Genomic DNA, 253474 nt, shown 5'->3' on the forward strand with positions numbered 1-253474 from the left:
AGCTAATCACTGAGATGAGTATTGCCAGGGAAGGTTTTAATTGGGTGCTGTAGCCAAGGAGATGGGAGATTAGTATCAAATCAAATAAAATCAGGGGAAGGAAGAAATGTAACCATGTGTGGGAAAACAGGAATTTGGAAGGGGTAAGGAAGAAAAGTTGGTCAACAGGAAGCAGGTGGTCAGTTAGGCCATCAACAGGTGACAGGTCTGGTCAGTTTCAGCTCCTTGATACTATCTGGGAGCCTGGTTGGTTGGTTTCCTGAGAAAGGAACTCAGATAAGACAACTGTAACCTTCTCATTTCAAGACTGGGAGGGTCAATTTCTATGTTTATTCAAAATAAACCAGAAACATTAGTTCTATGGGACAATTGGGCCAGTTTAAAAACCATGAATCCTAATGATTTCTTTCTTGTCCATCTCCCTCTGCCAGATATTGTCTATTGTATTGAGCCCCACACTCACTCTTGCTTGCCTTTCCTTAACCTCCTCTTTGCCACCAGGCTGGAAGCTTACAAACTACATTTCCCAGATTCCCTTGCCAGTTGGGTTTCTGTGATGGTCTGCCAATGGGAGGTACTCATGCCAGAAAAGAAGATGGGAGGAAGACAGCAGCCATTTAGCTCCTGGCATTGGTTCCTACGGTGGCCATAAAGGAGCTCCTGCGAAGGAGCAGTGGTGGTAGGGGGTGGCCCTGGGCTCCTGTCTGGGAACTGGTGAATCATGCAGAGACAGCAGAGGGGCCAGGCAGCCAGCCATTCTGATAGTGACCGTGTCAGCCTCAGGGGAGTGTATCTTCCCACAGAGTGGTGGCCTTAGGAACAGTTGCATGATAGTGCAGGACAAAGGAATGTAGGCTCAGATGAGCAGCGGTTTCTACAGACGGTAGAGGCTTCCCCTGGTTCCCAATCGCTTCATATCGAGGATGCTCTCAGAGGTCCACCCAGAGCCCTCTGACTTGGTTACTTCAGAGTACACCTGCCCACTTCCAACTGCCAGTATCTGCATCCCTGTTCCTAGGGGCAGACATAGGCTCTGTGCTCAAGGGTGGCCATAAATGCTCACAGAATGAAGCTCCTCCCCCAGGAGATCCCAAGCAGTGACCCCTGAGATTTGGTGTGAAATACTCCAGTTCCCTTACTCCTCATGTGCGGTGACTGAGGCAAATGTTTCATATCCCTGTGTTTCCCAGGGAATGAAGCTCTAGGCAGCCACTGTGGTGAACCAGATGTTTGCCCTTGTTGGGTGCTCTCCCTTCCCAGTCTCCCTTTTCCGTTTTCCCGTTCCCCGCAGCTCCAAAAGTAACAACATGTGCTCAAATCCTTGTCTCAGGGTCAGCTCCTGGGGGAGCTGAAACACTGAGTAACATCTCTTCCCTACTTCTTTGCACTTCCAGCCTTCTCTTTTTATTTTTGAGACAGCGTCTTGCTCTGTCACCCAGGCTGGAGTTCAGTGGCGGATCTCAACTCACTGCAGCGTCGCCTCCTGGGTTCAAGCAATTCTCGTACTTTAGCCACCCCAGTAGCTGGGATTGCAGGCATATGCCATCACGCCCAGCTACATTTTGTATTTTTAGTAGAGATAGGGTTTTGGCATGTTGGCCAGGCTGGTCTCAAACTCCTGACATCAGGTGATCTGCCTGCCTTGGCCTCCCAAAGTGTTGGGATTACAGGTGTGAGCCATCATGCCCGGCCACTTCTAGTCTTCTCTATGCTGACTTCCTCTATTGGATCCCTCACTGTGAAATCCCTGGAGTCCTTTCTCTTTTCCTGATCAGATCCCAACTGATGCACTTCTTAAACAGACTATAAACTGGAAAAGGGAAGCCTTAGTCACCACTCTATCTCAATGCTCAGCACAGGGCCCAGCACACAGTAGGTGCATAATAAACACTAGTTGACTGACATGCATGTGGAATGAAGTGCCTTTTTTTTTTGAGACGGAGTCTCACATTGTTGCCCAGGCTGGAGTGCAGTGGCGCGATCTCGGCTCACCGCAACCTCCACCTGGCGAGTTCAAGCAATTCTCCTGCCTCAGCCTCCTGAGTAGCTGAGATTATAGACGCTTGCAACCAGGCCCAGCTAATTTTTGTATTTTTAGTAGAGACGGGGTTTCATTATGTTAGCCAGGATGGTCTCAATCTCTTGACCTCGTGATCCGCACACCTCAGCCTCCCAAAGTACTGGGATTACAGGCATGAGCCACTGCGCTCGGCCGAAGTGCTCTGACGCTTACTGAGTGCTCATTACACTTGCTGTGCATGCTCTCATTTGTTTCTCACGTCCTCCTGATGAGGAAGGAACCGGCATTGCTTTCATTTTGCAGATGAAGAAACAGAAGCTCAGAAAAATTGAGCGCCTTGCCTGGGAAACCTAATGTAAGTTTTCATCTCTACGTTGTAATTCCGTTTATCACCAAACTTTCAGAAAAGGCCTGTGAGACACCATAGTGTGGTCTGAGCATCACTCTGGATATTAGAGAAAGGCTCAGAGTGGTGGAATTCAGGAAACCGGAGCAGCCTGGAGGGAGCAGTTAGGAGATGGGGACTAAGGGATGCCCTTGCAGTGCCTAGAGCCGCAGCAGTCCAGCGGCCGAGGGCTGGCAGAGACAAGAGATGACAATGGATGTGTGACACTGATCCTAGATTCCCAGTATTTTCTAGTTTTTTTTTTTTTTTTTAATGTCGCATGATTCAAGTGATGGAGGCTTCTTATTATGTATCATAAACAGCAAACATCGGCCGGGCGTGGTGACTCATGCCTATAATCCCAGCACTTTAGGAGGCCAAGGTGGGTGAATCACGAGGTCAGGAGTTTGAAACCAGCCTGGCCAACATGGTGAAAGCCCGTCTCTACTAAAGATGCAAAAAATTAGCTGGGCGTGGTGGCACGCACCTGTAATCCCAGCTACTCAGGAGGCTGAGGCAGGAGAATCACTTGAACCTGGGAAGCAGAGGTTGCAGTGAGCCAAGATCGTGCCATTGCACCACTCCAACCTGGGTGACAGGGAGAGACTCTATCTCAAAAACAAACAAATAAACAAACCCAGCAAACATCATCTTGTTTATGGTCTGTCACTGACGGGTTAGACCTGGAGACCTGTGCTTACATACCCAGACCCACTCACCCTCTCCCACCCGCCAGGGGCAAAGAAAACTCACTGGAATGTCTTCCATCTGGATAGAGTTCACATTTCCCAAAGCCTGCTCACACCGCTACGTATCGTACCCATAATCCGTGCCTCTTACATCCTGAGTGTTTGGGCATAAGCAAGACCATTTTGCAGGCGGGGAATTTGATATTCTGGGATGCCCGCGTGAGATGCACCTGATTGGATGGGCTGTTGAGCTCCTCTAGCTTCTCTGAGTGGCCTCTGTTACCCCAATCTGCTCTTTGCATCCTACGTGTCAGGGGAAATTCCTCTTCAGCTCCAGGGACTCTGCGATCCCTGAGGACCTGGCTGAGTTGAGTGGTAGCAGAGAGGGTGGGAGAGGTCCTGCTGAAGGCAGGGAGACACTTTCCTTGGCTGAGCCAGAAGCTGAGAAATCAGTGGCTGTACCCGCTATAGCTGCAGGAATGTGGCCTTGGGGTATGACGACCTTCTCCCCTCCCTCCCCAACCATCTGGTTTGCCTAAGACTCAGGAGCTTCCTAGGACTCAGGATTTACAGTGCTAGCACCAGGAATGTTCCAGACAAACCCAGGCAAACTGGTCACCCTGTGTCCTGAGGCTCTGCCATCTCTGTTTCTCATCTCCAATCCTGGTCACTCACTGTTCTCTGAGCAGAGGCTCATTCCCATGCCTGGGCCAAGTTGTTCCCACACCTGAGCCACGCTTCTTGCCTGCTTTACCTACTGATTCTGCTCTGCCTCCAGGTGCCACCACTCTCCTTCCAAGAAGCCACTCACTCCTCCGAATGGATGGCTTCCACCTGAACTGTCCTCAGAGTATGTCCCATGGTCCTCCCTGTGCTGCAGCCAGCTGCGCCTGCCTTTAGCTTTCCACGGGCCTCAGGACTTCTCAAGGATTGGGTCTGCGCCTGCCTCACCTGTCCCCCTAGCATCAGGCACACACCCTGGCTTGGCCTGAGTGGGACACCCTACCAACACTCTATGAAAAGACCCAGGATGCAAGATGGGGTCTCTGTGACATCTGGACTCCAGGAGGAGAGCAGCAAGAACAGGGTGGCCGAAGGAAAAGCTGGCCCTAAATGATACATTCATCCCTCTCTTAATCCCAACAACCCTACGGGGAAGTTATTATTCTTACCACCATTTTACAAGGAAAACTAGAGTTCAACTAAGTTAGTTGACCTGCCCAAGTTCACAGCTAGTATCAGTGGTGCCTAAATTTGACCCCAGTTCTCACTTATTCCAGTGACATGCTCTTAACCACTATGATACGTTGATGCATTTTATAGAAACCCTTTCTGGGACAAGGCAAGGGCATGAGTAAATAAAAAGCAGGGAGGAGCGGCAGGATGAATTTAAGGTTGTAAACTGACACCAGTTAGGTATGAATTGAGCAGGTGTGTGGGCTGCATTATTTAACATAAAAGGTCAATAGCCCATTTTTTGTAGTCACTCTGAGAAGAAGTAGCTTCTAATGTGTCCCCTTCAGCCACCGTTCAAGAGGGTGGGAAAGGAGGGATGGAGAGGCAGATGACAAGGAGGATGGGCAGGGCAGTCTGCTGCTAAGAAAAGTCAGTGTAAGACCTGACTGAAGACACAGGCATGTGGTGGCTCACACCCGTAATGCCAGCACTTTGGGAGGCTGAGGCAGGCGGATTGCTCGAGCCCAGAAGCTCGAGACCAGCCTGAGCAACATGGCAAAACCCCATCTCTACCAAAAATACAAAAATTAGCTGAGTGTGGTGGTATACACCTATAACCCCAGCTACTCAGGAGGCTGAGATCACCTGAGCCCTGAGAGGTCGAGGCTGCAGTGAGCTGAGATCATGCCACTGCACTCCGCCTGGGGGACAGAGTAAGACTCTGTCTCAAAAAGGAAGGAAAGAAAGAAAAAGGGAAGGAAAGAGAAGGGAGGGAGGAAAGAAAGAAAAGAAAGGAAAATGAAAATGAAAGAAAGAAAAGAAAAAAGAAAAGAAAAGAAAGAGAAGAAAATAAAAGAAAAGAGAAGAAAAGAAAAAAGACAAAAGGAAAGAACTGACCCAAAATGATAGCAAGATGTTTTTGGAAGGTTCGCATAGGATTTCATAGTTACCCAAACCTCTGCCTCCTCCCTGCCATCCCAACTCCCAACAGTTCCCAGGGGCCTACCTACCAGAGTGTTTTAAAGTCCTCCAGCCTAGCCGACTCTGGGTTCAGGCTCTGCCTCCAGAAGGCTCCTGGGGAAAGGGCATGGGATGCAGGGTGGGTATCAAGGCCTTTGTCTACAGCCCTGAGGCTGCACACACAGCAGCAGAGCTGGGGCCTGGAGGCAGAGCTGGGGCAGTGGGCGTCTGAAGCAGGAGTGGGGTCAGACAGTGGCTAGAGGGCCTGGGGATCTCTTTGCAATTCTCCACCTCCCTGGCAGGGGGGCCAGAGGCAGATCAGAGCCCAAAGGTCAGATGGACACTTTGACTTCAGTGAGTCAACAGGGAAAGGGAGATTCCCTGGGACCAGTTCCCACCCCAAACTCAAATGAGTGTGAGGTTTCCTGCTTCCTCTTCAACCCCAACCCCCAGGCACCTGAGCTGGGGGCCCATGGTGTAGCAGATGGTGGCGGGCAGGAAGCCATTGAAGCTGCAGCTCATGGAGGATGTGTAGGCACCCATGGAGGGGAAGACCAGCCAATCGCCTACATCAAGCTCGGGCAGCCGCACATCCTCCAAGAAGAGCCTGTCAGAGGCATCGCATGTGGGACCATAGAGTGTGCAGGGGAAGAGGGGCGGCTCTGAGCAGAACTCCTGTGTGACATAGGAAAGGGGGTCAGAAAAGACAGCAGGCTGGCCTATCCCACCCCTTACCTGGAAGCCATTGAAAGACCCGGAAGGGCACTCCCAGGGGCACACGGATGTACACTGGCTGGGACCCATTCCTCTGTGGCCGCTGCCCAGCCTGGCCAGGTCTGATGTGCCTACAGGTAAGGGCTCGGATTCCTCCTCTGTAAATGGGGCTGTTGTCTTCATTCATTGCTATAAGGCAGCAGTTGAAAACTCAGTTACCTAGAGGTCCAGCAGGTAACACAAATGAGTGAAATGTACCAGGTAAGTCTGACAACAAACTGGAAAGTCACTGTCTGTCTAAAGGGGAAAGCCACTGCTGGAAGTCCGTTCCAGCAGACCGCAGCCCCTGACGTGCTAGACTAATTTGTTGAATTATTTGTTGCCTTGTTTTTCTGCAGGCCATGTATCATCAGATCTCTCAAATGTTTGAGAGGAGCTGAGAAAATCCAGGCTTTTATGAAATATGTCTAGATTTTTTAATATGGGCAACTAAAATTGAAAACTATTGTGGGAACCAAACAAACACAGGGTCTCCTACTGATTCCTCCATATCCAGTACTCACTCCACCCAATGGGAAGAGAGGCAAATACACACATGAAGACACACACCCAGAAACACTTCACACACATACGCACTCGCACATGCATGCAGACACACATCATATACATGACCAAATGTGTGCACACACCAAGACGTTCACTGGCCAGGAGAAACAGTCAAGATATTTACAAAGCAGCGTGGCCCGGATACCAACCCATCACATCAGGAGACAACTGCCCTGGAGCTGGAGGAAGATCCTGTTGGCCCTACAGGGTCAGGTATCCCAGCTTTGTTGCCAGATCATGGGTGGGACTGAGCAGCAAGGGCGTCGGCAGGGAGGCCCCTGGTGGACTCGGGGGAATAGCTCTTTAACCACCAGGGAGAAGAACGTCAATATTTTGGAAAACATCCCACGCCTTTGTGTTCTGGTGACTGTCCCTTTGCCTGACAAGGCCCCCATAGCCAGCTGCTGCCCATGCTCTGACCTGTGAGCACGCATCATGTACGTGTCCATGCGTGCTCTAAGCAGCAGGCCAGGACCTACCTCAGGGGTCCAGCACAGCCACTGTTCCCAATGGGGGAGGCACAAGGCACCTCAAGGTAAGGGACTAGACTCTTGGGGCTGGAGTGGCCCCCTTACCTTCACCACGATGGGAACCCTTGGGACAGGCTCTCGGTGGCCAAGGCGGAAGGAGCCATAGTGGCCATCATTGAGATAATACATCAGTTTCCGGCTGCCTCCTGGGGAGAGCTCAGTCACTACTCTGACCCCCAGCTCCTGGGACAGAGCCCCAACCCTCTGCCCTTCCTCTCTTCCAGGGCCTGGGGATGCCTGGACAGTGGCCTCCCCACCCAGTGCCATCCTGGCCCACCCACCGGGCTCCAGCACAGCCTTCTTGGCAATGATGTTGACAGCAGCCGTGCAGACAGACTCCATATAGAAGCGGCCTGGCTCTGCGATGACCTTGACACCACGCTCCTCAGGGAAGTCCTGGGCCAGGGCAGCACTGATCACTCTCGCCATCTGGAATGGGGTGGAGGGACAGCAGGAAGAGGTTAACTCATCCAACACTTGTTGATGTGCCAGTGCCTGTGCCAGCGCCTTACCTGCGTCAGTCCTTTCATCCCCAAGGCACCCTGCAGGGTAGGCATTAGAATTATCCCCGTTTACCAAAGAGGAAACAGAAGCTGAGAGACAGGAGGTCACTTGTGTGGGGTTGCTAGCCACCAGGCTCCCTGAGAAGTCCCAAGATGCAGCGATTTAATCCGATGCAAAGAAAGAAGATGAGTGTCTTGTGGACCCAGGGAATGTAAACTCCCAACTATAACTGTATTGGTGATGCTAACAAGAATTCTACAAGGAAACATACACACATACAGACACACAGAGAGGCATAGCCCCCAGAACCCTTGCTGCAGCTGCAGTGGACACCCTGTGCCACCTTCCCGCAGCCTACCTTAGCTCATCTGCCCTGTGCAAGATGATTTCCAGCCTCCAGTGCCTGCCCCCCTTTGCTTCTCGCTCTGTGGGCTTTCTCCAGCACCCTCAGAAACTAGCTGGAATGTGGGGAAATTAACACCCCCAGACCACAGCCTTCAACCAAAGAGGGACAGGAGTTGGTGAATAAAGGACCCAGCCCCTTGTCATTTAGTGGGATGATTCTGAGGTTCTACATTGTCCCCAGGGGGACAGGTGCAGGGGCCCACAGTGGTAACCAGCTCATAGATGAATTCTCTTTGACTTTTCTCCCTTCTGTCTCACTTTCCTGACTTCCTCACTGGCGCTTCCATGGATCATCTCCAAAAAAGCTACTTGTATCCAAGTGTTTGTCTCAGAGTCTGCTTTTGGGGGATATCAAAGCCAAGACATGCACGTACACAGTTACCCACCTGTGCACACAGAGCACACCCAGAGACACACCAGAGAGACCTAAACACAGAGGTACATGGATGAACACAGACTCCCACACACACACATGCCTGGGCACACACACGGACCTCCCTGAACACCCCCAGCGCCCCTGCCAGCTCACCTCCTCAAACTTGGGCCCGGAGTCCTCCGTTCCGGGGAAGCCCCCTCCGATGTCCAGGCAGCTCATATCATGCCCAGCCCCGCGGCCCATTTCAAACACGCACCGGCAGTCAGCGATGGCCTGTGTGAAGCTCTGGGGTGTCTGGCAGTTGGAGCCCACATGGAAGCTAGCACAGCCAGTGCATGTGACATGGTGAGAGATACGTACAGAAACACATGAAACACAGTTCCGAACCACAAAGCCACACGGACTGTGGATAACTGCGACAGAGACAGAGAGACACAGTCACACATAAGGCACAAAACCACCGGGGCCAAATGCAGAAACAAACAGCTGGAAACATAACTGATTACACGGGTGTAAGTGTGTGCTTTTAGACACCTGCACACTCAGGCCAACGAGGCACCCACGAAGAGGCACTCACCCGAGTGTTCACACGCACACACACTCAGACACACACTGCCGTGGAGCCCGTGATCCCAGCACTGCCACGTGGGCTCCCCTTCCCCTCATGGATCCTTCACAACAAGACCCCAAACCCCCCAGGGCCTCAGAGCAGGGAGGCCCTGAGTAACCTTCACATTACATCCTGCCCCTTTAGACAGATGGGGTCTCACAGGCCCCAGAGAGGGGCCACAGCTTGCCATGGGCCCCAACTGATGACACTTACGCCAGTGTAATCAGTTATGTTTCCAGCTGTTTGTTTCTGCGTTTGGCCCCAGTGGCTTATGTGTGACTGTGTCTCTCTGTCTCTGTCATAGTTATCCACAGCAAGGGAAGGGCTCCTGGAGTCCTCAGGCATCACTCACCTGGCTCCGACCACGGCCAACCCCAGGTCTCTGGCAGACGTTAGCAGGTGCCCACATGCCTCCAGGCTGGCCCCGAACTTGGTACTCAGAGGGAAGGTGCTCTGGCTGTCCTGAGTCCTCAGCCGGAGGAGCAGTCTGGAGGAGGGACACCGAGGATAGGGAAGAGGGAGAGAGCACTCAGCCAGAGACGCCAAGGGGCCCAGGGCTGCTTATACAACCCCACCTGTGCCCAGCTGATTCCCAGATCTGGGATGTTTTCCAATGCCACCAAATCCATGTGGCCATCACCCCAGCCCAACACACTTGTGTATACATCTACTTTTCCCTAGGTACACCCAGAGAAGGGAGTGTAGAAAACTGATAGTACTGGTAAGCACCTACTATGTGACAGGCAACATGCCCCCATGTTGTAAATGAAGGAACCGAGTTTTAGAAATGTTAAAAGAGACTTGCCTAGGCTGGACGCAGTGGCTCACGCATGTAATTCCAGAATATTCAGAGGCTGAGGCAGGTGGATCACCTGTGGTCAGGAATTCGAGACCAGCCTGGCCAACACAGTGAAACCCCATCTCTACTAAAAATACAAAAATCAGCCAGATGTGGTTGCGGGCGCCTGTAATCCCAGCTACTCTGGAGGCTGAGACAGGAGAATCACTTGAACTCAGGAGGCAGAGGTTGTGGTGAGTTGAGATTGCACCACTGCGCTCCAGCCTGAGCAACAAGAGCAAAACTCTGTCTCAAAAAAAAAGAGACTTGACTGGGCACGGTGGCTCACACCTGTAATCCCAGTACTTTGGGAGGCCAAGGCAGGCGGATCACAAGGTTAGAGTTCAAGACCAGCCTGACCAACATGGTGAAGCCCTGTCTCTACTAAATACACAAAAATTAGCTGGGCATGGTGGCACGAGCCTGTAATCCCAGTTACTCAGGAGGCTGAGGCAGGAGAATGGTGTGAACCTGGGAGGCAGAGGTTTCAGTGAGCTGAGATCGTGCCACTGCACTCCAGCCTGGGCAACAGAGCAAGACTCCGTCTCAAAAAAAAAGAGACGTGCCCAATGCATACATCAGGTAAGCAACAATGCCAGGATTTGAACCTGGGTTGTCTCACTCCAAAGGCAGCTGCCAGACCGTCTTAAAATGGCTGGGCTTTGAGTGTCCTCCCCTTCACTTGTCTCAGGCCAGCATTTGTCAGGGGTGTGCTGTGTTGGGTGATACGTTCTTTACTGCTGACTGTCACCCTACCTGCCTGCACCCCTGCTGGTCTCACCTGGCCCCAGGATGGTGCTGGGCCACCTTGGTGAGCTCCTCCTCGCTGTCGAAGGTCAGGAGTTGCACCCCGTGCCGGGCAGCATACCGGATGTGGGAGGCAGGCTTGCAGGGGTTGGCATAGATGATGCGCGAGGGGGCCACGCCCAGGCCCAGCACCTGCTCCAGTTCCACCTGGAGTGGCCAAGAGCCAGGGTTGGGGGCTGCCTCACTGCCCCCCTCCAACTATGTGGGGACAGGAACTCTGTGCATGAGCCAAAGAGGTTGCCCTGATGGAACCCTTGGTTTGGGTCCCATCCCCGGCTCCCCCACTTTTAGGCAGGAGCCCTGGGTGGGGTTGACAGGGTGCTCATTATGGAGTCCCTGCCAGGCAGGGCAGGGTGGGGCTCATAGTCTCAACGTGCCCTGTGCTCTAGGTGCTCATAGTCTCAGCTTAGAACCAACCCCCCTCCCATCAATTTCAGCCCCATAGAGAGGAGATGGGCTGGCTTCCTAGAGGCAGCTGGTGCACTTAATCCTGCTTAGTGGAGGGTTCCTCAGAAAGGGAGGAAGGGCTGGTCCGAAAGTGGTGAGTTATCTCAATTGATTGTAACAGTCAGTTACAGATGAACTCCTTGTTCTACTCTTCCCCACTTCTCACTACTACATTTGACTAGTCTTAAAAAGAAAGGAAGGAAGGAAAGAGGCTCAGCAAAATACTCCCGTCCTGGGTTCTCCCCCTTCCCACCCTTGGGCTTTGGCTCTAACCTCCCTCAACGTTGCTGAATCCCCTTCTGCTAAAAACCCCTTGGAATGTTGCACCCCTGGTGTAAGAAAAAAATGCCAGCTTTGGATGGATCATCTCTGTCTCTTACCATATGTTGGCCCATGGGCAAGTGATTCCCCCTAAGGCTGTCTCCTCCTCTATGAAATGCAGATCCCCTGGCTGCCTTGCAGAGCGGATGGGAGGATCAAGGAGAATGCATGTTAGGCCCCCTGCAGTGTGCTTAGCGCATTTCAAGTGCTCCTTGGGACAGGGGACACGTATTCATGACCTCAGCAGCAGCAGCCTGGGACTCCCCCCTTTCCAGCTGGCCTGGCCTAATCCTCGGCGGGCACAGGCTCACCTGGCTGGCACAGTCAAAGCCGGTGCCCAGGGCGGCCAGGACACGCAGCACCCAAGGGCTACTGTTGCACTTCACTGCATAGAAGGGTGAGACCTGTGGCAGGGCTTGGCAGAAGGCCTGATGGCGACTGGCCAGCATGTCCAGGTCAGCCAGCATGAAGGGGTCTTGCTGGTCCTACAGGATAGGGAGACAGGGAGGAAAGGCTGAGGGGGTGGATTATCTCATTTAATCCTCATAACAGCTCTATGAAGTAAGGGCTGCTGTTATCCCCATTTTGGAGATGGGGAAGCAAAGGCTCAAAAAGGTGGTCACTGGCTCAAGGTCCTACAGCAAAAGCATGGCAAAGACAGGGTCTAAACCCAGGTCTCCTAAGTCTAGGGAGACCACCCTTGACACTGTTCCATTCTGCCTTGTGACGTGTGCCACGGTCCTGGGTAGGAGAGAGGAGCCTGCTGGGCTGGGGCAGCTCCAGGCTCTTTGTTCTACAGTCATTCAACAGAGTTCTCCAGCACCTACTCTGTACCAGGCTCTAATCTGGGTACTGGGGAAAGAGCAGTGAAGAAAACAGATCAAAAATCCCTGTCCCTGTGGAGCTTCCATCCAACTGAGCCACAGAGAAAAAGGCGTGGACTCAGGCAGCATAAGCTGATCAATCAACTCTCAGGAGCCACACACTGTGCTGGGGGAAGGGACGGAGATACTCTATAAATAATTCCATTGCACAGATGCAGTCACTGAGGTGCAGAGGACTGGAGTGCCTCACCCACGTTCTTACTGCCAGACAGCAGCACAGTCGACATTCAATCCCAAAAAGAAATGGGTTCAGGGACACCTGTAGGCCAGGATATTTTGAGATATCTATTTTTTTCCCTTCTGATTTTCTCTCTTCTTCTCCCCCTCATTGATGCCAGTGTCTGGCTCTATAATGTCCCTGGGAAGAGATGTGGCCAGGCAGGAGGCGGCTGTAAGACTTTCTGGCCTTCTTAGGGAAGCTTAGCCCTTGGGAGAAAAGGATGCCAGGGTGCAAGAAAAATGTCATAGTGACACCGATAGAAGGCCTTCCCTCAGACCTGGAAAAGGGTCCGCTGACTGGCAGGGATGGGGTGGTGAAGAAGGTAAGAGAGCTGAGACTTTGTGTCCTAAGTGAGTCTGAGGGGAGGTAGGATGGAGTCCCTGGAAGCCAGTGGGGAAATGGTAAGTCACCGGGTGAGTCTAGAGCAGGTCTTCCCAGCCTTCATGTGCAGGTAAATCCCCCAGATCCTGTCAACTCTAAGCTCCGTGCAGTCAGTCTAGGGTGGACAAAGAGTCTGCACTGCCAACAGCTTCTCCAGTGATGGTGACAATCAGGTCCAGACGAGATTATGCACGGAGGCAGCATAGCCCTAAAAACCCAGGGAGCTGGGGAAGCCAGGAGGACAAGCAGGCAATCGTCTTTGTAGACCAAAGCTGGAGGACCCCACAGCTTGGCACTGGGTAAAACCCCAAGTGGTGGAAACAGGCATGGCAGGAAGAACAAAAGTCAAGCTTTCCCATTAGCCCCAGCACAAGAGAGCCTTGAGAGAGACGGCCTAACGGCGTTACAGAATGGTGAAACAGAAAGCCTTATTTCTTGCCACTAAGGAAGACCTTAGTCTTCCCAGCTCCCCGTCTTTCCCCTCCCTCCATACCGAATCAGAAAGTTCCTGGATCCTCCGCAGGACCATCTGCTGGGCAGATTCTTCCGGCCCCAGGGCGATGAGCTCCTTTGGCCATGGCCTTCCATGGGCTTCCTTCAGGCCCTCCAGGCAGGTGCTCATCCCTGAAACTCCAACTGAGCCCTCTACCGGGTGTGGTCCTGGCATCCTGGAAAAGACTTGCTCTTGTGACCCAGCCTCCTCCTAGCTCCCAGCTCCCCACTCCCCACAGGCCCTGGGAGCCAGAGCTCCCAAGTAAGTTTTTTTGGTGTGTTTTTGTTTGTTTGTTTTTTTGTTTTTGAGATGGAGTCTTGCTCTGTTGCCCAGGCTGGAGTGCAGTGGTGCAATCTCGGCTCACTGCAACCTCCACCTCCTGGGTTCTAGCAATTCTTCTGCCTCAGCCTCCCTCGTAGCTAGGACTACAGGTACCTGCCACCACACCTGGCTAATTTTTATATTTTTACTAGGAACAAGGTTTCGCCATGTTGGCCAGGCTGGTCTCCAACTCCTGACCTCAAGTGATCTGCCCGCCTTGGCCTCCCAAAGTGCTGGGATTATTATAGGCATGAACCACCATGCGCAGCCTGGAGGCCAGTATTCTAAGTGAGGTAACACGGAAGTGGAAAACCCAAAACCGTATGTTCTCACGTGTAAGTGGGAGCTAAGCTATGAATATACAAAGACAAACAGAGTAATATAATGGATTTCAGAGACTTAGAAAGTGGAGGCTGGAGGGGTGCTAGGGATAAAAAAAAAACTACACATTAGGTACAATTAACCCTACTCAGATGATGGGTGCACTAAAATCTCAGAATTCACCACTGTATAATTCATCCATATAACAAAAAACAAAACAAAACAAAGCAAAAAACAAACAAACAAAAAAAAAACACTTGTACACCAAAAGCTAATTTTTTTTTTAAAGCAGCAGGATGGAGTCAGCTGTGTTAGATTTCTCTCAGTGTTTTAATTTTGCAAAGGCAGTTTCAGGAGTCAGATCTACGGTGTTCCTGGGCTTCAGGTAAATCCCTATGGGAAGAGCGGAGTCCAGCCCAGATCTTAAGGGATAGGGGAAGTACTTCCCTAGCTGTCCCCTCTAAACCTCGGCCACCCTGGACTGCTCAGCCCAAATCTCCCAAGCCAGGAAAATGTACCTTCTTAGGTCTGTCCGCAGGACAGGTGCACAGAGAGGAGTCCGACCCCTGTTATAAGCGAATGCCGGCAATGATGAGAAGTGGAGGGAACCTAGAAACCTCCCATCCACTCTTTCCACTCTGCAGATGGAAAGCTGTGAGGCCCAGAGGTCTCCAGATCATTCAGCAAACCAGGAGTGAAACTGGGAATAGGACCAAGGCCTCAGACTCCAACAGGGAGCTGGTTCCACTGCCTCGGAGCACCAGTTGCTGTCTCCTGGGGTCGTGTCTCTTACCCTCCACTGCAGATTTAAGCATCTCACTGGAAGTGTCTTCGAATGGAAGTGGGAGCCTGTGTGCGTCACTCAGGGTCTAGTCATCTCCCCACCCTCTCCCCATCCTCCCTCTCCACGTGGACTGCTGAGGTCTCGCCTGAGCTCCACCCTCTCTCTCCACGTGGACTGCTGAGGTCTCGCCTGAGCTGCACCCTCTCTCTCCACGTGGACTGCTGAGGTCTGCCTGAGCTCCGCCCTCCCTCTCCACGTGGACTGCTGAGGTCTCGCCTGAGCTCCGCCCTCCCTCTCCACGTGGACTGCTGAGGTCTCGCCTGAGCTCCGCCCTCCCTCTCCACACGGACTGCTGAGGTCTCACCTGAGCTCCACCCTCCCTCTCCACGTGGACTGCTGAGGTCTCACCTGAGCTCCACCCTCCCTCTCCACGTGGACTGCTGAGGTCTCACCTGAGCTCCGCCCTCCCTCTCCACCTGGACTGCTGAGGTCTCACCTGAGCTCCGCCCTCCCTCTCCACGTGGACTGCTGAGGTCTCACCTGAGCTCCGCCCTCCCTCTCCACGTGGACTGCTGAGGTCTCACCTGAGCTCCGCCCTCCCTCTCCACGTGGACTGCTGAGGTCTCACCTGAGCTCCGCCCTCCCTCTCCACGTGGACTGCTGAGGTCTCGCCTGAGCTCCGCCCTCTCTCTCCACGTGGACTGCTGAGGTCTCGCCTGAGCTCCGCCCTCTCTCTCCACGTGGACTGCTGAGGTCTCGCCTGAGCTCCGCCCTCCTCTCCACACGGACTGCTGAGGTCTCACCTGAGCTCCACCCTCCCTCTCCACGTGGACTGCTGAGGTCTCACCTGAGCTCCACCCTCCCTCTCCACGTGGACTGCTGAGGTCTCGCCTGAGCTCCGCCCTCCCTCTCCACACGGACTGCTGAGGTCTCGCCTGAGCTCCGCCCTCCCTCTCCACGTGGACTGCTGAGGTCTCGCCTGAGCTCCGCCCTCCCTCTCCACGTGGACTGCTGAGGTCTCGCCTGAGCTCCGCCCTCCCTCTCCACGTGGACTGCTGAGGTCTCGCCTGAGCTCCGCCCTCCCTCTCCACGTGGACTGCTGAGGTCTCGCCTGAGCTCCGCCCTCCCTCTCCACGTGGACTGCTGAGGTCTCGCCTGAGCTCCGCCCTCCCTCTCCACGTGGACTGCTGAGGTCTCGCCTGAGCTCCGCCCTCCCTCTCCACGTGGACTGCTGAGGTCTCACCTGAGCTCCGCCCTCCCTCTCCACACGGACTGTTGAGGTCTCGCCTGAGCTCCTCTGGCCCTCCCAGGCTGAAGCCACCACCTTGGGGCAGGCCCACCTCAGGGATCAGCTGTAATCTCCTGCAGGCTTACAGCCCACCTCTGTGTTGTGACCCAGAACCTCCTCTGCCTGTTCCAGTGAAGGACAATCAGCAGGGAGTGGGCTGCTCTCCAGGTTTTTGTCTACCAGCCATGCCCAGGGCAGGAGGTGGGGAGGAGGGCAGAGATGGCAGGGCTGTGAACCCCAAATATCTGAGACAGATCTCAGTCAATGTAGAAAGTTTATTTTGCCAAACTTAAGGATGCACCCATCACACAGCCTCAGGAGGTCCGGACGTGTGCCTGAGGTGGTCAGGGCACAGCTTGCTTTTATTCATAGGGAGCCAGGAGACATCAATCAATGTGTGTAAGATGTACATTGGTTCAGTCTGGCAATGTGGGACAACTTGAAGGCAGCAGGGGTGCTTCCAGGTCATAAGAGACAAAAGGTTGATAAGAGATGAAAGATTGCATTGAGTCCTTGATGAGCCTTTCACTGAACACACAATTTAGTCTGACTCAGTGAATCTGCATTTTTACATAAACAATAGGGCAGAGGAAACAATCAGATATGCATGTGTCTCAGGTGAGCAGAAGGATGACTTTCTGTCCGCACCCCTGAAGACCAGTTATTGGTTTACACTGCCAGAGTGAAATTCAACAGAACTCTTTTAGGATAAAGATCTTGAGGCCCACAATGACTTTTCTTGTGGGCAGTTTGTGAGGGAGGTATGTAGCTATTTAGGAATAAAATGGGAGGTAGGTTTGCCTGACATAGTTCCCAGCTTGATTTTTCCCTTGGCTTAGTGATTTGGGGATCCCGAAGTTTTATTTTCCTTTCAAAGGGCCCAAGTCTTCCTCTGCCTGGGGGAAGCAGAGATAGGGGCCTTTCCCCAGAAACGAACCTGCTCTGAGACCTTGGACCAGCTGTTCTTCCTTTCTCCCGGCCTGCCTCTCACTCGCTGGCCCTCCATAGCCCTTTCTCCTTGATATAGCAGAGGGCTTAATCCCAAGGGCTTGATATCGGCCTGATTTACCACTTACCAAGCCTGGTGTGCCACTTGCAACGAATTTGCTATGGGAAAGTTAGTTGACTGCTTTGAACCTCAGTTTTTTCAACTGGAAAATGGGGCTTTGAGGCCAGTTATAAGATTAAGATATAAAAAGAAAAGATATACAAAGTGCCTCACTCTCACCGCTGCTGTTTATGTCTGTATTTTTATCCATAGGAACTTTCCCTGCCAGATTGTGTTGGTCCCTCTCCTTAAAACAGGGACCAAATCTGCATTTCTTGGGTCCCCAGTGCCTAGGATAAGACTTGGGCTGGGGCGTGGTGACTCACACCTGTAATCCCAACACTTCGGGAGGCCAAGGTGGGTGGATAGATTGAGCCCAGCAGTTGGAGACCAGCCTAGGCAACATGACAAAATCCTGTCTCTACGAAAAAATACAAAAGTTAGGCGGCTGTGGTGGCACACGCCTGTGGTCCCAGCTACTTGGGAGACTGAGCAGGAGGATGGCTCGAGCCCAGGAGGTTGGGGCTACAGTGAGCTGTGATCATGTTACTTCATTCCAGCACTCCAGCCTGGGCAATAGAGACCCTGTCCAAAAAAAAAAAAAAAAAAAAACTTGGCACAGAATTCAGTAAATATTTGCAGGATAAATTAATAAATGGATGTCACAGCTAACATATGAGATCTGGGATTTAGATCAGCTCCCATCTGACTTCACATCCTATAGGGATCCTGAACAGAAACATCAATGAGGCAGAATTGAGGGCTCAGAAACAAAGCTGATAGCAAAGACTGGAACATGTCACCAATCACCAAAGAAGGTGAAAGGGACAGAGAAGTGGTGCTGGGACAACAGGTAAACAGTTTGGAAAGTAAAGTCTGTTTGGAACCTCACTTAACAGAATAAAGGTGAAATGGTTTAAAAAATTAAATAAAAAAATGTATATATGATCATATGATTCCGTTTATATAAAATATCCAGAACACACAAATCCACACAGATAGAGAATAGATCTGTGGTTGCCTATGGCTGGGGAAAGGGGAGAGAGGAATGGGGAGGGCCTGCTAATGGGGACAGGGTTTCCTTTTGCGTTGGTAAAAATAGTCTGCAATTAGATAGAGATGATGGTTGCTCAACTTGGCAAACATGCTAAAAACCACTGAATTGTATGCTTTGAAAGGTCAAATTTTATGGTATATGAATCATATCTCAACAAAGTTGTTTAAAAAACACAGATTATCCAATCTCTGCATCCATCCAGGGAGGTCCAGGATCACCAGTTATTCTCGTATTAAAAAGTTAAATATATATATTTATATAAAAATATATATGTATTATATATAATATATATAAAACATTATTTTTATATATATATATATATATATATTTTTTTTTTTTTTCTTTTGAGACAGAGTCTTGCTCAGTCGCCCAGGCTGGAGTGCAATGGCATGATCTCGGCTCACCATAACCTCCGCCTCCTGGGTTCAAGCGATTCTCCTGTCTCAGCCTCCTGAGTACCTGGGATTATAGGCACCCGCCACCACACCCAGCTAATTTTTTGTATTTTAGTAGAGACAGGGTTTCACCGTATTGCCCAGGCTGATCTCGAACTCCTGAGCTCAGGCAATCTACCTACCTCCGCCTCCTGAAGGGCTAGGATTCCAGGCGTGAGCCACTGCACCAGGCCAAAAAGTTAAACATATATATTTTTAAACAAGCCTTTAAAAAATCTTTTAAAAATCAGCCGGGCGCAGTGGCACATGCCTGTAATCCCAGCACCTTGGGAAGCCGAGGAGGGCAGATCACTTGAGGCCAGGAGTTTGAGACCAGCCTGTCCAACATGGCGAAATCCCATCTCTACTAAAAATACAAAAAATTAGCCAGGCATGGTGGCACACGCCTATAGTCCCAACTACTCGAGGAGCTAAGGCAGAAGAATTGCTTGAACCCAGGGAACAGAGGTGGCAGTGAGCAGAGATCACGCCACCACATTCGGGTGACAGAACAAGACATTGTCTCAAACAAAACAAAAATCTTTAAAAAAGAGAATTGACGGCTGGGCGCGGTGGCTTATGCCTGTAATTCCACCACTTTGGGAGGCCAAGGTGAGTGGATCACATTGTCAGGAGATTGAGACCATCCTGCTAACACAGTGAAACCCCGTCTCTACTAAAAATACAAAAAATTAACCGGGCATAGTGGCACGTGCCTGTAGTCCCAGCTACTCGGGAGGCTGAGGCTGGAGAATTGCTTAAACCCAGGAGGCGGAGGTTGCAGTGAGCCAAGATCCCGCCACTGCACTCCAGCCTGGGTGACAGAGCAATACTCCGTCTCAAAAAAAGAGAGAATCTACTAAAGTATATTTAAAAGAGTTACTTTCTAAGCTTGGATGTGACACAAGAGATCACACTTGTGAAAGATCAACAGGCTTGGGGGCACCTGATTTATAACTTGTGTATATTCATAAATATAAACCTCAGCTTTTCCTGGGAGTTAAAACACCTGGGGATTAACTAACAGGATAGTGTGGCCTGAATAAGTCATTCAGGTTTTTGTTCCCTTGACTATAAAACCTTAATAAGTAATTTAATGCAGTGATTATGTTCTTCTTCTGAATCCCAGCTTCTAATAAAATTTTGTCACCTTTCCTGATCCTCCATTTCCTTATCTGAAAAATGGAATTAATATATTAGTATTTGATACCAGCATGGTTTTGAGGATTAAATGAGATAATCTAAGTAAACATCTTAGCTTAATCCCTGTTAATTGAAATCCCTGGGGTTAGAGGACTGTTCCTGGCCTCTGATACACACGTTAGCAGGAAGTTCTTAGCAAATGGCTCTGACAGCTGTCTTTCTCAGAGGGCTGTGACCAGCCTGTGCAGAGCTCTGGTGGGTAGCTTTCAGCTCAGTCTTCCTGATTATATTTTCATTTCTTCTGGAACATCACTACAAACAAAGCAACAAGTTTGATCCTATGAACTAAGCATGGAGTTGGAATTCAAGGGTGACTAGCCAACAATGGGGGTTAGACCCTTTAGACCCCGGGATGGCCATGCGAATAAAGTAAAAAATACTTCAGTTTCTCTTTAACTATGCTATTAAAGGTCTTCTTTATGTGCAATATCTGAAGCTTCACCTTAAGGGAGATATTTCACATAAAGAAGATGCCAATATTATTTTGCCTTAAATGTATAAAAACTATCATCTGTTTTGTAGCAAGAATCAGAAGAAAGATAAACCAAGCCCAAGAAAGATAAACCAAGACAGCAAACATTCTGGCAATAATAAGGTCTATTATACTCCTCCCCCTTGAAATGGGATATGGCCATGTGGCTTGCTTTGGCTGATGAAATGTGAGTAAAGTGATGTTACCGCCAGTAGGAAGCTTTAAGAGCCAGTGTTAATTCACCACACACTCTGTTCCTTTGCAGAAGCAGTCAGCAGCCGGTGGCTACTCTATCAGCCTGGTTCCTAGAGTGAGGATAGCATAGAGCAGGGCCCCCAGCTCTCCCTTCATAGGGATATAGTTTGAGGCAATCACAACCTTATAAGTTTAAGTACTGAAATATGAGGGTTGTTTGTTACTGCAGCATCAGTTAACCCATGCAGCTCAATACATGCCTCCTTTGGAAAAGTTCACTTTACTTACAGAGGACAGTGGGAAGTGATCAGAACTAGACCCAGTAGCCAGGCATGGTGGCGCACACCTGTAATCCCAGCTACTCTGGAGGATGAGGCAGGAGAATCACTTGAACCTGGGAGGTGGAGACTGCAGTGAGCCAAGGTCGCGCGACTACACTCCAGCCTGGGAAATAGAGCAAGACTCCATCTCGAAAAAAATAAATAAATAAAATAACTGGACCCAGGCATTTGTCAGTCAGGAAGCTGCCTGAAGCACTGAGTTTTAAGGAGGATTAAAGCATCATAGGGTGGGGAAAATCTTCAGGACATTATTCTGGGCAAAAATTTCTTGAGCAATACCCCACGAGCCCAGGCAACCAAAGCAAAAATGGGCAAATGGGAAAACAGGTTAAAAAGCTTCTGCACAGCAAAGGATACAATCAGCAAGGTGCAGAGACAACCCACAGAATGGGAAAAATATTTACAAACTATGCATCTGACAAGAGATTAATAACCAGAATACATAAGGATCTCAAACAACTCTATAGGAAAAAAAAATCAAATCTAGTCAAAAAGGGCGAAAGATCTGAACAGACATTTCTCAAAAAATGACATACAAATGGCAAACAGACATATGAAAAGGTGCTCAACGTCACTGGTCATCAGAGAAATGCAAATCAAAACTACAATGAGATATCCTCTCACCCCAGTTAAGATGGCTTATATCCAAAAGACAGGCAACAACAAATGCTGACACGGATGTAGAGAAAAGAGAGCCCTGGTACACTGTTGGTGGGAATGTAAACTTATGCAATTACTATGAAGAACAGTTTGGAGGTTCCTCAAAAAACTAAAAATTGAGCTATCACGATCCAGCAATCCCACTGTGGGATATATACCCAAAAGAAAGTAAGTCAGTATATTATTGTATAGCTATCTGCACTCCCACATTTATTGCAGCATTGTTCACAACAGCCAAGATTTGGAAACAACCTAAGTGTCCAACAGATGAAAGGAAAAAGAAAATGTGGTACATATACACAATGGAGTACTATTTAGCCATAAAAAAGAATGAGATTGTGTCATTTGCAACAACATAGATGGAACTGAAGATCATTATGTTAAGTGAAATAAGCTAGGCACAGAAAGACAAACTCCTCATGTTCTCACTTATTTGTGAGATCTAAACAAAAATAAAAAATAATTGAACTCATGGACATAGAGAGTAAAAGGATGGTTACCAGAGACTGATAAGGGTAATGGAGGACTGGCGGGGGAGGTGGGTATGGTTGATGGGTATAAAAAAATAGTTAGACAAACAACCCCATCAAAAAGTGGGCAAAGGATATGAACGGACGCTTCTCAAAAGAAGACATCTATGCGGCCAAGAAACATGAATAAAAGCTCAACATCACTGATTGTTAGAGAAATGCAAATCAAAGCCACAACGAGATACCATTTCACACCAGTCAGAATGGCAATTATTAAAAAGTCAAGAAACAACAGATGCTAGTGAGGCTGTGGAGAAATAGGAATGCTTGTACACTGTTGGTGGGAACGTAAGTTAGTTCAAACATTGAGGAAGATGAATGAGGAGCAAAGTCACATCTTACATGGCGGCAGGCAAGACAGCATGTGCAGGGTAATGCCCCTTTATAAAACCATCAGGTCTCATGAGACTTATTTACTATCATGAGAACAGCATAGGAAAGACCCGCCCCCATGATTCAATTACCTCCCACTGGATCCCTCCCGTGACACGTGGGAATTATGGAATCTATAATTCAAGATGACATTTGGGTGGGGATACAGCCAAACCATATCATAAAGGAAACATTGAAAAGTCACTTGGAGGTAGAGTGGGTCCCTTGAGGGCCTACTTGAGTGATGGCAATGCAGGCTTTCACTCTACTAAATGGGATGTGCAAGGGTGGGGGGGAGCTGGACTGTTCTGAACAGGGGAGGAAGGGCTTCCAGGAACCCCAGAGAAGGCAGAGAACAAGAACACCTAGTGTCACAAATAGTCTCCATGCACTAGATATGTAGAGAACAATAATAAAAGGAAAAAATAAAGACAAAGATCTGCTTCTGAAGTTTTCTCTAAAAGTTTCCTTCAGTTCTAGCCCCATGGAGAGGCTGAAAATACCTGTCTAGCTTTCTTTATCTCAGTCCCACTATTTGAACTACTTGAAGCTTATGTTTATAAATTTCCTTTTAATAATGCCATTATTTATTCTTTTGTTATAAGTCATTTCAGAGGTGAACTCTAGTCTTCTAGAGGCTTCAGAAACACACAATATGCATTACCTCGGTGTTGTAAAGCCCTACCCACCTGAAACCACTCAAGAATGTCAGAGAAGAACTTTCTTGCAATGGGTGTACTGCCAGAACACAGGTATCATGAAAACCACTCCTAAAAGCCAAAATGGGAAAGGAAGAAGATGCATGTCAACATTGTCATCATTGGACACACAGATTCAGGGAAGTCCACCACTACTGGCCATCTGATCTCCAAATGTGGCAGAGTTGATAAAAGAACGGTAGAAAAACTTATGTCTTCTCTTGGTCACAGAGGAGGCTGCTGAGATTGAAAAAGGCTCCTTAAAGTAAGCCTGGGTCTTGGACACACTGAAAGCTAAGCAAGAGTGTGATGTCACCATCTCTCCATGGAAAGTTGAGACCAGCGAGTCTACGTGACTACCATTGATGCCCCAAGAGACACAGACTTTATCAAAAATGTCATTACAGGCACATCTTAGGCTGACTGTGCTGTCCTGATTGTTGCTGCCGGTGTTGGTGAATTTGAAGCTGGTGTCTCCAAGAATGAGCAGACTCATGAGTGTGCCCTTCTAACTTACACCCTGGGTGTGAAACAACTAATTGTTGGTGTTAAAACGGATTCCATTGAGCCACCCTACAGCCAGAAAAGACACAAGGAAGTCATTAAGAAAATCAGCACTCACATTAAGAAAATTGACTACAACCCCTATCCCCTAAGTAGTAGCATTTGCGTCAATTTCTGTTTGGAACAGTGAGAGCATGCTGGTGCCAAGGGTTCAGATGCCTGGGTTAAAGGGATGGAAAGTCACCCGTAATGATGGCAATGGCAGTGGAACCATGCTGCCTGAAGCTCTGAATTACATCCTGCCACCAGCTCGTCCTACTGACAAGTCCTTGCGTCTGCCTCTCCAGGATGTCTACAGCATTGGTGGTATCGATACCATCCCTAAGGGCTGAGAAGAGGCTGGTGTTCTCAAGCCTGGCACAGTAGTCACCTTTGCTCCAGTCAACAATTGGTTACAATTGAAGGAAAGTTTGTTGAAATGCATCATGAAGCTTTGAGTGAAGCTCTTCCTGAGGACAATGTGGGCTTCAATGTCAAGAATGTGTCTGTCAAAGATGTTCATTGTGACAATGTTGCTGGTGACAGCATAAATGATCCACCTGTGGAAGCAGTTGACTTCACTGCTCAGGTGATTATCCTGAACCACTCAGGCCAGATCAGTACTGATTGTGGCCCTGTTCTGAATTGTCAGACAGCTCACATTGCTTTTAAGTTTGCTGGACTGAAGAAGACTGATTGCTGTTCTGGTAAGAAGCTGGAAGATTTAAATTCTTAAAATCAGGTGATGCTTCCACCATGGATATGGTTTCTAGCAACTCCATGTGTGTTGAAAGCTTTTCTGACCAGCTCCCCTGAGTCCTTTTGCTGTTTGTTGGTTTCATCAAAGCAGTGGACAAGAAGGGTGCTGGAGCTGGCAAGGTCACCAAGTCTACCCAGAAAGCTTGGAAGGCTAAATGAACATTATCCCTAGTACCTGCCACCCCAGCCTTAATCAGTCATGGAAGAACTGTCTAGAACTGTTTGTTTCAATTGGCCATTTAAGTTTAATAGTACAAGACTAGTTAATGATAATAATGCATCATAAAAGATTCAGAAGGAAAGCAGAATATTTTGTGAATCGTTCTTGTTTTGTATTCGTGTGACAATTTTCAGTAATCAGATGTTTTTGTTTTGGTTTTGGTTTTTTGTTTTGTTCTGTTTTTTGTTTTTTGAGACACAGTTTCACTCTGTTGCCCAGGCTGGAGTACAGTGGCACCATCTCGGCTCACTGCAACCTCCGCCTCCTGGGTTCAAGCAATTCTCCCACCTCAACCTTCTGAGTACCTGGAATTACAGGCACGCCGCTGCACCTGGCAAGTCATTAGTTTTCAAAATCAGTAATTTTTAATGGAGACAACTTGACCAAAAATCTGTCACAGAATTTCGAGACTCATTAAGACAAAGTTTAATGAGAAACCTGTGTCTTATTTTGGTCAACACTGAAACTTTTATAGAAGTGCTTAGGCAAAAGACTTCATAATCTATTTCGGGTGTTGAGCAGCTGTGAAACCTTATGAGAATATAATTCTGAGTTACCATTTTTTTTCTGGGTTAATTTGAGGATTTTTCCCCCCACCTATTTATTTATTTTTTATTTTTTATTTTTTTGAGACGGAATCTTGCTCTGTTATCCAGGCTGGAGTGCAGTGGTGTGATTGCGGCTCACTGCAACCTCTGCCTGCAAGGTTCAAGCTATTCTTCTCCCTCAGGCTCCTGAGTAGCTGGGATTACAGGCGCACACCAACACGCCCCGCTAATTTTTGTATTTTTAGTAGAAACGGGGTTTTACCATGTTGGCCAAGCTGGTCTCAAACTCCTGACCTCAGGTGATCCGCCCACCTCGACTTCCCAAAGTGCTGGAGTTACAGGCATGAGCCACCATGCCCAGCCTCCACCTATTTCTAAGCAGGAGGAATCTTGCTTCAGGTACCTAGTGAAAAGCTACGGAAGGGCTCTGTTGAATTGTGTATTAGTTCGTTGTTATATTGCTATAAAGATTTACAAACAAAGGAGGTTTAATTGACTCACAGTTCCGCATGGCTGAGAAGGCCTCAGGAAACTTACAATCATGGTAGAAGGGGAAGCAGGCACCTTCTTTACAAGACCTCAGGAGAGAGTGTGAGCAGAGAGGAAAGAGCCCCTTATGAAACCATCAGATCTCGTGCAAACTCACTCACTATCATGAGAACGCATGAGGGAACTGCTTCCATGATCCAATCACCTCCCTCTCTCGACACAGATTACAATTGAAGATGAGATTTGGGTGGGAACACAGAGCCAAGCCATATTAGATTGCAACACTGTTGGTTAGTACAGAAATGCAGCATGCTTTTGTTTACCTGTGATTTACTTTAGAAGGCCAAATCCTGTGATACTAAAGGCCATGTGTTACATATAAAATTTCTTGTATTTACATCAATATTGAGTAAATTTGTTGAAATCTCAAAAAAAGGAAATGACAGAAAAGAGAGCCAATATTCAAAATTATTTTTAAAATATTGTTATAATGTGATATCACATTATATGATATCAAATTCCACCTTGAAAATTTATGTGAAACTCTTTCTATAGTTTGTCATTTTCACAGTACTACTTGGATGTTATTTAAATATACAATTTTAAAGTCGCCTAGAGCCCTTCTCCTTTTTCTCTTTCAAGATTTCCACATTCTCCAGTAACAATTGTCCTTAGTGTTTTCATTGAAGAATCTCTCATTTTATTTTAGTTTTTGGTGTTGACCTGCTCTAACACCTCAAGGAAAAACCTTTTCTGAAGAACTGTGTAACACAATTCTTACAATACAAAACATGTGATTTTAAAACACTTGCATTTCTAATAACATGAATTATTTGGAGTCATTTTGCATTGTCCTACTTGGGAACCCCCGCCCAGGGCACACAGAGGCGCCACATTCCACTTTTCCAAGGGGTAGTCATGTTTCAAGGTGAAGTTCATCGCCACCCATGGAGTATTTATTCTTGCCAAGGCTGTTCTGCTTAAATCAAATCAAGCTTACAGACATTTATCTCAGTTTGTAGAAGATACGGGAGATGAAGGAACATCAAGTGGAAATAATTAGACCAATTCAGAAAGTGGGATGTTATGCAATTTAACCCTCCCAGCCTCGTAGAAGCAAGCAGAAGGGGAAACCATTCAAGAGAATTCAGACACATGACTAATAACTACAATGTGTGGTTAGTGATTAGAGCATAGTTTGAAAACATCAGCTATACAAGACATTTGGGGGGAAATTGAGGAAATTTGCATTGGAATTTACATGACATTAGGGAATTGCTGTTACTTTTCTTGGGGGGATAATAACCATGTGGTTATGAAGGACAGCGTCCTTTTTTTTAAAGAGATGCTTGCTGAAATAATTAGAGGTTGTGTGACAGGATGTCCTTACTCTGAAATGTTCTTTTTATTTATTTATTTGAGACAAAGTCTCCCCCGTCACCCAGGTTGGAGTGTAATGGTGCGATCTCAGCTCACTGCAACCTTCGCCTTCCGGGTTCAAGCGATTCTCCTGCTTCATCCTCCAGAGTAGCTGGGATTACAGGTATTCACCCCCACACCTGGCTAATTTTTAGTAGAGATGAGGTTTTGCCATGTTGGTGAGGCTGGTCTGGAACTCCTGACCTCACGTGATCCACCCACCTCGGCCTCCCAAAGTGCTGGAATTACAGGCATGAGCCACCACGCCCCAAATAATTCAGACCAGGCGCAGTGGCTCACACCTGTAATCCCAGCACTTTGGGAGGCTGAGGTGGGCGGATCACAAGGTCAGGAGATCGAGACCATCCTGGTGAAACCCCGTCACTACTGAAAATACAAAAAAAAATTAGCTGGGTGTGGTGGCGGGCACCTGTAGTCCTAGCTACTCGGGAGGCTGAGGCACGAGAATGGCGTGAACCCAGGAGGCGGAGCTTGCAGTGAGCCGAGATCATGCCACTGCACACCAGCCTGGGCGACAGAGCAAGATTCCATCTCAAAAAAAAAAAAAAAAAAAAAATTCTGTTGATGGGTAGTGGTGATGGGTGCACAACAACATGAATGTACTTAATACCACCTAGTAATACACTCAAAAAGGGTTAAAATGGTAAATTTTATGTTATGTATATTTTACCACAGTAAAAAACAAAATACTTGTCCACTTGGGGCTGCTGGGCAGAGACAAGATCTTACTGAGGACAGCCTCTTGTGGACCAGTGACTTGCTGCCTCTGCCTGCCGGACTCTTGGGTTCTTCTTCCCCAACACCAGCCTCAGTTGTTGGTGACAGCAGAAAGGGATTGGGGGAGCCCCATTCCCCATGGATCAAGCCTAGCATGCCATCAAGAATCTGAGTTTGGTGGCTTCCCACCCCATGGTTCAAAATCTCTTGGGATCCCAGATCCAGCAAATCTAATTGCAAATGTTTTGGGGTCAACCAAACAGGGACTGACTCTCCCTCAGTACTAGACCTTACTTTGTTTTCAATTCCAGTGAACCAGAAATCATGAAGCACTTAGAGTCTTTTATTCCCTACTAATTACAATGCAAACTGCTACACACATTTTCTTGCTTTTGTCTGAGGGTGGGATCTGTCAGTTATCAGAGCTGATGTGTAGTCAGTCTGTTTGGCAGTAGGAGCCAACAGGGATTCATTAACCACCACCCATAGCCAACCCCCTACCCTGCAGCAACCAGGCAGCTGGGGAAGATGAGAGTATGGTCACCCCTTTTCATTGTTTCACTCAAGGTAGAAATTCAGGGTCTATGGGGACATTGCAAATTCCTTTAACCTGGACAGGGATACTGATGTGCAAGTTCCTAGAAAGCAGCATGGACATTAACAGAACATTAAGCAAGCATGATGACTAAACCAAAGGGACTTGACGCAGAGCATTTCAACACCACGTAATTAATTACCCAGCAGAAAGACATTTCAGCAAAGGGCCTGGAGACCACATGATTCTACTTCCTCATCATAGGTCTGCAACTGACTTCACAGATGGTGTGCAGCAGCCGTTGCATGAGGTGCTTAAGAATAATCACAATGTTTTAATTCCATCTGCTTCCCCTGGGGAGAGAAATTCTTGACAGTGAAGCCACACAGTACAAGGCAGTCTAGATTATCTTTCCCATTTGCTTCTGACAATGTGAATGTTGACACTGAGTCCGCCATTCTCCAGGGCAAATATCTTTAGTTCGTTTCACAGATGGGTTGACCAAGGTCCAGACATTGTGGGTTGTGCCCAAGATCACAAGCTCAAATTCATGTGTGACGGACAGCAGAGTAAGGGTTGCCTCGGAATCTGATTAACACCCTGTGGCTACTCCCAACTAGGTGTGAAGGAATCTTCCCACTCTCAGTACCCAGTCCTGATTAGGGTTAGAGTGGCATTAGCGGTCCCATGGGCAGGAGTCCTTCCTTTATCCCTTATTCCCCACAGGAAAAATGTTTAATTGATGAGTATCATTGCCATACATGGGTTTGTATTTCTACCACCTATGTAGGTGTCCATAGACAAAGTATTATTTTGTAAAGGGGTGGCCTGCCCCTCCACACCTGTGGGTATATCACGTCAGGTGGTATGAGAGACTGAGAAAAGAAATAAGACACAGAGACAAAGTACAGAGAAACAACAGTGGGCCCAGGAGACTGGTACTCAGCATACCAAGGACCTGCACAGGCACCAGTCTCTGAGTTCCCTCAGTTTTTATTGATTATTATTTTCATCATCTCAGCAAGAGGAATGCGGTAGGAAAGCAGGGTGATAATAGGGAGAAGGTCAGCAAGAAAACATGTGAACAAAATAATCTATGTCATAATTAAGTTCAATGGGAGGTACTATGCCTGGATATACACGTAGGCCAGATTTATGTTTCTCTCCGCCCAAACATCTCAGTGGAGTAAAGAATAACAAAGGAGCATTGCTGCCAACATGTCTCGCCTCTCACCATAGGCAGTTTTTCTCCTGTCTCAGAATTGAACAAATGTACGATCGGGTTTTATACCGAGACATTCAGTTCCCAGGGGCAGGCAGGAGACAGTGGCCTTCCCCTATCTCAGCTGCAAGGGGCTTTCCTGTTTTACTAATCTACCTCAGCACAGACCCTTTACGGGTGTCAGGCTGGGGGATGGTCAGGTCTTTCTCATCCCACAAGGCCATATTTCAGACTACCATATGGGAAGAAACCTCGGACAGTACCCGGATTTCCAAGGAAGAGGTCCCTGCAGCTTTTCACAATGCATTGTGCACCTGGTTTCTTGAGACTAGAGAATGGCGATGACTTTTAGCAAGCATACTGCTTGTAAACATTTTGTTAACAAGGCATGTCCTGCACAGCCCTAGATCCCTTAAACCTTGATTCCATACAACACATGTTTCTATAAGCACAAGGTTAGGGCAAAGTGACTGGGGCAAAGTTACAAATTAACTGCATCTCAGCAAAGCAATTTTTCAAGGTACAGGTCAAAATGGAATTTCTTTTTTTTTTTTTGAGACGGAGTCTTGCTCTGTCACCCAGGCTGGAGTGCAGTGGCCGGATCTCAGCTCACTGCAAGCTCCGCCTCCCGGGTTTACGCCGTTCTCCTGCCTCAGCCTCCCGAGTAGCTGGGACTACAGGCGCCCGCCACCTCGCCCGGCTAGTTTTTTTGTATTTTTTAGTAGAGACGGGGTTTCACCGTGTTAGCCGGGATCGTCTCTCGATCTCCTGGCCTCGTGATCTGCCCGTCTCGGCCTCCCAAAGTGCTGGGATTACAGGCTTGAGCCACCGCGCCCGGCCAAAATGGAATTTCTTATGTCTTCCCTTTCTACATAGACACAGTAACAGTCTGATCTTTCTTTCTTTTCCCTACAATTTTGTGTGTTTTTAAAAATTTAAAATAAATGGTATCATACCATATCATTTTGCAACCTGATTTTTTTTTCAGTTTTTAGTGTGTTTAAGTTTTATCCTTATTGGTTCATGTAACTCTACTTAAATTTATTTCAAATATTATAAAGTAGTCCACTGTTTGAATAAACCTCAGGTTATCTACCCATTCTTTTTTTGTATATTATATGTACCATACAGTGAATTCTTACAATAACATGAGCTAGAGAAAAGAAAATGTTATTAAGAAAATCACAAGGAAGAGAATATATATTTACTGTTTATTAAGAGGAAGTGGGGTCATCATAAATGCCTTCATCCTCATTGTGTTCATGCTGCATAGGCTGAGGAGGAGGAGGAAGAGGGAGAAAGAGGAAGGGTTGGTATTGCCATCTCAGGGGTAGCAGAGGCAGCAGAAAAGTAACATATAAGTGAACCAACAGAGTTCAAACACAAACTCGTGTTGTTCAAAGGTCAATTTTTCTTCTTTTCTTGTATAATGTATTGGATGCAGTGTTCTAAAGATATCTTTTAGGTATAGTTGGTTTATAGTGTTGTTTAAGTCTTCTATTTCGTTGTTGGTCTTCTGCCAACATATTGTATTCATTATTGAAAGTATTCTACTGCTATTGTTGAATTGCCTATTTCTCCCTTCATTTGTCAGTTTTTACTTCACTTATTTTTGGGCTCTGTTGTTAAGTGCATATATGTTTATGATTGTTATATCTTCCTGGCACATTGACCCTTTTATGATTATAAAATGTCTCTCTTTAGTAACATTTTTTGTTTTCAAGTCTATTCTGTAATATTAGTAGAGCAACACCAGCTTTCTTGTGATTTCTGTTTGCATGATACATTTTTCCATTTTTTCACTTTCTTCTTCTTCTTCTCCTCCTCCTCTTCCTTCTCCTCTTCCTCCTCCTCCTTTTCTTCTTCTCCTTCTTCCTCTTCCTCTTCTCCTCCTTCCTCTTCCTCTTCTCCTCCTCCTCCATCATCGTCACTGTTGTCATTTCACTATATCACCCAGGCTGGTCTCAAACTTCTGGGCTCAAGGAATTCTCCTGCCTCAGCCTCTAGAGTAGCTGGGACTACAAGTGCACACCACTGCACTCGGCTCAAATTACCCATCCTTAATTGAGTGCTGATTAGCTTTTTGGACTTTTTGCTATTATGAGCAGAGCTGCAATGTCTCCTTGTGCACATGGGTGAGTTGGGTGAGTTTTCTCCCCGATAAACATCTATCAGTGGAATTGCTGAATCATAGATGTGCTCATCTTAAAATTTCCCAGATAGTGCCACATTTCCTTTCAAAATAATAGCGCTAGATATATATGAATTCCTGTTTTCCCAGGAATCTTGCCAGCACAAAATGTCATTAGCCTTACTAATTTTTTTTTTTTTTTTTAGTAGAGATGAGGTTTCACCATATTGGCTGGTCTCAAACTGCTGACCTCGTGATCCACCTGCCTCAGCCTCCCAAAGTGCTGGGATTACAAGTGTGAGCCACAGCACCCTACTAGCCTTACTAATTTTTAAGGTTTCTATTTCCCTGTTTCTCTATATGTCATTCACTGTTGAAAATGTCATTCAAATTTCTCTATTGCTACCCATTTTGTCTATTTGATATCATTTACTGAGAGAGGCACATCTAAATTTCTCATTCAAATTGTAGATTTGCTGATTTCTCCTTGTGCATCTGTCAATTTTTGCTCTATATAATTTATCACCAGGGTAAGTGGAAGTTCACATGGATAAAATTCATGAACTCATGGATGCCCAGAGATCACAGAGAAGGCTGTATGACTAGGGAGATGAACTTTCCTGGTTTGCTCAAGACAGATGGGTTTCCTGAGATGTGGGACTTTCACTGCTAAAACAAGGGAAGTACAAATGACCAATTCTAACACTTTCATGAATGACCCACAGAAGTGGAATGTGGGGGAGGAATCCTGCTTTGGGGCCTCCCCAGCATCCATCCTCCATGTTGTCGTTTCTTCCCATACCAGAATTTTCCAGCCATTAGAAGTTGGATAACACTGATCTCACCTCTGGGTGGGCTGGTAATGAATGACTTATATTCTTGACCTGCAGACCACTGGCAGAATTCAAGGAGGTGCATGAACTCATATAGGAAAGTAATTGCATCTTTATTTTCACCAGGGTCCCACTAAAATTTGTCATTTTCTTTGATTATGAATACAAGAAGCATCCACAGTCACATTAGCAATATGACTAATTGTGACCCAGAGGAAATTATGGATATTCATATTACATGACAGTTGTTGCAGACATCTCAGAAGTAAGGTAATTATTACATTTGCTGCTGCATACAGGTGATCAAAGTCTTTTCATCTGATGCCTCTGCAGTGTTGCTAGCCAATATCAGACAATTCTTTGCCATGGGACAACGATGTCTCACATTCTCACACTGGTGACCCAGACATATTAATTGCTTTCGAGGATCCCCTATTCACATTAGTTTATCAATCAGTGGAAGGAGGTGAGTCAAAGAGCACTTCACAGTTTAACACTCTCATTAAAGCTTAGTAATAACCACCCTCACTGATGTGTCATTTTAAAATAAAATTAAAACTTTGACTTGCCTATATTTGTAATATACTGTCTCATTAAGTAATGTATTAATTCAAAAATGTATATTACTCTATTGGAAGTTTGTTTATTCATTATTTTGGTAGCTATATTTTAATATATTTTTTTTCCTCTGTGATTTTTTTCTGAGACAGAGTCCCTCTCTGTCATCCAGGCTGGAGTGCAGCGGCACAATCTCCATCACTGCAACCTTCACCTCCCGAGTTCAAGTGATTCTCCTGCCTCAGCCTCCCTAGTAGCTGGGACTACAGGTGTGTGCCACCATGCTTCGCTTATTTTTGTATTTGGGGTAGAGACAAGGTTTTGCCATATTGGCCAGGCTGGTCTTGAACTCCTGGCCTCAAGTGATTCGTCCATCTCGGCCTCCCAAAGTGCTGGGATTACAGGCATGAGCCACCATACCCAGCCTCCTCTGTGATTTTATACATTTTACTTTGTGCATTTAAAAACATTCTGAGGCCTGGTGTGGTGGCTTATGCCTGAAATCCCAATATTTTAAGAGGCCAAGATGGGAGGATCACTTGAGGCCAGAGGTTCAAGACCACCCTGGGAAATATAGTGAGAACCTAACTCTAATAATAATAATAATAATAACAACAATAATAAATTTTAATTTAATTTAATTCAAAAATAAAAACACTCTGAGAAGGGATCCTTGGGCTTCCCCAGGTGGCCAGAGGCCTATGGCACAGAAAAGATGAAGAACCACTGGCTCGCTCCAACCCCCAGTTTGTTTTATTTTTATTATTTTTATTTTATTATTTATTATTTTATTGTTTTGTTTATATTTCAAGCATTTTCACCTTTTAATATACTATATAGTCTTCATTTTAAAATTATCTGTGCATCTCTACTAGAAAATGAAATCAATGGAAACAGAAATTTTGGTCTGTTTTGTTCACTGCCATACTCCCTCAGACATGGGAAAATGATACGTCGGCATTTAAGAAGTACTTGTTGGTTTTCAAGAACATCATGGCGGACGGCAGGCAGGACCAGATTGCAGCTCCCACTTGGACAGACAGAACAGTGTGTGGAGACTCGCATCATGAACTTTTGCTCCAGAACTACTGCAGGAATAAACCAGAAAAGCTGAGATAACCCACAGACCCTCTGAAGGAAGCAGATTGCTCCTACGTGACCCGGGAGACACTTCAAATACTGTCAGTGCACAAGTTGTGGAACTGGGAACGGGGGATCATCTGGCCCGAACACACACCCTCACTGGGGAACCGGAAGGTCTAGATAACGGGAGAAGCCTCCGACCTTACCCGGGGCTAAGTCAATTTGGAGAGCTCAGCAAAATACAGGGGTAGAGGAAGCAGTGGAAAAGCCCTGTGGGCTCTCTGGGTCCCCTGGGAAGCCATTTCTGCCGTTGTCTCACAGGGGTTCTTGGGGAGGGCTGCCAGAGGTACTAGGAAAAGACTACAGGAAGAAGGAAACCTTCAGCTGAACTTTGTAACAATTCCAACCAAACGCAAAGTCTCCTGGCCAGATCTTGGGGGAGGACATGAATCCGGTGGGCAGACTGCACAGGTTGGGGAGGCAGAAAGCCCTGTTTGCTTTCGCAGCTGGGAATCTGGTAGCCTGGGGCACATTCTCAGCCCTGCTCGCCCACTGCCTGGAAACAGACTCAGTGCTGTTGGGGGTGGAGCATGGTGTGAGTGAGACTGGCCTTTTGGGTTGTGTGGGAGCTGCGTAAGGCCTGTGACTGCTGGCTTTCCCCTACTTCCCTAACAACCTGCAAGACACAGCAGAGGCAGCCATAATCCTCCTGGGAACATAACTCCATTGACCTAGGAACCACACTCCCATCTCCCACAGCAGCCACAGCAAGACCCATCCAAGGAGAATCTGAACCCAGACACGCCTAGCCCTGCCCCTTCGTGATGGTCCTTCCATGCCCACCCTGGCAGTTAAAGACAAAGGGCATATACTCTTGGGAGTTCTAGGGCCCTGCCCACCACCTGATCCTCCCTATACTACCACATCTGATGCTCTCTTGAAAGTACCACCTCCTGGCAGGAGACCAAACAGCACAAAAATAGTACATTAAACAACCAAAACTAAGGAACCTCACAGAGTCCATTTCACCCCCTGCCACCTCCACTAGAGCAGGTGCTGGTATCTACAGCTGAGAGAACTACAGATGGTTTACCTCACAGGACTCTGTGCAGACAACGCCCAGTACCAGCCTGGAGCCTGGTAGACCTGCTGGGTGGCTAGATCCAAAAGAGAGATAACAATCACTACATCTCAGCTCTCAGGAAGCCACATCCCTAGGAAAAGAGGGAGTACTACATTAAGGGAACACCCCATGGGACAAAAGAATATGAACAGCAGCCTTGAGCCCCAGATCTTCCCTCTGACACAGCCTACCCAAATGAGAAGGAACCAGAAAAACAACTCTGGTAATATGACAAAGCAAAGTTCTTTAACACCCCCCAAAAAATCACACTTGCTCACCAGCAATGGATCCAAACCAAGAAGAAATCCCTGATTTACCTGAAAAATAATTCAGAAGGTCAGTTACTAAGCTAACCAAGGAGGCACCAGAGAAAGGTGAAGTCCAATTTAAGGAAATCAAAAAAATGATACAAGAAACAAGGGGAGAAATCTTCAGTGAAATAGATAGCATAAATGAAAAGCAATCAAAACTTCAGGAAATAACAAATGCAGTTAGAGAAAGCAAAATGTTCTGGAAAGTCTCAGGGATAGAATCAAACAAGAAGAAGAAAGAACTTCAGAGCTCAAAGACAAGGTTTTCAAATTAAACCAATCCAACAAAGACAAAGAAAAAAGAATAGGAAAAAATAAAGCCTCCGAGAGTTTGGGATTGTGTCAAACAACCAAACCTAAGAATAATTGGCGTTTCTGAGGAAGAAGAGAAATCTAAAAGTTTGAAAAAAACATATTTGGGGGAATAATTGACGAAAACCCTCAGTCTTGCTAGAGACCTAGACATTCAAATACAAGAAGCTCAAAGAACACCTGGTAAAATTAATCACAAAAAGATCATCACCTGGGCACGTTATCATCAGGTTGTCTAAAGTCAAGACAAAGGAAAGAATCTTAAGGGCTGTGAGGCAAAAGCACCAGGTAACCTATAAAGGAAAACATATCAAATTAACAGCAGATTTCTCAGCAGAAACTCCACAATCCCTATAAGGGACTGGGGGCCTATATTCAGCTCTTAAAGTAATTATTGGTCAAGAATTTTGTATCTAGCAAAACTAAGCTTCATACATAAAGGAAAGATAAAGTCTTTTTCAGACAAACAAATGCTGAGAGAATTCACCACGACTGAGCCAGCACAAGAACTGCTAAAAGGAGCTCTAATTCTTGGAACAAATCCTGGAAACACATCAAAACAGAACCCTTTTACAGCATAAATCTCACAGGACCTATAAAACAAAAATACAATTTAAAAGAAGTATACAGGCAACAAATAGCAAGATGAATGGAATAGTCCCTCACATCACAATACTGACATTGAATGTAAATGGCCTAAATGCTTCACTTAAAAGATACAGAATTGCAGAATGGGTAAGAATTCACCAACCAACTATCTGCTGCCTTCAAGAGACTCCCCTAACACATAAGGTCTGTTCTTGAACACTTAAGGACTCACATAAACTTAAGTTAAAGGGGTGGAAAATACATTCCATGTAAATTGACACCAAAAGCGAGCAGGAGTAGCTAGCTATTCTTTTATCAGACAAAACAAACTTTAAGACAACAGCAGTTTGAAAAGACAAAGAGGGACATTATATAATGATAAAAGGTCTTGTCCAACAGGAAAATATTACAATCCTAAATATATATACGCCTAACACTGGCGCTTCCAAATTTATAAAACAGCTACTACTATACCTAAGAAATCAGATTGACAGCAACACAATAATAGTAGGGGACTTCAATACTCCACTGACAGCACTAGATAGGTCACCAAGACAGAAAGTCAACAAAGAAACAATGGATTTAAAGTATACCCTGGAACAAATGGACTTAACAAGCATTTACAGAACATTCTACCCAACAACCACAGAATATACATTCTATTCATCAGTGCATGGAACTTTCTCCAAGATAGACCCTATGACAGGCCACAAAACAAGTCTCAATAAATTTAAGAAAATGGAAATTATATCAAGTGCTCTCTCAGACCACAGTAGAATAAAACTGGAAACCAACTCCAAAAGGAACCTTCAAAACCATGTAAATTCATGGAAATTAAATAACCTACTCCTGAACATTGGGTCAACAATGAAATCAAAATGGAAATTTAAAAATTCTTCAAACTGAACAATAACAGTGACACAACCTATCAATACCTCTGGGATACAGCAAAGGCAGTTGATATGATTTGGCTGTGACCCCACCGAAATCTCAACTTGAATTGTATCTCCCAGAATTCTCATGTGTTTTGGGAGGGACCCAGGGGGAGGTAATCAAATCATGGGGGCCAGTCTTTCCCGTGCTATTCTTGTGATAGTGAATAAGTCTCACAAGATCTGATGGGTTTATCAGGGGTTCCTGTGTTTGCTTCTTCCTCATTTTTCTCTTGCTGCTGCCATGTAAGAAGTGCCTTTCACCTCCCACCATGATCACAAGGCCTCCCCAGCCATGTGGAACTGTGTACGTCCAATTAAATCTGTTTTTGTTCCCTGTTTCATGTGTGTCCTTTTTTTTTTTTTTCTCGAGGCAGAGTCTTGCTCTGTGCCTTAGGCTGGAATGCAATGGCATGTTCTCAGCTCACTGCAACTTCTGCCTCCTGGGTTCAAGCGATTCTCCTGCCTGAGCCTCCCGAGTACCTGGGATTACAGGTGCATGCCACCACTCCTAGCTAATTTTTTGAATTTTTAGTAGAGACAGGGTTTCACCATGTTGGCCAGGCTGGTCTCGAACTCCTGACCTCATGATCCACCTGCCTTGGCCTCCCAAAGTGCTGAGATTACAGGTGTAAGCCACCGCACCTGGCTCAGGTGTGTCTTTATCAGCAGCATGAAAATGAACTTACATAGTAAATTGGTACCAGTAGAGTGGCCGTTGTTGAAAAGATATCTGAAAATGTGGAAGCAACTTTGGAACTGGGTAACAGGCAGAGATTGGAACAGTTTTGAGAGCTCAGAAAACAGGAAAATGTGGGAAATGTTGGAATTTCCTAGAGATTTGTTGAATGACTTTGCCCAAAATGCTGATAGCAATATGGACAATAAAATCCAGGCTGAGATGGTCTTAGATGAAAAACTTGCTGGGAACTGGAGTTAATGTGACTTTACTATGTTTTAGCGAAAAGACCGGTGGTATTTTGCCCCTGTCTTAGAGATTTGTGGAACTTTGAACTTGAGAAAGATGATTTAGGGTATCTGGCAGGAGAAACTTATAAGCAGCAAAGCATTCAAGAGGTGACTTGGGTACTGGTAAAGGCATTCAGTTTTATAAGGGAAGCAGAACATAGAAGTTTGGAAAATTTGCAGACTGACTATGCAATAGAAAAGAAAAACCCATTTTCTGGGGAGAAATTCAAGCCAGCTGCAGAAATTTGCGTAAGTAACAAGGAGCATAATGTTAATCCCTAAGACCATGGGGAAAATGTCTCCAGGCCATGTCAGAGATGGCCCCTCCCATCACAGGCCCAGAAGCCCAGGAAGAAAAGGTGGTTTCATGAGCCACGCCCAGGGTCCCCATGCTGTGTGAAGCATAGGGACTTGGTGCCTTGTGTCCTACCCACTCCAGCCATAGCTGAAGGGGGCCAATGTATAGCTCAAGCTGTGACTTCAGAGGGTGGAAGCCCCAAGTCTTGGCAGCTTCCATGTGGTGTTGAGCCTGTGGGTACACAGAAGTCAAGAATTGAGATTTGAGAACCTCTGCCTAGATTTCAGAAGATGTATGGAAACGCCTGGATGCCCATGCAAAAGTTTGTGGCAGGGGCAGGGCCCTCACGGAGAACCTCTACTAGGGTAGTGCCAGAGGGAAATGTGGGGTCGGAGCCCCCATGCAGAGTTCCTACTGAGACACTGCCTAGTGGAGCTGTCTGCCCTCCAGACCCCAGAATGGTACATCCACCAATAGCTTGCACCATGCACCTGGAAAAGCTGTAGACACTCAATGTCAGCCCTTGAAAGCAGCTGGGAGGGAGGTTGTAACCTACAAAGTCACAGGAGTGGAGCTGCCCAAGACCATGGGAACCCACCTTTTGCATCAGTATGACCTGGATGTGAGACCTGAAGTCAAAGGTGATCACTTTGGAGCTTTAAAATTTGGCCCTCTGGATTTCAGACTTGCATGGGCCCTGTAACCTCTTTGTTTTGGCCAAATTCTCCCATTTGGAACAGTTGTATTTACTCAATATCTATACCCACATTGTGTCTAGGAAGTGACTAGTTTGTTTTTTATTTTACAGGCTCATAGACAGAAGGGACTTGCCTTGTCTCAGATGAAACTTTGGACCATGGACTTTTGGGTTAATGCTGAAATGAGCTAAGGCTTTGGGGGACTGTTGGGAAGGCATGATTGGTTTTGAAATGTGAGGACATGAGATTTGGAGGGGCCAGAGGCAGAATGATATGGTTTGCCTGTGACTACCCAAATCTCAACTTGAATTGCATCTCCCAGAATTCTCACATGTTTTGGGAGGGACCCAGGAGGAGGTAATCAAATCGTGGGGGCTGGTCTTTCCCGTGCTATTCTTGTGATAGTGAGTAAGTCTCATGAGATCTGATGGGTTTATCACTTTTGCTTCTTCCTCATTTTTTCTCTTGCCATCACTATGTAAGAAGTGCCTTTTGCCACCCCCCATGATTCTGAGGCCTCCCCAGCCATGTGTAACTGTGTAAGTCCAATTAAACCTCTTTTGGTTCCCAGTTTCAGGTATGTTTTTATCAGCAGCATCAAAACAAACTAATACAGCAGTGCTAAGAGAAAAGTTCAAAGCCCTAAATGCCTAAATCAAAATGCCTGAAAGAACACAAATAGACAATCTAAGGTCACACCTCAAGGAACTAGAGAAACAAGAACAAACCAAACCCAAATCCAGCAAAAGAAAGGAAATAACCAAGATCAGAGCAGAACTAAATGAAATGCAAATAACAACAACAACAAAATACAGAAGATAAATGAAACAAGAAGCTGGTTCTTTGAAAAGATAAATCAAATTGATAGACCATTAGCAAGATTAACCAAGAAAAGAAGAGAAAAATCCAAATAAGCTCAATTAGAAATAAAACAGGAGGTATTACAACTGACACCACAGAAATATAAAAATCATTCAAGGCTGCTATGAACACCTTTACACACATAAACTAGAAAACCTAGTGGAGATGGATAAATTCCTGGAAAGATACAACCCTCCTAGCTTAAATCAGGAAGAACTAGATACCCTTGTTAAAGGTAGTGAACTCCAAGTTTTCTTTTCAAAGAATCAGTATGTCTGTATGTTCAGCTCTCTTATTCTTTGTTCTCCGTTTTAAAGTCTAACTTCCCGGTTCTCTTGCCCCTCTTGCCCCTAGTTTCAGTAAACAACTTGCCTGCCAGTTCTAATCAGTAGTTCACATCTGTTCCACTGGTCACCTGCTCTGACCTGAATCATCCTGAGTCACCTGTTCTGTAACCGCCTTTCCGGCCAAACTACTCACCCTGCCACTCTGGCTCCTACCCTTGCTCTCTTTAAAATAGCCCATTGGAATTAGCTGAGACTGTGCGGTCCAATCCTAGCCAATAGTGGAATGACACAACAGCAGGGGCTACCTGCATCAGGAATAAGAACTGCTTCCCTTACCTTGTTCAGGCATGCTTTCACCATTACTCCATCTGCGAGTCACACCCTTCTATAGAAGTAAAAATTGCCTTGCTGAGAAAATAAAACTTATGTTCAAGTGCTATTTCTTTGTGTCATTGAGGAACAAGCATTTGTTTCTAACACTACCTGAACAGACAATAACAAGCAACAGGATTGAAATGGTAATAAAAAGTTACCTACAAAAAACAGTCTAGGATCAGACAGATTCACAGATGAATTCTACCAGACTTTCAAAGAAGAATTGGTACCAATCTTATTGACACTATTCCACAAGATAATGAGGGAATCCTACCTAAATCATTCTATGAAGCCAGTATCACCCTAATACTAAAACCAAGGAAGGACATAACCAAAAAAGAAAACTACAGACCAATATCCCCGATGAACATAGATGCATAAATCCTTAATGAAATACTAGCTAACTGAATCCAATAACATATCAAAAAGATAATCCACCATGATCAAGTAGGTTTCATACCACAGATGCAGGGATGGTTTAAAATATGCAAGTCAATAAATATGATACACCACATAAACAAAATTTAAAACAAAAATCACATGATCATCTCAATAAATGCAGAAAAAGCATTTAACAAAATCCAGTATCACTTTATGATTAAAACCCTCAGCAAAATCAGCATACAAGAGCCATACCTCAATGTAATAAAAGCCATCTATGACAAACCCACAGCCGACATAATACGGAATGGGGAAAAGTTTAAAGCATTCCTTCTGAGAACTGGAACAAGACAAAATGCCCACTCTCAGCACTTTTCTATTTAACATAGTACTGGAAGTGCTAGCCAGAGCAATCAGACAAGAGAAAGAAATAAAGGGCATCCAAATTGGTAAAGAGGAAGTCAAACTGTGCCTGTTTCCTGATGATATGATTATATACCTAGAAAACCCTAAAGACTCCTCCAAAAAGCTCCTAGATAAATGAATTCAGCAAAGATTCAGGTTACAAAATTAATGTACACAAATCAGTAGTTCTCTTATACACCAACAGCGTCTAAGCTGAGAATGAAATCAATAACTCAACCCCTTTTACAACAGCTGAAAAAAAACTCAGGAATATACCTAACCAAGGAGGTGAAAGACCTCTACAAGGAAAACTACAAAACACTACTGGAAGAAATCATAGATGACACAAACAAATGGAAATACGTTCCATGTTCATGGATGGGCAGAATCAATATTGTGAAAATGACCATACTGCCAAAAACCATCTACAAATTCAATGTAATTTTCATCAAAATACCACCATCATTCTTCACAGAACTAGAAAAAAAATTTTTTTAATTCACGTGGAACCAAAATTCATTTATAGCCAAAGCAAGACTAAACAAAAAGAACAAATCTGGAGGCATCACATTACCTGATTTTAAACTATTCTATAAGGCCACTGTCACTAAAACAGCATGGTACTAGTATAAAAATAGGCACTTAGACAATAGAACAAAATAGAGAACCCAGAAATAAACCCAAATGCTTATAGCCAACTGATCTTCAACAAAGCAAACAAAATCAAAAAGTGAGGAAAGGACTCTCTATTCAACAAATGATGCTGGGATAATTGGCAAGCCACATGTAGGAAAATGAAACTGGATCCTTATCTCTCACCTTATACAAAAATCAACTCAAGATGGATCAAGGAGTTAAATCTAAAACCTGAAATTATGAAAATTCTAGAAGATAACATCAGAAAAATCTCTGTAGACATTGGCTTAGGCAAAGATTTAATGACCACAAACCCAAAAGCAAATGCTATAAAAACAATGAAAATAGGTTGGACTTAATTGAACTAAAGAGCTTTAGCACAGCAAGAGGAAGAGCCAACAAAGTAAACAGACAACCCACAGAGTGAGAGAAAATCTTTACAATCTATACATCTGACAAAGGACTAACACCCAGAATCTACAGCAAACTCAAACAAATTATCAAGAAAAAAACAAACAATCCCATCAAAAAGTGGGCTAAGGACATGAATAGACAATTCTCAAAAGAAGATATACAAATACCCAACAAACATATGAAAAAATGCTCAACAACACTAATGGTCAGAGAAATGCAAATCAAAACCACAATGCAATACCACCTTACTTCTGCAAGAATGGCCATAGTAAAAAAATAATAGATGTTGGTGCGGATGCAGTGAAAAGTAAGCACTTCTACATTGTTGATGATAATGGAAACTAGTACAACCATTATAGAAAACAGTGTGGAGCTTTCTTAAAGAACTAAAAGTAGAACTACCATTTGGTCCAGCAATCCCACAACTGGGTATCTACCCGAGGAAAATAAGTCATTATATGAAAAAGATAACTTGCACATGCATGTTTATAGCAGCACAATTGCAAAAATGTGGAACCTACCCAAATGCCCACCAATCCATGAGTGGATAAAGAAACTGTGGTATATGGTATATATATATATGATGGAATACTACTCAGCCATACAGGAATGAATTAATGGCATTCATAGCAACCTGGATGGGATTGGAGACTATTATTTTAAGTGAAGTAACTCAGGAATGGAAAACCAAACATAGTGTGTTCTCACTCATAAGTGGGAGTTAAGCTATGAGGATGCAAAGGTGGAAGAATGACACAAGGACTTTGGGGACTCAGTGGGAAAGTGTTGGAAGTGGGTGAGGGATAAAAGACTACAAATTAGATTCAGCATATACTGCTCAGGTTATGGGTGCACCAAAATCTCACAAATCACCACTAAAGAACTTGCTCATGTAACCAAATACCACCTGCTCCCCAAAATCCTATGGAAATAAAAAACTAAAAAAAAAAAAAAAAAAAGAAATACTTGTCAAAAAAATGAATGAGTGAATGAATGAACATGTATAACAGACACATTAGCTCTCCTGGGTAGCTTCCTCTGTAAGGAGGACCTGAAGCCTGATAAAACACTGGCGTTTTGTAATCATGAATATTCTTTAAAGCCTCAGTTCCCTTGCCTATAAAAGAGAAAATTGTATAGTACCTACTTAACAGAATTATGTGAGGATTTAATGAGACATGTCACATAAAGAGATTATCACAGTGTCTGAAACTTAGAAGTTACTCAAATAATGGTATTGATTATTATGTAGAATCATATGTGGTATGTGGTGTTTGTTATAAGTCTATAGATTTAGTCATAAAGTTCTGAATTTGAAATTAAGAAGAAGAAAAATAAAGCCAACATCAGAGATGTCAGAACAGGGAGATGACAAGAAATCAGGCTCTTGGTGACACTGTCAAACAGCTTAATCAAGTCGCATCTGATGCCAGACCTACCTCTGACCTTCTTAGTCATATGAATCCATAAATTGTCTTTATTTTTTAAAGCAGTGTGAATTGGGATTTCTGTTGGCTATACTTCAAGGCGTCCTAAATGATACACAAGGTCATGAGCCAAAACACATGTTTAATCAATCCATACAACAAACATTTACTCAGCACCTACACTATACCAAGTCATTAGACAAACTCAAAGGTTAATAGAGGCCAGATGCAGTAGCTCCTGCCTGTAATCCCAGCACTTTGGGAGGCCAAGGTGGGTAGATCACTTGAGGTCAAGAGTTTGAGACCAGCCTGGCCAACATGGTGAAACTGTCTCTACTAAAAATACAAAAATTAGCCAGGCATGGTGGTGCATGCCTGTAGTCCCAGCTACTCAGGAGGCTGAGGCAGAATTGCTTGAACCTGGAAAGTGGAGGTTGCAGTGAGCCAAGATCGTGCCACTGCACTCTAGCCTGGGTGACAGAGCGAGACTGTCTTAAAAAAAAAAAAAAGTTAATATGATAGAACTCTGCCCTCCTGGAACCCACTCCATCCAGTAAGAAAGACAGAAAAGAACATAGTGTCACTATACTTTGTGTGGTGTGGTGTGATGTGATGGATATATTGAGTCAGAACCTCCTTCCAGCATGCTATGCCACGGTCCCTAGCAGCCAGGACTCTGGCAATTAAGATTCAGCCAATCAGATTCAGTTACACAAGATGTAGAAAATGGAAGGAAGGTGAAGGTCATCTTCCTGTTGCTTTTGCCGTTTCTGCTAACTACACAGTTGTGGAGACATCTGGTTTTTCTGCCGTACAGTTGGTAAAGATGTGGTTTTCCTAGCTTAGTGGACATAAAGAATAAGACAAGAACACCCATTTATTCTGCTGCCAAGGACTGTGGCAGGCACGGTGACGGTGTGGCACATCAGTGGCAGCCTCCTGATAATGGCGGCTCCCTGGTGGTAGCTGTGATGCATTCTGGAGCCAGTGACTTTCTGATTACAGCAGTTATCTTGATGGCCTAGTCCTGGGAGTTGTTCCCGAAACTTCAACTCAAAGTCTGTTTCTTCAGCCTTTGGTGAAGTCTTTATTTTTTAAACCAGTTTGAATTGTGTTTTCTGTTGGCTATACTTCAAAGCATCCTAAATGATACACAAAGCCATGAGCCAAAATACGTGTTTAATCATTTAACACCCTAATAAACTCCTTTCTACTTAAACCAGCTAATATGGATCATGTTGTACGACACCACTATTTTACCTTTCAAAGCCACACTATTGATAAACTGTTGAAACTCCCTTTCACTAGCTTACCTCCACTCATTTCCAATCCATCACCAAGCCCTGTTGATTTCACCTCCATCTTCTCCCTCCACCACCACTACCCTCATCCAGGCCACCATCATCTCCTCTTGGACTGCCAATATTCTCCTACCCATTCACCTAGATCCACTCCACCACCAATCCACTGTCCACAATGCATCCAGAGTGAGCATTTCTGAAGGAAAGTCTGAGGCTTGTTTAAAACCCTCCAATAACCAGAACAGAGAGCCCAGACACAGTAATACGTATACAACCACTTGATTGATGACAGTTCTCCTGTGGGAGGGAAGGGATTGTCTTTTCAATAAGTAGCGCTGGGTCGATATGGAAAAATATGAACTTTGATTTCTACTTCACACTATAACAAGAAGTAATGAGATAGATCATAATCATATCTCTAAATGTAAAAAGCAAAACAATAAAGATTCCAGAAGAAAAAATAAAATAATATCCGACCTTGGAGGGAGGCAAAATTTTCTTAATAAGGGCAAAATAAGCATCATAAAAGAAAAGATTTAGGCTGGGTGTGGTGGCTTACGCCTGTAATCCCAGCACTTCGGGAGGCTGAGGCGGGCAGATCACCTGCGGTCAGGAGTTCAAAATCAGCCTGGCCAACATGGCGAAACCCCGTCTCTACTAAAAATATAAAAATCAGCTGGGCGTGGTGGCACACGCCTCTAATCCCAGCTACTCGGGAGGCTGAGGCTGGAGAATTGCTTGAACCTGGGAGGCAGAGGTTTCAGTGAGCCAAGATCTCGCCGTTGCTCTCCAGCCTGGGCGACAAGAGCAAAACTCCATCTCAAAAAATAATAAATAAATAATTTTAAAAATAAAAGATTTAAAAATTAGACTTCATTGAAATTAAGAATCACTGTTCATCAGAAGACAACATTAAGAGGGTAAAAAGATAAGACAGAGACTAGGAGAAGATATTTGCAAAATATATATACATCAAGGACTCACTTCCCACATATCTGCTACAAATCAGCAGGGAGAAAACCTCCCAATTTAAAAATGGACTAAAGAGTTAAATAGGCACTTTACACACAGCAAAAAAGAATATTCAGTAGTCCAATAAGCATATGAAACAGTGTCCAACGTCAGTGATCATGAAGGAGATGCAAAATAAAATCACAAGATACTTCTATACCCCTGCTTTGGACCCCAGCTCACCTGTTACGCAAGTGCGTAACATTGGCTGTCTTTCTATCATGGCCCTTAACACATTTACAACGTACACGTTTGTGTGGCTACTGGGTCCACACAAACTCCATCATATCTCTAAATGTAAAAAGCATCTCCTCCACCATCTCCTCCACCAGATCTCAGTCCCACAATGGCAGGCGTGACATCTGCTGCAGACCCTTGTGTAAACAAGGCCTGCTGTAGAATAGGTGTGTGACACACAGCTAGTGGATGAATGAACGAATGAAGGAAGGATGAAGGAACGAAAAAGGCACTATCATTGCATTTTACAGGTCAGGAAACTGAGTCTCCTTTGTTTGAGAAATTTGTCCAAAGTCCCATTACTCGCGGGTGGTTACTAATGCACTTCAGGGTTCAGATCTTACTAGGGAGTAGATGAGTTGTCCTGCCTTGGTTACTGAAAGTTCTAAGACTCTCAGTGGGGGAGGCATCTTATTCAGATGTTCCTAGGTGATCTGAACAGAAAAGCCTTGTAAATATAGTAAGATGAGGGCATGGCTCAAGCTGATCTGTCCTAGGCACAAGCCAAGTTAAGATTTTGTTGTTGTGGTCCAATTCAGGAAGAGACCTGCTTAGCGGACATTCTGGTTTTCTGCTCAGGGGAGAGTCAGGGTGAAGGAAGTCACAGTGTCCTCCCTTGCAGCTCTCTGAGCAGCCAGTGGCATGGTGTAGCCTGATTTCCATGTGAGACATCCACACATTCACAAACACAATGTTAAATGCCACTTCTAGGTGTATGCCCAAGAGATATCAAATAAAAACCTGTGCATGCATGTGCACAGCAGCATTTTTCATAACAGTTAAAAAGTGAAACAACCCAATAATTTATCAATGGATGATGAGTAGACAAACAAAATGTGAATATTCATACGATGGAATATTATGCAGCCATAGAAAGGAATGAAGTAGGCTGGGCACAGTGGCTCACGCCTGTAATCCCAGCACTTTGGGAGGCTGAGGAGGGCAAGTCACGAGGTCAGGAGATCGAGGCCATCCTGGCTAACATGGTGAAACCCTGTCTCTACTAAAAATACACACACAAAAAAAAATTAGCCTGGTGTGGTGGCGGGCGCCTATAATCTCAGCTACTCAGGAGGCTGAGGCGGGAGAATGGAGTGAACCCAGGAGGCAGAGCTTGCAGTGAGCTGAGATCACACCATTGCACTCCAGCCTGGGCAACAGAGTGAGACTCTGTCTCAAAAAAGAAAGAAAGAAAAACAAAGAAAGAAAGAAAGAAAGAAAGAAAGAGAGAAAAAGAAAGAAAGAAAGAAAGAAAGAAAGAAAGAAAGAAAGAAAGAAAGAAAGAAAGAAAGAAAGAAAGAAAGAAAGAAAGAAAGAAAGAAAGAAAGAAAGAAAGAAAGAAAGAAAGGGAGAGAGAGAGAGGGAGGGAGGGAAGGAAGGAAGGAAGGAAGGAAGGAAGGAAGGAAGGAAGGAAGGAAGGGAGGGAGGGAGGGAGGGAGGGAGGGAGGGAGTACAATATGGATGAACCTTAAAAACATTATGCTAAGTGCAAGAAGCCAGACACAAAAGGTCACAGAGTGTATGATTCCATTCATATAAAATATCCAGAATAGGCAAACCCACAGAAACAGGAAGCAGATTAGTGGCTGCAAAAACTGAGGGGAGGAGGAAAGGGGAGTGATTGCTTCTTGGGTATGAGGTTTCCTTCTGCGGTGATGAGAATGTTTTGGAACTGGACAGAGGCTGTGGTTGCTTAACATTATGAATGTACTCAATACCACTGAATTGTATCTTTAAAATGGTTAATTTTGTTATGTGAGGGGAACCCTGGCTCTAACTGAGAAACCCCTGCAGCACAGGACAAAGGCACAGAAAAGTGGGGTGAATGATATTGAATGTCAGTCTGTTGAATGCATTGCTGTGTGCAAGTATGCTCATGTCCATGTGTGTACATATGCAATGTGCACATGTGTGCATATGTGCATGCATGCATGTGTATGTGAATCTGTGTGTGTGTGTGTGATGGGAGGACACTTGGGCCAGTAATAGGCCATTGAGACCAGACGGAAAGAGGCATTCTCAAAGAGACCACCACAGACTCTTCTGTGAGGACCTGGACCAGAGATCCTAAGGGCCATTGGGCCAAGACAGGAAATAGATGTTAGCTGTCAAATCGCCTAAAACTACCCCTTATTTTACTAATGAAAAAAGCCAGGCCAGAAGAGTTCTACCTCTTTCCCAGGGCCACACTACAAGTCAGTGGCACTGACTTAAACCCCAGCCAGGTCTCCAGGATTAGGGTCCATGTTTTCTACTTGAGGCGTGACGAGGGTCTTAGGTTTTACCTGGGGTATCCTTCTACTTTGGGCACCCAGCCCTGAGGACACCCAAAAGTTCTGGGCCTCCACCACCCTCTGACTGCTCAGCAGTTTCTGGATCCTGGTGGTTCAGGGGCGTGTTCCAATGTACTTCAACAACAGCAAACATTTACAGAAGTCTGCTCTCTGCCAGGCCCTGGGGAGTGGAAGGTGACAGAATGCATCAGTTATGATTCCTCCCCCCAACTTGAGCAATCCCTAGGCTTGTGGGGGCATTAGGTAAACAATCTCAACAGAGTCAGGAGGCCAACAAGGAGGCAAGGGCCCCTGAGAGGGCATCTTGACTGCTATCAAAGAGGAAACTGAGGCTCAGAGGATCCCTGACCTGGCTGAGGCCACCCAACCCAGATGCAGCTAAGCCTAGAATTTGAACCTGATAACCTACAGGTCACATTTGGCAGGCTTCCCAATCCACCTCCAGGGAAAGGTCTTGTGATTCATGGCAATATCCTGTCCCTGAATAAAGAATCTTATCACAAGTCCCTCAAATCTTACGTGACTTCCTCCAACTGTTGACGTGCTGATTAATATGTAACCTACTGACATGGAAAAGGACACTGATTTGTGTCTGAATCATGAAGTTTACTGCCTTACATGTAGAGCATTTTCATCTGTGAGATATAACCTGTGGTCAATGATTGTAACCTCTGTATCGTGCCCTCCAACGAGAAAGGAAAAATCTGAAATGAGGAGCCCCCTGCCCCTTCTCCTAAACTTTCTTATAAAAGCAATCCCACTTGTTACAGACTTGGGAAGATGCCTAATGGTGTTGGTGTGTCTTTCAGGTCAATCCTCACATTTGGTTTCTGACAAACTGTTATCAAATTACTTCTGCCTCAACAGCCTTAATTTTGGTCAACAAACCCAATATATTTGAGTCCGAACCCATGCTTTTAGAATATAGGCCGGGCGTGGTGGCTCAAGCCTGTAATCCCAGCACTTTGGGAGGCCAAGGCGGGCGGATCACAAGGTCAGGAGATCGAGACCACAGTGAAACCCCGTCTCTACTAAAAATACAAAAAATTAGCCGGGCGTGGTGGCGGGCGCCTGTAGTCCCAGCTACTCAGGAGGCTGAGGCAGGAGAATGGCGGGAACCCGGGAGGCGGAGCTTGCAGTGAGCTGAGATCGCGCCACTGCACCCAGCCTGGGCAACAGCGTGAGACTCCATCTCAAAAAAAAAAAAAAAAAAAAAAAAAAAAGAATATAGAAGGTAGCAGAGCAGAGAGTGTGGACTTAGGTGTCACCTCGACTTGTGTCCAAATCCAAGGCTCAGCACCTTATTGACTGTGTGCCTTGGATGACACTTCTCCTTGCCTTAGTTTTCTCATACATGAAATAGAAGCATGAATATGTCTACTTCAGGGAGTGGGTGGGAGAGTTAGTTGACATGATGCATGGAAATGGTGGAGCCACTGTCTGGCACATAACAAGTGCTCAGTAAGTATGAACTGTTTACCTTATGCCCTTAACCTGCCAGCCCCAGACTTTTCAGGCTGTAAGAGAGGGTAGAGGCCAGGTGGCTCCTCTGGGATCTTCCAAGGGGCACAAGTCAGGTCCCTCTTCCAGGCTGACCTTGTGTACAGTAAAGACTTTAAGCTTGCCAAAAAGAGGTCTGGCCTTTGTCCTTGGTAAGTAATCTCTGTTTGTCTGGGGGTCTTGGGCTAGCCAGATAGCAACACTTGGATGTAGCATTGGAAGACCAACCACATGATTTAGGGGAGGAGCTCTGGGTCACACTATCTCAGTTGATCTGGAGACTGAAATCAACCACATGGGCAATCAATCAATGCTGCCTGTGTAATGGAGGCCCAATAAAAACTCTGAACTCCAGAGCTCAGGCGAGCCTCCATGGTTGACAATACTCCATGCACATCGTCATATGTGGATGCTGGGAAGTAACACATCCTGGCTTCAGAGAGAGAGGACAGTGGGAACTCCACATCTGATACTTCCCTAGACTCTGCTCTATGCACAGCTTCCCTTAACTGACCTTAATCTTTATCCTTTCCCTGTAATAAACCATAACCCTGAGCCCAATAACTTTCAGTGGATTCTGTGAGTCCTAGTGAATAACAAAATTTAAGGATGGTTTTGGAAATTCCTGGACTTGCAATTGATGTCAGAAGTGAGGGTGGGCCTGGCCAACATGGTGAAACCCCGTCTCTACTAAAGATACAAAAAATTAGCTGGGTGTGGTGGTGGACGCCTGTAATCCCAGCTACTCAGGAGGCTGAGGCAGGAGAATCACTTGGAACCGGAAGGCAGAGGTTACAGTGAGCTGAGATCACGCCATTGCACTCCAGCCTGGGTGACAGGGTGAGACTCTGTCTCAAAAAAAAAAAAAAAAAAGAAGTGAGGGTGGTTGCCTGGGCACGGTGGCTTATGCCCATAATCCTAGCATTTGGGGAGGCCAAGGCAGGTGGATTGCTTGAGCCCAGGAGTTGGGGACCAGCCTAGGCAACATGGCAGAACTTCATCTCTAGCTAAAAAAAAAAAAAACGAGGAGAAGAAGGAGGGTGATCTTGTGGACTGTGTTCCATCTCAGCTATAGTTGGCCAAACCCTCACACCCTGGCATGTTAAACAAATGAGAAAGTGATCGAGTTTTCCAGAACAGCTCATAGTCAAAGAAGATGCATCCAAACCCTGCACGGAGTGCTTTAATGCAAAGAGAGGCCAGGCGTGGCGGCTCATGCCTGTAATCCCAGCAGTTTGGGAAGCTGAGGCAGGTGGATTGCTTCAGCTCAGGGGTTTGAGATCAGCCTGGCCAACATGGTGAAACCCTGTCTCTACTAAAAATACAAAAATATTAGCTGAGTGTGGTGGCGCATGCCTGTAATCCCCGCTACTCAGAGGCTGAGGCATAAGAATCGCTTGAACCCGGGAGGCAGAGGTTGCAGTGAGCCAAGATTGCACCATTGCGCCCCAGCCTAGGCAACAAGAGTGAGACTCTGTCTCAAAAAGAAAAAGTAAAAACAAACAAACAAACCATAACCTTGCATTATATCTAAAATTATTTTAGAGTGGATTTGAGGTCTGGTGCAGTGGCTCATGCCTGTAATCCCAGCACTTTGGGAGGCTGATGTGGGCGGATCACTTGAGGTTAGCAGTTTGAGACCAGTACTTTTTTTCCTTTTCCTTTTTTGTTTTTTGAGACAGGGTCCGGCTGTGTTGCCCAGGCTGGAGTGTAATGGTGCCATCTTGGCTCACTGCAAGCTCCACCTCCCGGGTTCACGCCATTCTCCTGCCTCAGCCTCCCGAGTAGCTGGGACTACAGGCGCCCGCCACCACGCCCAGCTAATTTTTTGTATTTTTAGTAGAGACGGGGTTTCACAGTTTTAGCCAGGATGGTCTCGATCTCCTGACCTCGTGATCCACCCACCTTGGCCTCCCAAAGTGCTGGGATTACAAGTGTTTTGTTTGTGTTTGTGTGTGCGTGTGTGTGTGTGTGTGGTTTTTTTTTTTGAGACGGAATCTCGCTCTGTTGCCAGGCTAGAGTGCAGTAGCGCAATCTCAGATCACTACAACCTCCGCCTCCTGAGGTAGATTCTCCTACCTCAGCCTCCTGAGTAGCTGGCATTACAGGTGCACACAACCACACCCAGCTAATTTTTGTATTTTTAGTAGAGACGGGGTTTCACCATGTTGGTCAGGCTGGTTTCAAACTCCTGACCTCGTGATCCTCCCGCCTTGGCCTCCCAAAGTGCTGGGATTACAGGCACGAGCCACCGTGACCAGCCCAAATTTTTTATTTTTTGTAGAGATGGGACCTCACAGTTGTCCAGGCTGGTCTTGAACTCCTGAACTCAAGTGATCCTCCTGCCTCTGCCCCGCAAAGTGTTGGGGTTATAGGCATGAGCCACCGCGCCCGGCCAACTTCCTATTTTTCTGAACAGCATCTTCTCCAGGTTGGTTTCTCATCCTCAGACTTGTTGCCTCATTGTCCCAAGACAGCTGCTGCAGCCCCAGGCACTGTGGTTGTGTCCAAAGAGGAGAAGGAAGAAGCAGTGCTGTGTAACAGGAAAGCAAAAACTCCTGGAAATGTCCATGAACATTTCCACTTAGATCTAATTAGCCTGAAGGCTCCTAACTCTGAGGGAAGCTGCAAAGTGACCACCTGGCTTTTCCAGCCTTGGTGATGGAGGCAGAAAAGGGCACAGGGATTGGGAATGGCAGGCTCCTCGCATGCACCACACTGCCTCTGTTCCTGACATGACCTATAAGCTTTGCACTCACTCTGCCCAGATACTCATTCCACAGCCTGGGTCCAAAGATGCGCCAGGACAGGCAGAGCTGCGGCTGCCACTGGTATTTCTGCAGTGATAGCTGCCCAGGCCTGGGGACTGTGGCACAGTGTCCAGGGGCAGAGCATGGGCCCTCAGGGCCGAGGGCGGTGTTTTCCCCATTACCAGTCCAGCAGCGAAGCCCAATGTGTCAGGGGCTGGCAGACAAAAAGAGCAGAATCCTATGGGCCTCTCCCACCTACTGACAAAGGAGGGGAGGTGACAAAGGAGAGTAAGAGGAAAAAGAAGTGACAGAGAGGATGATGGAGAAGAGGAGGTGACTGAGAAAGAAAAGGTGATGGAGAGCAGGAGGTGGAGGAAAGATGAGGGTTATGGAGGAGAAGGGAAGACAGGAGGGTATGTGGAAACCACGATGCTGGGCAGCAGGAGACAAGGGGGCACCCAGCAGACAGGCTAGGTGGACGTCCTGGGTCCTAGGTGGGCAGCTGGTCAGGCCTGATATCGACCAGCAGGTTCACGAGCATAGCCAATGCCTGGAGGGAAGAAGAGGGGCTGAGGAGACACAGGGGTAAGCCCTACCTGGGGGATTAGAGGTGACTTCCCAAAGGTGGTGACCTCCACACTGGGGACCTGCAGCTCCCTAGCCAGGCTCCTCAGCCTGGCCCCTGCCCCTTCCCAGCCAGTCCCACTCCAGCCCAGCCCAGCAAAGAACTCATGCTCAGTACATTTGTTGAATGAATAATTTAAAACCTATAGAGCAAGCAACAAGGCTACAAAAGCTGGACAAAATTGCCCACTTAAGCCGGGCGTGGTGACTCACGTCTGTAATCCTAGCACTTTGGGAGGCTGAGACAGGTGGCTCACCTGAGGTCAAGAGTTCAAGACCAGCCTGGCCAATATGATGAACCCGTCTCTACTAAAAATACAAATATATATATATATAGCTGGGCGTGGAGGTGTGTGCCTGTAATCCCAGCTGCCCAGGAGGATGAGGCAGGAGAATTACTGGAACCTGGGAGGCGGAGGTTGCAGTGAACTGAGATCGTGCCACCACACTCGGGCCTTGGTGACAGAGTGAGACTCAGTCTCAAAAAAAAAAAAAAAAAAAAAAAAAGCCCACTTGCACAAATGCAAAGAAAAGGTTATCAATAGCACAATGTGGGCTTTTTCTCCCAAGGGTGAAATAAGAAAAGCAGCAAAATCTGTGATTGGGGGAAGGAGGTTCAGGATGCTCTGAAGAGAGGGGTCTCTGTTAGCTGAAAGGCATCAGGGACAAGAACATCTGCAAGATCCATTCCAGCAGCGACAGAAGCCCTCTCGGCCCCTGCCCCAGCAGGTCGCAACTCCCTCTGCCCTGAGCCCTGGCACCTGCCTCCAGCTGCTGCACTCCCCTCCATCTCATCCAGGAAAACCTTTCTAAAACGGCAATCTTAAAATGACATGCCCCTGCTGTGCTCCAAATCATGTAGGATCTTTCCATGGTCAGCCCACACCTTCACCACTTCTCCCATGCTCTAAAACCCTCCATGGCTCCCCACTACCAGCAGGTCTCCCCACCATGACTCTCAAGGGCCTGTGTGATTTGGCCTGGCCCATGTCTCCAAGCTCATACTAACCTCCCCACCTCACCCATCTCTGCGCTCTGGCCACCTTGGCTTCTCCCTGGTCCTTGAACCCCATACCCTCAGCTCCTGTGTTGTCCCCCTGCCCTCAGCGCTGTGGCTCCTCTTGGCCCAGCTGACTCCTACACATCCTCCAGATGCCTGTCCTGCCTCCTCGGTGACCCTACAGGTCCCTGTGCAGCCCCACCAGTGCACTCACCCCAGAACCCAGGAGAGCCTTAGAGGCAGGCTGTGTCCCCAGCACCCATCCCCAGCACCTTCATACCTATTTTTTATCCCCACAAATGGAAGAGATGAATGGCCTGCGGTCCATCGTCGTAACAAGACCAGGCCTTGGGGCCCTAGCCAGGAACCTGTCAGTCGCCCTCACATCTCTCTGCCCTTGCGAGATGGGGGCTGATGTTATTTCTCAAGAACCCGCTGTGACAGGCAGTTTGCATGGGCTGCTTCCTCTGATCCTCACAACAGCCTAGGAGTGGGTGGCATCGTTCCCAATGAATGGCCCAGGGAAGAGAAGGACCCATCTGGAGCTGGACAGCAGCCCCACGGCTTCCATGGTACAGAGGGATTGGGGCCAGCCTGGCTGACTCAAGAGCTCCTCCCCACGGCACCCCAAGGCCTGGGGTTTGACTCATCAGGGCAGGTACCAAAGGTGGTAATGATTCCAGGCAGGTCAGAGGTGGGCAGGACCTTGAGGCAGGCCCTGGTGAGAGGGGCCCTGAAGACCACCTTCTGGCCTTGTCATCGCCCCCTCCACGCCCCGTGACTCGCTCTCACTGCTCTTCCTCGGATGATCAGATGGTTGGGCAGCCTCCTGCTGGCCCCACTGCCTCCAGGGTCTCCTTTTCTGACCACCAGACACATCCCTTTCCCAAAACCCTGGTTTGCCCCTCCTTCCTCATTGGCCCCCTCCCCTCAGGCGCTCCATGACCCAGAAGACAGAGCCCAGGCCATTCTGTCTGCCTTTGAGGCTCCTCCTGGTCTGGCCCTGATGTCCCAGCCCCCTCTGCCCTAACATTCCATTCCCAAACCCCACACCGGCCCCTATGCAGTGGGGCTCCATGCTGAGGGTGAGGGGCACAGAACATGGTACATGCACTGGCTTGTTTATTAGACAAAGTCTTAGAGACACAGTAAGGCACGAAGTCCAGGAAGGGGGCAGGGTCCCCTGGGGGATGTGACCAGGAACACCATGGCCTCAGTGCCGGATGCCTCACTGTGGTGGGAGCTCTCTGCCCTCCAGCGGCTCTGAGTGGCTGTCTCCAGCAGCCTGGCTCCCATGGAGCCTGAGGACAAGGGAGCCCTTTCATCCCGAGATGCTGAGTATGGGCAACAGCGGGGAGGGGAAGAGGCAGCTCCACCACGTGGGTGTGGCAGGGGGATGGGGCTCCTTGGACCCTGAAGGCACTAAGACTAGAGGGCCTGGCTCAGGGGCAGGTCCTGGAGCTGGGGCAGGAGTCGGGGCTCAGCCTGGCTGATTGGTGCAGGGAGGGGGCAGGTTGGCTGTCACTGAGCCAAGAGGCACCAGGTGGCAGGAGGCACCAGGTGGCAGGCTGTGAGGCTGCCTCAACTGAAGTCGCGGTTGCGCAGGAGGAGTGGGGCTACCAGGGTCCACAGGTAGAGGAGCAGCCCCGCCCAGCTGGCACAGATCTTCACCCACACGGCGGTCCACGTGCTGATCATCTTCCGGGTCTCGCCCGGCCTGGAACACACCATCTTCCCCATGAGCCCGGTGCCCAGTCTGGTGACTTCTGTCTTGGCCCCTGGCCTTATGACCCAGTTGTGACCCCGGACTTCAACTCTGGCTCTTCCACTGTAACTCCAATCCGTCTCTGATATTTTTAACACCTGGCCTTGTGACTGTGGACAGAGCTCCTGACCTCGACTCCCATCTTGAGTCCAGTGTTAGTCCGTGAGATCGTGACCTGCCTCCTGGTCTCCAACTTTGTGATCCTAATTCTGGGACCTCAATCCTAACCTCTGAACTTCAGACCCTGGAGCTCCTGACCTTAGTCCTGACCGTTACCCTTGATTCTGACCTTTGATCCTGTAACTTAAGAGTAGCTCCTGACCTCATTACCGTCATTTAGCTCCTTGACCCTGCCACTTCAATCCTGGCTTTATGGCCTCCTACTATCAATTTTAACTTTAACCAAATGACCAAATTTTTGACACTAAATGACCACAATCCCAGCCCTAGAACCTCATGACTTCTATCCTTGACTTGTAACTTTGGTTCTGAACTCCACATCCTCATCCTAACCTTCCAACCATGAAGCCCAAATCTGACCCCATGACCCCTGATTTTTAAACCCCACCTGCCCTGCACAGGCCCAACCCCAGCTGCTGTGCCTTCCCCGGTTCAGTCTCCTAGTGAAGGTGCGGGAGCTGAGCAGATGAAGGCACTGGTGGGGAAACTGGAGCAGGGAAGGGGCAGGCTCTATGGAGGGTCCTCAATACATACCCCCACCCCCAAGCCTTAAGCAGACATCAGGAAAACCCAGTGAGGAGAGATGTGTAGACCTGCACCCCGCACCCCTGGGTTCTGTCCATGCCCCACCAGGCTACGCACTTGTACCAGTTGGTGAGCGTCATCATGATGTGCAGTGAGGCCAGCACCAGGCAGAAGTGGAAGAAGGAGTAGCTGTAGGTGACGCCATCCTGCTCGTTGTCAAAGGCCCGGCCCTCACAGGCTGCCACCTGCTGCTGCTGCTGCTGTGTGGCCTCTAGCATAGGTGGGCCCTCCTCGGTCTGCATCAGGCTGTTCACCTGACGGTGGTCTGAGGAGCGCAGACTGCAGGGGAGGGAGGAAGGTGGGCAAATAGATAGCCCTGGCGTTGGTCATAACACTGGACACAAATGGTCCCAGAGCCTCAGAGGCCAGCGACCCGGTTACTGGGCCCGGGAGTTAACAAACTGCTTTGCCTCTCAACTCTACCCCTACCCCCACTCCCATTTTCTGTGTGACCTTGAGCAAAACAATTAACCTCTCTGAGCCTCTGATTCCTTGTCTGTAAAATAAGGGATAATCGTAACTGCTCTAGAGGACTGCTGGGGGGACTAGATGGAATAATGACATAAGGTCTCTAGCATAGTGTTTGGCACAGAATATAAATTCAATCAACAGTCACTGTTGTTAGGATTGTGCCTTTGCCATTTCCATAAACACGTATTGAGTACCTAATACTACAAAGCACCATACCAGGTACTACATCCATTAAGAATGTTAATAATTAATCACACTCGTTTGCCATTAATTTTAAGTTTCCATTTTATTAGTGTCAGGTGGTTTTACCAATGACCTCCCTTCCCTTCGTGCTTACACTAAAAAGAACAGCAGTAATGATTGTATGTCATGCTTTCTGCGATAAGCCTTGATGTTTTCAACAGAATTTGATAGTTTGAGACATAAAAATTTTTGAAAAACCAACTCCCATTTCCAAAAAAAGTGAAAAGAAGGAGAGCTGGATTCTAGTCCCACCACACCAGCAAATTGAGAAATCACCCCTTGCTGTGCATCAGTGCGTCCCTACCCAACCTACCTACCCTATTCACCCTACCCACCCTACATACCCTCTCCACCCTGCCTACCCTACACACCCTATCCACCCTATCCACCCTATCTACCCTACAACCACCCTATCCACCCTCTCCACCCTGCCTACCCTACATACCCTATCTACCCTACCCACCCTATCCACCCTATTCACCCCACCTACCCTACACATCCTATCCACCCTAACCACCCTACCCACCCTACCCACCCTATCCACCCTCTCCACCCTACCCACCCTATTCACTCTCTCCACCCTACCTACCCTACATACCCTATCCACCCTACCTACCCTACACACCCTACTCACCCTAACCACCCTGCCTACCCTATCCACCCTACCTACCCTACATACCCTATCCACCCTACCTACCCTACACACCCTATCCACCCTATCCAACCTAACCACCCTATCCACCCTACCCACCCTATCCACCCTACCCACCCTACCCACCCTAACCACCCTATCCACCCTACCTACCCTACACACCCTATCCACCCTATCCACCCTACCCAGCCTATCCACCCTACCTACCCTACCTACCCTACCCACCCTAACCACCCTATCCACCCTACCTACCCTACACACCCTACCCACCCTACCCACCCTATCCACCCTACTACCCTACACACCCTATCCACCCTACCCACCCTACACACCCTATCCACCCTACCCACCCTATCCACCCTACCCACCCTATCCATCCTATCCACCCTACCCACCCTAACCACTCTACCCACCCTAACCACCCTATCCACCCTAACCACCCTACCTACCCTATCCACCCTACCTACCCTAACCACCCTAACCACCCTATCCACCCTAACCACCCTACCCACCCTATCCACCCTACCCACCCTATCCACCCTACCCACCCTATCCACCCTAACCACCCTATCCACCCTACACACCCTATCCACCCTACACACCCTAACCACCCTACCCACCCTATCCACCCTAACCACCCTATCCACCCTAACCACCCTACCCACCCTATCCACCCTACCTACCCTACACACCCTAACCACCCTATCCACCCTATCCATCCTACACACCCTATCCACCCTATCCACCCTACACACCCTACCCACCCTAACCACCCTACCCACCCTATCCACCCTACCCAGCCTATCCACCCTATCCAACCTACCCACCCTATCCACCCTACCCACCCTAACCACCCTATCCACCCTATCCAACCTAACCACCCTATCCACCCTACCTACCCTACACACCCTAACCACCCTATCCACCCTGCCCACCCTAACCACCCTATCCACCCTATCCACCCTACCTACCCTACACACCCTAACCACCCTATCCACCCTACCCACCCTAACCACCCTATCCACCCTACCCACCCTATCCACCCTACCTACCCTACACACCCTAACCACCCTATCCACCCTACCCACCCTACCCACCCTATCCACCCTACCCACCCTATCCACCCTACCTACCCTACACACCCTATCCACCCTAACCACCCTATCCACCCTAACCACCCTATCCACCCTAACCACCCTATCCACCCTAACCACCCTATCCACCCTATCCACCCTACCTACCCTATCTACCAAATACCATATGGATATCTCACGCATGAGCCCAGATTGGGTGGTCCTGGCCCTCATGGGTTACATATGCTTCTTTGCTGCCTGTGCTGTAAGAACCACGCTAAGAACAGACCTGTGCCCCAGGCTCTCAGCAGTGCATGTGCCAGGAGCTGTGGGTGTGGAAGCGGCAGGAAAAACAGCTGTGCCAGGTCAGGGAGGGGAAGGGACAAAGAACCAGGGGCAGGGAAAGATTTCCAAGCTCTTCAGCCACCGGCCACTGTGTGCTCATGGCCTCCTCCCTGGGTCTCAGTTTCCCTATCTGTAAAATCAAGGTAATCAGGCCAGGAGTGGTCCACTCCTGTAATCCAAATACTTTGGTAGGCTATGGTAGGAGGATTGCTAGGGCCAGGAGTTAAAGGCCATCCTGGGCAACATAGTGTCTCTACAAAAGAAAAAAAAAAAAAGTTTTTTAAGTAGCCAGGCATGGTGGTATGCACCTGTAGTCTCAGAGACTCAGGAGGCTAAGGTGGGAGGATCACTTGAGCCCAGGAGTTTGAGGCGACAGTGAGCTGTGATCGTGCCATTGCACTCCAGCCTGGGTGACAGGAAGACCCTGTCTCAAAAAAGAAAAGGGAGAGGAATGGGGAGGGGAGGGGAGGGGAGGGGAGGGAAAGGTAGAGGAGAGGACACAGAGGTACTTCAAGCCTTTCCAGCTTGAAAAGGAATCAAATGTGACAAAGAAGACACATGTTTATGAACTGTACAGAACTGACTTAGAGAAAATGTTTTGAAAAAGGCCAAAACAGAACAAAATGTGAAAGAGTCTTAAAATGATCTAGCCCAGGGGCCTGGAGGCAGGGGTGCTGTTGGAACTGGGATGGATGGATGGGGGAAGATCAGGGGAGCAGAGCCAAGATTCCCTCTAGAGTTAAGGGCAGATGGAAAGTGGCGCCTGGAGAAATGCAGGGTCACAGGGAAGCAAACTCAGGGTCTGCCAGATGCAGTGTAAACAATAATTAAACCTAATCTTATGATCTAGTGACTCATAAGAACAGCCACCCACAGCTACCTAGTTGTGCAAATGTTCACAATATTATGTTCATACTAATATACAAATGTTAACAATATTATGCAAATGTTCACAATAATATGCAACACTTAATCTGGCAAACTCCTAGGCTCAAGCAATCCTCCCACCTCAGCCTCTTCAGTCACTGGAACTACAAGGTGCACACCACCATGCCTGACTAATTACAAAACTTTTTTTTTCTAGAGACACTATGTTGCCTAGGCTGGCCTTAAACTCCTGGGCCCAAGCAATCCTCCTGCTTCAGCGTGGCAAAGTGTTTGGATTACAAATAACTTACTACTTGCCAAGTTCCTTTCTAAGTGTTTTTGTTTTGTTTTGTTAATTTTTAAAAAAAAGACAGGGTCTCACTATGTTGCCCAGGCTGGTCTCAATCTCCTGGGCCCAAGAGATCCTCCCACTTTGGCCTCCCAAAGTGCTGGGATTACAAGTGTGAGACACCACGCCTGGCCCCTTTATATGTGTTTTACACATACCGATTCATCTATAGCCCTTCAACAATCCAATGAGGGAGGTACTATTTTTATCTCTATTTTACAGACAAGGAAATTGAGGCTAGAGAGGTTAAGTGACTTGCCCAGGATCACATAGCCAGTAAGTGGCAATGCTAGGCTCAAATGCAGGCAGTCTGGCTGCGGAGTCCACACGGATAAACACCTACTAAGATGTTAAGCCCTTTGAAAAGAGCCGCTATGTGACCTTCAGCATGAGCTGCCTTGTCTCAGGGGAGCGTGTTGGGTCACAGACACATCCACTACAATGGAGGTTGTCATCCTCTTCTTACTGAGGAGGAAACAGGAGCTCAGAAAGGTTTAGCCACTTGCCCCAAGCCACACAGCAGATGAGAAACAGTCCCTGGATCCACCGACCCCAGTCCATGCTCCTTCCCTGACCCCACAGCTGTCTGTACCGAACTGAACTGGCCCAGTATGCAGGAAAGGGCCATGAGCCAGAAGGCAAGGTCACGCCCACCTCTGTTGCCCATTCAAGCTGTGTCCTCTGAGGGACTCAGTTTCTCCTCCCGCACAATGCAAGAGTGGGACACATTGAATTCGAAGAGCACCTTCCAGCTTGGTATCCCGGCTCCCACACCCTCCCCTCACTCTGGCTCAGGGCCCCGAATCATGATCCTTCCCCAGAATCCAGACCTGGCCATACCTGATGAAGAGGGTGCACAGGAGGAAGATGATGAGGCCCACAATGCTCGGGGCATCCCACCACTGGGTCTCATAGCCCTCAGGGCCTGCCATGACCGTCTCATTGCCCAGCTGGGTTGGCAAGTGGGGGTTGCATTTCTGTTCTGGGGATGAGAGCACAATCACCCTCAGTCCATGTAGGCCAGGCCTAGGTAGCCAAGTGGCCCTGAGGATGGCTAGAGAGCCACCCCAATAGACAGACAGATGCACAGCCAACCACCCCACTCCCAGCAACAGAGTGCTCAGCAGTCACAAGGGCAGAGAGACAACTCAGGAACAGACGGGCCCTCCCATCTCATGGGAGGACTGAGTCTCAGAATGGGCTGGAGCAGGGATGTCCCTGTCACTTGTGAGGGTCCCCAGCCCCACAGCAGGCCGATGCTGACCCAGGAACGAGGCCAGGCCTCCTTGAGCCTGGGCCCATACTCACCAGGGACACTGGATAGGGCTGACCAGGTGACAAACATGGTATAGAGGGTGATGACTGAGGCCTGCAGCAGACCCGAGTTGGGCTGGGCGTCCTGGCAAGAGTCGTTCACTGATAAGCTCCCTGCCGGACCAGAGACACCCCACCCCACCCAGCCCACTCACACCAGCCAAGGGACCTCAGAAGCTCCCACCCACCTAGGATACCCCACCACACCCCACTTAGGGAAAACACCAGCCAGGCCACCTACCACCCACCTCACTAACCAAAGGCTGAGTCCTAATTCTTTCTCTTAACACCCCTCAGATTACCCGCCCTCCTCCCCTGCTGAAAACCCATCTCATCACACTCTGAATTCCTTCATCTCTGCCTGGCCCGCTGCCCGGCTCCTCCCTGCTCTCTATCTGGAGAGTCTGCCCAGCCTCTCCCACTGCAGGGCCTTTGCCTTCGCTGTGCCCTCCCTCTGACATATTCCTTCCCAGCATCTCCGCACAGGCAGCCTCTCTTCAGTATTCAGACAGGACTCCCATGGAGCCCTAGGAACCCTGACTACAGCAGCCCTGTACCTGCCAGCCACCTACCTTTCAGCCCACACCCTCTCTCATGTTCCACATTGCACATATTACCCAAAATCACCTCATTGGGCCTAGTCCCCTGTTGCCTGTCCTTCCCCACCCCTCACCACACATGCACTTAAAAACATGGACCTAAACTCTGTGATTAAGAGCACAGGCGGCTGGGCATGGCAGCTCATGCCTGTAATCCCAGCGCTTTGGGAGGCTGAGGCGGGCAGATTGTTTGAAACCAGAAGTTCAGAAGTTCAAGACCAGCCTGGCCAACATGGCAAGACCCTGTCTACTAAAAATACAAAAATTAGCTGGGTGTGGTGGCGGGCACCTGTAATCCAAGTTACTTGGGAGGCTGAGGCATGAGAATCACTTGAACCTGGGAGGCGGAGGTTGGTGGCAGTGAGCCAAGATCACACCACTGAACTCCAGCCTAAGTGACAGGCAAGATTCTGTCTCAAAAAACCAAAAACAAAAAAAATTTTAGGCCAGGTATGGTGGCTCATGCCTGTAATCCCAGCACTTTGGGAGGCTGAGGTGGGCAGATCACTGGTTACTTGGGAGGCTGAAGCACGAGAATCGCTTGAACCTGGGAGGCAGAGGTTGCAGTGAGCCAAGATTACACCACTGCACTCCAGCCTGGGGAACAGAGCCAGACCCTTTCTCCAAAAAAAAAAAAAAAAGAAAAGAAAAAGAAAAAAGAAAACCAGAGCACAGACTCTGGAGCCAGTCCGCCTGGGTTCGAATCCCAGTTCCCCATGTGACCTTGGCTAGGCCTCTTCTCTAAGCCTTCGTTTCCTCACCTGTAAAGTGAGGATGAGGATGGCGTGAGGATCAAATAACAAGTCCGAGGCCACTAACTACTGGCTATCATCATTATTGCTTCCTCCCTTCCTCACAGCCATATCTCCAACATCTAGAAGAGGGCCTGGTACACAGAAGTGCTCGAGAGGTATTTGCTGCATAAATACTGATTGCTGTGTGACCTGGGATACAGATATTACCTTCTCTGGGCTTCAACTTTTCTTACTGGGAAATAAGAGTCTGACCAGAAGGAAGGTTCCTAGCCTTTCTGCTAAAGACCCCCGAAGACTACCTAAGCCCCTTGAAGCTGCTGGTGTGCTGAGATCTCAAACCGCAAAGCACCACTGGACTCACAAGGGGCTCCAGCGGTACTTTCTGAAGAACACGCAGTTCCTCTGGGAGCTCCTGCCCATTATTCCAGATGGTCTTGGATTGGAAATGTGAAATTGCACCTTCCTACGCTACTTCCAGAGGTGTCTAGGAATCATCACCCAGGGACTCCCTGTAATGTTCTACTGATTTGCATAAAAACAAAAATGACAACAATAATAACTACAATAATAGCTAATGTCTGAGGGAAATCTACAGGCCAGGCATGGAGTGTTTACAAATAGGATCTCAATCCTGAGAATAACTCCAACAGTAGGTCTTATTATCTCCATTTTATATTTGAGAGGCAGAGAGAGGTTAGGGCACCTCCTAAAGACACCCAGCATGAAGCCATGAGAGCCTGTCTGTAACCTGGGGAGGCTGACCTGGGAGCCCACACACTCAGGCCGAGCCTCTGTGATGACAGCCCTGGCCCCAGGACCCGGGTTCCTACAAGAAGTCCCACCAAGGGGCTGGGCCTCAAGCGGGGGAGGGACAGGCAGGCTAACCTGGACCTTGGGCAGGACAGCAGCAATGGACACGCAGACACAGAAGGTGAGGTTGAGACTGATGAAGACCTTGCCCTCGTGGCAGCCGCTGGGCTTAGTGTAGTAGATGAACATCAGCACCACGGCCGCGATCGACAGCAAGTAGAAGAGGAGAGTGAAGAAGAGGAGGCCTGGGCCAGAGGGTTAGTGAGAGGGTAGGTGTGGGGTGGGGCAGGAGGAATAAGCACTCCCACTCCTTCAAGGGGCCTTGTTGGCAGCTCTCCCCCTCTCCAGCTCTCGGTTTCCCCATCTGAAGAATGATGTCACTACCTTTCACCAACACCTTTGTGAGTCATTGCCCCACCCTGAGCTAACATGGTTCACCTGCTACCTTGTAATAAGGGAACTGTGACAATAAATACAATGAACTCAAAACAGTCTTGCAAAAACTGAACCAGGTACAGAGCGGTCTGCTGTTGACCCGCCCTCCCTGTCCAAGAGAGACCGGCAAGTTTAGGGAGATGTGGAAACCAAACAGCGCCCAGGTGAGCCTTTCTCCTCGTTGTGTTCAGAACTGAAAGAGAACCAGGGACTCACCCTGCTACTGGGGTTTCAGGGACCAGGTGTCACTTGAAGTTCAGCCTGGGCACTACCAAAAGGGCTTCACACGCTGCTGGCTGTGCATGGCCCACCCTGCAGGAACCCCCAAACAAGACCCCTCCAAGGCCTCTCCAGGTCGGCTCTCCTCGGATCCCCCAGAAGTCACCCGGGATCAGCTGGCTCCCCCCATCTGCCTGAGACAATTAGAATCTTGCCCTAAGGCAGTGGCTGCTGGGGATGCCCCCCAGTTTTATCTAGCTTCAGAGACCCTCAATTTCTCAGGCGGCCCCAGCCCTGTCCAGGCTCGAGTCCCCGTACAGAGGCAGGGTGGCAGCACTGACCTGCGTACCAGGCGCGGGAGTCGCACTCCTCAGCCTTGCCCAGCCACCGCTGGTTCCAGGAGTGTGCAAAGTCGATGAGCAGCACCAGCTGGATGAGGATGAAGAGGAAGGAGCCCACGACGCCAAAGTAGAACCAGACTGGGTGGGGAGAGGCGAGTGAGGCGAGGAGAGTCCCTCTCTCACATCTACTCATTCAACAAGTGTTTCTGCTACGCCCTGCATTGGGGACACTGAGAAGAACAGAGTCCCTGCCCTCAGGGAGCCCCTAGCTATGCACAGAGGGAAGGATATGGGTCACGGCAAGGCAGCTCCCCCTACCCCTGGGTTGCACAAAGGCCGTGTGGCCAGGCACCACAGTGCTGTCTCATGGGTGGGGAGTAAGGACCCAGCCAGCAGCCTGGGGTTCGTGTGTCCCAGCAAAGAGCAGTCCCACCACATTCCTCCAACCTGCTGCCCTGCCTCCCTCCCCAGAGCCCCCCATGCCTCCTGCCAAGCCCGCCTACTGTTGGAGAAGGAGCCGTCAGGGATGTAGAAGGCACCCACGGTGAGGCCCACCAGGATCAGGAACTTAAAGAACCAAAACCTATGGAAAGGGTGGGGGATGGACAAGGAAGCTGAGTGCAGGCAGGGAAACTGGAAGTCAGATTGGGCCTGCCCCAGAGCCCCCTCCCACAAAGAGCAGGTGCTAGGAGGGGTGAGGATAGGCTGTCTGATGGTCTGATGGGCACAGGAAGTCTCTCCTGGACCTGGAAAAATGCTAAAGGGCAGGAGGAAGGACCAAGCAGCGGTGAGGGTGGTCACCCAGGTCCAGCCCCAGCTGTGTCACTGAAGTGCTGCAGGGCCTGAGGCTTGCTGCCACCCTTTCTGAGCCTTACTCTTCATCTGAGAAATGGATATAACTCAGAGTTGTTCTGCATGCTGTGCAGATCCGTGAACAGGCAGAGGAGCAGGCAAGGCACTGGGGGAAGGTCCCAGGGTGCAGGCAGGGACCCCTCTCTCACCCATTCTGGATGGCAGCCCGGGGGTCCCGGCTGCTGCTCACACAGAGCATGACCAGGGTGAAAAAGAAGAAGAAGGCTGCCGTGGCGAAGCACATGCGGTAGACAGCGCGGTAGCCAAGCAGGGAGCCACAGTCGATGTGGCCCTGCAGGACGGTGGGGATCCCAGCCCCCTCCTCACACACCCAGGGCAGCTGTGGAGACAGACAGAGCAGCGTCAAGGCCCCACCCCACACAGAACCCTGGCAGCTCCCTTTATAAACCAAAGCCCTGATCTCCCAAGGCTGGCCAGGAAAGAGGCTCTCCCAGCAGGGGCTGGACCAGGCAGGGAGGGGAGCCCCCCACCTCTGTCTCCACTGCCTCCACCTCCATTCCTAGCCCTCTCTGGGGCTGAAGCCCTGGGAGGCAGCTCCCCAATTACATCGTTAATGTTTATTTCCCATAGCCTCAGTAACTATTGCGCTGTCTAAAGCAGGGGTTCCCGCCGGGCATGGTGGCTCACGCCTGTAATCCCAGCACTTTGGGAAGCCGAGGTGGGCAGATCACGAGGTCAGGAAATCGAGACCATCCTGGCTCACATGGTGAAAGCCCATCTCTACCAAAAATTTAAAAAAAAAAAAAAAATTAGCCGGGCTCGGTGGCGGGCGCCTGTAGTCCCAGCTACTTAGGAGGCTGAGGCAGGAGAATGGCGTCAACCCAGGAGGCGGAGCTTCCAGAGAGATCGCGCCAACGCACTCCAGCCTGGGTGATAGAACGAGACTCCACCTCAATCAATCAATCAATCAATCAATAAAGCAGGGGTTCCCAAAGTGTTCTCCACCCACCACCTATATCAGAACCACCTGAGATGCTTGGGAAAACAGAGATTCTGAGGCCCCTCTCCCATGGAATAGAGCCTCAAGGTGGGGTCTGAGAACCTGCATTTCTACAAACTCCTCAGGGAGTCTCATCTTTATATAAACTAAAATGTGTATAAGGCATGCATGGTGATGCCCACGTCCCCCTGGGTCTGTGCTCGGCTGTAAAACACTGAGATGAAGGGAAGAGTTAGGAGCCCCAACCTGGGCTTGAGCACTAAGTGGGAGAAAAGCATCCACTAGGCCAGTGTCCAGGGGGCCAATAATGATTAATAAGACTTTCCAAGGAGACTGTGGCCTAAGAGAAAGAAGAATCCCCACAAGAGGCTCAAGCCCTCCTCCCCTCATTTCCAACCTCAGATCATCAGTGCACCCAAACACCCTGCCTCCTCTTCTGGATGAGCTGTGACCCCAAGCCTGGACCCTCTATCCTGGAGCCACTGAGGCCCCTCACTGGAGGCCGCCCTGCCACCCCTGGGGCACTCACCTTGTAGAGCTGACTCTCCACGCCTGGGCTCAGCATAATGATGCACACCAGCACCCCCAGGAAGAGGAAGAACGTGAAGATGAGGCGGCTCACGGTGGAGTTGCGACTGGCAGGGCAGCAGCTGCACAGGATGCAGGGGGCAGAGCCGCAGAGGCAGGACGCCTGCAAGACAGCACTGTCACTCTCCCCTCTCCTCTTCACTGCCCAAGCGCACACCTCCCACCACCTGCCCAGAGGTCAGCGGATCTGTGCTGCGCTAGGCAGGAGCACACTGTTCCCCAGACACCAGCCCATTGAACTTCAGGTCCGAGAGGGAGGCTGGGTCATATAGGGCTACACAGCCAGTAACCACAGAACCCAGACTCAAACCTGGGTCTATCTCAAGTGATACTGTGGCTTGAGAGAGAGAGCCAGCAGGTCACACTGTTTCTTATGGAGGGAGAGTGGTTTTTAAAAAAAAAAATCACAAAGCCAGCCGTCACTGATTACCTTTGTGACCTTATACAAGTCACTCAACCTCTCTGTACCTCAGTGTCCTCTTCCGTAACATAGTGGTATGTACTCCTCACAAAGCAGTTGTGAGAATGAAATGGAAATTCCATATTGTAGCCCCCATGGGCTCCCTTTCCCCTTCCCCACTTAATTTCCCCCTCCACCCCCGGGACTTCCTGCCGTCAGCGAGGCTTTATGTTTTGTCAGCCTCCGCTTTCCAGCAGGGCAGGAATTTTTGTGTTTTGTTCATTGTAATATTCCTAGAAATTGGAACAGTGCCTGTCACACAGCAGGAGCTTACAGGCTATCTGTTGAAGGAACGTGAAGTGTTTAGCATAGTACCAGTCACATGCTAAGACCTCAGAAAACAGCAAGTGCATAATAAACATCAGTCCGATGAACGGAATGATTTTCGGCTCTGAGGCTGTACCAGCACTAGACAGCAGGTGGCGGTCTAACCCTTTCCCTCTCCAGGGTCCTTTGCCCCAGTTGCGGTCAGCCCTTCCCCTGGGCTGGCTGAAATCATTCAGGGGCTGGTGATGCCACACTACACCACACCTGAAATGGAGACTCTCCCTCCTGGGAGCCCAGTCCACAGCCCAGCCTTTGAGGAAACAAGCCCCACATCCAGATACCTCTGATAAACTTTATCTTCCCCTAAACAGCCCCTACTCCTCACTCAGGGATTTAAGAGCCTAGAGAGCAAGAGACATAGGCCCCGCCCTCCTGGAGCCTACACAAGCAGGAAAAACACTAAAATCATGACTCACATCGTGACAAGTGCTAAGAAGGACGTGTGCCCACTGCCAGAAGAGTGCTAACACGGCCTAGGTTTGATTGAGGGTGGCTTGTCAGGGAAGCCCTCCTTGAAGAAGTGACTTTTAAGCTGAGAGCAGGCCAGGCGCGGTGGCTCACACCTGTAATCCCAGCATTTTGGGAGGCCAAGGCAGGAGGATCACTTGAGCCCAGGAGTTGGAGAATAGCCTGGGCAGCATAGCGAGACCGGATATTTTAAAAAGAAGGTTTTTCTTGTTTGCTTTTGTTTTGTTGTTGTTGTTTGAGACAGGGTCTTGCCCTGTCACCCAGGCCGGAGTGCAGTGGCACAATCTCAGTTCACTACAACCTCTGCCTCCTGGGCTGAAGCCATCCTCCCACCTCAGCCTCCCGAGTAACTGGGACAACAAGCACACACCACCATGCCTGGTTAATTTTTGTATTTTTTGTAGAGATGGAGTTTCACCACGTTGCCCAGACTGATCTTAAACTCCTGGGCTCAAGCAATCTGCCCACTCAGCCTCCCAAAGTGCTAGGATTACAGCCGTGAGCCACTGCACCTGGCCTTTTAGAAAGAAATATTTTTAAATAAAATAATAATCTGAGAGCAGAGGGATGAGGAGACACTGCCAGACCAAAGGGAGGAAAGAAAGTTTCAGACAGGTGGCTTTGGGGTGGGTAGGGGCTGGGCATTTGAGGAATAGAAAGAAGGCCCTTGTGGCCAAAGCTTGGTGTGCAGACAGTCAGCGGTGAGTATGAGGTTAGACAGGCTGGCAAGGCCAGACCACATAGGCACCAGCAGTCAGGAACAGGACCCTGGTTTTCATCCTAAGAGCAGTGGGCACCCACTCGAGGGGCTGGAGCCAAGGGTCAGGAATTGAAAGATGAGCTTTGAAGAGAGCAGGCTGGCAGGGGCCCCTTGCTCCTCACAGACCTCCGCCCTTCTTTCTGGACTGGTCACAAGGCACACAGCATGCCCTGCTGGGAGGTATCTGCCTCCCCTCCTACTCTCCCCCAGACTAGAAATGCTCCTAGCCTCTCTCTCGCTCACACAGATGCTAAACAAAATGCTTTGGAAACGAAACTATTCCTCATGGTCTAAATCAAAACAGCCTACCTGTCCAGCAACTTCTGTTTACATCTTGCAGCTGCCACCCCAAGACCTGCCTCCTATCCATGGCTGTTTTGGTGGGTGAGAGGATAAGAAACGCCTGAAAAATGTTTTATAGCCATAAAGCAGTGGTCCCAAACCTTTCTAGCACCAGGAACCAGTTTCAGGGAAGACACTTTCCCACAGATGGCAGCAGGGGTGCTGGCAGGGGGCAAATATGGTTTTGGGATGATATTATTCCACCTCTGATCATCAGGCATTAGATTCTCATAAGGAGCACGCAATTTAGATCCCTAGAATGCACAGTTCACAACCGGGTTCGCACTCCTATAAGAATCTAAGGCTGCCACTGATCTGACAGGAGGCAGAGCTCAGGCAGTAATGCTTGTTCACCTGCTGTTCACTTCCTGCTGTGTGACCCAGTTCTTAACAGGCCATGGATAGATACTGGTCCATGGCCCAGGGGTTGGGGACCCCTGCTATAAAGAACATTCTGGTTATCATATAGAGCGGGTTATTAGTCCCATTTTATAGATGTGGAAATTGAGACCAGAGGGGCTAAGAGACTTACCAGAGGCCACACAGCAAGTTGATAACAGCACTGAGATTCAAGTAGTATTAGTGACAGCTGCCATTTACAGAGGGTTACTCAGTCTCAGGCTCTCTAATAAGCACTTTATCTACATTAAGCTTCACTGATGCTATGAATTTTGTGGTAACTTCCCATTTTCAAATGAGAAAACTGAGACAGATAGGTGGCATGACCAAGGTCACACAGCAAGTAGGCTGAGGAGCTGGGATGCAAATTCAGATCTGTGTGCACCAAGGGCCAGGCTCTGCCTATAGGACTACGCTGGTTCCCAGCTTGCTAATTCACTGATGGTCATCTCATTTAATTTAAATACATTCCAGTGATGAAAAAACAAAAAAGCAACACACACACACACACAAAAACCCCAAGACCAGAAAACCAAGGGAGGCCAGTGGGTACTGATCTCAGGAGCCAGGTGCCCGGGTGCCCCGTCAGGTCCTGACTCTGGCTTGTTACCATTTAATTTCAATTTGAGACATCTAAGACACAAGAAAGCTGTTCCGCTTTCAGAGCGCGTGGCCTTTCAGTTCGCTCTGGTTCTTAAAGATCAAACCTCCAGGTGTTCCTGATGCCTGAAACCTCAGGATTTCCAAGGGCCTGATCAGCAGTCAGAGAGACCAGGTCAAAGAGAAAAACACACACTGCTTCCAGAGCATCCTTGGAAATGTTCATCCACCTTGGTGCATTCACTCCACCCCAGAATGGTTCCTACAAGAACCTCTTCCATTTGACCAAAATGTCATTTTATATATATTTAAATCTCTTCCTACAGAAATGCCAGACCATGGGAGTAAGGGTAGATGTGTGCACATAAACACAAACACACGGAAATTCATTGTGGCACTGATCATAATAGGAAAATAATAGGGGAAAAATTGTTTTTGAGGCAGGGTCTCATTCTGTCACCCAGACTAAAGTGTAGTGGTGCCATCTCAGTTCACTGCAACCTCCACCTCTGGGGCTCAAGCAATCCTCTCACCTCAGCCTCCCGAGTAACTGGGACCATAGGCACCAGCCACCATGCCCAGCTAATTTTTGTTTTTGGTTTCTTGGGTTTTGTTTCAAGAAAGGGTCTGGCTCTGTCACCCAGGCTGGAGTGTAGTGGTGTGATCTCAGCTCACTGAAGCCTCAACCTCCTGGGCTCCAAAGTGGCCCTCCACTTCTGGATATCTATCCTCCGACCTCAGCCTCCCAAGCAGCTGGGACCACAGGCATGCACCACCACACCTGGCTAATTTTTGTATTTTTCGGTAGAGACAGGGTTTTCTCATGTTGACCAGGCTGGTCTCGAACTCCTGGGCTCAAGGGATCCTCCCACCTTGGCCTTCCAAAGTGCTGGGATTATAGGCATGAGCTACCATGCCTGGCCACTAGGGGAAAATTGAAAATAACAAAACACCCATCAATACACCATGGTACTCCATAAAACGGACGTCTCTGCTGAATGGGGCAAATATGTAGGTAAATTAAATGTATATAAATTGTATATAATTAATTGTATGTAAATAATACTTGTATATAAATAATACTTCAATTAAGTTAAATTTACAAATATAAAGATTTTATATAAAGAAAAAACTTAAATAAGTTTTAGGTTTTATGAGGCTATTGGAGTCCCAAGAAACTACAAACAACCTAAATGTCTAACACCTGGGGACAGCTGTGGCCCTTTCACTCCACGGAACGCTACAGAGCCAGAAAGACGGAGTCCCTGGCTCCAGAGCAACATGGAATAATGCTTGTGATGCAGCGTGAAAGGCAGGCAGACTGGAAAACGGTTCCCACACTACGATTCCAACCACTCCCCTCTTCCTGCAGATGCGCTCAAGGGCAGCAACGGAAAAGCCCCAGAACACTTACAGTGGCTGAATCTTAGCACCAGCCCAGGTTCTCAGAACGGAGAACTCAGAATTTAAGAAGCCCCGGGCCTTAGAGTCTTACAGCTGCAAGGTTCCTTGGCATTCAACGAATCCATTCTCTTTCCAATGAAGAACCACACAGAAAGCATCTGGCCATGCTCTGCTGCTTGCACACTGCCAGTGACAAGGAGCTCACTACCTCCCAAGGCAAGGCAGGTAGCTCTGGGGAAGTAAGTGGTTTGGCATTATGTGAACAGTCTGTCACTGAGTCATTCACATTGTCTCCTGGTTGTCCTTAGAGTCAGGGACAGAAGTTCTTAGAACCACTCATGGGGCGCTGGGTGGGGAGAAGAGGCAGCTGAGGACTGGATGACAGTTTTGAATTTTTCTATTTAAAACAAACTGGCCGTCTGGGCATGGTGGTTCATGCCTGTAATCCCAGCACTTTGAAAAGCCAACATGGGCAGATTACTTGAGGTCAGGAGTTTGAGACCATCCCGCCAACATGGTGAAACCTTATCTCTACTAAAGACACAAAAATTAGCCAGGCATGGTGACAGGCACTTGTAATCCCAGCTATTCAGGAGGTTGAGGCAGGAGACTTGCTTGAACCCAGGAGGCAGAAGTTGCAGTGAGCTGAATCACACCATTGCACTCCAGCCTGGGTGACAGAGCAAGAACTTGTCTCAAAAAATAAAATAAAATAAAATAAAATATAAAACAAAGTGGCCCTCCACTTCTGGATATATATCCAAAAGAAATGAAGCAGGGACTCACATATTTACACACCCATGTTCATAGCAGAATTATTCACAGTAGCCACAAGGTGAAAACAAGCTAAATGTCCATTGGTGGATGAGATGAATGGATAAACAAAATGTGGTATATCCATACCCATACAATGGAATATTATTTGTTCTTAAAAAAGAATGAGGCTGGCCGTGGAGGCTCACGCCTGCAATCCCAGCACTTCGGGAGGCCAAGGCAGGTGGATCACCTGAGGTCAGGAATTTGAGAGCAGCCTGGCCAACATGGTGAAACCCTATCTCTACTAAAAATACAAAAAAATTAGCTAGGCATGGTGGTGCATGCCTGTAGTCCCAGCTACTCGGGAGGCTGAGGCAAGAGAATTGTCTGAACCCGGGAGGTGGAAGTTGCAGTGAGCCAAGATTGCACCACTGCACTCCAGCCTGGGTAACAGAGCAGGACTCCGTCTCCAAAGAAAAAAAAAAAAAGGAATGAAATTTTGACACATGCTATAACATGGATAAACCCTCAAGGCATTATGCTAAGTGAAATAAGCCAGACATCAAAGAACAAATATTGTATGACTCCACTTAGATGGAGAGAGTAGCCAAACTCAGAGAGAAAAGCAGTGAGTGAATTGGTGGTTATGAGGGGCTGCGGAGTTACTGTTTAGTGGGAGTTTCAGTCTGGCAATATGAAAAAGTTCTGTAGAAGGATGGTGCTGATGGTTGCAAAACAGTGTCAGTGTACTTAACGCTACACTTAAAAATTGTTAAAATGGTACATTTTACATTATGCATCTTTTACCTCAATTTTTTTTAAGGGAGGGGGCAGGGAGTTTTCAAAGAAGAGCAGGAAGAGGGGAAAGGGTATTCCCAGCAAAGAGAATGACACGTGCAGAGCTACAGGGACACTGTATTTTCAGGGCAGCTGAAAGGGTGAGAAAACCTGCAGAGGTCATGGAAGTGGTGGCCAGTGTCCCTGTATGCCATGCCAGGGAGTCTGGACTTCACCCTGAAAGCAACGGGGAATGATTGCGAAAGAAGAGGAATGGCAGCAAATTTGCATTGTAGAAATCTCACTTTGACCACAAAAAGACAGGCCACGGGGTGGTGTGTGGTACCTTTGGGGGAAGGGAAGAGTCAGGGGCTGTTGTCAGTAATCCAGATGAGGGATGACAGTAAGAAGATGTCCTGGAGTTACTGTGTCCCTGTTGTGTGCTGGCACTACTCCTTCTGACAATGCCATTCATTCGGGATTTATTTTTATTACGGTTGTATTTATTAGATCTCCATTTTAATATACGTGTCTTCTAAAATAAATTACAAGCCGGGTGTGGTGGCTCATGCCTGTAATCCCAGCACTTTGGGAGGCCAAGGCTGGTGGATAACTTGAGGTCAGGAGTTCGAGACCAGCCTGGCCAACATGGTGAAACCCTGTCTCTATTAAAAACACAAAAATTAGCTGGGCATGGTGGCACATGCCTGTAATCCCAGCTACTCGGGAGGTTGAGGCAGGAGAATCACTTGAACCTGGAGGCAGAGGTTGCAGTGAACTGGAATGGTGCCACTGCACTCCAGTCTGGACAACAGAGCAAGACTTCATCTCAAAAAAATAAAGTAAAGTAAAATAAAATAACACACAAACTCCTTGAAGACTAAAATAAAAGGTTAAAAGAGTAAATTTTTAAACATATATTTCGTCACAATTTAAAAAATGCAAAACTGGCCCCAGCAAGCGTGCACCTTGCCGCTTTCATGAACAACTCCATAACTGGCTGAGCCGCCCCAGGGCTAGTCAAAACACAGCAGAGAAGAGGTCAGCCGGAAATGTCCCAAGGTACACTTACTTCCCCTATGCAGTGCCAAGAATGCAGGTCCTAATGCTGGCTCTGCCACAACTTGTAGTCTGACCTCAAGCAAGTCTCTCCTCCCCTCCATGGGACTTAGTTTCCTCGTCTATAAAATGATCTCCTGGGGCAGGAGAGGACAGTGGCTCAGAGCCCAGGCTCTACAGTTAGGCAGCCCTGGGTCTCACTGGCTTCAGCACTTCCTTGCATGTGGTCTTGAGTCATATACCACTGCGGGGTGTTTATGGACTGGCCACTGCACACCAGCTTGGTGCTAACTATGCAGCTGTACTAACCTCAGTCCCATTTAATCCTCACAACAGGCTAAGGGGCAGACACCATTGTTCTCTCCACTTTACAGACAAGCGGATGGGCAAAGTGACTGCCCACAGTCACAGAGATGCGAAGAGGCAAAGCTAGAATCCGAGTCCAGTGGTCTGACCCAAAGGCCTTTCACACTCCCTAGGATGTACAAGACCCTCTTTGCAGACTGGCCAAGTCATCATGTGCTGACTTGCCTGGTGGCCCCATCCCCTGTGGACCCATCTTACCTCCCCATCCAAAGCAGGACCCACCTTCAGCCCAGTTCACCTTCAGCCCAGTTCCAATGCTGAGAAGCACAATCAGAAGATGAGTCACACCTGGGAGGGTACAAAAGTCTTCCCCACTGACCCATGCATGCAAAAAAAGTCCCTCCTAAAGTTGCCCAGAAATGCCACATAGAACTTCACTCCTGTGCAGCAAGTCTTCACTGCAACAGGATGGTACTGGTGTCCAGAAGTGCCCAACTGCGCCACTTAATGCTGTGTGGCTGTGAAGAAGTCACCTTCACTCTCTGAGCCAGTTTCCTCATCTGTGAAACAGGAACAATATTAACTGACCCGGTGGGGTTGTTGTGAGGATTACATGGAGATAGATATATATACACACACACACACACACACACACACACACACACACACACACACACACACATACTGCTCACTGCAGTGTGGGGCCTAGGCCACTGCTGGACAGCTCCATGCCACGAGTGTTGGGATAGTTATCTGTAAAATGGGCTAACGATTTCATAGGGTGGAGGAGGTGGGGAGAGCCAATGAGATGGCATGGTGAGGGGCCTGGAACAGTACCTGGCTCAGTAAATGTCAGAAGCCAGAACCTCAGTAAATGACGGAGGCCAGAACCCCAAGGGGATGGCACTGAAGGGAGGGCCAGGTCCCTTGCTGATATTACTCACTAAGTTACCTCCCAATTCTTCCCTGGACCAACCCTATGCCTCAGGCAGCCAGGATGTGGGGAAGGGACGGAAGGTGTGGGCAGAAGCCTGGACCAGGAATCAGATGTTGACCCTAACTATGCAGTTCTCCATCCTTTCCCTGTGCAACCTTTGGCAAGTCAGCTAACTTCTCTGGGCCGCAGCCTTCTCATCTGTAAACAGATGGTTTGAGCCAGCCTATCTGCTCTCAGCATTGTAGAATGCTGTGACTCAGAGACCAGCACTTGGCTTTGCATTGTCTCCAAATGGAAATCTCCACCCACCTTTCCTTGATGTTAGCAATAATTCCCACAGGGAGCACTTACTATGTGCCAGGAGCTGTGCCTCATCTCCTAACAGCATTGTGAGAAAGGTCCTGTTACTGTCAACTGCCAGATGGGGTGACCAAGGCACACAGGGCTGGCAGGCTGCCCCTCAACATCTCCACCGCCAGCCCAGCCCAGCAGGGCCTGTGCCTCACCAGGTGCAATCATAGCTCACTGCATCCTCCATCTCCTGGGCTCAAGTGATCCTCCTGCCTCAGGCTCCTGAGTAGCTGGGACTACAGGGTGCATGCCACTATGCCCACCTACTGCTTCTTCTAAGACCCCAGCCTCTCACTCTAAACCCATCCTCCCTTCTCTCCATCTGTTCTTCAAACTCCACTGACTCCCAACAGCCTGCTGGGAGCAACAGATGGAAATCAGGTCCACTGTGGAAGCTCTGCCTCCCTCACCAGGAAGCAAACCTTTGTGGGCAGAGACCTGGCCCAAACCTTGAATTCTTTGGGCTGGGAGGGATTTCAGGCACCAGCTTGATTCCTTCTCCCGCACACGCACACGCACGCACACACACACACACGAAAAATGGAGGCCTAGTGAGGCAAGAGGCTCTCTTGCCTCTCTGTCCTGTCTATGCTGATCTCATTCTCAGAAAATGGCTGTGAAGTAAATCTCTAGACCCCCAGCTCTCCCCTACATCCCCTCCTCTCTCTCTCTCTCTCTCTCTCGCTCTCTCTCTCTCTCTCTCTCTCTCACACACACACACACACACACACACACACACACACCCGTCAGGGACAAAGGAAAGCGAGTCCCGAGATTCAGCAGCCGCTGGAGCCCCTTCTCCCTCTCAGGGCCTCTTTGTGTGGGGCCAGAGGGGGAGGGGGCTGCCTGAATGAACCTCAGATTTAATGAGGGGAAGAGGGAAGGAGGGGGCCGGGGAAAGGGAGGGGAGAACGGGCCTCCCAGCCGGGGTCTTGCTGGAGCCCCTCCCCTCTGTGGCTGCAGCCACAGAACAGAGGCTGGCCTCCCCCCAGGTCCCGAACCCGCGACCGGGCACTCCCCGCGCACACCTGAACCTCCCTCGATTCCTGCTGTCCCAACCCAGAGTTCTGCCCGGTGGTCCGTGACGACCTGCACCCTCCTCACTCGAGGGCAGCTAAGAAAGTCCGGGGCTCCCTCCCCTCCCATCCCAGTCTCCGCGCTGGGGCCCAGAGGGTCCGCGGCGAGCTGGGGAAGTGCCTGGGAGGCAGCGCGAGCCAGACTGAGGACGGCGGACGGGACCGCAGAGACTGAGGGACGGACGGACTGACGGACAGAAGACAGTAGACGGACAAAGACAGTCGGAGGAACGACGGACAGAGACACGAACCAGACAAGTACGAAAGGACAGGCGGAGCCCGAGCGACAGGAACAGAATGACTGGCAGGCGGCCAGAGGGGCAGGGCAGGGCACTCGCCAGGAGGGACGGGGCCCGGCCGACCCACACACAGAACCAGGGGGTCGGGGACGGGGACAGAGGCCACCCCGAGGACCGTCCCAAGTGGGGCGACGAGGGCCCACAGAGCTGCCCAGACCCCGGGCTCCAGACTCAATCTCTCCAGGTCCCAGGAGGGCGCCCGCCGAGGGCACTCGCCTCCTGCCCGCGGAAACCCGAGCCGGGACCGCAGCTGCCCGGCGCCTGCCGGTCGGGACTGAGCAGGGGGACGCGGGCAGCGGGATCGGGGTGCCGAGTGAGGGTCCGGAGGGCGAGCAGGCGGGGCACCGGCCCAGAAAGACAAGTTTGCAGGAAGGAAAAAGAAGAAACTACTCGAAGCACAACAGAAGAAAGTGAGGGCCCGCAGCAGGAACGGGCGGCGCGCGCGGGCGGGCGCCGGGGTTGGGACTCACGCAGCTGAGCAGGGAGCAGGCTCCCAGGCAGGCCCCCATGGCGGCGGCTCCAGGCTCCGGGCGCCCGGCGCTAGGCGCGGGGCGCGGACCTCGGGATCCGGGTGCCGGGCCAGGCCCCTCCTCGGTCCCGGCCCCGCCCCGGCCCCGCCCCAGCTACCGAAGCCGCTCGACGCTTTCCGGCGGCGCTCGGGGCCTCCCCAGACTCACCTGGGGCAGGTGCCCGGGAGGAGGGACCCTAGACAAAGGGGGCGGTCGGGGATTCCCGCGGCCACGCGAGCCGCGCAACCTGACCCAACCCTGGCCCGAGCTCGCATCCTGCTCCAAAGCGAGCATTCGCAAAGCGACCTCGGTTTGAGCCCGTGTGACCTCAGGCCACTGTCACTCTTGGGGACAGAAGCCAAGAGGTGGTCACCGCTGACTCCTCAGTGCTTGGTGCAGAGCCTCTGCTCAATAAATAAGTGCTGAGGTTGAATGCTGAATGACTGGAAAAAGAAACTTCGGCAAGTCACTGCACCTCTCTGAGCCTCAGTTGCCCGGTCTGTAAAGTGAGGATACATACCTCATAGGATGGTTACAACACATGGTAGGTGCTTGACAAATGTAAGCCCCCATCGTCACTGTTTTCTTCTTCTTCTTTTTTAAGTGACAGGGTCTTGCTGTGTCACCCAGGCTGGAGTGCAGTGGTGCAATCATAGCACCTGGGCTCAAGTGATCCTCCTGCCTGAGGCTCCTGAGTAGCTGGGACTACAGGTGCATGCCACCATGCCCACCTACCGCTTCTTCTAAGACCCCAGCCTCTCACTCTAAACCCATCCTCCCTTCTCTCCATCTGCTCTTCAAACTCCACTGACTCCCAACAGCCTGCCGGGAGCTACACACTCCCTACAGCCACCCCTGCTTGGTGGCTTATCACTCCCTAGGGATGCCCAAACTCTGGTCCCTAGCTAAGGGGGTCAGAAGGCCGGGAGGGGCAGCCACATTCCTGGCAGATGACTCTCCAGGGGTAGGTGTGAGAGACCCAGAAGTAGGGCTCTGTAATTACTCTCCCTTCACCCTTAGCCCTGTCCTCAGCCACCTCTGGACGAGACAATGTTAGGGAAAGAAGTCTCTGTGCCTCAAAGCTGGCCCCAGGGCCAAGGAGCTGGTTGACTGCATCCTTGGGTGATTCACTGGATGCCAGGCTTAGCCATTAATTGCACCAGGACTGTTCCACAAACACACCCTACGCTTTCACTCCTCCGCACTTTTGCCCACACAATGCCCTCCTCTTTTTTTTTTTTTTTTTTTTTTTTTTGAGACAGGGTCTCACTCTGTCACCCAGACTGGAACACAGTGGCCCAATCATGGCTCACTGCAGCTTCAACCTCCTGGACCCAAGTGATCCTCCCACCTCAGCCTCCCAAGTAGCTGGGACCAGCAGTGTGTACTACCACGACCAGCTAATTTTTTTTAAATTTTTTGTAGAGGTGAGGTCTCCTTACATTGCCCAGGCTGGTCTCAAACTCCTGGGCTTAAGCAATCCTCCTGCCTTGGCCTCCCAAATTGCTGGTACTACAGATGTGAGGCACTGCACCTGGCAGATGCCCTCCTCTTGAAGATCCTTCTCCTTATCCCTCTTTCTCCCTTTTGAAGCTTGCTCACATGCCATACCTCTCAGTGAAGAGAGCCACCACCATCAACCCCCCAACCCACTACCTGGCTCCATTAGGAATGTACATTCTCCTGATTCCCCCAAGCTTCCAAACAATATGGACCTCCCTTATGGCCTCACAAACAACCTGAGCACATGCTCAACTTTCCCCATGGTACCATTTGAGCCCCACAACAGCCCTGAGAAGTTGATTAATTCCCCACCCACTCCAATTTACAGATGAGGAAACCGAGGAACAAAGAAGTAGTGACATGCTAAATGTAAACCAAGCATTGAATAAACGTTGACTGTGATCACAGTGGTGGTTGTCACTGTTGCTCAAGGCCACACGGCTCAGAAGAAGCAGAGCTGGAAGGCCACCTGGCCTGGCTTTCACCCTGATGTCCTACTGCTTCCCTTGAAAAAGTAGAGGTGACAATATCTAGTCTTCCTATTTTTCTGTCCAGTAATATTTCAGTGCTTCCCTAACCGAAGGCCTTTAGGAGACTGTGAGCCACCCAACAACGGTCTGCTATCTAGCCATCCCCTCTCCTACCCAGAGCACAGTACAGGGCCTGGCAGTGAACGCTTGCTGGATGAATGTCTGACCTTTTACCTTAAGTCCACTTTCCTCCTTCTGCTGTGACTGACAGTCTGATCCAAAAACAGCCCTACACAGTCATCTTCTGCACAGAAATCCTTTAGGCTGAAATGCCACCAAGCAGTCTCAAGTGAGCCCCCCTCACATACTCCCATCCCAGGGTCAGCTCCCTTGGACACTTCTGCTCCAAGAGCTGAATTTTTCATCCCACAACCCCTCCCTATCCATGACCTAGAACAGTAGAAAGCACCCAAGACCAAGAGGAATGACCCCTGGGATTCTTGTTCTGCCACAGATGACCATGCCCTATGCCATCCTTGGGGGGCCACTTCACCCCACAAGGGGTGTCCGTCCATCCCTTTCCCTGAAATAGGGAGGGTTGTTCTGTTTAACCTCATCGAACAAGTGTGAGCATCTGAGAAAGCATTCTCAGAAATAAGCAGTTATCTGCAAGGAACGAGGGATTAAGATGACTGTATGTGTAAAGGGACAGCCACTCTGGCTTCAGGCTAAAATTTTCCAGAGCAAGGTAATGTGCTGCCACTGTCCTGGCCTCCCGCCTGCCCAAGACCAAGGCCAGCTGGGCTCTCACATGCCCGGCATGGAGGGCATAACTCACTGTGTGGCTGGGTCCCGGTGACTCCTCCTCTCTCAGCCTCATGCTTCTCATCTGGAAAATAAAGATATGGTTTTTTTTGCCCCAGCTATCTCAGGGGACTACTGAGGAGATGAAATGAGGACATAGATAAAGAGCTTCATTTCTTGGTGTCCTGGCCAGCCCATCAGCCTTTACTCCCAGCTTTGAACCTCCTGCATGGGGCCAGAATAGCTCTGTCTCTTGCACCCCAAAAAGCACGGTCACAGTCAGCAGCTATGTGATACTGGCAAATCACCCAACCACTCGGAGCCTCACTGAAGGGCTGGAATTCAGGATTCAGCTTCTCCACCCAATGCCATGTAAACCATGTCCCTTGAAATAAACATGTAGGGGTCATTTGGTCCATTGCCCTGTGCCCATCACCCAGCCCAGACAGATGCTCAACTCCAGTTCCCAAAGGAAGCAGGCTCTGACTTCTTGGACCACCCATCCCAAGGTTCCCTAATCTGATCTCACTGGGCCTGAGTTTTTAAGTCTGCAACATAGGAACGAACTCCTGCCCCGGCCCCAGTGCCCCCAATTCATTCTCACCCCATCCCCTCTTACCATCCTCCCATCCATGAGGACTCAGATGTGTGCCGGCTTTGAGGCCTCCTATCCCTTGGGCTTCACTGTCTGTACTGGCCTCTATTTCCTGCTTCTGACCCATTTACAGAGCAGGGCTGAGGCCATCCCTTATGAATATGCATATAGGATAATGAGAGCTTGGGATTGGGGGAGCATCTGGGGAGAGGTATTCACGTAGGCACCATCCACTCTGCTCTCCCCATAAACACCCCCCAGCCAAGGCTGTCCTTCCTCACAAAGTGTGCATGGGATTTCGGAGCAAAGGCTAAAGTAACAATAATCATATTCACGGCATGCATTTTTAAGAGCTTACAACATGCCAGGCACTCTGCTGGGATTATCTCCTTTAAGATGCATTTAAGGTAGGAACTATTGCCCCCATTTAGCAAATAAGGAAATTGATGCTCCAAGCAGTTAGGTAACTTGTACATAAATCATATGGGGAACATGCACAGTGATCATGTGCCGAGCCAGGGTGGAACCCAGGTTTTCTCAGGAGAATGGAATTCCAAAGTTGGTGCTCTAAACCCCTGCTGCCCAGATGTTCAGGGCCAAGCCAGGAGCCCTGAGCTGTCATGGGGCCACATCTGGATCTCACATGCCAGCAGATGAGCCCCCAGTGGTCTTAGGTGATCTTGTGAAAGGACCCAGGTCCTGGCAGGGACTCTATCTGGAAAGTATGGAGACAGGCAGACACAATGTGTGTTCACACACGTGCAGGCACACAGTGATGCAAACTTGAGCATGCACACACACACAGGGTGTTCTGTGTGCATGGATGTAACTGTGTGGGGTGGGAGTACCCCTGTGGCTGCCCAGTGTATGTGCCTCTGTGCTGCTCTGGTGACTTTTTTCCAATCAACACTTAGAGAGGGCCACAGTGGGCCAGGAGCTGGGAATACAGTGTGAATAGGGCAGACACAGTCCCAGCCTGTGTGGAGTGGATGGTCTGTGGGATTTGCTTCCCATGCGCAGTAACACTCTGGAAGGAATCCACTTCCTTCGTGGGAAGCTACTAGGGGTTGAGAGAGAAGATGGGTAAGAGTGGAAAAGGTAGGACATCTGAGGTAGGTAGCTCAAGGGAGCCTCTGGCACTTGCCAGAAATGTGTGGAGGAGAGAGCCAGGGCCTGGCACCAGCTCCACGAGAGTCACAGGTCTGAGGATTCCCAAAGGTCTCCAGACGCTTTCCTTACAGATGTCCAGGGTCTTCTGTGAAAGCACATGTGGGCTGTGTGTGTGTTGGGGAGCGGGGGTGTTTAGGTATATGTGCACAGGTGAGCGTGTGTGGTTATGTGGATATGTGCATGGAATGTACATGTATAAATGTGGGGACATGGGTAAGTCATATGTGGTGTGTACACATGTAGGGTTTACATGTAGAGGTAGGGGTATGCCTATGTGTGTGGCAGGGCCTGTTACTGCAAAGGAGAGAAGAGAGGGCCATTTGGCCCAGGTCTCACATTCAGAAGCCTCAAAAATGCATCCAAAAATGAGATGGAATGAAAGAAGGAAGAGAGGGATGGATAGCTAGGTAGATGGATAGGCAGAGGGCTGGCTGTGCAGAAAGATGGATAGAGGGTTGGACAGGGGAATGGATATGTGATAAAGCAGATGCTGCAAAATGTTCATTGTAGCCCCCAGGTGCTGAGTGTACGGGTGCTCACTGTACCATTCTTTCAACCCTTCTGGAGGCTTGACACTTTTCATAATACAAGGTGCACCCAAAGTGGGCTGGATGTCTAGCCCCGGAGAATCATGGATGAGATGGGAAAAACAGAATGCTCTTCATGCCATTTGAAACTTACATCTAATCACTGGACCACACAGCAATGTGAAATCACATTTTTTATAATTCTTGTGATGATCTTGTGAGTGCCAATTGCATTGCATTGGATGTGTGTGGGTGCATGTGAGTGTTAAAAAACATTAATTTGCTAAATAAAAACATACCACATTGTGAACATCCTATTTAGGCATTTCTTCATTTTTAAATTACCAGGAGACTTAAAAGACAGAAGTGGTCTGGCTCGGCCAGGCGTGGTGGCTCATGCCTGTAATCCCAGCACTTTGGGAGGCCAAGGTGGGCAGATCACCTGAGGTTGGCAGTTCAAGACCAGCCTGACCAACATGGAGAAACCCCACCTCTACTAAAAAATACAAAATTAGCCAGGCATGGTGGCGCATGCCTGTAATGCCAGCTACTCGGGAGGCTGAGGCAGGAGAATAGCTTGAACCCAGGAGGTGGAGGTTGCAGTGAGCTGAGATCAGACTATTGCACTTTAGCCTGGGCAACGGCAGCGAAACTCCATCTCAAAAAAAAAAAAAAAAAGGAAGTGGCCTGGCTCTTTCCGTCTGTGAGCTCCTGCTATGTAGCATGTGTGTATTGGTTTGCATGTATGTGCACGTGTCAGGGATGTGAGCACACGTGGGTGGGTCAGACTGACACCCATGTGAGTGCCCACACAGAGAGCTCAGCCTCCTCCAAGCCCCACTGGGGCCAGCACCACTCGGGCCAGCACCACTCTGAGGTGAGGAGGATGTCTTAGGACTGAAGAAGGGCAGCCACTAGCCCCAGGGCAGCATAGGGGACCAGGAACTCTGTCATCTGAGGCTTGGACACGCTCAGGCCAAGCGGCGTCCTCCGGCCAGCAGCGAGAGTGTGGGAGGTTGTTTCCTGGAGGAGGAGGATGGGGCAAAGGCAGGATGTCCATAGCCCTCCTGGGCCCAGTGACTCCTTTCTTCCTCCCCATACATTTATATCTCCTGTCGAGACCATTCATCCTCCCCTGCTCAGTGCCTGTGGGCCCAAGCGGTCAATACCCCGTCATTGGATAGATGGAGAAATGGAGGCCTGGAGATAATGCAGCCACTCAGGCCACACAGCAAGTCAGCCCAGAGCCAGCCTGAGATCCAGCCTGGGTCCTAATCTCTGCCCCTACTCCCTGCCATCTCTGCATCTCCCTCCTTCAGTCATTTGTCCACCAGCCAAGGCCTACAGGGGTCCTACAGAATGGGCTCCAGGCCCAGCAGACCTAGCAGGGGAGGCCCCAGAGTGCCCTCCTGCCTGAGGAGGTCACATACAAAATCCAGGAAGACAGATGGGCACCAAAAACAGCAGGTGGCTGAGAGGTAGGTCCTGGCTCAGCCACCAACCCTGTTAGAGTGACCCTAGATAGCCCCCTGCCCCTCTCTAGGCCTCAGTTTCTCCATCTGTAAATAAATGGGTTGAGGCCGGGAACAGTGTCTCACACCTGAAATCCCAGCACTTTGGGAGGCCTAGGTAGGCAGATCACTTGAGCTCAGGAGTTCGAGACCAGACTGGGCAACATGGCAAGACTCCCATCTCTATTAAAAACACAAAGAAATAGTCAGGCATGGTGGTGCACACCTGTGGTCTCGGCTACTCAGGAGGCTGAAGTGGGAGCATCGCTTGAGCCTGGGGAGTAGAGGTTGCAGTGCGCCAAGATTGCACCACTGCACTCCAGCCTGGGCAACAGAGTGACACCCTATCTCACACACACAAAAAAGATACATAAATTAAAATAAATAGGTTGAACTACTAACAGTGGCTTTCAAATAATGTTTTGAAGCAGAATCCCTAAGTAGCTATAAGAGGAGCTCTCCTGGCCCACGTGGGGAAGGCAGGTGGATCTTGGCCCCTCACCCACTCTCCACTAAGAAGCTGGCCAAAGAATGTCCCACCAAATCACAGAAGCAGTGGACAAAAAACCAGCCTTCAGCACATAACCAGGGCCCAATTCCAGATGGGCTATTTACCAACTGCATAGACCTAGGCAAGGCTCTCCAAGCCTCAGCTTGCTCATCTGTAAAATGGGGGCAACGATACCAACGTCCTACAGCTGTGTGACAATTAACTGAGATAATTCATGCCCAGTGCTTGGTATGTGGTGAACATATTAAAACTTGAAGCAACAGTGACTGTTACTACTAGTTAGCCCTCAGATGAGAACCAGCGTGAACTCGCCGACTTCACCATGAGTTGTATCTCTTGTGCCAGACCCCAAAGCCAGTGTATTTTGGCAGCTACTATCCCAAATTCCTCAGCTCTGCCTACCTCTGCAGCTGCTCCAGAACAGCTGGGCATGCAGGGGCTGCTGCAAGGCCAGGCCTGGGCCCTGGGGAGGGCAAGCACAGGGTTCCCTGTAATCAGGCCAGGCCTCAGAGCAAGGCCCGTTTCATCTGGACAACCAAGCCCCTGGCAGGCCATCATTAACTCCCCGCCTCCCTTGCTCAGCACTCAACCCTGACCCAGCTGCTGAAGCCTCAGAGAGAAGGCAGCAGGCGTTTAGCCAAAGCCTTTCATTCCTAGGATCCCTCCCCAGGGTCTCCCAGGACCACTGGACTCAGGGAAGGTTCTGGTGACATAAGCAGGAAGAAAAGTCTGTCTGAAGCCAGGACCTCCACTCGCCCTACAGGCAGCAGTCCACCCTGAGGAACAACGTAGACCTGGCATTGAGACTCCTACAACCTCAAAGCTGAAGAAAGCTCTAAAGCCATCTCACGTATATACGTACAATACTATACTATTCAGCCTTAAAAAGACAGGAAATTCTGACATATGCTGCAACATGGCTGAACTTTGAGGATGTTATGCTAAGTAAATAAGCCAGACACAAAAGGACAAAAACTGTATGATTTCACTTATACAAGGTACCCAGAGTACTCTAATTTGTAGAGACAGAAAGTACAGTGGTAGTTGCAGGGACTGGGAAGACAGCAGAATGGAGAGTTATTTTTAAAAAAAAAAGCAAGATGGGCCGGGCGCGGTGGCTCAAGCCTGTAATCCCAGCACTTTGGGAGGCCGAGACGGGTGGATCATGAGGTCAGGAGATCGAGACCATCCTGGCTAACACGGTGAAACCCCGTCTCTACTAAAAAATACAAAAAAAACTAGCCGGGTGAGGTGGCGGGCGCCTGTAGTCCCAGCTACTCGGGAGGCTGAGGCAGGAGAATGGCGTGGACCCGGGAGGCAGAGCTTGCAGTGAGCTGAGATCCAGCCACTGCACTCCAGCCTGGGAGACAGAGCGAGACTCCGTCTCAAAAAAAAAAAAAAAAAAAAAAAAAAAAGCAAGATGGGCCGGGCGCAGTGGCTCATGCCTGTAATCCCAGGTACTCTGGAGGTTGAGGCAGGAGAATTGCTTGAACCCAGGAGGCAGAGGTTGCAGTGAGTTGAGGTCTCGCCATTGCACTCCAGCCTAGGCAACAAGAGTGAAACTCCATCTCAAAAAAAAAAAAGAAAAAGAAAAGAAAAGATGAAAGACAAGTGTTGGCTGGGTGTAGTGGCTCATGCCTGTAACCCTAGCACTTTGGGAGGCTGAGGCAGGAGGACTGCTTGAGCCCAGGAGTTCAAGACCAGCCTGGACAACATGGCGAGGCCTCTATCTCTACAAAATATATATATATTTTTTTGTTTTGTTTTGTTTTGTTTTGAGATGGAGTTTCACTCCTGTCACCCAGACTGGAGTGCAATGGCACAATCTTGGCTCACTGCAACCTCCATCTCTGAGGTTCAAGCAACTCTTCTGCCTCAGCTTCCCGAGTAGCTGGGATTACAGGCACCCGTCATCATGCCCGACCAATTTTTGTATTTTTAGTAGAGATGGGGTTTCACCATGTTGGCCAGGCTGGTCTTGAACTCCTGATCTGAGGTGATCCACCTGCCTCAGCCTCCCAAAATGCTGGGATTACAGGTATGAAAACACCACACCCAGCCTCATAAAAAGTAATTTTTTAAAAAAATGTTTAAAAAGAAAGACAAATGTTGGTGAGGATGTAGAGAAAAGAAAACACTTGTACACTTCTGGTGGGACTGTGAACTGGTACAACCATTATGGAAAATGGTATGAAAGTTCCTAAAAAAACTAAAAATAGAACTACCACATGATCCAGCAATCCCACTTTTGGTTATATATCCAAAATAAATGAAATCAGTAAGTCAAAGAAGTATCTGCACTCCCATGTTCACTGCAGTATTATCCACAATAGCCAAGATATGGAAACAGCCTAACTGTCCATCACGGGATGAATGGATAAAGAAATTGTGATGCCAGACACGGTGGCATCACATCACGCCTATAATCCCAGCACTCTGGGAGGCCGAGGTGGGTGGATCACCTCAGGTCAGGAGTTCGAGACCAGCCTGGCCAACATGGTGAAACCCTGTCTCTACTAAAAACACAAAAATTAGCCAAGCATGGTGGCAGATGTCTGTAATCCCCGCTACTTGGGAGGCTGAGAGAGAAGGACTGCTTGAACCCGGGAAGTGGAGGTTGCAGTGAGCCAAGACCACACCATTGCGCTTCAGCCTGGGGAACAAGAGCAAAACTCTGTCTCAAACAAAGAACAACAACAAAAAATTGTGATATACACACAATAGAATACTATACAGCCTTTAAAAAGAAGGACATCCTGTCATTTGCAACAACATAGATGAACCTGGAGAACATTATGTAAAGTGAAGTAAGCCAGTCACAGGGAGATTAATACTGCATGATCTCACTTATGTGAAATTTAAGAAGTTGGACTCATAGAAGCAGAGAGCACAACAGTGGTTAACAGGGGCTGGGGCCAGCCCCAGGAGAAGGGATTGAGGAGATGTCAGTCAATGGATACAAAATTTCAGTTAGACAGGAGGAATAAATTTAAGATATTTATTGTACAACACAGTCACTATAGTTATTAACAATGTATTATATACTTCAAAATCACTAAGTAAATTTTAACTGTTCTCTTTGCAAAAAAATTAGTATGTGAGGTAATGCAACTTAGCCCAATTAGCCATTCCACAATGTATACATATTTATTTATTTTTATTTTTTTATTTTTTGACAGGGTCTTACTCTGTCACCTAGAATGTAGTGGTGTGATCCCAGCTAACTTCAACCTCCGCCTCCTGGGCTCAAGCCATCCTCCCACCTCAGCCTCCCGAGTAGCTGGGACTACAGGTGTGCACCACCACACCCAGATAATCTTTGCATTTTTTGTAGAGAGGGGGTCGCATCATGTTGCCCAGGCTGGTCTCGAACTCCTGGGCTCACGTGATCTGCCCACGTCAGCCTCACAAAGTGCTGCGATTACAGGCATGCACTGCCGTGCCTGGCCAATATATACATATTTCAAAACATTATATTGCACACTATAAATGTATAAATTTGTATTTGTCAATTAAATTTTTTAAAGTTCTCTGATTTGAATAATAAAGAAATAAACACACACATCTAGTGCCTTCTCTCAGTTAACAGATGGAGAAACTGAGGCCAAGACAGAAGAAGGGACTTACCAGAGCACACACAATGGGTGTGCGTTGAGAGGCATTCTCTGGCTTCCTGCTTCTTCCTAAACAAGCCCTCACCCCCACACCCCAGTCTGCCCTGCCGCTGGAACAGCCCCTAACTACAAGCTTCCAGCTGGTTCTTCAGCACATCCAGAATTTCATCAGTCTTTTTAAAAAGTAACTTTGCTCCTTTACTCTGGGTTTCATTCCCTCCAGTTATAAAATCCTACCTGTTCCACGATAGCAGGGATCTTGTCTGCCTGGTTCACCACAGGATCTCAACTCCCAGAATTGCATCTGGCAGGGCATCACAGAGGCTGAATAAAAAATGAATTTTAGGCCAGGTGTGGTGGCTCACACCTGTAATTCCAGCACTTTGGGAGGCTGAGGTGGGTGAATCACTTGAGGTCAGGAGTTCCAGACCAGCCTGGCCAACATGGTGAAATGCTGCCTCTACTAAAAATGAAAAAATTAGCCGGACATGGTGGTGCACACCTATTAGCCCAGCTCCTTGGGAAGCTGAGGTGGGAGAACCGTATGAACCCAGGAGGTGGAAGTTGCAGTGAGCTGAGATCACGCCATTGCACTCCAGCCTGGGCAACAAAGCGAGACTACATCTCAAAAAAAAAAAAAGAAAAGAATTTAAAAATTCAAAAGAATTCACCAATGGATTCCCACCCTCGACATACTTTGATATGTCCCATTCTCGTCTATTCTAATGCTTAAACGCTTTTTAAATAAAAATCAATTTAAAAAAATTTTTTCGAGACAGAATCTTGCTCTGTCACCCAGGCCAGAGTACAGTGAGACGATCTAGGCTCACTGCAACCTCCGCCTCCCAGGGTTCAAGCGATTCTCACGCCTCAGCCTCCTGAGTAGTGGGGATTACAGGTATGTACCACCAACCCAAGCTTCTTTTTGTATTTTTAGTAGAGACGGGGGTTTCACCATGTTGGCCAGGCTGGTGTTGAACTCCTGACCTCAAGTGATCCACCCACCTCGGCCTCCCAACATGCTGAGATTACAGGTGTGAGCCACAGTGCCTGGCCACTTAAACACTATTAAACAATCTGGACTCACACTACCTACATAATTTCATGTCCTGTCTTTTTCACATAACATTCCATCATGAGCATTTTTCCTTGCCATTAAAATATTTTCTTAACAGCACTGAGATGGCTCCATACTCGCTGTCAGTAGATGTCCTCCACCCAGAAGCCACTTTCTTAGCCAGACTTCTGGGAACACTCAGGATGAGGCAGTTAAGAACAATGTACTGCTCACTTCCAGAACACAGTCCCCCTCCACAAACATCTACAGAATATCTGATGTGCCAGGCACAATTCTAGGCCCCGGGAGGACAGCAGTGAAACAAACAGACAAAAGTCCTTGCTTTCACAGAGCTTGCACTATAATGGGGAGTGAATGAATGAATGAACCAACGAAACTACTTCCTGTGGTTGGACATTGAGGTCAGTGCTCCTTAAACGTTCCCTCTGCAATAGCACTAGTGAACTGTAAGCAAGAAATCCCTTTTAAGTCTTATATGTTTATGTTGTTGTTGTTGTTGTTGTTGTTGTTATTATTATTATTATTATTATTTTGAGATGGAGTCTCGCTCTGTCACCCAGGCTGGAGTGCAGTGGACGGATCTCAGCTCACTGCAAGCTCTGCCTCCCGGGTTTATGCCATTCTCCTGCCTCAGCCTCCCGAGTAGCTGGGACTACAGGCGCCCGCCACCTCGCCCAGCTAGTTTTTTGTATTTTTTAGTAGAGATGGGGTTTCACCGTGTTAGCCAGGATGGTCTCGATCTCCTGACCTCATGATCCACCCGTCTCGGCCTCCCAAAGTGCTGGGATTACAGGCTTGAGCCACTGCGCCTGGCCTATATGTTATTATTAACATGAATGTAAAGTCTGCATTCTATGTGGGGTGGCCAACTCATCCTGCTTTGCCTGGGACCTTTCTTGTTTGGGTACTGAAAGTCTCATGTCCTGGAAAAACTTTTTTTTTGAAATCAAGTTTCGTTCTTGTTGCCCAGGCTGGAGTGCAACAGCACTATCTCAGCTCACTGCAACCTCTGCCTCACAAGTTCAGGTGATTCTCCTGCCTCAGCCTCCCAAGTAGCTGGGACTGCAGGCATGCACCACCATGCCCAGCTAATTTTGCATTTTTAGTAAAGACAGGATTTCACCATGTTGGCCTCTGCCTCCCAGGTTCAGGTGATTCTCCTGCCTCAGCCTCCCAAGTAACTGGGACTGCAGGCATTCACCACCATGCCCGGCTAATTTTGTATTTTTAGTAGAGACAGGGTTTGGCCATGTTGGTCTTGAACCCCTGATCTCAGGTGATCCAGCCACCTCGGCCTCCCAAAGTGCTGGGATTACACGCATGAGCCATCATGCCTGGCCCCTGGGAAAACTTTTAGTACTGGGCAAACTAGAACAATTGGTCACCCTAATTCTATGCCATATCATATCCATTAAAAAAAAACAGCTTTATTGAAATATATTTCATATACCATAAAATCCACCTATGTTAAGAAACCATTCAGTGGTTTTTAGTACATTCACAAGGTTGTGCAATCGCCACCACTAATTCCAGAACATTTTCATCACCCCAGAAGGAAACCCCATGCTCGTTTAGCAGTCACCCCTCATTCACACTCCTCCTAGGTCCCAGCAACCACTCATCTACTTCCTGTCTCTATGGATTTGCCTATTCTAGCCATTTCTTTTATGACCGTCTCCTTCACTTAACATAATGTTTTCAAGGCTCATCCATGTTGCAGCAGGTATCACTGTATCAGTGCCCCATTCTTTTTACTTGCCAAACAAGACTCCATTGTACAAATGCAAATCATACTTTGTTTATCTACTCATCAATTGTTAGACATTTAGGTTGCTTCCACTTTTTGACTCTTAGGAATAATGCTGCTATGAACATTCATATGCAAGTTTTTATATGAACATCTGTTTTCATTTCTCTTGGGTATATACCTTGGAGTTTAATTACTGGGTCATATGGTAATTCAATGTTTAACTTTTTGAGGAACTCCCAAACTGTTTTCCAAAGTAACCACACCATTTTACATTCTTACCAGCAATGTAAGAGGGCTTCAATTTCTCCACATCCTTAGCTATACTTGCTATCATCTGTCTTTTTTATTTTGGTCATTCTAGTGGTGTGACCTGCTATATTGGTTTTAATACAAAGTTTCTGTTCTAAATTAGTCACCATCAAGTAAAACCAACTCCCTTTGAATGTGCACCATGTCTACCATATTGCTTAGAGCACCCTAACACACGACTCAGTACCTCTGAGGGCAAGGGTGCCAGCCTGAAGTATGTGGATTAAAGTCATTTGTAATGTTTTTATATTATAAACGACACTGTGATAACCAGCCTTGTACAGATTTGTGCACCTGTTATTTTTTTCCTTAAGAAAAATGCATAGAGATGGAACGATTTGAAGGATACACATTGAAAATGTAAACATGTTGCACAAAATTTCAAAGGGTGTACAGAGAAAAGTAAAGTTTATTTCTTCCCCTGCCCTCAGGTCCCCTCCCCAGAAACAACCACAGGCACCAGTTTCTTAAGTATCCTTCCCAAAACATCTTAGGGTGCATATTTTTGAGGTTTTCCAAACAAATCGCCACCAGAAATTTGCACTAATTGATACACCCACTGCTGGTGGGAAAGTTTTCTTTTCACCATTTTGCCTACATTTTTTTTTCTCTTGAGACGAAGTCTCGCTCTTGTTGCTCAGGCTGGAGTGCAGTGGCATGATCTCAGCTCACTGCAGCCTCTGCCTCCCAAGTTCAATTGATTCTCCTGCCTCAGCCTCCTGAGTAGCTGGGATTACAGGCACACACCACCATGCCCAGCTAATTTTTATATTTTTAGTAGAGATAGGGTTTCACCATGTTGATCAGGCTGGTCTCGAATCCATGACCTCAAGTGATCCACCCACCTTGGCCTCCCAGAGTGCTGGGATTACAGGTGTGAGCCACCGCACCTGGCCTTGCCTACATTGTTCTTATGTTTTTCTTCTTGCCACATTATTCTTTAATTTTTTTAATTGCTAATGAAGTTGAACTTCTTTCCATTGTATTTTATTTGTTGTATTATTCATATATATTATTTGTATTTTTCATATGCTTATTATTTGTAATTCATATCTGGTGCCAGAATGATCTTTAAAAAAAAAAATCTGGCCAGGCACGGTGGCTCACATCTGTAATCCCAGCACTCTGGGAGGCCGAGGAGGGTGGATCACTTGAGGTCAGGGGTTCGAGACCAGCCTGGCCAACATGGTGAAACCCCGTTTCTACTAAAAATACAAAAATTAGCCGGGCATGGTAGCATACACCTGTAGTCCCAGCTACTCGGGAGGGTGAGGCAGGAGAATTGCTTGAACCTGGGAGGCAGAGGTTGCAGTGAGCCTAAATCGCGCCACTCCACTCCAGTCTGGGCAACAGAGAGAGACTCGGTCTCAATAAATAAATAAATAAATAAATAAATAAATAAATAAATAAAATTTTTAAAAATATCTAATCATGCTCTTGGTTAACACTTTTAGAGCTTCTCCACTGCCTGAGAATAAAGACCCAGCTCCCTAACTGATCCACAAAGTCCCACACAGTCTGACTCCAGCTGCTTCTGGCCCTTTTGTTTGGACAACTCAGTTTCCAGAAACAGCCATGTGACTTCTCTCCTCCTGGCTCTGGCAGTTATAAACATCACCTCCTCTCTGATGACTTTCAGGCTCACCTCCACCATGCATCCCTCATGAAATCACTTGCTTATAGGGCCAGCTTCGTGGGTGTATGACCTTGCAGAGGAACCCTACGGTTAAGAAGGGCCCGGACTGGTTTGATGCTCTGCTGTCACTGTTTTGAAATTCATATTAAATTTTGGACAAGGGGTTCTGCATTTTCATCTGCACTGGGACCTGCCAATTATGTAGCAGGTCCTGCTGGTTTACCTTGTGCTTCTCACAGAGGATGAGACACCCTTGACCTCAGGGTCAGTCCCACCCCCTCTTGTATCCCCAGTGCCTGGCAGGAACCACATGAAAGCCTAAATTTTATGAATGAAATGAATGAATGAATGAAAACAAAGAAAGAATGATGGCATGAATTAAAGGAAGGAGTCTGTTATTCCTTGAAGAGTAAGGTAGGTGGAATTGCCAATGTAAACAAAAGTCAAAAAGGCATTCCAAGTAGAAGGAACGGCACCCATGGGCAAGAATTCACTGTGGGCAGGGCTAGGAGGCCCTGGGATTGTGGTTGTACCAGCATCAGTCGAACAGCCAGAATCTGGAGGAAGTGGGAGGGGTGGGGCCATGACTGATCTCTGGAAGGAGCTGTTTCCCTGACCCCAGTCAGGGAGAAAGCCCTGGAATCTAGAAGAGGAAGTTCTAATTAGTGCCCTCAAAGGGACTTCTCCTGTCACTGGGGGTAGCAAGCAGTCAGGCCAGGAAGTTAAGGGGGGTCAACGGGACGGCTTGACTCAGGGTTGGGGCATCAAAGCTTGATGATCTTAATGACCCCAATTAAAGTGCCTTTGCACTACCTGGCCTCTGACTTGGGGTCAATGCCTCCTGCCCACCCCGCATTTAGTTTAAAGGGTTTCGCTGGGCCCTAGGCCCTTCCTTGGTGTCCTCCCCAACATTCCAGAAAGTGGATGGTCATCAGGGTCCCAGGACCAGTGAGACTAGTGGGAGATTAGAGGCAGCCCCTCAATGGGTGCCCTAGCCACCCATGGAGATAGAAAGATAATGACCCCTTGGGGTTTATGGGCATACGGCTTGGCCTTCCCCAAGCAAGGGAAGAAGCCCAATGGCTGCAAACCCCTTAAGGGGTTTTAGATTGCCAACCTGGGTCCATCCACCCTTCCCCTCACCTCCTTCCACTCTCTCCTCTTCATTCCTGCCCTCCTAGCCATAGAGGCTTCCTTTCCATCTCTTGACCACATCAAGTTCATTCTTGTCTCAGCCTTTGCACATGCTGTTTCTTACTGCTTGCAACACTCATCCCCCAGATCTAGGCATGACTGCTTCTCATTAGGCAGGTCTCAGCTAGAAGACCAATTCCTCCCTGAAGAAGTCAACCCTTCTGCACCCCACGGCCTTGCTTAATTTTCAGACTGAGTTGGAATCCTACCTCTATTAGCTACTAGCTTGGGCAAGTTACAGAGCCTCCCTGTGCCTCTGTTTCCTCACCTATATAATGACAATAACAGCAGCATTTATATCATTATGCTGTTGGAAGTACTAAATGAGATGACACAGGGCCTGGCACATAGTAGGGCTCCATGCATATTAAGTACTATGACAATCACTGTCTGCCCCCTGGAGGTCACTTTGGGAGAAGAGACTGTGTCAGCCTGCACAGAGCTATAACCCCAGGGCCTAAAACAGTGCTACATAAAAGGCACTCCAGAAATAGGTATCTAAATCATTGATGCATTTGTTTCTCTCTCGGTATTTTCCCTTTTGCCACTCTCTCTCGCCCAATTCAAGCAGATTGTCTGTTAGGCAAACAAGAGGCTTCCCAGGCTGGAAGGGGAGGAAAGATGGAGTGAATGGTAACTGCAGACACACCTCTGGCTCTGCAGATGGTGGCCAGAGCCCAGTGACCAAATGACCCTGAGCTGTACTGTGAACCCAACTCCGCAGAACAATTCTTGCCTTTCTAGTAATGCCCAGAAGAAGCAGAGAGAGAGAGATGTCAGCCCCAGAAGAGCCACTCAGAGCAAAAAGGACAATGGGTGTTGCAAGGTGACCCATTTAGAAAACATGCCTGAGAACACATATGGACCTACCAAGCCTTAGCTGCACATAAATTTATCTCTCATCCCAGCTTAGACACAGCTCCGGATTGAAAAGAAAGAAAGTTCTACCTCTTATACCCGTAAGTCAATCACACCTGGCGCTCAAATAAAAAGTTCCCGTATGGCTCCTCACTGAGAGCCTCTCAGAGCCTCAGTTCTGCCAGTGTAAGGTGAAGGCAGTTCCATCTCTCTCCTACGATGCTTGTGCAGGTTTCAATCATGAAAAAAGTTCCCAAGGGCCAGGCGAGTAGGCTCACACCTGTAATCCCAGCACTTTGGGAGGATGAGATGGGAGGATCGCTTGAGCCCAGGAGTTGGAGACCAGCCTGGGTAACAAAGTAAAACCCTGCCTCTATAAAACAATAAAAAATTAGCCATTATGGAGCCGCATGTGGTCCCAGCTACTTGGAGGCTGAGGCAGGAGGATTGCTTGAAGCCAGGAAGTGGAGGCTGTAGTGAGCAACGATCGCGGTACTGCACTTCAGCCTGGGATACAGAGCAAGGCCCTGTCTCAAAAAGAAAAGTTCCCAAGGACTTGCTGTGCTACCTTTTTTAATCCTTTCAACAACCCTGTGAAATAAGAACTATGATCTCTGCTTTAAAATAAGGAAACCGAGGCACAAAGTGATTGTGTAACCAGGTGAGTTTGAGTAGCTGGTCCAAGACTGAAGCTCAGGTCTAACCCCAGGCCGCGCCACCCTTCCTCTCTACGCAGAAAAAGAGGGTAATCAGATGTGTGACGATGTTTGGTAAATGGCAAAGACGCTGATATGGGGTGACAGAAGGCCGGGCAGGCACGGTGGCTCACGCCTGTAATCCCAGCACTTTGAGAGGCCGAGGCAGGCGGATCACTTGAGGTCAGGAGTTCAAGACCAGCCTGGCCAACATCGTGAAAACCCATCTCTAATAAAAATACAAAAATTAGCTGGGCGTGGTGGCGGGAGCCTGTAATCCCAGGTACTCTCGAGAGGCTGAGGCAGGAGAATGGCTTGAATCCCGGAGGCAGAGGTTGCGGTGAGCCGAGGTCGCACCACTGCATTCCAGCCTGGGTAAGACAGCGAGACAGCGAGACTTTTTTTTTAAGACAGCGAGACTCCGTCTTACAAAAAAAAAAGAAAAGAAAGAAAGAAAGGAAGAAGAAGAAGAAGAAGAAGAAAGAAGAAGAAGAAGAAGAAAGAAGGGGAAGAAGAAGGGGAAGAAGAAGGGGAAGAAGAAGAAGGGGAAGAAGAAGAAGGAGAAGAAGAAGAAGGAGAAGGAGAAGAAGGAGAAGGAGAAGAAGGAGAAGAAGGAGAAGAAGGAGAAGGAGAAGAAGGAGAAGAAGGAGAAGAAGGAGAAGGAGAAGGAGAAGGAGAAGAAGGAGAAGAAGAAGGAGAAGGAGAAGGAGAAGAAGAGGAAGAAGAGGAAGAGGAAGAGGAGGAAGAGGAGGAAGAGGAGGAAGAGGAGGAAGAGGAGGAAGAGGAGGAAGAGGAAGAGGAAGAGGAAGAGGAAGAAGAAGAGGAAGAAGAAGAAGAAGAAGAAGAAGAAGAAGAAGAAGAAGAAGAAGAAGAAGAAGAAGAAGAAGAAGAAGAAGAAGAACGAGGAGGAGGAGGAGGAGGAGGAGGAGGAGGAGGAGGAGGAGGAAGAAAGAAGAAGAAGAAGAAGAAGAAGAAGAAGTCAGGGCGGGGAGCGGCCCTGGACAGAGAGGGAATTAAGCATGTGTTGCTCAGCACCGGCCACTGTCCAGTGGAGGTGCAATGCCATGCCAGACAGAGCTGTGGCTCTGCACAGCCTGGCTCAGGGGGGCCTTCGCTGACACCAGTTGACAGGAAAAGAAGGAGGAGCCCGGCCCCCAGAGGTGGGGGAGGGACGCGCTTAGACGCCGGAAGAGTGCACATGACTGGTGTCAGGAGGTCTGCGTCAAGTGCCAGCTCTGTTTCTAGTTCTCAGGGTGACCTCCGGCTAGTTCCTCTCCTCTCGGGACACCTGTTTTCCCATCTCAAGTGCGGATGAATCAGGGCTGGGAGACTCCGGGAGCCCGCGCTCTCTCCTAGCTCGGCTCCGTAGTGCCCCCCGGTGGACAAACTAGTGCGTGCCAACCTCAGCTCTGAGAAGAAGACCCGCAGGAATTGCCCCTTCCGTCTTCACGCCGGGCCCTGGGTGCACGCAGGAGGCGCGCACATGCCTCATTTCCAGGGCCCAAGAGGAAGGTGAAGGTTCCGAGGAGAGCTGGGCGGGCGAGGAGAATCCCCAGGCTCTGGCTCTGACGCTTGTTTGCTGTGTGAATTTGCACTCACCTTCCTCTCTCTGGGCCGGCTTCCTTATCCCTAAGAAAGGAGTTAATAGGATGAGTCCTGACCTGGGAGCCATAAGACTTGGTTTTCAACCAAGTGAGTGAGCTTGTTAGTGAGCTTAAGCAAGTCCCTGCCCTACCCCGGGCCTTGGTTTCCCCATGTTCACAAGTTGAAGGCACCAAATGGCCTCAGGACCCTTCTGGCTCTGACATTCAGTAGTCCAAATGGGAACAATGTGTTTAGAGGATAAGAGGAGGTGCAAGGGACCCCAAGAAGAGTTTCTTGAGGTCTGGGAGATGATTTTTACTGGGTCAAAAATTATTAATATTTATAATTATAAATATTATATCATGGGGCCTCTGCTGTTGACAATGCCCCATGGGATGCCTTTGGCTGGGGACAAGTCCATCAGTGTATGAGAGCCGTTCGCACCAGCTAGCAAGAACAAATTGCTAAAGTTTCAGGCATTTTGCAAGTGGGCTGTTGAACAGTCATTGTTAAAATTAAATTGTATACTGGGCACAGCAGCTCACGCCAGTAATCCCAGCACTTTGGGAGGCTGAGGTGAGAGGAGGATCACTTGAGGCCAGGAGTTCCAGACCAGCCTGGGCAAAATAGCAAGACTTCCACTCTATTAAAAAATCATAATACCAGGTTGGGCAACATAGTGAGACCCTGTCTCTACAAAAAATTTTAAACATTAACAGGGTGTGGTGGTGCATGCCTATATTCTCAGCTACTCAGGAGGCTGAAGTGGGAGGATTGCTTGAGCCCAGGAGGTCAAGGCTGCAGTGAGCTGTGATCATGCCACTGCACTCCAGCCTGGATGACAAAGTGAGACCCTGTCCCCAAAAAATATATATCATCATAAAAATTTTTAAATTAAATTGCATACATTTACAATTAAATGAATTATATTAAAACAAAGATATTAAAAATCATCACTTCCTAATTATTTTACTATATTTCACTATCATCTATTCTCTTGAGGTTACCTACATCTTTTTTTTTTTCATTTTTATTTATTTATTTATTTTTGAGACAGAGTCTTGCTATTATACAGGCTGGAGTACAGTGGCACCATCTCAACTCACTGCAACCTCTGCCTCCCAGGTTCAAGCAATTCTCCTACCTCAGCTTCCCGAGTAGCTGGGATTACAGGTGCACACCACCACGCTGGGTTAATTTTTGTATTTTTAGTAGAGAAGGGGTGTCACCATGTTGGCCAGGCTGGTCTCGAACTCCTGACCTCAAGTGATCTACCCGCCTCAGCCTCCTAAGGTGCTGGGATTACAGGCATGAGCCCCTGCGCCCAGCCCTACATCTGTCGTTATCTGTATAGTGGAACTATGACATAATGATGTGCTTCTGCACATCTCTTCCTAACTTTTGGCTCCATGACATCATCACAGCAGCCTGAATCAGCCAAGTGGGGGTATTTACAACACAGAAATTGGTAAACAGTATATGGGGGCCAGGGGAAAATTTTCCCCTTTGCCCTCTGAAGGTTCATGGAAAAATCAGCTCACAAAAGGCAGAAAATTGGAGACAAGGCATACAAAAGTAATTATTAACATGTACATGGGAGCCTGCAGCATGAAGACCTGAAGAAAAACAGAAAATTGTTTGTTTTTATGCTTAGGTTCAACAAAGTCTAGACAGCCACGTAGAAATATGAGTGGATGAAAAGGCTATGATCAAATGTTAATAGACTGAATGAGGAAGCCCGGCAAGAACTTCTGCCTAGATTCTTCCTGGCCTCTCTAAGTGTTCATTCCTTCCTTCTGAATACGTGGCAGGATCCACTGTGGAATAAGGATCTTACCAGCTACAGTCAGGGTAGGTAAGATAACTTCTTTTCACACAGAAAGGTGGAGGAAAATCCAGAGTAATGTTTTTAGGTTTTATGGCTGGCTTTGGGGGAAAAGGGTTTTGTTTTCCATGAACTGTCTTGGGGAAAAGGGATACTAGCCTTGGGGAAAAGGGATTCTAGTTTCTATGGCTAGCCTTGAGGGAGAATGGGACAGAAAGACAAGAGGACAGGAGAAGGTCAAAGAAAAACTTTTGCTTCTGAGGCCTTCATTTTGGAGTATTGTTGTCTGAGTCCTGATAGGTACAAATAAGGAACTGATTTGTTGTTTTGCTGAATTGCAAGACTAAAGAAAGTGATAGACAAAATGTTAAAAGTGCAAATTAAACTTAATAGTTTGTCAAGTCTGGTGCTAAAGCTGAAAGAAGTTTCTGTTTAATGAATATATTTATAGAAGGGTGAAAAATATTATAACAGTAGGTTGGGCGCAGTGGCTCATGCCTGTAATCCCAACATTTTGGGAGGACGAGGCGGGTGGATCACTTGAGTTCAGGAGTTTGAGAGCAGCCTGGTCAAGATGGTGAAACCCTATCTCTACTAAAAATACAAAAAAAGGCCGGGCGCGGTGGCTCACGCCTGTAATCCCAGCACTTTGGGAGGCCGAGGCGGGCGGATCACGAGGTCAGGAGATCGAGACCATCCTGGCTAACACGGTGAAACCCCGTCTCTACTAAAAATGCAAAAAAAATTAGCCGGGCGAGGCGGCGGGCGCCTGTAGTCCCAGCTACTCGGGAGGCTGAGGCAGGAGAATGGCGTGAACCCGGGAGGCGGAGCTTGCAGTGAGCCGAGATCGCGCCATTGCACTCCAGCCTGGGCAACTAAGCGAGACTCTGTCTCAAAAAAAAAAAACAAAAAAACAAAAAAACAAAAAAACAAAAAATTAGCCAGGCGTGGTGATGCGCGCCTATAATCCCAGCTACTTGGGAGGCTGAGGCATGAGAATCACTTGAACCCAGGAGGCGGAGATTGCAGTGAGCCAAGATAAAGCCATTGCATTCCAGCCTGGGCAACAGAGCGAGACTCCTCTCAAAAAAAACAAAAGGAAAAGAAAAATATTATAACAGTAGATCCTGTAGCACATTTAATGACAATAAATTTATTAGGAAAATAATTAGCAGATTGGTATGCAATTCAATTTCAAATTCTGGTTGAATTGCAACCATAGGTTGGCTACAGATACGAGTTCAGCAAAAATTAACGAAAGCATTCTGCAAGAATCAATTGGCTGTATGGAATTTACTATCAAGTGTTTGTATATGGACCAGCATGGTGCCTCCCATTCATAATGCTAGTGCTTTGGGAGACCCATGCGAGAGGTTTGCTTGGGGTTAGGAGTTTGAGGACAGCCTGGGCAACATAGCAAGACCTTGTCTAAAAAAAAACTAAACAAACAAACAAACAAAAACTGTTTAAATGATCTGGGTGTCATGGTATGAGCCTACAGTCCCAGCACTCAAGAGGCTGAGGCCTGCTTGGATCAGGTAGGCATTCCTGGATCAGTCGGTCTCAGTTGCTTCTGAGGCCTTCATTTTGGGGTATCCCCTCCCGGAAGCTGGAGGGGCAGGAGTCAAAGCATACAAACATGGCCTCAGGGGCCACACCTAGTGGGGAGCAGCAACCCTCAGAGAAGGAGGGTGGGGCTCCCGAAGGTTTGTAATATTGAACTAAGTCATAAATGAGGCCCGCTGCATGCCCAGAACACACTGGCAGAGCAGGTTTCCTTGCATTCCCATCATTGAGAAAGCCCTCTGTCTAGGTTGGGTAACCAGCCGCCATGTGGACTGTCCATTATCTGACGGCGTACGCTATCAGTGGAAATGCCTTTATTACATATTTGACAATTTTGTCTGTAAAAAGGTAAAAAAGACTATGTCTCTCATGCAGACATCTTCCAAATATTGTGACTGTAGTGAAAGAAAATCATCTGTGTTCCTCCAGCCAAGTGACCATCCTGGGGACTCCTGGGACTCACCATGGACCCCAGTCAAAAAGACGCTGCATCATAATCATCTTTTTTCATCATTTCACAGAGGACCTGAGCTCCTCAGGGGCAGACCCTGGAACCACTGGGTTCACAGTGCCTGACATGCCCAGTACAGTCACATCAACAACTGACAGAGCATGCTGTCTGTAGCAGGTTAAAATCCCAGCTTCCTCTCCTACTAGCTGTGATCTTGCTCAAGTTACTTAACTTTTCTGTGCCTCAGCTTCCTTACCTATAAAATGGGGATAAAAAAATATTACCTACTTCAGGGCCGGGCGCGATGGTTCACGCCTATAATCCCAGCACTTTGGGAAGCCAAGGAGGGTGGATCGCCTGAGGTCAGGAGTTCGAGACCAGCCTGGCCAACATAATGAAACCCTGTCTCTACTAAAAATACATAAAATTAGCCAGGCATGGTGGCAGGCACCTGTAATTCCAGCTACTCTGGAGGCTGAGGCAGGAGAATCGCTTGAACCTGAGAGATGGAAGTTGCAGTGAGCCAAGATCGTGCCACTGCACTCCAGCCTGGGCAACAAGAGCAAAACTCTGTCTCAAAAAAAAATAAAAATTACCTACTTCATAGGGTTGTGGGATTAAATGAGTTAGTATTTATAAAGTGTTGGAACAGTGCCTGGCACATGGTAAATGTTCAACAAGTGTTAGGTGTTTTTTGTTGTTGTTGTTTGTTTGTTTTGAGACAGAGTTTCACTCTTATTGCCCAGGCTGGAGTGCAATGGCGTGATTTTGGCTCACTGCAACCTCCCTGCCTCCCAAGTTCAAGCAATTCTCCTGCCTCAGCCTCCTCAGTAGCTGGGATTACAGGCACCCACCACCACGCCTGGCTAATTTTTGTATTTTTAGTAGAGATGGGGTTTCACCATGTTGGTCAGGCTGGTCTCAAACTCCCGACCTCGGGTAATCCACCCACCTCGGCCTCCCAAAGTGTTGGGATTACAGATGTGAGCCACTGCGCCCAGCCAGGTATTATTATTGGCATCTTATCCTCAGCTGGGTCCCTGCACACACCCGGCCAGGTATTATTATTGGCATCTTATCCTCAGCTGGGTCCCTGCAGGCTGACTGGGTGGGTGGAAGAGCTGGCATTCCCCTCTCCTCTATCCTCCATGGCCAGCCCAGCAGGTAGGCTAATGTGCATTTGGGGGAGGGACTGTTTGGAGCAGGAGAGTAGAGGAGACCCCGGCAGCCCGAGGGAGGAGCGAGTGAAACAGCCCTGTGCCATGGTGGGATGCCTGGACCCATGCAGCCGGGAGGAACTCTGGCTCTAGGTGAGGCTCCGTGGTACTGGAGCTGATGTGAATGTATGTGTCTGGGGGTGGAGAGGTGGGTGTGCCCTCAGTGGTGATGGGTCTAGGGGAGTGAATATTTGTCCCTGGGTGAGTGTGTCTCTCTAGCAGGATGGTGTCTGTGGGACTGTGAGTCTCCAGGGGAATGGTTGGAATGTGTTAGGAGCAGAGCTAGCATCATTGGTGTGAAACCAACCTGTGTGGTCAAACAGAGCCCTCAGAATGGCCCTGCTCTTGGTTTAATAATCTGCTGTCATCATCTTGAAATTTTTTTTTTTTTTTTTTTGAGATGGAGTCTTGCTCTGTAGCCCAGGCTGGAGTGCAGTGGCGTGATCTCAGTTCACTGCAAGCTCCGCCTCCCAGGTTCAAGCAATTCTCCTGCCTCAGCCTCCCGACTAGCTGGGATTACAGGCTCAGCGCTATGCCCAGCTAATTTGTGTATTTTTAGTAGAGACGGGGTTTCACCATGTTGGCCGGGCTGGTTTCGAACTCCTGACCTCAAGTGATCCACCGACCTCAGCTTCCCAAAGTGCTGGGATTACAGGTGTGGGCCACCGCCCCCAGCCTTATCTTGAAATTCTTAATAATTGTTGAACAGGGGCTCGCATTTTCACTTTGCACTGGATCCTGCCAATTTTGTAGCCAGTTCTGTGTAGGGGCTGTGTGTGGACGGTCCACGCTGGGCCAGCTGCAGGCCTCTGCCCCAGTCTCTAATGCCAGGTATGTGGTGAGGGTATGTGGGTGAGGTCGTCCGTGTGGATGTGTCTGGGGCTGTGGATGGTGAGGTCGTCTGTGTGGATGTGTCTGGGGGTGTGGGTGAGGTCATCTGTGTGGATGTATCTGGGGGGGTGGATGGTGAGGTCGTCTGTGTGGATGTGTCTGGGGGTGTGGATGGTGAGGTCGTCTGTGTGGATGTGTCTGGGGGTGTGGGTGAGGTCGTCTGTGTGGATGTGTCTGGGGGTGTGGATGGTGAGGTCGTCTGTGTGGATGTGTCTGGGGGGGTGGATGGTGAGGTCGTCTGTGTGGATGTGTCTGGGGGTGTGGGTGAGGTCGTCTGTGTGGATGTGTCTGGGGGGGTGTGGGTGAGGTCGTCTGTGTAGATGTGTCTGGGGGTGTGGATGGTGAGGTCGTCTGTGTGGATGTGTCTGGGGGGGTGTAGGTGAGGTCATCTGTGTGGATGTGTCTGGGGGGGTGGATGGTGAGGTCGTCTGTGTGGATGTGTCTGGGGGGGTGGATGGTGAGGTCGTCTGTGTGGATGTATCTGGGGGTGTGGGTGAGGTCGTCTGTGTGGATGTGTCTGGGGGTGTGGATGGTGAGGTCGTCTGTGTGGATGTGTCTGGGGGTGTGGGTGAGGTCGTCTGTGTGGATGTGTCTGGGGGGGTGTGGGTGAGGTCGTCTGTGTGGATGTGTCTGGGGGTGGATGGTGAGGTCGTCTGTGTGGATGTGTCTGGGGGTGTGGGTGAGGTCGTCTGTGTGGATGTGTCTGGGGGTGTGGGAGAGGTCATCTGTGTGGATATGCCTGGGTATGTGCATGTCTGAGATGTCTCTTCTGGACTTGGGAACCAGAAAACCATGGTCTCTGAAGGGGTTCCCGAAATCATTAGAGAAACCTTACCTCACCCCCACCGCTCCAGACACAGGGGAAAGCTCTGTGCTCAGTTCCTCCCTGCACACCCTAACCTAATCTCATGCCCCTACAGCTGGACCTCTTTGTTACTGCGGAATTCCAACCCCCTTATCTGCTGCTCCTGTCCGACTGCACCCCTATCCTGTGTGGAAAAGATGGAATGGTTAACTGGAGACTTCTGAGATTAACAAATCCTGAGCAGAGCGCAGGACAAGCAGAGAGAAAAAAGGAAAGGGAATACAAGCTGGCTAAGCTCCCATTGTGTTATCTGTTTCCACACCTTGCAGGGATGTGGAAGGGCTATCTCCCTGCTCCCCAGACAAAGCTACTCCCTGTACCTTCTATTAGAGCTTCCTGTGAGGAGAAGCTGGAATAGATGGTCAGCAGTCCCAGTTTTCATCCCGTCTGTGTCCCCAACCCATTCTGGGACCCTGGACAACTGGTCTTCCCACATCCAGCCTATTTCCCCATCTATAAACCAAAAAAGTTGGAGGTTCCTTCAGCACTCCCACCTGACTTTTGGTTTTCTACACCATCTTTGACAACCACTCCTGGCTCTGCACAACAGGACTGTGACCCTCACCCTGGGCCAGCTGCAGGCCTCTGCCCCAGTCTCTGATGCCAGGTGCAGTCACCGACTCCTGGGTCTGGGAGCATTTAGTCCCATTAGACAGATGGAGAAAATGTGGCCCCAGGAGGGGACCACACGCAGTAACTTAGTGGCAGGGCCCAGGTTCAACCAATCTTCCTACCAACCCTCCCTCCAAGGCTTGGCTGCTGCGGCCACCATCACTGGCTCTGAACTATAAGCAAGATGCTGTCTCTTGGGAAACTCAGCACCCACAACACAATCTCTGCCCCTATCCCCACTCCTATCATTCTACTAGTCACAAATGAGAAAGGGCATTCATCCCTCACTGTACTGATGGAGAGACTGAGATCCGAATGGAGAAACTGAGATCCAGAGAGATACAGTGGCTACTCTAGATCATTTAGCCAGGAGCCTCCTGGCTTCAATCTCGTGGCTCCCCAGAAACGCATTTCTTCTTTTCCCAACCCCCTACTAAAGACCTCAATCCCTGCTAAGCATCCAGAGGCTCTGGAATCTGAGGGCTCTCTCTGGGCCCCTCCCCCATCCCAAGGGATCCAGGGCGAGACCACTGTGTCTGTGTGGGGTGGGGCTGGGGTGAGTGGTGCTATTTCCCAGTGATTGAAAGAAAACCTCAAGAGGGGCACTGCTTGCTCTTTGCAAGTTGACTGGACACCCATTCCCACCCAGGCTGCAGAAAGGACATGCGGAGGTAGTGGGGACGGGACAGCAGGCAAGGGAGGGATAGCCAAACCTGCTTGAGGCCCAGAGAGCAGGGCTTCCATTCTTTAAATTGGCCTCCCCAGACCCTCCAGGACCATATAAGTGGGTTCCAGCACCCTTCCTGGCTTCCACCAGTGAAGATCCCTTTTATTTCCTGGACTTCCACCTAAGAATTTGGGTTTGTTTTTTTTTTTTTTTGAGATGGAATCTCGCTTTGTCGCCCAGGCTGAAGCGCAGTGGCACGATCTCGGCTCACTGCAAGCTCCGCCTCCCCGGTTCACACCATTCTCCTGCCTCAGCCTCCCGAATAGCTGGGACTACAGGCACCTGCCACCACGTCCGGCTAATTTTTTTGTATTTTTTTAGTAGAGACGGGGTTTCACTGTGTTAGCTAGGATGGTCTCAGTCTCCTGACCTCATGATCTGCCCGCCTTGGCCTCCCAAAGTGCTGGGATTACAGATATGAGCCACTGTGCCCGGCCAGAATTTGTGTTTTTTTGAGACAGAGTCTCACTCTGCTGCCCAGGCTGGAGTGCAGTGGCATGATCATGGTTCACTGCAACCTCGACCTGGGCTCAAGTGATCCTCCCACTCAGCCTCCCAAGTAGCTACAACTACAGGCACGTGCCACCATGCCCAGCTAATTACTTAACTTTTTTTTTGTAGAGATGAGGGTCTCACTTTGTTGCCCAGGTGGGTCTCAAACTCCTGGGCTCAAGCGATCCTCCCACCTCAGCCTTCCAAAGTGTTGGAAATACAGCCATGAGCCACCACACCTGGCCTAAGAATTTGTTTGAAGATAGGGTTTAATGGAGTAAAAATAGCCCTCAAACCACAGCCATGAACTCATTTTACTCAGATGGGGAAAGAGTTTTAGAGGATAAGTGGTTTGTCCCAGTTAGCACAGCAAGGCACTGAGGGAGCCCTAATGGGACCCACACTCCTGTCTCCCAGCTGCCCCTCCTTCTTCTCAAGGCTGCCTTTCAGATCCTCCTGTAAGCAGGGCCTGGGTGGGGAGGCTTCATGAAGGCTCAGTGGGGGACCAAGTCTGGGGTTCAGACAACAAAATGACAGCAGACCTGTTTTCGGTGGAGGCTTATACTGTGGTCTGCCCTGAGAAGAGGACAGAGAGATGAATAAGGCACAGCACCTACCCTCAGCAAGCTCCCCATCTGCGCCTGAATATGGGGAGAATGGGTTCCCACAAAGCTAATTCTAGACACCTCCCCTTTCACTCTAAGTTTTCATTTTCCTTAGCCATGAGCCCTCAATCTTACCATTCTGCCTTTCTCCTGATGTCGCTGTCCTCCTCCCTCTTGTTTCCTTCCACCCGTCCTTTACCTCCCACATTACTCTCTTATCCCACCCTATTTTACAACCAGTAGCCTGGGGAAAAGAGCATAGCTCGAATGAGGAAGAAGGCAGAACAGTCAGTCATGGCTCAGCTGGACTGAGCTGCAGTGCTTCTCCTTCTGGGGAAGGGGTGCACTGTCATCTGCTACTGACACATCCCTCCAAGGCACTCAGCCCTGCAGGGAGCAACCTGATACTATGACTGACATCTAATCTTCACACTCACTTTGCAGGAAGGCAAGGAGAAGTAATCCCAGCCTCCAGATGGAAAGATCAAAGCCCAGAGAAGGTCAGTGGTGGTTGGAGGCCTGAGATCACACAGCAGCCAAGTCTGGAGTCACTAGTCAAGGCGACCTTGACTAGTCACCCAATCTCCCCTTCCCTTCTCTTCCAAGTGACCTTGATTAGCCACCCCACCTCGCCTTCCCTGCCCCACCATGGCCCTGGGAGATCTGTTGTCCTGTGAGGGAAAGGGGCTCCAGGCTGGGCTGCATCTGAAGCCCCTAGATCCAGAGACATCATTTCTTGGGCCATCTATCCTTGAATTATCTCTAAAATCCACCTTCCTTTCTTTTCCCAGGACCCCCATACCCTGCTCCCAGCATTCTCTGCCTCAGCTAGCCATGGGGATTGAGAGAATTGGGCTAAAGGGCACAGCTCATAGTCCTGGATGCCCTAGCCAGACATCTGCCCCACTGTGGATACCTCAGTGATTCCTGGGGAGTCAGGCAACACCTGTTCCCAGAGCCCCCACTTCTCTTAGAAACAGAAACCAGCTCTGGGCCTCACTATGTGCCAGGATCTATGTAAGCACTTGCTTTGTGTTAGCTCACTGTACCCTCAGAGGAGGCAACTGAGGCACGAGAGAGGGCGAGTAATCTGCCTGAACAGATGGTAAGTGGTTAAGGCAGGACTTAAACTCAGAAATCTGATTTCAGAGACTTTTTTTTTTTTTTTTTTTTTTTTTGAGACAGAGTCTTGCTCTGTCACCCAGACTGGAGTGCAGTGGTGCGATCTTAGCTCACTGTATAGCCTCTGCCCTCTGGGTTCAAGTGATTCTCCTGCCTTAGCCTCTCAAGTAGCTGGGATTACAGGCATGCACCACCATGCCCAGCTAATTTTTGTATTTTTAGTAGAGACGGGGTTTCACCACGTTGGCCAGGCTGGTCTCGAACTCCTAATCTCAAGTGATCCACCTGCCTCGGCCTCCCAAATTGCTGGGATTACAGGTGTGAGTCACCACGCCTGGCTCAGAAACTTTTAACCACTGTATCAGAGACCTCCAGTACCCTGATATCTACTCTCTCCCTTTTCTAGAGTAAAAAGCAGTCCAGAATAATCACTGTATTTCCTAGTCTCACTTGCATCTAGATGTAGCCGAGAGAGAAGAGATGTGTGCAGTGGCCAGGCCATGCCTTTAATTAGGAGTGTGTCCTCTTCCCTTTCCCCCTCTCTCTAGTTGCAGTGTGGGCATGGGTGAGCCCTGCTGGACCGTGCAGTCTGGATAGCTGCCACAGCCTCCTAACCGAAATCTTCCATGCAGCCTCCACACAGCAGACAGGGAACTCTTCCCATAATACAAGTCAGATCATGAAGGTCCCCTGCCCGAAACCCTCCATTACTCTCAACTGCTTTCAGAAGGAAGGCCAGACTCCTGGATGATGAGCAAGATCTTCTCCTGTGTGACCTACATTATCTTTCCATTCTCATCACTTGCTATTTTTATCTTCTGCCGTCACCCCAGGGCAATCATCAGGAAAATCTCATCCTCTCTCAACAAATCCTTCTCCTCTGCCTTCCCAATTCCCCTCCCCATATGTGGTGGACGCCTATGTGCCTATCCTTCAAGACCCAGTCCAAAGAGTGCCTCCTGTATGAAGCCTTTCCTGACTTTCCTGGCAGAGTGGGGGGCTCCCTCCTCTGGTATTCCATGGTATAGAGACAGCCCTATGTGATAGTAATAGCCTTTCTGTATTGTCACAGTCTGTAGAAAAGTCCATCTCTCCCATGGGCAGGGACCAAGTCTAGGTCATCTGTCGGTTATCCTCCGTACTCTCCATGAGGCCAGGAATCAGACTAGTGACAGTCAAGTTCAATGAGTGACTGACAGAGAGAGAAAATGTGTGTGAATGGCCCAATCTGGCTAGAGACCCAGGCCAAGGAGACAGAGGACATCTATAAATAGTCCCATCCCCGGGCCCCAGATCAGGCCTGGTGCCCAGATAAACTGATCCTGGGTGAGGGGACAGGGGCCCAGAATGGGCGGGTACAGACTGAAGACTGAAGAAGAGTCCTCTGGAGTCTGTTAGGAGGAGGAGATGGGCCTTGCCTGACTATTGGCAGGCGGACCTGGTGGTCAGACCTCAGTGATCCTCAGGGACCAGTGAATATTCCAGGCTGGGGCTGAGCATCACCTGCTCCCTTGGCCCCACTTATAGGGCAAAGGGGAGCCTGCCAGCCTACTCACTGATGAAAAGGCAGAGACACTGGAAAAGTTTATCCTCTCTCTGCTCTGGTCCCACCTCACCCTCTCCCCTACTTGGAAGTTCCTTTCCTGAACCAGCAACTGCCAAAGCTTGAGGGATTAAATAGATCATCTGGCCCAACCTCGTAACATAGAGTTGGGAACACTGAAGAAAAGAGACTGGCCCAAGGTCACAGAGAAGGCAGGGTGAACACTGTCACAGGGAGAGCCAGTGTAGAATAATGGTTAAGCCATGAGCTCTAGAGCCAGTCTACCTGAGTCCAAATCCTGGCTGTCACCTGTACATCAGGGATGAGAATAGTACCTGCCTCACTAGGTTTTATTGTCAGGGTGACGCGAGTTGAAAGACAAAAAGCTGCTAAGTCCGGTGCAGTGCTCAGGGAGTGATGCACCAATGTTAGCCACAATTTTCTGCACCACGCTCATAGCACACAAAGCTTCTCTATACCCACAATCTCGTTTATTCTCTTGAAAGGTTAGACATTACTATCCTTATCACACAGAGGAGGAAACAGGCACAGAGAGACTGACTTGCCCAAGTTCACTCAGGTGTCATGTCTCCCAATTTTCCTTGGTGGTCTTTAAACCTCCTCCCCATTTCCTCTAACAGATCATAAACTGGCTCACCAGTGGTGGGAGAAGAATTGGTAGCCAGACATATACCAGCCTATGATTCCTGGTGCTGTCTGGGCTTTTTTTTTTTTTTTTTTTTGAGACAGAGTCTTGCTCTGTCGCCTAGGCTGGAGTATAGTGTCATGATCTTGGCTCACTGCAACCTCTGCCTCTCGGATTCAAGTGATTCTCCTGCCTCAGCCTCCCGAGTAGCTGGGATTACAGGTGCCCGCCACCACGCCTGGCTAATTTTTTTGTATTTTTAGTAGAGTCAGGGTTTCACCATGTTAGCCAGACTGGTCTTGAACTCCTGACCTCAACTGATCTGCCCCCCTTGGCCTCCCAAAGTGCTAGGATTACAGGCGTGACCTGGACTATGTTTACTCCTGCACAGGGTGATCCCATGCTAAGAAGGACAGCCTTCTCCATCTGACTTTATCTCTTCCTGACTCTGATCCTATCCCTCTAACCTCATGGTCCTCCCATTGCCAACCTTTACAAGGAGAAATCTTTCACCCTGGGCTCCAGTCCTGGTCACCCCCAGCCCACCCAGTCCTTCCTGCAAATGGGCTCCTTCCTTTTCCTGTCCGGTGTCTTTGTTTACTACAGAGTCCTGGGTTGCTGCCCCATCAACCAACCCGGACAACTCCCAAGATCTCAGCCCAAGCCAGGCTGACAGTGTTGGCTTTGTACTTGCTTCCTGGAACACATCTGGCCTCAGACTCCTGAGGCCAAGATACACTCTCTGCCAGCCACTCTGCCATGGCTTGCCAGCTCTCCTCACCCAGGGACAACAGTGGTCATCTGTCCACACCAGCCAGGCTCGTCAGGCCTCTGGGAGCTGCTTGAATCCTTCCACAATCTTGGGTAAGCTGTTCCTGAATATAATGCACTATGAGGCATGACTACTGGTCCATCTGTTTGGTGCCAAAAGAGGAGATGGAGGCCAGGCCACATGGCACATAAGCATGCTTGAGACCTCATGGTGATGTGAAGTGCCATTTTATAAACCTAAGGTTTACCTTTCTAATTATACTTTACCTAATCCAATATTAGAGACTATTTAGATTTTTGCAGAGGCAACCTTTTTTCATTTGAGAGAAAAGGAAACTGAAGTTTGAGGAGGGAGCCAGGATCAGCCCCAGGTATGGGGCCTGGTTTAATGACTCTCTGGGAATAGCCCTAGCCCTGTGCCTGCAAAAAAGCTGCTGTTAAGATCCAGACTACACTCATGCTTTCCAAAGCGCAATTCTCACTTGGGAGTACTTGGGGCCCCACCACACACAGGAAATGTCCCAGGCTACTAGCCCTCAGGGATGGAGTGAGAAAGAGGACACAAAACAGGATACTTTGGCAGGAGGAAAGTTGAGAGTAGTAGAGAAGGAGATGGTGATGGTGTCAGAATTTCAAAACAGAGAACACTGCAAGAACAAGTGACTTTCTTTTCTCCGGAGAGACTGTTTGTCCACTCCACAAATACGTACCAGGTCCTGTGCACAGCAGGGAGCAACACAGACTGGGTCTCAGCCCTCTAAGGGCCTCCGGTGTAATCGCAAAGACAGACTCTGAAACAAACATCAAAGCAGGATAGGAAAGGTCAGGGAAGATGGGGCTACCCAGAAGCAGGATAGTTACGCTGAAAGCTGAAAAATGAGTAGGAGTTGACCGGGCGTGGTGGTTCATGCCTGTAAACCTAGCACTTTGGGAGGCTGAGGCAGGTGGATCACTTGAGGTCAGGAGTTGGAGACCACACTGGTTAACATGGTGAAACCCCATCTCTACTAAAAATACAAAAATTAGCTGGGTGTGGTGGCAGGTGCCTGTAATCCCAGCTACTCAGGGGACTGAGGCATGAGCATCGCTTGAACCTGGGAGGCACAGGTTGCAATGAGCTGAGATTGCACCATAGAACTCCAGCCTGGGTGACAGAGCGAGACTGTCTAAAAAAAAAAAAAATTATTTTAAAAAGATTTTTTGAAAAAGAAAAAAGGAGTTAATGAAAAGACTGTAGGGGTGAGGAAGAGCACTGTTGGCAAACATAAAGAGAGAAACATGGTGCCCCCTCAATGTACAAAAAGGTCAGAGTGGCTGCAGTGTGTGTGGAAAGCTGGGAGAGCCAGGTAGGGGCTAGAGTATGTGGGCTGTGAGGCTGTGGGTTTTGGCTATGGCATCATGTCAAAGAAAGTGGGTCTGGTGCCAAGGACCACAGGCAGCCAAGGAAGGAGGCTGGAAGAGAGAAAACATAAACCAGGTACACCTGTCCCAGCTACTGGAGAGGCTGAGGCAGGAGGATCACTTGAGGCCAGGAGTTGGAGAAACATCCTTTGTGCTGCATTCCTCAATTTGTCTTTCCCTAGCTTCACAGAGTCCTTGGGAGGCTGGCTAGGTGAGGATAGTGATAATGCTCTTTGCAGATTCAGAAACTGAGACCCAGTGAGATCACGACTTGCCCGAGGTCACACAGCTGTTGTATACATATGGCAAGATTGGAACCCAAGTCTCACTCCAGAGCCGCTAAAGCTAGAGGGGTAGATTCTCTCCTTCACTCACTCATTTGTTCATTCATTCAATATACTGTACCTGTCTACAGCCATAGCACCCTGAATGCGCCCCATCGTGTCAATATACTATACCTTAGTCTCCACCAGGAACTTTTCTTAAAAAGGATTTCAGTAACAAATTAGACCAAGGAAATAGATGAGACCAGCTATAGAGTCTCGTCTTCCTTCTGTCAGCAACAGGGAGAGGCTGGTTTCTGAGAAGACAGATTGCCCCTCCCCACTGAGGTACCCCCCTCTCCCCCAGGGCAGGAAGGGTCATTGTTCTCATTTCAGAGAGCATTCTGCCACAGGCAGCAGTTTCTTAGAAGCAAATTGGTGTTGAGTAAACCTCTGCCATCATTTGTTCTCTCCAGCCCACAGTATCTAGAACTCTTGGGGAACAAGGAAGCAGATTTCCTAGTGGCAGAAAGAACACTCCACTCCACCCACTGTGGCTCCAGCCCCCCTGCACTGTGAGCTAAATGAGAGCAGGGCGCTCTCCTGTTCACCCTGGATCCCCACTGAGCCCAGCACAGTGCCTGGCCATAGGAGGTGCTCAATTAAGATTGGTAGAATGAATGAATATTTAAAGAGCGAGAAAGGGTAATATGAGGAAACTCATGTCCAAGATCTGAAGGCCACTCTGTGACCTCAATGAGGAGGAGTTGGCCATATACTTGAATCCTATCCTACTGATTCAGGGTCTCAAAGGGCCTTGGCTTACTCAAATATCCTAGGGAAAAGAACTGGAAGAAGGAAAGGAGAAAGGAGTTACCATTCCTTCAATATTAGTGCATGGTAAGCTTTCCATTTGTTATCTCTTTTAATCCTCCTGACAACGCTGAGAAGTTGATGGCCTTCCTCTATTTGGGAGAAAACGAGACTCAGAAGGGGGAAAGGGAGCTTGTTTTAGGTCTTTAGCTAGTAAGTGCAGCCCCTGGAATTTAGAATCAGGGCTCCTTCCAAAGACATTGAATCTGAAGATGTCAGAGGCATTCTTCCTTTTTTTTTTTTTTTGAGATGGAGTCTTGCTCTGCTGCCCAGGATGGAGTGCAGTGGCGCTATCTCGGCTCACTGAAAGCTCCGCCTCCTGGGTTCACACCATTCTCCTGCCTCAGCCTCCCGAGTAGCTGGAACTACAGGCGCCCACCACCACACCCGGCTAATTTTTGTATTTTTTTTTTTTTAGGAGAGACGGGGTTTCACCATGTTAGCCAGGATGGTCTCAATCTCCTGACCTCGTGATCCACCCACCTCGGCCTCCCAAAGTGCTGGGATTACAGGCGTGAGCCACCATGTCTGGCCTATGTCAGAGGCATTCTAACCAGAGTGACTCCATCTTGAATAGAGGCTGGGTAAAATGAAGCTGAGACCTGGTTGGGATGCATTCCCACATGGTGAAACATTCTTAGTCACAAAATGTTTACAGTTAAGGGAACAGGTTAATAATGTTTACTAAACAGACATTTCTTTGCTTCTCTAATAAACTTGCTTTTACTTTATTCTGTGGATTTGCCCCAAATTCTTTCTTGTGTGAGATGCAAGAACTCTCTCTTGGGGTCTGGATTGGGACCCCTTTCTGGTAAACAAAGACACATGGACCAAGGGCATAAAAAGAAGGGATGTCTAAGACTTGCTGGTCCCATGGCAGGCAGAGGCAGAAAGAGCCCTACCATCATTACCAGCAAATGGGAAAAGTTCCCAGTTGCAGATACTAGGGGTGGGATGGGGCGGGGGTAGTCAGCATCCATAGACTTAGACCCTGAAGAGGCAAAAAAGGAGGGCCATGTGCTTGGGTCAGCAAAGCTTCTAGCTCAGCTTCTTCAGCCTCTAGCTCTTTCCTGGTGCCAGTAGCACATTCTCTAGTGGAGGCATCCAGATGGCAGGAGGGTCCAGGAAACAGCTGAACATGCTGAGCAGGCCTCCCTTGTGCCCGCTCCCCATGGCCCCATGGATCATCCGGTGCTGCAGCTCATCTCATTGGCTGGCTTCTGGTTACTCATCTCTCCTCTTCTCCATCTTCCCAGCCTGTGGTTGCCGTGGAAACATAGAACAGTGACCTCACTATAGGATGAGGGCTGGGGAGATGCTGCTTTTGGCAGGCACTGGTCTTGCTGCCTGCCAGATGTTATATCCACATCTGAATCTGCTGAGGGCAAGACAGAGGAGCACAAAAAGGGACAGGGCTCACATTCTCCCCCAAATGTAGTCAGCATAACAGAGGAAGAGGATGCAGGTAACTCAGAGGGATGAGGAGAGAACTGTACATACTTAGAAGGGAGAAGGATGTAAACCAGGAGGAAAGGAGATGGGGTGTGGCTTATGGGTTAACTTGGGTGACCCAGGTCTGAGCACGGAGGTGAGGTGGGGGAAGGGCAGTGAGGGTAGTTGGTCTGAGGCTTGTCTGGTAGAGCTCCTCAAAGCCCCATGCTGCTCAATTTGGACAGGCCCAAGAGAGGGAGCAAATGGATTTTCGGGCAGTGCCTCCCACCCCAACCCATCCTGAAAAACGTCTATAGCCCCTTTTTCACAGTTGCAGCAGTTTCCAATCCTGTCCCAGAAATAAGAAAACTGAGGATTAAAGAAGCAAAGCAATCTGCCTTGGGTAAGTAACTCAGCAGGTAGTGGCAGAGCTCAGACTAGGTCTTAGGTGTCTGCACCATCCCTGGAGACAATAAGAATAGCAGCAAGAGGAGCAGCAGCAGTGAACTTTAGTAAGTCAACCATGTTCAGCATTTAAATGTATTATCTTGGGCCAGGTGTCGTGGCTCACACCTGTAGTCTCAGCACTTTGGAAGCCAAGGCAAGCAGATTGCTTGAGGCCAGGAGTCCAAGACCAGCCTGGGCAACATGGCAAAACCCTGTCTCTACCAAAAAAACACACAAAAAATTAGCCAGGTGTGGAGCCATGTGCCTGTAGTCCTAACTACTCAGGAGGCTGAGGTGGGAGGATCCCTTGAGTCTGGGAGGTCAAGGCTGCCATGAGCTGAGATCATGCCATTGCACTCCAGCCTGAGTGACAGAGTGAGACTCTCTCCAAATAAATAAATAGGCCGGGCGCAGTGGCTCATGCCTGTAATCCCAGCACTTTGGGAGGCCGAGGCAGGCGGATCACTTGAGGTCAGGAGTTCAAGGCCAGCCTGGTCAATATGGTGAAACCCCATCTTTACTAAAAATACAAAAATTAGCCAGGCGTGGTGGCCCGCGCCTGTAGTCCCAGCTACTTGGGAGGCTGAGGCAGAAGAATCACTTGAACCCGGGAGGCAGAGGTTGCAGCGAGCTGAGATAATGCCATTGCACTCCAGCCTGGGCAACAGAGTGCAAGACTCCATCTCCAAAAAAAATCCTTCATTTTAAAGATGAAACTGAAGCCGGCGTGGTAGCGCACACCTGTAATTCCAGAACTTTAGGAGGCCGAGGCAGGCAGATCACCTGAGGTCAGGAGTTTAAGACCAGCCTGGCCAACGTGGTGAAACCTCGTCTCTACTAAAAATACAAATATTATCCAGGGGTGGTGGCAGTTGCCTGTAATCCCAGCTACTCGGCAGGCTGAGGCAGGAGAATTACTTGAACCCAGGAGGTGGAGATTGCAGTGAGCCAAAACAGGTCATTGCACTTAAGCCTGGGCGATGAGACTCCTTCTTAAAATAAAAAAAAGAAAGAAAGAAAAAAAAGAATTGGAGACTCAGAGTGGCTTAAGTGAATTGCCCAAGGCCACACAGCTAGTACCCAACAAATTTCAGATCAGAACGCAGATCTGCCAGCAGTCATTAGCCCAGCCCCAGCTCTCCATCATTGCATTATATGGGCCACGTAACGAGACAGTTCTGGTTCCTGGCCACACAGTCCTTGAGAGGAGGCCCTGTGTGTGAAGGCTGTGACCTTGAGTCAGAAATCATCTTTTCCCCCTCCTTCTCTCCTGGCACCTGTTCCAACAGTGAGATCACCAAGGTTCCATGCCCAGCCCTGAGGCCTGTCCCTATAGCTTTGGCAGAAATAAGCCTCTGAGTCTTCTGGCAACCGGACTGTCCAAAGGAATCAAGATCATAGGGTGGGGAGAGGGCTCTTCCTCCCTGGCCTTGTTCCCAGAACAGTCCAGGGAAGGGAGGCAGGGTTTGCACATGGAGAAACAGAGTCCCAGGAAGAAGGGCCTGCCATACTATACGCACGTGGCAGGCTTAGGGCTCCTGTGTTGGCTTCTGCAGGCCCACCCTGGACAGGCTGCTGCTGGCTGAAATTCAGTTCGGCACTACTCCTTGATGTGCAGAGCCTCCTGCCATCCCTCAGAAACTCATTTATTCCTCACTTCCTCCGAGAGGCCTACATTGGGCCCCCAGGTCAGGACAGGACAGGATTCCCTTTAGAACCACCACACTAGTTTTGTGTCTGGCTGCCCAGAGGTGTGTGTCTTGTTCCCTGTTGTCTCTCTCCAAAGCAGGGCCTGACACAAAGTAGGTGCTTTATTAACTGCTGAATTAATGAGTGAGCTCCTCAGAGTTTCAACATGTTCATCTTTTTAAAAAGAGAAAATAACACAGTAACACCTACATCATGGATTTTGCTTTAAAAGTTCAATGAGGCCAGGTGTGGTGGCGTGTGCCTATAGTCCCAGCTACTGGGGAGGCTAAGGTGGGAGGATCCCTTGAGCCCAGGAGTTTGAGGCTGCAGTGACCTATGATGGCGTCACAGCACTCCAGCCTCGGGGACACAGCGAGAGACCTTGTCTCTAAAAAATAATAATAAAATTAAAAGTTCAATGAAATAATACACCTAAAGCCCTCAGCATGCAATAAAGAGCAATACAAGGCGGGTCTTATTTTTACTGAAAGTGCTTAGTAAACTATACAGTGACAAACCACGCACAGCAGGCTCTCAAAAGGAGGCAGCAAATTACCCAAAAGTGCAGGCGGCTTGCTAGTGTGCACAGGTCAAAGAAAGGGCGGCAGGTGGGGAAGGCAGCCGTGGGCCCTGAAGAGCTGACCGAATTGGCAGAATTTCTGAAGGAGGGGAACTGGGAACGACCTGAGCTAAAGCTCGGAGCTGTGAGAAGAAACCGGAAAAGCCCGGAGCACTTGCAGGGGCGGGTGGGGAGTTGGATGGTGGTGTGGGGTAGGGTGGGGAGGGAGGAGGGCTAGTAGGAGACATTCCGCAGGGAGGGGCAAGCACGTGTGAGGCGGGCGGGGCGCGAAGGGTCAGGCTTTTGCTCAAAACAGGCGGAGGACAAGGTCAGCTCAGCCGCAGACCGAGCCCCTGCTGATTGTCTCCGCCACCGGGCAGTGAGAGTGAAGGGAGAGCGCGAGCTCTGAAGCCCGCTAGACCAAGCTTGCAATCTGAGCCCCATTCACCCCCTCCTATTTCTTGAGACCATGTCCGTTCCCCTCTCAGCCTCGGGCTCCTCACTTGTAAAACGAGGAGAGATGCCTGTGCCAGAAGTCAACCAGAGCTTTTCTCGGCATGGGCACCAGCCCAAGGGCGTTTTCCTTTTCTAGTCTCATCTCTGCTCTGAACCCAAGCTCAAAGAGGGACTGGGGGACGGAAGATATCCATGCCATGCGCCCTAGCTCTCGGGCTGGTGCCGGCTGCTGCCTTCTCAGATTCCAGAGTGCCTAGAGGCCAGGAAAGGGAGAAGGTCCTGCCAGACTAGGGTAGGGACTCGGGGGCCAGGCACTGGCGCTGACGCAGGCAAGCAGGGCGCCACTGGCTGGTCCCCACCCACCTCAGTGGGTTGGGGGATGGGCGGACCAGCCCCTCCTGGGTGAGCCCTAGCCTGGGGCTTCCTATTTCGGGAGCTGGGGGCGTGGGCCACGTCTCCTCATGTGATGCGAGGGCTATTTAAAGCGGCAGCCCGGCCAGGGAGCCGCCGTCGGAGCCCTTGCACGCCTGCTCTCTTGTAGCTTTTCTCAGCCTAGCCCAGCATCACTATGGTGGACGCTTTCCTGGGCACCTGGAAGCTAGTGGACAGCAAGAATTTCGATGACTACATGAAGTCAATCGGTGAGCAAGCCGCGGGGCTCAGGATGCTGGCTTGGGCTGGTAGCATGCCTAGCCCCATGCAGCACTCCTGCTGCATCCCTCCTGGTTAACACTGGGGAATACGGGAGCGCGGAGATGGCAGCCTGGGCTAGGGCAGATAGGGCCTGTAGGGAGGGGGCTTTGGTGGTCCAAATCTGGTTAGAGACCACGGTAGGGAGGTGGAGGAAGGAGGCAGCTGTGTGGGAGGCTCTTTCCAGGAAGAGGGATATATGAATTGGAGGAAGGAGGAGGGTTTGGAAAAAGAACACTGATCACAGGAAGGGGAGTCTAGCCAGGGGAGAAAAAGAACACGGGCATGGGTAGTTTAGAAATTGGAGGAGACTGAACCCAGAAAGGGAATGGGGCAGCTAGGGAGTGTACTATGACCTTAAACAAGTAGGAAATACCTAGGAGGAAAAAGATTAGTGGGGAAAAAACCGTGGATCAGTGAATCAGATATGAGAAGGACATAAGACAGGAAACTGCAGTAAGCAGCAATCCCCATCTCTCCATGTTGGATTTGGGGAAAGAATTCTTGTAGGAGAATGCCCTCTTTTCTCACCAGCCAGTCTGACCTTGTCCTGCAGTCTATGTAACCAGGCCTTAATCACTGTCTGCGAGCCTTGGGGTAGGGTGGGGCAAGAGGCCCATCATCAGCTGGGCCTTTCCTGCAACCCAAAGCTCACCCACCTGTGCAAGGGGTAGGCAGAGAAAGCCGTTGGACTTCTGATGTGCAGTAGAGGGTCCCAGAGCAAGGTCAAGACCTGGGAGGGAGGGTCACTGGTTTAGGAGGATGTGGAAAACTGCTGTGGTGTTGGGATGGAGAAGAATAAGGATTTAAAGAATCTTACAGGTGAGGAATTTGGAGATTCCCATACTATCTAGTTCAGCAGGGAAACTGAAACCAGGAGAGTAGAAATGTATAACAATTCCACAGCAGAGCCAATATGAAAACCTAAGGTTTCTAGATCTGTAACTCAGAGCTCTTCCCACTACCCTACAGGCCCTGGGAGTGGGAAAAGTAGGAACTGCTTAGCTAATTATTGACCTCAGCCCTTCTTCTACTGCTTTGGGCTTAGATGGAGAGGTCAAAGCTCTCAACAGCCCCTACCCTATCCTGGGCACTATGCCCAGTAATTCCAGGTAGGCAGTCATTCTTAGAGGACCACCCCCCAACCCCCACGAACACAGCCCAGCAGCTACTGGGAAGTTGGAATGACCAGATTTAGTTCCTCCTTCTAAAGCTGGGCCAGAGCTGAGTCCTTGAACTGAGCTGCAACAACTTTACCATTCTTGTTCTCTTATTCTGCCCCAAGTTGGGTAGGCAGGCTGGTCTCCCTGAAGTCCTGTTACCTTTCAGAAGCTTCTGTTAAGGCAGCCTGCATTCTTATCGTAGGAATGGAAAGCCTGGGAAAATACCCTCCTCAGCTCTCAGTAAATAGTGCTGGCTTCATTTCTAAGTAGAACCCAGATCTCCCTGAGTCTCCTAAATTCTGTCAGCTCAATATTCTTAGTTTCTCTTGGTTCAGACCCTCACTCATACCGCAGTGGTTTCCTTTTCAAACACTCCATACCTCTGGGTAGGTCCTAAGTGAACAGAGCTCCCAGTGCTGTGAAAAGGTCCTGCTCTATGCAGGGGAGCGTGATTGGCCTGACTCATCCTGATACCAAGGGGCAAGGCCAAGTTCCTCATTGGCCAAACAAAGGTGGGCTGATAGCATAATGGCAGAGGCAGCCCCTGCCCCTCCTGCTATAGACCTAGGGCTCTCAAGGGGCAAAGAGGTCCCGTCTAGTACCAGTGACCACAGGCACAACTGGTGGCCTGGATTGAATATGTGCTGGGCAGAGTCGCCCAGTGAAAATAGTCAACAGTTTTGGAGCCTAAATTCAAATCTATGTCAGTTTATTCTGTTTGAATTTAGACAAGACACTTCACTCTCTTCATTGTAAATTGGGGATAATCTACGCTTCTGGGCTGTTACAAGCATTAAGTAAAACCCATGTAGGGCATGTGCAGAGTACCTAGCTTCCAGCAAGCACTATGTAGCCAGGTACATTTGGAGACTTTACACACACCACTTCACTACACTGGGCTGCCTCCTGCCTCACCTCTGCCTTGGAGGACAGCTCAGTGTAAACTGCTGTGGGGAGAGGGGGCAGTCATGATTAGTTCTTTGTTCTTTACTTGCTTGCAGGGCACTTAGGACTTTGCCCAGTACCCAGGGAAGCCATGCTTGGGTCAGGAAGAGAGTCTCCGTAGAGCCTTAGACAGGGAGTCAGGAGACGGGTTTGAGTCTAACTCATTGTTGCTACCGCTTTAGGCTCCTCTTCAATCTGTACAATAGTACAAATACTTCCTTTGTACCTAACTCCTAGATCATAGATAACAGGCTTTGAAAATGATGGGTTGCCATATATAAGGGACAAGAGCACTAACACTTCTTAGTTTCAGGATAAAAACTTCCAAAGTTGGAAAACTCTTATGCCTAAGGCTTTGGAAGGGAAAGTCTACGTTTCTCTTCTTTCCTCAGCCTTATGCTCTAGCCTTGGGAGGTAGTATAGCTGAGCACTTAAGCAAGCTCTGGAGTCAGACAATTCTGGGCGTCAATATCAGATTTGTGACCCTGGGCTTTACCTCTCTTTTTGCATCTGTAACGTGGAAATAGTCTTCAGAGGAACAGGAAGAACTAAATGAGATAACATGTACAGTTCTTACTACACAAAAAGTTCATAGTACTTTTTTTTTTTTTTTTTTGAGATGGAGTCTCACTCTGTCGGCCAGGCTGGAGTGCAGTGGCACAATCTCGACTCACTGCAACCTCCACCTCCTAGGTTCACGCAGTTCTCAGCCTCAACCTCCTGAGTAGCTGGAATTACAGGCACATACCACCACATCTGGCTAATTTTTTGCATTTTCAGTAGAGACAGGGTTTCACCATATTGGCCAGACTGGTCTTGAACTCCTGGCCTCATGTGATTCACCTGCCTTGGCTTCCCAAAGTGTTGTGATTACAGGCGTGAGCCACCACGCTCAGCCCAATAGTAACTTATTCTAATCCCAGCTCTCCCACTGACTTGCTATGGCACCGCTGTTCCTTAAGTATCTCATCTGTCTAATGGGATCAGTAATCTGTGTTCACCAAACAGAACAAAGGGCAAGACTGAATTTTAAAATTCCCATGCAAAGGCTTTGAAAGATACAGTCCTCCACTTCCCCATACCCAGGCCTGAGAGTTATGCATTGAGTTTCTTGTACACTGCTTCTCTACCCGAGCTCATATACTCACAATCTTCCCCCTACCCTCAGGAGTGGGTTTTGCTACCAGGCAGGTGGCCAACATGACCAAGCCTACCACGATCATCGAAAAGAATGGGGACATTCTCACCCTAAAAACACACAGCACCTTCAAGAACACAGAGATCAACTTCAAGCTGGGGGTGGAGTTTGATGAGACAACAGCAGATGACAGGAAGGTCAAGGTAAGTCAGGGAAACGGGTTGGGAATGAAGAGTGCTGAGACTCTAAAAGAGAATAGGCTGGTAGTCTTGGCTCCCTGGTCTTGCACCCTGAGGGGCAGACTATCATGGGGAATTTAAATGAAACAAGGTTCATAAAGCCTGTGTAGTGCTAGAATGCCACTGCTGCTAAATACATGTCAGTTCTGTCCTCTTGTTTTCTTCCCTCCCTTCTTGGGATTCATCTATTGTCTGCCTCAGAATGGGCAGCACAGAGCCAGGATGTTCTTCTGACCTCAGTATCTACTCCAGCTCCAGCTGGGTGACCCTGTGCAAGGTATGCAGTAGCTCTAGGTTTCTTTCCCCTTCCATAGATGGCGGAGTTATGTGGCCATGGCTGTGACCTGAAGTGCTTTAGGAATGATGCCCAGAAGTCAGGGCCCTCCACTGAGTGAGGTCATTGTAGCCTCCAGCAGCAAAAAAGGCAGCCAGGAACAAGAAGCCACCTACTCAGATGCCGCTTCAACTTCTAATTCTCAGACATGGCCAATGACCCTGACAAACTATTTCCGATGTTGCCAGCGGACAGGCAGGAAGAGCTATGTTCCATGATAGGGCATTCACCTTGTCATGAATGTGTTTGCAGTGTCATTCCACCAAACCTTAGCCCCCTCTCCCAGGGTTCTGTCACCCTGCAGTGACTGTCTTGGCAGCTTGCCTCAGCCTTCCAGGCCAGGCACGGGAGTGAGAGAACTTAGGGGCTTTGATCTCTATAGGGTGTCCCTATAGCAGTGTTCTATCATGACACTATCATTCAGCCCCGTCAGCTATTTCCTCTTCCTCATAGCTGTCCCCAGAAAGCACAGCTGGGCATGGTGCCCAAAGATGGCAGTCTACTTGGGATAAAGGTGGCTGCCCCACCACATGCCCCTGCCTCCTTGGACTTGCCTACTTTCTCAAGGGGCAAGAACCCCAATTAAACACAATAGCCCTCTGGAATGCCTAGGGCAAAAATATCTACTCTGAGTAGGCAAAAAAAAAAAAAAAAAAAAAAACCTAGGGGAATGAGAACAAGGAGTAAGGTAAGGATAAAAAAGAGCATACTAAGAGACAGGCCCCATACTCCTTATCACCCAAACAATACACAGAACCTTCTCAGATTCTCCTACTGAACCACCTTGCTCATCAGGATCCCTTAGCCTGGCCTTGTGGCCCCCAAACTCCTAGGAAAGAGAGACCTGGAAGAGCTGCCAAATGAGAACCAGCTGATGTATGTATGGCAGCACCCAGAGCTAAGGAACACTTCAAGGGCATCCAGTCACAGGACTCTGTGGTTGCTGCCCTCTTGTCAGCTAAAGAGATTACATGATATGGACCAAGAAAAGGTGTAGGAATACAGGCCAGGAAGTCTAATTATCCAATACTTCCTATTGCTAAGGGTCTTTTAGACATTATGTAGACTAACCACAAGGCTGGAAAAAGATTCTCAGGACTATTCCTCCTCCTCAGTCAGTCTTTCCCAGGGGTAGACTAGTAAATCCCACCTGTATCTGAGGGGACTAGGCTGCGGGCGTCACCTAGAGTACAGATAACTGTCTATCTTGAAGGCTTGTGGTGCCTCTCAGAGCCAGGCTCTCTGGCTCCACCATACTGCCTGCCTCTCCCTCCTTGCCTAGTATCTGAAGGCCTCTTCCCTAGCAAGGCCGTAGTGGAGCAGAGGCTGGAGGTGAACTAGATGTCCTGCGGGGTTAGCTGGGAGGTGGATTGCCTGAGCTCTCATCCTCACACCATCACTAGTTTGGGTCAAAGTCTGTGTCCTCTGGGGCCCCAGTGTCCAGACCCCACCCTGCCCCTCAATCCTAAGATCACAGCTCAGGCCTATACTCTCTTTCCGCAGTCCATTGTGACACTGGATGGAGGGAAACTCATTCACCTGCAGAAATGGGACGGGCAAGAGACGACACTTGTGCGGGAGCTAATTGATGGAAAACTCATACTGGTAAGATGGGCAACTTTGGAGCCATATCTGATTGGTTATTACTACTGCTCTTTCAGCCAAGCCTGTTCTAAAAAGCCAAGTCCTTCCCTGAGAGCCATAGAAGCTGGGACAAGAGAGTGGTTGCAGGGTCAGGGTGGTATAAGGTGGGAATTTTCTGTGTAGTGGTTTTGGACTCACACTGGCTGGGACTCAAATCTTACCTTATAGGCTACATGACTGTGGGCAAATCACCTTCTCCAAGTGCAACTGTAAAATGGGTATAATACCAACCTTGTAGGGCTGCTGGAAGCCTGTAAGAGACAGTGTATGCACAGCACAAAGCATCACTGATTGAGGAACACAGCACGTGCTCCATGTCCTTTGTTTGCTCTTCCTGTGTTTCTACCTTGACTCGCCTCAGGAAGAAGTAGAAAACAGGGCCAAACCTGATCCCAGGCCCTCTAGGAGGGGCTCCCATTGCCTATCTCAGCATTCCCTTTCCTCTCCTCCCTAGGACTGCATTGTCACTTGCAGGGACAGGCTCGTGACTGGTGGGGAAACTGAATGACAGTACAGTCCTTTCTTCCCCATTCTAGTCCTACCCCATTTTCATGCTTTCTATGTCTGGCCTACTGCAACTACTTCACTACTGCCTGGGTAGGAAGTACCACAGCCAGGCTGGCAGATCTGTTCAAGCCTTGACTGAATTCCCCCCAGACCCAGGGAGAACAGCCAACTGTAGATTCTGCCTAACTGCAGGGCCTCAGGTTTTTCACCTAGGCATCTTCACTGCACACCTTCTTGGGTCAGCATAACCTCTTAACTGCATTCTTGCACTCACGTGGGACAGGGGTCCCCTTGAAGTTTGGAATGAGGTGCCTAGTTTTGGTGGGGATGTGATATGCAGGACCAAATTCTCAGGGGGCAACTGAACTATGGTGAGGCCATGGGTCTGGCTCTATGATGCCAGACTGGACAGTGGGAGGTACAGGGCTCTGGCCCTGGCACTACTCTAAGTTAGGGAAGGATTGGAGTTGGTAGCCAAATACGGTCCTTTTCTGAGTCTCTGGATATTTTTCCTATTTGTCGACTATAAGCCAGGCACCATCTTAGACACTAAGGATGAAGGAAGCCAAATGGTATAAGGGAAGGAGAAACACTCAGGATCTTGACCAAATTACTTCCTCTCTAAAGGCTCGTTTTTTCCAAGTCTCTAAAATAACAATTACAATGCCTGTCTTAAGGATTTGCTGTACATTATCAGAAAAAAAATTTATACACACACACACACACACGTACAACCGGCACATAGTAGGTACTCAAGTGACAATTATCAGGAGGAAGGGAGGGTAGAATGCTGGCAATGGCCTTCCTGGCTCCACCCCCCATCTCACTCTGTCTTTCCTTCCAGACACTCACCCACGGCACTGCAGTTTGCACTCGCACTTATGAGAAAGAGGCATGACCCGACTGCACTGTTGCTGACTACTCTGCCAATCGGCTACCCCTCGACTCAGCACCACATTGCCTCATTTCTTCCTCTGCATTTTGTACAAATCCACGAATTCTTCTGAGGTCAGGTGCCACTGGCCGGGATCCAGTTCCCATTGTGTATGTGTGTGTTTTTTTTTTTAACTGCACTCACAGGGTGCTCTGAGGTCAATAAAGCAGAGCCAAGACCACCTGGTTGCCTTTTTGCCTTTGGTAACGTAACTCTGAGAGTCTTGGTTTATCCTGTGTGTCAGACAGTGGGCAGAAATAACTGCCTGAAGGTTACTCAGGAAGAAGCACTGGATGGGAGACTGAAATGGACAATCTTGGAGCCTGTTAATCAGCTGATCGCCTTACACATTCAATAATAAAACAGCTGTACCTACACTTTGCCTTTACACTGCCCCCCCCCAACATGGTCAAATGACCTAGTTCAGTCAGTGATGGGGCTTCCCCAGGTTTGGCTACTGAACTGTCACTTCAGGCCCATCCTACACTGAAAGCTCCTGGGTCTGGCTGTTCTCTGTGAAACGCTGTAGTCTCTCCCTTTCCAGAATTCAGTTTCAGGGCACAGAACCCAGGCTTGTACCATGGTGGTGGGAGAAAATGACCACTGGCCAAGAGGAATGCTGACCTCTGCACCAGGCTAGTACTCATGACTACAAATTCTTACTGCTTCTCTAATCAACTCTGAGGGAAGAGGGCATCTGATCATTACAAAAGGGAGGGCTTATAAGTGATCTCCCAAGAAGGCTGTGATCTGCTAGTGCCTTTGGCTCTGTACCTCTGCTGGTCATCTCTCCAAGGTCTAAGGTAACATATTAAATGTTTTTGTCAGCTAATGCAGGCTCAGTGACTTTAAGTCTGTAAGTTACCCAGGAAGAAGGATTATAGGAAAAATAACTTTCGGTAAGCTTAAAACCAAACACATTTCCATTTAGTGACAGGAATTTAAGCAAGGACCTGAAGTAGAATCAACTGATTCACACAGTAGTAAATACAAAGTAGAACAATGATCTTGGCTTCGCTGTCTGGTTCAGTCATCTGCTGGAATGCAATACACAAGTTAAGTCACACTGCAGACTTTTCTAGCTGTGGCCGCTGGGTACCACTTCTAGCACAGAACTATGTTAGGAGGAATGGGAAAAGTGAGCACCACTTCTCACCATGTTCCCCCTCCTGCTGCCAGTCTCTCTCTGCTCCCATGTTGGATGCAGGAGAGATCACCCACCAATCGGCCCAGGACAGACCAATAGGAAGGGTCCAATCACTCTTCTCTAACTACAGTCGAACTCACCTCCACAACAGTCTCTGTGGCTCTAGCCTGGACTCCTTTACAGGAATCCAGCTCTGGCAGTGGCAGCTGGAGAGGGTAATAGGACCTCCTGCTGAATGAAGAAGTTGGGCAAATGAATGGGTGAGCTGCAGGGTTCACTTGCAAAGGGACCAGGAGTGACAAGGAAACAACAACTCATTCAGGCAGCTGCTTTTGACCTCTAACTCCCAAACCTGCCTGTTGCATGAGGGGAAGCCATCTCCCATGGAAGCAAAGTTAATGGGGTGGGAGGCTATATTCTCACTATTGAGTCTTTCCAGGAGTCTCAAGGAACAAGGCTCCTGGTTCCTTACTCTCAACCACCCCCTACACTCTTTCTGCTCTCACTCCTTGTGCTTCTTCTTGTGCTTCTTCTTCTTTTTCTTCTTCTTTGCTGCCTTGCTGTCTTTTGATGTGTGCCTTGCCCTCTTGCCTGTATCACTCTCAGAGTCTGAGCTGTCAGAGTCAGATGACTTCCTATCTCTATGTTTCTTTTTCTTCTTCTCCTGAAAAGAAAATTTTAAAAATCAACATTGTAGTGTATATTTGCTTTAAACAATCATAGCACATAATTAGGTGCAATGGCTCACACCTGCAATCCTAGCACTTTGGGAGGCCGAGGTGGGAGGAATGCTTGAGGCCAGGAGTTCAAGATCAACCTGGCTAACATAGTGAGATCTCATCTCTAAAAAAGGAAAAATTATAGCACATAATCAATAGGGGACCACTTGATTTTCTTTTAGACAGTCTCGCTCTGTTGCCCAGGCTGGAGTGCAGTGCAGTGGCACAATCACAGCTCACTGCAACCTTAATCTCTTGGGCTCAAGCAATCCTCCCACCTCAGCCTCCCAAGTAGCTGGGAGGGACCACAGGTGTGCATCACCACACCCTGCTAATTTTTATGGAGATGGGGTTTCTCTATGTTGCCCAGGCTGGCCTCAAACTCCTAAACTCAAGCAATCTGCCCACCTTGGCCTCCCAAAGTGCTGGGATTACAGGTGTGAGATACCATGCCCAGCCAACACTTAATAAAGTATAAGACATTGAAAACAATAAAGTAAATCTTTAAGTACCAACAAGAAAAAAATAGCTAAAACATGTTAAGTAAAAGAACCAAGACATAATATGTATTGTAGGTTCCAGTGTGTGTAACACATACATGTGTATTTATATATACATGCATATGATATAAAGTGTGTATGTTACACATACTTGTGTATATTTAGTGTATACAGAGAACACTGAAAAGGATACATCAAACTGGTAATAAGAGTTACACGTTGGGAATGAATTGAATGGGGGAAAGGATATGGGTCTTTCACTATTTCCTTCAAATACCTCTGTCCAATTTGATTTTTTTTAAAACAAGCATCTTATTACTTTTATTTTTTAAAGTGCAGGATATTAAAGCTGAAAGGGGTCCCTAAAGACTAGCCAGTCTATCTAGAAACAGTGACTCACATATCCAAGGTCAAAGAATAGGAGTAAAAGATTTAGAACTCCTGACTCCTATTCTGGTTTCTATTAGATCCTGGTGCCAGGGGAAATAACTGCCATCAAATAATAAGCCTGTACTTTCTACCCTTGAATATTCATCATCTCTAACTTTATAGCCACCTCGCAAGATTATATTCATAAAGAAAAGAGCTGAGAAAGAACTTTCCCAAAACTATACCCACCACACCATGCTACCAAAGTAACAGTACAAACCCATACAAAGGACGAGAGGCAGATTCCCAGGTGTCTAATGGGGCAGCATGAGCAGATTTTAAGCACAGCATAAATCTCTTCTTTGAATTTCAAATACCTATATTGCCTCTGTAAGGTTTCTAAGAAGAGGGAGAAAGTGTGGGAGGAGAAAGAGCAGAAAAGGATGCCAGCTTCCAACCAGCACACTCAGAGCTATAAATCTAGCTGAATGATACACCAGGTCTTAGGAGCTGGCTGTGAAGAATGGTGGAAAGAACACTGAAGCAGATGTCAGACAGACCTGGACCTGAGTTCTGGCTCTGCCATTTACTATTCTGCATCCATGGGCAAGTCATCTCAACTCACTGAGGCCTGTTCCCTTCAAATGTAAATTGGAGATAAGAATAACATCTATTGGCCAGGCGCGGTGGCTCATGCCTGTAATCCCAGCACTTTGGGAGGCCAAGGCAGGTGGATCATGAGGTCAGGAGATTGAGACGATCCTGGCCAACATGGTGAAACCCTGTCTCTACTAAAAATACAAAAATTGGCCGGGTGTGGTCCCGCAAGCCTGTAGTCCCAGCTACTCAGGAAGCTGAGGTGGGAGGATCGCTTGAGCCCGAGAGCTGGAAGTTGCAGTGAGCCATAATCCCACCACTGCACTCCAGCTTGGGCAACTGAGCAAGACCCTGCCTCAAATAAATAAATAACCCCCTGCCAAAAAAAAAAAAAAAAAAAAAAAACCACCTATGGTGACAAGTTAATGAGATAGTATCTAAGGCTTGGAAAAGTTGAAAGCCGCTTGTCCCAGATCACATAGGTACAGTTGGGATCTTCATGTAGATCATATGAATGGAAATCTCCTGAGTTTTCCTATGTAGTACGTGGCCCCTCTTTCTGTATAGCAACAGGAGGCCTCATGGTATGGTCATTAGAACAACAAATTTTGGAATAAGATAGAATTAAGTTCAAATTCTAGCTCTGCAACTTAACTCACTATGTGACCTACAACAAGAGATTTAACTTTTTTGAACCTCAGTTTTCTTTTCAGTAAACTGGAAATAGTAAGTACCTATTTCAAAGGATGCTATCAGGTTTAAACAAGATAAGCACTAACTATTAGTGCCTGACACATTATAGTCACTTAGTGGGAGCTATATGTATTTTTCTCTCATTAACTCCCAGGATGTTCTGACAGCCTGGCCAAGCATCTACAGGAGATAAGTCAATGTTTTAAGAGGAGATGAAATAACAATTCTTCCTTGGCATCTCCAATGGAGTAGAGAGAAGGGAACAAAGCTTCTCAGACCCACATTACCAAGCTATAACCAACCATGGCTCGGGGGAGCTGAGAGTTGGCAAATCAAGTTTAGCTATGTTGCTGAACCTTCCTGGATGGCAAGACCATGGAAGTCCATGGTCTTGGATATTATGGGGTCAGGAGCCTCACTGGGTTCTGCCCCTTACATAGGGGAAGATACTGGGAAAGTAAAAATGAAAATACAGAGTCTGGCACCAGTTCCCTGCAAGCCTGGTCCAGTCTGGATAAAGAAGTGAGGAGAGTAATAATATTGCCTTACACCTAAACAGTGCTTTAGTTTATCAAGCTTTTTGCATCCTTATCTTACACTAATAGTCTGTAGAGTCAAAATTCATGAGTTATTATTCCCATTTTACAGATGGAAAAAACTGCAACTCAGAAATGTAAAGTGAGTCGACCAAGGTTAAAGTGGCAAAACCACTATACTTTCTAACACAAGAGTTTGGCACTATTTCCACTTTGTTCTTTCTCAACGAGGAAGGCTCAGGAGGAGGGAAGATAAAAACAAATCACTACAGAGTCCTGGCATGCTGGAACATGTACTCTAGCTAGCACGAAGGGCTCAAGGAGATGGCCTTCTCTAGACCTCAACTTTGATGCAAAAGCTGGTTTGCAGCCTGAACAAAGACAATCCAATCCTCCAGCAAATGGTGTCATTCTCCCTGTGTGTCTAGCCTTGAGCTACAGAACAAAAGAACAATCACATCCGAAGTTATAATTCGGCTGGTTGCCATGGCTCATGCCTGTAATCCCACCACTTTGGGAGGCCAAGGTGGGTGGATCACCTGAGGTCAGGAGGTCGAGACCAGCCTGACCAACATAGAGAAACCCTGTCTCTACTAAAAATACAAAATTAGCTGGGTGTGGTGGCACATGCCTGTAATCCCAGCTACTCGGGAGGCTGAGGCAGGAGAATCGCTTGAGCCTCGGAGGCGGAGGCTGCAGTGAGCCGAGATCACGCCACTGCACTCCAGCCTGGGCAAGAAGAGCGAAACTCTGTCTCAAAACAAAAAACAAAACACACACACACACAAAAACAAAATTAGCCGGGTGTGGTGGCGCATGCCTGTAATCCCAGCTACTCGGGAGGCTGAGGCAGGAGAATCGCTTGAACCCAGGAGGCAGAGGTTGGGGTGAGCTGAGATTGTGCCATTGCACTCCAGCCTGGGCAACAAGATCGAAACTCCGTCTCAAAAAAAAAAAAAAAAAAAAAAAAAAAAAAAGTTATAGTTCAAAAGCAAAGTTGGGAGTTGGGGTGGTGGAACACAGAGCCAGAAGATGAACCAAGCTTCTGCTCTCTCAACTTCATTCACGTGAGAAGGGAAACAGAAGACAATGGGTAAAAAAATGACATGGATTCAAGTATCAGATGGAAATAGAAAATTAAAAATAAAAAAATTTTTAAATGGCATAGGGGTATGCGCCCATGTTGCAGGTCAAGAGGGTCACTGGGAAGAAGCCACTGCTCAAACATCTCAGAGACTGCTCTCTAGGAAAAGCATATATCCCTTGCTAGGGCAGCTAATCTACCCATTTTCACTATATTTCTAAAACAGGATAGCAGCAGCTCAGTGTGAGAGAAAAACAAAAATAAAAGCAAAAACTAAAAAAAGAATGTAGCAGTGAACATTTACTGAGTACTTAATTTTCTATTTTATTTATTTACTTATTTTTAGGATGGAGTCTTGCTTTGTCACTCAGGCTGGAGTGCAGTAGTGTCATCTCGGCTCACTGCAGCATCTGCCTCCTGGGTTCAGGCAATTCTCCTTGAATCACTTGTCGTCCCAAGTAGCTCGGACTATAGGCGCATGCCACCACACCGGCTAAGTTTTGTATTTTTTTTTTTTTTTTAAATACAGTTGGGGTTTCACCATGTTAGCCAGGCTGGTCTCAAACTCCTGACCTCAAGTGATCCACCTGCCTCAGCCTCCCAAAGTGCTGGGATTACAGGCATGAGCCATCACACCCAGCCAGTACTTAATTTTCTAAAGGCATGTGCATCTCTTGAGCCCAGGAGTTTGAGACCAGCCTGGAAAACATAGTGAGACCCTGTCTCTACAAAAACAAACAAACAAACAAAATGACCAATAACCTCCACGTGGCTAAATCTAGTGGTCAATTATTGGGTCTTATTTACTTGGTCAGTCAAGATGGATATAGACCATCTTACCTAGAACACATTCCTCATGTTATTTCTACCACACTCTCTTACTTTTCTACAAACTTCCTTGGCTATTCCCTTCCAGTCTTCTTTGCTAGTTCTTTGCTAGTTCATCCTCATCTCAATAACCTCTAAGTGTTGAGCCCTCTGGGGCTCGGTCCTTTAATCACTTCTCTTCCCTATATTTACTATGCAGGTGATCTCATGACCATAAATACCATCTATATGTAGATGACTCCCAAATTTATATATCTTACCTGGGCCTCTCCCTTGAACTCCAAACTATATATCCATTGTCTACTCTACGGTCTACTTGAATATCTGATAGGCATCTCAATTTCTATGCCCCGCCCCCTCCCAAACCTAGACTCTCCCAGCTTTCTTTCCATCTGTGTAGATAGCAACTCAAACTAAACTCCTGACTGCTCCCTACTCCGACACTTACTTCTCCTGCATTTCTTCTCTTAACTCAAATCTTCCAGTTACTCAGTCCAAAAATTTTGACGCCATCCTCACTCGCTCTTGTATCTTCAAAATATATACACACTTCAACTCCTTTCTCATCATTTTTACCACTGTCATTCTAGTCCAAGTCACCATCATCTCTCACCTGGATTATTATCTATCAACTCACTGCTTCTACTCTTGCTTTCTGAGCATCTAAGTTTCCACACAGCAGCCAGAATAATTCTCTTAAAAAGAAGTCAGATCATGTCATTCCTCTGCTCAAAACCTCTAAGAATATCCATCTCACTCAAGTGAAAGATGAAATCCTCCCAATCACCTATAAGACCCCAATGACCTGGGTTCCTTCTGATCTAACTTCCTCTCCTACCACTCTCTTTTCATTCATTACACTGTAGCCACAGTGGCATCCTTAATGTTCCTTAATCATGCCATACTCTTTCCCAACATCAGCTGTTACATTTGCTGAAATGCTCTCTCTCCACTTACCTGAATAGCCTGTGTCCTCACTTCCTTCTGATATCCACTCAAACAACACGAGAAAGACCTGGCCTAGGCCGGGCACAGTGGCTCACGCCTGTAATCCCAGCACTTTGGGAGGCCGAGGCAGGTGGATCACCTGAGGTCGGGAGTTCAAGACCAGCCTGAACAACATGGAGAAACCCTGTCTCTACTAAAAATACAAAATTAGCTGGGCACAGTGGCGCATGCCTGTAATCCCAGCTACTCGGGAGGCTGAGGCAGGAGAATCGCTTGAAGCCAGGAGGCAGAGGTTGCGGTGAGCCGAGATCGCACCATTAATTGCACTCCAGCCTGGGCAACGAGAGCAAAACTCCATCTCAAAGGAAAAAAGAAAAAAAAAAAAGAAAGAAAGGCCTGGCCTTACCATCCTATCGAAAATGAAAGTCACCTGCTCCCCACATCCTCATTCTAGGACTCCCTATCTCCCATAATCAAATTAATTTTTCTCTATAGCACTTATCACTACTTGATACATTATTTTTACTATTTTGTATTTGCTTACCAGTTTATTATCTGTATCAGTCGACTCCATCCATTAGAATCTAAGTGCCACGAAGATAGGGATTTTACCTGTTTTGCTCAGTACTTTACCTGCAGTGGCCCGAACAGAGCTTAGCACACAGTAGAAGCTCTATTAATGAATGAAGCTGGAGTATAGTGTGTGGGAAGAAATTGGTGGGAAACAATGCTAGGAAGCTGGGCAGACTGTGAAGAGTCTTAAAGGAACTTAGACTTTATGCCATAGAAGAAAGGGAACCACTGAAGGCTTCTGAGTAGGCAACACTGGGCAACGCTCTCTACTCTATCTGAATAGGCAGAGAACGTGTCCCTGAGTGGGCTCAGGACTGGCAACCTTTCTCTGTATAGGCACCACAAGAAGTTCTCTGGACAGCAGGACAGAGCTAACACTGCAGCCAAAGAATGACATTCCTATTTCTTGTTCTTCTATATATGATACAGCAGAAAACCATATAGTAAAATCAAAAGAAAATTATATTCTGAATCAAATAAATCTAAAGTTTACTATAATCAGTGGGCAGCTTGGTCCCCAAGGCATATACTTCCTCATAACACTGATACAGAAAGACCTACGATGGCATATGATTAATGAAAGACGCCAGTAAAGCACAGACCACAAGTTCATCGGAAGATTATCCAGGGATTTACTACAAAACCTCCATTTCTATTTTACCAACCACTTCATAGCCCATTTCCAATTGCAACACACAGTTTCCTTTTATTCTAATTATGCCCAAGAAAAATTACTTATAACATTCAGTCCCTGGGACAAAAATTGTTCATGATGCCAGATGCACACAACTAAACCAATGCATCCTGGACTTTGGGAAAAGGCATTCAATACACGTACGTTTTAATGAAAACAGGTGGGAAGGCTCAAGTTTAGGAAGATGTGCTATTCTTACTCCTGCCCCTGCTCCCTTCACTATCGCTCACTGCCAGCAGCAGGAGTCAATACCTAATTGACTCTGCAATCTGAGGGCAGGTCTCACTGAGTGAAGACACCCAAGGAATGACAGAGAGCACAGATTATGAAGTCTATCTATTCACAGGTAGTTAGTGCATGTATTCCTATTAAGTACCAGGCATTATTTGTAAAAGGTGACATCCTTTCCTTATCCTCGGCTATTTCTGGTGGTTCCTCAACATGTCTACCATTTTCTGTCTTAGAGGCTTTGCATTGTCTTCCACCAGACTACAAAAAGTGGGGCAATGAAACAGACTTGTGAAGAAACAGAGATGAGAACCTAATGAGACTTTCCAGGTCTAGTCCTAGGTGGCCTGACTACACTGCATTTCCTGTCCTTGGATGTCCATAAGATCAAATAACCTCCTTGGAATGTGTTTCTATCCTTTACCACCACACATACCTTGGCTGCTTATCTTTCTCCTTATGTGATTAGCTGCTTGAGTGTAGGTACTATATGATCTTTATTTCATGAGTTACTTTTTTGACTGTTAGAAATGCATTAACTGAACTTCACGAGTTACTATTATATATGCTCTTCCACATGCCAGGCATTCCTCCTCTCCACTGTCCAACTCAGGATCATGGACTGCTAAAGGCATGTTCCTTCACAAATCTACTCAGTTCCATATTTGGCTCCCAGAGCTGACTAGCCCTGAAACAAGTGTACAAATCTGCCACTTACACACCAAAAAAGCTATCTCAGGCAGAAGATTTTACTGGTAAGGAAAACCAACCTCCTACTGGAATCCAATATTTAGAAGGTAAAAGGAAACAGTCAGGAGGGCTGGAATCTTGATTTACAGTTGTGAACAGAAACAAATCAATAGATAACATCACATGGCTGCTAACGGTAGCTGGGAACAAAACAAAAATGCACCAAAAACTGACCTGATGAATCCTGATATGTCAAGTACCTAACATAATGCTAGATACCTATGAAGCAGATAATACATATTTGTTCAGTAAATGAATAATTGAAGAGTTAAATAAATGGCTGAAGTGTGATATACAGAAAAGAATATTGTTAGTAATCTGAAGACATGGTTCTTTTTACAGCATTATCTCTTATATTTGTGTGACTTCCGGTGAGTTACGTCAATTTCTCTGAAGCTCCATTTTACTCATGTGTAAAATGGTGGCCAACATGGCCAACAATCCTGGCTATCTCATAGGATTGTATAATGATAAAAAGAAACAAAAAATGAAGGTATTTTATAAACTGTAAGTACTAAACAAATATGAGGCATAAAAGATAATGACAGGATTAACAATGAGGTGAAAGGACAATGATGCTAGATGCTATCTTGGTAGAAATAGTGGGCATCAAGAGGAAAATTATACCCTTCTAAACTCCCTAGGAAACTTTTTAAACAAAGAGGGCTCATGAGTTAGAAGTTCATATACACAAAGATACTTTTTTTTGAGATGGAGTCTCACTCTGTCGCCCAGGCTGGAGTACAGTGGCGCAATCCCGGCTCACTGCAACCTCCGCCTCCTGGGTTCAAGCAATTCTCCTGCCTCAGCCTCCCAAGTAGCTAGGATTACAGGCCCTCACCACCACGCCTAGCTAATTTCTGTATTTTTAGTAGAGACGGGGTTTTGCCACATTGGTCAGGCTGGTCTCAAACTCCTGACCTCAAGTGATCCATCGCCTTGGCCTCCCAAAGTGCTGGGATTACAGGCATGAGCCACCGTGCCCAGCCAAAGATACTTTTACAAAATAATAATGTATAATCATTATTACTGTCATTGTTCATCAGACAATTCCTCTACTAAGTGAAAGGCAATGGAGGGCTGGGTAGTAGATTGACTAAGCAGGTCGTAAAGAGCCTCATACCTAGCAGATCCTCAATAATTGGCTTGGTGAACTGAAATACATATTTCAAAGCAGCTTTAGAAACAAAGGAATAAAAAATTGTACTCAATATATTCAGCAAAAATAACTCAACCAAACACCCACAGAAGTGAGATATCCATATAACCACTTTAGGAATGTAACAAGTACCATTTACCTCTAAAAGGTTAAAAGAGAAAGAATAATGTTTGGAACCTCTAAAAGGTTAAAAGAGAAAGAATAATGCTTAGAACATACAAATAGAATCACAGTTAAAAATCTAGATCTGGGCCGGGTGTGGTGGCTCACATCTGTAATCTTAGCACTTTGGGAGGCTGAGGTGGGCGGATCACAAGGTCAGGAGGTTGAGATCATCCTGGCTAACACGGTGAAACCCCGTCTCTACTAAAAATACAAAAAAATTAGCCGGGTGTGGTGGTGGGCGCCTGTAGTCCCAGCTACATGGGAGGCTGAGGCAGGAGAATGGTGTGAATCCAGGAGGCAGAGCTTGCAGTGAGCCAAGATCCCACCACTGCACTCCAACCTGGGTGACAGGGCGAGACTCTGCCTCAAAAAAAAAAAAAAAAAAAAAAAAATCTAGATCTGGCTTGAGCCCAGGACATCAAGGCAGCAGTGAGCCACGATCATGTGACTGTACTCCAGCCTGGGCGATACAGCAAGACTCTGCCTCAAAAGAAAAAAAAAACAACTAAATCTGCAAGAAAATTATCTCTGTTTACAGATGACATGATCTTCTATGTAGAAAACCCTAAAAATTCCACAAAAAAATCCTGTTAGAACGAATAAATGAATTTAGCAAAGTTGCAGAATACAAAACCAACATGCTAAAATCAGTTGTTTCTTACAGTAACAAGGAGCAATCAGAAAAAAAATTAAGAAAACAATTCACGCAGTAGCATCAAAAAGAATAAAATACTTAGGAAGAAACTTAACCAAGGAGATGAAAGACATGTATACAGAAAATTACAAAATGTTGCTGAAATTAAAGAAGATATAAATCAACAGAAAGATATCCAATTTTCATGGATTGGAAGATTTAGTACAGTTGAAATGTCCATACTATCCAAAGCAATCTACAGATTAAATGCAATCACTATCAAAATTTGCAAAAATATAAAAATCTATCTTAAAATTCATAAGAAATCTTTCAAAGGACCCCAAGTAGCCTAAACAATCTTGAAAAAGAACAAAGCTGGAGGATCCACAATTCCCAACTTCAAAGTGTACTAAAAAGCTACAGTAATCAAAACAGTGTGGTACTGACACAAAGACAGACATATAGACTAGTGATAGAATAAATCCTCACTTATTTGGTCAAATGATTTTCAACAGGGTGCCAAGACCATTCAGTGGGGAAAAGCACAGTCTTTTCAACCTATGGTGTTTTAAAAACTAGAGATCTACGTGCAAAGTGTTTCTGTACATACATACAAAAATAAACTCAAAATGGATCAAAGGCCTAAACATAAGAGCTAAAGCTACAAAACTCTTAGAAAAAATATAAGGGAAAAGCTTCATGACATTGGATTTGGCAATGATTTCTTGAATATGACACTAAAAGCATCAGCAAAGAGGGAAAAAAGGTAAGTTTAACTTAACCAAGATTAAATTTTTTTTGTGCAATGAATACTATCATGAATATACTCAACATTACTGAACCGTACACTTAAAAATAGTTAAGATGGTAAATGTTATATGTTCTTTACCACTATTTTAAAAAATCTAAATCTGATGGGGTAAAAAGGGACACTATCAACAGAGTAAAAAGACAATCCACAGACTAGGAGAAAATATTTGCAAACCATGTATCTCTGATGGGATTGATATCCAGAACATATAAAAATTCCTACATATCGGCCGGGCGCGGTGGCTCAAGCCTGTAATCCCAGCACTTTGGGAGGCCGAGACGGGCGGATCACGAGGTCAGGAGATCGAGACCATCCTGGCGAACACGGTGAAACCCCGTCTCTACTAAAAAAATACAAAAAACTAGCCGGGCGAGGTGGCGGGCGCCTGTAGTCCCAGCTACACAGGAGGCTGAGGCAGGAGAATGGCGTAAACCCGGGAGGCGGAGCTTGCAGTGAGCTGAGATCCGGCCACTGCGCTCCAGCCCCGGCGACAGAGCGAGACTCCGTCTCAAAAAAAAAAAAAAAAAAAATTCCTACATATCAACAACAAAAAAATAAACAACCTTATGCAAAATAGGCAAAGAACTTAAATAGCCATTTTTCCAAAGAAAATAAACATATGGCCAATAAGCACATGAAAAGATATTCAATATCACTAATCATTAGGGAAATGCAAATAAAAACGATAATGAGATGTCACTTTACACGCATTAGGATGGCTACTCTCCAAAACACAAAACCCAGAAAATAAGTGTTGGCAAGGATGTAGAGACACTGGAACCCTTGTGCATTATTGATGGGAATGTACAATGGGAAATAGAGGGGTTCCTCAAAATATTAAAAACAGAATATATGATCCAGTAATTCTACTACTGGGTATATACCAAAAAGAAAGAAGAGTCGGGTCTCAGAGATATTTATATATCCATGTTCACAGCAGCATTATTTACAATAGCCAGAATATGGAAGCAGCCCAAGTGTTCACCACAAATAAATGGATAAGCAAAACGTGGTATATACATAAAATGTGGCCGGATGTGGTGGCTCATGCCTGTAATCCCCGCACTTTGGGAGGCCAAGGTGGGAAGACTGCTTGAGGCCAGGAGTTGAAGATCAGCCTGAGCAATACAGCAAGACCCCATCTCTACAAAAACTAAATTAGCTGGGTGTGGTGGCACACTCCTGGATCACTTGAGCCCGGGAAGTTGAGGCTGCAGTGAGACATGATTGTGCCACTGCACTCCAACCTGGGCAACAGCACAAGATCCTGCTTCAAAAAATAAATATACAGAGCAGAATATTATTTGGGCTTAAAAAGGAAGAAAATTCTGACATATGCTACGACGCAAATGAACTTTAAGGACATTATGCTAAGTAAAATATTCCAGTCACAAAAAGACAAATACCATATGGTTCCGAGACAGAAAGTAGAACAGTGGTTGCAGGTGCAGGGAGGAGGGGTAAATGGGGGGCGTTACTGTTTAATGAGTATAGAGAGGTCTTGAGATGAAAGACGGTGATGGCTGTACAAGAATATGAATGTATTTAATGCCAATGAACAGTACACTTCTATAATGGCAAATTTTATGTTGTGTCTATTTTACCACAAAAACAAACAAAAAACTCTATACAAAAAGGCTGCAGATTTTGGCTTATCAAATGGGTCAATGAGTTCCAATCACTGAGACAGGGCCAAATGTGGAAAGAGCAGCTTTGGCTAGGAAAACTAAGTTTTGCGGGTGTGTTAAGCTTAATGCTAACTAGACAACCAAATGTAGACATCAAGTAGGCAGTCTATTAACTAAATTTGAAGTTCCAGAGAAAAAGTCAAGAATAGCAATGCAGATTTGGATAAAATACAGATACAAGCACTTAATTTGGGGGTTAAGAGTATAGGGATGATATTTAAAACCATAGGATAGGATGAGATTACTTTGGAACACTCCAACATTCAGAGTTAAAGCATAAGGTGAGAAATCAACAATGAATGGAAGTGGGCAGTGACATAAAGTAGGTGGTTTTGTTGTTGTTGTTTTGAGGCAGAGTCTCGTTCTATTGCCCAGGCAGAGTACAGTGGCATAATCACAGCTCACTGCTGCCTTATCCCCTGGGTCCAAGCGATCCTCCCCTCTCAGCCTCCTGAGTAGCTGAGACCACAGGCCATGCCCCACCACGCCCAGCTAATTTTCTCTATGTTTTATAGAGACATGGTCTCCCTATGTTGCTTAGGTTGGTCTCAAACTCCTGGACTCGGGCTATCCTCCAGCCTCAGCTGGGATTACAGGCATGAGCCACCATGCCCAGCCAAAATAGGTGCTTCAAAAAAAAAAAAAAAAAGCCCAGACCTAGGCCCTGTAAACATGGTACCTAAGAGGTAGAGGTAAAATACAAATATGTATTTTAAATACATATTTTAAAATATTTAGAATATTTAAAATATTCTAAAATACATATTTTAAATAAATATTTACAAACACAAATATGTATTTGTAAAAAAAAAATAAAAATATGTATTTTTTTAAACTCCCTAGGCTACAGCATTCAATAGTCTGAATGTAAGAGAAGTGAGGGGATAAACTGTACAGTAGCACTGGGAATGCGAATGGGATAAAGAATTTTGAGATATGTACTAAAAAGGCACCACTGCCAGGACTTGGTGACTGACTAGATGTGGGATGGAAAAGGAGAAGAAAATAAATGACATTGGTTTCTTTTTTGGGAGACTGGAAGAGTATTTCTGCCATTAATAGGTAATATATGATAGAAAGATAGAAACAAGGGTTTTGGTGGTAGTGGTGATGGTGGTAGTGTGTATGTGTATGTTTAGGAAGGAGGACTAAAAAAGATAATTAGGGCTGTCACAACAGCCAACGCTAATTAGGTACTTACTTGTCAGTGCTTTATATCTATTTTTGGGAGCCGGGCATCCCTCTGCAAGAATTGAAAATGAAAAAACGGGTTTGCTGGGCACGGTGGCTCACACCTGTAATCCCACACTTTGGGAAGTCAAGGCAGGCGGATCACTTGAGGTCAGGATTTTGAGACCAGCCTGGCCAACATGGTGAAACCCTGTCTCTACTAAAAAAAATACAAAAATTAGCCAGGCATGGTGGCTTGCGCCTGTAGTTCCAGCTACTCAGGAGGCTGAGGCAGGAGAATTGCTGGAACCTGGGAGGCGGAAGCTGCAGTGAGCTGAGATCACACCACTGCACTCCAACCTGGGAGACAGAGTGACACTTCATCTCAAAAAAGAAAAAAAAATCAAAAATAAAGGCCCAAATTAATAGCTAGTAAATAGCACAGAAGAGCCTCAAGTCTGGATTTGACTGACTCCAGCCAAAGTTTGAGGTACCCATGGCATCCTAGTTAAGGATGTGGAAGTCAGTAATGCAGCTAAAGTCTCAGTAAGGAGAGGGTCACCCAGAAAGAGAATATATAAATTGGGAAATTATTATTCATGCACTTGGCTAATTCTTGTAATGGTATAATGAGACCTTTTCCTCACCCAGAAAATTAAGATAATACTTAATCTATAGATAATAACCACTGAGGGCAAGAACCTCATCACAGTTTTTGTATTCCTAGAGTTACAATGCCTGGTACAAAATGACCCCTCAACAAAAGTTTGCCAAAGATTTAAAAACGAAACAAGTTAATATACTGGCCATAGTTAGAAAAATCCTGCGTGATAGAAGAAATATTTCCTGATCAACCTACAGAATAGTTTTTATTTCCTGTGTAGCATGTTACAAATGCACTCTTTCTTTCTGGACACAATGGTATCTGTTTTATGAATTGCTCTGCCAAAAGTAGTAGATATAGGAGATGGAATTCAGTGAGACAGGTGCTCTGATATACTGCTGGGGACAGATAAGTATCTTCTGGGAAGGCAATCTGATAAAATGTATCAAGAGCCTTAAAGCCCTAACTCAGTAATCTTACTTAGGAATTTATCCAAGAAAACAATAAGAGATGTGGCCAAAACTTTAGGTTGGAAGTAATAAAAAATATCCAGTAATAGGAAAATAATTTAAAATATCATCACACAGCCATAGGGTAGAATATTATGTTGCTCTTAAATCAAGTTTTTGAATACTTAAGGATACTAGGAAATTCTTTTGATAAGTGAAATGAAAAAAAGGTATAAACTATACCTAGTATGACCACAATTTTGTATTTACATGTATGTGTAGCTATATATATCTCCATTTATTATTACCTAGAAAAAAGTGGATGGGTGTCGTGGCTCATGCCTGTAATCCCAGCACTTTCAGAGGCCAAGGCGGGTGGGTCACTTGAGGCCAGAAGTTTGAGATCAGCCTGGCCCACAAGGCAAAACTCTCATCTCTACTAAAAATACAAAAATTAGCCGGGCATGGTGGCGCATGCCTGTAGTCCAGCTACTCAGGTGGCTGAGGCATGAGAATCACTTGAACCTGGGAGGCAGAGGTTACAGTGAGCCAAGATCATGCCACTGCAAGATACCCTGTCTCAAAAAAAGAAAAAAGATTAGAATATACCACAAAATGCTATAAGAGTTTCTTTGGGTGGAAAGATTAAAGAAGATCTTGGTTTGCTTCATCATGTTTTTCAGTATTTCTAAAATTTCTGCAAAAAGCACATTTTCATTTTTCATTTTTTTTTAATAAAAAAAAATTATTCTTAGAGATTAGGTCTCACTATGCTGCTCAGAGTGGAACGCAGTGGCTATTCACAGGCATAATCATAGCTCACTGCAGCCTTAAACTTCTGGCCTCCAGCAATCCTCCCACCTTATCCTCCCAAGTAGCTGGGACTACAGGTGTGTACTGCTGCATGAGGCTTTTCAGATTTTCCTCTTAAAACCTGAAAAAGACAAGATAAAATAAAAGCAAAGTAGAATTCACCTTCTTCCTTTTTCTAGAAGGATTCCTTGTGGGGACAGGCTTCTCAAATTCTGCTGACTTTGCCTCTTCCTTTTCCTCTTCCTCATCAGGTATCAGAGAGTATTTGGTCCCACCTGGTTGCATGAAACAATCTTTTGCAAAGTGGCCTGTAGCAGAGAAGTAGAAAAGGTATAGAAGAAGTAAGTAGTCTCTCCTCTCAGCAAGTGAATCTTCCCCCAAGGCTCCTGAAATGGGCTAGCTGGCTCAGGAAATATTGTTGGGTTCATTCAAAGCAGCTGTTTGATTCAGAGTAGACTTTCCACTACCTCAACATGGCACTGCTCACTCAACCACAGTCACACTAGCAGCTGTTCTTAGGGCTGTGGGGAACACTGGTACTGTTCTCAAAATGGCAGGGGATATGAGGATGCAGGTTTGTACTGCCCTCCATTGGCAATGGGGCTTATTAATTTCCTAAGATCTATTTTGGAACATATTCCTGACAATCAAAGACTGCTCCAGAGAGCAGGATGCTTAGCAGAGGGAGCTGAGTGGCAGGCCAAGCCCTAAAGGAAGATAGCTTGTAGGTAGCTGGCAGCAAGTGGGCACTCACATCTAAGCTAACACACAGAGAAATAGGCACAGTCACCTAGGGGCACTGAACATTTACAGACTGTCAGGTCTGGCAAGCACCTTAGAGATCATCAAATCCATCCTACATTTGTGGAAGATGAAAGCCCAGAGTTGAGAAGTAGCTCAAGGTCACATAGACAGAAGCAGAGTTCAAACTTACCTTGGGTCTCATGCCTCCCTGCCCTGTGCTTTCTGTTGCACCAAAACCAACTACCTTTGACCTGACCTTTAGTAACTGGGACAAATTCCACCTCTCATTATTCTTCTCTTCTTTATGTAATGCCTGTTGGATATGGTTAAGGTTAAAGGACCCTCACCTTCCCTGAGCCTATAGTGGTATTGAGGGGCCCTTTAACAGACACTATGCTCTACACAGCTAGTTGTGTCTGAGTTTGTGGTAGATCCTGTCTTAGGGGCACAGAGGAATTGTATGAGATAATCAAAAAGCTATGCGTGGGCTGGGCACAGTGGCTTATGCCTGTAATCTCAGTACTTTGGCAGGCTGAGACAGGAGGACCATTGGAACCCAGGGAGACAAGCCTGGGCAACACAGGGAAACCCTGTCTCTACAAAAAATTTTTAAAAAATTAGCTGGACATGGTGGTATACACCTGTGGTCCCAGCTACTCAGGAGGCTGAGATAGGACTGCTTGAGCCCAGGAGGTCAAAGATGCAGTGAGCCATGATCATACCACTACACTTCAGGCTGGGTCACCCTATCTTTAAAAAAAAAAAAAAAAAAAACGAAAAGAAAGAAAAGAAAAGCTATGTGTAAAGTACTCTGTACCTCTGGGTCCAGCAGCTGGGTGGCACCTGGAAGGGAAATATAGCAGAGTTTTCCAAATACCTGGAATGTTCCCACAGTTTTCCTGAGGAGGTATTCTTTCTCTCAATTTTATTTTTTCCTTCTCCCCTCTACGCTAATGATAAGCAGGGGTTTAAAACCCCACAACTTCAACCAGGGCACAAATCTGCTACCAGTTATTGTAGAAAAATCAACACAGCAGGATACATGGAAGTCTAGGGAGAAAGGATGACAACTGAGGTCACCCTGAAAATGAGAAGCTGGCAATCTCTCTCATTATAGCTCCAACTAGGGAAATCAGGCCAAAAGACCTTTTAATATTTGAGTAAGAGTAGAGGAAACCTGAGGAAACAGAGCTAAAAAGAAGTGAGTATCCTGTATTCCCTATTCAATATTCTGTAAAAGGGTATTGTATTCAGAACTCTGACATTAAAGAGATAAAAAGGTAAAAGTCTGATGTGGTTCTTTAAGTTATATATTTCCAAGTTGCTTAATTTTTGCAGAATCATCATCCTTGGAGATAAAATTAGAATGTTAATCATAATCCAACACTCTTACCCCTCCTGGCATAGTTCATGGGGGTCTTGCCCAGACAAGGCATAAGCTGTGGGTGGGATGGGAGGAGTAGTGGTAGTGGTATAGTATCTGATAGGGCCAGCACTCAGAAAAGAAAACAGGAAATGCATCACCCCATGAACTCTGATGTGAGTCTGATGGAAATAACAGCAAAGGCCATCACTTGGCTAAAAAACGGGGTGAACTAAACTCACACTGAGCTGCCTCCTTCTTCCAGAAAAGGGTCCATCCACAAGGAGAGAAACGTGGAAAAGGCAGAGGCTTCACCCTACCTTTACAGCCACACTTCTTGCAGGTAGTGTTCAAGACAGCCTCAAGGGTGATCTTCTGCCCAGTGTAATCCTGGAAGGATCGCCTCCGCCTCTCTTCTTGCCTAAAATGAAAAAGATACTGACTGCTGGCCCCCTTAAGAGATATGGCCAGAGACACTACAAGGTAAGGTTGTATGTTGGTTTTTTGTTTTTGGCAGGGAAAGTGGAGAAAGAAAGAAAGAAAGTTTTCGGCAGAACAAGACAGGCAGTAAATGCAGTTATGTGAAATAGCCCTAAATTAACAATTATAAATGAGACTAACCCTCATCTCACTAATGCACAGAGGGTGAAAATATATAATTACTCACTATGCTAAACACCCTACAACCTTTACCAGGTCACTCATAGCTTTAAAAGACCTTCAAAGGCTTTCTAGAAAATCAGCTCCAAATTCTTTACCCTGGCATTCAAGGCCTTTCAGAGTCTGTCTCTAAACTACTTTTCCAACCTTATCTTTACTTACACAATATGCTCTGGCCAAAGAAGTCTATTTTCTCTTCTCCATATGGTTCAGTGCTTTTGCTCAAGCAGTTCTCTCTCTCTCTGAAACGCTGTTTCCCCACTTGACTCCCACCTCACCACTTCACTATACCTAGACATTTCACAGCTCAGTTGTTACTAGCTCTCCTTCTATCAAGTCTTTTCCTCTGAGACCCCCAGACAGAATTAATCTCTTTGTTGCCTTTCTCATAGCCTTTTAAAAATTATTTAAACTTCTCACCAAAACATAATATACATGTTGATATGGTTTGGCTCTGTGTTCCCCCACACACAAAAATCTCATGTTAAATTGTAATTCCCAGTGTTGGGGGAGGGACCTTGTGGGAGGTGATTGGATAATGGGGTCGGATTTCCCCCACGTGATAGTGAGGGAGTTCTCACGAGATCTGATGGTTTAAAAGTGTGTAGCACTTTCCCCCTTGCTCTCTCTTTCTCTCCTGCTGCCATATGAAGATATACTTGCTTCCCCTTCACCCTTCTGCCATGATTGTAAGTTTCCTGAGGCCTCCCCAGCCATGCCTCCTATACAGCCAGTGGAACTATAAGTCAATTAAACCTCTTTTCTTTATAAATTACCCAGTCTCAGGTAGTTCTTTATAGCAGTGTGAGAACAAACTAATATATATATATATATAGAAAAATGTTTATCATAAATATACAGCTCACTTGATTTTTCACAATTTGAACATACCAAAGTACCCAGTACTCAGATAAAAAAACAGAACATTAAAGCCAGGCACGGAGGCTCACGCCTGTAATCCCAGCACTTTGCGAGGCCGAGGTGGGTGGATCACGAGGTCAGGAGATTGAGACCCTACTGGCTAACACGGTGAAACCCCGTCTCTACTAAAAAGACAAAAAATTAGCCAGGTGAGGTGGCCGGTGCCTTTAGTCCAGCTACTTGGGAAGCTGAGGCAGGAGAATGGCGTGAACCCAGGAAGCAGAGCTAGTAATGAGCCGAGATTGCACCACTGCACTCCAGCCTGGGCAACAGAGTGAGACAGAGTCAAAAAAAAAAACCAAAAAAACCAGAACATTGCCAGCATCTCAGAAGCCCATCTTATGCTCCTTTCTAGTCACCTGCCTCCCCCAAGGGTAATCACTATTCTAATTTCTAACAGTACAGATTCCTTTCACTTAAAAAAAAAAAAAAAAAAAAAAATTAGCCAGGCATGGTGGCTTGTGTTTGTAGCCCCAGCAACCCAAGAGGGTGAGGCAGGAGGATCACTTGAGCCTGCAGATTGAAGTTGCAGTGAGCGGATTGCACCACTGTACTCCAGCCTGGGTGACAGAGCAAGAGACCCTGTCTCCAAAAACAAGCAAACAAACAACAACAAAAAAAACCATTATGAAGCTTGAGTAACAAAAACCAAGGCAGAAACTTGAGAACATAACTCAAGCAACTCACAAATGTGGTTTTCACTTTCACATATCTTTATGTGTAGAGATGAGTTTCAAGTGGCTGTGAGTTGCAGCTTAAGCAACCCCCATCACAATCAATTCCAATACTCTGTGCCTTCTAACAGACTACAAACCAAATCATACTTCCCACTTAACACTCAATTCAACAAATGTGCCACTCACCCACGTCTCTCTTTTTGTCCTCATTGCCATCATTCTAGTTTAGTTAGGCTCCCATCATGTTCCATCTAGAGTAATAACTCCCTGCCTCCAGTTTTCTTCCTCCAATCCATCCCAGCACAGATTTTGAGATTAATCTCATTTTTTCAGTACAGCTAGTAAGTGGATAGTGCCAGTGCTAATACTAGTGATAGTAGTAAGTATGTACACCAAAAAGAACAAAACATGATTCTTGTCTGGAATGAACTAACACTCTGGCAATGGAGGGAGATATACAAATGAATAATTTTAACATAGTCAAATCATATGTGCTTTTTCTAAAGACTACCCTATGGGTCAGGAGTTGTGGCTCACACCTATAATCTCTCAGCAATTTGTAAGGCCAAGGTGGGAGTATCACTTGAGACCAGGAGTTCAAGATCAGCCTGGGCAACACAGCAAGATGTCATCTCTACAAAAAATTTAAAAATTAGGCCAGGCGTGGTGGCTCACGTCTGTAATCCCAGCACTTTGGGAGGCCGAGACAGGCAGATCACCTGAAGTCAGGAGTTCAAGACCAACCTGACCAACATGGAGAAACCCTATCTCTACTAAAAATACAAAAATTAGCCGGGCATGGTGGTACATGCCTGTAATCCCAGCTACTCGGGAGGCTGAGGCAGGAGAATTGCTTGAACCCGGGAGCTGGAGGTTGCAGTGAGCTGAGATCGTGCCACCACCTCCAGCCTGGGCAACAAGAGTGAAACTCTGTCTCAAAAAATAAAAAAATAAAAAAAATAAAAAAATCAGTGGGGCATGGTGGCACGGACATATAATCTTAGCTACTTGGGAGGCTGAGGGAGGAGGATCACTTGAGCCCAGGAATTTGAGGTTGCAGTGAGCTATGATCACTATACTCCATCCTGAGAAAGAAAGACCCTCTCTGAAAAATAAAAATAAAAATTCTATACTACTCTCAATTCTGATCTTGATCGTAATAAAAAAGAAAAAGACTATACTTTGCGGGCTATGCCTAATTGGAAACTGCTTTTAGCCCCTTTCCATTTACAGAGTCACTTATTATTTCATTAACACTTTGGGACCTGAGGGGATGACTATAAGAGTTAGATTTTTATGAAAAATGAAAGGTGGCTAACAAACTGTGTGTGGCTGAAGACAGGATGAGAATACTGAGCATAATAGGGCAAGGCCAGACAATGGGATTCCTGGGGAGGTTAATCTGACCACAAGCCTCTCTGTTCAAAGGCTTTTTAAAAAAAATTCATGGGCTGGGTGCTTTGGCTCATGCCTGTAATCCTAGCACTTTGGGAGGCCAAGGCAGGAGGATCACTTAAGGCCAGGAGTTCAAGACCAGCCTGGCCAACATGGTGAAACCCCATCTCTACTAAAAATACAAAAATTAGCTGGGCGCAGTGGTGGGTGCCTGTAATCCCAGCTACTCAGGAGGCTGAGGCAGGAGAATTGCTTGAACCTGGGAGGTGGAGGTTGCAGTGAGCAGAGATCATGCCACTGCACTCCAGCCTGGGTGACAGAGCGAGAGTCCATCTCAAAAAATAAATAAATAAAAATTCATATTCTTTAACTGATATTCATGGCTCTCCACAATGTGACCCTAACTTATCTTTCAAGTCTTCCATTCTAGTACTTGACCATATCCTCTTCTTTCCTTAAACAACGTTCCCAAATGTACTATGTGCTTTCCTGCCTCATTCCTTTCCTCAAACCATTTCTTTCGCCTGAAATACCATTCCTTCCCCTGCTGTCTGACAAGATCTTATCTGTTTTTCAAAACCTAGCTCAAATACCACCTACTCTCTGACCATGAAGGCCTGAAGTAAACTATTCCTCTTCAAGTGAATTCCTAGAACCCTTTCTTTAAACACAGAGTCCCTAATCCCCAGGCCACAGACTGCTATTGGTCCACAGCCTGTTAGGAACCAAGCTGCACAGCAGGAGATGAGCAGCAGGTGAAGGAGCATTACTACCCGAGCTCCGCCTCCTATCAGCTCAGTGGCAGCATTAGATTCTCATAGGATTGCAAACCCTATTGTGACCTGCACATGTGAGGGATCCAGGTTGTGAACTCCCTATGAGAATTTAATGCCTGATGATCTAAGGTGGAACAGTTTCATCCCAAAACCATTCCAGCCCCCAATCCATGGAAAAATTGTCTTCTACAAAACTAGTCCTTGGTGACAAAAAGTTTGGGGACCACTGCTTTAAACTACTCTTTTAGTATTTATTACATGTTGCCTTATATTTGTTGAATAAATGAGTAAATGAAGGTACTAACTAGGGCCAGGCAGCAGTGGCTCATGCCTGTAATCCCGGAACTTTGGGAGGCCGAGGCGGGGGATCACTTGAGGTCAGGAGTTTGACATCTGCCTGGTCAACATGGTGAAACCCCGTCTCTACTAAAAATACAAAAATTAGCCAGGCATGGTGGTCGACGCCTGTAATCCCAGCTACTCTGGAGGCTGAGGCATGAGAATTGCTTGAACCCAGGAGGCAGAGGTTCCAGTGAGCCAAGACTGTACCACTATGCTCCAGCCTGGGTGACAGGGCAAGCTCCATCTCAAAAAAACTAAATGAATACTATGAATGCTATACATCAGGCATGACGGCAGACAAGTCATGGTCTCTGTTTTTGCGGGTCTTACACATTCTTTCAAAAGCAAAGGTGTAGTTCTGCACACCATAGTATGAGGAAAAAAGAAAAGGTTCTATAATCTCAGATATTAGAGGAAAAAACAAAGCGGCATTTAAAATAACTACAAGTAGCTACATAAATGTCTACCATAGACTAGACATGAAGCTGGCTCCTTACAAATAAGATTTTACTTAAATCACTCAAGCATTCCTGAGATATATGTTACTATCTCCTTTTTATAGTAAAGAAGCTAAGATTCAGAGAGACTAATCTGCTCCAAGTCATATACTAGTTTGGAGCAGAACTAGTACTCTTTCTGATTCAAGTCTAGCTCTAAATCCTCTAATCATTCCATTATGTCATGCTTCTTTCCTGGATGCAGCTATAGACATAATTTACAACAAAAGTTACTGTTTCAGCCACTTGATTGTCACTAAAAATAGTTTTACACAGAGACAGCCCAAAACTAGGGAGCCCTTTCCCTTCCCTACCCTTTTTCTGAGAAACAGGGTTAGCTCTTTTATCTTACATGTTCTATATTTTATCATTGTAAGGGTGGCTTTGGGAAATTTCACTACTTTTTAATGAGTCCGTATAGCATCGGATTCTTTCAAGCAGAAGCAATTTATTACAATGCAATCATCAGAATTTTTTCTTTTTTCTTTTCCAAACACTAACTTGAACCACAGCCAGATTTAAACACTTCTGCACTCTGAGTTATAAAAGATTTCTACTATTACTGACAGTGTTGTGTCAGTAATCAGCCTTACAAACATGTTAGTATTTAGCAACCTACAGAAATATGAAAAGTTCTGTAAGTCACACGCAAGAGTGAGAAGCATTATGTGGTGAAAAGGGCATTAGCTTTAAGGTCAGAGAGTCCCTGATAATTTGCTATGCATCCACAGGTAAGTTACTTATCACCAGGCACCAAGCTATAAAGTAGGAATACAAGGTAAAATGGAGATAATGTCCACTTTGCAGGTTGTTATGTACACAAGAATGTACATAAAATGCCTGGCACTGCCATATGTATTCAATATCATTTCCCTTACTTCCAGATAAGATTCCTTCAAATTCAAAGTGATTTTGCTCAGAACTGTAAACATAAGACTTTCCAAACTTTTCACCAATAAGATCCCACTCAAATAACATTCTATCATTTTTCTTGTCTTTTAAATTCATCAATGACATAATTGCCATTGAGAGTACCTAATTAACATAAGACAAACAGTGTGATATTTTATCATCAAAAGCAACAAAATAACAGCATGGTTAACCTGAGGATACACACACAATTTTGGATAGCTTTCTAAGACACTAAAAACAGTTAATAAACCCTCCAAAGGTGGTGGTGGCTCCCGCCTGTAATCCCAGCACTTTGGGAGGCTGAGACAGGCAGATCACCTAAGGTGAGGAGTTCAAGATCAGTCTGACCAATGTGGAGAAACCCGGTCTCTACTAAAAATACAAAATTAGCCAGGCGTGGTTGCACACGCCTGTAATCCCAGCTACTATGGAAGCTGAGGTAGGAGAATCACTTGAATCTGGGAGGCGGAGGTTACGGTGAGCCGAGATTGTGCCATTGCACTCCAACCTAGGCAATAAGAGTAAAACTCGTCTCAAAAAAAAAAAAAAAAAAACCCTCCAAGATCCCCCTTTAAGGGACTTTAGGGATCCAAGAACCTCCAACGAGAAATTTAAGAAAGAAGCCTGGGCATTGTGGCTCACACTTGTAATCCCAGCACTTTGGAGACCAAAGTGGGAGGATCGCTTGAATCTAGGTGTCCAAGAACAACCTGGGCAACATAGGGAGACCCTGTCTCTACAAAATAAAAATTAGGTGTGGTGGCACATGCCTGTAGTCCCAGCTACTCGGTAGGCTGAGGTGGGAGGATAGCTTAGGCTCGGGAGGTCAAGGCTGCAGTGAGCTGTGATCACGGCACTGCACTCCAACCTGGGCGACCCCGTCTCAAAAAAAAAAAAAAAAAAAAGAAAAGAAAATAAATTCAAGAAAGACTTGAGAGAGACAGAAAATTCCTTGTATTGCCAGATGTTATCCTACATAGATAATTTCCCATTCCTAAATGAAAGGTAAGAAGAGCCAATGAAAGTAAGATGTTGTTTTCAGAGCACAGTGTATCCCAAGATATGGGAGTCTAAACCCTGCTGGAGTTGCTCCTGGATTACTCTACCCTTACACATGGTCTCTATATGGAAGAGACCCACGTAACCCCAATGCAGAAATCACTGGGAGACAGGTAAAGAATAGTTCTTCATGAATGCTTATTAGCTAACTTGTTAAACGGCAGAAACAGAAAGAGATTAAGGGAAAGGAAACAAAACCATTAATGGAGCACTCCAATGCCAGGAGTTTGGTATGTTAGCATTTCATCTTAGAACGCTATGCAGCAAGGTGTTAACTATTTTATTTTTATTTTATTACTTTATTTTATTTTTTGAGACTGAGTCTTACTCTGTCACTCAGGCTGGAGTGCAGTGGCACGATCTCAGCTCACTGCAACCTCTGCCTCCTGGGTTCAAGAGATTCTCATGCATGCCTCAGTCTCCCGAGTAGCTGGGACTAGAGGTGCGCACTACCACACCCAGCAAATTTCTAATTTTGTATTTTTAGTAGAGACGGGGTTTTGCCATGTTGGCCAGGCTGGTCTCAAACTCCTGACCTCTCAGGTGATCTGCCTGCCTCAGCTTCCCAAAGTGTTGGGATTACAGGCGTGAGCCACCATGCCTGGTCTAACTTCATTTTACATTTCTAAAACCCAAAGATTGCAAAGGTTATGTAACTCATCAATATCACAAAGTCCATAAATGGTAGAGTTACCAGTTCAGTCTGATTTACTAAAGCATTTTACGCTTTGGGAGGCAGAAGAATTTTCACCTTTCCAAACCTTTTACTTACTCAATGATAACATTGTTGGGATCAAGGTCTTTCCCAGTCCCTTGGTTGACAACTTTCATGGAGAGGGATACTTTTATCCTATCATTTTTCATCTGAAAGAGATGGAAAAAAGTCACCAAAAACTTCAGATACATCATTTAGATGGCCAGTCTAAAATTAAGAGTCAATGTTTTCATCATCATAATATTGAGTTTCTTTAATGGACCAGGTACTGTGCGAGGAACACTGCGGATACAAATAAGCATAACAGGTAGACCCTATGGCAGAAGAATTTTAGGAAACCGTCTTAATCTCATTCCTCTCCCTCTGGGGAAAGACAAAAATGGTAGCTCAAAAAATCCAAGGCCTGTGGAAGTAACCAGGCAGAAAATAAAAGCTTTTCCTCCAGGTAAGTTCAGCATAGTGATTTGTTCAGAGATCCCTAAGTCCAGAATAGGTTTTTGAACATTTCAGGAGACTAGATCTTCTTCTGGACTTGGTCTAGAGCTTCTTTAAGCATGAAGACATTTGTCACATTGGTCTTCTTTTGCTTCCCACAGCAAATGAAGCATTTCTTCACTTCAGGGTCTTTGCATCAGTTATTCTCTCTGCCTGAAATGTTCCTATCCCAAGTCTTCCATGACTAGTTCCTTTTCTTTAAGGTCTCAGCTCATATACTATCTCCTCAAAGAGTCCTTTCCTGACAACTAGAAATCTTCCTGCAATAGTGTTTGAACCCCATATAGCACTTAATATAACTTACAATTATTTTATGTATATTTGTCTCGGCCAGGCATGGAAATTCATGCCTGCAATTCCAGCACTTTGGGAGGCAAAGGCAGGAGGATCACTTGAGCCCAGGAGTTTGAACCAGCCTGGGTAGTAACACAGTGAGATCCCGTCTTGAAAAAAAAATTAAAAAAAAAAAAAAAGCCAGGTTTAGTGGTGTGTGCCTGTAGTCCCAGATACTCAGGAGGCTGAGGTGGGAGGATCAGTTGAGCCCAGGAGGCTGAGGTTGCAGTGAGCCGTGATGGCGCCACTCTACTCCAGCCTGGGTGACAAAGAGAGACCCTGTCTCAAAAAAGAAAAATTGTGTCTTCTACTTATATTCTATATAAGCTCCATAATAGCTGGGATCATTTATGTCTGGTTCGCTCTTATATCTCCCAAACCTAGCACATATTAAGCACTTAATTATTATTGAATAATAGCTCTTTCATGCCTATCTCCCATGCCTTGCTCTGGTAGAAGAACAGGACTCAGTGTATACTCTTACTTCTCCTGTGGTCTGCCCACACCCACAGCCCTCATACCCTCAAGTGAGTAACAGGGTCCTTCAGATTTTTTTCACTTTCTGCACATTGAATGGTGCCAGATATTAGGGAAAATGACTGTAAACTATCTGCGTTCTTTTTGTTTTGTCCCAAATTGAAGTGTATCTGGCAGGTATTCTTTGAAGTTTGTTATAAACACTTGTCCCATAGATCAAATTTCCTTCTCTCTTTTTGGTTCTTTTTTTCCTCCTCCTGCCCACCCTCTGGGTAAACTTCAGGGAGGGCAGTTTTACAAATATGCACTTATTGCACCACACTTTTATAGCTCATATCATTCCTTCTGAGTTTGCAGGACAGTCTGCCAGAAGGTTTGAATTCCAAATAGATTCTAGTGGCAGGATTTAAAAATAAGATTATCAGCCACAATTAACAAAATTTACACACTCATTATCATAAAATACAAAAATCCCAGCTCTTCCTAAACCTTTCTAACCACATGGGAGCCGCACAGAACTTTACCTCTCGGCCAATAAGCTTCACCCACACTTTATCTCCAACATCTACTATCTCAGAGGGCTTATCCACCCGACAGGATGACATATGAGTTCGATGGACCAGACCTGGGCACAAGAAGAAGAAATAACATAAAGCAGAGGGCACATCTGGTATTTATACTCTAAACTGGGTAAGAAGGTAAGAGTTGGGGAATGCAAGTAGAAAATGAAATTTTTCACTGAAAAGTGTGAAACTTAAAACTGCACATTGAGACTGCTTTTTATAAAACCCAATCAACCAACAAACATTATTAAGATAATGCTCAAAGTGGCTGGGCACAGTGGCTCATGCCTGTAATCACAGCACTGTGGGAGGCTGAGCTCAGGAGTTCAAGACCAGCCTGGGCAACACGGCAAAACCCAGTCTCTACAAAAAATACAAAAAAAAAAAAAAAAAAAAAAAAAACCTGGCTGGGTATGGTGGCACATGCCTGTAGCTCCAGCTACTCAGGAGGCTGAGATGGGAGGATCGCATGAGCCCAGGAGGTTGAAACTGCAGTGAGCTGCAACTGCGCCACTGCACTCCAGCCCAGGTGACAGAGCAAGACCTTGGCTCAAAAAAATAAGTAAATAAAATAGGCTGGGCGCAGTGGCTCATGCCTGTAATCCCAACACTTTGCGAGGCCAAGATGGGAGAATACCTTGAGGTAAGGAGTTTGAGACCAGCCTGGTCAACATAACGAGACCCTATCTCTATTTTTTAAATATTATAAATCTTATTTTAAAAATAAACAAAAAATTAAAAAAATTTAATGCTCCATATTAGTAAAGATGTGATAAAATAACTGTAGTTACACAATACTGATAGAAATGTAAGCTGGTAAAATTATTTGAAAGTAAAAAGATAAAGATGTTTACATCTTTGATGCAAGAATATCGTCAATAGAATTTTTCTCCAAAGGAAAAACTCAAAAGAGCCAAAAAATTGACAGAGCTGAAATAACTTGCAGTCTAGCCTGGGCAACATGGAAAAGCCCCATTTTTACCCAAAATACAAAAATTACCTGGCCGTGGTGGTGCGAACCTGTGATCCCAGCTACTCAAGAGGTTGAGGTGGGAGGACTGCTTGAGCCCAGGAGGCAGAGGTTGCAGTGAGCTGAGATTGCGCCACTGCACTCCAGCCTGGGTGACAGAGCAAGACCCCTGTCTCACAAATAAATACATACATACATACATACATACCTACCTACCTACCTTGCAGTATTATTACCTACAGAGGTTAAAAAATATGTGAGAATCATAAAACAACCCTAATGAATAATAAGTGGAAAATAGCATGGCAAACATGGTAAATCTGTTGAATAAAAGAGTAAACAGCCATTTAAATTAATTACAAAAAATAATTATGATAGACATTAAGTTAAAAAAGGAAATATAAGCATGCTACTATTTTTAATCCATTAAATTAGCAAAATATTTAGAAAATAATATTCAATGTGCTGAAAGGATAGTAAAATAAGAACTATTACTAAGGCTAGAATAAACTTTTGGAAGTCACTATCAATGGCTATCAAGAATGATAAAATACTCATAAACTATTACACATTTAATAAAAATAATTTAAAATCAAATAATTGCTGGGCATGGAAGCTCAGGCCTGTAATCCCAGCACTTTGGGAGGATTGCTTGAGCCTAGGTATTCAAGACTAGGCTGGGCAATATAGTGAGACCCCACCTCTACAAAAATTACAGAAAAATTAATAGGATGTGGTGGTGCATGCTTGTAGTTCTAGATACTCAGGAGGCTGAGGTGGGAGGATGGCTTGAGCCCAGGAAGTCAAGGCTACAGTAAGCTGTGATGATGCCACTGCACTCCAGCCTAGGTGACAGGGCGAGACTCTGTCTCAAAAATAAATCAAATCAAATAATAATTTAAAAACATTTAATAAAACACTTATAGCAGATATCCTTTTCCTGTCTGTCCAAAATCCTTTGCTTGGGAGAACCACCTTGCTTATTATATTTTACATATACAAATCAGGATTATAAACTACAAAAAGTTGCCAATGCCAATCTTTACCACCAGATGGCAAGAGTCTGCCAGAGAAAAGCAAAGAAGAGCACTGGTAAACAAGAAACAAAGCCCTGGGAGTGTAAACTGAGCAACCAATACAGCAAAGGCTGAAGTCTCAGTAATAGAGGAAAGCGATGCAAGGGGTAGAAACATAATTGAGAAACCTAACTGAGATTTATCCTGGAAGTCTCTGACAAGATTGGCCAAAATGTTTCCCAATTAAGTTTCTGCCCCTTGCAACCAAGAGTTCTAATACTTTATTTGACCCCTAATTGCTTCTGGGAACCTGTCCTAAGAAAATAACTTTATACATAGGAAAAACTATATGCTTCAGGAAAAGTGATATACATCAAAATATGCAAAGTATTTTTAAGACAGGAAAATTTAGAAACAACCCAATTTCCAACAAAAGGGTAACAATTAGGTCAATTATGGTATAGTCGCTTGACGGTCCATTCAAAAGATATTTAAACAAGTCAATAATTCTTTCTTTAGTAAATATTTATTGAGTGCCTATATGTATCAAGTACTGTAGATATCTAGCATTTTCCCATGCTAAATAACAAAAGCATAATGCAAAATTATACAGTATGATTACAAATGCTTTAAAAACATTTTAAAAATTAGAAAGAAATGGCTTGAAATGCTAACAATGGTTATAGTATTATGTTAATCTTTTCATTTATTTTTGATAAGAAATAATAAAGAGGATTACTTCAATTCTGGAGGAAATTAACATAAATAATTACTCTGAATGAATACAAATCAGGCATCCTGTCTGAAATAACTGCCCTCCCTAAAGTTGCTTGGGAAATTTACCCACCTCCATTCTCATTCTCCCACTCTCTCTTTCACACACACACACACACACACACACACACACACACACACACACACAGAGAGAGAGAGAGAGAGAAGAAAGAGAGAAAGACGGAGATGCACATGGATGCCTGCACATGCCTGCAACTCAAAGTACCTGCCCTTTCTGTTTAGAGCTCCTCCTGGGAGCCACTACTTTCTCTATCCATCATCACTACATCTCTCATACCTACATAAGCTGATTCTGGAGGCTGATAGCCTACCTATCTAAACAATTCTGGGGCCTCTAAAACGTTTTATATACATTATGTTTTTAATTTTAGATCAACACATAATCTCCAAATTGGGTGAAATTCATGCAAATGGGGTTTTTACTTTTTTTCCCCTATGATGTAATGAGCCGACTAGCCTAATTTTAAAGTTTGAAGAGGAAATTCAGATCCCATAAAGGGGAAACCCTTCACCTTGACTTGTTTTGGGCTGCAACCGTCCTCTACTGGTTAAAATTCATCTTTTTCCTCTATTGCTAATGAAAGTTATGAAGCAAATTAATGTTGAACCTAATATACTTGAGGGAACACTATCCTTCTTCCCTAAAACAGAAAGTCTATTTACTGGAGTACCACACAGAAATAATGGCATCAAAACTTGTCCTTCTCTCACTTGATTCCAAAGTGTGTATGTATGTGTATGTATGTTATGTGGTTTTTCACATAACCAGTGAAAAAATGACAAAATATTTCAAATGAACTTTGTCTTTAAGTAGTTTAAGCAAGTTAATTTGAAATATTTTGCTCTTTTATGCTATAAATGTGTTTTATGCTACAACTGAATTTTCATGGGTGTTCAGAGTACATGTAAGTTAGTGAGAGTAAACTATATGTATACACACACATACACACATACATATGTATTTTATTTTATTATTTATCTTTTTGAGATGGAGTCTCACTGTCGCCCAGGCTGGAGTGCAATGGCGCAATCTCTGCTCACTGCAACCTCCACCCCCCGGGTTCAAGTGATTCTCCTGCCTCAGCCTCCCGAGTAGCTGGGATTACAGGTGCCTGTCACCACACCTGGTTAATTTTTTGTATTTTTAGTAGAGATGGAGTTTCACTGTGTTGGTCAGGCTGGTCTTGTATTCCTGACCTCATGATCCATCCATCTTGGCCTCCCAAAGTGCTGGGATTACAGGCATGAGCCACTGCGCCCGGCATTTTATTTTTTTATTCTACTTTATTATTTTATTTTACTTATTTTATTTTTGGTACTGGTAGCTGTCTCCTGGATAAACATGACAAGTCTAGAAGCACTAACAGTGAAAAACTGGAAACAACTTAAAACGATTATGTGGTACATCTGAATGACAGAATAAAGCTATTAAATGTTCATAGAAAATATTTTTTTAATGGGGAAATGTTTAAGGTCCATTACGTGCAAAAAACTACAAATTTTAAATATACAGTATAATCTTAATCTCAACATATTAAATTGTGTACACATATGTAAATACACAGAAATACAACAAAATGTTGGCCAGGCATGGTGGCTCATGCTTGTGATCCCAGCACTTTCGGAGGCTGAGCCAGGCAGATCACTTGAGGTCAGGAGTGACCAGCCTGGCCAACATGGTGAAACCCCATCTCTACTAAAAATACAAAAATTAGCCAGGTGTGGTGGCAAGCACCTGTAGTCTCAGCTACTTGAGAGGCTAAGGCAGGAGAATAACTTGAACTCAGGATTGTGCTACTACACTCCAGCGTGGGTGACAAAGCAAGACTCCATCTCAAAAAAAAAAAAAAAAAAGAGAAATACACCAAAATGTTAACAGTGCCTATCTCCATATGGTAGTAATAGCACATAATGATCATTTTCTGTTGTATTTTTTTCCCTCTATTTTTCTATGGTGAGCATGCATTATTTCCGACCATAAAAATTATAATTAAATAATATATACACTATGAAATAATGTGAAACTATGTCTCATATGGACATAGACCAAAAGGAAACATAAAAATAGTTACAACAGGGTACAGGATTATTAAAGATGAGACATTAATGGCTTATTCCCAAAAGGCCTTAGCTTATACAGCTTTATACAGAATTAAACAAAAGACACAGTCTAGCCCTCGCCCTCGATCTTGAATGCAAATGTCAGGTAGGCAGTTGCATATCCAAGTCTGTAGCTCAGGGGAAGGGTATGAACTGTAGATATAAGTGCAGGAGTCTTTAGCATGCAGATGCTTATATACTAAAATACATTAACCAGATTTGTCAGTTTAGTAACTGGTTCAGAGAGAGACACATACCAGCTTATTAATTTACAATACAAGATATAGTTTCCTTATACCTGGAAGGTTCTCAGTTCTCATCTAGGTAAACCAGCTGCTGCCTTCAGTATTAAATACCTGAACAATTACATTAGTGATCAGAAATTGCTTCCACATGGAATCAGAACAAAAGGGAGACAACTATCTTGAGATACTTTTTTTGTCCATGAAGGTTTAGTGGACACTCACTTCCTCAAAAAAAAAAAAAAAAAAAAATCCATCTCAGCTGGGCGTCGTGGCTCACACTTGTAATCCCAGCACTTTGGGAGGCTGAGGCAGGCAGATCATGAGGTCAAGAGATCGAGACCATCCTGCCCAACATGGTGAAACCCCATCTCTACTAAGAATACAAAAATTAGCTGGGCATGCTGGCGGGCACCTGTAGTCCCAGCTATTTGGGAGGCTGAGGCAGGAGAATTGCCTGAAGCCGGGAGGCAGAGGTTGCAGTGAGCCGAGATCGAGCCATTGCACTCCAGCCTGGCAACAGAGCGAGACTCTGTCTCAAAGAAAAAAAAAAAATCTGTACAGTTCATATCATCAGATTCATTTCTGCCCTCAGTAAGGCAAGATAAACTCTGCCAACTTCAAGCACTCAGTCTTTCTTTTACTATGTTTACTACATTTTAAGCTGACAACCCCCTGCTTATTCCTGTAATCTCTCCCTCAGTAGAATATTATGATACAGAACGGGCACGGTGGCTCACACCTGTAATCCCAGCACTTTGGGAGGCTGAGGTGGGTGAATCACTTAAAGTCAGGAGTTCAAGACCAGTCTGACCAACATGGTGAAACCCTGTCTCTACTAAAAAAATACAAAAATTAGCCAGGTGTTGGTGGCACTTGTCTGTAGTCCCAGCTACTCAGGAGGCTGAGGCACGAGAATCACTTGAACCCAGGAGACGGAGATTGCAGTGAGCTGAGATCGTGCAATTGCACCCCAGCCAGGGTGACAGAACGAGGAAAAAAAAAAAAAAAAAAAAGAATATTATGATACAATCAACTAGATTTCAGTCTCCTAAATTACAATTTCGTTCCAATCCCTTTTCCCTGGAATTACACCCAGATTGTCTTAAGTCTTGAGTGCTCCCATCTCTTCAGTCAGTTTTATAGGCAATTACCTGGTTTATTTCTATCTATGGCTGAAACGATACTCTGTATGGGGGGATTCATGACTAGATTCATTCTCAGAAAGCAGTCTGAATTCTTGGGAGAGACTTCATTGTTAACATGGACACACCACCAAAAGTCAGATGATGTGTATGTGGTAGATGACACCATATAAAATATTTGAGGCCCCTTCCCTTTGTGCTGAGTACCTCACTATATATACTACATCTATCCATTCATTTAATCCTCTTTGACAAAGGTTCATAGGAAAAAATAGTCTAGAAATCATATAAATTATCCAGGATCACAAGGCTGATAACAGAAGTGCAATTCAAATATGAGTTTATCAGGTCTCCTACATCATACCAATATTTTCCCCATTTTTTTCTTTATTATTAATCTGTATTATCCTTTCAATTAAAAAAAAAGGAGAAAGATGAACTTACCTACAAATAGAGGAAAGCACATCTAATTCTATTCCAGCATATGCTCCAAAATCAAACAGAAACAAACAAAAATGCTTTGCTTGCCATGCCACACCAAAGGGAGCTCTTCAGAGCAGTCTGTGCTTGGATTTCTCACATCAAGCCATAAATAAATGCCCAAGAGGCATATCAAGTCCATTATCAAGTTCAATAAACCCAACATGACACTTAAAGACAATGAGTCCCATCTGAATGCCTACTGGTAAAAACAGAAAAAAACCCAAACCTGACAACTTGGAAAGGGCTAGCTCCTCAATCACCATATGAGAGTAACAGAGAGAGCCCATTATAGTCCCCTTAAAACCGCTGCCCCAACTGCGTTAGGTTCAACATTAATTTCTTTCACAACTCCCACTGGCAATAAAGGAAAGAAGTGAAAATCTCAAATCATTAGAGGACAGCTACAGCCCGAACAATGTCAAAACAAAGGGTCATTGTTACCTTTAGGGAATCTTAATTCCCTCTCCACATTTTTCAAGTCAATTCAGCTCCCAATCAATGGTATATGACAATAACATAAGCACATTAGTGAAAGTGTTTTAACATCCTTTATCTTGTTGGGATTAAGGAGTCACTAAAACATTTACTAAACGCTTACTATATTATAGGCAAAAATATATCCAAGGGTTAATGAAACATGGTTCTCCCAGTCGAAAAACTCAAGACCCTAAAATATGCATATCATTCCCATTTCAGAGATAAGGAAATTAAGGCTCAAAGACTAGGCGACTTGCCAAGAAGCCAGTTAATGGTAGAACTGAGGCTATAATTCATTCATTCATTCGTTCAGTGAGATTTACTGAACACCCACCCACTATACCTCAGGTATTGTACTATGCCCTGACTCATCCAAACAGCCTAACCATTCCACAATTCCATGGACTAAGTGCAACAACACTCATTTTTATTACACGCCACTCTAATTCATTTACATCACTAGACTGTAAGCAATCTGAGGGCAGCAAGGGATTATGTTTCTCTTACCTCTGTGTTCCCACCAAAAAAGCTAATCAGAAAATAGAACTCAATAATTATTTGCTAAACTGAATCCACTGCTAAATATATTTGAACGTCTATCATAAGCAAGAAACTCTGAAAGTATAATGTTGAAAAATTTCTATTCTCAAAATTTCACAGTTTAGTGCTGGAGGGCAGAAGACAGTAGAAAAAAAAAAAAGAACTTTATAATTGTATAGGGTTGCACTGCCTAATAAGATAGTCACTAGTCATGTAGCTGTTTTAACTTTCAACTTCAATTAGTTGAAATAAATAAAATGAAAAAGTCATTTATCAGCACAGATATAGTATAATACAAAAATACATTTGTCCCCCTTCCTGGCAAAGAACTTCTAAAACTCCTGGGATTTACTAAGTGATAGGAGTGTATTCTGTTATTCATAATAAGCCCCTTTGATTACACCCGCGTTTACGTTAATGAGGTGACAGAGTGGGATCCCTAGATAGCCTTAGGATGGACTAGTCACCAGAAAGACCAAGTGATTAGAAGGCTGGAACTTTCTTTTTCTGTTTTGAGACAGGATCTTGCTATGTTGCCCAGGCTAGACTCAAACTCCTGGAGGGCTCAACTTCCCCGTCTCAGTCTCCCGAGTAGCTGGAACTATAGGTGCTCACCACCACGCTGGCTTAGAGGACTGGAATTTTCAGTCCCACCCACCAATGTTTTACTTCTAGGAAGAGGAGGGTTGGGAGCTAGAGACTGAGTTCTATAAAAACTCCCATACATGAGATTTGTAGAGTTTCTGGGTTGGTAAACACATCCTAGTGCTGGGAGGGTGGCATACAAGAGAGCATGAAAGCTCCCCACCACACCTTACCTGACCCCACTCCACTCCAGCCATACCCTGCCCTATGTATCTCTTCAATTATTTGGCTGTTCCTAAGTTGTATCCCTTATAATAAACTGGCAAAGAATAGTATCGAATCCTATATATACTATGGTTTTCCTGTACATACACAACTAAGATAAAGTTTAATTTTTTTTTTCTTTTTCTTGAGACAGGGTTTGTTCTGTCACCCAGGCTGGAGTGCAGTGGCATGATCTCGGCTCACTGTAACCTCTGCCTCCCAGGCTCAAACAATCCTACCCCCTCAAGTCGCCTGGACTATAGGCACACACCACCATGACCAGTAAATTTTTGTGTTTTTGTAGAGATGGGGTTTCACCATGTTACCCAGGCTGGTCTCGAACTCCTGAGCTCAAGTGATCTGCCCACCTTGCCTCCCAAAGTGCTGAAATTACATGTGTGAGCCACCATGCCTGGCTGTGAAGTTTAATTTATAAATTAAGCACAGAAATAGATTAACAATAATAATAACAGCATAATGTAATAACAGTTATCATACACTGTTGCTGTAACTTCTGCAGTTAGAAATTCGGCAGCAAAACTAGTATGAATTTTTCCTTCTTCACAATTTCACACATAGAAGATTCATTCTTAGGATAGATCTTAGCAACCACAGGATAGGATTACGTTTTCTTTCCTTAATTTTAGATTCCAGGGGTACATGTTCAAGTTTGTTATCTGTGTATACTACATGATGCTGAGGTTTGGAATATGAATCATCACGTTACAGAAGTACTGAGCATAGTACTCAAAGTTAAATTTTTCAACTGTTGTACTCCCCCTTCCCTCAGTTTCCCCTCTAGGGGTCCCCGTTTTTTCCTTATTGAGAACTTTTACCTTTTGACTTAAAGGAAGCACTTTATGGCTTCTCTCAGGCATATCAAAATTGCCAGCGTCACTATTACACTTTGGGGCCATTAAGTAAAATAAGGGTAACCTGGAACACAAGCACTGCAATAGCAGACAGTCGATCTGATCACTGAGAAAGCTACTAAGTGACTAATGGGCGGGTAGCATAACACAGTGTGGATAAACAAAGGGATGATTCATGTACCAGATGGAATGGGGCAGGACAGGGCAAGATTTCATCACACTGCAACTGCAACTTAAAGCTTATGAATTGTTTCTAGAATTCTCTCTTCAATATTTTCAAACCTCAGTTGACCTAGGGTAACTGAAACCGTGGAAAGTAAAGGCACAGATGAAGGGGGACTACTGTAAAGTGTTTTCCTGACTTCTGTAAGCCATTCTGGCAAAGTCTCAAACCTAAGGAGGTGGTCATGGAACCCCTGTTTACAGCTGATTGGTCAGAAGTACAAGTGGCCCAGGACTTGCAGCTGGCATCTGAAGAGGGGCAATTTTGTGGGACTGAGTCCCTTTAATTTGAGAGATCTAACACAAGCTCCAGATAAATAATGTCAGAATTGAACTGAGTCGTTGGATACCCAGTTGGTGTCCAGAGAATTGGGGAGTTGGTTGGTGTCAGAAAACAAATCAGAGAACATAAAGAATATTTTCATCATCACAGAAAGTTATCTTGGAATGAGAGGGGAAAGAAAATCTAGCTTAGGTTTGAATATTAGGAAGGGCTCTTCAACTCAGTGGTGGCTGAAGTATTCTGAGAACAGGACATCTGGGAAACTAGCTCAAATTAGAATCTACCTACCTGAGCCAAAGATGTTAAGATCTGATCAGACCAGAGTTATTTTCTAACTCAGTCCTTTCAGGCTGAGACTTAATGATCTTCCCTCTTTATGGGCAGAGAAACTAAGATACACTGTAAGGAAGTCAATTGCTCAGTTATACAATAAACCTATAGATCTCAGGATTAAAACTCACAGTTTCCACCTAATTGTTTGGCTCCCTGAGCTTTCCCTCTGAGGCTTGTCTCAGCCCAGCTGTCAGACTGACAGATTCACTTGTAAGCTGTCAGTCACAATCAGAGGCATCACCTGACAGGGTATGGATAAAGTGAGTTAAAGATTGACTGCTGGAAAGTCACAGGCCTTTAATTCCACACAGTCCCCAAAGTGTCACATACGCCCAAGTTAGAATGGGACTTTCAGGCACTGGCAGCTATGGTAAGTATATTAACAAGAAAACCTGTGGTCAGACAGAAAGAGGTGAATGTCCTATGGGGTGAGGAAGAGTTCGATGTCATTCAATCCAAACCAACATAAAATGAGAAACTTAATTACAGACTGCTGACTGCCAGCTTGAAAACTGCTGGTAAACCATTTCTAAAGCAAAGATGCAATTTGCAGAAAAGTAGTCTACAAGGTTAGAGGCAAGGATTTATTATCCAAAGATCACCTCTTGGATTTTAATAGAAAACACTTTAAAAAAAAAAATTCCAAAACTCAAAGTCCTTCTTCCATGTACATCCCTTCCTTAGCAAAACCAACTCCCCAGAGGTGACCAGTGTTAATCTGTTAAATATTCCTCCTGCCTTTCTTCTAAACATAGGCAATAATTTAAAATATATAAAGAAAAAAAGATATATAAAGTACACTTGCTTTAAAAGGGTAGGGAAGGGAGATGCTACACAAAGTCTTCTGGAACATGTTTTCAAATTTTATTATCTTGGACTTCGTTCCATGTCAGTAATTTTTTTTTTTTTTTTTTTAAGGGACAGGGTCTCACTCTGTTACCCAGGGCTAGGGTGCAGTGGCACAATCATAGCTCACTGCAGCCTCTAACTTCTGGGCCCAAGTGATCCTCCTGCTGCCACACCCAGCTAACTTTTTTGTAAAGATGGTGTCACAAGATTCTTCAGGTGTCATTTTTCCAGCCAGAAGCTGCTGTGGCCAGCAGCACCTTTGCCCGAGTTTTGCTTGGGCCTGCCGGGCTCGTTCGGCCCACTTGGCCCGGCAGGCTGCACTCAGTTTTGCTTGGGGCCACTAGGCCTGTTCCATCCACTTGGTCTAGCGGGCTGCGCTCTGTTCATGCTACTGTCCCAGATCCCACTCCTGCCAAGGGCGAGCCAGGCTCGGAGTGGCAAGGGGTGCATAAGTGAGTGAGCACGGGGTCCAGCCACTGTGCACAGCCAGGCACGCTGGCTGCTGTGGCTGGGCAGGCAGCTCCAGATGCTGGCACAGGCACCAGCTCCATGTGAGGCTGTGGCTGGACCAGGCATACTACAAGCGGCTTCCACTGTGGACTATGGGGAACATGGTGGTGCCCAGAAGTGTGGAGATGCCAGGAACCACAAAGCCCCAAAGAGGGTGTCACAGCTCTGGCTCAGGGAGCCCTTGGGTCTGTTATAGCTCTTCAGTCCCGCCATTCAGCGAGTCCCAAGTTCTTGTCTTGCATCCAGGAAGAATGAGGTACGCAGACAACTGGAGGGTGAGCAAGGCAAAGAGTTGCTTTATTAAGTGATGGTACAGCTCTCAAGAGACCCAAAGTAGGTAGCTACTTTCCACAGGCAGGTCAACCTGTTGAGTGCAGCTCTCAGCAGAGAGGAGACCCAGAATGGGCAGCTCTTATCTGCAGGCAGGTCATCCCAACATCTGCAGCCCTCGACAGAGAGGAGACCCATTGTGGGTAACCCATTTCCACAGGCAGTTTCTCCCAGTGTCTGCCCAAGTCTGGCTAAGTCCAGGGTTTTTACAGTCTTCAGAAGTGTATGCTGACTGGTCCATGGGCTCCCTGGGCAGGCCCAGAAAAAGCACCTTAAGTTCTCACTCTGGGCCACAGACTCCACCTGGAACTGAGAGCCTGGCCCCTATGCTTCAGGCCATCCCTGGCTTGAAGGTGAGGCTTCACCGAAAGAGACCTGCCCCTTTCCACCCAGGAGCCTGTCTGCCAGGGGCACCTGCAGGCCCATGATGAGTCACCCTCATAACCCCTTTGGCCTCCCTCTTGTGCTCACTGGCACCCAAAGTCTGGAGGGGGTCGAGGTGGTAGGAAGCTGGCATGTCAGCACTACCCCAAGGCACGCAAACCCAGCCAGGCTGCAATAGTGCCCACGCTAGGCTTCAACTTTGCTCCAAAATCAGAGCAGGAGCCAGGAACTGGAAGAGGCCAGGCAGTGGGAGCAGGCACTTCTGAGCCTGTGGGGGAAAGGGGTCTTCCCGGACCTCCAAGAGCGCAGGGATGCCTGGGTCTGCAGCTAGGGCTGAGTGATTGCAGATGCACCCGTGAGGGTGGGCTCCCACCCCACTAACTCATAAGGGGGCAGGGATCCTGCTGTTCCTGGCTCCTGCCAGCTCCATGGAACATGCAGCCCTGGCTGCACGGCCCCCACTATGGCTGGCATTTTTGAAGCAGCTGCTCTAGACAGGCCTCCATTGCCATCAATGGGGTCTTGCTATGTTGCCTAGTCTGGCCTTGAACTCTTGGCCTCAAGTGATCTTACTGCTTCAGCCTCCCAAGTAGCTGGGATTACAGATGCATGCCACCACTTCCGGCTCATGTCAGTAAACTGACATCTATTCTGTTTCATTGATTCTAAGAGGCACTAAATTGGAGTGCTTCTTATAATCAATGATGTTTTACAACTGTTATCAGTCAGGTAGCAGTGTGATGGAATTGTGTGAAAACCTTCCATTGCATCTTTCTGGTAAGATGAGGCGTAAGGGTGTCTTAGAAATACAGTCATTCTTTTAATCATCTGCATAGTCTACAGAACAGATGCACATAATTTATGTAATTCTCCACTCACACTAAATTCTCTAAAGAATTTCTGGATTAAAGGGTAATAAGCACACTAAAAATGTTAATAGGCGGCCGGGCGCGGTGGCTCAAGCCTGTAATCCCAGCACTTTGGGAGGCCAAGACGGGCGGATCACGAGGTCAGGAGATCGAGAGCACCCTGGCTAACATGGTGAAACCTCATCTCTACTAAAAAAAATACAAAAAACTAGCCGGGCGAGGTAGCGGGCACCTGTAGTCCCAGCTACTCGGGAGGCTGAGGCAGGAGAATGGCGTGAACCCGGGAGGTGGAGCTTGCAGTGAGCCGAGATCGCGCCACTGCACTCCAGCCTGAGCCACAGAGCGAGACTTCGTCTCAAAAAAAAAAAAAAAAAAAAAAAAAAAAAATGTTAATAGGCATTGCCAAAGTCTGTGAAATTATGCTCCTGATAGTGAGTAAAAGTGTCCATGTCTAACACTGGGTATTAACAGCAATCTTTTAAAATATTTGTTAATCTCAAAGATTTCAGGAGTGTTTTAAATCATTTTTTAAAAACATTTGATAACTTTGCTGCCCTATGTGAAAAAAAAATTTTTTGAGATAATTGTACATTCATCTGCACTCAAAAGAAATAATACAGAGGTGAGGCCGGGTGCAGTGGCTCAGGCACGTAATCCCAGCTGACTTCGGGAGGCTGAGGCAGGTGGATCACGAAGTCAGAAGATTGAGACCATCCTGGCTAACATGGTGAAACCCCGTCTCTACTAAAAATACAAAAAATTAGCCGGGCGTGGTGGTAGGTGCCTGTAGTCCCAGTTACTAGGGAGGCTGAGGCAGGAGAATGGTGTGAACCCGGGAGGCGGAGCTTGCAGTGAGCTGAGATTGTGCCACTGCCCACTCCAGCCTGGGCAACAGAGCAAGACTCCGTCTCAAAAAAAAAGAATACAGAGGTTTTATGTACACTTTATCCAGTTTTCTCTAATGGTGACATTTTGGAAAACTATAGTACACTATCACAACCAAGATGCTGGCATTGATACTGTGGTATAAGAAATACATATACGATCTTTGTCCCTAGTTCCTGGCAGAGTTCCTAAAACCCTTGGACTACTCCGAGTGATAGAAGTGTCTTTTGTTATTCATTAAGTCCCTTAATGAGGTGACTATTGGTGGGTCCCTAGATAGCTTCAGAAACAGAGGAATCAAGGATGTGATTAGATAGGGTTATCCCAGCTACTTGGGAGGCTGAGGCAGGAGAAATGCTGGAACCCAGGAGGCAGACATTGCGGTGAGCTGGTATCGCACCACTGCATTCCAGCCTGGGCAACACAAGCTAGATTCCCTCTCAAAAGAAAAAAAGAAATTTCAGCCCTACCCTCTGACTTCTGGGAAGGGGAGAGGGGCTGGAGACTGAGCTCTATCACTGAAGGCCAATAATTTAATCAACCATGTCTATGTAACAGATCCTCCATATAAACCCCTAAGCAATGGAGTTTGGAGAGTTGGTGAATACATCCCTGTGCCAAGAGGGTGACACACCCCAACTCCATGGGGACAAAAGCTTTGTACTTGGAACGCTTTGGGTCTCACCCTGTGTACTTCCTCATCTGACTGTTCATTTTTATCCTTTAAAATAAACTAATAGTAACTATAGCTTTTTTTTTAGTTCTGTGAGTCACTCTAGCAAATTACCAACTTCGGGGCGAAGTACTGGGAATCCCAAAAATTGTAGCCAAGTGAGACAAAAGTGTAGGTAATCTGAGGATCCAATATTGGGGTTGGCACCTGAAGTGAGGACAGTCATGTGGGACTGAGGCCTTAACCATGTGGAATCTGACACTAACTCCCAGGTAATTAGTGTCAGAATTGAATTGAATTGTTGGACATCCAGTTGATGTTAGAGAATCAGAGAACCGGAGAATTGGTTGGTGTAGGAAAAAACATCTCAGATAAAATCGACTGGCTCTTGTTCAGATTTCCCCAGTTTTACCTGTACTCATTTGTGTTTGTGTATGTGTATGTACTTAGTTCCACGTAATTTTACCACATGTGCAGATTCATGTATACACTGCCACAGTTAAGATACAGAACAGGTCCCTCACCACAAGGATCCTTCCTATTGCTACTTCCTTCCCCTCCTTAATCCTTGTCAACCATTAAATAATTTGTTCTCCACTTAGATAATTTTGTCATTTCAAGTATGTTACATAAAAATCTTTGCAAATCATATATTTGATATGGTACTAGTATCCAGAATATATGAGAAACACCTAACTCAACAATAAAAACAAAAATAACCAGGCAGGTGTGGTGGCTCACACCTTTAATCCCAGTACTCTGGGAGGCTGAGGAGAGCAGATCACTAGAGGACAGGAGTTCAAGACCAGTCTGGCCAACATGGCAAAACCCTGTCTCTACTAAAATGTAGCGGGGAGTGGTGGCACATGCTTGTAATCCCACCTACTCAAGAAGCTGAGGCATGAAAATCACTTGAACTCAGGAGGCAGAGGTTGCAGTGAGCCAAGACTGCACCATTACACTCTAGCCTGGGCAATAGAGCGAGACGCTGTCTCAAAAAGAGAAAAGGATTTTGTATTAGTCTGTTCTTACACTGCTAATAAAGACATACGAGACTGGGTAATTTATCAAGGAAAGAGATTTAACTGACTCACAGTTCCGCATGGCTAGGGAAGTCTCAAGAAACTTAACGACCACGGAGAAAGGGGAAGCAAACACGTCCTTCTTCACAGGGCAGCAGGAAGGAGAATAAGTGCCCAGCGAATGATGGTTTTATGTCACTATGATGAGAACAGGATGGGGCAAACCACCCCCATGATTCAATTCTCTCCACCTAGTCCCTCCCACAACACATGGGGATTACGGGAACTACAATTCAAGATGAGATTCGGGTGGGGACACAGTCAAAATGTATCAGATTTGAATAGACATTTTCCCAGAAAAGATATACAAATGGCCAATAAACCTAAGAAAAGAGACTTAACATCATTAGCCATTAGGGAAATTCAAACCACAATGAGATGTCCCTGCACATCCATTAGGATGGCCATACCCAAAAAGATAATAACAAGTGTTAACAAAGATGTAAAGAAAGTAGAACTCTCATACATTGCTGGTAGGAATGTAAAATGGCGTGGTCACTTTGGAAAAACAGTTTGGCAGTTTCTCAAAAAGTTGAACACAGAGTTACCATATGACCCAGTATTTCTACTCCTAGGAATATATCCAATGAAAGCAAATATCCACACAAAAAGTTGTACACAAATATTTATAGAAACATTATTCATAATACTAAAGAAGTGGAAACAACCCAAATATCCATCAACTGATGGAATTGCAACAAATTAATTTGTAATGGCAGTAAAAAAGAATGAAGTACCTATTATAAAACAGATGAACCTTGAAAACACGCTAAGTAAAAGAAGTCAGTCACGAAAGACTATATACTGCATTATTCCATTTATAAGAAATGTACAAAATAAGCAAATATATAGAGATAAAATAGAATAATGGTTGCCTAAAGCTGGGGGCATACAGAGAATCTGGAGTGATGGCTAATGGGTACAGGGTTTCTTTTTATGGTGACAACAATGTTCTCAAAGTAGATCGTGGTGATGGTCACAAAACTCTGAATATACCAAAAAACCACTGAATTGTACACTTTAAGCAGGTGAAATGTGTGGTATGTGAATCATATCTCAAGTAAAACATAAGAATGCTATATAAATGGAATCATAAAGTGTATAACCTTTTGAAAGTAGCTTTTTTCACTCAGTATAATTTCTGGAGATTGATTCAGGTTGTTGCATATATGAATATTTTATTCTCATTCCTTTGTATTGTTGAGTAATATCGCATTATATGAATCTACTAAAGTTACTTTTTAATCATACTGAGAATGAGTATCTTTTACTATAGTACCAAGTAATATTCTTTTCTCCTGCGAGTTGTTTTTTCATATCCTTGGCACCTTTTCCTAATACCCCCTTTGTATTAGTTCTTTATCATATGTACTACAAATTCTTTTTCCCAACTTAACTCTGCTTACAATGATTTTTGCAATTAAGTTTTTAATTTTTATGTAGTGAAATATTCTTCTAGATTTTCTTCTAGTACTCTTAATGGCTTTTAAAAAAATTAAAATCTTTAATTAAATCTTAACTTATTTTAGCATAAGAAGTTAGCAAGTAGAATCTTTGGATCCACCAGCAGTGTGATATAGTAGAAAGATCCAGGGGCTAGGAATCAGAAGGATTGGGTTCTAGTCTTGGCTATGCCACTACCTAGCCCACTCTGGGCAGACAACCAGTCTGTGGAACCTGCCTTTTATGCTTACCATAGTTTTGGTAAATAAATAAGATTATAGACTTATAACAGGATTCTCAAAAAATGTTCAACAGATGCCTCTTTATGAAAAAAACTTAAAACATTATATATATATATGCTTGTATCACTTACAATACTATTCTCATTTCATGCGCTATCTACTAGAAAACTCACACTGTCAGCCTCAGACAGAGGTAGCTTGCCCTCCCGCAAATCCTGTGTCTAAAGAAGTCAAGTGGGCCGGGCATGGTGGCTCAAGCCTGTAATCCCAGCACTTTGGGAGGCCGAGACGGGTGGATCACGAGGTCAGGAGATCGAGACCATCCTGGCTAACCCGGTGAAACCCCGTCTCTACTAAAAAATACAAAAAACTAGCCGGGCGAGGTGGCGGGCGCCTGTAGTCCCAGCTACTAGGGAGACTGAGGCAGGAGAACGGCATAAACCCGGGAGGCGGAGCTTGCAGTGAGCTAAGATCCAGCCACTGCATTCCAGCCTGGGCGACAGAGCGAGACTCCGTCTCAAAAAAAAAAAAAAAAAAAAGAAGTGATTTGCCTAGGGTCACAGGTGAAGTCTAAAGAGAAGCTGGTTTCAGAAGTAAACCCAATTAGCTATACCCCAGCCTTCCTCCTGAGTCAGAGACCACCATTCTTCTGCCCGCTAAAAATGAACTGTCATCTTGTATTCATATCTATATTAAAAAGAAAACAAATGAATGAAAAACTACTGTCTGAAAAATGTACAGCCTATAATTAGGAGGTGGTGGGGTGTTAGCAGAGAGTAGAATCAGAGGGCTGAATTTCAAGTTATAGGCTCCTACCTTGCTTCCGACAGCCTGGGATTTTGATAAAGGCCCCATAGTCTGTCACCATAGCAACCTATAAAGATGGGGGAAAAAATCAATGTCACATAAATAAGAATCTTTCTTTTGTAGCATTTAACCTAATCTCCCCAAATTTGTACTTCATATTGACTGCCTCTGTATGCTACAAAACTGCCTAAAAATGATGCTCTGTCAAACATTCTTTCTGGGTTTTTTTGAAATTTAGACTGACAGGTATGTGTGTACACATTAAATACACTGGTGAGATTAGAGTGTTGTCACATGGTGTGATGATACTGAGGAATACCCAAATCCTATACCCAGTAAAATCAACAACGGAGTTTCATGAACAAAGGGAACATATTGATATTACCAAAGGAGTTTCATGAACAAAAGGAACAAAAAGCAAAAAACCAGGTAATAAAGTTATGCTTTATATTAGCTAGGACTGAGGCCTCCAAACCCAATACAGAGAACTTTAACAAATTTGGGATGGATCACGCAGGGCATTCTTCCCCTCATACCTGAACTTCAAATCAAACTACAGCATACAATCTGTTATATTTAACTCCAAGTCTGAGTCTTGGGTTTCATCAAGACAACTAGATAAAAAGTCAATACATACACATCTGACAGAACCTGATCTAATCAGAGAGAAAGAGTTGTCCCCCCAGTCTTCTGCAGAGTTGTCTAAGATGAAGAAGTTAGAGGCTTGATGGGTCGATGTAACAGGCAACCAATAAATGTTCGTGATGAAAGGCCCAGAACCCTTGCCAGATAAATCATTAACCCAAGTTCTAGCTCTCTCTTCCCTCTGTAGCCTACCCCATCCCCCCACCTGTGGATTGAGGGTAATGTTGTCACTATATACTGAATTTAACACTAAATGTTTATTTGTAAAATATTCAATATAATCTTACATATATAAACTTTATTCTTTTCAGTGGCTTTAATTAGCTGCTTCATCTTGAGCACTGTTTCAGCTTCACCATAACTAAAACAAGGGGAGTAAATAAAACAATCCCAACTACACTGCTATTTACTAATATATACTGAATACTCACTATATGCAAAATAATATTAAAAATGCTTTGCATAGTCCTCATGTCACTGTATGGAGTTGGTACTATTATTCCCATTCAATAGATGACAAAAAGATGCATGAAGAGATTAAGTAACTTATCGGAGGTCCAAAGCTAAATAAGTAGCAGAGCTGAGATTTGAATCCGGAATCTTAAATACACTAGAGTTGCTCACGGGTTCTCTCTAACTATAAAATTCTAATGGCCAAAAGCAATGTGGTATCCGATATCCAATCTGTTCCTAGCAACAATCCTAGAAAGCATATACAGTAGATCTTATGCTGCAAATGAAGTGGAATAGTATAGGTGTATCTGGGTGCTATGCCATGTGCCTATAGTCCCAGCTACTCCAGAGGTTGAGGCCAGAGGGTGGCCTGAGCCCAGGAGTTAAGTCCAGCCTGGATAACATAGCAAGACCCCATCTCCAAAAAAGCATTTAAAAAAATAAAAGAAAAAATAACAGTATAGGTAAAGAAAGTGAACAGGCTTTGGAGTGAAAGATGTGGCTTCTAATCCTAGCTCTGCCATTTCCCACCTGTGGGATCTTGCACATGACTTTCCTTTCAGGGCCTAAGTTCCCATTTGTTCTCACTTTGCTGCTGCAGGTAACAAATGATGTACATAAAGTGATTGACATAGGTATATGGCACATAATGGACATTCAACAAAGTGTAGCTTTTCAATAATTTACAGTCTAAGACACTGAAGCACAAAAAGATTAGTGACTGGTAGGAAGGCACACAACTACTTAAGAGTTAGGGAGGCCAGGCGCGGTGGCTCATGCCTGTAATCCTAGCACTTTGAAAGGGCGAGGCAGGTGGATCACCTGAGGTCAGGAGTTCGAGACCAGCCTGGCCAACATGGTGAAACCCCGTCTCCACTGAAAAAATACAAAAATTAGCTGGGTCTGGTGGTGGTGTCTGTAATCCCAGCTACTTGGGAGGCTGAGGCAGAAGAATCACTTGAACCTGGGAAGCAGAGGTTGCAGTGAGCCAAGATGGCGCCACTGTACTCCAGCCTGGGCAAGAAGAACAATACTTCATCTCAAAAAAAAAAAAGTTAGGAATAGAACCTAGAACCTCGGTCCCTTGACTACCTAGTCCAGTGCCTTATACTTCACCAAATATCATCATTACCCACTTCAATGTTAGGATGGAAATAGATAAAAACTTTCATTCTCATTTTTTAATGGAGACATTGGGACTGAGCACTTGAATTAACTCTCCAAGACACAACATGAAGAATGGGTTACGAACCAAAAGTTCTAAACTCATGTTTTATACTGATGAACATGTTATGCTGGGTTAAGAACCAGAGAGTCCCAAAGAAAGAGTACAATCACACAGACACTTAAAATCAAGGCAAGGTACAGCCAATGAAATGACTTTAGAGATTAGCTGGTCCAGTTCTACCATGTTTCAAATGAGGAACGTAGAGATCAGAGATACAAAGTGCTTACCTGAGTTTACAAAGCAATTTGTTCTTTGTAAGAGAGGGCCACATAATAAAGATAAGTCTCCCAATTTTTAATTGAAATAAAAGCAAATCCCTTCTTTCTGGACCAAATGAAGGCACTTTGGTTTTTGTTCCACAGTTCTAGAAAGCGGACTGAAAAGTCTCATACTGTGTAACAACATTATTAAAGAACATAATCATCCAACAAACTTAAAAATAGCATCTGGGTCAGGCACAGTGGCTCACACCTATAATCCCAGCACTGTGAGAGGCTGAGGCAGGTGGATTACTTGATGCAAGGAGTTCAAGACCAGCCTGGCCAACATGGCAAAACCCCATCTCTACTAAAAATACAAAATTTAGCTGGGCATGGTGGCACATGCCTGTAATCCCAGCTACTTGGGTAGTTGAGGCACAAGAATCGTTTGAACCCAGGAGGTCACGGTTGCAGTGAGCCAAGATCATGCTACTGCACTTCAGCCTGGGTGATAGAGCAAGACTCTGTCAATAAATAAATAAGTGAATAAATAAATAAATAAATCTGGAAGTTAGAGCCAAAATCCCCTCGTTGCTGTAAATTAAGACAATCTCACTTTTCAATCCTGAAGCTCCAGTGTCACATTACGGTCTTTAGAGGTAATGTAACAGACCTTAATTTGGCCTCTCCCAAAAGGAAAGGTTAATATGCTCCAGAATGGATGCACTCAACTGTTCAGGCATTGTTTCAGATTTCTAGCGCCAGGTGTTTTCATCACTGTGTCTCCTAGAGTGCAGTCACACCTGCCATAGATGATCATGCAGTCTGCCTGGTGTCCCAACAATAATTAGTCAAATAGCTCAGGGGAAAAAATTCAATAACTATCTCAACTGAACTCATCAGAGCTTGGGTAAAATAAATTTCCCATCTTCAGATTATAGGTGGCAAACGGCCTTGAAACTTGTTATCACCATAATCTAAATGAAGAATTTGAGGCTCAGGGGCATAAGTTACTTGTCAAAAGTCACTAAGTTAAATAGTAGCACAGCCAAGTACAACACAGACTTTTTTTTTTTTTTTACTTGTAGTCCAATGCTATTTCGACCCTATCAACATGAATCTCCCCTCAGCATTTCTTTGGCTATGGGAAGCCTAAGCCAAATCCCAAGTCTCACTGTTATGCTTGTACCCCCTACCATGTATTAATATAATGCACTCTGCTACCAACATGCTTCTCAGAGAATGAGAGGATGAATATTGGCTTCTCAGCTACTTAATTACTAGGTCCCAAATCCCTGCTGAGTTCACCAAGAGAAGTGCTGGGACATGGGCTGAAACACCACCTTCTTCAAGGACAACTAGTCCTATGAGGCTTGGGCTCCACTTTAAGCACCTACCTACTATGTACAAGACACCATGTCAGGTACTGTGAAATAAAGACAACTTTAAAAAAGGGATGCCTAGTCATTTTAAATGAATTTGAAGTAGTTACCAAGACATATGAGACAATCATGGCCTCTGCTCTACAGTAACTCACAATATAGTAGTGGTGAGAGACACATACAAGTAATAATAATACAAGACAGACTAGGATAAATGCTGTAACAGAAGTGTACAAACAAATGACGGTAGAACCACCAAATTTATCTATATTCCTCCTATAACTCAATTAAGTCAAAAGAATTCTCTTGGTTGGGTGCGGTGCCTCATGCCTATAATCCCAGCACTCTGGGAGGCCAAGGCAGATGGATCACTTGAGGTCAGGAGTTCGAGACCAGCCTGGTCAACATGGTGAAAACCCATCTCTACTAAAAATACAAAAATTAGCTAGATGTGGTGGCATGCGCCTGTAATTCCAGCACTTTGCGAGGCCGAGGTGGACGGATCACGAGGTCAGGAGATTGAGACCATCCTGGCTAACACGGTGAAACCCCGTCTCTACTAAAAAATGCAAAAAATTAGCTGGGCATGGCGGCGGGCGCCTGTAGTCCCAGCTACTTGGGAGGCTGAGGCAGGAGAATGGCGTGAACCCGGGAGGCGGAGCTTGCAGTGAGCCGAGATCGCACCACTGCACTCCAGCCTGGGCGACTGAGACTCCATCTCAAAAAAAAAAAAAAAAAAAAAAGAATTCTCTCATGGGTCTTTTTGGTTCCTCCATACATTTATGTAAAATTGGACAACCCCAGCTACAGTTTAGCAGAAAGTAAACTTGGAAAGAGGATCTGATTTAGAATCCTAGCTTTGCCATTTATTAATCAATGGACGATTACTTAACTTCTGAGAACAGTCTCTTTATCAAACAGAGTTAACAATTTCTTTAGGGAGATTCAATAACACAGAATGTGTGAAAGTGCTAGCATAGATTAGGCTTACACATTTTTTTTTTTCAATTTTAATGTAACTCCTCTTCTTTGTAAATATTGGATACTCATTAAATGTTCATTGGATGAATATTCTGAAAAGTTTCTTCGTTCCAATTTATCATATTTCTCTTTCCCTAACTCCAAGTCACTTCTAAACCATCCCTTTTCAAAATATGCTACTGAAATAGTAAGTTAGAACTATAAAGTTCTCTCTGAACATTCCTAAAGACCATCCATCCTTGATAGTAATATATAAAACCTACACTAATTCAAGCTCCATCTCATATAAGAAAAAGCTGTAGGTGGCCGGGCACAGTGGCTCACACCTGTAATCCCAGCACTTTGGAAGGCTGAGGTGGGCAGATCATCTGAGGTCAGGAGTTTGAAATCAGCCTGGCCAATATGGCAAAACTCTAAAATACAAAAAATTAGCTGGGCGTGGTGGCTGATGCCTGTAGTCCCAGCTACTCCGGAGGCTGAGGCAGGAGAATCACTTGAACCCGGGAGGTGGAGGTTGCAGTGAGCCAAGATTGCATCACGCCACTGCACTCCAGCCTGGGCAACAGGGCGAGACTCTATCAAAAAAAAAAAAAAAAAAAAAGGAAGGGAGGGAGGAGAGGAAAGGAAGGAAGAAAGGGAGGGAAGGGAAAGGAGGGGAGGGCAGGGGAGGGGAGGGGAGGGGAGGGGAGGGGAGGAAGGAAGGGAGGGGAGGGGAGGGGAGGAGGGAAGGGCGAGCTGTACGTTAGGATCCACTTTAGAAATCCGAGTTATTCTGTGGAGAGCAGAGTGTTCTTCCCCTTCTTTTGTGCAGCACCTGATGAGTGAGGGCTTCATGATCAGAAAAATCAGTTTCACCTCCAGTGCTACACTTCCTTCTTCTGAGCTCTGGTACCTTACTAACCTCTGGGGATACCATGAGCCATAAAGAAAAAGGACAGAGGCTCTAAAGAGCAGAGTTGTTTGCTATTTGTTAAAATGGTATTATCCTTTGTATCTTGACTATTATATTACAAGTTGGGATCAACTTAACAGAAGTCAAGAGCCACAATTATCTATAACTGACTGACAGTTACAAAGTCTATCCTCCAAGACCTCACATTATTAGGAGGTAAAACTTCTGTCAACCATACAAAGCAAGTATGAATGCAAAGTATGAATATCAAGCACAAATGATACCATTAAAATACTACCGGCTCAGGCCAGTTGTGATGGCTTACGCCTGATCCCAGCACTTTGGGAGGCTGAGGCGGGCAGATCGCTTGAGCTCAGGAGTTCAAGACCAGCCTGGACAACATAGTGAGACCTTGTCTCTACAGAAAAATTAGCCAGGTGTGGTGGTGTGTACCTGTAGTCCCAGCTACCTCGGGGGCTGAGTGGGAGGATCACTTAAAACCCAGGAGGGGGAGGTTGCAGTGAGCCAAATCACACCACTGCAGTCCAGTCTGGGCAACAAAGTGAGACCTTGTCTTAAAAAAAAAAAAAAAAAGAGGCCCAGTGGCTCACATCTGTAATCTCAGCACTTTGGGAGGCCGAGGCGGGTGGATCACCTGAGCTCAGGAGACTAGCCTGGCCAACATGGTGAAACCCTATCTCTAATAAAAGTACAAAATTTAGCTGGGTGTGGTGGCGGGCGCCTGTAATCCCAGCTACTTAGGAGGCTGAGGCAGGAGAACTGCTTGAACCCGGGAGGCAGAGGCTGCAGTGAGCAGTTGCAGTGAGCCAAGATCGCACCATTGCACTTCAACCTGGGCAACAAGAGCAAAACTCCCTCTCAAAAAAAAAAAAACTACATGCTCTTATAAGACACTGAAAACAATTTTTTGGCTTTACTTTCACTTCAAGAGGAGGGAGCCAACATTAATTAATTCCTACTATGTCTCAGGCATTGTATTTTTATAGATGATAGCTTATTTAACCATCACAGTAATTCTATGGAAGAGAATTACTGTGAATAAATGGCATCTCCATTTAACAAACAAGAAAACTGAGGCTCAAAGACATTAAGTGACACCTTAAAGGCTCACATAGTAAGCAAAAGAGCTGGGACTAGAATCCTGATTTTGTCTGGTTTCAAAGCCTCTGCTCTTGAAACAAATATAATGCCTTCTCTACCAAAGGTTGATAATTCATTCAGTCATCAAAGATGTATCAAACACTTAGTATTTTCTACCCATCCACCTAAGATTGAGATATACAACAAAACAGACAGAACTCTGCCCTCATGGAGCTTAGCATCTTGTGAGGAAGATAGATATTAAACAAGTATATAATTGAATACAGTGTGAACCTATTTATTTACGATGGGTAAAAAAATTTCTGAGGAGACAATATTAGGGCTGAGACCTAAAGGATGAATACAAGATGATGGAAAAGTGGGTAGTTAAAAGGAAGAATGTCTTAGTCTGTTTGTGCTGCTATAACAAAATACCATAGAAATTTATTTCTCACAGTTCTGGAGGCTGGGAAGTTCAAGATCAAGGTGCCAGCAGATTCTGTGTTTGATAAGGGCTCACTGTCTGCTTCCAAGATGGCACCTTATCCCTGTGTCCTTTGGAGGTGATAAATGTTGTGTCTTCCCACAGTAGAAGGAATGGAGGGGCCAGGCAGCTCTCTGTAGCCTCTTCTATAAGGGCATTAATCACATTTACAAGCGCAGAGCCTTCATGACTTAACCACTTCCCAAGTGATTAATACTTCTTAATACCACCTCTTAATACCCTCACGCTGGGGACTAAAGTTCAATATGAACTTTGCTATTTCTCCAATATTCACTTTGAAGCCTAATCCCCAAATTCAATGGTATCAAGAGGTGGGGCCTTTAGGCTCTGCCCTCATGAATGGATGAATGCCTCATAAAAGGGCTCAAAAGGGTGAGTTCACTCCTTCTGTCCCTTCCGTCATGTGAGGACGCAGCATTTCTTCCCTCCAGAGGATACAGCAGAAAGATGCCATTTTGGAAACAGAGAGTAGTCTTCATTAGACACCAAATCTGCTGAGAACTTGATCTTAGATTTCCCAGCCTCCAGAACCATGAGAAATAAATTTCTGTTCTTTATAAATTACCCGATCTCAGGTATTTTGTTATAGCAGCACAGACTAAAAAAAAAAAAAAAAAGAAAAAAAACAGCATGTGCAAAAATCCTAAAGAGACAGCAAGAATTCAGACTGTTCAAAGCTATTAAGGAGGCCAGTGTGTCTTGACTATGAGCAGGGTAGCACAAACAACATTGTGAGAGCACGCAGTGGTAAGCTGTGGAAGGTCCATGTCTGTATTCAATTGTAATGAGAAGCTTCTGAAGGGCTGTGAGAAAGCAAAATGTCCAACCTACTTTAAAAATCTTATTCTAGGCCAAGCACAGTGGCTCATGCATATAACCCCAGGACTTTGGGAGGCTGAAGTGGGAGTATCACTTAAGCCCAGGAGTTTGAGACCAGCCTGGGCAACATAGTGAGACCCCATCTCAATTTTTTCTTTTTTGAGACAGAGTCTCACTGTGTCGCCCAGGCTGGAGTGCAGGGGCGCAATCTCGGCTCACAGCAAGCTCCGCCTCCCGGGTTCACGCCATTCTCCTGCCTCAGCCTCCCGAGTAGCTGGGACTACAGGCGCCCACCACCTCGCCCGGCTAATTTTTTTGTATATTTAGTAGAGACGGGGTTTCACTATGTTAGCCAGGATGGTCTCAATCTCCTGACCTCGTGATCCGCCCACCTCGGCCTCCCAAAGTGCTGGGATTACAGGCGTGAGCCACCGTGCCCCATCTCAATTTTTTAAAAAGAATTAAAAAAAAAAAAAATCTTATGCTAGCTGCAATGTGAAGAACAGATTGGAGAGGAGCTACAATGAAGCAGGGATCCTAGTAAAGATGAGGCAAAAGACGGAGAGTTTTAACTAATAGGGTGCCAAGGGGATAAAGAAGTACACAGACCACAGATATAATTAGGACTTGCAAACAGACTAGAGTGGGAGGGAAAATCAAAATCAAATCAAGAAGAGAACTCAACGATGATGGCCATATGTATAGTCTGGGAACCTGCAGGATAGTGGTTCTATTTGTTGAAGTGAAAACGTCTAGAAGAGAAACAATTTGTTGAGTGTCTTGGTATGTTCTGTGTTACTTTAACAGAATACCAGAGACTTGATAATTTATAAAGAACTGAAATTTATTTGGCTCATAGTACTGAAGGTTGGAAAGTCCAAGAGCAAGGTGCCAGCATCTGGCAAGAATCTTCTTGTTGTGTCATCCTATGGTGGAAGGTAAGAGGGTAAGGAGAGAAAGAAATCCCAGCACTTTGGGAGGCCGAGAAGGGTGGATCACGAGGTCAGGAGATTGAGACCATCCTGGCCAACACGGTGAAACCCCGTCTCTACTAAAAAATACAAAAAACTAGCCGGGCAAGGTGGCGGGCGCCTGTAGTCCCAGCTACTCGGGAGGCTGAGGCAGGAGAATGGCGTGAACCCAGGAGGCGGAGCTTGCAGTGAGCTGACATCCGGCCACTGTACTCCAGCCTGGGCGACAGAGCGAGACTCCATCTCAAAAAAAAAAAAAAAAAAGGAGAGAAAGAGATCAAACTCACAGCCTCACGTCTTTCAATAATTGGCATTAATCCATTCAGGAGGTGGAGCCCTCATGACCTAAATACCTCCTACTAGGCCCTACCTCCCAAAGTTGATGCACTGGAGATTAAGTTTCCAAAACATGCTTTTTAGGGTACACATCCAAACCACAGCAGTGAAAAAATAAATTAATTTTAAAACATAAATTAGACATGCTGGTATTCCACTGACGATGTCAACTACACACTTAAATATCTGGAGCTTAGAGAAGGCACATGTGATTGCCACATGTTCCATTGGCCCTTCCCATTTAAGCTGTAATACTCGAGACAGACTTAAGTGGACAGGAACATCAAACCCAGTTGTCACCCTCAATCTATTCTTAACATAAATGGTGAGTTTTCAAAGCACAAAAGAATATACCTCTCCTTGGAAAATAGTGTAGAGAGCAGGCAAGTTTTCCATGGTCTCAGGCCTTCCCGAATTCATCCTTAATATTCTATGGCTCCTCCATTTCTCTTCTATTAAAGCTAACACAAGTGTCCTGTCATAAAGAAATTAGACACCAATTAGATATCTGCGTTAAAGAAATGAATATGCACATAATCCACAGCTATTCTCTACAGAATAATACCACTAGGTTTAATACCATACACTTTTATCCAAATCTCTTTTGTTTATTCTAATTGTGGGGAATTTTGGAAACCTTGATCCTATTTCTTAACAATTTATTACTTACCCAAGGCTATTAGGCTACTAATTTTGCTGTGTTTGTTTTTTTAAATTGCTATTTTTGCTATTTTTTTGCCAGGGGAAGAATTTTGGGGGAGGGTGGGAAAAGAAGGTAAGTATGTTTGACCAGATCTCAAAAAAATGGAATAACAGAAATAAAAACATTAATGGAGCACTTACTATGTCCAGGCACTGTGCTAAGCACTAGACATGCAATCTCATTTAATTCTCAAAACTCAGGCTGGGTATGGTGGCTCACACCTGTAATCCCAGCACTGTGGGAGCTGAGGTGGGAGGATCCCCTGAGGTCAGCAGTTCCAGACCAGCCTGGCCAACATGGCGAAATCCCATCTCTACTAAAAATACAAAAATTAGCCAGGCAAGGTGGTGGGTGCCTGTAGTCCCAGCTACTTGGGAGGCTGAGGCAGGAGAATCACTTAAACTGGGGAGGCGGAAGCTGCAGTGAGCTGAGATCACGCCACGGCACTCCAGCCTGGGGAATAGAGTGAACTCCATCTCAAAAACAAAACAAAACAAAACAAAAAAATTCTCAAAACTCTTAAAATGTAGGTTATATTACTATTATATTATACAGATGAGAGAACAAAGGCTCCAAAAGTCAAATTACTAAGCATGTCAAAAAGCCAGGAAATGGGGAGTCAAACTGGCTGACACCAGAGTCCACTCTCTTAACTACTATGCTAGGTGTTAAATCTGAAATGACTTCAAAGAGAAAAGGTCTTAAATTTTTTTCTTGATAAAATTGAAACACACATACACACTGTAAAACTTCAGATAATAAAAAAAATTCAGCTAATACATTAATAATAAAGAAAATGAAAGAAAATTAAATCATCTGTAATTCAATTTGATTTATATTCTTAGTTTTTTTTTAATATGTAGAAGTGGTTTTTTAATGGAATCATGAAATCATTAACATTTTCTTATGGCAATTCATATACATCCACAACTTTTTGTTAACACCTACCTAATAATCCATTGTTGGATGTACCAAATTTATTTAACTATATCTAAATTATGTGAAAATGCAGATCGCAGTTCAGTCTGAGGTGTTACCTGAGATAATGCATTTTCAACCAGCTACTAGGTGATGCTGATGCTGCCTAAGTAGCAAAACTTACAGCTTTGGATACTTACCTTAGAGATAATCTTGCTCAGTCTCCCGATTTTAAACAGAGAGGAAACCAGCAATCTAGCAGCTCTTAAACATGCCTCTTTACTCTGTTGGATAAATCACTGCCAAGATAAATCTAATGGTACTATCCTAAGTTCTCTTTCCTCCCAATTACACTTGACACCAGTAAAACCTGAAATTATTTTTCTTGTGTTTTCACAGGTAAATACTTTCTTCTCTCCTCAACCCTCACTGCTTCCTTTCACTTTCAGAGGATGACTTGATGTGCTGCTTTTGGTAAGTATTCCTGATTGACAATGACCATCCATTAAGTAGACAGCTTCACTTGAAACAGAAATGAAAGAAAATCCTGTCAGGACATCCAAACCCTTGTTCTAGTATTATTCCATAGCTCAGGAACACCCTTGTCCTCAAGTTCCATAAGACAATCTTATATCCTTATAATAAACTTGCCCTTTTCTGCTTAGGTCAGCCAAAGTGTCTTTTTATTACTTTACTAAAGTACACAGAGATAATACAGGCAGATTCGTCAGTTCTTGAGAAATAGCTCATGAACAGGTTAATTCCAAGTTTTACATTCTGGTTAAATCCTGCCTCTTCCATTTCATAGCAATACAATCTCATCTCTAGCCTGTCCCTTCCCTCTGTCCAGTATCCCTTATCTCACATGCTAGAATAGGAGTTATTAAGCTATCAGGTTCTATTAGGAGATGTTTATTATCCCTCCAATACTTGAAACATACAGAATCCACAGGGGCACCAGCAGCTGAAACATCTAAATTAACTTCAAACATCTTAATCTATCAGCTGTTCCTCTGCACACAAAGGTCATAGGCCAGATGCAGTGGCTCACGCCTGTAATCCCAGCACTTTGGGAGGCCAAGGCAAGTGGATCATCTGAGGTCAGGAGTTCGAGACCAGCCTAGCCAACATGGTGAAACCCCATCTCTACTAAAACACAAAAAATGAGCCAGGTATGGTGGTGCACACCTGTGGTCCCAGCTACTTGGGAGGCTGAGGCAGGGGAATTGCTTGAACCTGGGTGGCAGACGTTGCAGTGAGCCGAGATTGCGCCACTGCACTCCAGCCTGGTGACACAGTGAGACTCCATCTCAAAAAAATAAATAAATAAATAAAAATTAGCCAGGCATGATGGCGGGCACCTGTAATCCCAGCTACGCTGGAGGCTGAGGCAGGAGAATCGCTTGAACCGGGGAGGCGGACGCTGCAGTGAGCCAAGATTGGGCCACTGCACTCCAGCCTAGGCAACAGAGCAAGATTCCGTCTCAAAAAAAAAAAAAAGAAAAAAAAAGGTCAAAAGCAGAAATGAATTTACATTGTTGCTTACAGACTTCTGCTGTGATCAGTATATAAAAAGCGAGACGGGCGGATCACAAGGTCAGGAGATCGAGACCATCCTGGCTAACACAGTTAAACCCCCGTGTTTCACACAAAAAACTAGCCGGGCGAGGTGGCGGGCGCCTGTAGTCCCAGCTACTCAGGAGGCTGAGGCAGGAGAATGGCGTGAACCCGGGAGGCGGAGCTTGCAGTGAGCTGAGATCGTGCCACTGCACTCCAGCCTGGGCGACAGAGGGAGACTCCGTCTCAAAAAAAAAAAAAAAAAAAAAAAAAAAAAAAGCTAGGTTTAGTGCTCCCAGATTTGCACCTCCTGCAGAACAGTGGCCTAAGAAACCCTGTGCAATTCTTCAAGAAGGAAACTGGGGCCAGGTGCAGTGGCTCAGGAGTGTAATCCCAGCACTTTGGGAGGCTAAGGCAGGAGGATCACTTGAGGCCAGGAGTTCAAGACCAGCCTGGACAACATGGCGAGATTTTATCTCCACTTTAAAAAAGAAAAAATCAGCCAGGCATGGTGGCTCATGCCTGTAATCCCAGTACTTTGGGAGGCCAAGCTGGGTGGATCACAAGGTCAAGAGATCGAGACCATCCATGGTGAAACTCCATCTCTACTAAAAATACAAAAATTAGCTGGGTGTAGTGGCACGCGCCTGTAGTCTCAGGTACTTGGGAAGCTGAGGCAGGAGAATTGCTTGAACCCAGGAGGCAGAGACTGCAATGAGCCAAGATCGTGCCACTACAGTCCAGCCTGGCGACAAAGCGAGACTCCGTCTCCAAAAAGAAAAAAAAGAAAAAAATCAGCCAGGTGTGGTGACATCAGCCTAAAATCCCAGCTACTTTGGAAGCTGAAGCAAGAGGATCACTTGAGCCAAGGAGATCAAGGCTGCAGTGAGGTACGATTATGCCAATGCAATCCAGCCTGGGCGACACAGTGAGACCTTATCTCAAAAAAACTGGCATGCATTTTTGAGGGAAAGCCTGAAATACAACAGTACAGTACTCCCCCCATCCACAGCTGTACTTTCCACAGTTGCCATTACTCACAGTCTACCACGGTCCAAAAACACCAAATGAAAAATTCCAGAAATAAACAATTCATAAGTTTAATACTATTATGTTGTTCTTATTAGTGTGATGAAATCTTGTGCCATCCCACTCTGTTCCATCTGGGATTTGAATCATCCCCTTTGTCCAGCGTATCCATGCTGCATACACTAGTCACTTAGTGTATATTAAGTGCCCATTAGTCACATAGTAGCCATCTTGGTTATCAGACCAAGATGTTGAAGTATCTCTGCTTGTGTTCAAATAATCCTTTCTTTACTTAATAATGGCCACAAAGCAGAGTAGTAATGCTGGCAATTTCGGTATGCCAAAGAGAAGCTGTAAAGTGATTCCTTTAAGTGAAAAAGTGAAAGTTCTCAAGGAGAAAAAAATTGTATGCTAAGGTTGCTAAGATCTATAGTAACAATGAATCCTCAATGTCTGAAATTGTGAGGAAGAAAAAAACATTCATGTTAGTTTTGCTGTTACACCTTAAACTGCTAAAGTTACAGCCACAGTGTATGATAAATGCTTAGTTAAGATGGAGAGGCATTAAATTTGTGGGTAGAAAATACAAACAGAAACGTCTTCCAATTGATAGCAACTGGGTTCAGCAGTGGCCACAATTTCAGGGATCCAATGAGGGTCTTAAAATGTATCCCCCATGAACAAGGGGGTATAACTATAACAGGTGTACAATTTCAGGAAAGTAAATGGTTGTCATTTTTTAAACATGGAATATAAAACTTTTTTTCAAATTCTGTAGAAACCTAGGGTTCTACCGTGGTTACCCAGAGGCTCCTTAGTTAATCCAAATTTATTCTAAAAAAGTCAACTTCCAGGCTAGGCACAGTAACTCACGCCTGTAATCCCAGCACTTTCGAAGGCCAAGGTGGAAGGAATGCTTGAGCCCAGAAGTTCGAGGCCAGCCTGGTCAACATAGCTATACCCCATCTACACAAATATTTTTAAAAAAAAAAAATTATGGCTGGGCATGGTGGCTCACGCCTGTATTCCAGCACTTTGGAAGGCCAAGGTGGGTGGATCACTTGAGGTCATGAGTTCAAGACCAGCCTGGACAACACGGTGAAACCCTATCTCTACTAAAAATACAAAAAATAAAATAAATTAGCTCAGCATGGTGGCACATGCCTATAGTCCCAGCTACTCAGGAGGCTGAGGCAGGAGGATCACTTGAGCCCAAGAGATGGAGGGCGCACTGAGCAGTGATCATACCACTGTACTCTAGCCTAGACGACAAAATGAAACCCTGTCTCAAAAAGATTAAAAAAAAAAAAAGTCAACTCTGAGGTATCTAGGTCACCACAAGGTCCGAGACCAATGAGGCTGGCTCTAAGTCAACCAACCAGAGGTGAGCCTCCATACCAAAGGCTGGGGGAGTAGAACCCCTAAAGAAACTAGAGCTGGGGGAAGTCCCACTCAGAGCAGTTGGGTAGAAGCTTCTCCTCAGTAATTAGGCAAAGGCCAATTATTACTGATTCACAGTTAATATCCCAGCCTTTTGGTGGGCGACGGTGAAAGGCGGAGTGAGTGAGAATTACTGGAAGGGTGCCTGCTGTAACAATGTATTCTGCTTTGATCCAGTTTACACATTAAAATGCTGTGTAAGATTTCACTTGGAAAAAAAAAGAGTTCTGCTACTTTTTTTTTTTTTTTTTTTTTTTTGAGACGGAGTCTCGCTCTGCCGCCCAGGCTGGAGTGCAGTGGCCGGATCTCAGCTCACTGCAAGCTCCGCCTCCCGGGTTCACGCCATTCTCCTGCCTCAGCCTCCCGAGTAGTTGGGACTACAGGCGTCTGCCACCGCGCCCGGCTAGTTTTTTGTATTTTTTTAGTAGAGACGGGGTTTCACCGTGTTAGCCAGGATGGTCTCGATCTCCTGGCCTCGTGACCCGCCGGTCTCGGCCTCCCAAAGTGCTGGGATTACAGGCTTGAGCCACCGCGCCCGGCCTAAACCACCCTTTTCAACACCGTCCCTGTTCTCAAAGACCTCTTAGTCTGATAGGGATAATGGTGACCAATTATACTGCAATGTGATAAGTGCTAAAGCAGAAGCTCGGCGGCCAGGCATGGCGGCTTATGCCTATAATCGTAGCACTATTGGGAGACCAAGGCGGCAAGATCGCTTGAGGCCAGGAGTTTGAGACCGGCCTGGACAACATGGCAAGACCTTATCTCTACAAAAAATACAACAATTAGCCAGGCATGGTGGTGCATACCTGTAGTCCCACCTACTGGAGAGGCTGAGGTGGGAGGATCACTGGAGCCTGGGAGGTCAAGGCTACAGTGAGCCATAATCACGCCACTGTAATCAGCCTGGACAACAGAGTGAGACCCTGTCTCAAAACAAACAAACAAAAGTAGTAGCTAGGAAGAAAAAGAGGGTCTGGGGGAAATAGGGAAGTTAAACAGATAACTGAGTAAGCCTTTTAGGATAAACAGAAATCCTCTAGCAGAGAATACTGTTCTTTGACCTCATTAGAACCTGATTTATTGGCCTCTATTTTCTTCCAATCTATCAGCCCTCCCCTTTTTCTTCAGTTTTCTTCCAAACCAGCTTAGATTCCATAGCCCATCATTTCAACAACACCCTAAACTCCCTTTAACTCTGTCTTTATAGTTAACTGTCTGGCAGTACCTCTAACCTGGTCAGGGACAGTTGCAGACAACAGAACCCATTTAAGCAGAAAGGGATGTACTGCAATAACAGACTTTGGCAGAACTTCCAGGAACAACACCTAACCCACAAAATAACACCACCTTTGCCACAATCCAAGAAAGTTATGGCTATTACTGCAGCAAGTCACTAAACCAGGGAGCTGTTGACTGGAGAACTTACTGCCATGACTGGCAGCAAAACTGGATGACTCATACCCTCCTTCTCTCCACATTTAACTCGGTTCCAAATTCAATTTTCACCTTAGATGCAAAGGAGTCTAGAAAATGGTTTTTAGTTTTCCAGATTTTTCAGTAAGAGAAGACATATTAGAGGTTAGAATGTGTCTTGAGCAAGCGATGTCCTTGCCATACCCAGACAGGTTTTCTCCATGTATGCACTAAACCACTGAATATGCTGGAAAAAAGTTTTTAATTTTTTTTTCCTTGCATCCTACTATTTCTCTAGTAACCTCATTCTCCCACACTCCACAATGACTTTCAAATCTTCTACAATATTCTCAAATTTCTCACAATTGTATCCTCAATTGGATCCTGGATAATCCCTTATCTCCATCGGTTAGCGCATCCTCTCCTCCTCTTTACAATCATATCTATGAAACATACTGTGTAGGTTCACTACCTACATTTTCTTGTCCAAATCCTTGCCTCATATCTGGCTTTTTGCCCAATCACACCAACAAAATAACTCTTGCTAACGTTACCATGACCTCCACAATGATAAAAGCCAAAATATATTTTTCAATCTTCATGTTATTTAAATTCTAGAAGTTTCTATCACAAATCATTCTTTTGCTTCTGAAACATTCCTCCAGTCTTCCTTCCTTCCTTCTGTATCTCCTGTAGGTTGATCCACCTGTTCTTCACCATTAAATGTTGGAACTAGTCAAGGTTCTGACTTAGGTGACCTTATCCACACCTATGGCTCAATTCACATACATACAAATTATCCCCAATTTTATATTCCCAACACAAATCTCTCTTCTGAGCACAAAGCTGTGTTTCAAACTGCCTCCTGGATATCATGAATGACCCCACACAATCAATCAATCAGTCAAAACTGGTCTCAGCTGGGAGCAGTGGCTCAAGCCTGTAACCCCAGAATTTTGGGAGGCCGAGGCATGTGGATACTTGAGGCCAGGAGTTGGAGACCAGCCTGGCCAATACGGTGGAACCCCATCTCCAATAAAAATACAAAAATTGGCCGGGCATAGCGGTGGCGACTGTAATCCCAGCTACTGGGGAGGCTAAGGCAGGAGAATTGCTTGAACCTGGGAGGTGGAGGTTGCAGTGAGCCGAGATTGTGCCACCGCACTCCAGCCTGGGCGACAGAGCAAGAACCTGTCCCCCGCAAAAAAAAAAAAAAAAAAAAAAAAAAAACACAAAAAAACACAAAAAAACTGGTCTCTAGTCGTCTTCTAGTGTTCCCTATCCAGCTTGGGGGATTCCGTGATAGTGAGTGAATGGTACCACCATCTATCTATTCAACTACATAAGCCAGAAACCTATGAGTTACCTTTGATTCCTGTCTTCACTCACTAAAATCAACCCTTCACCAAGTTCCGCCCATTTTACCTCCTACATACCTCTAGAATCTGTCCAATTCTCTGCAGTTCCACCCACTTCTCAGTCCTCACTGACATCTCTGACCAGGATTACTGTATATCCTAAGTGGTCCACATGTATCGACTAGGGCTTCCCCAGCCCCAATCTGTTCACACCACTGAGCCTGAGAAATCAAGCCCCCTCCTCCACCACACCCCACCGGGGGAAGACGGCTCAGTGGTATCCCATCCGTTTTAAAATAAAGCTACAAATTCCTGCAAGGTCTGACCGCTATCACGTACAGCTTCATCTTGTACCATACTCCCCTTCATTCTCTTTGTATCAGTCACACTGGCTCTTTGTGCTTTTAGTCATTTTCCTCCCAAGTGCCTCAGGGCTCTGAACAAGTAGTTCTCTACGGAAGGTTCTGCCTTTACCTCTTCACTTAATTAATTACAATTCTTCCTGCAGCTACCAGAGCAGGCATCTTTTCCTCTGAAAAACCTTCCTGCTTATTTCAGGCACTCAGCATCAAACAGCACTAGGAGGCATTTCCATGTATTAGTGAGGTCATTGTTTAACGTTTTCCCCACCAGACTTAAACGCCCTGAGAGTAGGGACCGTGTCTGGTTCACGACGTACCCCCAACGCGCTGCTAAATAAATATCAGCTGGACGACTGACGCAATGACCACGTTCATGGGCATGAGTCTCAAATTTCTCAACAAGACTGCGCTCTGGAGAAGGAGTCGGACATTTCCTTCATCATTGTCTCTCTCAGGGGGGCAGAGACTAGGCCCTAATCAAAAACTGCAAAATCAGTGGCAGAAACAAGTCAGCCTCCTCGGCCAAACGGGGCGCCGGAGGAAGTTGGGACACAGGCCTTTCTCCCTGGGAATGCCCGGCACAGGACTGGCCACGACGGGCGCTCTTGAAGAAGGGAGCCGCAGGGACGGGGTCTTGCCGCCAGAGACCCCCAAGGCTCCGCTCCCGCCCGGAAAGGGAGCCCATGCTACTACTTACCACAGCTGGGGACTCGGGGCCCCGCCTCCCACCCCTTGCTATCGGCACCCTCAGCTGAGAAGGGCAGCTTCAGACTGCACAACCGAGGCGTCGCCTTCAGACTCAGGCTGCCACCCACCCAGCTCTTCCTCATACGTACTAGGCGTCAGCTCCAGGCCCCCGAGTCCCGGCGCTGAACTAAACGCCGACCCCAGTCAGCCAGCGCGTTTCCACCCACAAGACCCAGCGCGCCTAGGGAGGTCGCCAGCTCCGTCCACCAATCCTGGAATCGCACTCTCATGACGTCAGAAAGATATGCCCAATAACAAGAGACTATCCGAGGGCGATGCAAATGGGTATATTGAAAACCGATTGGTTCTTCCAAGCTGGAAGTTGTGGAGGAAGGACTAAGCTGGAACCAATTGCGTGGCGCCTGAGGGGGGCAGCGCGGTCAGTGGCGGCGCTGAAGAGACCGGTTGCCGCCATGATAGAACAACAGAAGCGTAAGGGCCCAGAGTTGCCGCTGGTTCCAGTCAAGCGGCAGCGGCATGAGTTGCTACTGGGAGCGGGGTCGGGCCCGGGAGCCGGGCAGCAGCAGGCGACGCCGGGAGCTTTGCTGCAAGCGGTAAGTGAAGAAGCAGGCGGCCTTTGGCCCTCAGCTCATCTTCCTCCCCTCAGAGCGCTGTATCTGGTGACCCGGCACCGACCCTTCCCGCATTGCGGGGGGCAGAACGAGAGTTTCTACCTAGAGTTAAAGCACACCAACATTGTAAAAGCGCCTCATAGCCTGCGGATGCTCAGTACTTGTTCGCCCGTTTGGCGCTGGTTTTCAGCCTCTCGACTTCCTTGTGAGGTAGCGTTAGAATTAGCGTTGAGAACCTTGGGCTCACAACCCGGACCCGGGCGTAAGCATCCTGACTCTAACATGGATCTAGCGTAGAACAGAAATTCCGAAGACTTTGTAGAATGAATGAATGAGGGAGGGAGGAAAAGAGGGAAATGATTGGTGTTGGCTCGTTTTGGGACTTTGGGCAAGTTGCTTTTCCCTTTATTTCTCTGCACTAGTATTATTAACAACTGAATAGTAGCTAACATTCATTGACTCTTGTACTAAGGTGTTTCGTATATGAAATTTCCATTGATCTTGGTAGCAGCCTGTTAGGAACGTTATTAGCCCGTTTTGCAGATGGAAAAGCAGACTTATCAAGCACGTGATAGAAACAGATGTTGAACTGAGAAACCATGCTCCTAACTATATTTTTTGTAAGATAGAAATAGTGATCACACTTCTAATGCCCTGTTTAGGCTCAAACGAGGAAATACGAGTGTCCTCTCATCTCCTCAATAAATCCTGCTGGCACCGTTCTCAAAATAGATCTAGAATTGCTACTTCTACCATTTCCATCACTGCCTCATGGCCTAAGCCGTTATTATCTCATCTGGCATTTTTGTAGTGGGACCCTAACTGGTCTTCCACTTTCTGCCTTTGTAGCAGCACCTGTTACCAAGCCAATAACCAAAGGAATCCTTCTAAACAACGGATCACATTACATTCTGCAGAAAACTTTCTGGTGGCTTTCTACTTCATCCAGAGTAAAAACCAAAATTCTTATAATTATTTGTCCTCTTTCCCTTTACCTCTCTGACCAATTTCTCATTGCTCACCCGGCTTCAGTTACACTCTCTTCCAAACCTCTGCCTCTGGACCTTTGCATTTGCTGTCCTCCCTATGGGATTGCTCTTCCCAAATGTTCACATGGTTTATTATTCAGCTCCTGCGAATATTTGCCCAAATGTAATTTTTTCAGTGAGGGTTTTCCTGACCACCCTGTTTTAAATTGCAGTACCACATAATGTGGAACCCACATTGCTTCTCTCTCTCTCTCTCTCTCTTTTTTCTTTTGAGATAGAATCTCTCTGTGTTGACCACTGGCTTGCTGTATCCTCCGCCACCAGGGATCAAGTAATCCTTCTGCCTCAGCCTCCTGAATAGCTGGGACCACAAACACATACCACCACACCTAATTGTATTGTATTTTTTTGTAGAGACAGGATTTCACTCCTGAGCTCAAGCAATCTGCACACCTTGGCCTCCCAAAGTGCTGAGATTACAGGCATGAGCCACCTTGCCCATCCCTTCTTTTTTTCTATAGCACATGACACCAAGTATATATTTTGCTTATTTTCTCGCACCTTCTCTCCTCCCTTCCCCCTTTCCCACTGGAACAGCAAGCTCCATTGTTTATTTTGTTCATAGCTGTTTGCCCAGTGCCTAGCACATAACTTTTTATTTTTAAGATGGGATTTTGCTTTTGTCACCCAGGCTGGAGTGGAATGGCGCGATCTCAGCGCACTACAACCTCCGCCTCCCGGGTTCAAGCGATTCTCCTGCCTCAGCCTCCCGAGTGGCTGGAATTACAGGTGCCCACCACCACGCCTGGCTAGTTTTTGTGTTTTTTTTTTAAGTACAGATGGGGTTTCACCATGTTGGTCAGGCTGGTCTCAAACTCTTAACCTCAAGTGATCTGCCCACCTCAGCCTCCCCAAGTGCTGGGATTACAGGTGTGAGCCACCGTGCCCAGCCTGCACATAACATTTTTTAAAACTAAATGAATGTGGCAGGGCTTGGTGGCAGGCACCTGTAATCCCAGCCACTCAGGAGGCTGATGCAGGAGAATCGCCTGAACCCAGGAGGCGGAGTTTGCAATGAGATGAGATCATGCCATTGTACTCCAGCCTGGGCAACAGAGCAAGACTCCTTCCCAATATTTTAAATAAATAAGTAAGAATGTGCTGGAAAGTGCTGAAGAGATTTGGGGATTATGGGTAGTATACTTCTCCCATTTGACAAGTGAGCATATCAGCCCATGTTTAGATGAATTGCCCAAGTGTCATCTTAGTGTCCAAGACCATAATCAAAACTACTTCACCCGTGCTGAGGATCCCTTCGCTATGAAAAAAATAAGAAATAAAAATAGGCCATGTGCAGTGGCTCATGCCTGTAATCTCAGCACTCTGGGAGGCCAAGGCAGGCAGATCACTTGAGGCTGGGAGTTTGAGACCAGCCTGGCCAACATGGTGAAACCCCATCTCTACTAAAAATGCAAAAACTAGCTGGGCATGGTTGTGCATGCCTGTAATCTTGGCTGCTCGGGAGGCTGAGGCACCAGATCCCTTGAACCCAGAAAGCAGAGGTTGCAGTGAGCCGAGATCACGCCACTGCATGCCAACCTGGGTGACAGAGCAAGACTGTGTCTCAAAACACACACACAAAAAATAAAACAAAACTATTTCACCCAGTACTCCGTACCATGCAGGGTTGTTGGGAAAGTCAGTTCTGTCATTCATTAAATGAGCCAGGCCAAATGTGGTGGCTCATTCCTATAATCTTAGTGCTTTGGGAGGCCAAGGAGGGAGGCCAGGAGTTTGAGACCAGCCTGGGCAATGTAGCAAGACCTCATCTCCACAAAAACTAAAAAAATTAGCACATTATGCTAGTGCATGACTGTAGTCCTAGATCCTCAGGAGGCTGAGGCAGGAGGATCACTTGAGCCAAGGAGTTTGAAGCTGCAGTGAACCATGATCACACCAATGCAGTCCAGCCTAGGTGACAGAATGAGACCCTATCTCCAAAAAAAAGTTCGTCATACAACAAGAGCCGAGAGAGTGAACAAAAGAGTCATTATAACAGGTAGATGATGGAAAGTTTCAGGGAGTATCAAGTTAGAGGCATTCATGTGAGAAGAGGTGCCATTCTCTGAGTCAGATGAAACCCACCTAATCATTGTTTTCCTGGTCTTTTCCTTCCACTCCCCACCCCCTAATTTTGTAGTCTCCTTTGCCTGTATGCAGTAGTTACCTTGTGCTTCTCTTTTGTTTAGGGACCTCCAAGGTGTTCCTCCCTTCAAGCCCCAATCATGCTGCTCTCTGGACATGAAGGGGAAGTATACTGCTGCAAGTTCCACCCCAACGGATCTACCTTAGCATCTGCAGGATTTGACCGACTGATATGTGAGGCATAGTTTTTGAATCTGGAATAATTGTTCCTGCCAGAGAGTGATATTTTTTTTTAAATCTTGGGTGCCACAGAAGGTATCACTCTATGTTGGCAACATAACAGGCCGCATGGCTAATATGCTAAAATTGGGGCGTGAACATGCTGAATGATCTTGGGTGTAGAACTTGGAGTCCATGGGGTAAATACAGAAGCCATTATTTTACTAGTTGGAAAGTGAGTTCTGGTTTGAGAATATCTTCCTCATAGAGGCAAATCTCCAGCTAATTTACCAAGACACTTAGCAATCTAGACATAACAGGTTAATGGCAGTAATGAAGAGAGAAATAACTTTTATTTTCCCAAAGGTATAAGGTCCTCTTAATTCACACCCAGAATCCTAGCTAGCATATGGGAAAGAAGGAATCCTAAAGTGGTAACTCCCTTAAATAATCTATGTACATCATTAGGATCTACGACCAGATTTCCGTTTTTGAGAAATAAGTAGAATTTCTCATACCCATTTAGAAAAAGTCATTTTATTTATATTCTAGCAAATGAAGCCAAAGGGCAAAAAAAAATTAGATGCTTCTGTTAGCTACTCTCTTGCCAGATTATGAGATGAAATGAGTTCTTTGGCTCTTCTCTTTTTTTTTTCTTTTTTTTCTTTTTTTTTTTTTTTTTGAGACGGAGTCTCGCTCTGTCGCCCAGACTGGAGTGCAGTGGCGCGATCTCGGCTCACTGCAAGCTCCGCCTCCCGGGTTCACGCCATTCTCCTGCCTCAGCCTCCGGAGTAGCTGGGACTACAGGCGCCCGCCACCACGCCCGGCTAATTTCTTTTTGTATTTTTAGTAGAGACGGGGTTTCACCGTGTTAGCCAGGATGGTCTCGATCTCCTGACCTCGTGATCCGCCCGCCTCGGCCTCCCAAAGTGCTGGGATTACAGGCTTGAGCCACCGCGCCCGGCCACTTTGGCTCTTTTCTGTTAACTCTTTGCCTCGGTGGCGAGTGGATGATACCCATCTTCACTGCCCATTTTGATTTGGATGTTCTGGCTCTGTGATCCTTAAGCTTACTGGTAGCCAAACGTCTGGATGGCTTAGGGATCTTTGCAGAACATATACGAATTATTGATATGCTTAATTTCATCAGACAAACTACATAGTTTTTTTTTGTTTGGTTGGTCGGTTGGTTTTTTAGAAACGGAGTCTCACTCTGTCACCCAGGTTGGAGTGTGGTGGTGCGATCTCAGCTCACTGCATCCTCCGTCTCCCAGGTTCAAGTGATTCTCCTGCCTCAGCATCCCGAGAGCTGGGATTATAGGCGTCTGCCACCACACCCGGCTAATTTTTGTATTTTTAGTAGAGACGGGGTTTCGCTGGTCTCGGACTCCTGACCTCAAGTGATCCACCCGCCTTGGCCTCCCAAAGTGCTGGGATTACAGGCGTAAGCCACCATGCCCAGCCTGAGATCTGTTGTTTTGATAAATTTATAAGTACCCTTTGCCTGGTAATGCTCACAGAACCCCCGTCTCCCTAACAGTGTTGTGGAATGTCTATGGTGACTGTGATAACTATGCCACACTGAAAGGACACAGTGGAGCAGTGATGGAATTGCATTACAACACAGATGGCAGGTGAGTATTCTGCATAATGGAATGACAGCTTCTCATACTAATTCTTCTTGGTGTCCTTTCACCTTTCATCTTTTCTCAGGAGACCCTGCCATCAAAAAGTACTAATTTTGGGTAGCTACTTTAGTATCTGATTTATCACTGTCACCCCAAGTAAGGTGTTTATTGTCTGTGTATGCGAATATAAAGATGTTATATCTGTCATTTCAACAACCCAGACAAATTTGTTTTCTCTTTTTAAGACATAAAGTGAATGTGATTTTTGTATGTAGGCTGGAGTGCAGTGACACAAACATAGCTCACTGCAGCCTCAACCTCCTGCTCGAGGGATCCTCCCACTTCAGCCTCCCAAATAGCTGGGGCCACAAGTCCATGCCTCGATGCCCAGATAATTTTTAAAATTCATTCTTGCTATATTACTCCTGAGCTCAAGCAGTCCACCTGCCTCAGTCTGCCAGAAATGCTGTGATTATAAGCATTAACCACCATGCCTGGTCTGAAATCAGCTATTTTTATTATAAAAATCATTTCTTTTGAGAAACCAAAAAAAGCAGAAAGATGAAAAAATAGTCTATATTTCTACCACTCCAAAGATAATCACTTAATTTTTTTTTTTTTAAATCTGAGACAGAATCTTGCTCTGTTGCCCAGGCTGGAGTGCAGTGGCGCAATCTTGGCTCATTGCAAACTCCGTCTCCTGGGTTCACACCATTCTCCTGCCTCAGCTTCCTGAGTAGCTGGGATTACAGGTGCCTGCCACCACAACTGGCTAATTTTTTTGTATTTTTAGTAGAGATGGGGTTTCACTGTGTTAGCCAGGATGATCTCAATCTCCTGACCTTGTCATCTGCCTGCCTCGGCCTCCCACAGTGCTGGGATTACAGGCATGAGCCACCGCACCCGGCCAGAACTATGTGTGCAATCTTACTTGCTGCTTTTTTCTCTTAACATTGCTCAGCCAACATCTGATGTCATAAACATTATTTTAATGACTATATTATTTTATAATATATTATAGATAATATGGAAATCTGGCTATGCAAATTTAATTCCATTGTTAGATAGTCTGGTAAACGTTCATTGTTTTACATTTCTGACCTCTAAAATCTTAGGGTGCTCCATAGCATTGTATACATTTTAAATAAAGCATTAGAAAGCTGGGCCCAGTGGCATGTGCTTATAATCCCAGCTATTTGGGATCCTAAGGCAGGAGGATTCCTGGAGCCCAAGAGTTCAAAACCAGCCTGGGCAACACAGTGAGACTCCATCTCAAAAAAAATGAAAAAAGAAAGCATTATAAGATCAGTTATAACTTAGAAATCATCCTCAGAGGCTGGGCGTGGTTGCTTACGCCTGTAACCCTATCACTGTAGGAGGCTGAGACAGGAAGATTGCTTGAGCCCAGTTGAAGACCAGCCTGGGCAACATAGTGAGACCTTGCCTCTACAAATGATTTTTAAAAATTAGCTGGGCATAGTGGCACCGACCTGTGGTCTCAGCTACTCAGGAGGCTGAATTGGGAGGATCACTTGAGCCCAGGAGGTCGAGGCTGCAGTGAGCCATGATTCCAGCCTGGGTGACAGAGCAAGATCTCATCTCAAAATAAAAAAAAAAAGAAAGAAAGAAATTGTCCTCAGAGACAAAAGAAAAAGTTTGGTAAAGAGAGAAGATTGGAGTAACTCAGCTGTCAGGTCCAGAGTACCACAGTCTCTCTGATCTCTGCAGCACCAGGGAGTTATTAAACATTTCCAAGTGAGAGGGTGTCTTGTGTTTAAAATGTTACCTATCACAAAAGTGGAAAAGACAGAGCGAACTGCTACATTAGATGTATGTCATGGGGACTCAAAGAAGGGTCCCCCTTTTTTAAACTTCACAGGGTCAGATCTTATATCTGGACCTGAAGCACAAATAGGATTTTGGTAGGGTGAGGCATTTCAGCATCATGGGCAAACTGGCAAATCTTGAAAAATTTGTCACCTTTTGGCAAGTAGGAAAGATAGATTGTTACTGTTTATCTTCACTTCTTTTGTGTTCTTTCTGTTACTTTCTAGTATGCTCTTCTCAGCATCCACAGATAAAACTGTGGCTGTGTGGGATAGTGAAACAGGCGAGAGGGTTAAAAGGCTAAAGGGACATACCTCCTTTGTGAATTCCTGTTATCCAGCCAGGAGAGGCCCTCAGCTTGTCTGCACTGGCAGTGACGATGGCACAGTTAAGGTGGGTATTGTCTGTCTGTGTTCCAGTTTCTGAGGTGATGTAGTGTGAACCTTATCTTGCCTTTCCACTTATACTCTACCTTCCTCTGCAAAACTTAATTTTAGCAGTCATTTCCCATAACAGACACTTGAAATTTTTCCCCATTTAAAATAAAACATTTAATACGTGTTTTAATTACCCTACAGAATAATAATAGACCCCTAGAATAAATTGTTACTCGAAATAGGCCTGGCGCGGTGTCTCACACCTGTAATCCCAGCACTTCGGGAGGCCGAGGCAAGCGAATCATGAGGTCAGGAGGTCGAGACCATCCTGGCTAACATGGTGAAACCCCGTCTCTACTAAAAATACAAAAAATAAGCCAGGCACGATGGCGGGCGCCTGTAGTCCCAGCTACTCGGAAGACTGAGGCAGGAGAATGGTGTGAACCCAGGAGGCCGAACTTGCAGTGAGCCGAGATTGCACCACTGCATTCCAGCGTGAGCGACAGAGCGAGACTCCGTCTCAAAAAGAACAGCGACAGTAATATGCGTGTCTTTTCAAGGCTGTTGTGAGTATCCCCACCAACAGGGAGGCAGCAAAAAAAAGAAAAAAAAAAAAGGCTGTTGTGAGATTACAGACAATATATAAAAAGTTCAGTGAATGGTTTTAGTATAGCACAAGATGGGAACTTAAGCATCATTTAGTCAGATGGTTTCCAGCCTCTCTTTGTATGGTCATCACCTGAAGAACCTGTTAAAAATACCCAAAGAATCTAGTTCAGTGGATCTGCAATGGGAATCAGATATTTTAATGTGTCCTTCAAGTGATTCAGTGTAGCCAGTCTGACATTCTGGGAGCCACTGATCTCATTGAGCATCCTCATTTTATAAATAAGGAAAGTGAGACCTAGAAATAATAACTTATCTCAGAGGCACACAAGGACACAGTACATCATAGTACCAACCATTTGATTATTTCTTTGACACGAATTTTGGACTCTGGTTGACATTTTAATTATTAAACAGTGAGGGACTTCAAAAGAGTACATCTGGGAGGCTGCAGCCCCATACTTATTGCTTTTTAAATGAATTAATGAATTTGCTTTTTTTTTTCTTTGAGACAGGGTCTCGCTCTGTCGCCCAGGCTGGAGTACAGTGGCACGATCTTGGCTCACTGTAGCCTCTACCTCCCAGGTTCAAGTGATTCCCCAGCCTCAGCCTCTTGAGTAGCTGGGATTACAGGTGTGCACCACCATACCTGCCTAATTTTTGTATTTTCAGTAGAGATAGGGTTTCACCATATTGCCCAGGCTCATCTCGAACTCCTGAGTCAGAGCAATCACCTGCCTAGGTCTCCCAAAGTGCTGAGATTACAGGTGTAAGCCACCACACCCAGCCAAATTGCTTTTTTTTTTTTTTCCTTTGGAGATGGAGTCTTGCTCTGTCGACCAGTACAGTGGCGCGATCTCGGCTCACTGCAACTTCTGCTTCCCGGGTTCAAGCAGTTCCCCTTCCTCAGCCTCCCTAGTAGCTGGGACTACAGGCACCACACCACGCCCGGCTAATTTTTGTATTTTTAGTAGGGATGGGTTCACCATATTGGCCAGGCTGGTCTCGAACTCCTCACCTTGTGATCTGCCGCCCCACCCTCTCCCCGGCCTCCCAGAGTGCTGGGATTACAGGTGTGAGCCACGACACTTGGCCGAGATGTTTTTCTACTGAGTGATTTTCTTATACCTAATCACTTGGGCCCCTTGATGGTTGTATGGGAGGAGAGTCTGTGGTTTAAGATTGGTTTCTAAACCAGAGCTCTTACCTAGATGTCACTGTAGTTGGAGAGTCTTAACAGTAGCTGATTTGCTAATTGTCATTTCAGAAGATAGTAAGAGGTGGAAATGCCCGAGTGAATTTTGTTAACATTATTATTGAGGGCCTGCTATAATAAACATCTAGGAACTATTTAGGGAGTAGAAAAAGAGTGTATGTCCTTCCTGTCTTCCTTCTTTTGGTTTTTTGCTTCTCTTCTGCCTTAATTAAACATGATTTGGAATAGTTATTTTTACCGTGTTACTCAAGTTAATACTTTTTTTAATGAGCAATATGTCACATCACCTAAAGATGACTGCTTTTTAACCAGCTCCTATTTTTAATGTCAGTATATTTAAGACATCATTTAACAGCTTTTTGCAATGTACTTTTCAGTTACTTGTGAAGTTGGAATGCTTTGTGTTACTGTTTTTTTTGTTACTAGGTTGCAAGTACAGGAATTGAATAACTTCAGTTTAAGAGAAAGAAAAGTCATGTTGCTTTTTACATGTCAGAGTGCTTAACAGAAAGCAAAGGTTTCCAACAGCACTTGCATTTTTAGTCTAAAAGTAGCGGTCTGGGCATTATTCATACAGATCGTTTTCAAACTTCTTATCAAGTACATTCTTCTAATAAAGTTAAGTGAAATACTGTGTGTATGTGTGTATGTACTCATATATATATATATATATATATATATATATATTTCCCTTTCATGAGCAGTTCAGTCCTAAAGCCAGTTATGTAGGCCAAAGCAGGGAAGGTGCTCTGGTTAGAGATGGGCCAAGGTGGCTCAGAGTGGAGTGTCAGAGCAGAAGTGTGGTAAGGAGAGCATCCACACAGGGCAGGGCAGTACACTGTAGGGAGTAGTTAGAGAGTGAGGAAGGCATCCATACAACACAGGGTAGGTAACCAGTGTGGAGAATTTGAGGGTGAGGGAGGGACAGCAGCCCAACATGGAGAGTCAGTGCCCTAATTGGGTGAAAGGGTCGTCAGTACATCAAGCAGTACAGGGAGAGTGTGGATGTCAAAGCCTGAATTGAGGGCATCCACACAGGGTAGAAACGATTTGGTGTAGGGAGTCTGAGACTGAGCAAGATGACGACAGCATTCCTGGAGAAGTGCAGACTGGAAAGGAGCCGTAGCAGAGTGATGAGGGTGTTCACACAGAGGAATGACCCAAGTTGGGTAAAGAAGGGTCCCACATGGGTTCAACCAAGAATTGGAATCACAATTCAAGTAGGGAAAGGAGGATAATTATGCAGGAGAAGGGTGGAAGAGAATATGAGAAATTGGTTGCATGCAGGAAGCGTAATCAAATAAGTGAATATATTGAGTTTAATGGGAGGCTGATTTCTCTGTCCAAGAATGGAGTTACCAGTACAAAAGAGAAGACTAAACTGAATGTTGTGTGAGGTATAAGTGTGAACTCACAACATTCAATATAGAAACAGATACATATAGAAAAAAATAGACATAAATGTGTGAGTGTGTAGGTGTGTGTGTACCTAAATATATATTGCCTGACTGTCCACTGAAAAGGTTTAGGAGCAACAAGACCCCAATAGCATGAGCACCCCTTATTGCACAGGTCTTGGCCTTTAAATACTGTTTTCCACTAAAAGGAACCAGGGCTCCTATTTCAGCCCCGAGGCAGTGAAAGTACAAGATAAGCCCTATGCTTGTCAAGGCTTATCTTGTCAAAAGAAAATTCTAACTAAATTATCAAATCGACCTTATTAGTAATGGGACAAGTCAAAATCATGAGCCATTTGCTAGGATACAACAAAGATGTAGCATCATTTCTGTGATATTCCTACCAAAGATGTATAACTTAAGTCTAATCAAGAGGAAACAAGATAAACCTAAATCGGGGATGATAACTATCCTGTAACTTTCAGAAGTGTTGAGTTCATAAAACTCAAGAAAAGTTTGAGAGAGTCTTCCAGGCTGGAGTCTAAATTTAACACGATTCCAGACTGAATCCTTGTGTAATAAGACATTTGGGATAACTGGGATAAAACTTGAGTGGGATTTGAGGATAAAATGGTGATAGTGTATCTGTATTTTTTGATTTTGATGGTTATGTTGAGATGATGTAGGAGAACATCTTTGTAGGACAAACACTATTTAGGAGTGATAAGGGGCCAGGCGCAGTGGCTCATGCCTGTAATCCTAGCACTTTGGGAGGCCTAGGCAGGTGGATCACTTGAGGTCAGGAGTTCGAAACCAGCCTGGCCAACATGATGAAACCCTGTCTCTACTAAAAATACAAAAAAGCTGGGCGTGGTGGCAGATGCCTGTAATACCAGCTACTTGGGAGGCTGAGGCAGGAGAACTGCTTGAACCCGGGAGGTGGAGGTTGCAGTGATTGGAGATCACGCCACTGCTCTCCAGCCTGAGCAACAGAGCGAGACTCCATCTCCAAAAAAAAAAAAAAAAAAAAAGTGATAAGGCATTGGGTAAGCAACTTACTCTCAAATTATTTAAACCAAAAAAAGTGCTCTTTTTACTCCCAAGTTTTCTATAAATTTATGATTGTTTCAAAATAAAATATTAAAAGTGGTAGTTATCTGGAAGTAAAATTCTAAATTATTTTAGACAAACTTTGACTACCATGACTTTTAGGAGAAAGACAAAGATAGATTTGACTTGAGTGAAAGATCTATTGAGACAAAGATTGTAGTACAGTTTATAAAATATATAGGATCTAAATTATTAAGGCCCTGAATTCTGAGTTAAGAAGTTTGGACTTGGACCACAGGAGTTGGGGGAGGGGGAGATGTTGGGCATGTAGGACAGGAGTAAAGCATTGTTTTTGGACCATTTATCTGAGTAATGAACTGATTTTTAGTTCATATTTACGTGAACAAAGAAGAAACTACTTTCCATCCTAAACCATGAAAATTGGGAGGAAGAGGCATCTTGGCACAGATCCTACTCAAGACTGTCCTTGTTGACTACAGGATTGAATTTAAGCCTGCCTGTGACCTTCACTAAGGTTCCATGGCTGATTCCTTTGTTTTTGATGCCAGCCCTTTAAAACTTGGAACAGTCACCCCAAAGTCTCTTTCTGCTGAATGAAATGACCCATACTCTTAAACATTTATTGTGGTTCATCTTCAGAAGTGTGTCATTCATTTATTGAAACATCTCTGAGCCCTCTCTGTGTTATCCACGCTTTAAAAATGTAGAGCTATAAGGGTTTGTTTGTTTAAAAGATGGGGTCTTGGCCGGGTGCAGTGGCTCACACCTGTAATCCCACCACTTTGGGAGGCCGGGGCAGGCATATCACCTGAGGTCAGGAGTTTGAGACCAGCCTGGCCGACATGGTGAAACCCATCTCTACTAAAAATACAAAAATTAGCTGGGCGTGGTGGCGCATACCTGTAATCCCAGCTACCCAGGAGGCTGAAGCAGGAGAATTGCTGGAACATGGAAGCAGAGGTTTCAGTGGCCAAGATCCCGCCAGTCTCACCCAAGCTGGAGTACAGAGCCGCAATCACGGCTCACTGCAGCCTCAACCTCCCTGGCCCAAGTGATCCTCCCATCTCAGCCTCCCAAGTAGCTGGGACTACAGGCATATACAACCACACGCAACTTTTTGTTTTTATTGTGTAGAAACGAGGAATCACCATGTTGCTCAGGCTGGTCACTAACTCCTGGGCTAAAGCCATCCTCCTGTCTCGGCCTCCGAAAGTGCTGGGGTTACAGGCATGAGCCACCACACCTGGCCCTCTAAGAATTTTACAGTTTTAGCTCTTACATTTAGGTCCTTGATCCATGTTGAATTAATTTTTGTGTATCATGTTAGGCAGGGGCTTACCTTCATTCTTTGGCATGTGGTTAGCCAGTTGTCTTAGCACAATTTGTTGAGAAGACTACTTTTTCCTTCTATGTGGACCATAGTTACTTGCTTCTTTGCATGCCTTATATTTTTTGAAAACTAGGTATTTAAGTATTATAGCGTGGCAACTCTGGAAATTAGGTCCCCAGAGCTGCTTGTTGTAGTTGTTTGTTTAGTGACTTTCTATGGGTTGGGGCAGGGTGAGGGTGGTTGGTTGGTTGGTTGGTTGGTTTTTGAGACGAAGTCTCGCTCTGTAGCTCTGAGTGCAGTGGTGTGATCTCAGCTCACTGCAGCCTCCACTCTCTGGGTTCAAGTGATTCTTGTGCCTCAGCTTCCTGAGTAGCTGGGGTTACAGGGGCACACCACCATGACCAGCTAATTTTTGTATTTTTAGTAGAAATAGGGTTTTATCATGTTGGCCACGCTGGTCTCGAACTCCTGACCTCAAGTGATCCATCCACCTCGGCCTCCCAAAATGCTGGGATTACAGGTGTGAGCTGTCACACCTGGCCTGTTTAGTGAATTTTTGAACTAATTTTGTAAAGTTTGTATTATTTGTCCTGTGTTACCACTGAATTCTTTTTTTGTTAGCTTAGTGGTCAGCTAGTGAATGACAGAAGTTTCCTAAATTACCTACAACAAAAAGAACAAAAGCTCTCCCAGTCTTTGCAGATTGTCTTTTGGTATGTTGGAGCCTGCCTTCAACTCCTTGCTGTGCAGTTTACATCTCTCCTTAGCTTTCACTTCCTGCTTGTGCAGAGCCTGAAGGTCAACCAGAGAGCTTATGGCCTTCTCAGATCTTTTCTAAGTATGTGCCCAGCCCTGGACATGCAAGTGGTCTAGATTGCCAGGGATGGGCCAGGCATGGTGGCTCATGCCTGTAATCTTAGCACTTTGGGAGGGCGAGGCAGACAGATCACTTGAGGCCAGGAGTGTGAGACCAGCCTGGTCAACATGGCGAAACCCTGTCTCTACTAAAAATACAAAAATTAGCTGGGTATAGTGGCACGCGCCTGTAATCCCACCTACTCGGGAGGCTGAGACAGGAGAATTGCTTGAGCCCGTGAGGTGGAGGTTGCAGTGAGCCGAGATCGCACCACTGCACTCCGCACTCCGGCCTGGGTGACAGAGGGAGACTCGGTAGGTAGGTAGGTAGGTAGGTAGGTAGGTAGGTAGGTAGGTAGGTAGGTAGGTAGACAGATAGATAGATAGATAGATAGATAGATAGATAGATAGATAGATAGATAGATAGATAGATAGATAGATAGATAAGATAGATAGCCAGGAATATGTCGGTGCTTTTCAAAACTCTTACTCCCCAAATTGTCTCCTTCCCCAGCCCTTCCTCCCAAGGTTTTTGGTTTGTATTTTTGCCCCAACTGTTTTTCCTTGCCCCCAGGCACCAGAGGCTAATAATATCCTTTCCTTTAAATGTTTTCAAGGAAAGTTCCAAGTTAGACAAAATAAATGTAAGTCCTGGCCGGGCGCGGTGGCTCACGCCTGTAATCCCAGCACTTTGGGAGGCCGAGACGGGCGGATCACGAGGTCAGGAGATCGAGACCATCTTGGCTAACACGGTGAAACCCCGTCTCTACTAAAAGTACAAAAAACCAGCCGGGCGAGGTGGCGGGCACCTGTAGTCCCAGCTACTCGGGAGGCTGAGGCAGGAGAATGGCGTAAACCCAGGAGGCGGAGCTTGTAGTGAGCCGAGTTGGCGCCACTGCACTCCAGCCTGGGCGACAGAGCAAAGACTCCGTCTCAAAAAAATAAATAAAAAAATAAATGTAAGTCCTTTGAGCTTATCCTTCAGGGAGCCACCAGACAAGTAAAAATAAACAATTTTTATTGTTTATTCTTTGACAATAAGAAATAGGCCCCCCTTTGCTTCCTCAGTACTAGGAAACCATACTGGGAATATGGGTTATCTTCAAAGCTGTTGCTGAGCGGGAGACAGAGCCAGCACAAGTTAAAACACTACAAAACCCTTTTACTGGGACTCAGGGGTTTTTTGTTTCCTTTTTCCTCATTAAGGGTTTGCCTGGTTACTATAAACTTTTGATTAGTTATGAGAGTTCCGATAGTTGATTCTGACAGGTTTTTGCTGGTTCATTTGTTGTTTTGTGGAAGGACAAGCTTTTGTCATTGTTTATTATACTATTTTCACTGACGTACCCGCTCTCTATTTTTTTAAATGTGGGTTGCAGCCCACTAATGAATTAGTATCTACAGTTTGAAAAAATTGTCTGATATCCTTGTTGTCCTAAAAAATATATGAACCAAGTAATTAGTGGAATTCCATTCTAAGAGTATGTTGATTTAACTCTGTTTATTCACTTTAACAAAGAAGTCTGAAAATATAACTGAAGTTTTGTTTCACCAGCCTTCAAATGTCTTGGCAAAATTGAGGACACTGCTTACCATGTGTGTTATTAGGATATCCAGGAGTTAGTGAAATGGGATCCCAATTATAGATGTGTTCATGTTCACAAAGTCCTTGTACTTAGGGATATTTGTACTGTGCAGTTACTTCTTAGAATGATATTAATGATAGACCCTGTTGTCCTTTGCTTCAGCTTTGGGACATCCGGAAGAAAGCAGCCATCCAGACATTTCAGAACACGTACCAGGTGTTAGCTGTGACCTTCAATGACACAAGTGATCAGATTATTTCTGGTGGAATAGACAATGATATCAAGGTATGTTTGATGTTTATGATATATTTCCATTTCACCCATCTGCACTTAGAAACAAATTTTTTCAAACTTCTGAAATTGTGGTAGCTTTGCACTTAATACCAACTGAAAGGAAAATAGTAATTTGGAACTTATTTTCTTTTTCTCCTGTCTTCATTGACTTCCTAAATTAAAGGTTGCATTGCAGATCTTATAAATGCTGTCAGGGACCAGGCACTTAATGTGAAGTGTGAAGTCTCTGTAGGGGGACTATGTAAAAAATAAAGAGTGCATTTCCTTTTAAAGACATTCAGAATCTTTTTTTAACCATCTTAGTTTAATGGGAGCAGTGAATCAGTTTGTGATTCTGTATCCTCATCTCTCACTGTGTTTTTCTTTTTGACACTATGGAAAGGGAGTTTTCTAAGTTTCTCTAAGAATGAGAGAAGGTAATGATATTAAAGAGGCAATAGACCATATGGCAGTACAGTGTAGCTCAAACTTTCAAGTAATTGACTTGAGTTCTAATCCCAGTTTCACCATTTTCTAGTTTTGTGACTTCAACACCTTCTTTAAGCCTCTTTTTCTTGTGTGAATGCTGAGGGGGTAGTGATAACAAAAACTACCACATGGCATCTACCACATACCATTGTGGCGATTAAATGAGCCTGATTGATTAGAGCACTTAGCAGAATTCCTGGACATAACAAGTGCCAGGAAATGTGTTATTTTGGTCCTGCACGGCTTCTGCCTTCCTTTCCTATTGGCTTCCTTGGGGATCTTAACGACTTTGACCTTACCTTCTGCTTTATAGTGAGAATAGTAACTGTCAGATAAATACTCAACTTTCTGTGTTGTCCTTTCCTAGAAGTTGTACTGTATTTCCATCCCTCGTTGTTTCCTTTGCTGTTACTTTGGATGAAATATCCTTGCTTTTGGCCAGGTGCGGTGGCTCACACCTGTAATCCCAACACTTTGGGAGGCTGAGGCAGGAGGATCACAGGGTCGGGAGACCAAGACCATCCTGGCCAACATGGTGAAACCCCGTCTCTACTAAAAATACAAAAATTAGCCGAGTGTGGTGGTGTGTGCCTGTAATCCCAGCTACTCCCAGTGAGCAGAGATCACGCCACTGCACTCCAGCCTGGCCACGGAGCAAGACTCCATCTCCAGAAATAAAGATAGTTTTTTTTGTTGTTGTTGTTGTTTTGAGTCTGTAGGCCAGGCTGGAGTGCAGTGGGGCTATCTCAGTTCGCTGCAACCTCTGCCTCCTGTGTCCCAGTTCAAGCAATTCTCCTTCCTCAGCCTCCTGAGTAGCTGGGATTACAGGCATGTGCCACCATGTCCAGCTAATTTTTGTATTTTTAGTAGAGACAGGGTTTTACCATGTTGGCCAGGCTTATCTTGAACTCCTGACCTCGTGATCCACCTGCCTCAGCCTCCCAAAGTGCTGGAATTACAGGTGTGAGCCACTGCTCCCGGCCTAAAGGTAGTCCTTTAAATGTGAGGGTTTCAATCATTCGTCCCTTCTTTCAACCTCTTCTACTTTTCTTTTTTTTGAGACAGAGTCTCACTCTGTCACCCAGGCTTGAATGCAGTGGCGTAATCTCGGCTCACTGCAACTTCTGCCTCCTGGGTTCAAGCAGTTCTCTTGCCTCAGCCTCCTGAGTAGCTGGGACTACAGGCGTGTGCTACCACACCTGGCTAATTTTTTGTATTTTTAGTAGAGACGTAGTTTCACCAAGTTAGCCAGGATCGTCTCGATCTCCTGACCTCATGATCCACCCGCCTCGGCTTCCCAAAGTGCTGGGATTACAGGCATGAGCTACTGCATCCGGCCTTTCTTTTCTACTTTTCTACTTTCTTATGAGTATTTCATCATGCTTAGGTGTCTTCTCTGGGTGGCAAAAAAAAAAAAATTCTTCCTTTGATCCCACATCCCCTCCTCATATTGCCCTGTGAATCTTTCCCTTCACAACCAAACTATTTTATTTATTTATTTAAGATAGAGTTTCACTCTTGTTGCCCAGGCTGAAGTGCGATGGCACGATCTCGGCTTACCGCATCCTCCGCCTCCTGGGTTCAAGTGATTATCCTGCCTTAGCCTCCTGTAGTTGGGATTACAGGCATGCGCCACCATGCCTGGCTAATTTTGTATTTTTGGTAGAGACAGGGTTTCTCCATGTTGGTCAGGCTGGTCTGGAACTCCTGACCTCAGGTGATCCACCCGCCTCAGCTTCCCGAAATGCTGGGATTACAGGCGTGAGCCACCCTGCCTGGCCCAAAACTTCTTAAAAAGGATGATGATGGTGGTGGTGATAATATTGCTATCACCATCATCTAACACATAGTGCTTACTTTCTGCCAGTTGTTGTTCTCAGAGCTTTACATCATTAATTCATTTAAGCTTCACTATTGGCCTCCTCACGGATCTTAAAGACTTTGATCTTACAACCTCATGAAATAAATCCTACTGATGCGATTGTACAGATGAGGAAACTAAGTTAAAGAGGCACAACAGCTTAACCCCAGGTTACACAGCTAGTAAGTGATGGAACCTCAGTTCAAATTCCAGAGTTTCTTTCTAGAGTTATGCTCTTTTTTTTTTTTTTTTTTTTTTTTTTTTTTGAGACGGAGTCTCGCTCTGCCGCCCAGGCTGGAGTGCAGTGGCCGGATCTCAGCTCACTGCAAGCTCCGCCTCCCGGGTTCACGCCATTCTCCTGCCTCAGCCTCCCGAGTAGCTGGGACTACAGGCGCCGCCACCTCGCCCGGCTAATTTTTTGTATTTTTAAAGTAGAGACGGGGTTTCACCGTGTCAGCCAGGATGGTCTCGATCTCCTGACCTCGTGATCCGCCCGTCTCGGCCTCCCAAAGTGCTGGGATTACAGGCTTGAGCCACCGCGCCCGGCCGAGTTATACTCTTAAATACTTAGAGGAATCCCCTGGAGATGTTTCTGCACTCACTGTCTTCAGTTCCTCACATACCATTCATTCTTCATTCCTAATAGTCTGGGTTTTTTTGTTTGTGTGTGTGTGTGTGTGTTTTTTAACATAATCGCTCTGTACCATAGACCTGGTCTTCTCTCTTCCCTGAGTTCTGTGACAACAAACTGTCCTATCCATCTGGTAGGTCCTTCTCCTTCTCTACATACCATTATGAGCACTCTGTCTGTGGAGTCTTGAAACATCATTATTCGCCAAGGGCCCTTTGCTTTTCTCACTGTGTACATTCCCCAAGACAAATCTCATCTACTTCCATGACTCCATACCTCTGCCGATGACAGTTTTCCCACCCCAGATCTTAAGCTTCAGGTCCCTGTGTACAACTAGCTGTTCAGTATCCCCCACTTGAATGTCTCATAGGTACCTAAGAATTTAGGTTTTCCAAAATTGAACTTCCCATCCCTTTTCCATCATATAAATATTTGGAGAATGAAGAATCAGAACATGGAAACTTAGATCAACTTTAATAGCTATGCACAATATTTCCCAGAATGGAGATGGGAGCTCATTGGCATCAGAATCACTAGAAGAAGGCTTCTTGTGCACATGAAAATAGGTTAGTGTCATCAAGCTATGATAACTTTTATACTTTTCAAGATATGTAAATTTACATACAGTGAAATAAACATTTTTGGTGTACAGTTATAAGAATTTTAATGTTTGCATAGATTCACTATCACCAACAAAGTACCAAATTTGATTGATGCCCACTGTGGGGATACACTAACCTAACAATAATACTCTTGTGCTAGTAAAGTCTTCCTGCTACCAATAGTATGGCTTACTTTGGACTCTTTATCTGGACTGTTCCTGGACCTTCTGAAGAATTTGTGCTATATAGCACAAATTCTCACAGCTTAAATAAAAGAAGCTAGCCTCAAAAGGTTATATATATATAGGATTTCTTATATGATATTCTCAAAAAAAAATTATAGGTCAAAGAAGAGATCAGTAATCAGCAAGTGTTAGGGATGAAGAGTTTTGACACAAAGGAGAGTAGTTAGGAAATTCTTGGGGTGATGAAAATTGTTTGGTACTCTGTTGGTGATAGTAAACTAAAAAGTGTGGCCGGGCGCGGTGGCTCAAGCCTGTAATCCCAGCACTTTGGGAGGCCGAGGCAGGCGGATCACAAGGTCAGGAGATCGAGACCACGGTGAAACCCTGTCTCTACTAAAAATACAAAAAATTAGCCGGGCGCGGTGGCGGGCGCCTGTAGTCCTAGCTACTCAGGAGGCTGAGGCAGGAGAATGGCGTGAACCCAGGAGGCGGAGCTTGCAGTGAGCCGAGATCGCGCCACTGCACTCCAGCCTGGGCAACAGTGTGAGACTCTGTCTCAAAAAAAAAAAAAAAAAAGTGTTTGCTGGGCGTGCTGGCTTACGCCTGTAATCCCAACATTTTGAGAGGCCAAGGCAGGCGGATCACTTAAGGTCAGGAGTTCTAGACCAGCCTGGCTAACATGGCGACACCCTGTCTCTACTAAAAATACGAACATTAGCCAGGCATGGTGGCATACGCCTGTAATCCCAGCTACTCAAGAGGCTGAGGGACGGGACTGGCTTGAACCAGGGAGGCAGGGGTTGTGATGAGCCAAGATTGCACCACTGCACTGCAGCCTGGGCGACAGAGAGAGACCCTGTCTCAAAAAATAAAAATTTTTTAAAAAGCTAAAAAGCATTTAATCTGTCCACAAACATTCAAATTTTTCTGCCAATGCTTCATTTTTGGGAAAATTTTTAAATTAGAAGTGCACCTAGCACTGAGAGTCCCCTTGTTTGTGTACTGCATATATCATATTCTCTTTTTTTTTTTTTTTTTTTTTTTGAGGCGGAGTCTCACTCTGTCGCCCAGGCTGGAGTGCAGTGGGACGATCTCGGCTCACTGCAAACTCTGCCTCCCAGGTTTACGCCATTCTCCTGCCTCGGCCTCCCGAGTAGCTGGGACCACAAGCTGCGCCATCACACCTGGCTAATTTTTTTGTATTTTTTAGTGGAGACGGGGTTTCACCGTTTTAGCCAGGATGGTCTCCATCTCCTGACCTCGTGATCCACCCACCTTGGCCTCCCAAAGTGCTGGGCTTACAGGTGTGAGCCACCGCGCCTGGCCTGCATTCTCTTTTCTAAACAAAAAATCATTATAGACTTTTCCTAATTTGTCTTCTTATTTACCTTAAATGTTTTATGGAGATACAAAAATTGCATTCAAATATATGTTTAACAAATCAACTTTATTGGGAATAACATTATTAAAAACTAATTACAAGTATAATAGATTTAGTAATAAAAGTGATACTTTGTATATTAAAGTGCAGATAATGTAAAAAGAAAAATTGTAAAAATAGGTAAGTCACTAGTTTCATCATCCAAATTCAGTCACTGTTACTATTTCACAGTGTACTTCCTTCAAGTCTTTTCTGTAACACAATGTTTTGTGTGTAAACATCATGATATTCACTCTTTAGATAATGCTTTTTTTTTTTTTTTCCCGAGAGAGAGTCTTGCTCTGCCGCGGCTGGAGTGCAGTGGTGCAGTCATGGCTCACTGCTGCCATGACCTTCTGGGCTCAAGCAATTCTCTCACCTCAGCCTCCCAAGTAGCTGGGACTAAATGTGCATGCCACTATGCCCAGCTAAATTTTTTTTTTTTTTTGAGACAGAGTTTCACTCTTGTTGCCCAGGCTGGAGTGCAATGGCACGATAGCTCACTGCAACCTCCACCTCCTGGACTCAAGTGATTCTCCTGCCTCAGCTTCCCGAGTAGCTGGAATTACAGGCACCCGCCACCATGTCCAGCTAATATTTTGTATTTTTAGTAGAGACATGGTTTCACCATGTTGACCAGTCTGTTCTAGAACTGCTGACCTCAGGTGATCTGCCTGCCTCGGCCTCCCAAAGTGCTGAGATTACAGGCATGAGCCACCATGCCTGGCCAGCTTGGTTTGTTTTCGTTTTTGTTTTTTTAGAAATGGGATCTCAACACATTGCCCAGGCTGGTCTCGAACTCCTGGCCTCAAGCAGTCCTCCCTCCTTGGCCTCCCAAAGTGTTGGGATTACAGGCATGAGCCACTGTGCCCAACCATGATCTCTTTTCACTTATTATCACATAGCTGATCCTTTGTAAGGAATCCCCCACCCCCATCTTTGATGCATTGCTGTGACTTGCTCTCTTACCTTCAGATCACAGCATAGATATCTCTTCTAGAAAGTATTTCCTAAACTAAGCCCACCTCTAGTTGCTGTCTATCAAATCATTCTTATTTTCTTGGAATTGTAGTTAGAATCATTTTCCTTTCCATTTTTTGGTTTTATTTTGAGGTCTCACTCACGTTGCCCAGGCTGCAATGTGGTGGTAGAATCATAGCTCACTGTAACCTTGAATTCCTGTGCTTAAGCAAACTTGGGATCATTTTTTGATTTGCCACTTAATTGCTAGCTTTGTGATCTTAAAGTTGTTTTAACCTCATCATCTCCATTACTTATCTCTGAGTGGGAATTGTCAGCTCACCTCATGTAATTGTTACATTAATTAAATGAGGTAAGGATATGATATGCCTAGCACCATGGCAGGGACATAGTGTGTTCAGTATATGTCAGTTGCCATTATCATCATCATTTTTATTTTTATTATTACAATATTAAATAATTTAGTGACAACCATGTCATTGGACATTTAGGCTGTGTCATGTGAATCACTATCACAGATTATGCTGCTCTGGACATATTTGTGCGTGAAAGTTTTTCTGTATTTGTTTTCTTAGAATAGATTTCCAGGTGAAAAATTAATGTGTTTTAACAAGTATAAGGATGTTTCATATTTGGGATACAGGCTGCCATATTGTTTTCGGGCAGCAGCAGTTAATACAATATTTGAAACCAAGTTGCTAGAATTATTTCTTTATTTTTGCTCTTGTATAACAGAGATGGACTGGAGAGAGTTGTGTGTGTGTTAGAATTTAGTTAGAAGGTAGTCTTCTCCCTATTAAAAATACCCTGTTGATGGCCAGGCACGGTGGGTCATGCCTGTAATCCCAGCACTCTGGGAGGCCAAGGCGGGCAGATCACTTGAGGCTAGGAGTTCCAGACCAGCCTGGCCAACATGGCAAAACCCTGTCTCTACTAAAAATACAAAAATTAGCCGGGCGTGGTGGCACGTGCCTGTAGTCCCAGCTACTCGGGAACCTGAGGCACGAGAATCGCTTGAACCTGGGAGGGGGAGGTTGCAGCTAGCCAAGATAGCACCACTGCACTCCAGCCTGGACAACAGAGTGAGACTCTATCCTGATTTTTTAAAAAAAAAAAACCTTTTGTTACATGCAGAGGGGAGAGTAATTGCTCTCTCAAACTCAGGAAGATTCTTAGTTGTCCTAAAGACCTCATACATTTCTTTAAACGTGCAAAAGAGAGGCTCCTTTTCAATCAGAAGGACTCAGGAAATGTCAAACCTGAAAAGAACCTTAGACATCACCTCCATCCCTCACTTTATAGGTGACTGAAGTGAGTCCCTAAGAGGTTAAGTGATCTGGCCAAGATCAAATAGTCATCACTTAGTCAGTGGTAGAGACAGGACCAGAGCTCTATCTCTACAGGGCTAATAGTCTTACCACTCTGTCTTGTTACCTGTAGTCGATTAACAAGTACCTTTTAAGCACCTAGAGGCTTACTGGTCTTGAGCCCTAGCACGACAAATGACCACACTGCCTCACTACATTAGGAGATGCTTCTCAGAGAGCCTGGTTTTTGTTTGTTTCTCAGTCTATCTTAGGTAGCACTGCCTGTTCTAAGAAAGAGAAACACATAAGGAATGGGAACCCTTTTTAAAATCTGAGGTGAACAAATTCTGTGTATATTTATGAGCAGATAGACTGTTCCCACCAATCTCTTGGAACTTCCTACCTGGTGATAGGATTGGGGAGTCAGAGGAAAATGAAGAAAGAAGAAAAAGTGTCACTTGAGAGCCTGATGGTCTGGCTGGCAATCTGGCATTTCTTATAACCCTGAGCTCTAGTTAGGATGGGAGTTCAGTTTGTAATTTTTTTTTTTTAATGTAATGGTTAAAAGGATAGATTAGGCCAGGCATAGTGGCTCATGTTTGTAATCCCTGCACTTTATGAGGTTTCATCCCTTCAGTTATTAAATATATGGGCCAGGCCAGGCGCAGTGACTCACGCCTGTAATCCCAGCACTTTGGGAGGCTGAGGTGGACAGATCACAAGGTCAGTAGATCGAGACCATCCTGGCCATGGCCAACATGGTGAAACCCGTCTCTGCTGAAAACACAAAAATTAGTTGGGTGTGGCAGTGCGCACCTGTAGTTCCAGCTACTTGGGAGGCTGAGGCAGGAGAATCACTTGAACCCAGGAGGCAGAGGTTGCAGTGAGCCAAGATTGCACCATTGCACTCCAACCTGGCGACAGAGGGAGATTCGGTCTCAATCAATCAGTGGGCCAGAAGGATCTTTCCAGAATATACATCTGAATGACTCATTTTTCTATTTTGAACCCTTCTGTGACTCCCCAGTGAAGGAAATAAAGTGCAAGCCAGGCATTCAAAACCTTTCATGAGCTGGCCTCTGCTTGTCTACCTCATCATCTGCTGCCTCTGGGTGCCTAATTTCCTACAATCCAGCAGTTTTTTTCATGCCCCTCTACTTCCACAAATTATCTTCTCCTAGTAAATACCCTTCCACTTTGTCTAAGTTTAAAAAAAAAAAAACTTTCAGACCCTGCTCAGGCACTTCATTTTCTGTGAAAGCTTCCCTTTCTCACTCTCGTCTCTGTTCCACCAGGGTTAACCCCTCTGCCCACTTTGCAACTGTACCTTGCATAGGCCTCTCGTTACTTGCTTAAACGTCTTAAGTTTTCCTTGTTATACTGAACACTCCTTGAGAGCAGGGGCCATGTCTTTTTTTGTCATCTCCAGCAGTACCTGCCACTAATCAGATGCACAGATTTTCATTGAACAGCTGATTAGGATACTTGCAAAATGTTTTGCTTAAATTCTTGCTGTAGATTTTTTTTTTTTTTTTTTTTTTTTGAGACAGAGTTTTGTTCTTGTTGCCCAGGCTGGAGTGCAGTTGTGCAATCTCAGGTCACTGCAGCCTCCGCCTCCCGGTTCAAGTGATTCTTCTGCCTCATCCTCCCAAGTAGCTGGGATTACAGGTGTGCACCACAATGCCCGGCTAATTTTTTGTATTTTTAGTAGAGAAGGGGTTTCACCATGGCCAGGCTGGTCTTGAACTCCTGACCTCAGGTGATCCACCCACCTTGGCCTCCCAAAGTGCTGGGATTACAGGAGTGAGCCACCCCTGCTGTAGATTTTTTTTGGTGGCAAATCCTGGATACTTTTTGGCCCTGCACAAACAAGGTGTACAGGCCTCAAAGAGGAAGTTTGGAAATAACACACAAGTTCTGTGAGGGGTTGGCAAAGTGCATTCTCTCCTAGTTGTTACAAAGCTAGATTTCAACAGTGCCTTCTCAGAAGAGAAGGAACAACAGCTTGAACAAAATGTCAGACATTTCAGGCTTTCCTGATTACTGAAGCAGCAAACATCTTGATATAAAAAAGATCGTATGGAAAATGTGTTGGGCTCCACACATAGTGAGTTACTGATGGAGAAAGTGGAGTTGTCTGCCCTATGTATTGCTCTGCTATGTAACACCTAACTCATTTCTAGATAAGGAAAAGTGTCTTGATTTAAGGAACAGCAAAAGTTTTATGTACTTAGAAAAAAACTTTTGCAATATGAAATAAAATTGGGGGGAAATTTGTATTTTATGTAATACCAGTGACCTTAACAAAATTACTGTTCTTTTTGCCATGTGACTTTCCAGACTATTTCTGTTAGCTTGAAAATAATGTATGTCTGTGTAAGGACAAATACTGTTTTGTATTTTCCTTTTTTGCTTAACAGCTTATTATGTAAATATTTTTACATTTGGTCTTCTGAGTTATTTTTAGGAACTGCTTAATAATAGCTACACATTATTGAGGACCTGCCATGTGCCAGGCATATGCAAGCATTCTTATAATCCTTACAACAGCCATGAGAAGTAGCTAATCTTACAGACCAGGAAACAGGCCCAGAAAGAGTTAGTGACACAATGATACATAACTCTTAAGTGGCAAGGACCAGTTTATTCCTACCCTAAGTCACCACTCTTTCTACTCTGTCATGCTATCTCCTATATGAGAATTCAGTTTTGCAACGTGCTTATGAGACATAATTTAGTAAACCACCTGTTTTTCCTGCTTGACATTTAGGTTATTTTCTGTGTCTTACCTTTCCTATGCAAGCAATAATCAATCTGTTATTTATTTTTCTTTTAATAAATGTGCTTATCCATAGTGTGTGTTCATGTACGTACCCATACATGTACATATATATACATTTATTGTCACATATTGTTACATTAAATGAAAAATTTTAAGTATCTATATTTTTCATATTGTTAACACAAATTAAACATGTAATCATAATGGCTTTTTAAATGATAAACTTATTTGTTTTATGTATTTATAATAATTTGTAATGGCTAAGAATCATAGTTTAAGCATTTTAAGCACTCTTTAGTTTTTTTCTTTTTTTTTTTTTTTTTTTTTTTTGAGACAGAGTCTCGCTCTGTCGCCCAGGCTGGAGTGCAGTGGCCGGATCTCAGCTCACTGCAAGCTCCGCCTCCCGGGTTCACGCCATTCTCCTGCCTCAGCCTCCCGAGTAGCTGGGACTACAGGCGCCCACAACCGCGCCCGGCTAATTTTTTGTATTTTTTTAGTAGAGACGGGGTTTCGCCGTGGTCTCGATCTCCTGACCTTGTGATCCGCCCGCCTCGGCCTCCCAAAGTGCTGGGATTACAGGCGTGAGCCACCGCGCCCGGCCTAGTTTTTTTCTATAGTAGTTTTTATTTTGCTATGATTTGAAAATAACCTTTCTGAATTCTGTTTTTTTTTTTGTTTAATACTTTATCTTAACATTTGATATGCATTCATTTATATTTATCGAGTCAGACATGGTAACCTTAACTACCTTTTTAGAAAGACAGAGGTTGGCCAGGCATAGTGGCTCATGTCTGTAATCCGAACACTAAGAGGACGAGGTGGGAGGATCGCTTGAGCCTGGGAGTTCAAGACTAGCCTGGGCAACATGGTGAAACCCTGTCTCTTCAAAAAAAATTAGCTGGGTATAGTAGCATGCTCCTGTAGTCCCAGCTACTGGGGAGGCTTAGATGGGAGAATCACCTGAGCCTGGGAAGTCAAGGCTACAGTGAGCCATGATAATGCTACTGCACTGGGCAACAGAGTGAGACCTGACTCAAAAAAAAAAAAAAAGGGTGTTTTTCTCTTTGACAGAAATCCTGTAGAGTAATATCAGTAATATCAGTGTCTCTGGGCAATTGACTCTTGTCTCTTGTCATTCTCTTTCTCTGCTTTTATTAATTTGATTTCTGGGGGCACCTTTTTGTTTTTGCAGGTCTGGGACCTGCGCCAGAACAAGCTAACCTACACCATGAGAGGCCATGCAGATTCAGTGACTGGCCTGAGTTTAAGTTCTGAAGGCTCTTATCTTTTGTCCAATGCAATGGACAATACAGGTAACTTTGGAGAGGAAATCTCTCCCAGGATCCAAGGAAAGTCAAAGATTGCTCACAGATTCCATCAGATGATTAGAACGTGTTGTAATGGTGAAAGCTTTAGGTGAGATAGTTAAGAATCTAGGACTGTAGTCTCAGATCTCTGTCTTGTCCCTGAACGACTTTGCACACAGCATTTCTTCTCTCTGGGCATCAGTTTCTAACATTGATAAGAGGACTGGACTTAACCTTTAAGACCCATCTCAGCTCTGGTATTCTGTGTATCCAACAGAATATTAGAAACTCTAGGTGATGAGTTTAATGAAAAAGATGTGAATCTAGAGGTCTGTTCAAGGCAGTTCTTGTGCGTTTTCAGAGAGCACCAAGCTTGGATGATCTCTTTTGCTCTTTCCTGACAGTCTGTCTTCCCTCCCCACTCTGAAAGCATTGGTGTGGGAAGAAGTCTTCATTAAAACATTCTGGATTTACACAAACACACTCTTGCTTTTTCTCTTTACTTGTTTTTGAGTTGTAGGGTGGGAGGATGGGTCACTATAGAAAAAAAGTAAGGTGACTTGCTGGATTATATGCTTAATGTTGAGGGAGTTTGGAAATGGCCCTGGTATACAAATTTATAGGCTTGTCAGGAACTAAAATGTACTCCCTGATATTTTGTAACAAAAACAATACCTGACATTCGTTGGCTACTTAATAAATATTTGTTGAATGAATGGAAATCTTTATCTTTTGACTGTATTCTCAATAGCAAACGTTCATTCATAGCTTTGCCTTTTTATGCCTGCCTGACTCTAAGGATTGATAATACTTTTTTCATACTCAAATAAAATGACATCACTGAAATTCCACTACAGGTATAGCGTCAGTTACGACGGCTATAGCTACTGCTTACAATAGATGTTTATACACACATAATCTAGCATTAAAAAAATTTTTTCCCTTAATTTTTTTTATAAGACAGGATCTTGCTGTGTTGCCCAGGCTGGTCTCAAACTCCTAGGCCCAAGCAAGCCTCCCAAGTACCATGCCTAGCTAATTCTAGCATTCTTTATAATGAGGAACAATGAGGTTTCCTAAATTGATATTAAAATAAGGAAAAAATAATAGAATAATTTCTTATGGCTGCATAATAAAATTATAAATTCTTTATTTTTGTTTGTTGCCTACAAATTTTCTTTAAAATAGTGTTATTGGCTGGGCGGAGGAGATCACCTGAGGTCAGGAGTTCGAGACCAGCCTGGCCAACGTGGTGAAACCCCGTCTTTACTAAAAATACAAAAATTAGCCAGGTGTGGTGGTGGGCGCCTGTAATCCCAGCTACTTGGGAGGCTGAGGCAGGAGAATCACTTGAATCCAGGAGGCGGAGGTTACAGTGAGCCAAGATTGTGCCACTGTACTCCAGGCTGAGCAAGAAGAGCGAAACTCCATCTCAATCAATCAGTCAATAGTATTATTTAAAAAAGAAGACAGATAATTTTCTCTTCATTTTACGGAACAGGAAAACCAAGACACAAACAATCTCACTGTTTACCTGACATCACCCAAATATGCAACAGAGCTAGAATTAGAATCAATGTTTACTTTTTCTGATTTTTGGTATGGTACAGTGCTCTTTTGATTTATTTAACCTTCTATATTTTATATATATATCTGACCTTGTTCAGTTTTAGACTCTCAGGTGCCTATATGAGGGAAATTAGGAAAGGGCAATGTAAGGTTGGTTTTTATAAGTTCATTGTCACAGTAGTTCATGGTATTTAGTTTGTCACATTGAAGCTTTGCTGGATGTGACTCTAAGCTGGCAGAGAAATCTTGCAAAGTATCTTTTTGAAATTAGTATCACACCCAGCTGCATTCTGTTGTAAATTACCAACATTGAGTGTGACATTTTTCCTTCCTGCCTCCTCAGCTAGCCCCAGTTATTGGGATTTAGATGTATTTTCCTGCTTGAAAAAGAGAAGAGCCTTAACAGGTAGCAGTGTGTCGTGTTGGACTTCACCTATCCAGGAAACAGCATCTGTCATTGATTGATGTGATACTAATTTCAGCTGGGTGCCCACGAGGCCTCTGACCGATAGTTGTTTTGGTTGGTTTGTTTATTTGGATTTGTTTTGCAGTTCGTGTCTGGGATGTCCGGCCATTTGCCCCCAAAGAGAGGTGTGTAAAGATATTTCAAGGAAATGTGCACAACTTTGAAAAGGTGAGTTCTGCTTGGCAGAGGAGTTTTACTGTTCATTTACTTCAGAGAAACATTTAAGGTGGTACTAAGGATAGGGAGCAGTAGCTCTGCTAAGAATGGACTTCATTCCTGTAACACTGCTCTTAATCAAAACTTGTTGCCAAAAATAAAGCTAATAGAAATAATAGTGACTGGGGAGAAGCCAGTCACATAGCCCAAAAGGAATGGAGCCAGCCCTCAAACTGAGGGCATCTGACTTGACACCACCCTCAACAGGACACTCCTGGCCTTTTAATTACTTGTAAATTTTACCCTCCTAAATCAGTTTTCCATATGGAACCCAAGCTCCCATAGCTGTTACCCGGATGGTCTCCCTATCTGCCTCCCCATCCTGTGACCACGTGTTTTAGAATCCTAAGAATACATCTCTCCCCTCAGTAACTACCACAGCCCAAGTTCTGAGAGAGAAAATTTTTTTCAAACCCTCAAATTTCAAGGTCAGCTCTATTGAAAGAAGCTTTTCCCCTGAGAGAATTTGTTAATAGAGATTAATTTTTTTTTTTAAGAGCTCATTGAGATTCAGTTTCACTGTATAAATCAAATTTTATTTTTTAGACCTGGCACAGTGGCTCACAGCTGTAATCCCAGCACTTTGTGAAGTCAAGGTGGGAGGTCAGGAGTTAGAGACCAGTCAGGGTGACATAGTGAGACCCTGTCTCTACAAAATATAAAAAATCTGGTTGTGGTGGCATGTGCCTGCAGTCTCAGCTGCTTGGGAGGCTGAAATGGGAGGATCACTTGGGCCCAGGAGGTCAAAACTACAGTGAGCTATGATTGTGCCACTGTACTCCAGCTTGGACAACAGAGCAAGACCCTATCTCAAAAAAAAAAAAAAAAAAAAAACCCCAAAATTTATTATTTGTTGGGTTTGTGTGTATTTTTCTTAAAGATAGTTAGGGAAAAAAAAAAGAATAATGAGTATCAAGATAAATGGAACAAAGGGAACCTCCATTTATAAGTAGAACAAAATTTTGTTGTCAGGTTCAATCTAATTAACTGTAAGTTAAGCATTTTCTACAGTTTTTATATGGTGTAAAATAACAAAGTATGCTATTTTGAGCATAGAATATAAGATAATTACTGACCATCTTCCTGAGAAGAATAATTAAAACTCTACTTAGGAAATGTAAAGCCTCTCAGTGATTCTGCAGCCTTGCAAAGAGGAGTTTGGTATATTACTATTCAGTGGATTCTTATTTATTATAGAACCTTCTGAGATGTTCTTGGTCACCTGATGGAAGCAAAATAGCAGCTGGCTCAGCCGACAGGTAAGGATTACTGGGTGCAAAGTAAAGAATGATGTAGCTGGCCAGATGTGGTGGCTCGCGCCTGCAATTCCAGCACTTTGGGAGGCCGAGGCGGGCGGATCTCCTGAGGTTAGGAGTTCGAGACCAGCCTGACTAACATGGAGAAACCCCATCTCTACTAAAAATACAAAATTACCTGGGCGTGGTGGCACATGCCTGTAATCCCAGCTACTTGGGAGGCTCAGGCAGGAGAATCACTTGAACCCGGGAGGCAGAGGTTGTGGTGAGCCGAGATCGCACCATTGCACTACTCCAGCCCGGGCAGCAAGAGCGAGACTCCATCTCCAAAAAAAAAAGAATGATGTAGCTATGCAGGATGTCTTCTTGTGTTTGATACATAAAGTGTGGATATGGAGCTAGAGCAGACATAGAGTTATGACTGTACTTGAAGATGAAATTCTGTGCAGTATGAAGGGTTTCAAAACCGTGTTGGACAAACATAATTTCTGCCCACTTTGGAGACATTTTAGACCTACAGGATCAACGATTTGTTTGATTCTGTTGGGTTCTCTTTGCCATCAAAATAAATTTCAGTCTCATAATCTGTCACTAGTCTCCCTCACCACCTCCTTCTTCCATGCTTCAGTTCATTTGAATACATATTAAGTACCCACCTCGCCCACCATCACAGTGCTGCTCACGTGGAATTTTCATATTCTAACGTCCTTTTGTGTTCTCGCCTCCAGGTTCTCTCTCACATTCCCTCTTCATTATCCAAACTCCTATATCTCTCTAGGAACCACCTCTATGTTACATCCGTAAACTGTCCCTGGCGCCCTCTCTCTATTACCTCTTGGACATAACTAATTGTTCTTTGTGCTGTAATCCCATTTCATACATCTAACCTTTATTAGCATTTATTACATCTTACAATCAGACAGACAAAGTGAGGTACCCCCACTGAGTTACTTTCTCATAGAGATTAGGGAATGAATCTTAGTCATTTCTGTGAACCCATGGCACTGTTGTCAGTGCTTGAGCTTTTTTTTGTCAGTGCTTAAGCAATTCGTTTATATTACATGAATGAATTCCTAGCTGAAGAATGGCAGTCCAGTTTTACCCTGCATAGCAGCTCAGCTATTGGTAACGCCTGTCTGTGTTGGAGATGATTCAGAGCGGTGTCTGGGTTAGTGGGAAGTGCAATGATTGCTAGGTGCAGGGTGTAACAAAATGCGGACTAGGTATTTTCCACCCCATGCTGAATTAATCAGCTAAGACTTTATGAAATATGAATCTAAACTGGCTCAGGCATTATGTGCTGAATGAGAAACAGAAGGGAGAGAATTTTTCTGTTAGATGCTGTTGTATTTGGCATGTCTGTGGTAACCCGTGTTTGGGGGAGAATCAGAGGTTGAATAGGGATGTCCAGGTGTCAAGTCTGATGGGCTGCAAATGAGGCCTGGTAAAGAATGATGAGACCCTCTGACAGCAAATCCTGTGTTTAGCTCCCATTGGGCAGTGTCTTGACCCTTTTTAGCTTAATCCTATCCTCCCCTTTAGAGTTTCTCTTCCAACCCTACGGAAACAAGCACCATCCTATAAATAGGAAGCCTTTCTTGGGCTAGCCAGGGCTTTCAGCATATTCTAGGATTTTCCCCTATTTGGGGCCCTAACACTGCCACACAGAAGCTGCACTGTGGTCTGTCCCATACCTTTCTATTAATTAATCATACTGAACATATTTAAATTCCAGAGTCTGCTTTTTTTTTTCTCCTGACAAGTTTAATGCCAAGAAAAATGGACTAGTATTCAGGTATTTTCTAGAGGAAAAAGAAAGAGTCCAAGTGAAAGTATCACATTGATTATTTGAGTGCAAGTGGTTTAGAGAGCTGCCTAGAGGGGGAAAGCTGAAGAATTTTAAGTTGTCAAGTTACTAGAGAAGACTTTAAGAAACAGACTAAGGTGTCTCATATTCTGATATAGTAAGAACTATCCTAATATTTTTACATAATTTTCAGCAGAAAGAGTGTATCTTTCTTTTGTAATTAAATTTTCTTGTTTGTTTTTGAGACATAGTCTCGCTCTGTCGCCCAGGCTGGAGTACAGTGGTGCAATCTCCACTCACTGCAAGCTCTGCCTCCCAGGTTCACGCCATTCTCCTGCCTCATCCTTCCGAGTAGCTGGGACTACAGGCACCCGCCGCCACACCCAGCTAATTTTTTGTATTTTTAGTAGAGACGGGGTTTCACTGGGTTAACCAGGATGATCTCGATCTCCTGACCTCGTGATCCGCCCGCCTCGGCCTCCCAAAGTGCTGGGATTATAGGCGTGAACCACCACGCCTGGCTGTAATTAAATTTTTAAATTATATATACATACTTTTTTTTCTCTGATGAGCAGTTTATTTCTGGCATTGGCCCTTTCTGAATTGTAGTATCCTCTTTTTCCTCTTTCCCTCTCCACTGTACTTTTAAACTTTACATGTGGTCGATGATGCACACCTTTAATCCCAACACTCTGAGAGGCCAAGGTGGAAGGATGGCTTGAACCCAAGAGTTCAAGACGAGCCTGGGCAAGATGGCAGGATCCTGTCTCTATAAAAAAAAAATCTTAAAAATTAGCCAGGCATAGTAGTGTGCACCTGTAGTCCCAGCTACTTAGTAGGCTGAGGCAGAAGGATCCCTTGAGCCCAGTAGTTTGAGGATATAGTGAGCTGCAATCATACCACTGCTCTCCAGCCTGGGCAACAGAGCAAGACACCATCTCTTTTAAAAAAAAAAAAAAAAAAAAAAAAAAACTTCACATGTGGAAGCGTGGTCTGAGGAAAGCCTACCCTTTCTACCTGCTGGGGGTTGGCCAGATTTGACAGGCCACCTCGCCAATTAGCCCCAAGTCAACAAGCAGCTCTGTTACATAAGGCTCCTAGTTCCTGCCAAATGTTGCCATGCCAGAGTAAGGAGAGGGCAAGGAACTCCTCCAAATTTAGCATCTAATTGGCAGCCATCAAGAGTGAGGCCTTGAAGTGTAAACCCTTGGAGATCTGAGATTCTGTCTTTTATGTGCCTGGGAAATGTATCCTCAGAAAACTGCTTTTCAGCTTGGCCTGAATTTGGCAAATCTCTCCTTTCTACTAACTAATAACTTACAGATCACCTCCTCTTATTCAAACTTGAAACTATATATAGTCCTGTAGACTACAGGAAGGCTGGCCAGTCTCTTGGCCAAGAGTGATTTATTCAGCCCATTGACTTCATGAGATTCTGTTTTGATGATGAGTATACTTGTAATAACAATAGCTATAATTAATTCTGTGTGCCAGGCACTTTGCGTATATTACCTCATTATTTTTCTCAACAAAATTATGAGATCAATATTTTCTCCATCATTGTAACTAAGAAGCTTAGAGAAGTTAAATGATCTGCAATTATTTAACTTCTCTGAGCTAAGCTTACTTAGCTAGTAAATAGCTGCACTGAGACTTGAACCCCAGTCTTTCTGACTCCAGAGCTCATACTCTTTTACTGTGCCACACTGCCAATAATTGAATTAATGAGGACCACCTTTTTGTGCGTGACAGGAAAGAAGACAGTAGGAAGGGTATGAGTATCAGAGCCAAGGAGTCTAGACTGATGGAGTTCCTGCTTCTCCTCCATCTTGCTCAGAGCTTAGTTTCTATGGAGCCTAGCTGATGACAGCTAAATAGTATAATTAAGAAGCTCTTGTTTATTTGCATTTTAGACCAAAAGTGTAATGTTGGATTAGAACTAGGCATTTTATAATCCAGTACTGGTGAATGTACCATTTTTATGATCAAGTACTGGTGAGTTGTTGATTGCACAAAACAAAATATGTAAATAATTTTAAATACCTGCTTCAAAACCACCAGCCCTTTATATTTACCAACAGATGAATTTTACTTCATCAGATTAAGATAATAGACCCTTTATTTTTAGCCAGTATATTTATGGATGGTTAAGTGAAAGTAAAATACGGGAGTATATTAAGAGCTCCAGAGTCTTGGGTTCAGCTCTGTAGTTTCTGTGGCTGCTGAAGAGGTGGTCAGGAATATAGGAACCCCCTGCTGGGCTCCTGGTCACTTCTTTCTGCTCCATGGCAGGAAGCCTTCAGCACAAGACATCAAGGCAAGCTTGAATAAGAAAAACAATTTCTTCTTCCTAAGCCATGTCATATCAGTTATACAGAAGTACTACTTTGGGAAACAGTCTTCAGGAGAGCCTAGATGAGCTCATACAATCTCAGCAGTTCACTCAACTTGCCCTTCAAGTTTTACTTCAGTTTGATAAGGCTATAAACGCATCATTTTGGCTCAGAGGGTTAGGAACAGAGTTGATTTCAGTGGCTCTCTAAATACATACAGATTCTGCCATATGCCATGCATGGTGGCTCATGCCTGTCATCCCAGCACTTTGGGAGGTGAAGGCGGGAGGATCGCTTGAGGCGAGGAGTTCAAGACCAGCCTCGACAACATAGGAAGACACTGTCTCTACAAAAAAAAAAAAATTAATTTAGAAAAACAAAAAGATTCTGTGATAATATGTAGACTTTTATATTCAATGATATTGAATTACAAAAGGTGATAGAACTTATTAAAGTGGATAAAGTGAAAATTATGGCCTGTGATGATAAAAATACTGGCTGTAATACTACCGAATGAATAGGAAAAAAATCACGTTTTTATGACATCTTCTGTTACTATTCATCACTTTTGAAGAGAAATGTAAAAATTTTTTTATTCTAGCATTGCAGAAATTACATTGTGTTATTTTGGTATTTCAGTAGTTTTCAGTAGTATTCAGAGTATTTCAGTAGAAAGAAATTTAAAACTCTATAGCCTCTTATATTACCTTTATTATACAGCATGAAAAAAACATGAGACAGGATCTCACTCTGTCACCCAGGCTGGAGTGCAGTAGTGCCATCTCAGCTCACTGCAGCCTCTACCTGCTGGACTCAGTCAGTCCTCCCACCTTGGCCTCCCGAGTAGCTGGGACCACAGGCATGCACCACCACACCTGGCTAATTTTTTTTGTAGAGAAGGGGTTTTACCATGTTGTCTAAGCTGGTCTCAAGCGCCTGAGCTCAAGCAGTCTATCAGCCTTGGCCCCCCAAAGTGCTAGGATTACAGACATGAGCCACCATGCCCAGCCTCATAATTTTTTTTAATGACAAATAAAAATTTTGTCTTCCTAAGAACATTCTCTAATAAGCTTTTTTTTTTTTTTTTAAGAGTTCTAATTTTAGTTTTGCCATTGATGAACTGTATTGCCTTGGAAACGTCACTGTGCCCCAGTTTTCTTATCTCTAAAATAGGGAGTTTAGAAAAGCTGATATCTTTTTTCTCTTTTTTTTGGAGACGGAGTCTTACTCCGTCACCCAGGCTAGAGGACAGTGCCACAGTCTTGGCTCACTGCAACCTCTGCCTCCCAGGTTCAAGCAATTCTCCTACTTCAGCCTCCCGAGTAGTTGGGATTACAGGCACACGCTACCACACTTGGCTAATTTTTTGTATTTTTAGTAGAGACTGGGTTTCACCTTGTTGGCCAGGCTGGTCTCAAACTCCTGACCTCAGACGATCCACCCACCTCAGCCTCCCAAAGTGCTGGGATTATAGGCATGAGCCACCATACCCAACCTAGACAAGCTGATTTCTATTGGCCCCTTCCCATTCTAGAATTCAGTATTCCTTCTGCCTGATAATTCAATGGAAAATTTGACTCAAGTGAGTATTAGGTTAGCAAATAGTATAAATATTTTATATACCAGACACTTCCTGTCCTTTCTCGGGGCTCTGTTTGAATACAGTACGAAAAAGTTCACCCGGATCTGCAGCCTAGGCTCCCACCCTGCCATGAGTTGTGTTACCTTTTAGACTTCCTGGATGAGTATGAAGTTAACTGTAGCCTAATTATACTAGACACTCTGAAAAAGGTTTTTGTGTGATGTCTGCAGGAAAACCTTTCTTTTCTTCCCTGTGGTGTTTCCCATTTCAGAAGCTTGTATTCAAACATGCCAGTAATGCTTATATTTTTAGTTATTCTTATTTCTCCACCCCATTGCTCAAGAGCTGAGTTCATGTCTTATTCAAACTCTGTATTCCTAGTTTCTAAAAGCCAGAACACGGTTCAGTAAATGTAAGGTAAGTAAATAATTGTTGCTTCCATTTCCTTTAAAAAGCCATGCCTCTGCCTTACCCCCAGCTCTAGGAGGCCTTACCCTTGCTTTTCATGATACCTTACAGGTTTGTGTATGTGTGGGATACCACAAGCAGGAGAATATTATATAAGCTGCCCGGCCATGCTGGCTCCATCAATGAAGTTGCTTTCCACCCTGACGAGCCCATCAGTAAGTCTTTCCCAACAAGGGGGAGAGGGAAACTGGAAATCTCCCCGTAGGGATCCTGGGAATACAGAGGCAAAAGTGGGTATCTGTTTTATGCGAATTTCCATGCAAACAGCCTTTGGTGTTTTGTGTGTTTTTTTTTGTTTTTTTGTGTGGTTTTTTTTTTTTTTTGAGACAGAGTCTCGCTGTTTCGCCCAGGTTGGAGCAATGGTGCAATCTCAGCTCACCGCAACCTCTGCCTCCTGGGTTCAAGCAGTTCTTCTGCCTCAGCCTCCCAAGTAGCTGGCATTACAGGCACACCACCATGCCCAGCTAATTTGTTTTTTTTGTCTTTTTTTTTTTTTTTTGGTATTTTTAGTAGAGACAGGGTTTCACCATATTGGTCAGGCTGGTCACGAACTCCTGACCTCAAGTAATCCACCCACCTCAGCCTCCCAAAGTGCTGGGATTACAGGCGTGAGTCACTGTGCCCAGCTGCAAACAGTCTTTTTTTTTTTTTTTTTTTTTTTTTTTGAGACGGAGTCTCGCTCTGTCGCCCGGGCTGGAGTGCAGTGGCCGGATCTCAGCTCACTGCAAGCTCCGCCTCCCGGGTTTACGCCATTCTCCTGCCTCAGCCTCCCGAATAGCTGGGACTACAGGTGCCCGCCACCTCGCCCGGCTAGTTTTTTGTATTTTTTTTAGTAGAGACGGGGTTTCACCATGTTAGCCAGGATGGTCTCGATCTCCTGACCTCGTGATCCGCCCGCCTCGGCCTCCCAGAGTGCTGGGATTACAGGCTTGAGCCACCGCGCCCGGCCTGCAAACAGTCTTTATGTGGGTATCAATGACACTCTCACCACCTCATAAGTGGTAAGGGTAAGAGCAATGCTCTATTTTCTTCTTGATTTCAAAAGGAAGTTGGTAAGTCTAATTTTTTTTTTTTTAATTTACTTCCATCAAGTCTGTTTCAATGATGTATTTGGATAAAAGAACGATACTTTTTTTTTTCTTTTTTTTTAAGACGGAGTCTCACTCTTGTTGCCCAGGCTAGAATGCAGTGGCAAGATCTCGGCTCACTGCAACCTCTGCCTTCCCAGGTTCAAGCGATTCTCCTGCCTTAGCCTCCCAAGTAGCTGGGACTACAGGCACCCACCATCACACCTGCCTAATTTTTGTATTTTTAGTAGAGACGAGGTTTCACCATGTTGGCTAGGCCTGGTCTGGCCTCCCAAAGTGCTGGGATTACAGGTGTGAGCCACCATGCCCAACCAAGAATGATTCTTCTTAATATTTGGATATAGGCCGGGCGCGGTGGCTCAAGCCTGTAATCCCAGCACTTTGGGAGGCCGAGACGGGTGGATCACGAGGTCAGGAGATCGAGACCATCCTAGTTAACACGGTGAAACCCCGTCTCTACTAAAAAATACAAAAAACTAGCCGGGCGAGGTGGCGGGCGCCTGTAGTCCCAGCTACTTGGGAGGCTGAGGCAGGAGAATGGCATGAAGCCGGGAAGCGACGCTTGCAGTGAGCCAAGATCGTGCCACTGCACTCCAGCCTGGGTGACAGAGCAAGACTCTGTCTCAAAAAAAAAAAAAGAAAAAAATTTGGATATACATTTCAGCTTAAAATTTTGTGGCTGGCTAAACCAAATAATTTAAGCCTTGAATTAAAGGAGAAACTGTAACTTTCTCCAGGACTAAGTATAACAAGCAGAAGCACATTTACAAAATGACTGGCACAGCCATAGATTCCTCTTTTCTACAATGATTGGGAAAGTCTTTTTCTTGGGATTTGACTGACAAAAGACATCAGTATTTAGTGTCTGATAATGTATTTCCCATAGTACAGTCATTCTCATGATATTAGAGGATTTGGATTGAAAAGCCAGGCTACAATTTCCTGTGAATGGTGTTTAGGAGGGGAATTTAAGCTAAGTCCAACTGCTCTTTTATACCAAAATTGGGCACCAAGTCTCCTTGAGCCTTCATTATTTCTAGGTATCTTCTCTGTTCTTTTTACCTCAGTTATCTCAGCATCGAGTGACAAGAGACTGTATATGGGAGAGATTCAGTGAAGATACGGAATGGAAGACTCCAAGACCGCTTGTCTTTGAGACCTCAGACTGCATAACTGACATCAAATGTTGGATGCCCAGGCTAGCACCCTCCCTTCAGATGACCATTGCTAGCAAGAAACAGGAGGCGGTGGCCATATTCCAAAAACCACTTCTGTCCGATTTCACCAGGATGACTAAGGCAAGCTCCCCAAGCTCCCCGTGGCCTCTAAAAACCACCTGCCAGATTTCAGGGACTGTTTTATTTTTTTTCTTTTTCTTTTTTCCTGTTTTCTAATGCAGGCCCAATGTGACAAATTTGTTGGTTGGGATTTTTTTTTTTTTTGTGAGACTGGCTTGTATGATATTTTCTTTCTGTATTTCTCTAAGTCCTTTTGTATTAAAAACCAAATAGATGCCTTTATACAAGAGCCATGTGGATTGGAATTATTGTCTTTTTTTTTTTTTTTTTTGAGGCTTGATTGCTATAAATCAGAGTAGAGCTTGATGTGGCCACGGAATACAGTTCATTTAAACTTCCAAGAAGCTGTTCACTTGTTTCCCCCCCACCTTTTATGTGTTTCTGGGTTTACTCACTTCCATGAAAATGACAGAGAATAATTATTTATCAGTAACAATATTTTTTTCCTACTAGAAGCAGAGCAGCCAAGATGTGATAAATAAGTTCCAAAAGAACCTGGTTTTGCCAGACGCGGTGGCTCACGCCTGTAATCCCAACACTTGGGGAGGCCAAGGCGAGCGAATCACCTGAGGTCGGGAGTTTTAGACCAGCCTGGCTAACATGTGAAACCTGATGTCTATTAAAAATACAACAATTAGCCAGGTGTGGTGACGCATATCTGTAATCGCAGCTAATCGGGAAGCTGAGGCAAGAGAATCTCTTGAACCTGGGAGGTGGAGGTTTCAGTAAGCCGAGATTGTGCCATTGCACTCCAGCCTGGGTGACAGAGCAAGACTTTGTCTCAAAAAAAAAAAAAAAGAACTTGGTTTTGTGTACTTGCGCCTGATCTTTAATGAGCAGAGCCTGTGTTTACTCTGCCTCCTGCCAAATGAACTTTTCTGAGCAGCATTCTCTATACTCAGGCTCTTGAAAGTGGGCAGATTTGGGGCAGTCTCAGCTGGTAGAAATGACATTGGTCAGAATGCTGCATCAAACTCAACTCAAATGGAATATGAGAATGTTTGAGTGCAACTTAACCATGACATTATCTGAGACACCTTTATGATTCTGTTTACTTGTCTGGCTTTGCATAAACAGACAGGATGTTAAGAAATTCTATTACTTGCCTTCTACCACTAAGGTTACCATCTCCCTGGATCACTGGGTGACTACACCCAGCACACAGATAGACACTAGTGAATCTCATCTGGCACTGGGGAGTAGAGTGTGTTTTTTCTGAATCTCTTATCTCAGAACAAAGAGATCTTCACAGTTCTAACCTGTTCTGAGCCTGTTTGGTTTTATACTTTTGGCTCACAAACCTGAATCATCTATTTATCTTAAGTTAGAGAGAGGCTGTCTGCCCTGGGTTTGGGGCATCATCATTCAACAAACAACCCCTGTTATATGGCAGGCATAATCATTGTTGCTGAAGACAGAGATAGATAAGGTACTGTCCTTGCCATCTTGAGAAGTGCACACACCAGTAGAAAAAACTATCTCAGAAAAAACCATCACTTACTTTTTTAAGTGAGCACATGCCAGAGATTTATACAACTAATTAATGAAGGAACCAGCAGGATGGTAAAGCTTTCAAACCAATTACTTTTAATACAGTGAATAAAGTTTGAATGAAGTGCACTGGAAACACAGGAGGAAACAACTTTGCCTTGGAGCATTTAGGAAGTTTCACAGATTATGTGATTATGCTTAGATTGGGACTTGGAGGATGAGTAGGGCTTGCCAGATGGACAAAGAACATGTGCGTTTCAGGAAAAAACAGGCACAAGCTTGAAAGTGTGGCACATTTTATAAACCAAAAAGAACTTGAGAATGGTTAGAGTTGGGGAGCAGCAAACAGTAAAGTTACAGAATTAAAAGCCAAATCCTAGAAAGCTTGTACTTCATATATGTGATCCATAGGTTGAGGTTTCCTAAAGTGCATTGCACAGAACACTGTTTTTCAGATAGTTTGTTAGATATTTTGGTGCATAAAAATCCCATGCTCAAGACCAGGTTAAATAAAGTGAAGCCAGTTTATTTACTGCAGGACTGTTTAGAGCCTTTAATATACATAGTATGGTAGAATCTCCAAAGGGAATAGTGACTTTCAGATTTCTGGTCTGAGCAATATATATATATGTATATGGTTACACCTTTAACCAGGAGAGATTTGGACAAAGATAGTATGCAAGCTGATTTTCACACTGCCAGCAATATCACCAAACACTCTCTAATAATCCCTTTTAAGCACCAGGTCCACATACAGGTAGAACATCTGTCTTGGTCCATTTTGCATTGCTACAAAGAAACACCTGAGGCCGAGTAACTTATAAAGATAAGTTTATTAAGCTCACAGTTCTGCAGGTTGAATAAGAAGGGTGGCACTAGCATAGGATCTGTTTCTGGTGAGGACCTCAGGAAGTTTCCAATCATAGTGGAAGGCAGAGGGGGAGCAGGTGTATCGCATGGCAAGAGAAGGAGCAAGAGAGGAGGAGATGTGCCATGTACTTATAAATAGCCCATGAAAACTCTACCACAAAGAGGGTACCAAGCCATTCATGAGGAATACACCCCCTTGACCCAAATACCTCCACCTAGGCCCTGCCGCCAACATTGGGCATCAAATTTCAGCATGAGATTTGGAGGGAACAGCTATCCAAACTATATCAGCATTCCTAATCCAAAATCCTAAATGCTCCAAAATTTAAACTTTGAGGGCCTATATGATGCCACAAGTGGAATATCCCACACTTAATCTGGTCTGATTTGACAGGTCGCAGTCAAAAGTTTATTCCAGCTGGACACTGGCTCATACCTGTAATCCCAACACTTTGGAAGGCTGAGGTGGGAGGTTCACTTGAGCCCAGGAGTTCAAGACCAGCCTGGGCAATATAGCAAGACCTCATCTCTACAAATAATTTAAAAGTTATCCAGGTGTGGTGGTACACACCTGTGGTCCCAGCTACTTGGAAGATTGGGGTGAGAATCGCTTGACCCCAGGGGGTCAAGGCTGCAGTGAGCTATGTCCATGCCAAAACACTCCAGCATGGGTGACAGAGTGAGACCCCATCTCCAAAAAGTAATAATAATAATAACTGTTTCATGCACAAACTATTTAAAATGTTTTACAAAATTATCAGGCTATGTGTATAAGGTGTATATACAACAAAAGGATTTTTATTTAGACTTGGGTCCCAAGATACCTCATTATATATATGCAGGTATTCAGAAATTGGGTCATGCCTATAATCCCAGCACTTTGGGATGCCAAAGTGAGAAGATTCCTTGAGCCCAGGATTGCTTGAGATCAGCCTGGACAACATGGCAAAACCCTGTCTTTACAAAAAATACAAAAATTAGCCAGGCGTGGTGGCATGCACCTATAGTCTTAGCTACCTGGGAGGCTGAGGTGGGAAGATCGCTTGAGCCCAGTGGGTGGAGGCTGCAGTGACCCAAGATCCTGCCATTGCACTCCAGCCTGGGTGAGAGTAAGATCCTGTCTCAAAAAAAGTAACAAAATCCAAAATCTGTAACACTTCTGGTCTCAAGTATTTTGGATAAGGGGTATTCAACCTGTACTTGAAAACGTCCAGTCCCTTCCACCCACCCTCATCTTTTCTTGGGTTGGAATAAAACAGTGCTTCGACCTGGACACTGCCCTTTTAAAAGCCTACCAATCCCTTGAGAAGTTGGCAGTGATTGGGAAGAGCCAAGACCCTGGAGACTGCAAGGGCTTTCCTCTAACCTCACCGTCAGTCCCCTCCCAGGTGCCTTCCTCAAAGACTGGGTAGAAGCCATTAGCAGGAAATAGCAGCACCATTTAGAATTTGAAGAAAATAGAAGCCCCAGCCTGGGGAATAAAGATTTGAGTATAAAAGATCCACAGAGGGTGCAGATTGTATTCTCACTTTGGGAGAGATAGATTGCTCCCGATTGAGTAATGGCATCTCTGGTTTTCAGTTAATTTCCCTTTATGACTTCTACAATCTCTAGCACTTAAACCTGTTGGCACTAAAAGAGCCAAATTTCTTTTTTGCTGCGTGGCTGAGTTTTGTGGGTTGAATTTTCAGGGAGGTGGATTTTCGGGTTATTTTTCCTTTTTTTTTTTTTTTTTTTTTGGCCTCCCTGATATAATTACTTTTTCTCCTAGTCAGTAGCCCTAATCCCATTCAGTCCTAACCCCTTAAACAGTTTATTTACAAGCCAGCCCATCAAAACAAAAATTGGTCCTGTCTTCCCTCACCTACTTTCCCTGGTTGTTCAGGGATGGTCGATCCCTTTTCAGGTTATAGAAGCTAATCCCTGGAGACCTTCATGGGCCTAGTGAAGTTATGCAAGTGTGAGTCCTGTAGGGAAGCAGATCCAAGCCTCCAGACGTTGTCTTCTATTTCAAGTAAATAGATAATAGGCAGAGTTGCTGGTTTCAAAGACAAGAACAATCTTTTTCAGGGATTGGATCTAGTTAGTAGCTAGAAAGAACAGGTCTAAAGGCTTATCAGAGTTGCTTCTTCACAACAAAACTAGAGTATTTGCTTCTTACTAATAGACTAATCTGCCGCTTATTAACATCTCAAAGTAGAAGAATGGGAAACTGAGGTAAAAGAGAGCTCTGAGCAATTTGGAGCCATAGGCAATTGAGCCTTAAAGAAAGGTTGTCAGGCCATTTGGGTTAGGACAGGATTGCTTTTTCCAAGAGTCTTTGGGGCTTGACAGCTGATGTCCCAGGACAGAGGGAGGGACCTGACTTAAAATGGACAGCCCTGTTCCTGTGGAACCAATTGATGCCAGGTCTGAGCTCTTAGCCTGCCCTTTGATCAGTTGTCTCTGAACCCCAGACACATAGTGATGCTTCTCTGAAAGAAGCCTGCATGGATTCCCATCCTCTGCATTAAGCCCTGGGTTGTCCCAAACTCTTTCTTCTAGGCTTCAACTTATTTTCTTCAATTGACACTGCAACCCACCTAGATTCTTGCATTATTTTTTAACTTAGATCTTCTAAAGCAGTGCTGCTCAACTTTAGGCAATTTTGCCTCCCAGGGAACAATTTGACAATGTCTGGAGCTATCTAGAGGGGTGCTACAGACATATAATGGGTAGAGGCCAGAGATGCTCAAAGAATTAACCGCTTTAGAACGTCATGAGTGATACTTTTGAGAAATCCTGCTCTAGAGCAGTGATTCTCAAAGTGGGATTCCTGGACCAACAGCATCTGCAACTTGAGAACTTCTTGGAAGTACAGTTTCTAGTGCCCCACCAAGGCCTGCCAATTAAATCAGAATCTCTGGCCGGGCACAGTGGCTCACGCCTGTAATCCCAGCACTTTGGGAGGCCGAGGTGGGCGGATCACAAGGTCAGGAGATCAAGACCATCCTGGCTAACATGGTGAAACCCTGTCTCTACTAAAAATACAAAAAAATTCACAGAGTGTGGTGGCTGATACCTGTAATCCCAGCTACTCGGGAGGCTGAGGCAGGAGAATGGTGTGAACCCGGGAGTGGAGCTTGCAGTGAGCCGAGATCGCGCCACTGCACTCCAGCCTGGGCGACAGAGTGAGACTCCATCTCAAAAAAAAAAAAAATTAAAATAAATAAATCAGAATCTCTGAGGTTGACATCAAGTTTTAAAGCTTCCTTAGGTGATTCCAGTGTGCAGTCAAGGCTGAGAACACTGGTGCTGGCCATGGCTAGAACTAGAATCAGGGCTGGGCGCGGTGGCTCAAGCCTGTAATCCCAGCACTTTGGGAGGCCGAGACAGGCGGATCACGAGGTCAGGAGATCAAGACCATCCTGGCTAACACGGTGAAACCCCGTCTCTACTAAAAAGTACAAAAAACTAGCTGGGCGAGGTGGCAGGCGCCTGTAATCCCAGCTACTCGGGAGGCTGAGGCAGGAGAATGGCGGGAACCCGGGAGGCAGAGCTTGCAGTGAGCTGAGATCCGGCCACTGCACTCCAGCCTGGGCGACAGAGCGAGACTTCGTCTCAAAAAAAAAAAAAAAAAAAAAAGAACTAGAGTCAGGAGGGCAGCATAAAGCCAAGTTAACTTCTCCTTCAAGAAATTTTGGGGGAGTATTCAGTAGTCTTGTGTTTTAGCAAGCCATCTGGGTGATTCTGGTGCAAGTTTGAGAACCACTGTTCTACAGGCTCGGAAAGTTTTAATCTTTCCTAGTGGAGTGCCAGAGCCTTGTCCTGTTTACTTATTAATAGTTGTCCTTGGCCGGGCATGGTGGCTCACGCCTATAATCCTAGCACTTTGGGAGGCTGAGGTGGGCAGATCACCTGAGGTGAGGAGTTTGAGACCACCCTGACCAACATGGAGAAACCCCATCTCAACTAAAAATACAAAATTAGCCAGGCATGGTGGCAGATGCCTGTAATCCCAGCTACTTGAGAGGCTGAGGCAGGAGAATTGCTTGAACTGGGAGGCAAAGGTTGCAGTGAACTGAGATCATGCCATTGCACTCCAGCCTGGGCAACAAGAGTGAAACTCTGTGTCAAAAAAAAAAAAAAAAAAAATTGTCCTTGGCCAGGCCTGGTGGCTCACACCTGTAATCCTACTACTTTGCAAGGCCAAAGTGGGAGGATCTCGTGAGCCCAGGAGTTCAAGACCAGCCTGGGCAACAAAGCGAGACCACCCCCCCTGCCACCCATCTCTACAAAAAAATTTTTTTTTAAATTGGCTGAACGTGGTGGCATGTACCTGTAGCCCCAGCTGCTTGGGAGCTGAGGTGGGAGAATCACTTGAGCCCAGGAGGTTGAGGTTGTAGTGACCCGTGTTTGCGCTACTGCACTCCAGCCTGGATGACAGAACGAGACCCTGTCTCAAAAAAAAAAATTTTTTTAATAAATTTTATCTTGAATCTGTGATCCTCCAACTTTTTACTTTAAAATTTTTCAAATATAGGCTAGGCTTGGTGGCTCAGGCCTGTAATCCCAGCACTTTGGGAGACTGAGGCGGGCGGATCACGAGGTCAGGAGATCGAGACCACGGTGAAACCCTGTCTCCCTAAAAATACAAAAATTAGCCGGGCGTGGGGGCAGGCGCCTATAGTCCCAGCTACTCGGGAGGCTCAGGCAGGAGAATGGCGTGAACCCAGGAGGCGGAGCTTGCAGTGAGCCGAGATCGCACCACTGCACTCCAGCCTGGGTGACAGAGCGAGACTCCGTCTCAAAAGAAAATTTTTTTTCAAACATAAAAATTGAAAGATTAATATACTGAACATCTGTATGCCATCTAGATTCAATAATTCAAAATCTTTGCACTGTCACACACATGTACATACACACATACATATTTGACTTTCACTGGCCATTGAAAGTAAGATGCAGACATCCTCCATAATTAGTTTCTTTTCTTTTTCTTTCTTTTTTTTTTTTTTTTTTTTGAGACAGAGTCTTTCTCTGTCACCAGGCTGGAGTGCAGTGGCACAATCTTGGCTCGTTGCAACCTCCGCCTCCCAGGTTCAAGCGATTTCCCTGCCTCAGCCTCCCAAGTAGATGGGACTACAGGCATGTGCCACCATGCCCAGCTAATTTTTTGTATTTTAGTAGAGATGGGGTTTCACCATGTTGGCCAGAACAGTCTTGATCTTCTGATATCGTGATCCGTCCACCTCAGCCTCCCAAAGTGCTGGGATTACAGGTGTAAGCCACCACACCCGACCCTAATTTTCATTTTTTTAAAGATGGGGTCTTGCTTTGTTGCCCAGACTGGACTTGACCTCTTGAGATCAAGCAAGTCTCCCGTCTCAACCTCCTTAGTCCTGAGGCTACAGGTGAACACCACCACACTGAGCTTAAACATCATAATTCTTTACTCCCAAATATTCTTAAATTAATATATATTATATATTTTTTATATATATATATTCCAGTAATCATCTCCTAGGAATGTTCTCCATTACCATACCTCAGAAGATTAAAAACTATTTCCTAATACCATCTAATGATCATACCAGCACCAAAAATGTCTTTTAGCTATTTTTCAATCAAGGATAATCAAGTTTTATATTTTGGCTATTCTTTCTAGTGTCTCAATCTAGAACAGTCTTACCTTTTTTCCCAGTGAAATTGACTATTTAAAGGTATGTGGGCTGGGCGCGGTGGCTCACGCCTGTAATCCTAGCACTTTGGGAGGCCAAGGCAGGTGGATCATTTGAGGTCAGGAGTTCGTGACCAGCCTGGCCAACATGGTGAAACCCCGTCTCTACTAAAAATACAAAAATTAGACAGGCATGGTGGCGTGCACCTGTAATCCCAGCTACTCGGGAGGCTGAGGCAGGAGAATCACTTGCGCCTGGAAGGCAGAGGTTGCTGTGAGCCAAGATCATGCCACTGCACTCTGGTGGGGGAGAGAGTAAGACTCTGTCTCAAAAAATAAATAAAATTTAAAATGTATGTGGTTTTGTATGTTGCTTCATAATATTGTTGTGCTTGTTTTATGTTGATAATTTTATTTTTCTGAGACAGAGTCTTACTGTGTTGCCCAGGCTGGAGTGCAGTGGTGGGATTGTGGCTCACTGCAGCCTCTACATCTTGGGCTCAAGTGATCCTCCCACCTCAGCCTCCCAAGCAGCTAGGACTACAGGCACATGCCACGACACCTGGCCAATTTTTCATTTATTTTTTGTAGTAACAGGGTCTCCAGATGTTGCCCAGGTTGGCCTCAAACCCTGGGGCTCAAGCAGTCCACCCACCCCAGCCTCCCAAAGTGCTGGCATTACAGGCATGAGTGACCATGCCCAGCCAATAAATGTTTTAAATGACTTAGCACCAACTAAAATGGACACTCCAGGAAGATTTACTATCTACATTTATCCTATGCTTTGTGTCTTCTCACGTACTTGTTTTAGACCAGTTATCAATTCAAATACAATCTAATACATGCGGTCAAAGGCATACCTGCAAAGGAGGCAATGCATAGGGAGGAGTTAGGAGCAATCCTCCTGCCTCAGCCTCCTGAGTAGCTGGGACTACAGGTGTGCATTACCACACCCAGGTAATTTTTGTATTTTTAGTAAAAACAGTGTTTTGCCATGTTGCCTGGGCTGGTCTCGAACTCCTGACCTCAAATGATCCGCCCACCTCAGCCTCCCAAGATGCTGGGATTACAGGTGTGAGCCACTGCGTCCAGCCTAGGTGAATTGTAAAGGAGGATCAGAAACTGTGGAGAAGGGAGGGAGCTGGGAGTGTGGGTAGGGGCCATCTAGATAGTGGAATAAACATGGACAACAACACAGATTTACAAATCTGGTGTGTTCAAAAAAAAAGCGTATGTGGTGACAGCATGTTGGGGGAGTAACAGATGAGTAGGAGCCTTGGACAGTGATGGAGCCAAATTACGAAAGGCCTGGAAAGCCAAGTTGGCAGCTTTGGCTTCGTCCTATGGAAAGGGAGCCACCAGAGGCTTCTTGGTATTCTGCACAAGAAGTCAACCACACTTGGCCGGGCGCGGTGGCTCAAGCCTGTAATCCCAGCACTTTGGGAGGCCGAGGCGGGCGGATCACAAGGTCAGGAGATCGAGACCACAGTGAAACCCCGTCTCTACTAAAAATACAAAAAATTAGCCGGGCGCGGTGGCGGGCGCCTGTAGTCCCAGCTACTCAGGAGGCTGAGGCAGGAGAATGGCGGGAACCCGGGAGGCGGAGCTTGCAGTGAGCCGAGATCGGGCCACTGCACTCCAGTATGGGCAACAGCGTGAGACTCCGTCTCAAAAAAAAAAAAAAAAAAAAAAAAAAAAAAGAAGTCAACCACACCTAAGGATGCCTTTGGTTCTGGGTGTGCTCTTAGGAAGTCATTGTGGGGAACAGTTGTAGGAATTAGGGAAGAAGACAGGTAAGATCACTGCCTTAAACAGCAAAAGCTGCCTTGGAAAAGAGAGGAAACACTCTTATTCTGGGATGCCTCAAAGTGCAGAGCCAAGATAAAGTGAATCATAAGAAGGCAGATTTATACTGAACAAAGAAAGAGCAAGAGGCCAGGAATGGTGGCTCACGCCTGTAATCCCAACACTTTGGGAGGCCTAGGAGGGCGGATCACCTGAGGTCAGGAGTTCAAGACCAGCCCGGCCAACATGGTGAAACCCCGTCTCTACTAAAAATACAAAAATTAGCCAGGCATGGTGGCACATGCCTGTAATCCCAGATACTCGAGAGGCTGAGGCAGGAAAATCGCTTAAACTCAGGAGGCGGAGGTTGCAGTGAGCCAAGATCGGGCCACTGCACTCCAGGCTGGGTGACAGGATGAGACTGTCTCAAAAATAACAACCAAAAAAAAGAAGGAGCATCCATCAGAGCTGTTCCCAGAATGGTAGGGAGTTCCTGATCTCTGGAGGTATGCAGGCAGAAGCTGGGTGACCATTAGACAGGAATTCCTGTCAGATCGATTCAGAGGATTAGAGTAACTCATCAGAATCCCTGGGGAATATATTAAAAACACCCATAACCAGGTCCCACCTCCACAGATTTTGTTTGAGGTGGGCTGGTGTGGAGCCCTGATTCAGATGCAGGTGGTCTGTACACTAACATTTGGGAACTGCTCCATTTAGAAGTCCTTCCAGTTTAGCCAGGCACGGTGGCTCACGCATGTGATTCCAGCACTCTGGGAGATTGATGCAGGCAGATCACTTGAAGCCAGAAGTTCGTGACCAGCCTGGCCAACATGACAAAACCCCATCTCCACTAAAAATTCAAAAAAAAATCAGCCGGGTGTGGTGGTACATGCCTGTAATCCTAGCCACTCGGGAGACTGAAGCACAAGAATGGCTCGAACCCAGGAGGCAGAGGTTGCAGTGAGCTGAGATCACGCCACTGCACACTGCACTCCAGCCTGGGCAACAGAGTGAGACCCTGTCTCAAAAAAAAAAAAAAAAAATAGTCCCTCCAGCTCTACTGTTCTGTGATTTTAAGATGACAATTTTCCTCAGACTTGAAGATGGTAATCTTAGGATCCTAAGAACTGTTGGCTGAGAAGAGACACCTGGATGAGGCCCTATGGAAAATGACAAGGAGTGGGGAGCAGCAGGGAGTTGAGAACCTCATCAGGGCATTTGGGATGTGCTAGAGGGGCCAGGCTTGAGCTGACTCCATCTGTCTTCCTATCCTAGTTGGTCCCTAGACAACCCCAGTGCAGCATAATGACTCAACACAGTAAGGGGCCAATCAGAGAGAAGGCCTCTAGCCATCTCTCCTTGTCCCCAGCTCAATTGGCCTGAGGGCAGGCTTGTACTGAAAACCCACATGGTTTCCAAAGGCTGGTAGAAAGGGAGATTTGTCTTGGCTGTCAAGAGATTCTATGCTAAAGACTGGACCCCACAGCCCAGACAAGAAGAGTAAATTTTCACTGGGCACAGTAGCTCATGCCTGTAATCCCAGCACTTTGGGAGGCCAAGATGGGTGGATCACCTGAGGTCAGGAGTTCGAGACCAGCCTGGCCAACATGGAGAAACCCCGCCTCTACTAAAAGTACAAAAATTAGGCCAGTGCAGTGGCTCACATCTCTAATCCCAGCACTTTGGGAGGCCTCGGCGGGCAGATCACAAGGTCAAGAGTTCAAGACCAGCCTGGACAACATGGTAAAACCCCATCTCTACTAAAAATCCAAAGAATTAGCTGGGCGCTCACCTGTAGTCCCAGCTATTTGGGAGGCTGAGGCTGAGGCAGGAAAATCACTTGAACCTGGGAGGTGGAGGTTGCGGTGACCCGAGATCGCTCCACTGTACTCCAGCCTGGGCAACATGCGAGACTCCATCTCAAAAAATATATATACAAAAATTAGCTGGGAGTGGTGGCTGATGCCTGTAATCCCAGTTACTCAGGAGGCTGAGGCAGGAGAATCGCTTGAACCCGGGAGGTGGAGGTTGTGGTGAGCCGAGATCACACCATGGCACTCCAGCCTGGGCGACAAGAGCAAAACTCCATCTCAAAAAAAACAAAAACAAAAAAGAGAGTAAATTTTCTACAAGCTTTACTGCCTTCAGAACTGTTTAGGATTTCCTGCCCTAGATCCCTAGATGCTGCCCATTCATGTACACCCTGTCCTAACCCCTAACCTCTTCCCTTTATCTTGACCATGCTTTTTGATTAGATATTTTGTTTCTCCTTTTTTTTTTTTTTTTTGAGGCGGAGTCTCACTCTGTCACCCAGGCTGGTGCTATCTCGGCTCACCACAACTCCACCTCCTGGGTTCAAGTGATTCTCCTGCTGTGTAGCCTCCCGAGTAGCTGGGATTACAGGCATGCACGACCACGCCCAGCTCATTTTTGTATTTTTTAGTAGAGATGGGGTTTCACCATATTGGACAGGCTAGTCTCAAACTCTTGACCTTGTGATCCACCTGCCTCGGCCTCCCAAAGTGCTGGGATTACAGGAGTGAACCTCCACGCCTGGCCTGTTTTTCCTTTTAGTATTTGCTCTGGAGGTGAGATTTGGAAGATAATAGAAAGTAACTTACAGTAATGGCAGTAAGGAGGCAAGAAGAAGTAAAAAGTGTGGGCAGAAGTTGAAGAAAAGAGGGGTCATAGTTCCTGAAAAAGTATGGGCAGAAGTTAGACACTTCTGCCATGCAAGGTGGCTCACATCAGTAATCCCAGCACTTTGCGAGGCCAATGCAGATGGATGGCTTGAGCCCAAGAGTTCTGAGACCAGCCTGGGCAACATGGTAAGACCCCGTATCTATTTAAAAAAAAAAAAAAGAAGAAGAAGAAGGAGAAGACAGAAGAAGAAGGAGGAGGAGGAGGAGGAGAAGACGACGAAGAAGTTAGACACTTGTGTGTCTGCACATCTTTTCCTGTTTGTCAACCTATATTTCAGGCATCATCTTTTCTCTGAAATTTTTCATTACTGCCTAATCCCAAGCAAAGTTAATCATTTCTTCCACTATTCTGTTTATGTACCTCATAGACACTATTACAATCTATGTATTGCTTATAACTCTGTTTATATGTTTTGCCTCTCCAACAGGCCTAAGAGTCACAGACTCAGATGCCAGTAGGGGCCAGAGAGGAAAAACAACTGGTGAAGCTGCTGAGTTTAAGACAGTGATCGGTGGGCAATGCCACACTGTTGGCCACTGTACTAACCTCAGGTTTTCTTCCCAGGGTTTTCTTGGGCACACCTGTGCTATTCATCTTTGCTTCCGAAGCTCCTAACACAATACCTGGCACAGTAACCAAACTTAAGTGACCCAGAAGTGTTGAAATCCAGCTCTGCCCCTAAGGTGCTATGTAACTGTGAAGAACTCACTCAGCATCTCTGCCCTTCAGGTTCTCCCTTTCTTTCTCTCTCCCCTCTTCAAAAAAAGGCACCTTGAAGATCATCTAGGCCAATGGATTTTCTACTTTGTTCATTAGAGACCTTGGACTGAGGAGCTGATTTTGGAGGCCTTCACAGGAGGCGAGGGCACATTGAGAGAACAGGTTGCTAGTCCTCTTTCCTTATACAATCAGACAAGTTCTACTTTTTTCTGTTTTAGAAATGTATGCTTTCTTTTGAAGAAAAGGGTCTACTGTTAAAAAAGAAAAGTTTGAAAATATAAGGAATGGTATAGGCAAAGTAGTTCTGCCTGGGATCAAATCCTATTCTATGACTTCCTTGTTATATGACCCTGGGCAAGTGATCTAACCTCAGTTTCCTTATCTAGAAAATGGAAGAAAGAGCTAAGGCCGAGCGGTCTAAGGCGCTAGATTAAGGCTGCAGTGTCTTCGGATGCATAGGTTCGAATCCCACCACTACCATCTTGCCGGGCGTGGTGGCTCACGCCTGTAATCCCAGCACTTTGGGAGGCTGAGACGGGCGGATCACGAGGTCAGGAGATCGAGACTACGGTGAAACCCCGTCTCTACTAAAAATACAAAAAATTAGCCGGGCGCGGTTGTGGGCGCCTGTAGTCCCAGCTCCTCGGGAGGCTGAGGCAGGAGAATGGCGTGAACCTGGGAGGCGGAGCTTGCAGTGAGCCGAGATCGCGCCACTGCACTCCAGCCTGGGCGACAGAGCGAGACTCCGTCTCAAAAAAAAAAAAAAAAGAAAAAAAAGAAAATGGAGATGATGATAATACCACCTCCCTCAAAGGATTGTAGTGAGGTTTAATGAGTTAATACATAGAAATTGTGCCTGGCACATCGTTTTTGTTTTGGGGTTTTTTTTTTAGGCAGTGTCTTGCTCTGTCACCCAGGCTGGAGTATAGTGCCACAGTCATGGCTCATTGCAGCCTCAAACCCCTGGGTTCAAGTGATCCTCCCACCTTAGCCTCCCAAGTAGCTGGAACTAAAGCATGCACCACCACACCTGACTAATTTTTTTAATGATTTTTTTGTAGACAGGGTCTTGCTACATTGCTCAGGCTGATCTCGAACTCCTGGGCTCAAGCAATCCTCCCACCTCAGCCTCCCAAAGTGTTGAGATTACAGGCATGAGCCAGCACACCAGCCTGGCACATAGTTCTTGATAATTGTTGGCTACAGAGGTATAATACAAAAACGTATTTGGTCTTTGTCCCTGGATCTTGGCACAGAATTCCTAAAACTCTGGGAATTCCCTGAGCAATAAGAGTGTTTTTTGTTATTCATAAGTCCCTTTCTATCACACTTGAGTTTACCCTAATGAGATGACTTAGGGAGAGCCACTAGATCTAGGGATGGGACTAGTCACCAGAAAGACCAAGTGATGAGAAGGTTGGAAATTTCAGTCCCACCGACTGACCTCTGGGAATGGGGGGTGGTGCTGAAGATTGAGCTATATGAAAACTCTTGAACAGTGAGATTCAGAGAGCTCCTGGGTTGGTGAATGCAACCACAGGCCAGGAGGGTGGCGCTCACTGACTCTGCAGGGACAGAAACTCCTGCACTTGGGACTCTTCTGGACCTCACCCTGTGTACTACTTCATCTGGCTGCTCATTAGAATCCTTTATAATAAAACCACAAATGTAAATAAAATGCCTTCCTGAATCCTGTGAGCCATTCTAGCAAACTATTAGAACTGAGGAGGGGATCGCGGGGACCCCCAATTTATACCCAGTTTATCAGCAGTATAGGTGGGTGGCCAGAGACTTGTGACTGGCATCTGAAGTAGGAGCAGTCTTGAAGAACTAAGTCCTTAACCTGTGGGGTCTACACCAACCCCTAACAGCTAGTGTCAGAATTGAACTGGATTGCTGGCCACCCAGTTGGTGTGAAGAATTTGGCTGATGTCAGAAAACATCCCAGAGGCTGTAATTAGTGAGCATGTTCAGTCCTCTAACTTGAAAGCAGGGGAAATTATTAGGTTTAACAACTCAGCTATCTTATAAGTGAACTTTCTCAGAAGCCTTTAGTGTTTTAACCCACAGAGAGACTAATGGTGGAAGACTGAAACACTGACAAGCCTTGGTTTAGGGCAGGGGAGAAACTTCTAAATCCCCTAGAAATCTGATCACCTCAGCAGAACCTACCATGCTTCTCTCGGGACTGACCATGCCTCTGTCTTCTCGCTCAGGAAGTGAGGGTATATTCTGAATCATCTCTCTTCTTTATTTCCAAATCCTGCTTCATTCTCCCCACAGCATTTCCTTGGCCCAAGGGTTAGACATCCTTCAAGGTGAATATTGATGTCATCCCCAGCTCCTAGCCCCTCCAACTTCTTGCCAAAGATGTTTCTATCTGTTCCTACAGTTAGGCTACCTTCCTCCGTAGAACCTTGACTTCCATGTGGTAAAGAGGGCACAAGATATGCTGGACACTGAAGCAGGAATGACAGGAGTGCTGGGTGTGCAATCAGTCATTTGCTGCACATTTGCTGATTCCTGCCCTGATCCTAGCCCTGTAGGATGTAGAGATAATTTATGATGTAGTTGTTTAAGAGTAGAAGTATGAGAGGGCATCCTGTGTGCGTGAATTTATCAGGGCAGCACTTGCAGGAATGAGCCAGGGGCAGAGGTTAGTTCTACTGAGTTCAGACAGGCCATCCCCAGTCCCATAGGACAGACTTATGAGTGAGTCAACGAGGCCTTGGAATAGAGGGTTACAGGCATGACATGATATAGTCAAGAGCTGACAGGGGTGGTCAGAGCCCCAGTGGAATCCATTGGTACTATAGGGATTAAATGAGATAATGTATGTAGAAACTTGGCTCAGAGTAAGCACTCAATAAATGGTAGCTATTATTGTTTTTTGTTATTGAGGTTTTGTTTTGTTTTTTTTTTGAGACGAAGTCTCGCTATGTCGCCCAGGCTGGAGTACAGTGGCATGATCTTGGCTTACTGCAAGCTCCACCTCCTGGGTTCACGCCATTCTCCTGCCTCAGCCTCCCAAGTAGCTGGGACTATAGGCGCCCGCCACCATGCCAGGCTAATTTTTTGTATTTTCAGTAGAGACGGGGTTTCACTGTGTTAGCCAGGATGGTCTTGATCTACTGACCTTGTGATCCGCCCGCCTCGGCCTCCCGTTGCATTGTTAGCCTCACAGAGGCAACTGGCAGAGATTATATCTGGAAGAGGCCCAGCAGAAGATCCGGTAGAGAACGTTACATCTGGGCTGAGCCTTTGTGGAGGTGGTTCTATTCTTTTGTGGGAAATGGACTCTTTGGAGAACCTGACGAAAGCTGTGCCTCTCCCCAGAAAAAGACACAGCTGCTCACATGATGCTTTGCATATTATTTCAGGGACTTAACAGACTCCTGGAAGCCTGTCTAGTCACGGAACCTGGTTGGACACAGCTGTTATTTGCCAAGCACGGCTGAGAAAATTTCCTGCTGTTCTGCCGGGCACTGTGGCTCACACCTGTAATCCCAGCACTTTGGGAGGCCAAGGCAGGGGGATCGCTTGAGCCCAGGAGTTTGAGACCAGCCTGGGCAACATGGTGAAACCCTGTCTCTACAAAAAATTCAAAAATTAGCCAGACATGGTGGTACATGCCTGTAGTCCCAGCTCCTCGTGAGGCTGAGGTGGGAAGATCAAATGAGCCTGGGAGGTCAAGGCTGCACTGAGTTGTGATCCAGCCATTGCACTCCAGCCTGGGCGACAGAGCGAGAACCTGTCTCAAAAAAAGAAAAAGAAAAAAAGTTCCCACCGTTATCTTAGCTTATTGATCCAAGTGAAAACCTCAGCACACATAGTATATTCAACTGTGGGAATATCCTGTGTCTTTTAAAATACAAAGTGGTATCCTGCAGAATGGGTGGAAGAGGGAGACCTGTGAAGAGACCCATCTTTTTTTTTTTTTTAAAGCAGAGTTTTGCTGTTGTCACCCAGGCTGAAATGCAGTGGTGCCATCTCGGCTCAGTGCAACCTCCGCCTCCTGTGTTCAAGTGATTTCTCCTGCCTCAGCCTCCTGAGTAGCTGGGACTACAGGTGCCCGCCACCACATCCAGCTAATTTTTTGTATTTTTGGTAGAGACAGGGTTTCATCATGTTGGCCAGGCTGGTCTCAAACTCCTGACCTCAGGTGATACACCCGACTCAGCCTCCCAAAGTGCAGGGATTGCAGGTGTGAGCCACCACACCCGGCCAAAGAGACCCATCTTAAAGTCCAGAGAGAAGACACAACTGGCTTCATGGACATGCTACCTCTGCAGTCACACAGGACCCTGCCTGTTTTGTTTTTTGTTCTTTGTTTTTTTGAAACAGTTTCACTCTGTCACCCAGGCTGGAGTGTAGTGGCACAATCTCAGCTCACTGCAACCTCCACCTCCTGGGTTCAAGCAATTCTCATGCCTCAACCTCCTGAGTAGCTGGGATTGCAGGTGCATGTCACCATGCCCAGCTAATTTTTGTATTTTTTTTTAATTTTTATTTTTTATTTTTTGTTTTGTTTTGTTTTTTTTGAGATGGAGTCTCGCTCTGTCGCCCAGGCTGGAGTGCAGTGGCCGGATCTCAGCTCACTGCAAGCTCCGCCTCCCGGGTTCACGCCATTCTCCTGCCTCAGCCTCCCTTGTAGCTGGGACTGCAGGCGCCCGCCACCTTGCCTGGCTAGTTTTTTGTATTTTTTAGTAGAGATGGGGTTTCACCTTGTTAGCCAGGATGGTCTCGATCTCCTGACCTTGTGATCCACCCGTCTCAGACTCCCAAAGTGCTGGGATTACAGGCTTGAGCCACCGTGCCCCGCCTAATTTTTATTTTTTGAGATGGAGTCTCACTCTGTCACCAGGCTTGAGTGCAATGGGGTGATCTCAGCTCACTGCAATCTCCGTGTCCTGGGTTCAAGTGATTCCCCTGCCTCAACCTCCCCAATAGTTGGGATTACTGGCATGCACCACCATGCCTGGCTAATTTTTTGTATTTTAGTACAGACAGGGTTTCACCATGTTGGACAGGATGATCTTGATCTCTTGACCTCATGATCTGCCCGCCTTGGCCTCCCAAAGTGCTGGGATTACAGGTGTAAACCACCGCGCCTGGCCTAATTTTTGTATTTTTAGTAGAGATGGGGTTTTGCCATGTTGGCTAGGTTGATCTTGAACTCCTGACATTAAGTGATCTGCCCACCTCGGCCTCCCAAAGTCCTGGGATTATAGGGTAAGCCACAGCGCCCGGCGCCCTGCATGTTCTTGATTTCATGCTCTGCTGTGTTGCCATCTTGAAATACTTATTTATTTATGTATTTATTTAGATGAAGTTTTGCCCTTGTTGCCCAGGCTGGAGTGCAGTGGCGCGATCTCAGCTCACCGCAACCTCTGCCTTCTAGGTTCAAGCGATTCTCCCACTTCAGCCTCCCGAGTAACTGGCAATTACAGGCATATGCCACCAGGCCTGGCTAATTTTTTTTTGTATGTTTAATAGAGACAGGGTTTTTCCATGTTGGTCAGGCTGGTCTTGAACACCTGACCTCGTGATCCGCCTGTCTCGGCCTCCCAAAGTGCTGGGATTACAGGCATGAGCCACTGCGTCTGGCCAAAATTCTTAAATTTTTTTTGTCTTTTTTTTTTTTTTTTTTTCCTTTTTGTGGAGAACGGGGTCTCGCTGTACTACCCAGGCAGGTCTCGAACTCCTGGGCTCAAGCTATCCTCCCGTCTCTGCCTCCCTGAGAGCTGGGATTACAGGCGTGAGCCACCACGCCCGGCGAAATTCTTAATTTTTAAACAAGAAGTCCTGCATCTTCATTTTGCACTGGGCCCCCCAAACTATATAGCCAGTCCTGGAAGAAAACAGTGACACATTTATTTGCATGCTTACTATGTGAGCAGCAAACAAGTGACAACTGGAACTGGGACCCAGGCCGTTTGGGTCCAAAACCATGGGTCCTAACCTACATCTTACCGTACTTCCTGTCTCTTGAATCAAGAGGGCTGGTGAGAGTGGAGAGGAAGGGAAAGAATAAGAACCTTCTGTTTCTCCCACCAGAACACTCTTCACGCCCCTGCCTCGCCTTCCTTCCTATTGTCCTGTCAGTATCAGTGTCATTTCCTCAAAGAGGTGTTTCCTGGTCCCCAAACCTAAATTATGCCCCTCTCATTCTCTCTTTTCTCCCTTAGTATTTTATTTATTTGTGTATTTATTATTTTTTTAGACAGAGTTTCACTTTTGTCGCCCAGGCTAGAGTGCAATAGCATGGTCTTGGCTCACTGCAACCTCCGCCTCCCAGGTTCAAGCGATTCTCCTGCCTCAACCTCCTGAGTAGCTGGGATTACAGGTGCCTGGATAATTTTTGTATTCTAGTAGAGACGGAGTTTCACCACGTTGGCCAGGCTGGTCTCGAACTCCTGACTTCGGGTGATCCACTCACTTTTGGGAGGCCGATCTCCACTCAGGTGGAGGTTGCAGTGAGCTGATTCGGCCTCCCAAAGTGCTGAAATTACAGGTGTGAGCCACCGTGCCCGTCTCTTCTGTAATATTCTTTAGAGCATCAGAACTTTGTGTACTTATTTGTATATTTCCTTGTTTTAATGACAATCCCTCACTAAACTGTGTGCTCAATGAGGGCAGAAATTTTGTTGGGTTTTATTCCCTTACCCCAGCAGAGAACTTGGCACATAGTGGGTATTTCATAAATGTTAGTTGGAAAGTACAGTTTATAGAATGTAATGACAGATCAGATGAAATTGTAGGGAAGCCTGGAGGATGACCTAGGAAATTCCACTTGGGTGATGCTAATTGCCGAGGTGAATATAGGAAGTTAGGAGTGGGACAGGAATGATTATGTGGATTTGAGATGTGTCCAGTTCAATGGCTTTTGGGGGTGGCTTGGAGAAGGCAATATTCTGCTGGGAAACTTCTGACTCTCTCCTTACTCCAGCCCAGGGTAGGGGCTCCCTACCTCCTCCTGGG

General features: G+C 45.8%; 5 protein-coding genes and 2 pseudogenes across 13 annotated transcripts; 4 read left to right on the plus strand and 3 right to left on the minus strand.

Annotated features, from left to right (window-relative positions):
- Nucleotides 1-3485: 3485 nt before the first annotated feature.
- On the minus strand, nt 3486-13495 carry LOC105495210 (antizyme inhibitor 2-like). The gene is made up of 8 exons (XM_011764500.2): nt 13367-13495; nt 11700-11873; nt 10595-10767; nt 9328-9462; nt 8519-8684; nt 7362-7509; nt 7126-7226; nt 3486-5905 (listed from the first exon to the last, which is right to left on the minus strand). Exons 1-8 carry the CDS (start codon nt 13493-13495, stop codon nt 5636-5638), a joined length of 1296 nt encoding a protein of 431 aa, XP_011762802.2. The 3' UTR covers nt 3486-5635.
- Nucleotides 13496-21145: 7650 nt separating this feature from the next.
- Nucleotides 21146-24551, plus strand: LOC105494610 (elongation factor 1-alpha 1-like; annotated as a pseudogene).
- Nucleotides 24552-31347: 6796 nt separating this feature from the next.
- Nucleotides 31348-193737, minus strand: LOC105494607 (zinc finger CCHC-type containing 17). 6 transcript variants are annotated; one of them, XM_071097116.1, is made up of 8 exons: nt 184348-184468; nt 174490-174547; nt 157080-157197; nt 156041-156141; nt 154269-154360; nt 146578-146678; nt 144313-144458; nt 31348-31431 (listed from the first exon to the last, which is right to left on the minus strand). In XM_071097116.1, exons 2-8 carry the CDS (start codon nt 174526-174528, stop codon nt 31363-31365), a joined length of 666 nt encoding a protein of 221 aa, XP_070953217.1. In that variant the 5' UTR covers nt 174529-174547; nt 184348-184468; the 3' UTR covers nt 31348-31362. The 6 variants fall into 6 exon arrangements, with proteins under 6 accessions (XP_070953217.1, XP_011761465.1, XP_011761468.1 ...); XM_011763163.2 differs by lacking the exons at nt 31348-31431; nt 157080-157197 and adding exons at nt 127892-128802; nt 193613-193737; XM_011763166.2 differs by lacking the exons at nt 31348-31431; nt 157080-157197; nt 184348-184468 and adding exons at nt 127892-128802; nt 192927-192938; nt 193487-193606.
- LOC105494609 (serine incorporator 2) lies at nt 56008-79222 on the minus strand. 2 transcript variants are annotated; one of them, XM_011763171.2, is made up of 10 exons: nt 79098-79222; nt 68248-68409; nt 66907-67097; nt 66409-66488; nt 65906-66043; nt 64986-65155; nt 62741-62831; nt 62273-62414; nt 57490-57711; nt 56008-56619 (listed from the first exon to the last, which is right to left on the minus strand). In XM_011763171.2, exons 1-10 carry the CDS (start codon nt 79134-79136, stop codon nt 56484-56486), a joined length of 1371 nt encoding a protein of 456 aa, XP_011761473.1. In that variant the 5' UTR covers nt 79137-79222; the 3' UTR covers nt 56008-56483. The 2 variants fall into 2 exon arrangements, with proteins under 2 accessions (XP_011761473.1, XP_011761474.1); XM_011763172.3 differs by lacking the exon at nt 79098-79222 and adding an exon at nt 76247-76580.
- On the plus strand, nt 116142-127172 carry LOC105494608 (fatty acid binding protein 3). Of its 3 annotated transcripts, XM_011763168.2 has the most exons (6): nt 116142-116280; nt 116564-116649; nt 119939-120038; nt 123364-123536; nt 125410-125511; nt 126902-127172. In XM_011763168.2, the coding sequence occupies exons 3-6, from the start codon at nt 119966-119968 to the stop codon at nt 126953-126955; spliced, it is 402 nt and encodes a 133-aa protein (XP_011761470.1). In that variant the 5' UTR covers nt 116142-116280; nt 116564-116649; nt 119939-119965; the 3' UTR covers nt 126956-127172. The 3 variants fall into 3 exon arrangements, with proteins under 3 accessions (XP_011761470.1, XP_011761472.1, XP_070953231.1); XM_011763170.2 differs by lacking the exon at nt 116564-116649 and having other exon boundaries at nt 116172-116280; XM_071097130.1 differs by lacking the exons at nt 116142-116280; nt 116564-116649 and having other exon boundaries at nt 119885-120038.
- Nucleotides 193738-193885: 148 nt separating the features above from the next.
- On the plus strand, nt 193886-233491 carry LOC105494605 (small nuclear ribonucleoprotein U5 subunit 40). The gene is made up of 10 exons (XM_011763162.3): nt 193886-194077; nt 197334-197463; nt 198989-199082; nt 201131-201296; nt 209504-209626; nt 221065-221185; nt 223300-223382; nt 224628-224689; nt 230928-231031; nt 233032-233491. Exons 1-10 carry the CDS (start codon nt 193937-193939, stop codon nt 233079-233081), a joined length of 1074 nt encoding a protein of 357 aa, XP_011761464.1. The 5' UTR covers nt 193886-193936; the 3' UTR covers nt 233082-233491.
- LOC105494604 (transcription initiation factor IIA subunit 2-like) lies at nt 224712-230921 on the plus strand (annotated as a pseudogene).
- Nucleotides 233492-253474: the final 19983 nt, after the last annotated feature.

The sequence above is a fragment of the Macaca nemestrina genome, chromosome 1 (genome assembly GCF_043159975.1).
Source record: "Macaca nemestrina isolate mMacNem1 chromosome 1, mMacNem.hap1, whole genome shotgun sequence".
Lineage (NCBI taxonomy): Eukaryota > Metazoa > Chordata > Mammalia > Primates > Cercopithecidae > Macaca > Macaca nemestrina.

What these genes read in the sequence shown, in the direction of transcription:
- LOC105494605 (XM_011763162.3), top strand. Translation starts at nt 193,937, where the DNA reads ATGATAGAACAACAGAAGCGTAAGGGCCCAGAGTTGCCGCTGGTTCCA. An exon ending in CGGGAGCTTTGCTGCAAGCG is followed by an intron (nt 194,078 to 197,333) that starts GTAAGTGAAGAA and finishes TCTTTTGTTTAG; the next exon opens with GGACCTCCAAGGTGTTCCTC. An exon ending in ATGTGCACAACTTTGAAAAG is followed by an intron (nt 223,383 to 224,627) that starts GTGAGTTCTGCT and finishes TATTTATTATAG; the next exon opens with AACCTTCTGAGATGTTCTTG.
- LOC105494608 (XM_011763168.2), top strand. Translation starts at nt 119,966, where the DNA reads ATGGTGGACGCTTTCCTGGGCACCTGGAAGCTAGTGGACAGCAAGAAT. An exon ending in TGACTACATGAAGTCAATCG is followed by an intron (nt 120,039 to 123,363) that starts GTGAGCAAGCCG and finishes CCCTACCCTCAG; the next exon opens with GAGTGGGTTTTGCTACCAGG. An exon ending in TTGATGGAAAACTCATACTG is followed by an intron (nt 125,512 to 126,901) that starts GTAAGATGGGCA and finishes CTTTCCTTCCAG; the next exon opens with ACACTCACCCACGGCACTGC.
- LOC105495210 (XM_011764500.2), bottom strand. Translation starts at nt 13,495, where the DNA reads ATGAGCACCTGCCTGGAGGGCCTGAAGGAAGCCCATGGAAGGCCATGG. An exon ending in TTGGCCGTGGTCGGAGCCAG is followed by an intron (nt 8,685 to 9,327) that starts GTGAGTGATGCC and finishes TGGCTGTGCTAG; the next exon opens with CTTCCATGTGGGCTCCAACT. An exon ending in CCGGGCCCAAGTTTGAGGAG is followed by an intron (nt 7,510 to 8,518) that starts GTGAGCTGGCAG and finishes ACCCCATTCCAG; the next exon opens with ATGGCGAGAGTGATCAGTGC.
- LOC105494609 (XM_011763171.2), bottom strand. Translation starts at nt 79,136, where the DNA reads ATGGGGGCCTGCCTGGGAGCCTGCTCCCTGCTCAGCTGC. An exon ending in CCTGCTCCCTGCTCAGCTGC is followed by an intron (nt 68,410 to 79,097) that starts GTGAGTCCCAAC and finishes GCTGTCTTGCAG; the next exon opens with GCGTCCTGCCTCTGCGGCTC. An exon ending in CTGTGCACCCTCTTCATCAG is followed by an intron (nt 57,712 to 62,272) that starts GTATGGCCAGGT and finishes CCTCCCCTGCAG; the next exon opens with TCTGCGCTCCTCAGACCACC.
- LOC105494607 (XM_011763166.2), bottom strand. Translation starts at nt 193,606, where the DNA reads ATGAGGAAGAGCTGGGTGGGTGGCAGCCTGAGTCTGAAGGCGACGCCT. An exon ending in CCCAACAATGTTATCATTGA is followed by an intron (nt 146,679 to 154,268) that starts GTAAGTAAAAGG and finishes TTTTCATTTTAG; the next exon opens with GCAAGAAGAGAGGCGGAGGC. An exon ending in CTTCTAGAAAAAGGAAGAAG is followed by an intron (nt 128,803 to 144,312) that starts GTGAATTCTACT and finishes TTTTCTTTTCAG; the next exon opens with GAGAAGAAGAAAAAGAAACA.